Source organism: Vicugna pacos, chromosome 9 (genome assembly GCF_048564905.1).
Source record: "Vicugna pacos chromosome 9, VicPac4, whole genome shotgun sequence".
Classification (NCBI taxonomy): domain Eukaryota; kingdom Metazoa; phylum Chordata; class Mammalia; order Artiodactyla; family Camelidae; genus Vicugna; species Vicugna pacos.
In genome coordinates, this window is record NC_132995.1 from 14,120,257 (window position 1) to 14,407,818 (window position 287,562).

At 38.4% G+C, this 287,562-nt stretch overlaps 6 protein-coding genes, 1 long non-coding RNA gene and 1 other non-coding gene across 45 annotated transcripts; 4 read left to right on the forward strand and 4 right to left on the reverse strand.

Annotated features, from left to right (window-relative positions):
• Positions 1–12,189: 12,189 nt before the first annotated feature.
• LOC102540955 (uncharacterized) lies at positions 12,190–96,925 on the reverse strand. The gene is made up of 10 exons (XM_072966411.1): positions 96,801–96,925; positions 68,085–68,167; positions 63,645–63,771; positions 63,279–63,374; positions 55,344–56,925; positions 34,648–35,099; positions 33,555–33,607; positions 22,484–22,613; positions 22,084–22,179; positions 12,190–17,898 (listed from the first exon to the last, which is right to left on the reverse strand). Exons 1-10 carry the CDS (start codon positions 96,844–96,846, stop codon positions 16,454–16,456), a joined length of 4,110 nt encoding a protein of 1,369 aa, XP_072822512.1. The 5' UTR covers positions 96,847–96,925; the 3' UTR covers positions 12,190–16,453.
• LOC140698392 (uncharacterized) lies at positions 35,678–36,178 on the reverse strand. The gene is made up of 2 exons (XR_012076181.1): positions 36,097–36,178; positions 35,678–35,988 (listed from the first exon to the last, which is right to left on the reverse strand). It is a non-coding gene; the product is annotated as an uncharacterized lncRNA (long non-coding RNA).
• LOC140698387 (zinc finger protein 829-like) lies at positions 73,820–89,078 on the forward strand. Of its 2 annotated transcripts, none has more exons than XM_072968728.1 (6): positions 73,820–75,046; positions 75,414–75,485; positions 78,776–78,899; positions 79,205–79,300; positions 83,890–84,047; positions 88,064–89,078. In XM_072968728.1, the coding sequence occupies exons 2-5, from the start codon at positions 75,453–75,455 to the stop codon at positions 83,988–83,990; spliced, it is 354 nt and encodes a 117-aa protein (XP_072824829.1). In that variant the 5' UTR covers positions 73,820–75,046; positions 75,414–75,452; the 3' UTR covers positions 83,991–84,047; positions 88,064–89,078. The 2 variants fall into 2 exon arrangements, with proteins under 2 accessions (XP_072824829.1, XP_072824830.1); XM_072968729.1 differs by having other exon boundaries at positions 73,820–74,807.
• Positions 96,926–105,491: 8,566 nt separating the features above from the next.
• Positions 105,492–157,516, forward strand: LOC107035227 (coiled-coil domain-containing protein 144A-like). The gene is made up of 31 exons (XM_072966412.1): positions 105,492–105,901; positions 106,579–106,693; positions 106,856–107,029; positions 109,550–109,656; positions 110,962–111,099; positions 112,555–112,637; positions 114,720–114,866; positions 115,477–115,528; positions 115,901–115,970; positions 118,622–118,682; positions 118,771–118,958; positions 119,725–119,851; positions 120,256–120,317; positions 122,823–122,916; positions 124,732–124,760; positions 124,945–125,017; positions 126,780–127,034; positions 129,493–129,566; positions 130,731–131,453; positions 133,553–133,707; positions 135,536–135,569; positions 135,846–135,987; positions 138,410–138,623; positions 139,744–139,846; positions 140,493–140,990; positions 142,449–142,604; positions 148,975–149,340; positions 149,916–150,121; positions 151,715–151,892; positions 156,035–156,080; positions 157,228–157,516. Exons 1-30 carry the CDS (start codon positions 105,711–105,713, stop codon positions 156,047–156,049), a joined length of 4,830 nt encoding a protein of 1,609 aa, XP_072822513.1. The 5' UTR covers positions 105,492–105,710; the 3' UTR covers positions 156,050–156,080; positions 157,228–157,516.
• Positions 157,517–172,164: 14,648 nt separating this feature from the next.
• LOC107034822 (zinc finger protein 568-like) lies at positions 172,165–279,697 on the reverse strand. 22 transcript variants are annotated; one of them, XR_012076153.1, is made up of 13 exons: positions 279,571–279,697; positions 250,883–250,965; positions 246,448–246,574; positions 246,082–246,177; positions 239,568–239,612; positions 238,479–238,576; positions 231,372–231,478; positions 230,328–230,409; positions 207,255–207,342; positions 204,418–204,540; positions 177,788–177,841; positions 177,632–177,666; positions 172,165–172,630 (listed from the first exon to the last, which is right to left on the reverse strand). XR_012076153.1 is itself a non-coding variant. In XM_072968711.1 (8 exons), exons 1-7 carry the CDS (start codon positions 279,614–279,616, stop codon positions 231,380–231,382), a joined length of 594 nt encoding a protein of 197 aa, XP_072824812.1. In that variant the 5' UTR covers positions 279,617–279,697; the 3' UTR covers positions 229,771–230,409; positions 231,372–231,379. The 22 variants fall into 22 exon arrangements, 3 of the variants coding, with proteins under 3 accessions (XP_072824814.1, XP_072824815.1, XP_072824812.1); XR_012076155.1 differs by lacking the exon at positions 204,418–204,540; XR_012076154.1 differs by lacking the exon at positions 177,632–177,666 and having other exon boundaries at positions 172,165–172,619.
• TRNAA-AGC (transfer RNA alanine (anticodon AGC)) lies at positions 176,787–176,858 on the reverse strand. The gene has a single exon. It is a non-coding gene; the product is annotated as a tRNA-Ala (tRNA).
• Positions 179,009–235,664, forward strand: LOC107035219 (zinc finger protein 382). Of its 10 annotated transcripts, XM_072968690.1 has the most exons (11): positions 182,421–182,606; positions 185,750–185,825; positions 192,123–192,205; positions 200,349–200,451; positions 211,656–211,731; positions 213,120–214,219; positions 215,472–215,672; positions 215,862–215,924; positions 218,196–218,322; positions 218,718–218,813; positions 233,869–235,664. In XM_072968690.1, exons 7-11 carry the CDS (start codon positions 215,529–215,531, stop codon positions 234,954–234,956), a joined length of 1,518 nt encoding a protein of 505 aa, XP_072824791.1. In that variant the 5' UTR covers positions 182,421–182,606; positions 185,750–185,825; positions 192,123–192,205; positions 200,349–200,451; positions 211,656–211,731; positions 213,120–214,219; positions 215,472–215,528; the 3' UTR covers positions 234,957–235,664. The 10 variants fall into 10 exon arrangements, with proteins under 10 accessions (XP_072824795.1, XP_072824796.1, XP_072824792.1 ...); XM_072968691.1 differs by lacking the exons at positions 182,421–182,606; positions 215,862–215,924 and adding an exon at positions 179,096–179,180; XM_072968692.1 differs by lacking the exons at positions 182,421–182,606; positions 215,472–215,672 and adding an exon at positions 179,096–179,180.
• LOC140698386 (zinc finger protein 829-like) lies at positions 256,655–280,842 on the forward strand. Of its 7 annotated transcripts, XM_072968723.1 has the most exons (7): positions 256,655–257,607; positions 258,214–258,287; positions 261,578–261,701; positions 262,007–262,102; positions 266,670–266,827; positions 278,906–279,106; positions 279,469–280,842. In XM_072968723.1, exons 2-5 carry the CDS (start codon positions 258,255–258,257, stop codon positions 266,768–266,770), a joined length of 354 nt encoding a protein of 117 aa, XP_072824824.1. In that variant the 5' UTR covers positions 256,655–257,607; positions 258,214–258,254; the 3' UTR covers positions 266,771–266,827; positions 278,906–279,106; positions 279,469–280,842. The 7 variants fall into 7 exon arrangements, with proteins under 7 accessions (XP_072824824.1, XP_072824822.1, XP_072824821.1 ...); XM_072968721.1 differs by having other exon boundaries at positions 278,906–280,842; XM_072968720.1 differs by lacking the exons at positions 278,906–279,106; positions 279,469–280,842 and adding an exon at positions 273,223–273,543.
• Positions 280,843–287,562: the final 6,720 nt, after the last annotated feature.

The window sequence follows — 287,562 nt, forward strand, 5'->3', positions numbered from 1 at the left end:
AACCATTAAAAATTTTTTTGACCTATGACAACTGCAACATTTTATTAAGAAATTTTTTTTTACTATTATTGAAGTACCATCAGTTACAATGTGTCAATTTCTGGTGTACAGCACAATGTCCCAGTCATGCATATACGTACCTATATTTGTTTTCATTTTTTTCATTAAAGTAAACCATTAAAATTTAAAACTATTAGGGGTGAAATTGGAAGGTCAAATTATATGTACATGCAAAATGTTGAGATATGAAATAATTGAATTTCCTGACAGGATATTATGAGAATGCTATTTTTTCTTACAACAACCAGGTTAATCATCATAATTTTCACTTCCAGATCAGTGGAATCATTGTTATGATTCCTAGTGGAAGCATTCCTCACTTTGGAACTAAGATCTCCAGGCCAACAGAGAGTAAGTTCACAGGAAATAGAAGCAAAATTGTTCTTGGGACAATAGGGGTAATAGTGAGGGGTTCCACTCCTATTTCTGCCCCTGGACCAGTGAATCCTGTTGGAAAACAGCACCGTGTATTTGGACACTGATGGAGAGCATCATGCATCGCCTCCTATCTAGTGCTGTAATTGAGTCTTTTATATATATATATATATTTTTTTTCTTTTCATTGAAGTATAGTCAGTTTACAATGTTGTGTCAGTTTTGCAATTGAGTCTTCAAAAGGCCATCCTACCGTTCTGTCACACAGGTGCTTCAGGACGGTGGTAAGACCAGAGAATTTCGTGAGCCTGGACCCACTGCTGCACTTCCTTTCCTGGAACGTGAGCTCCTTGATCAGAGGCGATGCTGTGCGGGACACTATGGTGATTCATAGTGCATTTTCTAAGTCCGTGCATGGTAGTTTTAACAGAAGCATTGTGTGCACAGAAGGCAAATTCGTGTTCAAAGTGTCTGTTACAGTGAGAACAAAATGCTGCCCCTTCCATGACGGAAGCCATCCAGTGTGATCAACCTGCCACCAGACAACTGGCCGATCACCCCCAGGGAATGGTACCACATTGAGAACTGACGGTCTCTGCTGCTGGCAGGTTGGGCACCTGGCACCGGCAGAGGTTGTAGCCAGGTTGGTCTTGGTGAGTGAGAGTCTGTGTTGCTGAGCCTGTGCATAACCTCCATCCCTGCCACCGTGGCCACTTTGTGAGCCCATCGAGTACTGACAAGAGTGACTGGGGAAGGAGGCTGACTGGTGCCCACAGAACAGGTCATACTCTCCACTTATTAGACCACTTCTCTGCTGAGATCACCCTTTGGTGAACATTCACATGGGACACAACTATCTGCACATTTTCCACCCGTTCAGAGGGGGCCATCTGCAGACCTCTTATCCAGATCTCCTTGTCCTTAGTTTTCCAGTCATATTCCTTCCAAGACCCTGACCATCCAGCCAAACCTTTGGCCACAGCTCATGAACTGGTATATAATCACACATCTGGCTCTTTCTCCTTCTGAGCAAAATGAACAAAATGACGTTTTTGCTGATTGGATTTAGCAAAGAGCAAGAAGTTGCAACTACTCTAGACTTATTATTCGTGACATGTTTGTGTGTCAGATGGTGGGAAATAAATCTAAAAAATGCCTAAGGGCTTTCTACCTTAGTGAAGACTTTAGAAGTCCAGTGGTGTGGGGCTTGTCGAGATATCCTTCCTAGGGTGAAGGAAGAGTTGCATCTGACCCCTCCTAGAACCAGAAAAGAGGCACAGCACCTGGAGGGCCTCTTTGGACTTTGGAGGCGTTGGCTCATTAACTGTGAGTATAGTCAGGTCACTCAGGATGGCTGTTCTTGCTCTTTGTACACCCTCTGCTCGACCAGTCCCTCCCTCAGCTGCACCCTACTCACGTGAACGTGTTTGCCTCCTGCCCCAGCTAGAGATTGTTTTGGTCCTCAGGCTAGAATGGCTCTGCCTGCTAATTTATTAAAAGGAGACGTCTGCCCTCCTGGTGGTGGTTAATCTGAGAGGCTGTGAGGGATGTGCCCCAGCTGCTGGTTTCCCTGGTAACTGATGAGCCAACCTGATGTCAGTTCCCTCTATAAATGGTAGCCTCCTTCTTCCCTGAATAGCAAAGGCTGCCGCCATGCTTCGCCATCGCCTGCCGCGGACAGTGGGGTGTCGCTCCAGGGCCTCGCTTCAGACATGTAAGATCCCCCATCCGTTAAACCACTGTGTCTCTGTCCCCATTTCGGGGCTCTTTCTTTGGTCTCAAGGCTTGCAGGCTAGCGGGGTGCAGCCCAGAAATTGGCCAGCCAGCCAGGGGGCCGAGGAAACTCCCTTAAGCGTGGAGATGTCGGGAAGTAAGGGTGGGGGACAGGAAGTCGCAGGAGTGATCGGGAGGTGACCGTCCACTAGCATGGGGGGGCCTGTGGCATCTGACCACCACAAGGGGTCTTTGTCTTCCATTATATTGATGATATCCTGTTAGCCTCAGGGTCTCTTTCTATTTTAAAACTATATTCAATACCTTGTAATAGCCTATAATGGAAAAGAATATGAAAAGGAACATATGGACATGTATAACTGAATCACTGTGCCGTACACCAGAAGTTAACACACCTTGTAAATCGACTATACTTCAGTGAAAAAGTAGCTGCTCCTGGAAACATACCTGACTAAGGCTAAGGTTTGGAGAGTGTTTGGCTCTAGATAGCCTTTCTCCCCCCAAAACAGTGTGGGAGCATAAATGAATACATTTGCATTTATTACCTTAGAACATAAGCACATGGTGTAAACACTGAGGAACAGTTTGAGCTTTTTGAATAGAATTGTTTTAGTTGACATAATAAGCAGTTCAAAGTATTATTTCATTGTAAAGTTTTGAATGGTGAAATTTTTAAAAATAATTTTTAATTATGGTAAAGTATACATAACATAAAATTTACCATCTTAACTGTTTTTATGTGTATGGTTCAGCAGAGTTAAGTACATTCATTGTTACACAACCAATCTCCAGACTCTCTTCATCATGCAAAACTCTATCCATTAAAAAACAGCTCCCTATTTCCTACTCCCCTCTCCCCGCCCCTGGCAACTGCCGTTCTACTTTCTGCTTTTATGAATCTGACTACTTTAGATAGATCGTGTAAGTAGAATCACACAGTATTTGTCCTTCTGGCTGGCTTATTTCACTTAGCACAGTGTCCTCAAAGCTCTCAAGTATAAGCAAGAAAAAGGGAGCCGCCCCATGCTCGCAGCTCATCTGACTGCCCGTGGATGGCTGATGAGTACGGAGAAAACACAAGGACCTGGGTTACCTACAAAATACAAGCATACCCCTGGCCCCTTCCCCCTGGACAATTACAGACACAAGCTTTAGGGGTATTAACTCAGGGACAGGCTTGTGAATTGGACGTGATCAGTTACTCAAAGGGTTTGGTTGGGGCCTTGGCAAAGGCAAGATAATGAGTATATTTGGGCTTCTGGCTGTGGCTGTGGAGGGGGCAGAGCAACGCTGCAGTGTGATGACCAATAGCGGTGTGCAGTCTGCAGCACATTACAACAGGTGGGAGACATTCCCAAAGGCCCACCCAAGTCGGCCAGCAATGCCAAAATCCACAGATCTGGGACAGCTGTGCGTGACATACAGGGCCGCCACAGACGTCCATGGTGACCAGGGAATCCACTTTACTGATCATGAAGTTCAGGAAGGGGCTGATTAAAAATGACACACACTGACATTTCCACCTGCCTCACGACCCCGCTGCTGCCGGGCTAATGGAAAGGATGAATGGACTGTTTAAACAACAATTGAAACGGTAACCCAATCTCTCAACATACAGGCCAGGAGGCCAACTCAAGCCCTGTGGACTGTAACTGAACATCCCCAGAGCAGTGCCTGCGCCGTGTGCACCCAGAGAAAATTCACCAGCACAACCCCAGGGTCAGCTGCCGACCACTGGAGGACCGCTGCCAGCCACCGGTCAGGACAGTCGCTCACCTTTGCGCCTGACACAGGATCTACCGCCAGGGGAACACATTATAAAATGGCCCTGGGACTGGCAGGTCAATGCCGGCAGGTTTGGGTTTGCCGCCTCACGGGGAATAGGATTAGAAAGGGGTTTACAGATATCACCTGTCTTCTACCCGGCCCCACTTAAGACTGCTAAGCTAATTAGTCCGGGCCCCTTACTGGAGAGGCACCAGAATTAATCCTGGGCTCTGTTCTAGCTCATCTCTGGTATTCGGGGAGGCTGCGGGGCTGAGCGGGGACAGGCGGTGCGCTGCTGTGGGTCAGGCCAGAGCCGCAGGTGGGGTGGTGTGTCTCACAGTGCTGCTGCTGCTTGTATTCTGCTTAATGGGCTTGGTCCCCCCTGTATGAGGCCTGTCAAACGTCTTACATTTCGTCCCTAGTCAGGGGAGGGAATCTGTTTGTGGACTGGGCGACCATGGCGGCCTCACTGCGAAATGAGTTTGATTGCTGGGTCTGCAGTGAGGTGCCGCTTGTGGTCCTCCCCTGGACTTCCGTGAGAACTGACCCGATAAGAGCCTGGCTACGAAGCTTGTCCGCCTCTTGGACTCCTGATACTCTTTAGCTGCTGTTGTCACTGTTGCGTCTGTGGCATCTGGTTGCAGTGCGCCTCTCCACATGGGGCCCCGGGGACATCTTGGAAGAGGGGTGGACCAGAATTGTAAGGGTCGCGCAGGGTATGGAGAACAAACGCTCAAGATGCCCGTTCTTGCTTTTTTGTGCATCCCCTGCTCAACCAGTCCCTTCTTCACCTGCACCCTATTCACACGAACGTGTTTGCCTCCTGCCCCAGCTTGTGATTGTTCCAGTCCTCAGGCCAGAATGGCTCCACCCGCTAGTTTATTAAAGGGTGACATCTGCCCTCATGATGGTGATTAATCTGAGGGGCTGTGCAGGATGTGCCCCAGCTGCTGGTTTCCCTGGTAACTGATGAGCCAACCTGATGTCAGTTCCCCCTGTAAGTGGCAGCCTCCTTCCCAGAGTAGCAAAGACTGCTGTCACGTCCTGCCCGGCGTCTGTGTAGGCTCCCCCGTCCTATAAACCATGGGTGTCTCTGTCACTGCCTCCAGGCTCTTTCTTCGGTCTCGAGGCTGAGCCACAGCACTTGCAGGCTTGTGGGGTGCAGCCCAGCAGTGTGCTACTGTGGCCATCTACCCGGTGACCTGAAAGCTGGCAGTTTTCAAGTGGGGCCCAGAAAAAGAGAAGGCTCTGCAGCCGGTCCAGGCTGCCACCCGAGTGGCTCAGCCATGTGGACCCTGAGACCCAGTGGAACCAGAACAATGTTTGACAAACTTTCTGGGCATCATGGCCCAGGCATATCGACACACAAAATTAACCATCACAAAGGGACATTAAAAACTTTGAACAAGAAAGACATAGGCTTCACTCAATAGATTATTTTAGAAGTCAACAACTGGGAGGGCCTTTTCTTCAGAATTACAGTGATTTTAATGCTTCATATAAACCGAGGATTCTCTCAGCTGCATTTGTTAGAGCACCAATGTGTTTTTTACAATGTTGTGTTAGTTTCAGGTGTACAGCAAAGTGATTCAGTTATATATATTTTCAAATTATCTTCCACTATAGGTTATTACAAGGTGTCGAATAGTTCCTTGTGCTGTACAGTAAACCCTCGTTGCTTACCTGTTTTATATATAGTGGTGTGTATCTGTTACTCCCAAACAGATACTCCCTAACCCCGCTTCCCTTTCCTCTTTGATAACGGTAAGTTTGTTCTCTATGTCTGTGAATCTATTTCCATTTTGCAAATAAATTCATTTGTAGTTTTTAGATTCCACATACAACATATTTGTCTTTCTCTGACTTACCTCACTTAGTGTGATATTTTCTACACCCACCCACCCTGCTGTGAATGGCAATATTTTCTTTTTTTATGGCTGAGTAGTAATCCATTGTGTCTGCATATCACATCTTTATCTTTCCATCTGTCAGTGGACATTTAGGTTGCTTCTGTGTCTTGGCTATTGTAAACAGTGCTGCTATGAACACTAGAGTGCCTATAACTTTCTGAATTAGTTCTTGTCATCTCCGGATATGTGCCTAGGAGTGGGATTGCTGGACCCTATGGTAAATCTATTTTTAGTTTTTTAAGGAACCTCCATACTGTCCTCCATAGTGGCTCTACCAAATTATACTCCCACCAGCTGTGTAGGAGGGTTCCCTTTCTTCCACAGCCTCTCCAGCATTTATCATTTGTGGACTTTTTATTGATGGCCATTTTGACTGGTGTGAGGTAATACATCACTGTAGTTTTGATTTGCATTTCTCTTATCAGCAATGTTGAGCATTTATTCATGTGCTTGTTGGCCAACTGTATGTCTTTGGAGAGATACCTGTTTAGGCCTTCTGCCTGTTTTTTGATTGGCTTTTTTTTTTTTAAGGGTTTTTCCTTTTGGGTACTGAGTTTGTATATTTTGGAAATTAATCCCTTGTTGGTCTTATTGTTCAAAAATATTTTCTCTCATTCTGTAGGTTAGTCTTTTAATTTTGTTTACGGTTTCCTTTGCTGTGCAAAAGCTTTTAAGTTTGATCAGGTCCCATTCTGGGATTTTTCTTTAATTGCTTTTGCCAAGAGAGCCAATACATTTGAATGTGCAAACTGAAGAACACTGTCAACAAAACCACAAATTCCTTGACCACTCAGTTCAAACAACATAAATGCTGATAATTTATGATAATTTATAAATCTCACTACAATGTCTGCTATAATGGATTTGCTAAACTTAACAATCACGACACTATGCAACACATTTAGATTATTTTATCACACTGTGTATTCTGTCTTGGGATCAACTAACCTCTCAAATATTTGAAAGTTCTTATACACTAAGATTTACTCTTTGTGCTGTAAAGTTCTGTGGGTTTGACAAATGCTTAGTGTCTTGATTCACTGTTAAAGTATCACACAGAACAGTTTCATCACCCTAAAAAAAATCTCCTGTGCTTCACTCAGTCAACTCCCCTCAGACTCCCGTCCTTGAACTCCTGGCAACCACTTACCTATTAACCATTTCCATGGTTTTGCATTTTCCAGAATGGCATAAAATTAGAATTACACAGTAGGTAGATTTTTTCTCAGACTGGCTTCTTTGACTTAGAGGAATTGCATGTTGCTATGTCTTTTCATAACTTGATAGTTAATTTCTTTTTATTGCCAAATAACATTCCTTTTTAAAAAGATGTATCACAGTTTGCTTATCCATTCACATGTGGAGGGGCATCCTTTTTGCTTCCAGCCTTCTGGCAGATATGTATAAAGTGGCTGTAAATATTCAGCTGCAGGTTCTTGTGTAGACATCAGTTTTCAACTTTTATTGGGTAAATATTAATGCAATTGCTGAATCATATGGTACAATAATGCTTAGTTTTGTGAGAAACTCTAAGTGGCTCTATCGTTTTCCATTCTCACCAGGGGTATGAGTTCTGTTGCCCCCATGTTAGTATTGCCAGCAATTAGTATTGTCTGTCTGGGGACATCAGCCATTCTGAAGTGTACACAGTCCCATTGTTTTACTTTGCAATACTGTAACGACAGGGAAAATGTGGGGTGTTTTGTGTTTATTTGCCATCTGTGTGTTTTCTTTGGCGAGTTGTTTACTTACATCTTTTGCCCATTTTTAAAGTGGTTTTTGTTGGTTTTATTGAGTTTTAAGTTTCCCTTTGTATACAATACTCTATCAGATGTGTTTTGCAAATATTTCCCTTGATTTTTATTTCATTCTCTTTACAGTGTATCGGATAGAGCAGATATTTTAAATCTGAGAGTCCAACTTATGATTGTTTCTTTTCATGGATCGTGTTATTGACGTACTTTAAAATCCATTGTCAAAGCCAAGGTCGTGTACATTTTTTCTTATGTTTTCTTCAGTATACGTTGGTTTTAAAATCTGACATTGAGATCTATGATCATTTTGAGTTAATTGTTCTGTAACATAAGGCCTGTCTGGGATCTTTTTAAAATATATACATCTGATTGTTCCAAAACCATTTTCTTAAGACTATCTTTTCTTTATTAAATTATCTTTGCTTCTTTGTCAAAGATCTGTTGACTGTAGGGGTCCATTTCTGGGCTGTCTAGTCTGTTCAACTGATATGTGTCTGTTCTTAAATACCATGTGGTCTTGATTACTTGATTACTTTAGAATAAATCTTGAAAATATGTGAGCCACATAAACTTATTCTTCCTCTTTATTATGTTGGTTATTCTGGGGATTTTGCTTTTCCACATAAACTTTAGAATAATTTTGATATCTACAGAATAATCTTCTGGTGTTGTACCTGAGATTGTATTCAATCTACAGATCAAGTCTGGAACAACTGACCTCCTCACAATATTGAGTGTCCTAATACATGAATTTGGATTATATCTCCATTTATTTAGAGCTTTGGTTTCTTTCAGTCTTCTAGTTTTTGCCTCATGTATTTTGGTGTTCTCTGTCAAGTGCGTGCACATTTAGGATTATCTTCTTGGAAACTGCCTTTCTATCTTTGTTGGGCCCCTCTTTATCCCTGATAATGTTTGTTCAGAAGTCCGCTCTGATCCAGGTAAACGGATCTTGACTGTGTCCGAGTTCGCCTGTCTCTCTAGATTTCAGGAGAGTGGATAGATCTGCAGCCTGTCTTCTGACCTGTCCGAGAAAAGTTGTTGATTTTCATCTTGTCCTGCTTTTTCTTGTTTTGAGATGGAAGTGATGATTTCCAAGCATTTCACATGTCAGCACCAAAACCAGAAGTTCTTGATCTTTTTTTTTTGTTTTTACACAGATTAGAACATTTCCATCAATCACCTTCACTTAATCTTTCCTCTGTCATCTTCATCCTGACTTTGAGCCCATATGGTGAAACTTCCTGATTTTCATATTTCTCAGTTCTAAAATTTTCACTTGGATATTTTTTATGTAATCAGAGATCACTCCTCCCTGACTTCTGGTAGAAAGATAAGACAGTTTGCTTTTCTGTTCTGCCATGTGTTTGTGACCCTCTAGGGCCAAGAAGTAAAAAGGTAGAAAGCAACAGAATTTACCATATGTTCTTGGAAACAGTTCCTCTGGTCAGAGAGAAAGGTTTTCCTCCACTGAAATTTTTGGGACTGTCCTGCCTCTGCTGTCACCACTGTGCAGACATGGGATTGCTGGCAGGGCCTTTCTGGTATTTTGTGGTACAAAATTAATCTCACTTTTCTGAGGTTGTTTTTTTTTTTTTTTCCAAGACTTCTTTTACGGTTCCAAGGTTGTGGTATTGGTCGATATTCTCTCATATGCTTTCTATCTTCCAAAATCTTGAAAAAACAGAAAAAAATGTCATCTCTCTATTCTTTTGATTTCTATATTTTATCATTTTAACAGGACTTTAGGGAGAAACCGGAAATAAGTACTGTGATGTAATCACTAGCCTGTCTCTTGACTTCTCTGGTCGTTCTGCTCCTTGTTCAGTTACCTTCTGTGGCCCCTCCTCGCTTTGTCACACTTCCATTGTAATTGTCACAATGTTTTCTGCAATGTGCTAAGTTATCTTTAAAAGCAATCAAGACCATGGGTAATGGTTTACGGTTGGTTTCTACCCCTACTTGGGCGTTTCCCTCTCAAATGTTGGCAAACAGAACACATTTCCACTTTGGATTTCTCTCCTCCTAGGGGACAAGGTCTGAAACCAGAGACAATTCCACAACAAAACGTTACTGAAAATATACTATAAACTGTTGAAGTAATAACAACATTTATGTAACAGGATATGTGTTATCACCTTCGTCAACAGTTAACAGGTCAATTAGGATCTGTTCTAAATACATTCTTTGAACTGATGGTTCTTTGTACAACCTTTAGAAGCAACCTGGGAAGCTCATGAATAGTGCTTCGATGGGTGGGCATTTTTTCAAGCAAGCGCAGAACTTTTATACAGATTGAGAATATTCTGAGCCATGAAACAAATTTCAACCAACTTCCGAAGAGTTAGAATCATAAAGGATATTACTATCATAAAATCATCAAGGGCTATTAAACTTTTAATGGAGAATAATTATTAATCTAAAAGCATCCCCTGGGGGGGAGGGTATAGCTCAAGTGGTAGGGCACATGCTTAGCAGGCGCAGGGTCCTGGGTTCAATCCCCAGGACTCCCCCGAAATAAATAAACCTAATTACTTCCCCCCCAAAAAATAAAATGATACAATAATAAATAAAACATTAAAAAATATAAAATAAAAGCATCCCCTACAAAGACAAGTATGAGGATAGGATCAGAAAGGTCAGTTTGGCTCGAATAAAATTCCTTTTTTTTCTTCAAGGAAAAAAAAAGCATCTCCTTATAGATTATATATTAATTACAAAGAGAAAAATATTCTTTCCAGTAGAGAAACTCGGAGAGCCCCACCTTAATCAGGTGATGAAAGTTACCATCACCAGTAATAGGACAGTCACATCATGTCCTCCTCATATGCCTGAAGGGATATGAGTTTCTTTCAAAAATTCATAAATGTCAGAGATGCATATTCTGAATCTAATCATGAAGAAACATTTAACAAACTGAGTGATATAACTTAGCACATTAACAGATTAAATAAGAAATATTTAGAAAAAGTTTAAGAAAAGACTACTGAAGTAGACACAAATTAGAAAAAAGAATGCCAAAAGATAACTGAACAGACCTATGCTACATACTGAGAGCCTCCAAAGAACTTGACAAAAGCACCCCAGCAGAGAACCGCCAAGTGCAGAGAGCGGTATGCCAGGGTTACTGTGAGTTACCATGCAAACAGGAACTTGACCTCTTTTTCTAATACTTAAGCTCCGTCCACAAATCAATTAGAAACCAGGGACCGCAAGCTGGGAGCTAAGAGGACAGGAGGAGCGAAGCCACCTGTCCTCTTTCCTCATCAGCCTTCTTCCTCACCCTCCAACACGCCTGAGCTCAGGGGAGGGGAGAAGCCCCACCTGTAAACAACGCCTAAGCGTTTGCTTTCTCCACTGGCCTCAAAGTCAGGGCACAGTCTGCCTATTATTTCATTTGGGGTCAGAGAAAGTACGTGTTCCACCCAAATAGACTTAATGGGACAGTGTCTGGTAAGAATGAATCTGCCTTGTCATCTCCCCAAGTTGTGATTACTCATTACAAGTCACACACTCACCCGGACTCCACTGTAGCTGGGCATGCAATTCGCTAAGGTTCTCCCAGGCACCCCCAGAACACTGGAGGTGGAGGAAGTGAGCAGCGGGGTGGGGGCAGCACATGGAGGGACAGGCGCCACAGTGGCAGAGTGGTTCTCCTGAGGCGGCTGTGGAATTGCTGGCATCCATTCCCCAGAACAGTGGGCGACGTGCAGCTGGTGGCAGTGACAGCAGCAGGTTTCTGTGAGCGGTACTGGGTTCAAGTACTGGTCAAGGAGCAGTGCACCTGAGCCTCGATCAGAGCATCTGAGGTACATCTGGGCCTTTATCTTTACTACTTTTTCCTGGGTTGTGCAGGCCAAATTTTTTGGCCTCCTGAAACTTGCTTCAAGTTCTAAAATATCCTTTATTAAATCCCTTGCTGCTTAAAATAGAGAAAAATTGCAGATACAATCCATTCTATTTTACCAGTAGAGACATCAATAAATAACTGCATAAAAATACAGCAGAGCAGGTAAAAGAATGAGATTGGTATTTTTCAGTAGTTTAATATCCTACGTACTGTCAATGCAAATTACGGAAAGACGTGTCACTGCTTGTTACTTAGGTGGTGCCTAGTATTACGGGTTTCTGTGTGTACATCTAAGTATTTGTTTTTGTGTGTGTGGGGGGGGAGATTAGGTTTATTTATTTTGATGGAGACGCTGTGGATTGAACCCGGGACCTCGTGCATGCTAGGCACGCACTCTGCCACTGAGCTGTACCCTCCCCCTAAGTACTGGTTTTATTCGGCTTCTGCAGACCCAGGGAGAAGAGCAGGACCGAAGGGAAAACACTTCACCTGTTTCTGAGATGACTTACTTACGTTATAAAACATTAGTCAAAGACAGTAAGATGCCTAATTACTAGGCAGTAGTTACACAGGTGCTACTGCTTTTCTCTATTTTAGTCAAGGTTTAAAGCATAAAACACAACTTGGAAAAATGAGATGAAAGACAATTCAGGAATAAAACCAAAAACGATACCACATAGCAAAAAGATAAAATGGGAGTCAACAAACTACAGCCTGTGGCCCAAATGCGGCCTGTTGCTCGTTTTTGTGAATAAGTTTTATTGGAACACAGCCACACCCATTAGCTTACAGATCAGGATTTCTCAACCTCAGGACTGCTGACATCCTGGACCAGATAATTCTGCTAGAGGTGGGGCAGGGAGTGGGGTGTGGGGAGGGTGTTTAGCAGCATCCCAGACTCCAGCAGCACCTCCCTTTATAGTGACAACCAGAAATGTCTCTGGACAGTCTGCTGGGGCCGGGGACAGGGATGGCAAAATTACCCCTGGTTTATGTACTACGTGTTTTCACATTAGGAAGGCAGAGTATGACCACAAACCCTAAAATACTTATTATTTGGTCTTTCACGATAAAGTTTGACTCCTTTTGTCATATAAAGGAAATACATGCTAGACTAAGAAAACAAACCGCGACCTGACAAAACAATCTCCTAAAGTTTCTACAAATTGCTTCAAAAACTACTCCAATTATAAAACGAATGGATAAAAACAAGCAAATCATAGAAATACAATTTAAATGACTCTTGGGCATGGTAGATAAGAAGCTCACCTCACTGGCAGCTAAGAAAATGCAAATTGAAGGCACATTTTCCCCTACCCCTCAACTTAACAAAAGTTCAGTCCTGGTTGAAGCTGCTACAAATGGACATAAAATCCTGTAGAGGTTAATGGCGAGTTTCAGAAAATAGGACATTAATTATTACATTTTAAATATGCTATGTTGTAAGGCAGGGAATCCAACCGTTAGGAATCCATCCACTTTACAGAAACACCAACATGTACAGTAAAATTGTTTTGTACAATTTGTAAAAAATAACTCTCATTGGTAGAATGGACTGCATGTATAATGGTTTGTCTTTCTTAGGTCAGCGCTTAAAGCTAAATGGTTACGTCTGTAGGTTCCAGTGGGAAGGCAGGCCGTGCAGTGTTGGCAAGTGAGAAAAGGCGGCTGTGCTTCAGCCTGTCAGCACAACCCCATTCGAGCTACACCCTCCCCGCCAGGACCCGATCACCAACAAACATCCCCGGTGTGGGGATGAGCATATGGAAAAAGCATGGGAGGGTTTTGACACCGGCACTTCAGGGAGTAAGTATGGACTGCTTTTCTTTTCTTTTTTCCTTCCTGTTTAAACCTTTGCAGTACACCTCTTATTTCTGGTAAAACATGTTATATGACATTTATAATCCAAAAAACGTTAAAGATTGTAACAAAACCAAGTACACCTAGTTTTACCTGGCTTTTAAAGTTTTTCAAGTCTTCTAAAGGACACATGTTCCCGTAGAATACTATGTACAACTTTCAAGAACAGACTTAAGAATAAATATACCAGTGTAGATAAAATTTGGTAATCACTTCCCTCTTTTAAAAAATGCTCAAATTTTTGTTATAAACTGCCTTCCAATGGATTGACTGTTAGCTATGACCAATTTAATCACATAATACATGTTTACATTAAACTTACTTAAGTATGTATTCTAAAGCATGGGGCAAAGCTGGAACCCACTGGATGGTGACTATTCCAAATGCTATGAATGTCTAGACCACGAGGTGTGATAAAATGGACCAGAACAGTGACATCACAGCAGCTGAACACACATGCACTGTAACAGCTTACTACTTTCAGTAAGTTATTTTAGTGTCTAGTTTTCAATGTGCAATGCTACACTTACACATTTCTTATAATTTGACAGGTCAGATAATGAACCATTTTATTTTGGATTTAAAAAACCCTATTTTCTTCTAAAGGGCTGCTAGATTTGACTTGCTATTTTAATTGGAATATTCATTATGAGTACAATGGATTATTTTTATAGCTGATTTGACCTGGAAGCTGTCCTTTTCCAAATGTGGTATAAGGGTTCTGCTGGCCTCATGGCTGATACTCTGTATCTTAAAGACTTAGAAGATTTTATCTGTAAGATACTCTAGTATAAGAGGAATTATATAGTGTAGTTCTTTAATCACTTTCTTCTTGGTTCTTAACTATACTCAGAAAAATATTTTTCCTGGATTTCAGACATACTATAAAAAACTGAATATAAACATACATTATAAAATGCTGAATGTAAACAAGCATTTCCCACATCTTACCAAATCGAAGTTGTGCATATATATCCACATATATGTTTAAGAAAATGCTTTTTCCATAATTTCATATAAACTATAAAAAGCTGAATATAAACATTTTCTCATCCTACTTAAGTTGAATAAATGTGAAATATGAAAATGTGAAATATGAAAATATTATTTTCCAGGACTCAGATATATTCTATAAAGTGAATATAAACTTAGGTAAGCATTAAATTTCTTATTTAGCACAAGTCCAGGCACAGGGCAATTCTGAGTTGTTTCATCAGCTCAACAATGTCAAGGACACAGGTAATTCCCATCTATTGCTTGTGCCAACCTCAGCTTCTGCCTCCTCTGGCTTCAAAATGGCCACAACCCACGTTATCCCACAGATGTACAGGCGTGCATCCCGTGTGTAGGAAGACTTCCTTTTACATTGTTAGTAAAGAAAATTTAACTGAAGCTTACGTGCAGAGCTTTGCTTAGATCTTCTGTGGCCAGGTGTTTCACATATGCAAAGCCATTAGGAGGGCAAGCATCCTGCATGTAGACTTAGGTGGGTAGCAGGCAAGCCTGGCAAAGGGCGAATGGTGAACACGAACGGCCAGGCAACCAAGTGTTCACCATATTGACACCACCTTATTTCTTGATCTTCATTTCTGTAGTTACGTATCCTTTCTCACTTACAAAGCTTGAATTTTTTCTTTTCAGGTTGCAATCTTTTTCATTTCAAAAGTTTTCAAGGTGTTTTTTTTGGCGGGGGGCTCTCCACTTTGTTAGAGCACTTCAACATACTAGAGTTGAACGCGTGTTCAGTCACTCTCCCATTCCTCTGATCAACAAATCTTCTCTGGGAACCTACGAGGAACTGTTCCAAGTAGTGTACCAAGTACAGTGAAGTGAGGATGCATCCTGGCTTTTAATTGTCCGTTTCTACATATACTGAAGTTAAATTCTCCTAGAGTCACGCTCTGGTTGCTTGCTACAGATTTCAACTGAAGTTGTTTCTGTCATTCATTAGTAATGATAATTTGTTTTGATTTCCTTTTTAATATAAAACGATAGGCATCTTTTAAATTTCTCTGTGGAGAAATGGATTTTGGCTAAGGCTTTATTTCCTAATTCTCCAGAAAAGAGGTAAGAGATTGTCGCATGTCTGTTTTTTGGAAGGTTTAAAAAAAAAAAATCATCTAAATCTTCCCCCTGACCTCACAGCAACCCACCTCCATTCTGCTGGGGTTCTTTACATGATGAGCCCCCTGACAGGGAAAGGGGCAACATGTGAATGAAAGCTTCAGTTTTTAATTTTTCTCCAGAAAGCACTGACATCCCTCAAAGAGATGAGGTAAGGTGTTGATATAGTCACTGCACAATGCGGCCTTCCTCTCATCTCGAAATACACAATTATGAAAAAAAGTAACAATAAAGCAGCTCTTATTTAAACTTCAGTATGAGCCAGACACTATTCTAAGGGATACTATGTACACAATGCTACTAAGAAACATGGTGCTAATACTACTAGCTTATAAGTGAGAAAATTAAGCTTATAAAAGAAAATTAAGTAAGTGGCCCTATAAAAATGAGTTATAATGATGAAGGCAAGAAAACACTAAATATTGGTTAAATCTTCTCCAACTCTGATTCAGTTCAGGTTAATTTTAGAGAATAAGCTTGCAAATGCTTGACAAGAATTGAGTGGAATGGAACAATCTGCGTTTTTAACATTAATGTAGCCTTCCTTTAGTACGAATTATCAGATGAATAACTTGTTAACTGAAGCAAATTGGTGTTCCACATATGTATTTGTCTTATGAATCCTCTGATTTCCCCTGAGGGCTAATGACTTGATGTTAAGTTTGAACGATTCATGTCTCTAACACATTCACTATCTTCCTAATAATAAGTCCTCCCACTTCCCTTATATTCGTGGAATGTTTTCTACTTTTTCACCAGTTGAACTCTGATGTCTGATAAACTGTGAAATGCAAACCCTTCCTAATTCTGAACATTTAGGTGGTTTCTCATCAGTAACAAATGTCAAACTCTGGCCCCTAAATAAAGAAGGCCTCACATCCACATAAGAACTCTGATGCTTAGTAAACAGTTCTCTCGAAATGCTTCCCCACATTCCTTATAATCAGATGGGGTTTTGTGATTTACTAATATGAATTTTCAGGTGCCAAATTCTGGGCCTTCATTCTGGGTACATTTCTTCATTCACTCCTCTGTCCGGTATGAATTCTCTGATGTTGACTGAGGTGTGAGCCACGAATGAAGGCCTTCCCACAGTCCTTACATTCATAGGGTTTCTTACCCGAGTGAATTTTCTGGTGTCGATTCAGTTCCGAGCCCCGACCAAAGGCCTTCCCGCATTCCTTACACTCATAGGGCTTTTCGCCCGTATGACTTCTTGCGTGATGAGTAAGCTCTGACCTTCGAATAAAAGCCTTCCCACATTCCTTACATTTATGAGGTCTCTCACCCGTGTGAACTTTTTGATGTCGAATAAGTTCTGTGCTACAAGTAAAGGCCATTTTACATTCCCTGCATTTATAGGGTTTCTCCCCAGAGTGAGCTCTCTGGTGTCGAGTAAGTTCTGAGCCCCGGCGAAAGGCCTTCCCACATTCCTTACATTTATATGGCTTCTCCCCGGTATGGACACTCTGATGGCGAACAAGGTGTGAATCGGAGATGAAAGCTTTCCCACATTCCTTACATTTATGAGGTTTCTCACCGGTGTGAATTCTTTGATGGAGATTCAGTTGTGAGGCACAGCTGTAAACCTTGCCACATTCCTTACACTCGTAGCGTCTCTCACCAGTGTGAATTATCTGATGAAGACTAAGTTGTGTGTCGTAACGGAAAGCTTTCCCACATTCCTTGCATTTATGGGGTTTCTCACCAGTATGGATTCTCTGATGTCGAAAAAGGTGCGAGGGACGGGTAAAGGCTTTCCCGCATTCCTCACATTCATAGTATTTCTCATCAGTATGGATTCTCTGGTGTAAATTAAGTTGTGAGGTAGATGGAAAGGCCTTCCCACACTCCGTACATTTATAGGGTTTCTCACCTATGTGAATCCTTTGATGTTTTCTAAGTTGTGAGCTAGAATGAAAGCCTTTCCCACACTCCTTACATTTATGAGGTTTCTCAGCAGTATTAATGCTCTGAGATTTAGTCATTTCAGAGTCACGAAGAAAGGCACATTTCTTATTCTCATTACTTTTTTTGCTTCCATGAATTCTCTGATGCTTAACCAGGTCTGACCTACTGCTAAAGGCTTTCCCACATTCTCCACATTTAGAGCCTTTTCCCTTATGACGACGTCCTCCCTGTCGACTGCGGTGTGGCTGGCACCTGAAAGCCTCATTACTTTCCTTGGATTCACAGGATTTGCCTCCAGCATGAACTGTCCGAGGTGCTCTACGATCTGTGCGCTGGATGGAAGCGAACCTTTCTCTAGAGGCAATTACGGCTTGTCTAAAACGCTCCTCCGGCAGCCTCTCCACGCGGCACTTGACCTCTCTGTTACTCCTGACCCTGGGGCACTCAAGGTGAGAACGTGTAGATCTTTCTGTTACATCCGGTTGCAAAGATCGAATTTCATAGCTCTCCTCCTTTAGAGAGAAATTCTTAGCTTCTCTTCTGGACTCCCAACCTGTAGGATAAGAAGAAAGAAAACAGTGAGTATTTTCATGTTGCAGAAGAGGGAGAAGTTCTAAGGTAGGAATAACAAACTAGAAACAGCGAATAATTTAAACAGCTCTTAACACTGCACTGCAATTTGAAAAAAGGGGAATTGGGAAAATAATAGAGAAGATGAGGGGAGCTTGTGAAGGAAGTGATTCTTTCATCTCTGGTGAGACTCTCAGTCAGTTGGGGACCTTGTTAAAAAATATGATGTCCAGACACCACTCAGCCATGAAAAAAAAAATACAGTAATGCCGTTTGCAGCAACACGTATGGACCTAAAGATCATCATTCTATGAGAAGTGGCCGGAAATAGAAAAATACCATATGACATGATTCACATGTGGAATCTAAAAAATAAATAAATAAAATAGAACATCTGATGTCCAGGAACCACCAAAGACTAAGTAAATGGGAATCTAAAGGAGCAGGACGTTGTGTCTAACAGCAGTCCTCTCACGTGCAGCCTCAAATAGAGCCAGACTTTGCCTCCTTCTCTCTGCTAGTAACTCTAGTGGAGGCACTTTGTCCAAAGCCATCCCTCACCAAGATTAGCAAAACACTATCCTCACGCATCTCCCTGCTTCCACTGCTGCCCCTGTCACCCCACAGCCAACACAGTAGCCAGGGTGTTCTTGCTAAAATAAGTCAGATCCTGCCAGTCTTCTGATCAAAAACCTCCACTGGATTTCCTTCTCATACAAAGTAAAAGTCAAAACCCTGATGTGGTCTCCAGGGCCTTCCCTGAACTTGTCCTGCACTACCTCTTTCTGACCTCAATGCCTGTCTCCTCCCCTTAGCTGACTCTGCTTCAGCTCCTTGACCAGCTGGATGTTCACACGTGCCAAGTACACCCCTCCCTCAGAGTCTCTGCCTGCAAATGTCTTCCCTGAGAAGAAATGTCTTCCCGGCTCATTCAATGACTTCATTCTGACCTCAATTCAAATGCCAACTCGAGACCACTCTTTACAAAACAAGACCCACATCACTATTTTTTTTTTGCAGTGCACTTACCACATGCCATTTTATCTATTTCCCAACATTATTATGAAACCTTTCAAAGGAACAGAAAAATAACAAGAATTGGACAGTGAACCGCCATGTTCCCAGTACCTAGATTCCACAGTCAACAGTCGGCCCCTACTTGCCTTACCACACATCTGTCCCTCCTTCTCTCCACTATCTGGACCCTGCTTCCCTGCTCACCTTCACCTGAGGAGCTCTCACCTTCACGCACCATGAGCCCACTCTACTGGCCTCCATTTGACTCCCGCATCATGCCAATGACCGTCTCATCTTAGACCCTTTCAGGAAATGTTTCGTCTTCCATGAACGTTCTCTGTTCAGGATCTCTGCATGGCCAGCTCCTCTCATTCTAAATATCTTATTTTCTGTCATGTATCCTGTTCTTTGCCCTCAATCTTTTCCTCAATTATGGAATTACATATTTGTTCATCAGTTTATCTACCAGTATAACTTCTCCCCAAATGGCCTAGAACTAACCTAATGTTTATTTTACTCTCCATGATATAACCAATTCCAATCCCCAGCACACAGTTCAGTTCACGTTAAATAATCTAATCCCCAGATGAAGGGAATTCAGATGGAAATAAAGAGAAACGTGCTGACGATGATGAGCTTAGGAGAGCGACCTGAGATGCAGAGATATCACTCCACATCACTAAATAGCTCTTAATTATTTAACTGGTGACGGAGGTGTCTTCTGCCCCACTTAAACGTGCTCTCCCTACATCACTCCTCACGCCTGTGGCAGCGAAGCATAAACAAGCCAGCACCATTAGAGTACGTCCGCACATGTGCCTGCACCCGTCTCCAAGAGTACTGGCAGTTTTACACAATAAAAATCTTACGTAATCCTGAGAAAATGCCAGTGGAAATCAAGGATACTATGGCAACCACTTACAAGAGATTGTATGGTATTGTGACAACACATTCTAGAGCCAGAATGCTCGGGTGTGAATCCTAGCCCCACAATTTGCTGGCCTTCTGACACTGGACAGTTAACTACTCAGATACCAAGAAGGGCTGCTCTGAGACAAGGAGATGCTTGTTCTCCAGGCGCTCAGTGTAAGGTGTCAGAGCTTTAGGCAGGCACCCCGCTGCTTGGGCTATTCCCCTTGCTCTTGTTATGGTCCTGGGTGGTTGGACTGGCCCAGAGCAGGACGCAGAAAAGATAAATAGCTGGGAAGCCTGGAAAGATGAATAAACCTGGCACAACTGGTGAGCAGAGAAGTTCTTCTGTGACTAACACATGGTCTGTCTGTGGGATCTAATGAAAATGCCACTTACACTGGGGATGCTCTGATTTTGTCCTTGGGAGAAGAGTACAAGTGACTGGTAAAATAATGGCTTTTTATGTTGTATGGGAAGTTCCAGACATCAGATATCAGAAGATGCTATTACTTCAAATATTTTGGAAAAACAATCTGTCAGAAAAAAAAAAGCACAAAAAACATGGACTGGAATCGTAATTATGGACCTTAGAGGAATGTTCACAGCGAAAAAGTAACATCCAACAAGGAGGCTCACATTGCTCTGTCCCGTGCACTCACTCATGAATGCTAAAAAACCGTTCCTCTAAATCAATCTCAAATCTCTCCACTTTTTCTACTGCACAGTTAATTTAGCACAAAGCCAAATAAAATAGAAAAAAAAAGAGAAAATCAACGTAACTATAAGTTGATTCTTTGAAGGGATCAACAAAAGTGACAACTTTAAACTGGATGACTGATCAAAGGAGAAAGACAGAAGACTCACACTAATACCGGGAATGAAAGAGGGGATATTACTACCAACCCTACAGAAATAAAAAGCACTACAAGGCAATATATGGACAACTATACGCAGCAACTTAGACAACCTAGATGAAATGGACAAAGTCCCGGAAAGGCACAACTACCAAAACTGACTCAAAAGGAAAGCGAACATCTGAAAAGACCCGTAACAAAGAGATTGAATGATAATTTTAAAACTTTCCCACAAAGAAAAGCCCAGGACCAGTTGGCTCCACTGCTGAATGTATTAAACACTTAAAGGAAAGTTAATACAAATCCTTCACCAACACTTCCAGGAAACAGAAGAGGAGGGAATACTTCTCAGTGAATTCTGAGGCCACTACTACCCTGATACCAAAACCAGAAAAAGGCACAAGAAAACTATAGATTAATATTCACTGTTTAATACAGATATAGAAATCCTCAACAGATAAAACCAACCTAAATCCACCAATAAATAGGAAGGGTTAGAGACACCATGACCAACTGTGATTTACCTGGGCAAAGCAAGGTTGGTTTAACAGCCAAAAATGTATCAGCGCAATATACCATATTATCAGAACAAAGGACAAAGACCGCATACCTCAGTATATGCAGAAAAAGTAGTTAACAAGAGCATCCGAAAAACCCTTTCATGATAAAAACATTCAACAAACTAGGAAAAGGGAAGCATTATTCATAACAGCCTAAAAGTGGAAAACAAACCAAATGTCTATCAATTGATGAACAGATAAACAAAATGTGGGATATTCATAACTTGGCAATATAAATAAAGTGCTAGTATATGCTTCAACATATATGAACCTTGAAAACATTCTAACTGAAAGACGCCAGTCACAAAAGACTACATGTTGTGTGATTTCATTAATATGAAATGTCTGGAACAGCCAGTCTACAGACGGAAGGTAGATTAGTGGTTGTCTAGTGCTGACTGTGGGGAGTTACTGCTAATGGGCATGGGATTTAATGGCGGGATGAGGAAAATGTTTTAAAATTAGATTGTTGTCACGGTCACAAAACTCTGAAAATACTAAAAACCACTGAACTGTATACTCTAAATGAATGAGTTGTATGGCATGTCGATTATATGTCAATAGAGCTATTTTAAAAAGTCAGAACAAAACTGGACCCAAAGTGCAGGGAAAATGATTGTCTCAAGGGAAGGAGGAAGGCACTTTCTTCCCAAAATCAGAGGGGATATGAGGAAGGGTGGCAAGAAAGTGGGAAGCGGAGTAAAAATTGGGGGGCTCATGCTGAAACATCCTTGCTTTCACTCCAGATCTCAGGCTTTTTCAGGGAGCTTTCTTACCAGCATCTCAGGAGTGTCACAGGCCAGCTGGGTGACCACCATTACTCACCTGGGCACCATTCTTTTGACTCTTTGCTCTTAACCATCCAAGGGTCCTTCCCCTGCTCCAATAAGGAGATCACATCTGGCTTAGAATCTGAAAATCCTATTCAAGGAGGGGAAAAAAAGGACTAAGTTATGTGTGGCTATCTCAGAATTAAAAGCAGTCCATGATTATCAAGAAAGAAGAATAAGTAAAGTAAAGGTCAGAGGAAAGGGTGAGGGTCAGAAGAATGAAAAAGATAAAGTTGTCCAATGGAACAGCCAATTTCTAACTTCACAAGGGACAAAGCATTCTTTGGTCAGCAAGAATCATTAAGTCAGCCAGGCACTTGGAAAGCACTCATGAGAAATTTATAACAAAGATTCCAGAAGGCTGATTCTGGATTTTGGAGGGCAGATAAACTCACCCAGTGAGAGCAGGTTGTCATAACTCTCCAACATTACATCTCGGTACAAATCCTTCTGAGCAGAAAGCAAGCCTTCCCACTCCTTTTGAGAGAAGTAAATGGCCACATCTTTGAACTTCAAGTCCTGAAACTGCAAATAAAAATACACAGAAATTAATGGACAAAACTTTATAACAGGATAAAAGAAAATGCATAAAGCAATTCAATAAGGGAAAACAGGCTTGGCTGGACCTTTCAACACAGATGGGTCAGTGTGGAAACAAGGATGATCACAGCACACATTCCTGGTGCACACATCCTTCTCTTTTGTTTGAAATTGAGATATAGTTGATGTACTATATTGTATGTTTCAAGTATACAAAAATAGTGATTCACAATTTTTAAAGCTTATATTCCATTTATAGTTATTATAAAACATTGGTTATATTCCCTGTGTTGTACAAATCATTCTTAAACATGCCTGCAGCTACAGATATAACCTCTTGGCATCATTCTCTATCGTTATCACCCAGGTCTAGGAATAAACAAAGGTCAGATAATTGGTGTTTCCCAATTAAATGAAACTGTACACGCAAGTACACAGCACATGCTACGTTCAGCACACAATACTTCTGTCTCCTTCCGTTCTTTCATTTAAAAAAATGTTTAAAAGTTCAAATATATCTTTAAAAATGTCTATCTCTGGCAGGGAGGGCATAGCTCAGTGGTAGAGTGCATGCTTAGCATGCATGAGGTCATGGGTTTGCTCCCCAATACCTCCGTTAAATTAAAAAATAAATAAATAAATGAACCTAATTACCTCCCCCACAAAAAACAAATGAAAAATGTCTATCTCTGAAAATAGGATTTGAACATAACTTACATGATTTAATAATTTCTTAAAAACTCAGGTTCATAAATATACCAGAATATTTAATCCTAATCATTTTCCATGTCACAAGTAGACATCATTTTTATTGGCTGACCAACACCGTCCATCTTATGTAGTCAATGTTCATATTTTGCAGCACTAGGTTAGACAAGTTCTCTAAAATCCTTTTGAAGTTCTGAGAGTCATTATTTTTCAATAATTTATACATATGGTTAAACTGTTCCTGTTACAATAAATCATCCCTAACTATTCTTTCCTTGTTCCTTAGCTATCAGAGCTGATGAAGTAAGATCCAGATGATGAAGTAAGACCAAAGATGAGCATACACTATGCAAGTTCAAAATGGACCCGAGACTCCTTGGAATATCATGTAACTTTATACAGTGAATCTGTCATTTCCCCTGTCATATTCCTAGTCTAAAAAATCTGAGTTAAAGATATGGACAAATACTGAGAATGTAATGAATTATTGTCAATTACCTTCTTGTCTAATTGGAAAACTCAAATTTGCAACATGGAATCTCACTTAAACCCTCACCTCCACTTTATGCAATCCCAGGTCTCATGAGGGAGGTACCAAATTTCCAGCAAGGGTTGGTTTTCCCATCCCATCAGTACTTCTAGTAGAAGGATCTGCACGGAAGGAATGCTAAGTGGTTTTCTGAATGAATAACTAAGGATTTGCTGGAGATGAGAGGAACCCTTAGGGGACAGCAGCCCAAAGCAACATCACTCACTGGAATGGGAAGAACTGGGGAAGAGAAGTTCCTTGGAGGGGCTCAGAAATGTAGGCAGTTTCAAGAAAAATAAATACACTGTTCAAATCTTCCAAATTAACAAATTCATTCCATGAAGGAGAGAAGACACATCAATTCATACAATGGCTTTTAGAGTTGCAAAATCAGATCATTTATATCCTGCGTTCATCCTAGAGAAATGCAGAGCTCGAAAAGTCAAAGGAGGAAGAAGCAAGAGTAGCCCCAAGTCACCAGACTGAGCTCAGAGTCCCCAAAGGACTGTGTGTGCACGTGCGTGCGCGCGCGCTCTCGCTCTCACTCGCGCTCGCGCTCACTCGCGCTCGCTCTCACTCGCGCTCGCGCGCTCTCGCTCTCTCTCTCTCTCTCTCTCTCTCTCTCTCTCTCGATGTTTAGGGGAGAATAACAAACCTTTGCTTTCCTTGAACCAAAGGGAATCCAACTATACATAATGTATTCAGAAGAAATATCTTTTTCACCATCAGAAGCTCATCTGAGCCCAGAAGGGCCTGCTCTGACCTGCCCTGGGAGACACTGAGCTCCTCAGCCATGGAGGCAACCCAAAGACATGATGGAGCTCTCAGGCCCAGGAGCACAGGGTAGCTGGGCAGGCCCAGCGCTGGACGGTTTCTGCAACAGAGGTCTCCAGCCTCCTCTGGGCCTAAGACTCAGTACATCAGGTACCTCCTTGGCTTTGTTTCCATGTCCCAGAATTAGGAACTTTAGAACCGAAATGGAAACCTCTTTCCACAAAGATCCTGTCCAGAGTCACCAATACTGAGCCAGACCACCACCAAGATCGGCAGGTCCTGACTGCCTCAGCCAAACTCAACTGGATGCAGGTTGCAGCGGCTTTACGCGAAAGCATTGTTCTCAGAATCCTCATGCCCAGCACATCCTGGTTCCCATCCAAGGCTTTCCTGCCCGACATTATTCCTTCTCACCCCTACCCTCACATTCACTGCTTGACAAGCAGTGCTCACTGTGTCTCAAGTACAATGATTGTGCATTAAGCACTTTAATTTCCTGGCGCCTTATATGTATTAATCCCCAGGAGAGGCTCACAAATATTAATTCAAAGGAAGCTTTAGCTTAGAGAAGTGTTATCATTTACTCAAATATGCAGTTAGCAAGGGCACTGCTGGGCTTTAAATCTAGCTTTCCCCAGCTCTACAGCTGAATGCCTTCCACTTCTGGCTCCTGCGTATGCAGTCAGGGGTTTCCTGATCCTCTGAAACAAACCTGAGCTGGACTCTGCACTTACAGGAGTAGAAAATGCTCTGTCTGCTCTGTTTGTCACTGCAGAGCACAGCACTCTATGAGGGGAAATCAAAGGCAGAAGGGAAAGGGCGGAAAAAAGCGGCTCTGCAGACAAAATTCCTTTATCCAGAAACATTCATCAAAATCCCCCATGGCTCTGCCTCTGCATGGGCACTGGGGACACGATGACTCTGACTCAGCACCTGTCCTTAAAAGCTCAGAATCAGGGAGGGGAACAGAAAAGCAGAGACAGTCACAGGGCGTCAAGCTCTGTGGGGGGCTGGTTACCACGACCAAATCAGCAGCTGAAAAATAATGTACGGAATAGTAAAAAGATTTTAAGGGAATGTAATGATGAGCTGATAAGGAAGGAAAGAGGCTAAAACTGAGTCAGAATCAGAACCAACAGGGTGTGCTGAGCCACTGACGCTGATTTTTACCAGAGAACCTCTGCTGAGCCCAGATGTCCCGTAAGCTTTGATATGCATGACCTTAAAGGGTCAGGAGAGACAAGACCAAGCCACAGCTGGCCCAGGTGAAGTCCAACTGGTCTGCACTACAAAGATCTGGGCGCTCGGGACCAGGCCCTCAGGGTAAGGGAAAGTAGAAGCAGCAATCCTGTTCTCAGGCTGCAAGGAAAACTGCCTGACTTGAACTCTGGCTGTTGGTGGAAGGAAAACATTCTCCCCTGAGGAACTGTAACCACAAATCAGTCCTCACACTGGTCGGGGCTCACATGCATATTACTAAAGTGAATCTAAAAATCCTGGCATCTATGAAACTACTTTCAGGTGGTTCTGGTTTGTCAGCGCTCCGGGCAGAAGCAAACCCAGTAGTGTCCTAGAGGAACAACCTTCCACCAGACCCCAAGAATCCATGGGTAGGATTCCAAGGAAAATGACCAAAGAGTCAAAAATAATAAAACAGCACAACATTGTGAATGCACTAAATGCCACCGAACTATACACTTTAAAATGGTTAATTGTATGTTATGTGAATTTCACCTAAATAAAAGTTAAATAAAAATGAAACATGCAAAGAGGCATAATTCCATGATCAGAGAGTCAGGAAAATGAATTGTTTCAACTTTCCATTATATTTGAAAATTTCCATAATAAAATGTGGGAGTTGAAAAGATCACACCAACAAAAATTCATATATTACATAGATAATGACAGAATGTAAGAAAGGTATATTACAAATTTTTTTTAAAAAGGTAAGGCAGTAAGAAACAAAACTCTATAAAAATAACAGGTAGATTTGAAAGAAAAAGAATTAAAACTTAGAATAAAAAACTACTTAAAATTAAATCACACAAAAGCTGGAATAAATATCTCTGAAGAGAAAAATTTCCGGACTGAAGGATTTAAAAAGAAATTGTGCAGAATGCTGTCGAAGACAACGTGGGAAAGTAAAAGAGAGGTTAAGAAGATAAGGTAGGAGGATTTAACAGATATCTAACTAGACTTCTGGGAGAAAAAAGAGAACTGAGAAAAAGGTAGCAATTAAAGACATAACAGCTAAGAAATTTTCATAACTGGCAAAAGAAAGCATTATTCAGAAGTTAAATGAGTCTCAAACAGAATAAATAAAAAGAAATCCCAGACAGTTGTATCAAAACTACAGAGCACTAAAAGAGAATATATTGAAAGCAATTTGATTAAGACAGATTGTCTACAAAAGAACAACCGTCTGACTGACAAATCTCTTTTCAACAGCAATAATGTGCACCGCAGATAACAAAATACAAATTCTCTCTCACAAGTGAGGACAAAGACATTCTCAAAAAACCAAGGAACAGAAATGTATTAAAATATGTACTTCCACCTAAAGGCAAGTGATGCCAGATAGAGTCTGAGACATAAGAATGGTGAATGGTGCCATTCTTTAAGATGGCAAATACGTAGATAACCTAAGCTAACATTCGATATATAAAATAATAAAAATGTGGGGGGAGGATATAGCTCAAGTGGTAGAGCGCATGCTTGGCATACACAAGGTCCTAGTTCAATCCCTGGGACCTCCTCTAAAAATAAAATACGTAAGTAAACCTAGTTACCTGCCCCCTGCCCCAAATAAATAAAATTTAAAAAACAATAAAGATTTTATGGGTTTAGAAAAAGAAATCAACGAAAGAAAAATACTTGACAACAATTTGAGCCTTTTGATCAGCTGGAATCTCTAGTTCCTTATACTATGCAGCAAGAGCATAAAGATGTTCTTTAGTTTTAGACAATGGTAGGAAAATATGTTAAAATGTCTAAGGTAAACAATAAACAAACAAAAATAGTTTATAACTTTCAAATTCACAGAAAGGAAAAGGGGGTGAGGGAATAAAATACAGAAGAGGTAGAATAAATAACACAAACTAAGTCAACAATGATACTTTCAATTGTATCAGTAATTACAAGCACTGTATAGACTAAATGCTCTCATTAAAAGATAATGCTGATCAAAAACCAAAGCCCAGTTATATGCTGTTTATAAGAAACACATCCAAAACTTAAGCCTCCAGAAAGACTGGAAACAAAAGGCTAGCAGATAACTTGTGTACACACCTCACAAATAATAAATATACATCATACACATACATAGAAGAAAAAGGAAGAGGATTATGACAGATAAGCCCTCATCATTGTGGGAGATTTAACATACCTCTCAAAATAACCGACAGATACAATAGACAAAAAGTAAGTAAAAATAGAGAATATTTAAATAACAAAATTAATAAGCTTGATTTAATGGCCACATACAGAAAAATGCACCCAATTCAAATAACATTCAGCTCAATCATATCTGGAAGATTCAGAAAAACTGACTACATTGGACCTTAACACAAAACACAAACATTTTTCATGAATACACGCTAATAAAAAGATGTTCATTAACAGGATTGCCTACGGCTGAGGTGGTACCGGGATGGAATGGAAGAGATATAAATAAATCATCAAACAAGAGAACAACCTTGCTCAAACCATTAACAATATGCCATGAAGTGAAGATAATGATTAACAGTGTACTCGAAACCGCCCCATCCTACCAAGGGAGTAAGACGAATGAAGAGAAGGGTACACTATATATGACATATTTTATGAGGCTAGAACAGAAGTCAGCAAACTTCTTCTGTAAAGGGCCAAATAGAAAACATTTTAGACTCTGTGGGTGATACCATCTCTTTCAACTACTTGACTCTGTCACTGCAGCTTGGAAGCAGCCAAACATGTTACATGAACAAGTAAGTGTGGCTATGTTCCAATAAAGCCTTATTTATGGACACTGAAATGTAATTAATATAATTTTCATATGTCATAAAATATTATCTCTCTTTTGATGTTTTTCCCCAATCATTTAAAATGTAGAAAACATTCTTGGCTTGCAGGTCAGGGCCACGGTTTGCTGACTCCTGGGCTAGAGTAACCTTGACAGTTTTATAAGTTGCATAAAGATTTCATGCAAAATGGAAATTATAGACCAAACTTACACATGCTACAGATGTAAAACTTCTAAGTAAATTATTAGCTGAATTCAGCATTATGTAAAAAGAAGCGTAACACGTCATAGCCAAGTTAGGTTTTTCCTGGTAAAACCAGGTATAAATGATTTTAGAAATCAATTTAAGTTATTAAGCACATTAACAAATTAAAAGAGAAAACCTGTATGGTCACCTCAAGAGATGTAAAGGCATTTAAAAAAATTAAATATTCATTTGTGATCAAAAACTCAGCAAATTAGGAATAAAAAGCAATGTCTCTAACCTGATAAAGAACATCTTTAAAGAAAACAACAAAACACCAAGAGAAAAAGTCATACATAAAAGTAAAATATCAGGGGGAGGGTATAGCTCAAGTGGCAGCACAAGTCCTGGGTTCAATCCCCAGTACTTCTTCTAATAAATAAATAAGCCTAATTACCTCCCTCCCCTGCCAAAAAATAAAATGAAAATAAATAAATTTAAAAAATAAATAAAAGTGAAGTATCAAAAGAATCTCCTCTAAAGCTGGGACTAAGACAAAGGTGCCCACATTCACTAGTTAATACTGTTCTGGGAGGTGGAGCCAGTACCATAACACAAGAATTAATACTAAATAAAGGTTGAAAAAAGAAAGAAAACATCAATACTTATAGACAATACAATTATTTATAGACAAAAGGTGTTTTCATTCATCAATGATATGATTATCTAAGTTAGATGACCCCAAATCCAAAACAGTCTACAAGATATTAGAATAAATCAGAGTTCAGCAAATTGGATGAATACAAAATCATTATCTAAAAATCAATTTCATGTCTGGATACAAGAAACAATGACTAAATTTACACTTATGGTCAATTAATCTACAACAAAGACGGCAAGAATATACAATGGAAAAAAGATAGTCTCTTCAATAAGTGGTGCTGGGAAAACTGGACAGCTACATGTAAAAGAATGAAATTAGAACATTCTCTAACACCATATACAAAAATAAACTCTAAATAGATTAAAGACCTAAATGTAAGACCAGATACTATAAAACTCTAGAGGAAAACATAGGCAGAACACTCTTTGACATAAATTGCAGCAATATTTTTTCCAAACCAGCTCCTAGGGTAATGGAAATAAAAATAAACAAATGGGACCTAATTAAACTTAAAAGCTTTTGCACAGCTAAGGATACCATCAACAAAACGAAGAGACAACCTACAAAATGGGAGAAAATATTTGCAAACGATGCAACTGACAAGGGACTAATTTCCAAAATATACAAACACTTAATACACCTTAATATCAAAAAAACAAACAACCCCATCAAAAAATGGGCAGAAGACCTAAATAGACATTTTACCAAAGAAGACATCCAAATGGCCAACAGGCACTTGAAAAGATGCTTGATATCACTAATTAATAGAGAAATACAAATCAAAACTACAATGAGGTATCACCTCACTCTCACCAGTCAGAATGGCCATTTTTAAAAGGTCTATAAATAATAAACGCTGGAGAGGGTGCAGAGAAAAGGGAACCCTCCTACACTGTTGGTGGGAATGTAAACCACTATGGAGGACAGTAGGAGGTTCCTTAAAAAACTAACAATAGATTTACCATACGATCCAGCAGTCCCTCTCCTGGGCACATATTCAGACAAAACTATAATTCAAAAAGACACATGCACCCCACAGCAACACTATGTACAATAGCTAGGACATGAAAACAAACTAAATGTCCCTCAACAGATGAATGGATAAAGAAGATGTGGTATATATATACCAAATAATACTCAGCCCCATAAAAAAGAATGAAATGCCATTTGCAGCAATATGGATGGACTTATAGATTATCATACTAAGTGAAGTAAGACAGAGAAAGATAAATATCATATGATGTTGCTTTTATGTGGAATCTAAAAAAAAATATATTATATATATATATATATATAAATTTTATTTACAAATCAGAAATAGATTCAACAGATATAGAAAACAAACTGTGGTCCCTGGGGGGAAAAGGCAGGGGAGGGGTAGATTAGAAGTTTAGGATTAACAGATACACATTTCTATATATAAAATAAATAAACAAGGACCTGCTGTATAGCACAGGGAACTATATTCAATTTCTTGTAATGAGCAGTAATGGAAAAGAACCTGCAAAAATATATTTATGTGTGTGTATACATACATATATATACATACATCTGAATTGCTTTGCTGTACACCTAAAATTAACATTATAAATCAACTACACTTCAATAAAAAATAAATTAAAACAACAATAACAACACACAGATGGAGAAGCGATCCAAGTAGAGTGATTGGGGTAAGTTGGAGGTAGAGAGGGAGACGAATTGCATCCTGTGTGTCTAAGCAGCAGACAGTTCACTGGGGTAACTGGTGAGGGATTCTGGGAAAGGAAGAGACAGAAGCTGATGTTGGAGAAGTTCACAGGGGCCAGGGCTAAACACAGAATGGTCTCGGTTGACAGTCACCCGTGTCAGGACTAAACACATCATCCTTACTCACCACTTTACTCCAATACTAGGGTTGGTGCTCTGATAAATATAAAATGTGATTTTTAATAAACAAACAATGAATGTGAGAATTGGAGCTTTATCCTGAAAGTAACAGAGATTCATTGAATGAAGAAAATGTTTGGACTATTTTGTTTTTTGGAAGAATAAACTAGAGCCAGGAAGTCCAGTTAAGTCAACGCACTATCCACTCCCACAAAGGTCCAATCTGATACACAGACAGTGAAGTGAGGTCCCAGGGCATGAGCTCAAGGAACAGGAAAGGGACAGAAGCAATGGGATTTGGCACCTCACTGGATGTTGAGGACACCAGGAGGTAGGAGTTGGGGGACCTCCAGGTTGCCAGTGTAAGTGCACATTCAGGTGAATTTCCATTACCATCAAATTCCCCAAACCCTGTAGACTACGTTATACAGGAGAAGTTATGAGAAAGGCCATGGTCAGAGAGCTAATAAAATGGCAGAAATGGGGTAAGACTATAACCTTTTATGTAGTGCAAAGCCTCTCATTAACACAGAGGAAGGACAATGACCACCCTGAGGAGAGGAGGAACTAGAGGGAGACACGGACAGTCAAGGGCTGAAGAGCAAGGTGAGCCAGCGCTCCTTCCTGTCAACAGGTGCTGAGAACTGACCGGGAGGATGCAGTCCTCTTCTGAGAATCTTAGGAAGGTTCTGGCCAGAATGGAAACAGGAAGACAAACTCAGTAAGTTCTCACAGAATTTAGGGGAAAAGTCAGAGAGAAAGGAAGAAACAGATTAATCCAAAATAGAAAGAATATTTCTTCAGTCTTCAGAGTGAAAAGAATCCTTGAAAAGCAACTGGACCAAATTAATGAAGAGCCACACTCAGACACATCCAAGAGAAAACCCTGAATTTCACATACTACAAGTACTGTGGCACTCTTTAAAATCCATTACTCCAAAGTCACAGAAAAATAATCTAAGTAACATCCCAAATTAGAACTTTCACAGTCAACTTTTTCTGGTTATATCTTATACTGGATACCTTAAATATTAAGTTGTTTATAAAAAAGACAAAAGTACTTTAGGAAACTATGAAAGACTTTTTTCTAGTAGGGAAGACCTTTGGGCATGACATAAAGGGAAAAGAACAGTTTTTGAAAATTCAGAATCTAAAAATAGATGAAATATTTTTTCACAGTTATTTTTTTTCTATTATTTAACTTACAAATGACAAAGAGAAAATATGCTTAATGTATAAACTGTTATTTAAAATAAACCAAAAAAGATTAACATGACAAGCAAGCAAAGGAAATCACTAGGTGATTTAGAATTTCCAGTTGTATCATTTATTAACTATGTAATTTTGCAGCAAGTGACTTAATCTATTTCCTCGTCTGTCAACTTAGAATACTACCATATTTCATCAAATCTGAGATGCCACTGACTGTAAAGCCATTGTTACTTTATACACCGGGAACTAAAAAAAAACGCTATCAATGAAACTACAGCTTGCCAGGAATTGTAAAACCCATTCTGATTTCAGAGAAATTAAAATGTGGGGATTAAAAAAAAGCATCACAGAATTAATGAAATATAGTGGTATCTGACTCATAGGGTTGTTACGTGGATTCAATAAGATAACAAGTCAGGAACTTCAAACTACAAATGGCTCAAAGTAAACATTTAATACGTTAGTTGCTTCTATTAGCAGTATGATCCCTTTCTGAAGACTGAATTACATACCCACACATATGTGCAGACAAAATAACTTTATTTTGTTTTTCTTTTTTTTTTTTGAGGGGGAGGTAACTATATTTATTTATTTTGGGGGGAGGGACTGGGGATTGAACCCAGGACCTTGTGTGCATGCTAAGCATGCACTCAACCACTTGAGCTATACCCTCCCTCCCAAAATAACTTTAAAGTATTAATAGTGATTGCCTCTAGATGGTGGGACCATAGGTGATAAACTTTAATAACTTTCTCAAATTTTGAAATTTTTGCAAGAATTCTATAGTAATCATTAGAAAGAGAGCACTTTTGCCCAGGTTTAGGTTCCTGGCTGGTTAGGGAAACTGCTCCATAAATGTGGTTTTCTCCTCTCTTCCCCTTTCTCCAAATCACTACTGTGTATCTTTTGGATAAAATTCTGAAATAGGATAATGTCCTGAAAAACAAGAGGCCCTTTCCAAGAAGAAAATGGCAAACACAACTTACCTCAGCCATAGCTTTCGATGAGCAGCGGTTCCTCTCTTCTCCTCTTCTGGATTCTTAGAAAAGGAAAAAGGTGGAAAAGGGTTAAGAAACTGAGACAACAGTTCCCTCCTGGAGCCCAGAGGAGGCCAATTCAGAACAAATCTCTCTCCTACCCCAGGCACTGAGAGGGAGCCCAAAGCCAAAGAAGCCTGCAATCCCACTACCCTCTCCCAGCATCAGAAAGAAGAGCAGGCAACCTTAGGGGCCCAGATGGGAGTCCTGGCAAAGATTCCCAGACTGTGGCCTCTTTCCTCCGTGAGTGACTGACTTTGGATTCTTCCGGGCCCAGTATCTTGCACTGAGCCCAGATCTGCGGCTCCAAGACACATCCTAATTTAATCCACCTGTCAGAGTCCCACGTTCCTGTCCTCTAGGCTGGGGACACCTCTGTGGGCCTGGATCCCTGATGGCCACAGGGTGGGAGAATAGAGAAGTGGAAGTAGAAGGGGCTCCCTGCCCAAAGCTCTAGAAACTCCCCATTTCCCCACCCCCAGACATCACCATAAACAGCCCCAGGAGAACGCCATTAACTGCGCTGAAGAGCGAACGGCTGCAGCTGTGTTCGTTCTGGGCTCGAGAGAGCAATGGGAGCTTAAATCGAGTCCGGAGTAGACTCCCAGAACCCATCCACCCACGGACCCCACTCGGCACCCACCCAACATGTACAAAGAGGGAGCCATTCCCAGCTCTAGCCCCAAAGGTAGAGTTCGCGACCTGACCGCATTGGGCGCACACACAGGGCTACAGAGAGTCCCGATTAGATGGGGCCCACCACGGCCCCGCGAGGCACTGGTCGCCGAGCACCGGACGTCGGGCGCACAATCCAAGCCCAGAGTGTATCGCCCCAACTTTCCCCAGGCAGGAGGCCACACAGCTGCGATACCCTTGACCTCTGGATATCTCCAGCCCTCTCCCACACCCACCCGTGCTGGCGGACGGCCGACACTTCCCACCCCCGAGTGTGGCCTAGCGGCTGAGATACCACCCTCTCCCCGACGTCCTTTATTTTTCAAGCGCGGGCACGCAGCTGGACACGTGCCCGACAGCCACCCACCTTTAAAACTCCTGCCCGACCACAGCCCTGCCCCAGGACTCCTCACCGTCCACTTCTGCGGGGTCCTCTCACTCCAGTCTGATCGAATCCGCCCCAAACCAGTCGGCGAGGTCGTCCGGAATGCCCCGATCCCTTGCGGCCGGACTCCCGCCAACTCACCGCTGGCCAGCGAACTTCGGCCGGAAGCGGCAGGCACCGCGGAGGCCTCCGGGAAGTATAGTCCAGAGGAGGAAAAATCCAGGGAGGGCCTGGGCCGGCACGACAGAGTCGCGTCGTGTTCCAAGCCTTCAGTGAAGCCCAGTCCTGGCCGCCCAGCCGCGCCGGAGCATCCTCGGAGGGCCTGGGCGAACCGACAGGTCGAGGTCGTGGTAGGTGGCCGTGGAGGGCTAAGAAAGCCTTGTGGACCGTGGAGGCTCCTGGGAAATGTCGCCCACGGCCGGGGGGCGGGGGTGCTCAAGTTTCAGCTGAGCATTCATTCATTCCCAAGTCCCGCCCGCCGCCGGGAAGTGCAGTCGGAACGCCGGAAGGCTGCAGCCCCAGCTCCGGCTTTTCAAGACGATTCGGGCGGGACCAGAGAGATGCCTGTCGGGGCCGGGCCCACACAGAGGCATCTGGGAAATGCAGTCCTAGCCTAGCGGGCTGGGGACTTGGCGCAGGAGAGACTGAAGGCGCGCGGTCTAGAGCTGAGCATGACGGAGTCTGAGAAGGGCCCGGTGAGGTTCAAGGACAACCCTGAGTCCAGAATGGAATACCGATACTAAACTATATGCCATGTAATACTGTTTTAAAACATTTTATAAGTACATAAATACAATTAAAAAGACACTTGGGTAATAAGATCGCTGGAAAGTCACACCAACATTTGTTAACAGTAGTTAATATCTAGGACGTGTAATTGTGAGTTTTTTTTTTTTTTACTTTTTTACTTATTTTGGCCATTATCATGTTCTTCTTTTAAAACATTATTTATTAAATTTTGTTAAATATAAAATGAATACTGTGGACAAAAATAATCAATAAACAATCTATAATAAGGAGTGTAAGAGAGTTTTATTCCAGATGTTCTGAAGACTGGTGGCGGGATAGGGAGGTTGATACAACCTCTCAGTAGCTCTGAGAAGCATGGTTTTCAGCAGTTTTGCAACAAGGAACACATATCAAACATGACATGGGTGCATTCCTTCAAGGTTTCAAAAGAGACAGATTAGCACGTACATGGTGAGTCAGTATGGCCTTGGCCTCTGAGAAAGGAACTTACCTTCAAAGGAGTACTGGTGTAAGCATTTATCCCTATCTTCAAAGAGGATGTTCTTTACTTCTGGCTAGTGCCACTTTTTTTCCCTTTAATGGTTACAGCAGATGTACAATGTAAGATAAACAGGACGTAAGGCTGTTCTAGTAACATATAAAGTTCAAGCCAAATTATGCATAAGCCACAGTGACACATACCTTAAATAAGTAAAAATTTCTTCCATCAGTATAGATTCTGAAATTGATGAACTAGAAAACAAAGGAGTGGACCCAATTTTTGAAATTCAGTTTGGTTCTAAAAGATAAATGAAACACACTATTGATAAACAATAACAAAAAGAAACAAAAAATTAAAATAAAACTATTAGAAATGTGAAAGGTTAAACCATAGACATAATGTTTAATACAATTTTGAGGCTATATGCAACTTTATAACAATAGTAGAAGTAACTGGATTTTCTAGTAAAATTTAAATTACTAATTTCTACTAAGAAGTAGAAAACTTGAACAGAACAATAACCATGATAAAATTTTAATATATCTTTAAATATGTATCATTAAAAAGGACCAGGTGATTATAGCTGAATTTTAGCTAATTTTTGAACTACTAATGACCATCCAATTTATTCAGATCCTAGGAAAAGGAATGTTCTCTAGTTAACTTTGTTTAATTAGTATAAAACCTGATAATGATAGGCCAAAAGAAAAGTATTAATCAGTTTCATTTGTATTAAAAGATAAACTGAGACAAAAGTTTTCCAGAGTTTACTTGAACATACATCGATTTGAATCAGGCAGCATTCAGCTGAAAGTGGTTAGGAGCACTCAACCAACAGGAGGTTTTTTATAGTGAAGACTCCAAAGCAAAGCAGGGAAATTATTTATTTGATTGGCTATAGCTTCATCAGTTGCCTTATTTGGGAAAGCTGAGTTGGCTGTTTGTGATTGGTTGGAAAATAAACCCTAAGGTTTATTTTCTTGGATCTGAGTGCACTGACTCTGGGGTAGGTTTTGGTTTGCATATAGAGGCCACCAAGGCATTAGAGCCACCTCAGTCTTAACAGCCACCTTTTTAAATTACTTCAGCATTTGTGATTATAGATGCAGATATTCCAAATAAAAGGCTGATTTCAATAATGTAGTATACAATTTGTACAATAAATTATGTCAAATGATTGCCTAATATTGGAAGAGCAATAAAATGACAAAATGTGTTACATGAACAAATTAAAGGAAAAGAAAAATATATCAAATAATGCCAAAAAGATAATGTGGTACACTGAATAATGTCCCTTCTCTCCCAAGACATCTAAGTCCTAAGCCCCAGAACCTATGAATGACTCTGTTGTATTACATGGCAAAAGAGACTTTGCAGATATGCTTAAATTAGGGATCTTTGGAGATAATATTATCCTGGTTTATCTGAGTAGGCCCAAAGTAATCACAAGGGTCCTTATAAGAGGAAGGCAGGAGGGTCAGAGTCAGAGAGATGTGAAGACAGAAGGAGAGGTTAGAATGGTATGCTCCAAAGAGGGTGTAAGGGGCCATGAAACAAGGAATACGGCAGATTCTAGAAGCTGGAAAAGGCAGGGGAAAATATTCTCCCCTAGAGCCTTCAGAAGGAATGTCGCTCTGCCAACACCTTGACTTTAGCCCGTAAGATCCACTTCAGACTTCTGACCCCAGTCTCTGGATAAGTAAATCTTCCTTCAGAGCAGAAGGAGGATGGAATGACCTGTCATTCATCAGAAAGCCAAGTCCTCCATAAGTTACTCCTTCTGCCTTACTTCCTGAGGTACTTCACACACACACACACACACACACACACACACACACAACCCACCCTTGGCCCCAACCAGGATATTCTGCATTCCTTCTCCAAAAATTTCTTCTCTTACAGAAACAAATTCCCTAGTTGCCTAATTCTCCTGTTCCAGTGGGGTCTTTGCAGACATCCTTAAGCATCTCAGTGCCCTCCCAAATTTATTTCTCCCACATCGTTGAGCGGAAGCATCTAACAGGCACATTTTCTTCAATTTTTTATTTGGAAAGTTTTCAAATCTCCAGAAACACTGAAACAAGAGTACAAAGAACTCTTTTACATGCCTATCCCCTGGATTCATCAATTGTTAACAACTTGCCATGTTTGGTAAACTTTCTCTCCCATTTGAAAATAAATTCAAGTATCGTTATACTTGAGTACTAAATATGTCAACATGTATCTCCTAAAAACAAGGACATTTTCTTACCACACACCACTAAACACAGTGTATCACACATATATCACCACATACCACAAAACACTGTCTCGCACTCACATCAGTAAACACAGTAGCACATCCCAGGTACCTCTAACCACAACACCATGATCAGAGTCAAGGAAATTAATAATTCCACAATTCACACAGTTTCTCCCAAATGTCCCCCAAATGTCTTCTATAGGGTTTTCTGTAATCAGGACACAAAGTTCATGCATTACACTTGATGTTATGTCTCTAGTTTCTTTTAATCTAGAACAGTCCCTCCACCTTTTTCTTTTCTTTAAACATTGATTTTTTTAAAAAGGAATCTAGTTCAGTTGTTCCAAAGAATGTCTTACATTCTGGATTTGTCTGGTTACTTCCTCATGGTAAAATCCAGGTTAAACATATTTGGTAAGGACTCTACATAGACAATGAAGGACACTAGACAAAGGCAATGTAGTGTCCTCTTGTTGTGTTATATCAGGAGAAACATGACGTCAGCTCATTTCACTCTTGGTGATGCTAAATTCGATCACTCAGTTTAGGTGGTAATGGCCAAATATCTTAATTGTAAAGTTACGTTTTTTCTTTTCTACTTGGTGAGTAATCTGAGGGCTGGTAACTTAGGACCACATGAATCTCCTATTTCCCAACAATCATATGCACATTTAATATAAGGTATGTGTTACCCTTTCACATAGATTAATATATATGTGTTACTCTTTCATGTAATATGAATCATGAAATTATGTTTTGTATATGAACTTTATATATGCATATTAATGATGTATTATCGACACATATATACATATTCTTCTTCAGTGTTAGATAATCAAACCATGTTATATGCCTTGAGAACCATTTAAGATATTTTATAGTATAATTTAGAATACAACTAATTTTTTATTTTGTTCCTGACTTTGGAATTTAACTCCACAAAAACACAACATCACCATAAACAGATACTCATCTCCAGGTTGTTGAGTTTCTCCAGCATGCTCAATGATCTGCTAGGAACACTGATGGGCAGAAACATCTGCTTAGGAGAGAAAGCTGAGAATCTTTATTGTGGAGATTATGATCTGTCAAGGAAGCAGAGAGCAAACTATCCTGCCTTACGAGACTTTTAAGAGTTGGGTATCATGGAGAACTTAAGTGTGGATGGGTCTTGGTGAATAACAGTGGGCTTTCTGTACCAGCATGTTCAGTTTTTATCAGTTTGGGTTCAATCAGAAAGCAAAAACTGCACCAGAATTTAAACAGAAGTTTAATATAAAGAATTATTAATCAGTGATAGAATAACTACAAAGACATCAAAGAACTTAAAAGGGTCATTTAGGGCTGAGGAAGGACAAACTTGGGAGTCCCTCCCAGAAGTGGGTTTCAGACCTCATTTGAGAAGATGTGGTTGCAGCCCAACAGATGGCAGAGAAATTTGCTGGGTTGCCAAGTTCTCAAAGAGAGTTGGCGTAGCACTGCAGGAATGAGGCCTGAGATGCATGGTATCCATATCACGAGGGCTCCAGGAAACAGCCCTCCAAGGCACATGCAAGCCAAAGCTGATCAGCAGGCATGCAAAGAGAGCTGGGATGCCCCTGTGAGCATGAAGTCTGGAGAACACAGTGTCTCATTGCAAGGGCCTCAGCAAGGTGGTCACTGGGTCCAGGACAAGTCTGCAAGACTTCCAAGAGGCTGCATGCTCTGGAGCACAGCAGTGTTGAGCATCCCTGAATGTCCTCATACACATACACTGACACGAACAACCCATGGACCATGAAGCAAGAGCAAGAAAACGCAAAATACAGCAACCAGAACCAAGAATAGATGCCACCTTCCTTCTCCAGCGCCCTCTATTGACAAAGCTTCACATCATATTCACTGTAAAGAATGTTTACAACCCATCTCCTTGAGTAATGGAAATAAAAGCAAAAATAAACAAATAGGACGTAATTAAACTTAAAAGCTTTTGCATAGCTAAGGATACCATCAACAAAATGAAAAGACAATCTAAAGAACGGGAGAAAATATTTGCAAATGATGAGACTGACAAGGGAAGAATTTCCAAAATATACAAACAGTTCATACAGCTTAATATCAATAAAACAAACAACCCAGTCAAAAAATGGGCATAAGATCTAAATAGACATTTCACCAAAGAAGACATCCAGATGGCCAAGAGGCACATGAAAAGATGCTGAACATTGCTAATTATCAAAGAAATGCAAATCAAAACTACACCGGTCAGAAAGGCCACCATTAAAAAGTCTACACATAATAAATGCTGGAGAGGGTGTGGAGAAAAGGGAACCCTCCTACACTGTTGGTGGGAATGTAAATTGGTGCAGCCACTTTGGAGAACAGTATGGAGGTTCCTTAAAAAATTAAAAATAGATTTACCATATGATCCAGCAATCCTATTCCTGGAGAAAACTATAATTCTAAAAGACACATGCACCCCAGTGTTCATAGCAGCACTATTTACAATATCCCAGACATGGAAGCAACCTAAATGTCCATCAACAGATGAATGGATAAAGAAGATGTGAGATATATATATATATATATATATACGCAATGGAATATTACTCAGCCATAAAAACGAATAAAATAATGTCATCTACAGCAACATGGATGGATCTAGAGATTATCATATTAAGCAAAGTAAGTCAGACAGAGAAAGACAAATATCATGTATCTCTTACATGTGGAATCTAAAAAAATGACACAAATGAACTTATTTACAAACCTGAAATAGACTCAAAGACATAGAAAACAAACTTATGGTACCATGAGGGGAAAGTGGTGGGAAGGGATAAACTAGGAGTTCAAGATTTGCAGATACTAACTACTAACTATAAAGAAGAACTTTATAATGTATAGCACAGGGAACTATATTCAATATCTTATAGTAACCTATAATGAAAAAGAATATGAAAATGCATGTATGTATGTATATGTATGACTGAAACATTATACTGTATACCAGAAATTGACACAACATTGTAAACTGACTATACTTCAATAAAAAAATGCAAAATAAGAAAAGAAAACAAACTTATGGTTACCAAAGCAGAAAGGGGAGGGGGAGAGGAACAAATTAGGAGTTTGGGATTAACAGACACACACTACTAACTATACTCAGTATCTTGTAATAACCTATAATGGCAAAGAATCTGAAAAAGAATATATATATATATATATATATATCTCAAATATATATATATATATGTATATATATATATATATATTTGAATCACTTTGCTGTAGATCCGAAACTAACATAACATTGCAAATCAACTCTAATTCTATTTTTAAAAAAGTAATGTTTAACAAATCCAGTCCATATTCACAGAGCAGGTATCGAAGGGTGAGTTTGGAGCTGAGAGGCAATAATAATGGGCACAGTAGACCCCTTTGGCTACTCAGTTTCTAAGCACCTTTCAATACACATTTGAGCCCCCATACAACAACAAAACAGCTCTACACATCTATCTAGCAAGACACAGCTATCCAAACAAGAAAATGCACAACAGAGAAAATAAGGAAATGAGAAAATCCCAACAGCTAGCTGTATTTATTATTAATTAATTAATTAATTTCTGGTATATTAATTATTTCTCAAGCCAAAGTGGGATTCAGTTACAGCCCCACTGAATATTCTGTTGCCTAGAGAATAAATTGTAAAGTTAACCTCCAAAAGCTTCTTGTAAATAAAATAAAAATGAGAAGAGAGGGAAAAAGTGGTTAGTATATATAAATAAACACACACAACAAACAAAGAGAAAATATGCAGAGCTACTACAGCCCTCATGTCTAACTGGATATGGGTCATAGTTGATGTCTATGGCTTCCTTCTTCAGCAACCCATTCTGTATTTCCATTGTCTTCAGTGACAACCTCAGATGTCCTAGGTTCTTTACCTGGTAGAGTTACTCAAACCTTCATTCCTAAAGATTCTGTGTCTTCAATCATGCTGTATTTTTTTCTTTTTATCGCTGTCATTTTTCCATTAACTTTACTTCGAGGCATGAAAGTACTAAGAGGAGTGCCAGAGAATCCGCTGGGTTCCAGATACGGCCCTCTTTACCTGCACTGTATAGCAGTAAGCTGTTTCATCCTTGGTAATTAGGATCCATCATTCCAGCCATTAGGTTGACTTCCCCCTCTCCTCCCATTGGCACAGTGGTATAAGGAGCCCAATATGTTTAAGAGGCTAAGTCTCATCTTTCAAATCAATAGACCAAGTGTCAGTGGTGTGTCCCCAGGTGGAAGCATTGCCCCCTTGGGGGCTACTCTCTACACAACAGCAAAGCTCAAATTCTGGGGGTGGGTTATTAGGTGTCTTAGTGGGAGAAGCCACATTCACTTCACCTCTTCATTCCTGGAACATGTATTTTGGCTACAGTGGAGACCATAATGGTCACCAACTCAAAATATATACTGCATCGTGTAAATCAGAACTCTAGCCTTTCAAGAGTGACATCTCCAACTGGCACTGTAACTGAATCTTCAGTAAGCCATCCCACCTTCAGTTGTGCCAGCTGATTCCAGGTGACGGAGCATGTGGTAAGACCAGTTAATTCCATGGGCATGAATGCATTGCTGTACTTCCTTTGCTGTGAAATGAGTTTCTTGCTCAGACAAAATGCTATGCAGGGTGCCATAATGGTGGATAAAGACTCCTACGAGTCCGTGGTTAGTGATGCCGGTAGAAACATTATAGGCAGGGAAAGGAAATCTAAGATAATACGTGTCTATACTTGTGAGAACGAATCTCTGCCCCATCCAAGATGGAAAGGTCTAATGTAATCGACCTTCTATCAGGCTGGTCCTAACACGGAATGGTGTCATATCAGGGACTCAAGGTTGGTCTCTGTTTTTGGCAAAAATTAAGGTGAAAGACTCTGCTAGCTGATTGAGCCCTTTTTATTAAGAAAGCAAATGCCTTCTAACACCCCTGACCACCAAATATTTCTGCTTACATATCATTGGCCAAATTTATGACATATAGTTGCCCTTAGTGACAAGGTAGGCTGCAAAATAAAAGATTGAATTCTTCCAACATCTATAATGGAGATCAGAAAAGAAAAGGTGAGCTGAGGCTGTCTGTTTTGTCTATCAAATATTGGTGTATAACACAAACACCTACCACCAGAAACCCGGTTTCTTGCAGGAAAGATATGAAGTTGGGCCCCAGAGTGAAGATTTCAGGCAAAGATCTAATGATTCTGAGCTTAAAACTTGGGCAAAATCCATACTGTTAGAGACACAGATACCAGCAAATCAGATTCTTTGCAGGGAAGTAAGAGGACAAAGCCTCAGGAACAGGAATCACTCCTGGGAGGAGCCCCTGCTGAAACCTGTGAGAAAGGGCCAAGGTGAGACGTGCCTGCACATGGCAGAGGCTGGTGATGCTTTAATAGAGCATTTATTACCAGGGTCGAAGAAAGAACGTAGACTCCGGGGCCTGTGGACAGAGGTAAGAGTGGCAGGTGGATGGAGGCTGGGTAGCACAGAAGAGGGAAGTTCTTACTCAGCAACTTAAATAGCTCATTTGTTGTAGAAATTCTAAAAATGGTTATACACAGTGTTCATTCAAAGTGTGCGTACAGGACACAGTGTGGAGAATTGCTATTTCTTGCATATTTTCTTTGGTTATGATCACAGAACTACACAAAGTTATGAGTGTAATAGTAATTTTGAATCACCCCTGCACACTTTAATGAACAACACAACCTGTTTAATGCTATTTTCTTTCTCTCTATTATGTTCATTCTGATTATATTTATGAAAATCTAATTTTCTGTCACTTGAAAATAAAAATTTAAAAATTAGGGCTTGTGTTAGTATGTCTTTTTTACTTTTCATGAAACTTATGTTAATTATATTTTCCAAAAGTCTTGGTCTGTAATAGGTTGCAAATTTTAAATAAAGAAAGAAAAAAAACCTTGTCTTTCACCACAATTTGAGAAGCACTACTCTAAAAGACAAAGGATAGGATGGGATATTTAGTCTTTTTTGAAAAAATAGCTAAGTAATTTTCTGTATTCTAGTTACCATGACCAAAGAAATAAAATAAGATCACATTTATATCTTTAATGAAAATTTCAAGAGCAGCTGTAATCTCCCTCCTGTAACATTTATATATCCCCAAATAACTAAAGACCAGACCAGGTCCTAACTAAGAGAGTGCAAAAGATAAATTCTTTTATTCACAGGTACCCCTCTTCCACCTCTAACACTGGGGCCATCAGTCAGCCCATGGGGACACATCTTATTTGTCTTCTGCTATAAGCTCAGCCACCTCTTACGTCTACCTTCACTTAATCATTTTTATTTAAATATCAAGACCAGTTCAGGTGCCTCATATTTCAGATAACACTTATGGCTTATTCTGTGCCCTCAGTTTTAGTCCCTGTAAGGAACTCCCAGACATAGCAGAAATCACACTTGCATGCTAGATACCAGGAGATCTTAGAAAGTTACTATCTAACATGCAGCAAAAAAGTAAAATTACACAAAAGTTGAGGCTAATATAACAAATTTGTATGTGACTTGGGCCTCTGATTCATGCAGAGGTATCATCTCGATGGTAAGAAACGACTTTGGAGTGGGGCTTCGGTCGTGGGGCCGCTCTCTGCCAAGTTCATTTACCACAGGCTATACTGATATTATTACATGAAATGGCTGCTAATGTTGCTCTCAGTTGGCAAATTTAGTTCGAGGAGAAAGAGCAGCTGGTTATCCGGGAACACTAAGACAGTTATTAATTATGCCCCTGAAACAGCTGCTGAATCTTGCCTTGACTTTTGCACTGGCGCTCTGCCCAAAGCCCGGCGCAGCTGATGTTCATCTGTATTTGTTGGTCACAAAATTGTCAGCTGAAATTGCCACTGTGGCTAATATTTCCATGGCTTGCCAAGCTAAGAAAATGAAACCACTGAGGCTGGACTAACAGTATCAAAAATTAAGAACTTTCATACACATACCTTCTATAGGACCCAGCCAACCCACTCCTAGGTATTTACCCAAGAGAAAGGAAAACATAGATCTATATATAGACTTGTACACATATGTTCATGGTAGCTTTATCTGTAATAGTCCCACACTGGAAATAATCTGAATATTCATCAACAGGTGATTGGATAAACAAACTGTGGTATCTACCCTTATTCAGCAATTAAACAAACTTCTACACACAGCATAGATGTCTGAGCAACTGAAGCCAGATGCCAAAGACATATGAATCCACTTACATGGAGTGTTAAAACAAGCAGAACTAATCTATGGAGATGGAAGTCAAAAGAGTGATTACCTCAGAAGAGGACAGTAGTTATTGTCTGGGAAGGAGCCAAGGGAACTTTCGGAGGGAACGGAAAATATTCTACATCTTGATGTGGGTGAGATCACATATCATGTGCATTATATAGTTATATGCATATGATGCATACTTAAGATTTTTATATTTTATTATATGTAAACTATACCTCAATTTTTTGAAACGTGTAGGCTTTAAAACATGAGAACTACAATGTCAAAGTTAGTATTTATAATCAAATGTCTCTCAAATTCAATTTGGCAGGTTTAATACTCAACACAATTTTATATAGCTACATAAAAATAATTTTAATGTAGGCCATGTGTCTTTTTTTACTGCATTTATTTGACTTTAAGTGTCTGAAGCCTTCATAAATCCCTAAAGTTTATTTCAATCTTAAAATAACACTGATCCTTCCTTCATTTCCTCTCTCCCCTCTGTTTTGTCTCCCTCAGATTTTCCAGAAATAGACTCACTGATAAAGAAAACAAACTGTGGTTACCAAGAGGGGAAGGGGTTGGGGGAGGAACAGATTAGGAGCTTGGGACTAACAGATACACATTACTATATATAAAACAGATAAACAACAAGGACCTACTGTATAGCAAAGGGAACTATATTCAATTTCTTGTAATGAGCTGTAATAGAAAAGAATCTGAAAAAAATATATTTATGTGTAACTGAATTGCTTTGCTGTACATCTGAAACTAACATTTTAAATTGACTATACTTCAATAAAAATAAGAATTTAAAAAAATCAAGGCACTGGAAGAAGACAATGCATACATCTGACAAAGGATACATATCCAGAATATATATCCACAAATTAAAGACAGATAATCCAATAAATATATGGGCAACAGACTATAACAGGCACTTCACAAATGAAGATATCTAAAAGGTACTTCACATCATTAGTCATCAGAAAAATGTGGTAAGATGATACGACACTCCCAAATATCTTTTTGCCATTGGTTTTATCAAAATAGGATCCAAACAGGGTCTACACATTGTGTTTGATTGTTACGTCTCTCAAGTCTATTTATTCATTTATTTTAAAATTTAGTTTACTTTTATTGGAGCTAAATTTTCTGAATCCTATAGTTTAATTCTCTTTTAATCTAGAATGTTCCTCTCTTTGTTTTCATGCCATTGACTTATTTCATGCCATTTATTTCTGGGCTCTCTATTTTGTTCCATTGACCTACCTGTGTATTTCTGTGCCAGCACCATACTATTTTGACTACTGTAGCTTTATAGAATGCTAGGTTTCCCCTTAACACTTTAGATATTTCACTCCATTCTCTTCATGCTTATACATGGCTTCTGAAGAGAAGCCCAATGTAATTCTTATCCTTGTTCCTCCATAGTTAAGGTGTCTCATCCTGGCTTCTTTGAAGATTTTTCTCTTTGTTTCTGGTTTTCTCCAGTTTCAATATGATATATAGCTGCCCCTTGAACAACACAGGTTCAAACTGTGCAGGTGCCCTCACACACAGATTATTTTCAATAAATATACCACTTTTATTTTCATTTTATAGGTCTTTAAATTAAGTGTGGGGAAAGGTTTGTGTTTGATTAGAGATCACAATATGTGGAATCAAAAATGGGACCTAATTAAACTTTTAAGCTTTTGCACAGCAAAGGAAACCATAAGTAAAACAAAATGATTATGGAATGGGAGAAAATATTTGCAAATGATGCGACTGACAAAGGTTTAATTTCCAGAATATATAAACAGCTCATACAACTTAATAACAACAACAAAAAAACCCCAAAAAACCCAGTCCAAAAATGGGCAGAAGACCTAAATAAGCAATTCTCCAGTGAAGACATACAAATGGCCAAAAGGCACATGAAAAAATGCTCAATGTCACTAATTATCAGAGAAATGCAAATCAAAACTACAATGAGGTATTATTAGTTTACACCAGCCAAAATAACCATCATTAAAAAGTCACCAAATGATAAATGCTGGAGAGGGTATGGAGAAAAGGGAACCCTCCTATACTGCTAGTGGGAATGCAGTTTGGTGCAGCCATTATGGAAAACAGAATGGAGATTACTCAAAAAACTAAAAATAGACTTACCATATGATCCAGCAATCTTACTCCTAGGCATATATCCAGAGGGAACTCTAATTCGAAAAGATACATGCACCCCAATGTTTATAGCAGCACTATATACAATAGCCAACACATGGAAGCAACCTAAATGTCCATTGACAGATGACTGGACAAATAAGTTGTAGTATATTTATACAATGGAATACTACTCAGCCATAAAAAATAATAAAATAATGCCATTCGCAGCAACATGGATGGTACCTGCAGATCATCATCCTAAGTGAAGTAAGCCAGAAAGAGAAAGAAAAATACCTTATGATATCACTCATATGTGGAATCTAAAAAAAAAAAAAGAAAAAAAGAGGACATGAACTCATCTACAAAACAGAAACAAACTCACAGACAGTAAACAATCTTACGGTTATTGGGGGAAAGGGAGTGGGAAGGGATACATTTGGGAGTTCAAAATTTGTAAATGTTAACCACTATATATAAAAATAGATTTAAAAACAAATTTCATCTGTATAGCACAGGGAACTATACTCAGTATCTTGTAATAACCTTTAATGAAAAAGAACATGAAAATGAATATATGTGTGTATATGCATGACTGGGACATTGTGCTGTACACCAGAAATTGACACATTGTAATTGACTGTTCTTCAATTAAAAAAAAAAAAAGAACTAGGGTTAGAGTCCTGATTCTATCCAAACTGTTTCAGCTTCCTGCCCTTGGGTGAGTCATTTCTCAGTTCCTTTGTTTTTAAAGCAGATAGCAGTATGCGGATTTCTGACTGCTCTGGAGGGGTCAGTGCCCCTAACCCTTGCATTGTTCAAGGGTCAACTGTACATAGGTGTAGATTTCTTGGTATTTCACCTGCTAGGTGTTTCCTGAGCCTCCTGAATCTGTGATTTGGTGTTAATTTTGAAAAATTCACACCCATTACTATTAAAAATATTTCTTCTCCTTTACCTCTTTCTTCTCCTTCTGGCATTCCAATTACATTTATGTAACACCTGTTGTCATTTTCCCACAGTTTTTGGATATTCTTTTCTGGTTTTATTTTGTTTTGAAATCATTCTTTCATTTTTTCTCTTTACATTTCAGTTTGATAAACTTCTATTGATGTACCTCCAAGCTCACTGATTCTTTGACTATATTCAGTCTACTGATGAACCTATCAAAGGTGTTCTTTGCTTTCTAGCATTTTCTTTTGATCTTTTGTTAGTGTTTTCATCTCTTTGCTTACACTATGCAACTACTTTGTATATTGTCTACATATTCCATTAGAGTCCTTCGACATATTAATCAGTTATTTTGAATTTCCTATCTGATAATTCTGAAATCTGGTCATATCTGGTTCTAATGCTTGCTTCACCTCTTCAAATCACTTTTTCTTGCCTTTTTAGTATAGCTTGAAATTGTTTGTTTAAAGCTGGATATGATGTATTGGGTAACATAAACTGAAGTAAGTACAACTTAGTGTGAGATTTTATGTAAATATGGCCAGTAGCCGGACCATGTTTAATCTTTGCTACAGCTATAGCTTCCAGAGGCTTCAGTCTCCCCTAGTATCTTTGTTCACCCCACCACCCAGTTGTCTTTGGGTTTCCCTAAGATCTTCTTAAATTGCGTCTGTACCTTGCGGCTCTTTCCATTGCAATCCACTGTTACTATACAGAAGCCCTACTGATGTAGTGCTAAGGGGTGGGGGAAGAAATAAACAAATCTCATTTTTTAGTGGGTCTGAATACTTCTGAAGTATTTCTCATCCTTTTATTCCCCTTTTCCCTTTCAGTGAGACAGGAAGGTTGGGGGGGGGGTGTGCTGGCATTAGCTAATTGCCCTTCCCTTAAGGAAATAAGGCTTTGATAATGTCATTTGTTTAGGAGAGCAGGCCTTTGTTATAGAGAACACTTTTAAAAGGTTGCTTTGCCCCTTCCCCTGCCCCAAAAATGAGGGGGTGGGGTTCCTTAGAGGTAAAACCCATTAAATGTGGGGGTCCCCTAAGGTTGGGCCCCCAGAGAGTCTCATACTCAAGCTAATTCACACTCACCTTCAGCAGTTCATCAAAATTATCATTGTGCTGTACACCAGAAATTGACACATTATCACTGACTGTACTTCAATAAGAAAAAGAGATTTCAAAAAAGAAAAAAAATTATCATATAAATGTTCCTAATAGTTTATGACTCCAGTGGCTTTTGCTCCAGATAAGCTGATTTTGGCTGTTATCTATATTTTTCCACCTCTCCACAGTTCAGGATGGTGGTTTTCTCTGTGACCTCAATTCTTGATGGATTTAAGAGAAGGCATTGATTTTGTTTGTTTAGCTTTTCCCCCTTGTTGTAAGGATAGGAGTGACGACTTCCAAGTTCCTTAAATATCAGAGCTGCAACCAGAAGTTTTGGATTTTTTAATAGGTAGTAAAACTTTAATTTCTGAAAGTCATATATTTCTCATCCTCACCAGCAATGATTCAGTATTCACTAACTTGAATCATCACCAGTGCTGGATGTTATAAGTCTTAGTAATTTCCTGGCTGGCCCTGCAGCTATGTCTGCCCTTGTTACTAAGTGCTAGCCAGGAGGATGTGAAGGAAAGTGATATGTGCAACTTCATTTATCTGTCCTTAAATTTCCCCCCTCCTCTATTTGGCTCCCTGGGATGTGAATGTGATGGCTCCTTTGAATGTGGGGGTGATGGAATACAAGAGAATCTGTACCAGTTCTATACTACCTGACTGCAGACTATTAAATGTGAGGATAAAAAAAATCATTTTTTAATCTTATTTTAAGGTACTGTTATTTGGGATCTCTTACATTCTACTAAATGTGTATCTCAAAACATTATCTTTAACATTAAAGGGATCTGAAATACTTTGAATCAAACTCACTCCAATCCTGTGAATTATATGCCATTGTTTTCCAGTAATTTTATTGTTGTTTTTAATGCTGTAAAGTCAATTGTGCTATTTTGTTCCACTGTCAATATTTCTATTTACCCACATTTTAACATTTTCTTTGGCGGCTATTCTTTCTTTTCATCCATCCAAGGCCACTATATTATTAAGTAGAATGCCAGTACCTCTCCTCGTTCCCCCTCCCTTCACAGCTTTTTAGTCCATAACAATGAGTTTTGAAGAGACTAGGCCAGATGTCAAAACAGCAGTTCTTAAAAGAGTGGTCAGAGCATCCTTAGGGGTCCCTTAGGTCAAAATTATTCTCATAGTAATTCCAAGACTCTTTCCTTTTTCATTCTCATTCTCTCATGAGTGTGCAGTAGAGTTTCCCTGTCTATATAACATGTGAAATTGTTACAGAATGAATGCAGATATGACAACCCAGCTGTCTTCCATTAAACCATTAAAGATATTTGCAAAATTGTATAATGATGCCACTCTTCTCATTAAGTATTTTTGTTTTGGAAAATAATTATTTTTTATAAAAATGTTATTTATGTTAATATGTGATTTTATTCATTTTTAAATGAATTTAAAATTTTTATTTCAATTTGAGACTTGCTGCTGCAAAATATCCCACCGTCATAGGTCAGGTTCCCTGTGAAACAGCCTGAGATGAAAATTTTTGATAAGTTTTATTAGGAAGGGCTTTTGGGAATATCTGTAGAAAATGAAGGAAGCAGGATTGGGTGAAAGGTGAAGTTGAACTGTGATGCAGCTGCAATCTTTTGGGGAGCTCTAGGACTGGAACAGCTCTTTGAACTTGTTCTAAATTGCCCTTGGGGAGACAGTATAACCTTGCACAATGCAGCTCTCTTCATCTGAGACCAGTTTGCAGAGAAACCTAGCTGTGAGTCGTCAGCAGCTGAGATCCTCAGCAGCTGGCAGCACAATGAGGTAGGAGTCTTGACAACTCGGAAGCATAGCTTACATTGACTCTAGAGTTCCCTTAGCAATCAAGCTGAAATGACCCATGGCAGGATGACAGCTGAGATCACACCCTTGATTTCTTTCTTTCTGTCCTGCTTCCTTTATGCCTTCACCCTTCCTACTGGGAGCACTTCCTTAATAAATCACTTGCATAGAAATCCTCATCTTAAGGTCTGCTTCTGGGAAATATAAGCTAAAAGAATGTCCACAACAGATCTCAATTTCTTCTTCTAATCTTTATCACAAAATGTTTCCCCCGAGTCTGCTGCACTTTTAGCAAATAGTGACCATTCATGAAGCCGTTGCTCTCCACAAAAATGTAGAAGTTATCCATTGTCTCTCTTTCCTCATCTTTAGTATCAGCAAACTTCAAGTTAAGTCCAAATCTATTTTCCTTTTTCATTATGGTTTATTACAGGATATTGAATATAGTTCCCTATGCTATACAGTAGGACCTTGTTGTTCATTTTATATAGTTTGTATCTGCTAATCCCCAAATCCTAATTTATCCCTCCCTCAACCCCCTTTCCCTGTTAGTAACAATAAGTTTTCTATGTCTGTGAGTCTTATTTCATAAATGAGTTCATTTGTGTCATATTTTCAATTCTACATGTCAGTGATACCATATGGTATTTCTCTCTTTCCGATTTACTTCACTTAGTATGATAATCTCTAGGTCCATCCATGTTGCTGCAAATGGAATTATTTCATATTTTATGGCTGAGTAGTATTTCATTATATATCTATCTATCTATATCTGTATCTATATCTATCTCACATCTTCTTTATCCATTCATCTGTCAATGGACATTTAGGTTGTTTCTATGTCTTGGCTATTGTATATAGTGCTGCTATGAACAATAAGGTGCATGTATCTTTTTGAATTAAGAGTTTTCTCCAGATATATGCCAGGAGTGGGATTGCTGGATCATATGGTAAGTCTATTTTTAGTTTTTTAAGGAACCTCCAGACCGTTTTTCTATTGCGGCTGAAACCTAGAATGGAAATTCTCCAGGCAGTAGTTCGTGTGTGTCCAAGTAGAGAGGCATTTATCGTGATTTGATTAATGATTTTTTCAGTCATTATCTCAGCCACTTATACCTTATTTCTACTCCTTAAGGCAGGAAAAAAAATTAAGTTACGGAGACTAGATCATCTTCTTGTTAACACATAGTCAAGAAAAGAGCCTTCCTAGACTTGAGATTCAGGTATACTCTCAGGCACTTTATCTCATCCAATAAGCACAACCATTCTTAGTGTGAGAGGCTAAAAGGAGGCACCTAAGGTGGTCCTTATAAAAGGTAAGTGAAATTTAAAACTTTTCTGTTGACTCCAAAGCTATGTAAAGAAAGGGGCCTAGGATTTAAATGAGATATGAGCCAAGTAAAAAAACGTGAAGAAGACAATCAGAGTGAAAAGTGACAGTTTAGACAAAAAAAAAAATTTTGCAACTAAAAAAATATTTACACAGGTTTTGTTGTGTAGGTAACACATGCAAACTTTGAAAACTATTTTTTAAAAGTATACAAAAATTAAGTGTGCTACCAAAATTGGCCTTAGCACAAAACCATAAAAGAAGAGCTTATGAAATGACAACATTCATTTAGATATTTAAGTTTTGGAAAATTTCTGATTTCACAAAAATCAGTGCCTATTTACAATTATAAATCACTGATAATCTTAAAAATTGCTAATTAAAGCCAAAGCTGGTATTAGTCACGCTTGTACCTCACAACTTCAGTTTGAGGAAGTTTTAGTTTTGTGAAATCAGCTTCAGATGCAGCTGACACTCAAATATTCAAAGCTAAAGATTCCTTTTGATTGACATCCCCAATCATAATCTCCTTTTTTAAAAAGGCAATAACAGTCTTCTCTATATTAAGTAATATTACAGAGATGGGATAATAAAAAAAATTATCTGAAGTAAGAGTTGGTTCATATATTGTTCCACAGCATGAGATCCTTTTAGAGGAACTCTGTGAATACTGCTTCCAGCTGAAATTACATAGGTGTGTAAATCAAGGGTTGTAGAAGAAATAAAATGATCTGTAGGTTAAGGGTGAAGCAATTTTACATAATTGCTTATGGGCACCTCAGGAAAATAAAAGGTTTTCTTGTTTCAAAATATTGTAATAATTAACCATGATATTAATGCTTATCCTGCTTGTATAGAAATTTACAAGGGAAGAAAACTAATATTGCAGTCAATTTGTCAGGAAAATCTGGTTCTTTCCACAATGACTCTAAGCACATTACTAATTAGTTAGCTATGACTCCAACAAATCAGTTGTCAAATAACGCAAGACACACTGAGAAAGTAGGGACCATAATGCCTAAAACAGTAAATAAAATCATTTTTGATTTATCAGATTGCCCTCTGATTTTCAAGTGTTTAATAAATAATTATACACTTTCTTGAATCTGAGTCATAATGGCTTGAAAGTTGAGTCCTAATTTCAGAAATGTTAAAATGTGAACAAAAAGGCATCATAGGATTGATAAAATATGCTAATTTCATATTATATAGTAAATAGCACTATCACTTCTAATTACTAATTTTCTGGAGCTATTCTTAACAGAATAGTCCACCATCTGATAGGGCATATGGATCCATTATAATGTTTTCTTCCTTGGGCATAGTTGCCCCTAGCCTATACATTCTGAGAAATAACTACAAAAACACTACTAGTCAAGACAGCCGTATCACCATCATATTTCATTAACTTTTAAGATTTATTTTATATGCTATCAATCTTTTTTTAAGGCATGAAAACTACAAGTAAAGCTAAAAGTCTCCTTTGATCAACACCCTCAGTCTAATCTCCTGCCAGAGACAACACTATCAACAATTTGGTATGCATCCTTTTAATCCATTTTAAATAGTTTTACATACAAATATCAATAATAAAAACATAGTTCTATTCTTTGTGATTTCATTCCAATTTACATGAATGTTACCATACAGTATGTTTCATCTGGATCTTGATTTCTTTTTTTCACTCAACATTATTTCAGATAACTACCCATGTTACACAATACAGATCAAGTTCACTGCTTTTATCTGCCGTATACTATTCTGTTGTTTGAATATATCACATTTTATTCATCCATTACCCCTCTGTTATATAGGTTGTTTTCAATTCAGTTATATGTATTTCTTACACATATTTATGAGTTTCTTTAGGAGGTACATCCAGAAGTGAAACTGCAGGGTCCTTCTGTCTTAAAAAAAAAAAAAAGCTTCCCTGCTTCAAAGTCATAGACAATAGCCTGTTATTTCCTTCCAAAAAGTTTGGAGTTTGGCTTTTCACATTTCAGTGTTCAAATCCTTTGGAATTCTGTTTCTTTATATATTGCAAGATTGTATGTAATTTTATTTCCCTCAATATGGAGATTCAAATACTCCAACAATTTTCACTGACAAGGCCGTCATCCTCCTACTGATTCATGATGTCATGTCTAATACACACCAAGTTCACATATATTCATTAGTTACTTACATTCTGTAAAATGTTTTTACTTACCCATTAATGCACTAATATCTCACACTATTTTATAACCATAACTTCGTAAAATGTGTAGTATATGGTAGAAGGTGTGTCCTCTCTGTTCTTTTTCAAAATCATCTCAACAATCCATAGACTTTTATTTCACATGAATTTTAGATTTTTTAAAAGATCCTGGCAAATTCTTCTTAGATGTTTGGAACTCTGTTAGGTCTACAGATTAACTTGGGGAGTTCTGGCATTTTATGATACTGAGTTTTTCCATCTATATCCATCATATTTCTCTCCATTTACTCTTTTGCCCTTCAATAAAGCTTTACATTTTTTTTTCATAAAGATCTGGTTCATTTTTTGAGATTATGCCAAGATTTTTAAAGTTAAGGAAAGCATGGGTTGAATTTAAGAGGTCTTTATTCATTTAGTATACTCGGCGTTTCTCACCTGTGTGACCTCTCTTATGGATAGAAAGGGATGCTCTTTGAGAGAATGCTTTCCCACATTCATTACATTCAAAGGGTTTCTCTCCAGTGTGACTTCTCATATGTATAATAAGTAATGAGCACTGAGAGAAGGCTTTTCCACATTTATTACATTCATAGGGTTTCTCCCCTGTATGACTTCTAACATGAAGAGTAAGCGAAGAGATTCGAGAGAAGGCTTTACCACATTCATTACATTTAAATGGTTTTTCTCCAGTATGAATTTTTTCATGCTCAAGGAGGTTCTGCCTCTGACTGAAAGCTTTTCCACACTGATTACAATGATAGGGTTTCTCTCCAGTGTGAATTTTCTCATGTTCAGTGAGATTTGATTTCTGACTAAAGGCTTTCCCACATACTGTACATGCATAGGGTTTTTCACCAGTATGAATTCTCTGGTGTCGAATGAGGTTTGACATCTGAATAAAAGCTTTCCCACATTCATTACATTCATAAGGTTTCTCTCCAGTATGAATTTTCTGATGTGTGATGAGATTTTCTTTCCGGCTGAAGGCTTTTCCACATTCATTACATTCATAGGGTTTCTCAGCTGTATGATTTCTCATATGTACAGTAAGGGATGAACTTTGAGAGAAAGCTTTCCCACATTCGCTACATACATAGGGTTTCTCACCTGTATGACTTCTCATATGTATAATAAATACTGAGCACTGAGAGAAGGCTTTTCCACATTTATTACACTTATAGGGTTTCTCCCCTGTGTGACTTCTCATATGTAGGGTAACAGATGACATTCGAGAAAAAGCTCTACCACATTCATTACATGCGTAAGGTTTCTCCCCAGTATGAATTTTCTCATGCTCAATAAGATTTTGCTTCTGGCTGAAGGATTTTCCACATTCCTTACATTCATAGGGTTTTTCTCCAGTATGAATTCTCTCATGTTCAATGAGATTTGATTTCTGACTGAAGGCCTTCCAACAATCCTTACATGCATAAGGTTTCTCTCCGGTATGAATTCTCTGGTGTCTAATGAGGTTTGACATCTGAATGAAAGCTTTTCCACATTCATTACATTTATATGGTTTTTCTCCAGTATGAATTTTTTGATGTGTAATAAGATTTTCCTTCCTGCTGAAAGCTTTTCCACATTCCTTACATTCATAGGGTTTCTCTCCAGCATGAATTCTCTCATGTCTGATGAGGTCAAATTTATGACTAAAGTCTTGTCCACAATGATTACACTTAAAGGGGGTTACCAGATGGGATGAGCAATGGTAAAATGGTTTCTCATACTTATTACACTCATAGCTTTTCTCTCTTATACAGCCTTTCTCATAACTAAGTAAATCTACATTATGTTCAAAACCCTTATCAAGAGAGTCACATTCATAGAAGTTTTGTCTTGAAGTAACAATGTCTGAGCTCAGAGGAAATATCTTGGCAACTTTTTTACATTCAATGACATTTTCCTTTATTAGAGTTTTCTTGGAGATGCATGTGACTTTCCTCACAAGTGTTTCCTGTTGCTTCTTGATCTGTTCATCAACTTCCCAAACTTCTAAAATGGAGGACCAAAAATTACTTTTGAATTTTCCTACTACTGCACTATTGATAACATTTCAGAAATTCCCTAAAGTGGGGTTGATCTCTGTTGTTGGCTCTAGTCTCCAAATACGAAAGAAATCTAAAGTGCAAATGTCCCTAGTTCCTAAGACTTGAGAAGTTAACTCCTATAGATAATATTATGGAGAGAAAACTGCCAATAGGCCCACGCTGCTTTGATTGATTTAAAAGTGTACTTATACAATGCAGAAATCAGTAAAATGAATAGATTAAGATGAAAAAGCAAACACATAAATAACTGGATAGGGAGTCAAATGACTAGAGGATAAAAGTAACACTTGTGGTTTAACACAATGGATTGATTGTGCCATTTATCCTTTTGCTGTCATTTTAATGGAAATTTAAAATGACATTAAAATGACAGCAAAAGAATAAAGATTCAAACCCACAGGAGCAAAGGAACTAGGAGTGTAAAAAGAGTAAACAAGAGATTTCAACAAAATAATGGAAGACAAAAGGCATATAGAGAACTGGTTAACTGATAGCTGCGCTAAGAAATTCAAGTTTTGTGCTATCAAGATATAAATGTCAAGCAACAAAGTGATTTGGTAATAAGACACTGCAAAAGCTCAATAATTGGAGGATTCAGCTACTCAAAAGGCAGAGATAAGAGTAGGGCTGAAAAAAAGAGGATTAATCTAGAGTCTGAAAAGGGAGCAGATCCCTGAGGCAGATATTATGGATCTGCTTAGGTAACATCTATTCCAACCTCCTATGTTTTCCCATCCTGCAAAGGATGAGACAGTTAGAAGTACATTTCCTAGACACACTTGAATGCAGGGTTCTGAATGTGATTTAGATTCACCATACAGCATTTTAATTCAAAAATGAATTTAAAGGGAAAAAAAGTGGGCATTTTGCTTGTGATGTTACAACAGAAACGGAAGCTGTAGAGGCATTTTCCTGGTTCAATAAAAAGAAATTTCTTGATCACAGTGGGAAAAGGAACTCACTTAGCAGCTCACTTCTATGGTATGGTTTTGAGACTTATTCCTAAAGGTTTATCCTATAGTCTGTCCTTCAGTCCTCCCCCAAATTCTGTGGGATATTTAATACCTTCACATAAATTCCTTCCTTCTTAAATCACCAGTGAATAGATTCTTTTCTCTATGACTGAACCCTCACCAATACACCACAACCCCTGAGTCCACATAGGAAGTAGCCATGTGTCCACCATCCAAGCAGGAAAAGGAAGCCTCACTTTCTGAAGAAAATGAAACACAGAGGCTCTAGACATAGGAATAAGTAAACTAGATGCAGAGGAAAGGCTTCATACAAAAAAAGTAGGAATTATACAAACATTTATATATTGAATAGTGAGACCTCCAATTCCTTTCTGTTGGCTAGCCTCACAGGTACTGGCATGTACCTCCAGGTAGGAGATAGGAAGAGATCCACAGAATTGGCTTTTGGACTCCACAAAACACTCCTAGGTGCTAATCTAACCATTACAATACACTATGTCTCGTACTCAAAGAGCAACACAGATGTGTTAACTGTAAGAATTTTAGAATTTCCTTCTTATCCATTCATATATCAACATGAAGTAAACTAATGACATTCATGGATTCCTTATTTAAATAAAGATTTTAAGAGCTCAGTAAAATTAAAAATAGATTAAAAAACAAAGCAAGCAGAAAAATTAGCTAAGTAGTAATTCTAGAAATGATAACAAGTAATACAAAGATATGTAATTAACAGCCGTATCTTGGCTCAGTAGTAACAGTATGTCAATGATAACAAAATAAGCAGTGAAAAATAAATTGAGTATTTATCTTTCTTGGTCTGCAGATACATATATCAGGGCAATCACATAATTGATGAGAGTTCTTTACTGGAGAATTTCAGCTGATAAAAGCAGAAGGAACCTCTAATAAAATAATGGATCTAGGCAATAATCATCAATGGCTGCTAAAATCCTTAAGGGAAAGGTTAATAAGTATCTTTAAAACAGGTGAATTCTGATTCACAACACATGCATCTGTCTCAACACATGATCAATCCCAGTATTTCTCAAAGTGACACAAACCAACATAAGATGCAGTAAGATGTACACAGCAACCATCAAATCCTGTTGTGTTCTGCTTTTGTTCTTTCATCATGGCTCACATACTGTTACCAAAATGATAATATTCTTTTCTGTATCATTGGCTCTATGTTGGTTTTCCATACTGTTGGAGTTCCATCAGATGTGGGTTACTGAAAATTCAGATAACTGGATATTTTTAAACCTTTATATTCAGTTATCTTACAAGCATCTGCTGGTAACTATTGTAACCTTGCTGCCAAGTTAGATGTAACCAGGCAAAAGGCAAAACTACAGCTTCAGTGGTTAAAGAAGGGATAAAGTTAAATTGCCAACAACATTTAAAAACATAAAAGAGGTCCTGCAGAGAATACAGACTTGTGGTTACCGGGGGGGGGGGGGGTGCTGGGTAGAGGGTGGGAAGGGATAGACTGGGATTCCAAAATTGTAGAATAGATAAACAAGATTACACTGTATAGCACAGGGAAATATACACAAAATGTTATGATAAATCACAGAGAAAAAAATGTGACAATGAGTGTGTATATGTCCATGAATGACTGAAAAATTGTGCTGAACCCTGGAATTTGACACAACACTGTAAAATGATTATGAATCAATAAAAAATGTAAAAAACAAAACAAAACAAAACAAAACAAAAAAACATAAAAGAGGTCCTGAAAGCAGACAAAGATTGGAACTCTCTGACTCTATACTAGATAACCCACCAGGTATTTCACTAATCCTTTACAATCAGACATGCTTATAATTTTACTCCACAAATATGTCATGTTAATTTTACTCTCCAAATCTTTTGTTATTTTTTTTCATTTCCTAAGTAAGTCTTAAGATCTACAGATCTTAACAGGAAAACAGCTTTAAGCCCTCTTTAAAACAAACAAAGGAACAAACAAATACTTTCTCGATCTTGTTACTCCTTCTACAGCCCTTCTCTTAAAACTTTTAAGGTATTCTCTGTCTGATTCATTCATTTACTAAATAAATGCCTCACATGTAATTTAAGATTTCAACAATATTTCATGTGGTTCTGCTGTCTTTTTTTTAAAACTCTAACTGAATCCTTCTGCACTTACTTTGAAGTTCTGCAAGTATTTTAAAACAACAAAAACAATACGAAAAATCTCTCTAAATATAGCTCTACATTAATCAATTCATGAATCATTTACATAAAGAGTAAGATACAGACTTATTTTCTGTTGGTGAGTTAATAACTTAAGTCTCAGACATCAAAGTCTGAAAATATATACTATAACATAGTACTGTCTTATATGTTTTTAGACACCAAGTCACTCCAGTAGATGAAAGCAGCAAGTTAGCTCAGAGATGGGGAAGGATTTATTTACGCTGGAAATGCTGGGGACCATTCATTAGAAACTGAGATCAAAGTTAAACAACTTCTAGAACCAAGACAGGTAAGAGCACTCATAAAAGGCACACTTCAAGGCAAAGTTGTGAAGAGTTTCACAATACTGGAGACATTAAAGACAACATATTCCAATCTTGTCATTTCTGCAGTTATATACTGACCCAAAGATATGAACACACCTATATCATAAAGGAAAAAGGAGTCTCTATGTAATTAGAACCGTTATGTATAATGTTCAGTGAGGGCTGGAGAAAAGGAGCCATGTAAAACAGTTCATAAGGGAATAAGAAATGAACAATAAACAGGAACTAAGGAGAAATCAGAATCCTTTAGAGAGGAGCAAAGAAGAAAGTTCCAAGAAGGTGATCCACAGGATAAATATAGAAGAGGACTTCACTGTTTCAATATGGTGGAACTAAACATCTCTGTCTCTTCTCCTCTCTGCAAACATGAAGAAGAAACAGAAAAAGAAAGTACATCTTCAATAAAAGTAAGACAGCTAAACTCCAATTCCAGTGCATAAGCAAAGACCAGAGGACAGACTGAACCAAGTAGGGAAAAAGCCAGAGACAGTGGCTGTTCTCTCTTATCTCAGACAGAAAGAATGGTGAACAGCGTTCTCCACAGAAGGCACACCCTATGGGCAGAATGAATGAGTCATGTTTTGCAACAATGGGATCCAGATGTGTTTATAACAGGCGGGAACATCATGGTCTTCATCTGGCCCTGTCAAATGGTAGGAAAGAGCTAAACAGGGAGATGTGAAATAGACATTATTCTTGTACAAGTAGGCTGCTGGCACTGGGGTGCAGAAGAGATACTAAGTGCCAGAGGAAGCAAGCAACTGATAATCTCTGATTCAGGAGAAGTAAAGGGCAACCCAACTTTCAACACAAAACTCTGTGATAAAAGAGGTCAAATGAGCAACAGAAGCTTCCTACTAGCTCAGAGCATTTTTCTGGACAATCTTCAACACTCTCCTTCTGTGAATAGTGGGTCCAGCAGGAAATAATCTTTGATTCAAAGATGAGGAATGATAGTTATAAAAGGAACCAGCATCAGATCTATGCAATGACACTACAGAAACCAAAAAACATGAATATGTAAGTTTAAAGGAAACTCCGATATTGACTGATCAATATGTCTCATAAAGTTCTAAAGCTTAAAAAGAAAAGAAATCTATGGGCATCCAAGCAAATATATAAAGTCACCTATGAGGAGAAACAATCGAGTTTCAGATTTCTCCAAGCAACATTCAAAGCCAGGAGACAGTAAAGGACTGTCTAAAGTCCTTAGGTAACTGTCTACAAAAACGTCCAGGGAAGACAGTATGCTCAAGAATTACGTACACAGCCAAATCTCAGCTAAATAGAAAGGTTTTTTAAAAAGGCATTTTCTTACATGCAAAACCTCAGAGACACTAGTTCACACTAAATTACAAGCTCCATGAGGACAGGACTTTGTTCAGTACACTGCCATATATCTAAGCCCAGAATAGTACTTCATCCACATTGTTACGACTATAAATGTGGTTTCCTTTTCCTTATAACTTCTACTTAATTGTTGAAGTATACATGAACACCACTGATTTTTATTTGTTAATCTGATAACCTACCATCTCTCTGGATTCTCTTACTATTTGTTGCAGTTGATTCCCATGTGTTTTATGGGGATACAATCTTATCATCTGTAAATAAAGATGGTTTTTTACAGGGTCCTTTCCAATTCTTCTGGTACTGATTTTTTTTCTCTTGTCTATTATTTAGCTATAAACCTTACTAAGAAATTTACAAAAGTTACAAAGGAAATGTTGGAAAGCATTTCTGAAGGGCACAAAAATAGACAGATCTGAACAAAGAAACAGATTATGTTCTTGGATAGAAAACTTTGACATTATGAAGATGTCAACTCTCTGAAAGTTAATTTATACTTCTAACACATTCCCAACAAAAAATCCAGCAGGTTTTTCTCTGGAAATAGACAGGTGAACCTAAAATTCATATGGTAAAATAAACAACTGAGAAGAGCCAGGACAACTCTGAAAAAGAACTGTATGCAACTGAGAAAAGAAAGGGACTGAGTGTCAAGGATAAGAGAGAGACTCACTCTTCAATGTTATCTTTTGGACTATTTATATTTTTAACCAACTGTGCATATGTTATATTTTCAAAAAAATTGAAAGGAATGAAAGGTGGGAATAAGCAAAAGAAGGCAACAATTTGTAATCCAGAAACTTTTAAAGTTTGGTGTAGGCGCGGTAAGGCTGGGAGGTTTAGCTCAGTGGCAGAGCTTAGCATGCACTAGGTCCTGGGTTCAATCCCCAGTACTGCTATTAAAATAGATTAATTAATTAATTAAATTAACCTAACCCCCTCCCCCCGACACAAAACTAAACAAAGAAAACAAAGCTATATGGGATTATGAGGTTTGTGAAATGCAATGGAAAGTGTGAATACTGTTACAAAACTGAGGCTTTTCTAAATGGGAAGAAGGTAAGAAATGAAAAGGAATCTAACTCTGAAACAACTCTGTTTTTAAATACTACACATCCACGAAATATTGAATGCATGAGGGAAAAAAAACACTATGAACACAAAGGAAAGAGAGAGCTACGGATCAGAGACAGGGACAAAATCCTGTAAATGAATTAGGGAAGTTCTGGTATCCTGAAATCAGATAGGGCTACTGGCCTTCTTAAATTTGAAAAAGGAAGATTGCTCTAATGTATGAATAGCATCTGAAAGCATCACAATGATCTAAGGCACTTTAGAAGACTAGGGCCTTTAAGAAAATCTTGGAAAATGTGAAATGGTATCAACCCCCTGAACAACTGTCACGTGGCTTTCTATTCAGACCTGCCTTTTCACTTATTTACCTGGATAGTGTCTTCCAAATATTTCCTCTTCTACCACCCATGGCTCCTCTTCCTGCTCCAACTTGAAGATCACATCTGGTTTGGTGACTTGATAGCCTATAATGGGAGACAGCAAAGGACTTGAATGTTAACGCTAGAGACAGTCATCTAGATTTTGGGCTAAGTCCTGGGGACTTGAGAACCTGTGAAAGGTAAGAATGGAGGAACTTCCACAGTGAGACAAAGCAATTAGCCTTTACTCTGAAGACGAGCACATACAATCACATGGCGAACGGGAAGCCTAGTTAACGACATCAGGCAAGCTGAAGTCTTCACACATTGCAAAAATGGAAAAGAATCTATGTAAAGTTGCAAAGCTACCCTTACCCACTGTGACTAGGTTGCTATAGTTCTCCAGCATCACATCACGGTACAAGTCTCTCTGAGCAGGTTTCATTTGCTGCCATTCCTCCTGGGTGAGGTCCACAGCCACATCCTTAAATGTTACTGTTTCCTGTGAAAGCACAACCTTAATTAATCTGAAGCCATCAAAACTAGACACTATGGTCAAAGCTGTAAGAACTCATTTAGCTACTATCCAGGGATCAGATAGTGTATATCAGCTCTACATTTACCTAATTTTGTATTTATACTGTAGGAGAAAACACACCATAGTAGAAGTATCCTATAAGAGTATGTTAATTATTGAGTCAGCAAACTTTGTAATTCATCTGTTATGCAGGAAACTGGAAATGGTGGTCACTGATTTGCACTGGACTGTGACAGAGATGGAAGAGTTAGATGTGACTCACAGGTAACTGGCTTAGAACCAGTCCAAGCAATTGTGTGATCTAGTGAGAAAGAGAACACAGAAAATGTAGGGAAGGGAGAGAATTAAGGCAGGAGGAAGGAGGAGGGGTGTGAAAATTTGAATGTGCAAAGTTTGAAATTTCTATAGGACTTTCCAGATGGAAATGTTCCACCATGCAGTTAGCAGTACAAAGAGGGGAGATGACAATTTCTCAGTCCATCAACCTAAAATTGGGAGCTGAATGCATGGCTAAAGGATATGAGGGGTTGTAGAGAACATACACAGTGGGTAAAGGGCCAAGGGCATTATCAGTAGTAAAGCATCAAAGAAAGAGTCTCAGGTTTTTGTTTCTTGCTTATTGTATTACAATCACAGGATGAGAAAACTATGAGAGTGGTATAATAGAAACTAAAAAACAAATGATAAATTTCTGGAAAAGAATGTTACTTGATCACAAATATCTAACTCTTCCTCCTTATTTAAAAACTTCAATATCCAAATAAGGAAATAAAAATATTTATCTATAAAGCCTCTAAGAAAGAAATGTATATCCCACATTTGGGAGAATATTCAAGACATAGTATAAATAAGATAGAAAAATGAGAACTACCAATGAAAATTACCAAAGGCTGAATCACAATGAATGTTTCTGAGAAACTATCTCTATGATCTATGATCATTACTACCAACAACATCATCATCATTGTCTCTATTGAGTACAAGCAGTTAGAATTTCTTTAGATATATTAACTTTCAAAATTCACCTAATAAAGTTATGAAGTAGCTACTATTATTGTCCATTTGAAAGGTAAGGAACTCAGGGTTAAGAGTAACTCTCCCATGGTCATAAAGCTACTATGTGGTAGAGCTGAAATTCCAGCCCAAGCAGTGTAGCAGCAGAGTCCATATTTTTATCCAACACATTGTACTTCTCCAAGTCAGCAGGAAGTCTCAGGATCCCACAAATATCCCCCAATTCAAGACAGATAATTGGAAACACAAGAACTCCTGCACTCAAAACTCACTTTCTTGCTATCCCACTCCTGGGTGTGTTCCAGAGAAAACTCTAATTCAAAAAAATACATGCATCCCAATGCTCATAGTAGCATTATTTACAATAGCCAAGACATGGAAGCCATCTAAATGTCCATTGACAGATGAATGGATAAAGATGTAGTGTGTACACACACACACACACACACACACAGACACACACAATGGAATACTACTCAACCATAAAAAAGAGTGAAACAATTCCATTTGCAGCAACATGGATGACCTAGAGATTATCATACTAAGTGAGGTAAGTCAGACAGAGAAAGACAAATATCATATGACACCACTTATATGTGGAATCTTTAAAAAATGACAAATGAACTTGTTTACAAAACAGAGACTCACAGACACAGAAGACAAACTATGGTTACCAAAGGGGAAAGGGGTGGAAAGGGATAAATTGGGAGTCTGGAATTAGCAGATACAAACTACTATATGCAGAACAGATAAACAACAAGGTCCTACTGTATAGCACAGGGAACTATATTCAACAGCTGCTTATAACCAATAATGAAAAAGAATATGAAAAAATATATATGTGTAGAACTGAATCACTCTGCTGTTCACCAGAAACTAACACAATATTGTAAATCAGCTATACTTCAGTTAAAAAATACTCCAAAGCTATGAAAAGAAACTATCTCTATAACTTAATACTAGGAAAGATATCTTAGAAAAGATCAACATTGGCAAGTCATGAAAGAAAAGACTAGTAAATACTAATGTTGCATAGATCAGTTCAAAGAGTGCTCTTGGGATGAAAGACTGAAGTTCTCCATAGGATGTAACAGTCACTCAATAGTGCATGTTATCTTGAGGAGACAGAAGATTTAGCCAGTCGTCTCCATGATTAGTGATGTGGGAAGGTAAAAATAAATGTCTCCCAAGTTTAACTATAACTACCAAAATTAATATTGGTATTCATTTTAACTGAATTCTTATTGGATGCACGTATTTATCATATGCTAGATGTACTATCCAAATTTAAAGTTTCTATACAACAAAAGATACATGATAACATATAAGTGACAAGGGGGGGGTTATAGCTCAGTGGTAGAGTGCATGCTTAGCACACATGAGGTCCTGAGTTCAATGCCAAGTACTTCCTCTAAGAATAAATAAATACATAAACCTAATTACCTCCCCAACCAGAAAAAAATATATATAAGTGACAGATTAGAAAAAGACACCTGCATAAATTCTAATACTGAAGTAGGCATTCTTAAAATTCTTTAGTTTCAAGTAGAAAAAGGATTAACAACATAACATTATTGTAAAAGATTTTTCTAGCTACTATGTAGTCTATTCAAATATAAATAAAAGCTGCCATGAATATATTTACATCCATATTCTAGAATGAATTTAGGTCTGCATTCCCAGGAATGTGGGCAGTCCATTTCTATTCGACAGTCCAGAACAAAACACCTGGTTCTGGTATCTGAAAGGAACTGCATGAATTCTTTGAAAGTAAGAGTGTCCTATTTGTAGAGCACAACTTCTTATCTCTAGCTTTTTATTCTATAAAGAAAATGCACATGTGAACTAATTATTTGGAATCCTCTCATAAAAGATGGTCATTACCTACTAATTCAAAATACATCTAAAAATGTATCTGCAGATCTTAATGGTCTATTTCTTTGTGACATTATTATTTAAAAATATTTATTGGCCATCCGCATTTTTTCCAACTACTTCCCCATGTCCTTCACCTAATTTTCTATATTCTTAATTATTGTTTTAAAGAATTGCTAGTATATTTCTGTATATGTACTATAAAAAGTGTTTCTAGTTTTGCCTTATTACAGTATTTATGGGAGTTTTACTGAAGACAAGGCTTAATTTTGCGAACCCAAATCAGGCATCCTCTCTTTTATCTTATCAGTTTTATACGTTAAACTAAAAAGGTAGGTCAGTAAATACAGCCAACACATCCAAAGATCTTTTCAGGTAGGAAAGATTTATATAGCTAATAATTAACTACATCTATTACTTATGGAGCACTTACTATGCACATTTAACCCTTCCAACATTTTTATGGGATAAGTATTATTATTATTTCCATTTACAGATGATGTAGTTTAGACCAAAGACATTAAGAAACTTGCCCATAATTATGCACTTAGTAAATTGCTGAGCCAAGATTTGAACCCAAGTCTGTCTAGGTCCAGAAAACCACTCTGCAGGAGAAAAAACTGGATGAGCCACATAATCATATGGTCAAAAAAGTGTGTTTCAGGATGGAAAAGATAGGAGCTGAGGAAAAAGAGGCAGTAAAGTGGTAAATATTTAAAATACAGGAGTGTGAGGGATTCCAGTGCTGGAAACAAACAAAAAAATCAAGAGCAGAGGAAAATGCGTCATTCTGCAAGAAGATGAAGAATACTGCATCTTCTGAGACCATTAACAAACATTTTAAGAGTTGTAGATACCAGAACTGTAAGATTTTGCCATAGAATATTAGTATATATTTTAGCTCTACTTAAAAAATTTCAGCTGAAGAAAACATACATGTAGTATCATTTGAAAGTGGTGTTCAATTTACTCTTGAATATAATTCTAGTTTTTAATCTATGGCCAAGATGTACTTTTTAAAAATTGAGGTTAAAATTATAAGAATTATAGAGTTACTCTGGAATATGTACCAATGAAACACCTCTCTTTTTCTTGAATTGTAAGTTTTTCCCCATAAACAGTGCAAATTATGGGGTGAACTTTATGTCTTATTTGGTTTTGCTTCTCCATATCATAAATCAAATTTGAACTCAACTTTAATTAAGTCTGAATGGACCTATTTCTGCATAGCCATATCTCACATTTCCCCTGGTTCTGATTTTCTAGCCACATTTTCCCTCACCTTGATTTTCAATTCACTTGTTATCCAGCTTTCTAGTAGGTTAACGTAAGCCACTGCAACTGCATTGTAAAATAATGCAGGAAACAAGTAAATGCTTAAAACGTACAAGAGAACTGGTCATATCCTCTTCCAGAGAACTAGTCATATCCTCTTCTTCCTCAAAAAGGGCACAGTCCAGATAATGCCAAGCTGAGGAAAGAGAAATAAAAAACAATTTACTTCAGAGCTTCAGATAAAGGAATATAGAAATCTTCATCACCAGCGCTAAGATCCCCTATAATGATCCTCAGAGCTCTGAGAAATGTTCACCACCACCAGGCTATAGAGACACTGAAATATACATAGATGGCTTGTAATTTAATCATATAGGGTCTGATGGTAATTTCTGGAGGGCTAAGTATAGGATGCCCAATGAATCCATTGACACTATAGTATTTCTGTAGGCTCCTGCTATATTATTCCTAATAGGAGATTGATCTTAAGTATATAATAATAAATACCACAAAGATTTAATGATTAAATTATTTATGAAGCACTATAAACAATTTGGAAAAAAATTAATCACAGACCGGTTATAGGCATTATGGAACATTCATATGATGGAATGAAATGCAGTTATAATTCTAATGTCATTTTAAAATAACTTAATTTATTATTTACCCTAAAAAATTCAGGGCCTTCAGGTTAAAAATGGAAGACTGAATACTTGCATTTATTTCTGCTCTCTCCAAAACACAAGCAAATAAAAGTAACAAAAGAAAATGAAACTCACAAGGGCAAAGAATATAGAAGACTTTAGCAGATAAGAGATGTCAACAAAAATTTTGAAAGCTAGAGAGCCAGACAGATGCTTGGTGTCTAACTTAGAGAAAGCTAAAGCTTAAGTGAAGGTGAGTGAGGAAACCATGGCTGAACAGTCCAAAGGCTCAGGAAGGGAGCCCATGGCTATTTCTGCAGGCAGGAATTTGGGGTGGGACTGAAAAATTGGGAAGTGAATGTAAGGTTGGGTTGAAGCAATGTAGAGAAAATAACGGAATTAGGTGAAAGCTGTCATGTTGAAAGATGAGATGCTCCCCTGCGAACTTCTTCCTTTGCCTCCCAAAAGCAGGATTCTGGCTTATCCTCCTCAAACAAAATCTAGAACTTCCTGCTGGGGAAACTGACCAGCCCAAAAGAAAATGTATGCAGATCCTGACATCTGGTCAACATTCAACCTCTAATAAAACACCATATTAGAAAGAAGAGCAAAGAGGAGAGCGGGTTGGGGTGGGCTGGGATAACAAGGAAGGGGTTAGGTAGAAAACAGATAGTTCTTATCTCCACTGTCAAAAGTCAATTGGAAATACCTAAAACAGAAATCAAACATTAGTAGTATGAGGATGTTATTCAGAAAAGCAGAGATGAAAAAAAGTTCAAAGTGGTTTGCCTGTGGGTGGTGGGAACAGGGGATAGGAAGGGATGGAATAGAAAACTTTTGTTTATGGTTATATACTTAACAGCGCTCTTAAAAAAGATCTAAACGTATTTTAAAAAATAGAAATTACATTGAAATTTATTAAAAAGACAACAGTCAAGTTTATAAAATAAAAAACAGACGTCAACCATGCACAGTCAATAACTTGTGAACCTTCTTGGTAGGAGTAATGAATTTCCTAATTCTTTTTACTCTCTCTGTCCATGAATGTATGGCCTCTCTCCTAAACTGCCCATTTCTGAGCCACCTCACCTCGCCTTTCCAACATCTGCATCAAACGCTCCACGGTCAGACAGCTACTGCTGATCTCTGAAGGTTGAGCTGTCACTCAGGCCTTTCTCACTCTAGGCAGAGGAGTTAAGATAGGTGCAGGTCCAGCAATTCCAGGGTTCCCTCTATCTCAGGACTCCTCAACTTCTGGGGAAGGTCTCAGGTCAGGAGGTCTTTTTCCATAATAGTTACCTGCTCTTTAGGGTTCTTTCAACTCACATCATAGATCTGTCTTATCTTTGTGGAGCCAGGACCTGTAGGCTTATGACACAACAAATCAAATTCAACTGAGGTCTTCCCACTGGATCCCTGTGGGAACCACCCTCCAAGGTGGCCCTGAATGATCACTGTTTTCTCGTATTCATGTCTTTCATACACCCCTCCCACACTGAATAGAGTTGATCTGTACAACCAATAGGATATTGCAAAAATGACAGTGTATGACTTTCAGGCCTAAGTCATAAAAGACATTGTGGTTTCTGTCTTGCACATTTTTGAGCCATGTACTTAGAAGGAAGTCAGCCACCATGCCAAGAAGACACTCAACCAGCCCTAGCGAGACGCCAGCAGCCAACACTAACTTGGCAGCCCTCTTGGAAACAAATCCTCCAGTTCCAGTTAGCCTTCTGATGACTGCAGTTCTGCCAATAACTTAACTGCGACTTCATGAAATATCTCAACCAGAATATCCAGTTAAGTCACTCCTCGCTACAAAAACTGAGATAATAAATGCTTATTGTTGTTTAAGCCACTAAATTTTGAGGTACCTTATTACACAGTAATAGATAACTGATACAGTTCCAAATAATTAGCTTCCTTGTTTGTAATTCACATTGCCTGTTGTCACTGACCAGAGATGCTGGATGCAGAGACAGCAGGAGTCTGGAAAACTCAAAAGACTCAGCAACTCAGGTTGAACCAAGTGCTCAAATAGAGACACCAAGAGTTTAGAAACAAAGTAAATACAATAATGATGTTCACATACTTATCTGCTCCTCAAATATATTTTGTGAGCAAAGGAACAGGCCTGATGCAGTGACAGATAAAGAGCTGAATCAAAAAACCCAAGAATTGGAGTAAAAGAGAGTTGCATTAAAAGTCCAGCTCTTCCATTTCCTATCTATCCTGACAACTTGAGTAAACAAGAATTGCAATTTATAATTCCCATACTCTTCATTTGAAATGAGAATTATACTCATGTCACATTGATATCTGATGATAAATAAAATGGCTATTAAGAAATATTAATTTATAATTTATGGTAAAAAAGATACACAAGAGAGTAGACTAATCCTTGCCCTGAATGACAGAACAGAAACAATAAAATAGAAAACATTCAATTATAATAAATTTTGAGAAGTATTATGCATGGGATATACTCCTAATATCTTTTACATAGTTTCTATTTTTTATGGAAATTATCACTAACAAGTTATATAATTTATTTATCATACATATCATTTGCCCACCCCCTCATATAAAGTCCATGAAAATAGGGATTTATTTTTGTCTGTGTGCCACTGATAGAAGATGTTGCTAAAGTGGTACAGCCACTAGGGAAAACAGCATGGCAGTCAAAAAATTAAGAATTACTATATGATCCAGAAATTCCTCTTGTGGGTATATATCCAAAAGAACTGAAAGCAGGGACTCGAAAAGCTGTTTGTATACCCCTGCTTATAGCAGTATTATTTGCAATAATCAAAAGATGAAGCAACCCAACTGTCCATTGACAGATGAATGGATAAACAAAATGTGATATATACATACAATGAAATATTATTCAGCCTTGAAGAGGAAGGGCATTCTGACACAAGCTTTAATATGGATGAACCTTGAGGACATTATGGTAAGTTAAAAAAAACAGTCACAAAAGGACAAATACTGTATGATTTGCTTACATGAGGTACATAGAGTAATCAAATTCAGAGAGACAAAAGGTAGGATGGTGGTTGCCTGGAACTGGAGGACAGAAGGAATGAGGAGTTACTGTTTAGTGGATACAGAGTTTTTGTTTTGCAAGATAAAGAGTTCTACCGATGGACAGTGGTGATGGTGGCACAGCAATGTAAATGTAATACCACTAAACTGTACACCTAAAAATGCTTAAGATGATAATTTTTTGTGTATTTTTTAGCTTTATTGAGGTCTGATACACAAAAAACTTCACAGATTTAATGAGTATGTCCTGATGAGTTTGGACATATACATACATCTGTGATACCAATACCATAACCAAGGTACTAAACATATCCATCACCTCCAAAAACATCCTTGTGTTGTTTTGTTTTTTTCAGTAAGAACACCTAATATGAGATCTACTCTCTCAACGTATTTTAAAATGCACAATAACATTTTGTTAATATATGTACTATGTTGTCCAGGTCTCTAGAAATTATTCATTGACATAACAGAAATCTTGTACCTATTGGAAAACAATTCCTCATTTTCCTCTCCCTCCAGCCCGACAACCACCATTCTACTCACTGCTTCTTTGATTCTATTTTAGATAACTTATGTAAATGGAATCATGTAGTATTTGTCCTGTGACTGGCTTATTGCACTTAGCATAATGTCCATGTTGTCACAAATGGCAGGATTTCCTTCTTTCTTAAGGCTGAATAGTATTCCATTGTACGTATATGACACATTTTATCCATTCATCTGTTAATGGATAGATGTTTCCACATCTTGACTATAGTAACTAATGCTGCAATGAATGTGGGGGTACAAATATTATGATAGTACATTTTATGTGTTATGTTATCTGTATTTTAATACAATTGAAAAAATACACACACATACAGGACCCATGAACAACACAGGTTTGAACTACGTGGGTCCACTTACATGCAGATTTTTCCCAACAAATACGTATTACAATACTACACGATCTGAGGTTGGTTGAATACGCAGTTGCAAAACCTAAGATACAGAAGGCCAACTGTAAAGCTCTACTTGGAGTTTTGACTACAAGGGGAGGAGGGGGAGTGATGCCTCTAACTCCCATGTTGTTCAAAGGTCAGCTGTATATACTGAGCAAATGAATTACTACTAATTTCAGGTAATTAAAATTAGAAGAAGGCGATACATCAGTCAAGAATAACATAGAAATCGGTGGGTAGTTTGGAGTTCAAGTGTTCTAAAACCTTAAGTTTGGGTTTTGTTAAATATGCACGTTAAAAATTCCAGGATAAGAAACCAAAGCAGTGGAGAGAGAAAGGGGATAAAGGTAAACCTGCACAATAAAAAAAGAAGCTATAATAGAAAATTTTAAATCAACAATCACAATAAATGTAAATGAATTAAACTCACCTATTAAAATAATAGTCTAACAGGATAAAAGAGGGGGAATGCCCAGCAATATGCACTTTACAAGAGACAGACCTGAAGTATAAAGACAAACAGAAGGGGCTGTAAAATGAAATTCCTGGAAAATACAGTAACAAAACCTGAAAAACGTATTATCAGACAAAAGACAACCTGGACTAAAAAGCAGTCACCAGAATAAAGAGGTATGTTTCTTGATGCTGTAGATTGGAATCTTGGTCCCAATTCCTCATCTTACCTCTAACAGGATTATACATTCACATTCTTTACCGTTTAACTTTGCCTTGCTCTCTGATTGTGGGCGTAATTAATGTTAAGCTTAGGCAGGTTACCAGCTTTGGCTAACGTAGTAGTATATTTGGGAGCAGAGGTTTTAAGGGAATTTTATGATCTATCTTGTGCTCTGGTGATCCACCATGAGAAGAACATGTCTTGGTAACCCCTGTCCTTTTAGCCTGAGCTGCAGAAAGAACACATGTGAATCAAATCTAAATCCATTCTGCAGCCCAGCCACCCAGCCAAGCCCAGACTAGATACGCTGAACACAGAGAACTCACAAACCTGTGAACAAGAGAATAAATGCTTGTGTATGCCACTCAGTTTCAGGGTGGTCTGTTAGGCAAAATAAAAATAACTAATACATATAATAAAAGAAGCCACAGGAAGATTAGATCATAAATCTGGCGGGGAAAATCACCAAGGGAAACTGGAACGCAACAGAACAGGGCCAAGAACTGCTGGGGGTGGGGGAGGGGGGATCGCAGCAAAGGATATTATAATGAGAGTGGCCAATGGGGAGAAAGGACCACTCGAAACCAAACACAGAGATTTTTTTCAATTACCAATTATGCCAAAGGCTACTCACAAGTCAACTCAGGTAAGAAGCACTATCAGTCACAAATATCTCACACACTCACAGACACTGCACAGCTGCCTGACAGTCACAGACACCACACACGTTGTCATAAATCACAAACATAACCATAACACAGACATCCCATCACAATTACTCCATCACACTCACATCATCACAATCACACGTACACACACACAGGATCACAACCCCACAGATTATTATAATCACGAACTCTCCACGACAGTTTCTTGTTCTAACAACTCCAAACACTCTCCCGGAGCGTATTCCCACCCCGCGCACGCCGCACAGCCGCTACTCCAGACACTCTGGGCCTCCTCTAAGGCTCCGCCCCGTCAGCCGCGCGCGCTGGTGCAGCCCAGACTGCTTGAGCCCCTCCTTCAAGGCCCGCTCCGGGGACGCGGCAGCGTCACCTGCCGGAACCTCCCGAATGCGCATCTAGTGCGCAGTTTCTGAGAGGCCGGGCGAAGGCGACCCGCAGGAAGGCCCGGGCCAGGTGCCGGTAACGCCGAACTATCCCCCCACGCCCGCCTCCCTCCGGACGTTCCGCTACACAGCACCTCCCAGAAGGCCCCGCGGCCCGAATCAACTTCCGGCCAGAACCGAGCAGGCGTTTCCTGTACGAGGGAGGGGATGAGCCAGGTCCGCTCGGGAGGCTGAGCCCAAGCCGGCCAAGCTACCGCGAGACGCAAGTCTGGGACCTGACGAGACTCTGAGAATTGCAGGAGCCGTCGTTTCGCGTGGAGCCGGCCGGGCGCTGAGGGGAACCGGCCGTGGGGCCGGCTGTGGACCACATTTCCCAGAGGACCCAGCGGCCCGTCGCTCTTCTCGCAGGAACTTGAACTTTTCGTGTTGTCTGGCGGGACCGTTAGATCAGCGAGGTGAGAGACTGTGGGCTCCTGGGGAACTGGCTCAGCTCTGCAGGTTCAAACCTTGGGGGACCTGAGAGGCCTAAGTTGAAGAGACCAGAGGCCGACGCGAAGCTGGGTCCTTGAGCCTGTGCGGGCGGAGCGACATGGAAAGAGGAGGCTGTGCGGCCAGTGTGCGGACATAGGATGCCTATCGTTGTGGGATTGTGACCCCGCGGCACTGGGGTACCTGCGACTCTCAGAGTGTAACTGTATGTGTTCGTGGGGAGTTTGCATCTGTATCACGGCTCTGTGTGTGTGGGTGTGGAGGGCGTGTTCCCTTCTTTTAAGTATGTCTGCGCCTAATGTATGTGGCACAGTGTGTATGGGTATCAGGCGCCTGTCAGCTGTGCGATTGTGATTCCAGAACTCTGTCCCTAGGAAACCTCTGCTGTCCTCGACAGCAGTGACCTCCGCCTTTTCCTAAGACACTAGGATAGGACAGGATGCCCCGTGTTCCTCTAATCTCCATTCTCTGGGTGTGTTGCGGAGGGCGGGGGGCTGGGGCTGACCTCTGACCTGACCACTCTGAGCAAGAAGAAAAACCTGGTGTCTCAGAGTTACTTTCTCCTCTCCCAGTTCTACCCTTCTCCAGGTGAGGCGCAGAAGAGGGAAAGAATGCACGATGAACTTCTGCAAGCAGTGTCCAAGGTATGTTGGGGTTTCCTCTTTGCTTTCCTTCTTAAGAAAGTTAATGCTTAATAAAGATACGTCATTTGATTACAGGTTCCTATAATTTTCCTACTGGAGGGAAGGATAGTTGAGCCTGCTATTGAAGCACAGTAACTCCCATACACCTAATGTTTACTTGATTGGAAAACGGCTTCACTTCCTTTTGCCGAGTTTTCTTCTTTTTAAATGCAGTATTATGATTTTAAAATAAAAGCATGATTATTCTAGAGATTTAAAAAACACAGAATTACCGAGAAAAAAAATGGGACCACTTAAACCGTGTTAATATTTTGGAGTGTTTTCATTATTTTTTCAAAATCAAATTATACGTCATTTACCATTTTATATCCTTCAGTTTCTCTAAATAAAGGGTCATTCTCCTTTGTCGTCAAATGATCTTTGTAAATACCATTTTCAAAGATACGTATTATTTTTTGCATGAATGAGTTATGGTTTATCTTTTCTTCAGATCAGTGTCAGACATGAAATGTTTAAATATTTATTTTAAATGTGTATTTATACTAACACATATACATACATTCATACAGGTTTGAGTTTGGATTTCCATGATTAATAGTGAGATTGAACACCATTTCCTATTCTGTTGGTTATCAGGGTTTCTTCTTTCACGACATGCCTGTTCAAATCTTTTACACATTTTACTCTTGGATTATTGTATTGATTCATGGGAATTCTTTATGTAATCTGGATATGGATCCTTTATTGATTATATTTTTCTACTATTCGGATTGTTTTGTCACTTTCTTTAAGGTAGTTTTATGAATAAAAGTCCAAATTTTTTAACGAAGCCAAATTGATCTATTTTTTTCCCTTTATGGTTGTTGTTTTTGGTGTTTTATTTAGGAAATGCTTCCTTGTCCCAAAGTTATGCAAATAATCTACTATATTTATACTTACAGTGATAATTCCATTTATTTAACCTAGTCTTGATTATTCTAGCTCCTCCTTTGAGGTAATTTGGCTTTTCTTCCTCTGGCTATTTTTAAGACTTTCTCTCTGTTTTAGGTTTTCTGTAATTCTAGTATGCAATGTGTAAGTGGGCATTCCTTTTTATTTGTCTGCTTGCAATTTGTTAAAAGTTTTTGAATTTGTGGATAGGTGTTCAGGAAAATCTTCAGCCATCTTCATAGATTGGCCCTGCCTCATTTTCTCTCCTCTTCTTCTTAGGCTCTAATTACACATAGGTTATAATTTCTCACCATTTTTTTTATCTCTTAATCTCTTTTTGGTTTTTAGAGTTAATACTTACAGCTCAAATCAAAGCAATATTAAGCAAAAGAACCTTGCTTTGTCACAGAAGTGGGTGGAGGACATGGCGGGTGGCTAGAGTTTTTGGATTTTTCCTCTAACTAGTAGAAAAAATATCTTTATTCAGTTGTGTTTCAACACTTCTAATCTTGGGGAACTCACCAAATCATAAGGCTATTCATTTTATGATTCGATTATCTGAAAATTAGAGTGTACCAAGGTAGAGTACTCAGAGTAGGAACAGTGTTTTCTGAAGGTATAAATTTGGAGCTGAGGAACAAAATTTGGAATTCTCAACTTAAAAAATGTGTTTGATACAGAGGCTGAGAAAATCAGGATGAGAATCAGTCTCCAAGTCTATTCTGCTTAAGGCCTTTCTGTCTGAGTTTCTTCAGAAAAAGGCTGAGCCTTTTCAATCCATTTTCCTGTGCCAAAGCCCAGACAGTATCTGATTCCCCTCTCCCATCAACATCTAATTACACTCATCATCTCTATAATGAAGATTATTGCCCACTATTAATGGGAATAAGTCTAGGGAGGTAGTATACTGAAGTGGAAAATAAATTTAAAAGGAATAAAATGAATTTTATGTTCAGTAGCTAACCTTTTGTTTAATCAGGAATATTATGAAACATCCTCAGTAAATTTGGAAAAAAGACAAGGGTATATACCATTGCCATTGTTATGTAACATTGTGCTGTAGGTGTTAACCAAAGCACTTAGACAAGAGGAAAAATTAGGTTAAAAATTAGAAAAGAGGATGTAAGATTATCATTTTCTTCAGATGATATGACTGTGTACCTGAGAAACCAACTCACCTTATAACTACTACTTTGAAATAAGCAGGACTCCATAGAGTCAAGCAAAAGAATTTATTTTCCTATAATTTCCACTCTCAACTCTATGGCTAATTGTTTTGTTGCCCTGGATAAAAGCTTGTGCAGTCCCTATAATTGTTTTGATCACTTTGGTATTCTTTGGTTATTTTCAGTCACCAGATCAGTCTCGTTTTACTAATTATAACCTCTAGTTGAGTGCAATAATATGGAAGTTTCATTCAAAGCCTTTTCTCCGAGTTCAAGCTTGCTTCAAGCTAGAAGCTTGCAGTGTGAAAAGGGAAACATAGTAAACTTCATTGTTTACTCAACCTGAACTCTTTCTTTGCTCAGTGCTCAGTTTCTTTCCCCCAGTTCTCTGTCCTCCTGTTCTTAGGTGCTGCTTTCTAGGTCTGCTGCCAGATATGTCCTGGGACTAGACTTTTACAATTATACTGGTCTTTGTTCACCATTCTCATGTTAGTTTTCTAGTTTCTGAATATGATACCTTTCATTTTCTTAATTTATAGGCCAGTAGCTTCCTAAAAAAGGCTATGTAAGAGATAATTTTATCATTCATTCTCTGCAGATCTACAATTGTCTTGATTTTATCTTTACACTAGCTGGGTATTTAATCTTGCTTGGTATGTAATCTTCATACTAGCTTTGGCTGGGTATGGAATTCTCAGCTGGAATTCATTTTCCTTTGTAACATTAAAGGAATCACTTTGTTTTCTTACTTCAAATGGTGCTGTTGAGAAATCCATTGCCATTCTGATTCCTGAGAATTTTTATGTGATCCACAGAAGCTTTTAGAAAGTTCTGTTATTCTTTAATATTCTGAAATTTTACTCCAAAAGATATCTTAAGATTTTTTTTAAGTCCATCACCTTTTTTCCTCTCTTGGGGCTTAAAGGGAACATGGGGAGGGGAAGGAACCCTCATTTATGCAGACTTTACTGTGGCCAGGCACTGAGCTGCATCCTTGCTATTTTACCTCATTGGAAAAGTCCACTCTATTTGCACGTTCCTAGACACATCCCTCTGTATATAGGAGATATGTCTTGACTTATATAATTCCAGCCCCTTCAATTTTCTTAATAATCTCTGTGCTTATCTGTAGAGCCCTCTGCTACCATCTTTTCCTTCTCTCCTTCCATTGTGAAAACATGTTTGTTGTTTCAGGGGTCAATGATGTTCAAGGATGTGTCTGTGAACTTCTCTCAGGAGGAATGGGAATGCGTGGACTCTGGTCAGATGAATTTATACAAAGTGATGTTGGAGAATTTCAGCAACCTGGTTTCAGTGGGTAAGGATAACTCTCCCCCCAAATTCAGAGTCTGCCCTTGGGAATGTCTCCTTTCTCCATTGTTGAATTGCTCATTTCAAGTAACCAGCTAAATTTCTGCTCCCTGTTCCCCAAGGAATGGTTGAGTTGGCATGGAATGGAAGAGGTGGAAACAGGCAGCTCCAATGGGCCGTGGCTGAAGCTTTATCTTCATCTTTCTCTGATTCTTCCTATAGTGGCATCTCTTTCTCGATCATCAAGGGACAGGATCTGATTTCTGGGACACCAGCAGCATAACAATGTCCCGTATCTTTTCTTGTGATCAGGACTTTCCAATTCTAAGCCAGCTGTGATCTCCTTATTGGAACAAGGAAAAGAGCCCTGGATGGTTGACAGAGAGCTGACAAGAGGCCTTTGTTCAGGTAAGTGAGAGATGATATAGCACGAGCAGAGCCTTGAGGAGATATTACCTACAAGATGTTATCAGGAAACTCCCCTCAAAAACCCAAGGCCTCTTCCATAAAAAAGGTATCTTGCTTTTTTCTCTTATACTTTCCTCCCAGTCCAGTGTAACAAATACCTTCCTTCTTCATTTCCAAGACAATTATTCTACCGTGTTTTAGATTTCATTCCTTCATAGGATCTGCAGCATTTAGACTAGTATAACAGTAGATATTCCCACCCTGAGTAGATATTCCCACTCATTCCATACCCAGCCAAAGCTTGTGCGTGTGTGTGTTTTCTCTTCCTATACTGGTTTTTGTTTTGTCTACTTTCCAAGTATTTGTTACCTTCAATAACCAGTTTATCCTGGATTTAGTAGTTCATTCTTTCATGTATTAAACATTTGGTTATTTTTTACATTAAAAAATTAATATATAACATACATATGGAAAATACATGATTATGATCATAGAGTGACAAATTATGCAAGTGAATGTGTATCAATATAACCACCACTTCAGACAAGTAATAGAAAATTACTAGCACCCTTTCTGCCCTTTCCCAATCACCAGCCTCTTTGTTTTCCCCCAAAATAAACACCATCTTGATTTCCACCTCCATGAATTAATTTTGCCTGTTTCTGAGCTGCATATAAGTAGAACCATACAGTATTTATTATTTTGCCTTTTTTTGTTTTTTCTCAACTTTATGGGATGTATCATCCATGGTATTGGATATAGCTGATGTTAGTTCATTTTCATCACTGTGCTGTATTCCATTGTATGGATATATTTTATATTATATATTGCTTATTATTATAAATAAAGTGTCCTTTCTGCAATTGACAGTTGGGTCAGTTGGATTGTTTTCCAGTTTTTAGCTATTTTATATAATGCTGCTGTAAATATTCTTTTGTTTTGGGGTGAGAGGTAATTAGGTTTGTTTATTTATTTTAATAGAGGGACTGGGGATTGAACCCAGGACCTTGGGCATGCTAAGTGCACACTCTACCACTGAGCTATACCCTTCCCCTGTTCTTGTACAGACCTTTTGGTGCATATATGTACACATTTCTTCTGGGTGTATATCTAGGAGTGGAATTACTGGGTAATAGGATGTGTGTTTGTTCAATTTTAATAGATAATGCCGGTTTTCCAAAGTCATTGTACCAGTTCATACTTCTACTAGCAATATGAAGGAAAGTTGCATTGTTCTGCATTCTTGCCAATTCTTGATATTGCTGGACCTTTTAAGTTAAGCTGTTCTGGGGTGTGTGTGTTCTGTGACTTGTTTAAGTTTCTTGGGTTGTTCATTGGGTTATATGTCTGTTTCTTAGTGATATTCTGTATATGAGCCCTTTGTAAATATTATCTACCACTCTGTGGCTTATTTTTTTATTCTTCGTGTTTTCTGTTGATGTTATTAATTTTAAGTAGTCAAACTTATCTGTCTTTTCCTCTATAGTTGTTACTTTTTGTGTTCTGTGTAGAAATCGTTGCCTACCCCAAAGTCATGAAAATGTTCCCTGTGTTTTATTCTACTAGCTTCATTGTTTTACCCTTTACATTTAGATCTACAGTTCCCTGGAGCTGATATTTGTATGTAGTGTGAGGTAGGGGTCAAATTTCATTTGTTTCCATGTGACTTATCCAATTGACCCAGCAATGTTTATTTAAAAGACTTTTCCCCACTCCCTGTAAGGCTACCTTTGTCATAAATCATGTGTCCCTGTATCTGTAAGTTTGTCTCTGGACTTAATTTTGTTCCATTGGCTTGTCTACCTTTGTCTCAATACCACACTATAATAATACTGTAGCATATAACAAGGCTTATTATCTGGTAGTGCAAGTTCTCCTGCTTCTTCTCTTAGTATTTTGCATTTTCAGATAAATTTTAGAATCAGCTTATCAATATTCACACACATAAAAATAACTGCTGACATTTTGATTAAGGTTAAAATGAATTTATACATCAGTTTCCAGAGAATTAATATTTTAAGATAGAGTCTTCTAAAAAAGTTTGATTTTTCAGTTTGTGCAGGTACGCTGCTAAGTGTTACATAGTTCAGAAAATATGTAGACTTATTAAGAAACTCATTGTTTAAAGTGGAAGCTAGAACATTTTTGTAAATACACAAAGTAGATTTCAGCAAACAAGAAGATCAAAGAGGAAGCTCAGAAAAAAGATATAAAACAGTCAAAAAATTTAGAAGTGGAATTGACTGAAGTAGATATTAATTGCTAGATCCTTGGAAGAAGACGTCATCTGTGGAGATAGTGTTGGAAATAGACCATGCCTCCACTGAAAGAGAATTCTGTATTCAACAAAGCTCTGGGAACCTAGATAGGAGTTTGTCAGTCTCCTTCCTTGCCCTCAGTAGATCTCAGCTAGCCTTAAGTATTTTATTTTCCTGTGTCTCCTCTTACTGTTTTTCCTCCCTATCAGTTTGCTTATTCACTTCCTTCACTGTCTTCCTTTGACCCCATACTTTTCCCTCGTGGTCTCTGTTTATTCTTTTTCCACTTTTGTATAATTAATTAAATTTTCCTTTTTACCAAAGTAGTATAGTATAGAATTTAAAATCACATAATATTAAAGAGCTTATATTGAAAAACAGCAGCCCACTTTTTCCATCTATACATTCCCATCCCTACTGCCCCAGTCCCTTCCATCTAAGTCAACAGATTTTCAACTCTTAGCTTGAATAATTCTTAAACTTACCTTTATATTTTGGATAGTATGCTTATTTTGTCATTTTGTGATCTACCAAAGTATCAAAGTATTTCTAGATCTCTTATTCTGGTAGGACTGGGCTCCCACAACCACCACACGGTTCTTGATTATGTAACTATAGTTTATATACTGATTATATAAATATTGTTATAACTTTCCTTTGTTACCTGCTTAATGTGTAGCCCCATTTTTGATATGTATTACTTCAAATTTCATTTTAGTTTTTATTTCCATTTGGATATCTTTGTTAAATAGTAGTTATTTAGGACTGTTTTTACATAGTTTTCCCAAGATCAAATGCTAAATTGAAAATAAACCCATCAGAACTATTATCTGGTTTGTTTTATTTTAAATATGACAAAACTATATCCCATTACATCTCTGCAACTGTTGTTTCCAGACAGTCTTAACTACTCATATTATAATTTTTAACCACAGAAAATTGTGGGAGGTAGATAATTGAGAACTGTCATATGTAAACATTTTAACAAACTAGAAGGGTTCTTAGCTCATGTGATACCACTCCCCAAAGCTACCTACCTCCCTTTTAAGCCCTTATAAAAGGGACAGAAATTAATGTGTTTGTTTATAATACCCAGAGGTATAACCACTCTCTAACATAAAGAATAATGAGGTATACATATTAAATAGTAATGGCATATATGTTAAAACTATGCATGGAGACCAATGTTTTTATATTTTACCTTAGAAATCATTCAGATTTCCAAAGATTATCCATTAATTTTTCTTATTTAATAACCAAGGTCTTAACTAAGAATCTTCAGTATTATATTTAAGCTAACACACTCCAGAGCAATACAATTACTTTTGATATCAAAAAGTTTGAAAGGATTATAACAATTTAGTTTAGCACATAGTTTTATAGTTTTTATAATCTAAAATCGTATGTTTTCCACTGATAAAATCAGAATGAAAATATATGATTATTTTTAAACCAAAATTATTATGTCAGTCTCATTTATCTAAGGATTCACTTTGAACCCCAGATAACTGGAAGAGATTTCTATCATCCCTGCAGAAATCACCATAAAATTAGATTCCTAGTCAGTATAACTTACCAGCATTGTACAACCCAGAACCAAAACTAAACTTGGCCCTAAAAAAAAATCCAAAACATGTTGGAGAGAGGACAGAGAGAAACAGAGTGAAAGAAAGTAGAGTTTTACTGCTGCTTGGGATTTACTGAGGCAGCCAAGAAAAGAGTACATGCTGGGGCTGAAATAGCCCATGAAGTCCACTTCTCAAGTCACACAGTATAATTGACTCATATAGGTGAATCCATTTGGACATCTCACTGGGACCTTCAGAATTGTCTGAGTATAACATTTTCAAAACTTTTCAAAAGTATAACTTTTCATGAGTGAAACATGACTCTTGTAAATATGTGATAAGCACATTTGAAAGGTTTATTTAACTCATTCATGACATAGCCAGAGGCATGACCATGCCTAGTTCAGATTAGCTGGGAGAGACTGACTGAGTTCATGTTGTACCCTAAAGAATGAATGCAGGAATAACATCACTAAGTTGGATCCAAGAATGAATTACTGTCTTACAGGATAATAAGACCATAGCCTTCAGGCTACCTTTTCCACCAGATAAATCATTTGTAACTTAACTAATTTTTTAAAATTAAAGTTAACATCTAATTTTAACAGAACCTTGTCCCTAATGAGTAGTAAATAGTAAGTGGAACCAAGGTACATTACCCCAGAGAATGAAATAATCCCTGAATGGACCTGAAAGGTGATACACTGGTATGACACTGAAGAGGCGTGTAATGTTTATCCTTTTGCATTACTTTCAATTTTAGATACGTACCCCAAAGCGGAGCAGATATGTTCCTGTGTAAGTAGTACCAGAGGGCTATACAGAATGGCAACACCACTCAGTGCTTTCATCAACAGGACTTAAGAATTTGTGTCCCCACCGAGAGTTGCCATTTTCCAGCTTTCTACTTTCCCAGGTCTAGTAAGTGAAAAGTGATATTTCATTATTGCCTTCACTTGCATTTCTAACTGTTAGTAAGTATGAACATCTGGTAGGTTTATTAGCATTTTAGCCTTGTTAACCTTTATCAGTATTTTTATTGAGATCACTTACTTCTTCCTATTAACTAGCAAGTATCTTCTAGTCTACTTTGCATTGAATTTATCTGTTGTGGCCTTCATTTAACAGAAATCCTTGATTCTGATGTATTTTCAGTTCATGTGTTTTCTTTATGGTTTCTGTATTTGGAGTTTTATGTAAGTTGTCTTTCCTTGTCTAGTTTTCACAAAGATTTTCTATTTAAAAAGTTTCCTTTTTATATAATAGTTTTACCTTTCATATTATGTATTTAATCTATTTGGAATAACCCATTTAGGAGATGTTAAGTAGGGATCCAGAGTTTTTTTCCTCATAAATTGAATCATTTCCCCCTCTATCACCTGTAAAACAATTGAGCTTTCTTCATTGATTTCTGGTGCCATCTTTACTGGATAATAATTTCTCATATATGAATCTTTCTCAGAACTTTATTGTCTTATGGTATAATGCCAGTACCAGAGTGTCTTCATTTTTGTGGCTTGTATTTTTTAATATCTAACATCTTATTTTTCAAATCCAAGGTTTACTTAGCCTCTGGTATACTTTTGCTTTTCCGGGTAAAATTTTAGTCATTTAAAAAAATCCAACTAGACTTTTGTTTTGGATTACTTGAATTCATAGATTAATTTGGCGAGGATTGACATTTTTATAATGTTAAATTGTCCCTTCTAGATCATGGAATGTTTCTTGATTCATTCAGGTTACTTTCATGTCTTTTATTAGAGTTAAAAGTTATTCCATAGCAATTTTTTTCATAGTTCAGATTTTTCTAGATTATTTGAAATAGATTTTGTTGCTACCGTGAGTATCTAAATTTTTCTAGTTGGTAATAGTAGTGCAGAGTAATACTATTTTTCTTTTAAACATGTGAACAGGAGTTTTAACTTACTAAGTTATCAGGGAATTACAAATTAAAAGCACAATGGGGTACCATTATGACACACACAACATGCGCAAAAATTTAAGTTTGACATTAGTAAGAATAGATAAGAATGTGGAGCAGTATGCACCCTCATAGGCTGTAGGTGTGGTATAAATTCACACAGCCACTTTTTTGGTCTTTTTACCTTTTCTTTTTTCAAATTTTATTTTATTGTGCTAAGAACATTTAACATGAGATCTACCCTCTTACCAGATTTTAACTGCATAATACAATATTGTTACTGTAGGCACACTGTTGTATTGCAGCTCTCTAGGCCTTACTCACCTTGCATAACTGACTAAAAACTGCCCATTTCCCCCACACCTCAGCCTCTGGCAACCATCATTCTACTCTTTGCTATGAGTTTTACTCTTAGATACCTCCTATTAGTGGAATCATGCAGTATTTGTTCTGCTGGGTAACTGGCTTATTTCACTCAGCATAGCATCTTCAAGGTTCATCCATGTTGTGACATATTGCAGGACTGCCTTTTTTCTTAAGGCTGAATAATACTCCATTGTGTGTGTGTATCACATTTTATTTTTATATTCATCTGTCTGTGGAGTTGAGTTGTTTCACATCTTGGCTATTGTGAATAGTGCTGCAGTGGACATAGGAGTGCTAATATCGCTTCAATATTCTAATACCATTTTTTTTAACGAATAACTCAGAAGTGGGATTGATGGATCATATGACAGTTATTTTTAATTTTTTTGAGGAGCCTCCATACTGATTTTCTAGCAGATGTACCATTTCACATTCCCACCAATTAATATACAGAGTTCCAGTTTCTCAGTATCCTCAACATTTATTATTGTTTACTGACAAGTAATATCTCATCATGGTTTTGGTTTGCATTTCCCCAATGATTAGTGTAGTGATACTGAGCAACTTCTCCTATACCTTTTGGCCGTTCATATGTCTTCCTTGGAGAAATGTCTGTTCAAGTCCTTAATCCATTTTTTCATCAGGTTATTTGCTTATATAGTTTAGAAATTAACCCTTTATCAGATATATGGTTGGCAAATATTTTCTCCCATTCGTAGGTTGTCTTTCTACTCTGTCGATTGTTTCCCTTGCTGTGCAGAAACTATGATATAGTTTGATATAGTCCTGTTTGTCTATTTTTGCTTTTGTTGCCTTCCTTTGGTGTCATAATGCATGAAATTATCACTAAGACCAATGTCATGAAGCTTTTTCCTTATGCTTCTGCTAGTTTTACAGGTTCAGGTTTTATGTTTAAGTCTTTAATCCATTTTGAGTTGATTCTTGTTATGGTGTAAGTTAAGGGTCCAATTTCTTTCTTTTGCATGTAGATATCCAGTTATCCCAACACCATTTGTTAAAGAGACTCCTTTCTCCATGATATATTATTGGTGCTCTTGTTGCAGATCAGTTGACTGTATATGCATGAATTTATTGCTATGCTCTCTATTCTGTTCCATTGGTTTATATGAATGTCTTTATGGAAGTACTATACTGTTTTAAGTTCGGTAGCTTTGTAATATATTTTGAAATAAGGACGTTTGATGCATCTAGCTTTCTTGTACTTTTCTAAAGATTATTTTTGGCCCTTTGAATTGTTTTTCTCTATTTCTGTAAAAAATGCCATCGGGATTTTGATAGGGATTGCACTGAATCTATAGATTACATTTTAACAATATTAAGTCTTCCAGGCCATAAGCACCAGATGTTTTTCCATTTATTTGTGTTATCTTTAATTTGTTTCATCAACGTTTTATACTTTTCAGTGTACAAGTCTTTCACCTCCATAATTAAGTTTATTGCTAAGTATTTTACTCCTTGTGATGCTATTGTAAATGGGATTGTTTTTCTAATTTCTTTTTAGATAGTTTACTGTTGGTATAAAAACACTATAGTTTGTATCCTGCAACTGAAAACTGAATATGTTTAGTTCTCTAACAGTTTTTATGTGGTGTCTTTTGGGTTTTCTATGTATAAGATGTCATTTGCAAATAGAGACAGTTTGTTCTCTTCGTTTTCAATTTGAGAGTCTTTTTATATCTTTTTCTGGCCTAATCTTTGGCTAGGACTTCCAGTACCATGTTAAAAAGAAGTGGCCAAAGTGGGCATCTTTGCCTTTTTCTTGATCTTTGAGGAAGAGCTTTCAGTTTTTATTAGTATATTAGCTATGGGCTTTTCATATATGGCCCTTAACATGTTGAAGTAATTTCCCTCTAAGTTTGTTGAGACTTTTTATCATGAAAGAGTGTTAAATTTTACAAAATTCTTTTTCTCATCTATTAAGAGGATTATGTAATTTTTTATCGTTTATTCTGTTAATGTGGTGTATCATGTTGATTTTTGTATGTTGAACCCTCTTTGCATCCAGGAATAAATTGCAGTTGGTCATGACGTATGATCCTTTTAAAAAGTGTTGTTTAATTTGTTGAGAGTTTTTGCATTTATATTCATCAGGAGAATTGGCCTATAATTTTCTTCATTTCTTTTTTAATGATTTCTTTCTCTGGCTTTGGACTGAGGGTAATGCTGGCTTCATAAAATGAGTTTAGAAGTATTCCCTCCACTTCATTTTTTTGAAGAGTTTGAGAAGGGCTGGCATAATGTTTGGTAAAATTCACCAGTGAAACCATCTGTCCCTGGGCTTTTCTTTGTTGGGAGATTTTTTTTTTAAACGTTTTTTATTGATTTATAATCATTTTACAATGTTGTGTCAAATTCCAGTGTTCAGCACAATTTTTCAGTCATTCATGGACATATACACACTCATTTGGCACATTTTTTTTCTCTGTGAGTTATAACATTTTGTGTATATTTCCCTGTCCTATACAGTGTAATCTTGTTTATCTATTCTACAATTTTGAAATCCCAGTCTATCCCTTCCCACCCTCCACCCCCCTGGTAACCACAAGTCTGTATTCTCTGTCTGTGGGTCTATTTCTCTCCTGTATTTACGCTTTATTTTTGTTTGTTTGTTTTTGTTTTTGTTTTTCAGATTCCACATATGAGCGATCTCATATGATATTTTCCTTTCTCTTTCTGGCTTACTTCACTTAGAATGACATTCTCCAGGAGCATCCATGTTGCTGCAAATGGCATTATGTTGTTGGTTTTTATGGCTGAGTAGTATTCCATTGTATAAGTATACCACATCTTTATCCAGTCACCTGTTGATGGACATTTAGGCTGTTTCCATGTTTTGGCTATTGTAAAGAGTGCTGCTATGAACATTGGGGTGCAGGTGTCATCCTGAAGTAGGGTTCCTTCTGGATACAAGCCCAGGAGTGGGATTCCTGGGTCATATGGTAAGTCTATTCCTAGTCTTTTGAGGAATCTCCACACTGTTTTCCATAGTGGCTGCACCAAACTGCATTCCCACCAGCAGTGTAGGAGGGTTCCCCTTTCTCCACAGCCTCTCCAGCATTTGTCATTTGTGGGTTTTTGAATGACGGCCATTCTGACTGGTGTGAGGTGATACCTCATTGTAGTTTTGATTTGCATTTCTCTGATAATTAGTGATATTGAGCATTTTTTCATGTGCCTTTTGATCATTTGTATGTCTTCCTTGGAGAATTGCTTGTTTAGGTCTTCTGCCCATTTTTGGATTGGGTTGTTTATTTTTTTCTTTTTGAGTCGTATGAGCTGCTTCTATATTCTGGAGATCAAGCCTTTGTCGGTTTCACTTGCAAAAATTTTCTCCCATTCCATAGGTTTTATTCTTGTTTTATTTCTGGTTTCCTTTGCTGTGCAGAAGCTTGTAAGTTTCATTAGGTCCCATTTGTTTATTCTTGCTTTTATTTCTTCTAGGAGAAAATTTTTGAAATGTATGTGAGATAATGTTTTGCCTATGTTTTCCTCTAGAAGGTTTATTGTATCTTGTCTTATGTTTAAGTCTTTAATCCATTTTGAGTTGATTTTTGTATATGGTGTAAGGGAATGTTCTAGCTTCATTGTTGCGAGATTTTTGATTACTAATTTAATCTCCTTACTAGTTTCAGGTCTGCTCAGAGTTTCTATTTCTTCATGATTCAGTCTTGGTAGGTATGTTTCTAGGAATTTTCCCATTTCTTCCAGTTTATCTACTTTCGTTATGTATAATTGTTTATAGTACTCTCTTAGTTTTCATTTCTGTGACATCATTTATAATGTCTTTCATTTGTGATTTGAGTCACCTCTTTTTTTCTTAGTCTAGCTAAAAATGTGTCAATTTTATATTTTCAGTAAACCAACTATTAGTTCCATTGATCTTTTTTATTGTTTTTCTATTCTCTGTTTGTTCATCTCTACTCTAAGCTTTATTATTTTTTTTCCTCCACTAATTTTGGATTTAATTTGTTCCTTGAAATGTAAAGTTAGATTGTATATATGTGATTCTTCCTTTTCAATGTAGGAACTATAAACTTCCCTCTTTGTACTCCTTTTTCTGCATCCCGTAAATAAGTATGTTTTTGTTTGTCTCAAGATATTTTCTAATTTTCTAACTATTCTTTGACCCCATTGGTTGTTCAAAAATGTATTATTTAATTGCCACATATTTGTGAATTTTCCAGTTTTCCTTTTGCTGTTGATTTTTTAGTTTCATTCCATTGTAGTCAGAACAGACACTTGGTATGATTTCAGTCTTAAATTTCGTAAGGCTTATTTTGTGATCTATCCTAGAGAATTTCCATTTATGCTTGACAAGAATATATTTTGTTGCTGTTGAATGGAATATTCCGTATATATCATTTAGGTCCATTGATCTGTAGTACTGTTCAAGTCTCCCTTCTTTCTTGATTTACTGTCTGGTTGTTCTACCTTTTATTGAAAGTAGGCTATTGAAGTTTCCTACTACTATTGTATTTTTGTCTATGTCTCCCCTCAGTTTTGTCAGTGTTCGCTTAATATAGTTAAGTGCTCTCATTTTGGATACAGGTATATTTATGATTGCTGTAGCCTCCTAGGGAATTGACCCTTTAATCATAATATAATGTCCTTGTTTGTTTTTTATGACAGCTTGTAACTTAAAGTCTGTTTTATCTGATGTAAGTATAGCCACCCTTGCTCTCTTTAGGTTACTGTTTGCATGGAATATCTTTTTTCACTCCTTCACTTTCAACCATTATCTGTGTCCTTAAATCTTAAGTGGGGTCTCTTGAGGACAGCATATAGTTGGCTATTATTGTTTTCTCCGTTCAGCCAGTGTCTTTCAATTTGAGAGTTTAATCCATTTATATTTACAGTTATTATTGCTAGGGAAGGATTTACTATTGCCATTTTATTCATTATTTTTTGTTCTTCTTATAGTTCTTTTCCTCCCTTGCTGTCTGTCTTTTGTTTCTTTGATTATTTGTGTTGATATGCTTTGAATCCTTTCTATTTTTCTTTTGTGTAACCTCTATAAGGTGTTTTCTTTGTTATTATCATGGGACTTTCATAAAATATGAGTTCCATCAGGTCTGTGTTGGTGTCTCTCCCGAGACGGCCGAGAAGGAGGACTACGTGTGCGCGCGCTGTGCTGCGACGGACGCACCAGGCCGGAGATAAAACACAAACCACTTAGTGTAATGCAGGACTCCAGCCAGAGGATCTCCAGCCTCTCAGCATAGCTGCAGGACTGGCCTTCTAACCAGCCTGCACACGGTGCTATTTCTATTCCTTATGGGATCATTTTTCCAGAACTGTTTGAAAAAAAGAAAAAACGACTAAAAAAATTTTTGACACTTTTTGTAGTTTTTTCCTTAAGAGCTGTTTGTGGTTATTGAGGTTTGAAACGCTGTTTTTTGTAGGGGTTTCCACCCATTTGGAAGGATTGGAGCTTGCACCTTTTCATGTACAGCATTAAAATCTTACCTCTTTCTGGGATTTACCGGCTTAAGAGTCCAACTCAGTTTCAGTGCCCAGAAGGGCACCAGAAATTCCAGTAAATCCTCATTTGAGGAGTTTCTCTCTTGTTTACTCTGTTACCATATTGGGGAGCTTAAGTTTTTCACTTTTGGGGTTTTTGTTTGTTTGTTTTCTTTAGCCACCTTTCTTTTTCCTGGTAGACTAGGTTTATTTATCTAAGCAATAACTTCCATGTTGGTTTCAGTGGCTGGAATTAAAACAAAACAAAACAAAACAAAAAAAAGAAATTACAGGCCTGTGAAGTTGGGGGGGACTGCTATTTTCAGCAAAGATATACTTCAGGAATAAAGGCAAAATAAAGACATTTTCAGATAAAACCACACTATAAAAATGGTAGTTTTTCAGCTTGAAGGGCAATTATACAAGATGGAAATTCAAAACATGAAAAATAGTAATGTGGGTAAATATAAGAAAAATTTACTCTCTTTAAAGAACGTGATTGTCTATGGCAAAAATTATAACACTGTATTGTGCAACGTACAACACATGTAGACACAATACAAACACATAACCTGTATAAAGGACTAGAGGAGGGGAGAGTACAACTCCATATACAGTTTAAAGATTCTTAGAACTTCCAAGCGTTACATTATTAACCCTTAGTAGCCTTAGACTGCAAAAAGGTAAGAATGTATGTTGCCTAGAAGGACCATCAAAATGATGCAAAATGGAATTTTAAAAAAAGGCAAAAAAATAAATTAAAATAGAATTGTTCAAAAAAAATAATGGTTAACCCACAAGAAAGTGGGAAAAGAGGAATAGAGTAATAACAAAACAAAACAGAGATGGGACAAACGGAAAACAAATGATACAACAACATACCTTAACATCTAACCATATCATAAATCCAAGCATATCAATAAACTGGGTCAACATTCCAATTAAAAGAGAATTTCACCCTAGATAAAATAAACAACAGCCCAACATACACTCTCTAGAAGAGATACACATTAAGATATAAAATATATAAACAAAATTAACACCTTAAACAAACATTTATAGAACATTGCATACAGAATACACGTTGAAGTGCAAATGGTACATATGCCAAACAGACTATTTTGATGAACTATAAAAGTCCCAATAAATTTGGAAAAAAAAAAAAAAAAAAAAGGAAAGCTTACAGAGCATGCTTCTGACTGAGACAGGAGGGAAGAGGGCAGGGCACAGCCATTCAAGGAATGACAGCAATTAACACCAAAATGGCGTAAGTTCAATTCCCATTAGGCCTTGAGGCTCAAGATAGTGGAAGGTTTGGCTTCGAGTAGACCTTGAGCTTCATTATATCCTCACTAATATTTTAACATGAATAACATGAATAACATACCCACAGGCACCAAGACAGCTCCAAGGCTAATAGTAAAAGGTCAAAGAGTAGGCAGTGGCCAAATTCCCAGGAATCCCAGCCTCTTCCCCAGGGTAGTTAGGATGGTCCTCCCACCAGTTAACTTATGAAGCTAAGGAGCCCATAAAAAATGGCAACACGGCACCTCATGGCCCCGTCAGGCTCCCTCCTCTTCAGAGATGCCCCGCACTGTCTAGGGAGTGCGTACCTACTCTTACTTTAACCTAAGCACCCAACCCACACACCTTGTGGCCTTTCTCTTGGTGAACAGCCTACACTCTATGCAGTATGTATCTCTCTAAACAAATCTACCTTTACTCAACTGTGGCTCACTCTTTAATTCTTTCCTGCTTGAAGCCAAGAATCCACTCCTGGCCAGGCAGGTCCCAAGGGCTCAACCGAGGACCCTCCTCACACCCCACATATGTTTTTCCCTGCATCATGAAAACAAATATTTGGAAACTATAACAACACTTGTAAAGATTCCATAGGTCAAAGAAGAAATCAAATTTTGTAATGTTTCAAACTAAATGAAATATAACATATTAAAACCTGTGGAATAAAGCTAAAGCAGTAATTAACAGAACAGTTACAGCTTTAAGATGTTTACAGATGAAAGGAAAAAGAAGCAAAAATAATGCCACACACCCAACCCTTAAGAAGATGGGAAGAGGGGAGTAAAGTAAACCAAAAGTAAGTAGAAGGAAGTAAATAAACAACAGGAATTAGGAAGAGACAACAGAGGAAAAAAATCTCTTCTTTGAACAGATTAACAAAATAAAATCGGGAGAAACTACTTCCAAAATGTACCTGAAGTCATTGCAAGAGAAGACAAAGTCTAAAGTTAAAAATCAACGACACAAATGAACTTATTTACAAAACAGAAAGAGACTCAGAGAAAACAAACTTATGGTTACCAGGGCAGGATGTGGGTGGGAAGGGATAAATTGGGAGTTCCAGATTTGCGGATACTGTCTACAACATATAAAATACATACACAAATTTCTACTTAATAGCACGGGGAACTATATTCAGTATCTTGTAATAATCTATAAGAAAAAAAACAAGGACTATAGGTATGTATACATATAACTAGAACATTATGCTGAACACCAGAAACTGATAAAACATTGTAAGCTGACTATACTTAAATAAAATTTTTTTTAAATCATTTGAGTTTCAACAGACTCCAAAGTAACCCACTGGGAAAGAAAAATCTTCAGTAAATTATACTGGGACAAGCAGATATTCTTCTAAAAAATTAATAAATCACAACCCCTACCCACATAACCCCCAAAATAATTTTAGATGGCTCATGGGCCTAAGCATAAAAGCTAAAGCTTCACCAAAATAAAAAATCTTCATTCAAAAATGTTAAAAAAGAAACAAACAAAAAACTCCATTGGCAAAAATCCCCATTAAAAAAATGAATATGGAGGTAAAAAAAAAAGACACTGAATAGGGAAGCCATGGTAGAGGAAAAGGGGGATATTCACAAAATGTAGCTTATTAAAGACTCAATTCCAGAATATATAAATAAATATAAATAGTTTTTTGACCAAAAAACAAACAAAAAAACCCCAAAACAAAAAAATGGGGAAAGGATTTGAACATGCTGCAAAAGAAGATACACAAATGGCCAACTAGCACATCAAAAAGTGTTTAACACCCAAAAGTCATCAAAGAAATACAAAGTGAAAGCAAAGTGAGGTACCACTGCACACCCAACAGGCTGACTGACATTAGGATACTGGCAACACCACATGTCAGCAGAGATGTGGAATAATTAGAAATGTCAAATGTTGCTGGTCGAAGTACAAAAATGGTATACTCACTTTGGAAAATCTAACAGTTTCACTTACTACAACCTATTATGATGCAAATGAAGAAACAAGCCATAGTATATTCATGCAACAGAATTATTTCCAATAGATCTATGAGGAAAATTTCCAGTGAAGAGCTCATATAAAAATAGAAACAGAAGGGAAAAAAAAACTAAGACACTTAAAAGACATAGCATTATGAAGCAATGCCACAAGAATTTTAAAAAACAGCAAATAAGAAAAAGCATTTATAAACTAAAAATAAGATAGCTGAACCAAATATTCAAAAGATTTGGAAGACAAAGGAAATATCCCACAAACTTATTTTTTTAAAAAAAGTGAAAGTAAAATGGAAAAGAATATCTGATAATCAATTTACTACCATATGAGCAACAAAATTCTCAGGGAAGTAGAAATCCTAAAAAGTAAAAAAAAAAAAAAAAATCAACTTTGTGTTAAAAAGGTACAGAAGGCCTAGCACAGTGAATCAAAAAATTACATAACAGGGCACAACTCTTTCAAATTTAAAAACACCAAGGATAAATGAAACATTCTAAAACCTACTAGAAAGACTAAGAAAAAAATCGCAAAATACTGGTCTTAACAATACTAGAAGCTGGAGGACAACGACAACATCTTCAAAATTCTGAAAGAAACATTTTCCCAACTCAGAATTCTGTATCTAGCCCAATTATAAATCAAAAGTGAAGACAGACCAAAACATTTTCAGTATTTTAAACTACACAAAAATGATCAGTTTGGAAACCTTTGCAGGAAATGACTGAAGCATGTGCTTCATCAAAGAGCAAAGCAAGAAAAACATAAGCTCTCATAAAACAGAAAAGGAAGGGAAATTCCTACAGTGATAGCAAGGACATGTCCAGAAGAGCGGTGCCCCAGGCACAGAGAGGGACACAGGTCCAGTGTGGAGCAGGATGGGACACTGACCGGGCAGGGAGGTGTGTGGACAGACTTGGAGGAGAGCTTCTGTATAGCATGAAGTGACTTAACCAAACATACAAAGAAAATTAAGGCAATGAAATATTAGTGACTCTAGGGGAAAAAAAGGTGTAGGAAAAAGGGGAACACTGCAGCACAGCAGTAACTAAACTCTATAGAGACAATAATGAAAAGACAGAGTGTGGATTAAGCCAAAATACTATATAGGGGCGATAAGGGAAAAGGGCCAAAGTATTTTCTGTTCTGCTATAAGAAATAATTAGTACACCTGAAATAAATACCATATTATATGTTGATTTTTACCAATTTTTAAAAAAGACAAATTACACTGTTTAAAATTTCCATACATGCACATTATCCAGAAATATCAAAGAATATACTAGGGGAAAAAGGGTAAGGCATTAAAGAGATTTGACTAATATACATCATTTTCAGACTTTAACAATATATAACATTTTTAAAAGAATGTCTGTGTTACTTCAACACAAAATTTTTATGTTGAGAAACCAAACAAAAAATCGGAAGTTTCTTGTATTGGGGCTACAACAGGTAGTAAGACAAAGTTCATGCCTCAGTGAGTTTCTATTGAAAGAAAAAGACAAACAAATATGCTTATATGATGACAGGGATAACTGTTGCTCAGAAAAATGGTAAAGACAGAGACTGAGTGTCGGGGTGGTAAGAGTGGTCAGGGAAGGAAGGCAGGCAATGTATATGTGTATGTATCTATCTTTATTAACCTCGAAAAAAGGCTATTTTAGTTTTCTTATCAATCTACGGCACAAGTGAGCTAAAGCCATTTCATTCTCTTCATGACTTATTAAGTCCAGGAAAAAACCCCCCACCATATTAGCAGTAACAAATTGGCCATAAACACAGCCTTTTTTTAGGCCTGGGCATTAAACGCAAAATGTTTTTAAACTGGCTTCAATAACTGAGAAAACATTCTGTTAAAAGAAAGCCTAAAACTTTACCTATTGCTGGCCCTTTTTGTATGGGTAAATTTTCTCTCTTCAGAAGGCATCACATCTGATTCACTCTGACTCACAACAGGTTTTATGACTTCTTGGCCCTTTGGACTTGCAAGTTTTAGATGTCTCAGAACCAGTTCTTGACTAGTTATGGACAAGCAACATAGTACATGGAACCAAAAGCATTCAGTTTTGCAGCACTGAAGAGAGGAATAATCGGTTTGCAATGAAGATTTCCAGGAAACCCGTGAATCTCTACAGGACAACATATTCCCGAGTCCTGGTGAGCAGGCGAAACAAGAGAACGTGAAGGCGCACGGGCTTAAAGAGCAGGCCAGAAAACAAAGCAGCACTAGTTTTAAAAAGTTGATAGGTTTGGGGGCAGACATTTATCCTCGGGGAGGACACTTAGGAAGCTTAACGAGAGACGAAAAAGGCCCTCCAAGTGCCTCCGGGTAGCATTAGGTGCTTTCCACTTTCCTTCACTAAAATCCCCAAATTCTTGGTTTGGCGCTTGGGAGACCAAATGCCCCCTTTCTGACTCTCCATTTCTTGCCGTCATCACGTCTCTCCAGCATCTACTCCCAGCCTAAAATACTGAGTTTTACCCTACTCTCTTGACTAACTCACTTCTCTGCATCTCAGAATGCTAGTGTCCACGGAGAGCCCTGCCTCCCGAGCTGTCTCCTTCGGCGGCCAGACCCACTTCCTCCGGTGCAAGCCCTTGGGCAGCTCCATCCTTCTTACCTTGGTTACAGAAGAGGCTCCACGGCTTGGCGAAGATCAGCCCCATCGTGAGCACCTGGGCGGGCCGCGGGGTCCCTCAGCAGCAGGTGCCGCTGCGCGGGGCCCGCACCGCGGCGCTGGCCGCGGGGATCCGAGGAGAAGCCGACTGGGGCCGCGCGGGGAGGGCACTGGCTGGCGGGAAGCCGCGACCGGCCGCCCAGCTACCCGGCAGGAGGCGCCGCGCCGAGTCCCTGCCCGAGAGTCCTTCGTTCGAGCCCACTGAGCCCAACGCCGACCCGCAGTCCCCTCGGTCTGAACCCACCTACCCACCGGAGCCGCAGCCAGTCCCAAGCCCGCCTGCGCCCCGCCTCCGCCGCTTATCCCGGAAGGACGGCGCGGACGTCGGCGGGCTGATGTCGCCCCCCCGCCTCCGACGCGGCGCTTCCTCGGTTTCACTTTCGGCGGGCGGGCTCCCCGCCGCCGGATCGCGGAGGGGGGGGGCGGGGGGCGCTTGCGAGTCGCGGAGTTTCCCTGGGTGAGCCCTTCTTCTCTCTCATCGCTGTTCCGAAGTGCTTTCACTTTCTTGAGTCGCTGCTGGCTGGCAGGTGCGTCCCTGGCCCCTCAGCCTGGGGGCGGAGTGCAGTTTCTCTGGCTCAGCCGCCGCCGTTTGCCACCTTTCTGCTGCACAGAAAGCAGTGTTTCAGCTGTCACCCGGTTCAGGCTGGCAGGCAGGCTTGGGTTTGCCATGATACTTAATTCTGAATAGGGTTGACTGGGACAGGATCCATGGAATGCCAGCAGCCACAGAGTTCATGTTTGTGAATAACCTACAGTCCCCCAGTTTTGCTAACTTTTTGGTATTTTTCAGGATCCCAAATCCACAAAATAAAGCTTACTTTCTCAAGTGTTGAAAGGAAGTAATTTTCTTTCATTCAACGGGAATCCTAGGAACAGCTGTCTCCTGTTCAACAAAATAGGAAGAAAATCTACAAGTGCAGTACTTGGAGCAAGGAACTGTTGTAAACTAACTTCCCAAAGTACTTGGGGGGACTGGCTGCAGCTGGAATTGAATTCAGTTTGTTACTCAGTTAAGTAAGAGGTGTGTGTTATATGTGCATGGCAATTCGCTGCTTAATGGTTTCAGTTCCATTTTCCTTTCCGTGGTTAGCTTCTACTCTCGTTATTGCTCTTCATTTAGCTTATCATCGTCATCATTCCTTCTTACTTTTGGGGATTTTTCCACACTTCTTCTTTGGATTAGCAATACATTTCAAAAAATAAACTTTTTGTGCTTTATCAAATGTGTGTTTCTTTTATGTTGTAGTTTGTCATAACGGATTCAGAGTATTAATTCCCAAATGGCCAGAAACAAATGTCTCAAGTCTTTTCAGCAATAAATAGGAAATACCACTTTAATTCCTCTGAGCTTCAGGAGAAGAAGGAAATCAAGGAAGTAAATAACTGCCTTGCAATGTAAGAAAGGACTTTGCAAATATCTCGATTTGGGGAGGTCGTGTGGCAAGATAGCAATTAGAGAGAATGTTTTACCTGAACTACAGCTTCTGCAGTGCCTGCAGGGGTGGGGGGGGCTGATATATTAATTCTGCTTAATGTGTGACTGGGAACTGTTGCCCTAAATTACTTTCTAAAGGTTATAGATTTTAGTCAAATCCTCACGGAGAGGGTTAGATGGATAGGAAACCAGTCACAGAATCTGTAATAAAATTTTCTTAGCCAAGGTCCTTCTTTCTGAGAGTATCTACAACATGAGTGTTATCTAAGAACTCATAAAATTCAGTATCTGCTAAATGGCCTCACATTTCAAATGTCCAAACATTATTTTATTTTAATAATGAGCCAAGTGGTACCACCCCAATAATGGACTTGAAGTAGGTTTAAAAAAAAAAACTTTTATGAATCTTATTAAAGGTGTAAAACTCAGGGAAAATTGAAAGGATGTTGGATTAAATTTCTTGACACTGGAATAACAGTGGAGAATTGAAGTGACCTCTTGCCTTTCTGATAATACTACAGACAACTATAATATTTTTTTGAAGTATAGGACTCCATGCAAGGCCCTTCCTTTACTTAAGAAACTTTAATTGCTATTTCTGACTTCTTTCCAGACATCTCTATGTGGATGCCCAGTTCGCAGTGAAATGATAACTTTCTGAACCTGATCTTAGTGATGTTTACTCCTGTTAAATCAAGATTTATTGAAATCTTCCTTTATATCATGTTCTTTGCAAGGCAAAGTGAGTGAAAGATGAATTAGCCATACACTTATCTTCCAAGTGACTTTCAGTCCACTAGGATGGGTAGGAGGGACAGAAAGCATTTTTTTTTTTTTTAAATCACGTTGTGTGGTAAGGGCTAGACTGGAAACTTAGGCAAATCATTCTTTTTCTAAATGTTCATAGCATCTTATCTTTTCCTCTCTCATGGCATTATTACTTTTACCATTTAATACAGTCATTTGTCACTTCTATGACTTCAGACTTTTTTGAGGGGTAAGACATGGATATTATGTTGTGTGCTTTAAGACAAATTCTTTGAGCAGTTTTAGGATTACAGCAAAACTGGGGGAAGGGACACAGATATTTGGTGTGCTCCTTCCTCCCCCTCCCCCGCAGCTTCCCTTATTGGTAACATTCCCCCACCAGAAGGCTGCATTTGTTACCATTGCTGGACCTGCATCCAAACATCACAATCACACCAAGTCTGCAGTTTGCATTAGAAATCGTTCCTGCTGTTGTACTGTCTTTGTGTTTGGACAAATATATAATGACATGTATCTACCATTGGAATATCACAGGATACTTTTACTGCCCAGAAAGTCCTCTATGCTCTGCCTAGTCATTCCCCCCCCCCCGTGATATCTTTTTAAAAACTCTCTAACACGCTTAGCTGAGCGCCTTGCACGGGAAAGTAAGAGTAAAAGAACAACAGCAGTAGCACCATTAGCAACAAAGTCACTGAAATGTTGCTAACTGTGTGTTAGTCTCTGCTCTAGGGTTTGTGCCTGTTATTTCATTTAATCCAAACAACAGCTCTGCGAATCGGGCACTAACATTACCCCTTTCAACTGATGAAGAGACGCAGGCACAAGTTAAGTGGAATAACTTGCTCAGACTCACACAGCTCATAGCGCAGAGTCCAGAGCTGGACAGCAGGGAGTCAGCAAACACCCACTGAAGACAGAATAAATTAATATTAGGCAGCTGTTTAAAGAAAAACTTAAACACAGAAGTCTTGGAAATTCTACATCTGATACTAATGCATTTTCCTTTGCTGTTGGGGCTGCATCATTTTGGAGACTGTAACAAACTACCTCTGCATTAAAGGATTTTATTTATGTGTGGTGGGGAGCTCCTCAGTAGTGTCTCTGCCCTGAGACACGAAAGATCAACACATTTTACCCCTAGCAGTTCTTTGGTTTTGTTGTCCTGTTTTTCAGATCAGATTGTCGTCAAAGGATGGACGCTTCATTGCCTTGCTGGACTTCTTGTGTTTTACATGGAAACGTCCCCACTGCTCTGAATGTAAATCAGCGTTACCGGCAGAGCATAACAACTGACTTTACAAATTAATGGAATGCACCAAACTGGAAGTCATTTGGAAACCTGGACCCTGTTGGCCTTCTTAGTCTTTTACCTTCAGGCCCTAAGATAATCATAGCCTGTTGGAGTTAGAAGGGGCTTTGGATCATGTGATCCAACCATCTCCTTTTCCAGACAGCAGGCTCCGGTTCAAAGCAGCTCTGACCCACCTGAGGCCACACTATAAATTAGGGGAGGACAGAAATGAGGCCAATCCCGTTTAGAGATGAGATGGACATGCATGAAACAACCGGAGACTTGTTTCGAGGACAGCATGAGCTATTACCATGGAAAAAAAAAATTAGCCATTCTCTGTATTGAAGTACTCGATGGGGGCAGGGGAGGACAATACAGGGCACAGGGAACTATGTACCAGGCAGAGTGATGGGGTCCACACCAGTGACAGAGGCTAGATTTTGTGGGATTGCAGAGGAAAAAGCGGTGCATTCTGGCTGTTGTGTTCAGGGAAGCTGCCGTTTATTCATCTGATCTGTCATTTTTATCTAGCATATGCTCTGAGCATTACTCTGTATGCTGGAGAATCGGTGAACATGCTTTGTCCTCATGGCATTTATATCCTTATTGAGATTGTCTGGTCTTCATTTATTTCTGTATCATTAACAATGAAAATACAGAGACTGGGCAGGAAGTGCGGGTTGGCATCTGCTCGAAATGGAATGGTTTTTAACAGCTTTGAAGTCGATACACTTTTTTCAAAGCCCTTTTTTCCCTTCTTTCATTCTTCCTACCCCACCCCACCCCCCCAGCTCTTTCTTCCTGGACATACTGAGCTGTACTCAGCTCATAGACAATTCACAAAATATCAATGTTGGTATCATTTCCATTCTTTTTACTAAATCAGTGCATGGTGAAACCATTTTTTTCTGTGCTTTAATAGAATCAGAATGCTTTGCAATACTGTATAATGGCTCAGAAAGTTGGAATCAGAATGTGTAGGGGGATTTTTTTCAAGGAGGCTGTAGACTGTCATGTTCGTTACTTTTCTTATTTCTAATGGGGAGGAAGGAGGAAAGAAAAAGGAGACTTTTAGTTATTTGCTTTCTTAATGTGGTTTCTTTGACAGAATAACGCTTCTATATAAGCTCAAAACAAGCCCAGAGAAGAGGTGAAATTAGAGAACAGATATTTAGAATTTTAGGTCAATATCATATGTATCACGTGAGGCTGCACACATTTGAAAAATTTACTGAGCTTTTTAAAGGATTTTCCTAAGTCCATTAACTGTTTTATTATATTGCCCGTTTTCCAAAAATTAAGATTAAAGCAACATTTCCTGTCAGTGAGCAGACTGAACAGAGTAGACGCACTTGAGGCTATGCCTACCTCCTTAAAACATTTAATTTTAAGTTTAAATCCTAATTAGTAGCATCGGAGGTTTTTTTTCGTTTAACCTCCCTCCATGTTTGCTGGGCTGGCCATGGCCAGTTTGCCCACCGATCTGTTCCAAGCCTCTCTCTTGCTTGGCAGAGGTGTCAGCATTCTCAGGCTGATTTTCCCAGGTGATGTTGGCTTCCAGCTGTGCCTGGCAAATGGAGGCTGGGTGGGGAGTTAGAGGGCAGTGGGAAGGGAAAGCCAGGGTCCCGCCGCCTGCTCTCTCCCCTTGCCCACCGTGATCTATCCCTGCCGGCTGCTCTGTCCCGTCAGGGGTCGGCTTTGTGCCTGGCAGGCTCACTGTTGCTTTAGCTGCTGCTGGGTGGCTGGCATCCCTGGGCTCTGATAACGTCACTTCCCTCTGCTCACATGCGGGAGTGGGAGGGGCTGCTTCTGTGCTAACCTCTGGGTTACCTCCTCATCCCCGGTTTGACTGCTTCCACCTTCCAAATGCCACTGTAACCAATGTTACTAAGTCAATTCTGTTTTAAATATTTGGAGTGGTGTCTGTCTTCCTGAATGGTCTTGCCAGTAGTTTGATGATGACTTTCAGAATTTTCTTTATTCTAGTATAGAAGCAGAATCCCTTTCTTTGGGGCATACCAACTGGAATGGGGTGAAGAGTTTTCCTCCAAATTCATGTCTACCTGGAATCTCAGTATGTGACCGCACTTGGAAATAGGATTTTGCAGGTGTCAGTAATTACTGAGGTCATACTGAAATAGAGGGAGGTCCCCAGTCCAGTGACTGGTGTCCTTCCTTCTAAGAAGGCTGTGTTACTATGGAGGATGGGTCGAAGCTGAGTTTGGATTTAAGTTACACAGTCTGTCTCTGGCTCATCTTTGTTTCAAGGGTATGGCTCTCCCAGACATCTGGTTACAGCCCGGAGAGTCCTCGTTTTCTTCAGAATGAAATACTGTTGTGGCTCTAGTTCTGTGCTTCAGAGCCAAATCTCCAGGCTCACACCCTGTATGTTTTCAAAATTTGACGAATACTGAAAGAAAAACTTGACAGTGTGCTTGAAGCAAGTTTTTGTTTCCCTAAGCATTGAGAAACTGAGAATTTCTGTCTGCTTTTAGAGGCTTTGACCCGTCTCCTTTTACCTTTACAGCCCCAGAAAACAGGAACTATCCTGTTGACTAGATGAACTGTCGTTTTGGTCCTCTCAAGTTCCCTATTTGCTACACTGTTTCTTCTAAGGGTAGTCAAAGCTTTAACACTTTACATTTTCCCCTTAAAGGCTCTGTGCTAAGGCAGACTTGAAGCTTGGACAAATTAGATCTTGAGTCTACAACAGAAATTTGAAGGCTTTTCTTTACCTCAGTCCGCATCATTCCCCATTCAACAGAATGTGTACAGACCTTTTACACTGAGGAGGGAGAGGGCTCTGAGGACGGTGATAAAAGAAACACTGTGTTATTTTTTTCCCCTTGAATTTGTTTTCAAATCCCCTTTTCTGGTAGTTCACACATTTTCATTTTGTGGATGATGTTGGCAGGGATGACAGATTTTTAATACTGAAATGGTGTGAAAATATTTCTGATAAAACCTGGAAAACAAATCTTTCCAGCACAGCCACTTGCCAACTGTGTAGGTTACAAGTCCTTGAAGCTGTACCTTCTTGATACCTCCTTGTACTTTAATACATTGCATTGGAACCGTCTACTTAGGTTTCTCAGTCCAGAGAACAAATAAAATTTCCTCAAGGACAATAACCATTCCTTTTCATCTTCCATCCCCAGTACCTAAACACAGCTGTCATACCGTCAGCCCTCAGGAGATGCACAGTGATTTACCTTGATGGGAAAGAAGCACAAGCTGCTGTTTGAGATAAGTTAGCTAAAGGTTTTTTACAGTTTAGGTCCTGTGGCTCTTCGGTATGAAGAGCTAAATATAAAAAGAAGAGAGTTTAAAAATTTATTCATCTCCCCAATCCCACATCATCTCTCCAAAGCCACATCTCCCCAAGTCCATGTCATCTCCCCAAGTCACCATCATCTTCCCGAGCCGGCATCATCTTTCTGAGCCCACATCTCACCAAGCCCACATCATCTCCAAAAGCCCACGGCTCCCCAAGCTCACATCACATCCCCGAGCCCACATCATGCCCGCGAGGCCACGTCATCTCCCTGAGACCGCGTCATCTCCCCTGGCCCGAGACATCTCTTCAAACCCACAACTCCCCGAGCCCACTTTATCTCCTGGAGCCCACATCTTCCTAAGCCCACATTATGTGCCTGAGCCTGATTCATCTCCCTGAGCCCACATCTCCCCAAGCCTGCATCATTTCCCCAAGCCCGTATTATCTCCCCAATCAGCATAATCTCCCCATCCCAAATCTCTCCAAGCCCACATTATGTCCCCGAGGCCACATCATGTCCCCATGCACACATCATCTACCTGAGCCCACATCATCTCGCCGAGCCCGCAGCATGTCCCGAAGCCCACATCTCCCCAAGCCCACATCATCTCCCCAAGCCCACATCATCTTCCCAAACCGACATCATGTCCCAAGCCCGCATCATCTATCCAAGCCCACATCTCCCAAAGGCCACAACATCTCCCCAAGCCTGCATCATCTCACCGAGCCCATGTGTCACGGGTGTTTTTGTCTGTGTCTGTGAATGTCCTGTGAGATCACAGGACTCCTCAGGAAAGTGTGAATTTCCTCACACTAGTCTATTTGGAAAAAACACTCTTTTCAGAGGGTGCTGTACTGGATTACCTCCAAAGGTCTCATTATGTACTCGGATTATGAAATTTAAAATGACATGGGGTCGTTAATAATTGCTCATGATAATTGATTGATCCCCTCCTTCCTGCCGCTGTAGGAGTGGGCACAGAAATGCCCCTGAGAGAGTCAGCTTTACAACACTTGCCAGGTCCTGTCCACTCAAGACCAGTTCCCAGGAGTGTCGGCCACTTAGGGGGGGCAGGGGCACCCCTGCAGTTTGGACCCCGGCAGGGCCAGAAGCCATAATTAGCCAGCTGAGGGAGGAAGGATGGAGCTAGGCAGGAAGAGGAGGCCTGCCCTGCCTTCCCCGCCTCCTGCAGGCGGTCAGCCTGCAGCGTGGCCTCGCTGAGTCACTGACGTGGTGCTTTTGTAGTCACATGGTAAAAAAGTTCTCAAATGTTGTACCATGCTCCTAAATACATCTTGCCTTGATTAAAGAATTAATTGGTGGAAATAAAAGCAAAAAGTAAAATAAAAGTGAAGAAAGCGTGTAACATAAGGCTGAGCCACAGAGCAGGGTCAGCAGACATGCAGAAACACATTTTCATTTCATCTGGAGAGCGTGTATTGGTTTCTCAAGTTTGTACTTAATGATGCATATTGCCACAATCTCTGAAACCATGAAAACAGCTTTCTGCTCTTTGCATCTGCTAAAGTCCCTGGAGACTGGCTGGGGCCCAGAGGGATGCAGAAAGGAATACACTGAGAGATAAGGAGATGTAGAGGTTTTTGGTGGGGAGCTCCCTGGGGAACGAGGCCTTCAGCATCCTGTAGTTCCACCCTACTCTAACCACAGTCACATACAAACACGACTTTCTCAGGGGCAAGCCTCACTTCTGGAAATGTCCCGAAATGCTCAGCCTCCTAGCACTGACATTTGAAAGGAATCTAAAACGGCCCACAAGCCATTGCAGAGATTTGAAATGACTTAGGCTCCCACGTGCACATGGGGCACACTGGGCCTCCGGGCCTCCGTGCGCACGTGCAGGGACGCTGGCTCTGGAGGGGCAGTTGAGGGACAGTTGAGGGTCAGTTCTGTTGCTAGGCTACGAGGGTTCCGGACGAAACATTCCAAGCCTCTGAGCTTCGCAGCCAAGGTGTGGCAGCGAGATCTCTGTGGCTTTTCTGTGGCGCTAGCGCTGAGATTGGGACGTGGCAAGGGGTCAAGCGGGAAGGGGGTGGTGTTGGAAGGGGAAAGGCCGGATCATGAAGAAGGTGATTAAGTTCATGAGCTGGGTGGGCGTCAGGAATCCGGAGAGTCCTGAGCCTTTGAACATCATCGATAAGAGTGAGCTGCCAAAGCTCCACAGAGCTGCATATGTAGGCTATGATGAACCATTGCGGAAGTTGCTGTCACGTAAGAAAAATGCCGTAGACAGCAGAGACAAGAACGGCAGGTAACAGTGGCGGGACGGGAGGGGGGGCGGACCTGGGAGGAGCTGCCAACTATGGTTGTAAGACAGGAATTTTAAATTGCCTTCCCACATCAGAGATGTTGAAGTGTGAGAAAATGAACATGTTAGAATCATTGAAGTACAGGGCTGTCTCTCATCCTTGCAGCAGCAAAGTAGATATACTATCATTTTACTTAATTGAAATGTTGTCTTTGTGAAACAGTAACGGTAACAATTATATTACCTAACACTGATTGAGCTGTTATGTTGTGCAAGGAACTGCCAGACACTCTGCATAGCTTTTCATTTAAGCTTCACAGCTGCGTCCTGTGACATAACTACTACTTCATGCCCGTCTTGTTGATGAGGACACTGAGGCACAGACAGGCTAAGTGAGAGCTACTAAGGCACCGTGTTAAAGTAGAAGTCAGACCCAAGTTGAGCTCAATCTCAACGGCATGCCCTTTCTATTCAAACAGGTTGTTCTTCCATTAAAGTGGTGAGTAATAAGAGCTAATAAATATTGTTCTTTCCCCATAGAAAGAACTAAGATAAGAAGACTCAATGTTAGTTTTAAAGGGGTAGGGATAACATACTGTTGAATGTTTACAATTACATGAATAATTGTATCTTTGAACTAGTATGCTCTGATTTCCTAAGAAGTCCTCTCATGTTTGCAGGACTCCGCTACACTTAGCCTGCATCAGCGGCTGTCCAGGAGTGGTGGTTCTCCTTATCCAGTTCCATTGTGATCTGAATGCTCGTGACAAGGAAAGGACGACAGCTCTCATCAGGGTACGTAGCTGCCAACCGTGTCCACGTGAGATGGATTCGATTTAATTCCTTAGGATAAAAATTAACTTATCTCTTTTAAACATAACAAACTGATGGAACTTGGGGAATGTTAACTTGGAATGCCTGGCACTTACAGTCTGTCTCTTGGCATGATACCAACAGGCTGTACAATTCCTGAACAGGAGATGTGCCGGTATCCTGCTGGAACACGGTGCCAACCCAAACCTTGAGGACGGCAGTCAAAACACTGCTCTCCATTATGCCATCTTGGAAGAGAGTGTGTCGATTGCAACACAGCTGCTCCGCCATAATGCAAATATCGAGGCGGTAAACAAGGTATAGCTCAACTAACTTTATTTACAAGATATTTGAAATAGAGGGTCTTTTCTCGCTACAAGTGTTTTACTTATAGTAATATGTATACTGAATGCAATACATCAGGCCCTGTTATCATGGAAACAACTCCAAAGCCAAGGCCAGGGGCTAGAGGTAGTGCCCACAGAAAGGGCAGAGCTCTGTCTCCCGGCCACACTTCTACCCCAGAAGGAACAACTTCTCCTTAGGAAGTGCCTGGGAGTGGGTGGTAAGCTCAGCGCCTACAGAAGATGAAGGCTTGCAGGGAGTGAAGTGATGGCAAGGCCTGGCTGCCTGTAGGGGCAGAGGTGCTACTGGGGATGGGTGGGAGGAGGAAGGAACACAGTACCCAGAAGGGGGAGCTGGGTGACTGCACCTGGGCAGGGGAGGCAGCAAGCCACAGGCCCTGAGCACCCCAGGATCCCAGGTTCTAGAATGTGGGCAAGTGAGGTCAGGTCATGTTTGACAGCCAGCAGGGGCATTCACTTGTGCTGGTGGCCACATGGCCCTCCATGTATACCTTGGGGTCTTCCATGCTTCTATATTTCATATTCTTTTCCATTATAGTTTACTACAGGATCTTGAGTATAGTTCCCTGTAGTATATATAGTAGGACCTTGTTCTTCAACTATTTTATATATAGTAGTTTGTATCTGCTAGTCCAAAACTTCTAATTTATTCCTCCTCCACCCCCTTGCCCCTTTGGTAGCCATCAGTTTGTTTTCTATGTCTGTGAGTCAATTTCTGTTTTGTAAATAAGTTCATTTGTATCATATTTTAGAGTCCACATATCAAGTGATACCCTATGGGATTTGCCTTCCACTTTCTGACTGACCTCACTCAGTATGAGACTCTCTAGGTCCTTCCATGTTACTGCAAATGGCATTATTTCATTCTTTTTTATGGATGAGTCGTATTCAATTATATATAAGTACACCATGCAAGATGGCAGTTTTAAAGATCAAAACCCATGACATTAGTAACAAATTGGAATTGTTTTAATAATTTAGTTTTGGCCAGCTTATGAACTAATTATCCATTGATTAACAATCAGGCAGAATCGGATACAGGTAGATTGTAGTTTTAGTAGGCATTGGAAAAATTCTTGAAGGGGGTAATATAAGCCTTTTTTAATGTACTTATTTTACAATATCTTATTTTTTTAATTGAGATATTGTCGATGTACTATATTATATGTTACAGGTATACAGTTTAGTGATTCACAAATTTTTAAAGGTTATGCTCTACTTATAGTTATTATAAACTATTGGCTCTATTCCCCATGATGTACAATACATCCTTGTAGCTTATTTTATGCCTGATTGTTTATACCTCTTAATCCTTAATCCTAATTATACATTTGATTAACAACCAGGGAGAATTTGACACAGATAGATTGTAGTTTTAGTAGGCATTGGGAAAATTCTTACAGTGGGTATTATGAGTCTTAATCACAATTTTTATTACATGTTGGGCCCAGTGTTTTTGTGTGTAAGACATATGATACTAAAGAAAGGCAAGGTTTTACATACAAATACTTGATTTATACCGAACTGTTTGGAAACACAGCAAACATAAAAACACAAGTGGGCTATAGACTAAACATGGCCCAGGATATGTTCAGTTTGTCCCCACACATTGAGTCAACATTTATAATTTAGGAGACTCGTGCAGGAATCTGCATCTCAGGTCTTCTCCTGAAGAATCAAATCTGGTCCCCCTTGAGCCCAGGCTCCCAGCAGACTGCCCTGCCGGGGTGGCCCCTTCTCAGTGGGACATGTGTTCTCTGGTTTGCTGTCCTCACCTGGGACCTGCACTTACTCAGGTCACCTACATTGCTTCTGTAAGCATTTGAATTTACAATTCCTGTTGTATAATATATTTTGATAAATATTTCAAGATTTTAAAGACACTCTATATTAATTTATAGTCTATTTCATATTTTATAATAATCCCTTAAGAGTGGGATGGAATTTTTCAAATTAGAATTTATAAGTTGGTTTAAGGAAACCTGTTTCTTTACATTCAAATAATCATATTCCCATTGGAATGCCTGCAAGCTTTATGAGATTAGTCATAGCTGTAATTGGATAGGTTATGCATGTTGCAGACAGTATGGTATCTTTCTCCTCAGCGTGGCTCCTTAAAAATGTTTGAGTCAGTAGCTAAATGGTACTCTCTGGAGCCGTGTTTAGCGTGTCAGAAGTAGTCGTTGAGCAGTAAGGTAACTACAGAATGCCTGATAGACACTGCGATAGAAGCAAAGTTCTTGGAACCAGCAAATGCCTGAAGTGAGTTGCAGAGAATGACTTCACAGGGAAACTTTCGAAGAGGTCACGGAGGAGCCTGTTAAAGGGAAGGAGCACAGAGGGGCAAAGAGGAAGGGGCTGCTTGTGATTTACTTTATAGTTCATGCTTAAGTGCAGAGACTTAAGTTTTTAAATTCAGTTTTGAAATTTATATGTACTTTTGTACATTATCAACTGTTTTTCTGTTTTACAGAGTAATTTGACACCATTTTTACTCGCTGTCAAGGAGAACAAAAAGGAAATGGTCAAATTTTTGATAGAGAACGGGGCAAACGTACATGCAGTCGACAACGTGCAAAGGTACAGTAGTTTGTTCTCTCACTCTCTGATTTTCAAACCTTAATGTTGTTCTAGGGTAATAACAGCCAATCCGAAAGATTAACTTCATAAGAAGAGGATTAACTTAGAATCAACACATCATCAGTTAGGTGGAAGAACAATTATTGTGCCTGGGTGTCACAAAGAACAGTATGCAGCAGGATTCATCTTCCTTTGTAATAGTGACTGATGTCATTTGCAACCTGATTTTCTTGGCCTTGTGATCGTACAACAGTCCAGGGATTTCATTTTAGTTTTATTAGTATGGACTTTAATTTTAATTTACCTTATGAGACAGTGTTGAATTTCTTCATTCTTTTATACTTTTTTTAACCTCTTCTTGGTATATATTTTTGTCCTAAAACATGCATATTAAAGAAAGAGGATTTTGTTTCACCTTTTGGATGACTCTGCTTTAAATTACTTTCTTTGAAGGCCACTGATGTGATTAGGTTCTCACTAAGTGAGTATCACTCAGTGAATAACTATTACCAGATACTGTGGACTCATCAGTTTTTATCCTTTTTCATTTCTAGTACACTTTAATGTTTTTATTTTTAATTGATAATGGTAGAAGGAAGAAAAATAGCTGTAATTATTGAATAAACATTCCCTTTAAAGGAGACAAGTCATTGGTGGGTGATAAAGAGGAAAGAGCTGGGCTTTAGAGTCAGACGGGGTTGAATTCCCAGCTCTCCTGCTGGTCAGGGGTGTTACCTGGGGGACGTGACTTAGCAACAAATGTGTATCCTGACACTTAAAGGAGGGTCATAGTACATCCTTCAAGGGTGGCCGTGCCTAAGAAAGACCATACGTAGACTATTCAGGTCAGTGCCGGGCACACGCTTCTCAGCGTGGTTAACTGCAGCCGTGACTATTTTTACTGCCATTTTTATTCATATTACTGTTTTCAGCCTGCAAACAGCTTCTCCTCACCTGACCTCTAGCTGATTTTAAAGTATTAAATTTCAGACTAGGGAAGAAATGGGGAATCCTTTGTTTAAATCTTTCCCTACTTCAGACAAGTGACCTCAGCATCCTTTCCTGTCCATCAGAGGACTTTAAATTAGGACCTTCTGCTGTGTGCTACCCACGTAGGACAGGAGGCTTCTTTTTGTCCCTCCATTTTGGCCTTGGAGGTAATTTGCAAAGATGAGCACTTGAGCATGTAAATGGTCAGTTCTCCAGGGGTGGGCAGGATATTAACTTGGTAAAATAAATCAAATTAACTGTTTAAGTTAAGCTAACTAAGTTCCTAAGGGTGAAGTTACCTCTTTTGTATTTTAGATCAGCGCTCATACTTGCTGTATTTCATGACTCACCGGACATAGTCAAGTTACTTCTTCAGAAAAGTGTTAGTCCCTATTCTCAAGATTCACGTGGATGGTCTGCTGAGCAATATGCTTATTCTAATGGGTTTGAACAGTAAGTGTTTACATTAAAAGGCCAAGTATCTCTTAACTGAGGTAGGAAGTGACCTAACTGTAACTTGTTATGTGACAGGTGATAGTTCCTAGTTGGGAGCAGGCACTTTGGGGATGGCAGTGAGACCCTCCACATCATGAGCTGGAAACCAGCAAAAGGCCAGGCTAGTGAGATGGAGCAGTGGGCACAGGGTTCTTTATCTCAGGCTTTGTAAGACCTTTATCCTTAGGGATCCTATTGTTCTCCATTTCATTCCAGTGTAACCCGTGTGCATGGGGGTACAAACAATATCACATATCTGATTTTTCTAATTATTTGGGTCTTGAAATGTTTAGTTGAGCAGAAAATCCTGTATTTTCCTTTGGGGACTTTATTCTATAATCTTCATTTTGAATTTTCCAAGAGCCTCAGGGATTCCCTGAGATCGCAGTGACAGTCCTCTCCCACAAGGCATTAGGGCAGGGTGAGGGCGCTCTAATCATTCTCTTGTTTCCCTTGATTCTGTTGCTGCAGTGTTGGTACTAAAACTGGTTTTAACAGGATCTCCTTGGCAGCTGAGTCTGGGGTCTGGACGTTGCTCTCTAAAGACCCTTAATAAAATTTTAAAAGAAGAAAAGGAAAAAGAAACTGGTCCTGCAGTCGGGTCATGACTGACCTCTGCTCCCGGGATGCCTGTGCTGATCCAGTTTCCGTGGTCTCCGTGGTGATCGACACGTAAACTTCAGCGTGACGGCTTGTTTAGTTCTCATACATAAGCTTGTATGAGGTCAAATGTTTATGAATAAATTTAGCTACAAATTATATAGTAGCTGAGGTGCCCTGAATTATAAACCACGAAGAACAGCTAATCACCATAATTTGTAACATTGTCCTGAAAACTGCCACATTTAAATATTACACTTGTGAAAAATACACACATTGGGTTTTATTTGGGATTCTCAAATAGTTCCAGCATTAAAGTTCAAAAACAAATTATTCCATTCTTCCACACTTTCTCTGAGCATCTGGGGGATACATTATCTCATTCAATCTTCATAATACTGTTATGAGTATTAGTAACTAACTGCCTAAGAAGACAGTAAGATCCCATTTCTATAAAGGAAGTCTTTGAGCTGAAGAGAAGCAACTTTCGCAGGGACAATTAACAGTTGGTTATAGAGCTGGGGCTTCTGAGTTTGAGACACTTTCCGTATGTCTGGCTCACTCTAGATAACTTACTGAGCTGTACTGCCCTCAGTTCCTGACTACTTCACTTTACTTTTTTTTTCTTCTTTAATTATACATGCTAAATTTAAGTGTTTGTAGATTGTACAAATTTGAAGTATATGGGACAATTGAAGTTTTGATATCTCTGATATTATCTGAAATAATCTAAGAATTTTATATATTTGGTAATTATTTTTCATATTAACATTCAAATAGTAATATTTATTTATCACATTATTTTATATATAGCATTTACCAGCTGATTGTCGACTACAGAGAAGGAAAGATACCAAAAACTCCCTCTCAAAACAGTGATCTGGGACAGAGTTCTGGTAATAAGTTACTCTTGTTGGTCCTACCATAGATAAGGAAGAAAGATTGAGGAACTTTTGATAATGAAAGAGCAGTGAATAATGCCAGTGTGTAAATTTCATGTATGTTTTAATTTTTTAAGTAAGTTTTTCTTAATGGTCTAGTATTCAGAATTATTTAAGAAGTTAATTGTAGGTAATTTAAAATCTGAGACAATACTGTCTGAAAAGAAATTCATTTATTTAATCATAGCCCCTGAAATCCCATATTATATCTTTGTGTAAATAAGAAAAATGTTTTTTAACTTTGTTGTACATTTTCCCTAACATTGTAACAAAGTGGCCTTGTTATAGAACTGGATCTTTAGTTTTTATAGCGAATGGATTACATTGGGTAAATGAATGCTAGTTATTGCATAGTGATTAATCTCACTAAAAAAGTTACTGTCTTTAAAACGGAACTCGGCAGTGCCTTCCTGGTGCTATAAACAAATGGCCAACATTTAGAACTGCACAAGTGGGCCAGTGTGCAGCATACTAATAAGAGATTGTTTTTTGAAGATACCGAGTGTTAGCGCAGAAGTCAGGAAAGCAGAGCCTTGTTGAGAATCACTGATTACTTTCTGCATCCTTACGCCAACAAGGTCCCACTCGGTTACCAGTTTCATTCCTCATAAGTGCAGACAGAATGCGATATGTTGACTTCAAGAGAGTGAGATGTTTTCTTCTTTTTTGGGGGGATACTTGTCTTGAGACTATAGTTTTGTTAGGACAAGATTCTTTGTTGCCATTAGTTAAAGGGTTGTCATAATAAATACTCAAATAGCACAACTCAGGACTCAACAAATTGCAATAAAAGCAGAGAAGGGCTTCACATAAGGAAATAAAAAACAAAAAACAAAAAACGACTGTGTTGCCTAGATGTGACCCCTAGCGTGCTGTTCAGTCTGAACTGTATGAGGGCACCTTAAACTTGGTAGACCTCGATCAAGCAGAGAACTTCTGTTGTAGGAAATACAGAGATGGAATAGACAGAGTTTTGGTCTTCAAGGTGCCCATAACACAATAGAGTTTCCCTGGTTAGTGTCTGTATTTGTTTAAAAACAGAATTGTCAAATAAACATTCTTATCTGTGAATTCACCCACTTGACAGATGACTGTCAAGTGTGTTTTAGGTACTAAGCACCACTCTGACGTTACAGAATGCAAACAGGTCAAAAGCGCAGTTCCTGGCCTCCAGGAGCTCGTTACTGTCATCACCATTTTTATGATTGACTTTATTTTATTCTGTGCTTATTGTGTCCCAGAGCCCATTAGGACTTTGTAACTGTCTTTATGTATTTTTTTATTATTTAATATGTGCCAGATACTTTAAGTCCATGGTGAGGAAGGGAGTGTTTTAAAAATGGGTAGGATGTCAGGTAAGCATGCAGAGTGAGTAGAAGTTTGCCAGGGAAGGAGGCAGGACAGTGTTTGGTGGGCAGAACATCTTTCAAGATTACATTTGGCAGAAAGGACAGCAGTGCAAACGCTAAGATGTGCTGGTGAACTTTGCAGGATCTATGAGTTTCCTTTTGTTGGTGCAAAAAGGATGCTGTAGGAATGGTTTGGAATGAGGTGACTACCTAGCTCAGGCACGCTTCTGAAAGCCTTTCTAGTACTATGGGAAGGAGGAGGTCTGCTGTAGACCTTAGGAAATTTGTCAGAATGCTTTCAGCTGCAAATAATAATAGGAGACCTAAGTAACAGTGTCTACAGCAACAGGAACCAGGGTTGTTTAGAAGGTTCGCTGATGTCATCAGGATCCCAGATGCTGTCCCTCCTTCAGCAGTGAGGCTGCTGGTGTTTGATGTCGCCTTTCCTGGTCTGCTGATTGGCAGCAGCTCCAAGCTTCATGTTCTCACATGACAGTATCCGCAGGCGAGGAGGGCTGCTTCTTTCTGCATATTTTCTGTTAACTAGGAAGAAAACAGAGACGCTTCCGGTAGACTTCCCCTAGCATCTCACTGGCTGGGTTACATCACATGCTCATTCCTAAACACCACTGGGGAAGGAGATGTATTTACTCTGATGACCGCAGAATAATCATTTCTCTTTTTGCAGCTGAGAAGTTACCTTCTTCACATACTGGGGCAGAAAATACCCAAGAAAATTTGCAGTTGTCCAGCAAGGACAACGAAGAAGACATGGTTGTCGAGCTGGGAGCCAGCAATGGCAGCAGCACGGATTCACTGAACAGTTTTGAGACGAGTAAGGAGATGTGATTTGAATCTTAGGGTTTCCTGGTTATGACACAAAGCAGGGATGCACAAGCTTTTTCTATAAAGGGCCAGAGAGTCAATATTTTAGGCCATGTAGTGTCAGTCACATCTCCTCATGTGTGACATTGCAGTGTGAAAACAGCCCTAGACCATATGTGAGTGAATAGGGATGACTGTGCCCAGATAACACGAGGCTGACAAAGCCGAATGGCAGGGTGGGTTTGTTCCATGGGTATCATCCAGAAACACCGCGCTGTGTGAGCTTGACATTGTCAGTTTCTGATACTGATTCTACTAGTGATTATCATTTTTTTGTGAGTCTCATAAACTTCGGTTGGGATTTTGGTCCTTGTAAGCAGCAGTTTACTTTAAGATACAAAATTTTGATAAATAACTTTTTTTTCATAAATGTAAAGGAGGGGAAGTAGTTTTTATGCATTAATTACCCACCAGGAGTATACTCAATATTCTCCCGAGTGTGCAGTCTCCAGTTGTGGTCTCAAAGGAATGCTTTTTAAGAAAATATTGGTCTTATACTTTTAATATTCTGTATTTTTCTATTGCTGATACAAAATCTATTTTACTTTTCTCTTTAACAGAAATTTTAAAGGTTAAGTTTCCACCGAGGTTTGAAGATCTCTCTATAAGCAGGTAGGATTTTGTGGATTTTTAAAAATTATATCTTGACTAAGGGAACACAGAGAAAAGAAACAAGGTTTGTTGAGTGTCCTACTCTGGGTTAGACACTGTGTTGTGTGCTTCACATTTGTTACCTCATACAGTCACCGCAACAGCTTTGCCGAGTAGCTGTGCTGTTGTAGCTGACTTCTAGTCAGTTAGGCAACTGTAGTTCAAGGAGGTTGACTAGTTGACCCATGATTCCAAGGTTAAGAAGTAGTTGACCTGTGACTTGACCATCAGGCAGCCTGGCTCCCAAATCTGCTTTCTTATCCCTCACCATAGACTTTTGTTTGTTTAAAGAAATGAACTCACTCATTTTTGATGTGTATTTTTGCTCCAAAGTGTTTCATCCATACCTTGTATTGATGAATCATGGCATTCAGCAGATGATGACGCAGATCTTGCTCCCAAGGTAAAGTGCTCTCTTGTGAAATTAATTTTTCTGCTCTGAATTTAGTTTTGTGTAGTATTTACTCTTCAAATTTGGCAGTGGTCTGCCTATCATTGTTCTATGTTTGTGTTGGAAAGTTGGTCAGAGTAAACCATTTTATAAAAATACGGCAGGTTGATTTTTTTTCTTTTCTTACTTTGGTAAATACTGAAGATGAGGCTGAAGCAAAATGGACCAGAAAGTATATAGTGACAGGAAAACTGTGCTGTGAAAAGGTTTCCCACGATAGAGGAAGTGTGAAGCTTGGCCAAGGATAGGGGTTCTTTGACATTTAAACCACACGGATGGCACTTGTATAATACTCGTGCCTCAGGGGCATCTTCAGTGCCCCCAGCTGCTTACTGTGATAATCACGGGCTCTTCCTGGGGGCTTTCAGTTCCAAAACTACGTAGCCTGTGTCTTTTTTTTCCCCCTCCTTGGACACTTTTTATTTTGGTAGCATAGAGTTTTTAGGAAAGAGGTTTTGTTTTGTTTTGTTTTTTAACCTTATTTCTATCCTTGGTTCTGCATTAAGACTAAAATAATAGTTGAAATTATAGAAATTTAGAAATTAAAATTCTGTTTCTCAAAACCCATATTGTAAAGAGATTCCTCTGTGTTTTCTAAAGTATCCCATTAAGAGTTTATTCAAAACTCTTCATCTAATTGAAGAATACATGTTTTCCCTAAAATAACAAGTGGCTCTCAAAGTAGACTCTTAATAACAACCATATGATGAAACCTACTTCAGAATTCTTTTGTATTATAGTTTTAAAAAGCATGTCCAGTCCTCGTGTCCCATTCTAAAATTTCAGATTTCAGACATTTTGTAGTATAGTTATTTACATATTCATTTTATAGCCCCTGCATCAGTATACACCGCTAGAGACTAGGAAACGTAACTGTGCATTTCCTGGAGCACCTAGAATAAGGTCTTAAATGTAAGAAGCATTTTAGTATTTTTTGAATGTGGATGCATGAGGAGACATGGACTTCTGTATCATGTTGCAGATAATATAACATGTACACTGTATCATAATGAAATCTATTTGATGGTACAGGTAATATAATATGCATACTATGTCATAATGAAATCGATTTGAATTCCAAAAATATGACTTAAATTTCTATTCCCTTTGTTTAGGTTGTAAAAGTTCACTTGTTATGAGAGGAAATATGTCATAAATGCCAAGGAAATAGATAAGAAGTATATGATAAATAGGAAAAGGTTACAGCCTGTTTTTCAGTAACCACGAATTGTGAGCTTAGAATTTGAGATGAAAACTTTTAACCTTCTTTTTAGCCCCATCTCATGTTCCATTAAATATTTCTTTTCAAGCTATATATTCTCCTTAGAATCCTGATTACCAGTTCTCTCTCTGGAAAGTTGATGTGTTAGGAACTTTTTAAAATCTATTTCTCTCTCTCTCTAATTATAGTTTAATAGCATTCAGGTAGTGAGAGATGACCATGTTCAACTGAATGCCTAATAGTGACAAAGTTTAACTCTTTATTATAGTAGTATTTACAAACAAACAGTTGTAGAGTAATACAAGTCAATATTACTGGGGATATACTATGAACAAAGTCCTTTGCTTTATATATATGTTTTATGTATCATGTATTTTATTATTTTTAAAACTTTGCTGAAGAGCAATATATATACTTGCATATATAATTTATATATTTTTATATAATAAAAAGTTAAAACAGAGGCTTTCATTGATAGTATGTACCTAACAATACTGATACATCACTGATCTATTATATATATAAATGCTGAAATATATATATTTCTCCACATACCTTGTTATAATTACATTTTCCTTTTTTCTTGCCTTAAGTTTGTACTTGACTAGTCATGTCTCATGTTTTCTTTTCTTCCTCCTCCCCCACTTTTTTCTAATGATTTGCCCCAACCCTAATATTTCTTTGCAGAAAACACTTCTTCAGTGACTGTTCTTTCAGTCCGTCTCACTCCGCCTCTGTGAATGCACTTAGTTACAGCTTTCTGTTTACTGTGTGTGTGGCTCTCACTCATGAGTCATTGCCCTTCAGAATTGCTTTTGTTTTTAATTCCTCTTTCTTAGAAGTAGCTGAATTTAAACAATCATTTGTCTTTAGCTTTTTGGCAAATGGAATAGAAGTAGCTTATACTGTTTGCTGTTCTAACTCATCCAAATAAGATACTGCTAAAAAGGAAACTCTCATATTTCCCCCATGAGAGATCATTCACACATATATAAATCATGTAAGCACATTTCAAAATGGAACAATTACTTTTAATTTCTTAATGTTAGTTTATTCAATAGGGCTCTAAACTGTCAGGGATAAGTTTTTGTTCTAGATCATTTTGGTCAAGTAAGTCATCTAATGGATCCCACAGTGTTTGTATAGTAATCAATGAGGGGTAAGGAAAGTAACGTTTTGGGACTCCTGAGATCATCTCTCATAATCCTCACCCCATGAGAAGATGTAGGTTGGTAAAGGTCAGAACCAGGATTTGAATCCATATCTGAATGACTCCAAAGCCAGTGCTCTTTGTGTTAGATCATCTAGGAATGGGGAATGTTATAATTATTTTCTTCAATTTCATATTTGTTATTCTTAAAGCTGTTATTTTCTTCTCTAGAAAGCCTGGCATCCAAGGTTCGCAAAGCCAATTCAGGCCTGGCAAGAACCCACGATAAACAGTGAGTTATTTGAAGAGTGTCCTTCTTGTGTTTTCACTGACCAGAAATTATATATAATTTCATCTACCATACCTTCTTTTCACTACAGCAGAGGCAAAAGATGGTGTTTTGAAACCAGGAACTAGCACCTCCTTGGAGGACAATAATTCTGATAATAAAAATGAAGATGTGGTTCCAACCTTTCCCCAACCATCAACCGAAGTTCCAGGCTTTTCTCATCCTGCCTTCCCAGCACCGGAACCTCTCACATCTGCAGCAGTCCTTGGTGTTACAGAGGTAAGCTGTTTTCTTTTTTACTTTTTCTTCCTGTGCTTTTTCACATACCGTCCCCCTGATTCTCATGGGGATGAAAAGGATCCTACACAGAAATGGAAGTCCTCAAGATCACAATAGAAAACAGTGTGATAACAAGAGAGGCATATGTGCAGGACTGAGATTTGTAAAGTTTGGTGGCAAGAAACAGTTCTCGAGTGTGCCATTAAGAAAGGAAAGAATCAGAAAGCAACGGAAAAGAAAGCTGGATGAATATGAAGATGGGCAGGAGTACAAAGGGGAAGGATTCATTTAATAAGGATGAGATTAATGTAAAGATAAATGAGTGTCAAAATGAGAGAGATCATTATACAAGCACAGCAGAAATAGTGGGGTTAAGCGAGAGCGGGAGCTCTATAGTACAAGTTATGATGGGAATAATCTCAAATTCAAACTATGAGAAGGAAAATTCAGGTCATGGAAAATGCTCAGACTCTTCTGAGGGACATACAGCTGATTTTATGGACAATGGAAAGAAAATTTGATCCTCACCTTCTTTCTTTTTGGCTATACTTGTCTGTGTTGATTCATTTTCATGTGTCTCTACCTCTCCTAGAATATAGAGCAGATTCTGTCTTGTATATATATTGCCAGCTTCTCCCAGGATAATGCCTATGATCTCATGGATACAGTAATTATATGTTGTCTTCCTGACTGATTGAATGACCAAGTGTAGGAATGTGATGTTTTCTGAAGTTGGGTGTTTGTTACATTTTGTTTTGTTTTATAGGAAGAAGCAGCAAAGCCAAAAATTGGGGGAAAAGAGAATGGCGCTCAGACTATTAACAGTGTTCTCAAGGAGCAAGCAGATCACAAAAAATTGGTTTCTATTGATGGAGCACACAAAAGTGACAAAGGTGGGTAGTTAGTGTACATCTGTGGATTTTCTTCTCTGCTTAAAAGCTAGTATGGTTGGAGGAGGGAGGGTATAGCTCAGTGGTAGAGTGCCTGCTTAGCATGCACGAGGTCCTGGGTTCAATTCCTGGTACCTCCATTAAAAAAAAAATTAAGTAAAAATCTAAAGTGTGTAGATCCAAAGATGATAATCATTAGTTTTTAAATGTTTTTCTTTTGCCACCTTACTTCATAAATATCCCAACTATGACCAAGTTTTCCTCCAGAAAATGCTTCAACCCTCTGAAATTCTTTTCTGCCACTTTATTTTATTGACATAGTCATGAATGGAGATAGACTTATATATGTATTTAAACTTCCCAGTGGTACGTGTTCTCATTAATGTATCTGTGACTGCATTTTATAGGTGCAACCTCAGCATTAGGATTAGGAGAAAAGGCAGTTGTAGAACCATCCACGGATTCTGAGGTACTGTCTTCTATTATTATTATTTTCAAGTATAAGCATTGCGTGATGTTAAAACATAAAGGGAGGGATGTTTTGACTTCACTTTCTCACCTTTGCATTTGCCCAGCAAAATTTTTCCCTCATATTTTTAACCTAAACTTAGTAAAATCATTCCACGCTACATGTCATAGCACTGCAGAGTGCACTTCTGTTAATTTTCCAGACTCACCTAATGAAACGGGTGTATGTAGTGCAAAAACCAAGGCTTTGAAGTCACAGGGAACCGGTTTGGACTCTGAAGTTATATTTTCTAAAAACGAATGAATTTTTCTTAGTCAGCCTCTGACCAGATGTTTTTTTCTTTGTTATAAATGGAGGTGTAAAACTCTTAGTGAGATTCAGAGAGAAACAAGTTGCATTAAAAGAAAGTGTTTTTGTTTGTTTGTTTAACCACTTTGACCTCGAAAAGACAGTGTCTGCGACTTGAAAGCATTATTATGTTTGGATTGTCAGGTAGATCTGCAACGAACATTTCAGGAGAAGCAAAAGCATGGGGAATAGTAATAAATACGTGGGGTAATAAATACAGTTTGGTTTAGTGATGTTTTACTGAGGACAGCCCATTTTGGGCAGGGAAAGTAGCGTGCACTGAGTACCTCTATGGCGACTGGACTTGAAGGAAGCTACGTGCAGGGTAGTGATGACCTATTCCAAGGTGATAGCCGTGGAAAGAGGTCAGAAGAGCCTGAGCCCTTGGATCTCGGCAGCTCCTGCCTAGTGGCACAGCACTGTACTTGAAGTCAGCAGACGTGGTAGCATCCTGGTTCTGACCTTCTGTGGGATCTTGGAAAAACTTGTCTGACTTGTTTGAATGTCAGTGACCTCGTTCAAAAACATGGTACTGACACCTACCCCTCAGGTTATGTGTCATGAACAAAAATGTGGTAACAAATGAGAAAACACATTGTCAGCTGTAAAGGGTGCTATAGAAATGTAAGACAGAATGATGACAGTGGCCACTAGTGACCTACTAAGATGTTGAGGACACTTTTTTAAGATCTGAAGGATGATAAAATGGGAAAGTTAGAGCGGGCACGGGATTTCTCATTTGGGGTATGTTGAGTGTCGGTAGGCTGTTATCGGACATCTCCGATAGGTATATAGTGCTTTGGTACTTGATGCCCTCTGGGGATTTTAGATGTTTTGACCTTAAATCAATTCCTGTTCCTGAACACCTGCTATGCATCAGGCAGCTAGACATTGGATGTAGCATCTGACGGGTTAGGCTGCAGTGGCAGGAACAGAAAAAAACTAAACAGGAACCATTTTTCAGGGACAGTAAGTCCTTCATATGAGGAACGTGGAGAGAGTTAGGTTAGACAACAGTGGGGGACTTTGTAGTTAGGACGGGGGTGGAGTAAGGGTGGAATTTAGGTAGTCAGACAAGAGCTGAGTGTGACCAAAGCTGCCAGGGGATGGACAGGAAGGAGCCAGTCACACGAAGGTCCAGGGGAGGGATGTTCTGGACAGAGAGAACAGCGGGTCCCATCTGCTCATCACCGCACTCCAGCATCTTGGAGTGGCCAGGAAGCAACAAGTGGGTAACCATCCTTAGAATTACCTTTTATTATTGCTGTGTGTAGAAAAGAAAATGTGCATCATAAGGGCCTGGCACATGCAGATGGTCAATTAACAGTGTTCTTATTCCTCCCATATTAAAGTAAAGCTTACGGTACTTTTCTGAAGAGCTGCATAACTACATTTAAAATTTTTCTGCCGTTAATTTAAACATAAATGTTTTTCTTTCTACTTTGCTACCTTATTCAACTATTTTTCCTATCAATAAAGGTTTTATCAAAAAATAGTTAGATTCTGCTAAGCCTTTGCTTACTGAAGTGTAGCAGTTTCCACAGTGTTCTGTTAATACTGAACATGACAGACTCCAAGTCTTCTTTTCATGCCAAGTATGTTATTTTAATACTAAAGACAGTATCTGCCCTAAGAAACATTTTAAATTTATACCACATATACTTATTAAAGAATATATTTAAATAAGTATATTTTTAATTTTATTTTTTATTGAAGTGTAGTCAGTTTATAATGTTAATTTCAAGTGTACAGCAAAGCAATTCAGTTATACATATAAAAATGTGTATTTTTTAAAAAAGTTCTCTTCTTTTGTTGAGGAATGCAAAATGGAATTAGGTGTTTTGAAGTTAATTCTTTGTTGAAATCTGCACATGTCAGTATTTTGTCTGTGAAAATGTTTGCTCTGGCTTTCCATGCTCAGTCCACAGAGTCAAAAGCCAACTGAAGATAAAAGATAGACTTGATCTAGAGAGTGTATATGAAATTTTCTATTTAAATGTTTGGATTCCTAGGATATGCTTATCTTGTTTTTAAATCTTATTGCTTTTAGAGTAGGAAATTAAAAAATAATAATAATAAGGTAGGAAACACAAATATTTTCTTAGAAAGGGATTAGGGAATTTTTATGCAATTCATTATTAATATTAATTTTAACAGAGTACCTCCAAGATTCAACTACCAAACTATGTTGATCAGTTATCTGGAGCTGCAGGTCAAGGAGAAAAAAATACATTAAATGGACAAATAGAAAGTAAGCACTGTATTTTATAAAAAAAGTCACTTGACAGAATGTTGATTTAAAACATGAATTGGGATATATTCTCTAAGCCAAAGAAAATCACCTGTTGAACATATAGTGAGAAAAAAAAGGAGAAATGGAGGTAAATTTTATATCCTATCAGCTGTCAGCAACGATTAATCTAGAATGCTGTTTGGGGAGCTCAGTTGTTAGTTTTCCTTCAAGATGCTGTGTGATCTGAGGACAGCCAGGAAGTCAGGAGGAGGGAAGGAGGGAGTGAAGAATGAGAGAGGCAGGGAGGAGGGGAGTAAATGAAGGAAAAGGAGGGGGTCCCTGGCAGGAGGTGGTCATGTAGAATAGTTCTTTAGAAGAAGGAAGAGCAGAGTGTTTGAAATGAGATGGGTATGAAGTGAGCTTCTTCCAGCACCAAAGCTTGTCCGGGAAGCACAGCAGAATGTTCCACCCCCCGCCCCCCTGATCATTAGGAAGGCGGTGAGGACTGCGGTACCTGATCACGCAGAGCTGGGTGTACCTGCCGTGGATGAGCATAGGCATGTGTGGCCAGCTGTAAATGTGTGGACCTTCGTGTCATGCAGCGTGTTGCTGCCATACAGGATGGTGTCTCATAGGCCAACAGAAGAGTGGGAAAGAGGAAGAGAGCAGGGTGCGTTCCGGGGAGGTCAGGGGAGCTGGAGCCTGGTAAAGAGTCCGTTGGAAAGTCTGCAACTTCTGATGCAGCTTTTGGGGAAGTGTTACAGTGAGGCGCGTGAGGCTGGATTTCAGAAGGATCAATTAAGTCCAAGTGCTGTAGAAGCAGACTCGGTATAGACCAGAGTTTCTCAAATTTTACTCAGTCACCTGAGGACCCAGTGAAAACTGCACACTCTGAGCAGTGGGTCTGCGTTTCTAACAAGCTCAGGTGATGCCCTTGTTGCCGGTCTTCAGACCACGCTCAGAAGGTAGACTTGTGTTTAGAGGAAACAAAAGAAATTAATAAGGTTCATTTCATAAATGTTAAAGATGTTATTTTCAGTGAATACTACACAGGTTTTGAAATATAAAAGGCTTTAAAAATCTAATAATTCTGTGGCAATTAAATTTTATTTTTGATCATCAGATTTCAATATTGAAAACTCAGTATCCATTCTTTCTTACATGAGTGGATCAAGAATCTTCGATGGCTAGAGGATCCAAGAAATGTAGGCATACCAATAGCCCATGTGGGGATGGAAAAAAATGAATATTTTTATGAACGATTATTCTACAAGTGTGTATCCAAGCTGATCAATTCATCACACTCTCTGATGATAAGTGAATTGCACATTCAAATGAACTGCCACCACAACAGTGGACTTCCTAAATTATAGGGCAAATTGAAGAGCATGATAAATACTTGTAGTCTAATGGTGTCAGTCACATTAAAGCTGTGCTGTTGTATTTTACCATCAGCTTTCACATTTGTCTTCTTGGAGCCATGATTTGTTCTTCTGATTAAAGATCGCTTTTCTCCTCCTCAGGCAGCATATTCACATTGGTATATGTGCACGTTTCTATTTTATACAGTCATTTGAAACATAATCGTACTTTTGAAATCTTAACTGCATGTTTTGTTAAACCTACATTCCTGTTGTTCATTCAGTATCTATAATGGATTCATATTTCTGTCTTGTTGCTTTCCTAACTGCCCCTCAAAAACAAAACACCGAAACCTAATGTATTCATTTCCAAAGCAAGCATGAGGATTGCGCTCAGTACTAACTCTGCATGAATGGAGAGTTGGCTTTCGTATTTACATGTAATTGATTATGTGTCCCTTTTGGCTTTTAGAGTCTACTGATATGCACCCTCACTTGAAGGTAAAAACTTTTATACTTTTATCTTGAATTTTTTTTTAATGAGGGTACTGGGAATTTAGCCTAGGAACTCATGTACTCCTAAGCAGGCACTCTTCCACTGAGCTAGACCCTCCCCCACTTGAATTATTGCTACAGATTGTATCTAATGTACATTATTAATCGGTTTGTTTCAAAAACCATTCAGCCTGCAGTTGGAGTGAAAGATTCTGTTCCTAATAAATCAGGAGGAATGAAGAATTTACAAGCATTCAAATCAGGTAAATTTTGCAATACAAATTTAACTCTGAAATGAAGTACAGTCTTCTTATTCCTAATTCCTTTCTTTTTTTTCAAATTTAATTGAAAGATGACATAAAGAAGGCAGATGTTATTATTGGCATCCACGATTGATAAAATACATAAGCATAAGAAAAAGATTTTTTAAATGTCAGCTTTGACTTAAATGTTTCTATTGATGTTGGAAGACACTGAAGTGTTCAGTTTGGAATCCCTCTATTTCTTAGGGATTCCGAGAGATTGATTATTAGGTTCTAAGGTTTTTCCAGTTTTAAAATGCTTAAATGAATTCTGACCTTTCCGTAGGGTAAAGCTTCACTTGCTAACATGTCAGTCATATTTCACTTTCATTATTTTAGTGCTGTCACATTGATGATATTTATTTATTTCTGTATTTATTTATTAATGGAGGTCCTAGGGATTGAACCCAGGATCTTGTGCATGCTAAGCATGTGATCTACCAATGAGATATTTTCCTACCCCAAAGATCTTAAGCCAACTGGCTGTTTTGATTAGCAGTGTGTGTGGGGTGGGAGGGGGTGGTGTCTTTGATTATTAAAAATGATGGAAGTAATTAGTCCTACCTTATTATTAGGTAGACATGATCTTTTAAAACACTAACCCTGAAAGTTTTGGGGTTTAGGGTTCTTTTTATACTATTAAAAATTATTGAGAATTCCAAAGAACTTTTAAGTGGTTTGTATCTATTGATGTTTAGTATATTAGAAAATAACACTGAAAGATGTAAAATACAAGCACACACAAACATTCCAGTAGCCATTAGAGCTGTGATGTTATCACGTGTCATGTATCTGGAAACCTCCACTGCACACTTAACGGAGAATGAGAATGAAAATAGCATTCAGTATTATTGTGAAAATAGTTTTGACCTCGTGGACTCCCTAGATGGAGGGAACTTGGGGCTTCAGGGCTTCTCAGATGACACTTGAGAACTGCAGTTTTAAACAGGGTTCATGGATGTGAAATGATAAAGGGGCCCTTGCAATGAAATGGGCTTTAAAGTCCACTTCTACATTTCTTATCTTTTTTTTCTTTAACTTGTCTTAAGAAGTTTAAATCTGACAACTTAATTCTTTTAAAAAAAGGAAAACATTTTTGTTACATATTTCCTGTCTGGTGGCACCCTGCACTCTTTGGATCTAGTTTGTACCTAGACTTATCCTATTTTTATATGGAAAAAATTAGTCACTCAAGGCTATCCTTTCTTAAATAAATTTACGATGTTTATCCAAGCCTTAAAGAAAGAATTCTGAAGATATTGGTACATTGAGGAAAGACTGTCTCATTGTAATTAAAGTAGTACCATTCAGTAAGTTTTCTTAAACCTATGTCTCTAGGACACAATACTGCCATGCATATTTAAACGTCCAGTAAATGGCTGGTTAGACATACATTTTGTTAATGAAAAAATTCATATGTTGAAGACTCATATTTATTCATAAAGCTCTTATGGAATATAGACTGTTTAATAGAGAGTGTGCGTGAATCCAAATAAGTAATGCTAGAGAATTAAAAGTAGAAAAAAGAGAGACAGTGGCTCCCTATGTGAACAGCAGTGACATGCAAAGTACAACCAGCTGGGAAGGAGCAGTGTGTTTGGGGGAGAGGAGGATGTGGGGCTGCGGACGAACGTGGGGCTGCTGCTCTGGAAAGAGAATTCGTACGAGTTAGTCAAGTTTGTATTGTTATTCACATTCTAATAAGGGGAAACTTTGTTTTCAGATCCTTCAGACTGGGATTGTACTAGTTTGAGACCCAATAATGCGGCTGGTCAAAGAGCTGAGCATTTGAAAGTGGATAAATGTCCATTGGTATCACAATCAGTGACCACAAACCAGTCAGCACCCACAAAACTGAGGCAGACGGCCCTAGTAGATACAGACCAGATGAATATTGGAGCCGTGTCTCTGTCAGAAAATGCAGCGCTCCGTGGCCTGCGTGAATCACAGCTGCCAGAGAACAGAAGCAGGAAAGAAGGTAATAAAGCAGCACAGAGAGCTCGCCATAGTCCACCTGTGCGTGGCTTCGCCATACTCTGACTTTGCAGAAATCATTTCGTGGCAGGATCTCCTTTGTGTTTACTCCTTTTATGCAACCTACAACCAGACAATGCCTTTTGGCATGACATGTACATTCATCTTCTGACCAAAGCAGCATATTAAATCGCAAAGAGGGTTAGGAGAAAGTAAGTTCGTTCAGACTAGTATTCAGCACACTCCTGAGAGCGGGTAGGAGAAGGATGTCTAGAGCTTTGTGACTGGTTGGGAAACCTAGGTGGCCATCCAAAGATTCCCTTCTCAAAGTATGGTTTCTTAGCTTCATTTTTATCTAGCTCTGAATTTATAAATAGTAGTTACAGCTTTATTCAGTGTAACTGAAAAAGCACCTCTGCAAATAAATATCAAAATATTTCTAGTATATTCTATGACTTTCTGTGTTGTAGAAGTGGCTTTCCCAGCGGTAGTGGCAGTCATTGGGCATTTGCTACACAGAACCTCCTTCTTAACTGTCCACATAGTGCATCAGCTTGGTTTATTATTTTTGATGGGCTGACAGGTCAAAAAGGATATTGGTTTTTAAGGAGTGCTTTATCACTTAAGAATAATATATGAAATATCAACTCTAGTTCTTCTGGATTCCCAGTCTGTTGGTTAACCACATCTAGTATGTGTTCTACTTTATATATCAATTAATTTAGTACCTTAATCAGTGATATGATCAGAGCTGTAGAAATAAATTGTACAATATTTTTCTACTCCTATAGTTTTATCTTTTCTTCCCTTATCTGTAGAATTGACATATTTACAAAAGATTCTCGATTATATTCTTTAGTAGTGACCACAAGCTATAAACTCAAAGTTTTTTTAAATGAAACAAGTGATTTGTTTGGTCTTGTTTCTTCATGAGCTTGGGAGATCCAGAAAGCAGGACTTAAGACACCTACATGAGCTCCCTCATCACGGGAAGATGTGAAACAGAAAAACTACAACAGAAATAGAAGCAACTGAAAATAGTTCATGCAGATCATGTCTCTTCTCCGTTGATACCTTTTATGTAGTGATAAGTAGAGTCTAGTTCTCCAGGGACCCAGTAGTCATGCATTTATTTATTTAATAAAGATTCTGTGCTGGGCCCTGATACTCTTAAATCCTAAATATTTCTGGAAACATTCCCTCAGTTCAAGCCTGCATCTTTTTTTTTTTTTTTTGCATTATCAATGCCTTCAAATTTGTCTCCCTCCATTTGTTTTTATGCTCTTTAAATTCATCCCTTCTGCAGCACGTAGAGCGATCTACCTCAAATGCACACATGACCATGAAACACTCTTTAAAGCATATTAATGTCCAGGCATCTTACAGGGACAAGCAAGGCTTTCGTGGTCTGACTTCTGCCTGGCTCTCCATCTCTAGCGCCCTCTGTCTGTCTTTTGCTCTGGTGTTGTGAGCTGCTGGTGATGCCCTCCTCACCTGCCCTGTAATTCACACAAATATTGATCTTCTCATGTGTGTCTCTCCCTTCCTGCCCAGCCTTACGTGCTCCCTTCCTTTCCTGCCCCGCGCTCCTGGGAAGCTGGCTGACCTCACTGAAGTCTCAGCTCAGGCATTCTCTCTAGAAAAGCCATCCCTGACACCTATTATCCACATTCTTCTTTAAACTCCAGTGCCTACTGCTAAAGCAGGAACTCAATAAGTAATTATTGAGTAAAATAAATAAAGACTGTTTCTACAAAGGTACTTTTAAGAGTTTGTCGTCTACAGCATAGGAGCAAAGAGGATAGACATGTTAAGAAATAGTTTACAGCTCAGCTGATGAAGATACACTAGAAAAGTCTGTGAAGTACCAAGGTAGCTCCAAGAGATCCCTGTTTTTCTGTAGAAAGATAGCTGAAATCAAGGAGGACTTCACAAAGCAGGCTGAGTCTTAAAAGAGGAAAAGGAATTTGTCAGAACAATAGAGGGAAACATTTCAGATTAAGGAAAGATAAAAGCATAAAAAGTAACAGTAATTTTGGAAACCATAAATAGCATTGCTCTTGAAGCTTGGTTTGTTCTTAAAAAGGTAGTTAGGGGGTAGAGAATAGAGTCTATTTTGACTTTGTATATTTCTACTGTGTTTTTAAATTCTGTACTGTTTCTCTTTGTTTTGTTCATGTCTGGTGGATGAATTTGCGAATGAATCTTTGATGTGCCTTCTGTGGGTGCTGAATGAATGTTTGCATGCCTTTAATCTGCTAACATCTAGTATTTCCCAAATACTTTGTTGAAGTTTTAGATAATTAGAAGTATTTCTTAAGGAAGTAAATGTTCAGCTAAAGATTAAGCTTAATTTAAACTGCCAATTGATGGAATGTTTTTTTAAACTATTTTTATCAAGATGATGCTTTTATCTAGCTGCTCTAATTAGTTAATTTTAATTAAGCATATTCATTTTTCAGCAGACCTAGACTTAGAAATGACATTTAAGGAAGAGCAAGAAGGACTTGATGGAAGTGAAAACAACCAGTCACACGTATGTAAAAATGTAAATTTAAATTTCTGGTTTAATATTTTTTTCTGAGCTTCAATAACACAGCTCAAAAGAAATTGCCTTTCAAACTAGACTTTTAGAGTCAATAAATAATTATTTAATATTTAGTTTTTAATAGCATTTTATTTAGTTGCAAAGCTTAAAGTATTGTTAGGATCTATAATAATTTATAGTTAAACTTTATCCTTGAAATTGAGGCAAAAAAACCTTCCTGAATATTGTTTACTTCTTCCATTTTTATAACTTCCTGACATGATAAAGAAGGTGATATCAAATATTAAATCATGTGATTAAGTAGTTGAAATTGTAAACAATATAGCAGTGATGGCCACTGAGTTAGTTTCATGTAAGGAACAGTCATTCCCAGTGGTCCAAAATGTGCAGTTTCAAATTGCAAGTCATTGATGCCAAGATGAAAGATTTCTTCTGTCTTGCGATCTCTATGTACTTGATTTCAGAATCTACAATCAGGAAGAGAATAGGGGTCATAGAGTCAACCCAAATGCCTATTAAGAGAATCAAACCTTCCAGGATTGGACCTTTGCTGTTAGGGAACAGACAAAACCTTTCTAATTTATTTCGTTTCAGGGTAGGAAATCATTAAATATTATTAAAAATTCTTTTATTCACTCTCACTAGTGAATATTAGAGTATAATACACCTGGATGGATGCAGAGAATACACATTGAGATAGATCACTATCATACTGTGTAGTTTGCATTAAAATTTAGGAATTTGTTCCTCTTTCTGATTGAAGTTAATTGATTTTGGCACCTAATAATTTACAGTCTGCCTATTCTCCAGTTATTTGTCCTTTTAAAATAATCTTTACATGCACTGGAGGGGCTCACTATTTAAGGTATGTGAAGTGAACTATTTTTTAGTGAGGAAGCCTTTGTAATGTTAAAAACCTAATCTCTAATTCTTGGTAGATCTAACATGTATGAATTTTTTAGTTCAAACAAACACTGACAAAGTTAGGTTTCTGAGTTCCTATTTTTCTCCTATTTCAAGGCTAAAGCAAGTTATTTTCACTTGTTAGTTTGCGAGTAGCCAAACATAGATTAAGAAGTTGGTTAAATTTTAATTATTTTCTAATTTTTCTTTATCCGTACTTGACTACTTAAGGACAAATGTGTTTTACAGGCATGTACTGTGAAAGAAAAGAAATCTGAAGGTCAAATCAGGCAGATTAATCTTTCACCTGTGCATCTGCAAAAAATGCCTGGAGAACCAGGAATGAATAAGGAACAGGACAGAAAGGACGTGCCTGTATCTTCAAAACATTCTTGTGTGGAGAAGCATGAGGACATGTGGGTTAAAAAAGTCAAATTAGACTGGAAAATTAATACAAAATTTATCACAAAGAAGTTAAATCAGAAAGTCAGTAAAATCCGTGAAAAATGCAAAATTACTGTTCATCGTAAGGCAGAGTCACTACATGACAACTCTGAGCTACATGGTGACTTAAAGGAACTACCTTTCAATGTGACAAATAATATATGTGATTCTGAGGAAAAAGATGCCCCTGGAGCCTCAGTCTCTGTAGGATTCCAGGCGATCCTTCCCCACGAAGAGCCCAGTCTTGAAAATGTTTTCCCATCTTACTCCAAGTCTGATTCAGCAAAGCGTGGTTGCCAGTCACCTTCAAAACTTTATTTAAATGAAAATAAGTTAACTGAAAATGACAAACCAGACACTGAACATGGTTGTAATAAAAATGAGGAGGGTTTCTTTACTGACAGAGAAAATGAAGTAAGGAACCGAGCTGGACTTCTGGTGAAAGAAGACCAAGAATTTGGTTCAGAAAGAAAACAAAAAAGGAGCCAAAATACTCACTGGAAATCAGACATCAGACATACACCTCTGGTAAGTGGTCCAAAAAGCCTTTTTGGCCTGTGGCTTGCCCACTCCAGTGAGATGAAACACATGATTCAGATAAAAAGCCATGATATGTCTGCTGTTTCAAATGCTTATGAGAAAACCAAACCAATACAAGACCAGCTCCAGAAGCCATTGCTTGCAGATAACTGCGGTGCTAATAACTCTAAAATCATGGACCCCGAATTAGGAAATGTGAGTTCTTCTCCATCAAATGGTAACAGAACAAAGTGTATCTAAAAGAGTTACACCAAGGTATGCAAAGATTTAAGAATGAGGTAGGCATGTTACAAGGAGAATTCCTGGCTTTGGAAAAAGAAAATTCAGCTTCAAAAAGAGGTAGAGGTTCCTTTGCTGCTACTCTGGTTTTTCTCTTTATCAATCATCTCTTCCATTCTGATCCATATCTGATATGAATTTCCACTTATGAAAATAGCTTATGTATCAAATGGGGGTGATCTAAATATGTAATTGTGTAGAAACGGACTATCTCTGCCATCTAAATAACAGGAATTCCGGGAAGTATTTTCCTGGGTTTGGTTCCTTAATCAACATAAGTCTCTGTGTCAGTCTTTCGTATGAAGTGGGAAAGTAATTCAGCTGTGTGCCACGTGACCTTCTGAGCCAGAATAAACGCAAGTGAAATAGCTTAGGAAATATAATAAGCTCAAGGTTTGTTTGTTTGTTTTTAATCTATTGGCTTAAATATAAGTTGCACTTCCATAGAATGGGAGGGAAGCGCTGACTGAGAGAAGGGTCATAAGCACACACTCTCACTAAACTGATCCGTTCGCTGTGCTTTAGTGAGTGCGGGCTTATGTGTCTTACTGATCACTGGACACTTAGAATGCCATCATGGCCACTTTGAGATATACTTAAGAACAAACACATGTGCTCCCACATATTCTTGGATCAACACTCTTGGGTGTTTCTGTTGAGTCAGACACTTAATTGTATTATTTAATAAAATGTAGTAAGTTTTGACATGTATGATTTTATCATATAGGTAGTATGAACCATCAGCAAAAAAAAAAAAAAAAAAAAAATTCAGTATTTATCTCCAAAGGAGAAATCTTGAGTTTTGAGATGCACTGAATGGATTTCTTTACTTCTAGCAATGGATTTTTTAAATGTGTGTGTGCGTGTTCTTTTGCATGAGTGCAAAGAATGTGAAAGATAGACAGAAATCTGAAGGTGTTCTCCTTTAATAGAAAAAGGAGATGAGCCCTGCCACCAGCTTTGCCAAAGTCACACTTTTAACTTCTCTGATCAATTTGATGAATTTATTTGGTACTTTATTAGATTCAGTGTTATAGAATTGTGTCATCTCTTTTGACACCGTGAAATGCTGAAGGTTGCTGCTTTAGGGGCTTTGGACGAATCACTTGAGCTTTCTTGGTTGTGTTCCCATTATCAGTAGACAGTGGGGCTAAGGTAGATCACTCATTACTCCCATGCCCTCTAGCTATAAAATGGTCATGGTTATTGAATGTGAAATGGGGAAACATTATTCCTTTTCCAGAATTCCACACTAACTGGCAATTCAACAGTTTCACGCTGCTCCTTTCAGTAAACTTGGGTTTATATGTTTTATTTAACACCACTTTTTTGGTACCCCAAGATCCAAATGAAACAAGAATTATAAAAAGTAGTGGGGAAAGGATAGCTTTTGCACAGAAAGGAGATTGTTTCCTTTCTGTTACTGAAGCACCAAGGTGTGACATCTTCTAAATCTGGCTGTTTCATACAAAATCTAGGTGGTAAAGACAGAAGCAGACAAATTTTATGCCTTTGTCTTTTTATTTCTCTGTCTCTGCCATTCACATGCAGAAGAGTGGCTGTAACAGCACAACATTAAGAAAGCCCTTTTAAAATTTTGGAAATTCTGTTTCTTTTCCTCAAACAGAAAGAAGCAGAATTTACAAACATTTCAATGACTTGAAATGATAAAATTAAAAGAAGCACAAAAATATTTTAATCAGTTGAAATCAGGGAAAACTCTGAGTCAAATGATAAAAATGAATGAAAACAAAGTCTTTATCATGAAGAAAGTAATAATTACCTTTTGTATCAAACTTTCACTAAAGGTTAAAGTAGAAGAGAACAGGAACAAAAGTGGTGAACTGAAAGAATCAGAAACCGTGTGTGATGGCAACTGTTGTAAAGGACTAACTCAGCGGAGGAAGAGGGGAAAAACTGATGACCAGCAGTTTGCTGCTCTGCAGAAAGAAAATTCTGATAGGTAAGCCTACATCAGTATTCAACAGTAGATAATTATTATTTTCCTAGTATTGTTCAGAATATCTTCCCAGACTCATCTCTGTACTTGCTTCCATGTATTTTGCACAGTTCCTTCCAGGTTCCAAGGACACTCTTAGATGCCAAAAGTCTAATCTTTTTGCTCACATTCTAATCTCTTAGGTAGAATAATTGCCTCCTGTCTCTTTTGCTCATGACCTGTTTATTTCCCCTCTTCTGTAAAGCCTTCCTTATGCTCACTTAGTACTTTCCACTTGTCAGCTCTTGCGTATCACATTGTATCATAATTGTATATCTGTCTTTGAAGCAAGAATTTGTATTTCCTTGCCTATGGTTGGCACTTGATAACCTTTTTGTGAATTAATAAATGACTGCAGATGGGTAAGAGTTGGTATTTTACAAAAATTTAAAATTTATTAGTAGAATTATTTTTTAAAAATTGGGTTTTTTATGGATTGTTTTAAAATAGCTCTCCTGGCTTGCCAATGAAGGAAGTAAAGAAGAATGAAAGTGGAAAACAGACATTAAAAGCATCTGTGACTTCACATGTATTTGAGAAGTCTGCCTCACTGCCTGGTGGTCTCCTACACATGAATGACAACAGCAGTTTAAGTGAAGGAGATCTAGGTCATGGCAGGGAAAATCTACAAATCCTTTATTTCTAGGTGAAGACATATTGGCAGTGATTACCTTCTCTGGAAATAGAACAGCATCATATAGTGCAAAGGCCTAGACAAGGGATTTCTCAACTATCAGAGGAACACTGCCGAAAGGTTAAGATGAGGACAAGTGCCTTTGATCAGAAGTAGTTTCAATAATATGTCCCCATGGAAGCCAGGCTGCAGTGAATCGGTCCAAACAGCCCCTTAGAGAACATTCACTGGGAAGGCAGGAGAGGACTGGGTGATAACTGAAGGGGGATGTGGGGCTCGTGGGGGTTCCCTTTCTTTTATTTTTTAATGATAAGATGGTAGTTTGCAGAGCATGTCTCTATGCTGTTGTCTTGGCTATTGTAAATAGTGCTGCTATGAACATTGGGGTGCAGGTGTCATTTTGAAGTAGGGTTCCTTCTGGATATATGCCCCAGAAATTATTATTTATAACTACACTTAGACATAGAATAATAATAGAGATTCATTTACTATATTAGTTAAAAATACTTAAAAATAAATATTACTTTCTCAGCATATTGTGAAATGCAAGAATTGAAGCCAGATTGCCTGGATTGGAATTCTGGGCAGACACAGGGGCTTCGGCAAGTGATTTAGACTTTCTGGGCCTCATTTTCTTCCTGGGTAAAGTACCTACTGTATTACCTACTTCCCAGGATTGTTGAGAGGATTAAAACGTCTTTAAGACATGTAAAGTGCTGATAATAATGCATAGCTGTTGCATACTAAGTCCTCGAGAAAGCTAATTTCATGATTATTAGAAAAGGGTTTCTTTCCTATAAGGACTTAAGTAATACTTTCCAAATAGCTTTTAGTGCCTTAAATACCAGTTTTTATTGAAAATGACAACAACAAGAAAATCCTGCTATGTTTTTTCCTATCAAATAATGCACGTAAACTTATGTTTTTCCTTTTCTTTTGTTTGTCCGCTTGATGTAAATTTAATAGTTCGTTAATAATCTATTTGATATACTTTCTTTGTCCTTTAATTTACAGTTTCCATTTTTTGTTTAATCCCTTTAATTGAAAATTAATTATCAATGCAAATATTTTATATAAAAAATAGTAGGTTTACATATTTCTTGTATTTTCAATATTTAGTATTTGGCTGAAATGAATTGCTTCCTTTTTTTTTTTTAGGTCTTCAAAGAAAACATCTGCCAAAAAGGACAAGGTATAGTAAAATATTAATTATAAAAATATTATCCTGTAGTAAAAAAATTTATAATAGAGTGGAAAAACAGAAAATCCTCCTTTGTTGTAGAGAAATTTACTTAAAAATAATTTAGAAACACTATTGATAAAGTTAGCCTTTTGACAAAAATCAGTTCTTTCAAGAAGTGTCTGTGTTTTTGCTCTCATACAAAGATGGATATTTATCACCTCAATACACTGAGCATATTTTATAACTATGTTGGAGACACTGCAAAATAGCATTATTTATTTGTAGGTCAAAGAGCAGGTGAATTCTGTGGGTGACCTCGATGACTTAACTCTGTCACCGGAAACAGCTTCGGAGGACTGCGAGTCCCCTTACCCTAATTATAAGAATACCCTGAGGCTGATCGAACGACTTGGCCTGGAGAGAAAAGGTAGGACCCCCGCATGACTACAAAGCCTTTTTAAGTATCTCGCGGTGACGTGTGCACACCCAGTACTGCCCAGGGCGCGCGGGCACCTTACAGTCCGCTGCGTCTCAGAAACCTGCTTTTTTTTTTTTTTTTTACATTTTTTATTGATTCATAATCATTTTACAGTGTTGTGTCAAGTTCCAGTGTTCAGGACAATTTTTCAGTCATTCATGGACATATACACACTCATTGTCACATTTTTTTCTCTGTGATTTATCATAACATTTTGTGTATATTTCCCTGTGCTATACAGTGTAATCTTGTTTATCTATTCAACAATTTTGAAATCCCAGTCTATCCCTTCCCACCCTCTACCCCCCCCAGAAACCTGCTTTGTGTTAAGGCAGAAGCAGACGCGCTGTGCGCTGCCAGCCAGGGGCTGTGACCGCTCCCACTCCCTGTGCTTTGTGCTGAGTCCGCTGCTCCTGCGCCTTCACCCAAGGCCAGGTTACTGCTGCTTCCCTCCTAGAACACTGCAATCACCTCAGGACTTCTTTCTCCGCCGCTCCACCTCCTGGGACCTTGGGCTACACCGCAACCGTGGTTACTAGATAGTTTTTAAAATTCAGATCTCTGTTACCCCCTTGCTTAAAATCCAGCTCCTGCTTCTCCCAGCTCCATGGTTAAAGACCAGTGTCCTCTGGCTTCATCGTGTTTCATTTTATTACCCTTCTTTCCACATGAATTTTAGAATCAGCTTGTCAATGTGAAAAAATAAAGTCTGCTAGTGTCCTAGAAATTATATGTAGATTATGTTGAATCTGTAGATTAATTTGGGGAGAATTGACTTCTTAACCATATGGAATTTTTAACCCCGAACAAAGTTTATTTCTCCACTTATATAGGTCTTCCTTGATTTTCTCAGTAATATTTTAGAGTTTTTAGTGTCTGGGTCTTTCCATCCTTCATGAGTTTACCTGTATTTCTTATTTTTTAGTGCGGTTGTAAGTAGTATATTTCTATTTGTTTTTTTTGTTTGTTTGTTTGTTTTAAAATAATATAACAAATTTTAGTTTCTGATTATAGAAATACAGCTGATTAGTGTATACTGACTCTGTGCCCTTCAACCTGGCTGAGCCCATTGATTAGTTCTAGTAGCCTTTTTATGGATTCTCTCAGATTTTCTATGTAACCAAAGATGGTCAAGCTTTTTCTTCTTTAAACTACTGTCTTACTAAAGATAGTTCACATGTAAGACTTGCAGCCAATAAATAGTTCTCTGTCACAGATAATCAGCTCTGTCACTGTTATGACAAGAGTAGCCATAGACAATACAGAAGTTAATGGATGTGGCTGTATTTCAGCAAAACTTTATTTACCAAAGCAAGCAACCCAGCCCACAGGTTGGAGTTAGCTGACTCGCACCATGTAATCATATTCCCCGCTGATTAGCAGACAGGTTTACCTCTTCATTTCCCATCCAGATGTCTTTCGGTTCTTTATTTTGCCTGATTGCACTGGCTCCAGCCCAGTGCTGAATAGAGGAGTAAGAGGAGCCATTCCTGTCCAGTTCCCCACCTTCTGGGAAAAGCATTCTGCTTTTCACCATTGCGTATGGTGTCAGCTGTAGAGCTGGCACAGATCTTTGTCATAGTGAAGACGCTTCCCTTAGTTCCTAGTTTGCTGGAAGTTTTTATCAGGAATAGATGTTAAAGTTTGGGAAGTGCCTCTTTTTATCGACTGACATGAACATATGATCTTTCTTTTTTAGTTTGTTAATATGATGAATAACATTAATCCATTTTTACGTGTTAATACAGCCCTGCATTCTTGGGATGCACCTCACTTGGCCATGATGAATTATCCTGTATTGTCAGATTTAACTTGCTAATGTTTGTTTAGAAATTTTACCTCCATTTTCATGACATTAGTTTTCTTCCTTGTAATATCTTTGTCTGGTTTTGGATTCAGGTTAATGCTAGTTTTGTAGAATGAGGACATATTTCTTCCTCTTCATTGTTTGAGGAGAATTTGTGTACAATTGGTATTAAATTTTCCTAAAATATTGGGTAGAATTCACCAGTGTGACCATTGGGACTGGAGTTTTCTTTGTGGTCAGGTCTTTAAATAGGACTTTCATTTTGGTTTTTAAGATATAGGGCTTATTAGCTTATGTGTTCTTTCTTAATTGAGCTTTTGTAATTTCTCTCTTTCGGGGAATTTACCCACTTCATCTGAATTGCCAAATTTATTTACATAATGTTCACAATATTACTTTGTCATTCTTTTAATATCTGCAGAGCTTAGAAGAATGTCTTCCACCAAATAGATGCTCAGTACCAACTGTTCGATGTATGGATGAGTGAATGCAAAATGCACAGTCCTTCATACACAAAAATTACTCATTCATTTTACTTCTATTTGTGTTTTCTTCCTTATGCAGATTATGGTACCGTATTGAAAATTCAGAATGCAGTTCATTCATTCAGAAGCTTAATAGAATGTAAAGAATCTGACTGTGAACTGCTTAGAGGAAAAGTTAAAAAAATGGAAAATAAGGTTAACAAGCTACAAAAAGAGCTTTTGGAAGCAAGAGAAATGAATTCACAGTTAGAACGTCAAAATGTGGCGTGGGAACGAGAGCTCTGCAGTATGAGGTACTGAATTTCTTGGTTTTAAAGAAATATTTGAACTCTTTATATTTAATACTGTAGATATGCAGGAGAAGTCTTATAATTGCTCACTGACCTTTTGGGGTTTAACAGGGGAGAAAATTTCATTACTATTGTGGAATATGAGACTCTTGGAAATAACACAGCAATATATATATATAAAATCTCCTCATTCTATATTTCTTTAAAAAAAGATCTTTGATCCTTATCTCCCAATTGTCCTCCAGGAAGTTTATAGTACTTTACATTCCCACTTGCAGAGTTATGAAATGAACAATTGTCTCAAGGCAGAAACTTAAAAAAATTATGCAGTTTTATTATTGATAGATGAAAACAGGGACTAAACAGTAAAGTGGAAAATGATTACTGTTAGGTTTCTTCAGCATCTCTCTCATGCAGAGATAAGATCAGTTCAAAGGTCTATGCTGAAAGCACGGATTACTCTTTATTGTTTAATTACTTACTATGGATCCTGCCTTGTTTCAAAAGGGATTTAAAAATGATTTACTAAATAAATAATAGTCAAATAGGTAAGTTCAAAGTGTTACAAAAGAAGAAACACAAAGTGTAGGGCATCAGCTAGTAGACTCCCCAGCCTCGCCTTGGATTATGCTAATTCGGGGATCTGTGTTCTGGAAAAGACATCTGTGGATGTTACCTCCCACTGTAGATCATTTAGGAGTACCTGTAATATTTCATGAAGTTGAAATTTTATTTCTCATGAACTTATAAACTTGTTTCTAAACAGCAACTTCTCTTAATTAGTAACTAAACTCTCTGTTCTAATAAAGGAGTAATTTATGACTATGTGGGCAAAAAAAGGGTAGTTTTCAACTCGTACCTTACTGAATAATTGCAAAATTTCTTTCCTACACTATTCACCAGAGTTACTCTTGACTGAAACTCAGTAGCATTATGTCTTTTCATTGCTACTTTTCAAATATATACATATTTATGGAGAAATTGAAGTGAGGAATTTAAAATGAGAGACTTAGAAATAAAAAAAAAAAAGAGAACAGAGAAATTCCATTAGGATAATAAACTGGCATGTGAAGAACCAGATCAGAAAATGAACTTTTTATTTTCTAACAAAATGAATTTTCAGGGAGAAACAATACAATGAACAAGTTTTGCAGAAACAGCAACTTGAAAGCACTCTCCAACCACTAAAATTTGAACTGAAGAGCAGAAGGGATAAACCGAGTCAGGTAAATTAGTCTTAGGTGAAAATTTCTTATCTCTAACACTGTTTCATCAATATTGTTTATAATATTCCTTTGAATTAATCTATATTTTCATTTAAAACAAATTTAAAAAGTTATCTCATCCTAAATATGAACTATAACATTTAGAGCTTAAATTACTAATTTCTTGGTGTTCTTGGCATCTAGTAGATGCTCTGTGTCTTTTCTGAATGAATGAATGGAAGGTAAATTGTTATATAATCAGAGCTAAGGCTCTTACTAAGGGGGTAGCTGTAAAGATTAGATATCAGATATAATTTTTAAATGTAGTCAGATTTATTCATTTTTTATTTTAAGCCTTCTGGGTTTGTTGTATTTCAGAGAAAGAAAAGCCTTTCCAGTTCTGAGCTTATTAAACATTCTTTTGTGATTTCTTTTTTACTTTCATTGATTCACAGTCTTTAATTAAATTTTTGAACTTTGGGGGATTTCTGCTTGTATAAAGTTTGAGATTCGTATCCACCTTAAGTTTTTCCAGTTGGATATCCAGTTATTGCAAACTTTATGTTGTATAAACTTAGAGAATAGTCTTTCACTTCAAAGGAAATTGTAATATGTCAGCTTATTGAGTACAGTTCAAAGAGTAAGAGATGAGTGGTTTCATTCACAGGACACAATGAATTTTGGGGTGTCTGACCCACAAGATAATGGCGAGGTGCTTCCTCCGCAACTTCCTGAAGCTGAAAGTCAATACCGTGGCCCGGAAATTGAGCTACATCCCAGAAGAGAAGCTCTTAGACCAGTGACGGTATTAGAATGTGTGCATAGAGACCAAAGCCAAGCCCAGTGTTCAAACAAGAAAATTGAACCCTTGTATCAGCGCAAACAAGGGAAAGTCAATAAATACGCTGCAAAGCAGGCATTCTTGGAGGACAGATTGTGTGAACTACAAAGTGAAAACATGTTGCTTCGACAGCAACTGGAAGTTGCTCAAAATGAAGCCAAAAGTAAGACAATTAATATCCCAGAGCCGTTTCCAGATCGTCGGAGTAAAGCCACGCGTAAACAACTTCTGATGCTGGAGGAAGGAAACAAGGAATTAATCAATGAATGCAAATGTGTAAAAGACAGAATGTATCAGTATGAAACTGACAGAGCAGAAATGCAAGTAAGTACCCAGAAACAGAACTAATTTTCAGACTTCCTCAAAGAAAATTCAAAGTAGTGTCTGATGAAAGCTAAATGATGAAACTGGTTGAATGTTAAAAATGTGTGGGCTAGAAACATATACACTGTAAAGCAGCCTAAAAGCATATCTTGTATCCAGCAAACAAAAATTAGACCTGAGAGGTGCTTTACTTTGAGGAAATATGCCTTGTCGCCTGAAATTTTAAGAGATTAAGCTGTAAGTTGTTGACAGATACAGACAGGTATTAGCAATTTAGTCTTATACTACCCATATCATTTTAATTTTTCTGTCACCACATTTTAGTATCATGATGAAGCAGATAAATGAAATGCTCATACCTAAAATGTGTATTTTGAAGTTAAGATTCAGTTGTGTGAACAAAAAATGTAAAAGAAAGAGAGAGAGAGAGAGAGAGAAGATTCAGTTTTGTGGATACTTTGACAGTCAAATCCAGCTTTCCCAGATGAACCGATGTGTAAATGCTGTATCTTGTAGTACTTTTCCTTCAGTAGCTTTTCATACATTTTTAGTTGATATAATTTTATTTTTATTTATGTCAATTGGAATTAAATTTAGAAATATTTCCGTCTCAAATCATATATTGTTGTGACCTCTTCACTCCTTAAAGGCATCTACTTTTCATTCAGACATAATTTTTGACAAATGTGAATTTTTGCAAAACTGGGTTTGCCTTAGTCTTCCCCCGTTTATTTATAATTTACTTTGAACATTTTTTCAAATAATTTGCTCACAATTCTCATTCCAAGGCTCAGTTACTGTCATTTGGATCTAAGTTTGTCCAGTACAGAGGAACTGGAGCGCTCTGTGCTGTACGAGTTTGGCATTGGTGTCCCATTTGCAGACTGAGGAGAAGTGGCCAGAGTCCTGAGTGGCAGGAAGGGAGTGAGTGGGAGGGGTGGGAGGAGCTGTGGGAGCTGCAGTCCCAGAGGCGGGGGAGGCCAGGTTGTCTAGGGTCCCCAAAGGCCATTGGAATAACCTCATTTTTATTGTGAACTAGGAGTCTATTGGCAGGATTTAAGCACCAAATTGAATATGTGAAGTCTGAACTAAAGCCTCTAATGAGAAAGAGGGAGAATGTTCCACAGGGTGGAACTTACCACCACTCATCCCACCCGCACACCCCTTTCTGTTTGAGACTTCAGTGGGGGTAAAGCTCGGCCACTTCCTAAGAGGGGCAGGGAATGGCTGCTGCATCCAGCCATTGTCTAAGTTAACTTACTGTCAATAAGTCAGGGGAGTCATGCCTTCTGTGTCTTTAACATAAGACAGTAAAGAGGAATGTGTACCTATGGGGAAAAGAAGGTGAATTGAGGTCTGAGGGGACAGTTCTCAAAGTCCATATGTTGGAGTTATATATTATTAATTTAGCTTAATGATAAGGTGACTTAAACATCAGTAACACAGTTATCTTTTTAGGCCTGTGTGAGACGGCTTCAACAAGAACTGACTGACACCCGAAAGAAAGTGTCCATGTTGGAAGCTTCCCTGGAGGTGACAACAGCACATCATCAGACTGATATAGAAAATAAGACACAGGATTTAGAGAGGAAATTAAATCAAATTGCAGACCAAGTATGTATGAAATTAAGCACGTCAGCCGTGAATGTGCAGTGCAGAGTGTTGTAGGACACTAGCTGTTCAGGAACAGCTTTCTTTTGCACCTTCATTATAATTACAGCTTTATTATCTTTATGATGCCCTTGTTTCTTAAACTTTGACTCTCATTCTGCCATTTCTTTATATATTTTTTCTTACAATATTTACCCTTAGAGAAGTTGAAAATTATACATCTTTCCTCACAGAAGTTAACTTTTATCCTATTAAACAGTATTTTTTTAGTGATCTCTCACCACAGTGAGGCAAGCTAGATAAAATCAGAGGATAATGTTTCATGACATGGTCCAGAAAATTGGCATGTCTCCTCCTCACTTTTGTGAATGGATATAGAATCTGTGTGTATTGATTACATGGATTTCAGGATAACTTGTGCAGGAAAGTCATTATACAAACCAGTTGCAATTAGGCATTGCCTTAATTTCCTTTTCACTTTAGAAGTGTTGTAAAAGCATGGAGAAATTCAGATCGTGTAGGTACACCCAAAATAGAGAATTAAGAAAATGGTCTAGATCCTGCCTTTGGATTTTTTTTTAACTTTATGGAGATATAATTCACATATTATAGGGAGGACTGCATAACTCAAGTGGCAGAGCGCATGCTAAGCATACACAAGGTCCTGGGTTCAATCCCCTGTGCCTCCTCTCAGAATAAGTAAGTAAAACCTAATTACTTCCCCCAACCAAAAAAAAAAAATTCACATATCATAGAATTCACCCATTTAGGATGCATAGTTAGTATCTCCTTGATTATTCAGAGGTGTGCAATTGTCACCACAATCAATTATAGAACATTCCCATCACCCCAAAAAGAAAGCCTGCATCCCTTAGCCATCACCCCCAGCCCACCATCTCCCTCAGCCCCCAGCAACCACCAGTCTGATTTCTCTCTCTATAGATGTGCCTGTTCTGGGTGTTTCACATGAATCACATGCTGTGGGTCCTTCATGATTAGCTTTTTTCATTTGACGTAACGTCTTCAAGGTTCACCCATGTCATAGTACTTGTCAGTATTTCCATTTCTGTTTATTGTCAAACATTACTCGGTTGTGGGGCTAAACCATTTATCCACCCATCAGTTGATGGACCTTTAGGTTGCCTCTGCTTTTTAGCTATTGTTAATAATGCTGCTGTGAACACTTCTGTCCAAGTTTTGGTGTAAACATGTATTCATTTCTTTGGGGAATAGACTTAAGAATGGAAATGCTGTCATATGCGTCATACGGTAACTCTGTGTAACCTTTTGAGGAACTGCCATAGTGTTTTCCAGAGTGGCTGCACCATCTAACATTTTTATCCAAAGTATATCTTTCTCCCAATTTCTATGCATTCCTGTCAACGCTGGACATTAGCTCTCCTGGTAGGTGTGAGTTGGCATCCCCTTGTGGTTTTGATTTGCATTTTTCTGATGACTAAGAATGTTGCTGATCTTTTCATTTGCTTATCCATTTGTGTATCTCCTTTGAAGACCTGTGTGTTCAGGTTTTTGCCCATTTTAAAATTGGATTGTCTTTTCATGATTGAATTGTAAGAGTTCTTTTTGTATCCTGGGTGCAAATCTTTTATCAGATGTAGGATTTTCCAGTGCTGTCTCCTGGTCAGGAACTTGCCTTTTCACCTTTTGACAGTGTCTTTTGAAGCATAGAAGTTTTTAATATTGTTGAAGTTCAGTTAATTTATTTCTGTCTTTTACTGTTCTATCTAAGAAACAAGTGCCAGATCCAGGCATGAAGACACACACCTGTGTTTTCTTCTAACAATTTTGTAGTTTTAGTTCTTTCAAGTTAATTCTTACATATAGTATGAGGTAGAGGTCGAATTTTGTTCTTTTGCATGTGGATATCCAGTTGTCCCACACCATTTGTTAAAAAGACTATTATTGTCTCATTCAGTTACTTGACACTCATATCGAAAATCAAATGACCGTAAATGTGAGGGTTTCTTTTAGATTCTCATTGGTGATGCATTGATCTATGTCTGTCCTATGTCAGTATCAAGTCAGATGTTATGAGAACTCTTTCCGAGTCATCTTGCACATTAGCAGTTGTTTTACATAAAAATAGAAAGTCAGTGTAGAGGAATGTCTGTACCTCTACTTCTGTGGAGATTTGCTGCTTCCTGAAGGAGCGTGTGGCCAGCTTATGCCTTGCTGACTCTGTGACATGACAGAAAGGAGGCTTGGAAAGATAAAGTCCATTCCTTCCCCCCGACACCCCATTCAGACCTTTAGTTTCTCACCCAGTACCTCCCACTTCACTCCAGTTTCTATCAAATCATGGTCATGGGATCTACTGATTCAGTCTGCAATATACTTCATTACGTTGCACTCATTATAATTAACAGACTTATCCATAGATTTCACTATCCAGAAGCAAAAGGTTAAGCCTGGAAAAAATGAATTCAACCTTCATCTTTGGAAGCCTCTCTAACCCATTATCTTGAGGTTCACAATGAAATCCTCTTTTGGCTTCATTCTTGTGTGTAATGCTGCTGCCAATCCTACTCTGGATGTAGATCCTGTATTCTCAGCTCCCTGTGTGTACATCCTTTTACTTAAAAAGAGAGATGCCTAGCTGTACTCTATAGCTTAGTGCATAATTAATGAAATAAATATTTCATCCCATCCAAGGAAAAATTTTCAAGAGTACAACTGTTAAAAATCAGATAATATTCAATCAGTTTATCAGAAACAGATAACAGATTAGTAATTTGAATTTCAAAAGTTCAAAGCCAATCTGTGTGATATGGAGAAGCATTGTGCTACAGCATAAAGGTGAGACAGTCTTACCTTCCCTTACAAACAAGCTTTAAGTAAGGTAAAGGAAAACTTGTATTTAATTTAAATACCGCCAAAGGACACTGCATTTGTTTTACTACTGAGAAGATTAAAAATGGTTCCATGATATTTTAGTTTCTCTCTGAGGAAAGGAAAATGAAGAGTGAATGCTAGATTAGTAAGTTCTCAAAGCTGCCTGTCTCTTAGAGTTTCAGTTAATTGAAATGAGGTAAAGAGGCTGATTTCAGTAAACTGACTATTTCTAGTTGTTTTTCAATTATTAGTCTTCAAATCCTATGTCTCCTTGCCTACCAGGCTTCCTTATCCTCAAAGTTGAGGGGAAGTTGTAAAGAGGCATACATGCCTATTTATAAGATTTTGTAATTGAAGGGAACTCTAAAAAATCTTCCTTCTCTCTAGTTCTTAGGTCTTTCTTTATCTGCTTCTTCTCATCAGCACATTGTCTTTAAGTTAATCTCAACGTTTATTACATTACAGTTTATAGGAGACCAATTTCTACTGTATACAAGTTACATTTCTTATTATCTTTTGTCATCCTTTTTTCCGTTTATGTGTTTTTGCCTAACAAACTCCCCAAAGTTCAGTGGCTTAAACAAGCATTTATTTTGTTCACAATCTGCACTTAGGAAAAGTGTGGCCAAGACAGCTGGCCTCTCTTCCTCTCAGCTTCAGGTGGGGCAGCTCAAAGGCGGGGGGCTGGCAGCACTTGAAGGTTCATCCACTGATGTCTGACAGTTGATGTTGGCAGTTGGCTGCAGCTTTGCTGGGGCAGGCAGTTGGGCCCCCTCCCCTGGAACACCTAAGCTGGCTCAGCGGCCTGAGCTTGCCCACAACATAAGACTGGGTTCCAGGGTTAAGAGGGAGGCAGAAGCTGAAATGCCTTTTCAAACCTAGCCCTGCAGTTCACCCACCTTCACTGTATTGCCTTCATTAGGAGCAAGTCACTTAAGGTTGACCCATATTCCACCTTTTTTATGGAATTAATTTTGAAAATTTATGGAGACATTCAAAAACCAGCATAAACCATTCAAAAACTCACTAGCCACAATGTTTTCTTACTGCTTCCATATGAGAAACACCCGTAACCCTTCTCAGTTCCCCAGCAGGTCTCGGTCGCTGTGGTGTTAGGCTCAGGCTCCAGTCCAGGGTCTTACTTTACCATCTTCATCAGGTCCAGATGGGGATGAGGTTCCTGGGTGTGGTTTCTAGAGTACAGCCCCTTGGGTACACTCCTCTCAGTGCTAAGGCTTGAGGATAAGGGGACTGGGTGTTTACCACCACACAAACTCTCTCACTCACACTTGGAAGATGGGAGGCACACTGGTCTGTAGCAGTTCTGAAATGCAGCCTGATGCTTGCTGCTGGCTCTTTGATTAGGACTTAGTCCTAACCCTGGGAGGAATTCTCCTTCACTGCCCTCTCTGAGCTCTTGGTTCTGTCCCTTTCCTGAGCAATGACCTATGTTTACAGCTGAGTAGTTCTCTCAAGCCAGCTTCCTCCTTGTAGACCTTCTAAGAAAAACCCAAAGACCTCATCTCATTTTACACTGTCTTGGTCTCCTTCAGTCCAAGCTAGCAGGCAGTGATTTTGCTTGCACAGTTCTCTTTAAAACTTTGAGTTTCCTGTGAATTTTATTTGGGTTCATGCCATTGGAAAAGCTACCCTCATAGGTCTTTTTGAGATAAGCTCTTCATCTTGGGCTCCCTGTGAAGCTATTGGGGGACCATGCCTTTAAAATTCTTATGTTGTTAAGATCTTTAAAGGAATTTGAGGCAGCACCTTAAATCTTTCCAAGGTCTTAACAAAGTCTTGGCTTCATCTTTAGACTGTGTTTTCCTGGCAGCACCCTAGATTTGATCTTAGCCCAGAAGCCATTTCTCTGTTTACCTATTATGTGACCATTGGGCATGTGGCAGTTCTTTAAATGGGATACAGATATTTGAACTCACTGGGTCCTGCTTCCTTTGTATTTAATAATCTTTTTGTTTGTTTGTTTTAGCTTATCTCTCTCATCAATTTTACTTTCAACTCTTTGGTAGCAAGCGTCCCGTTTCCTCCGGTTTCAGTGTCATTTTCTTCCCTGGCCTAGAAGCCTTCCTCCTCAGCCCTTCAAAGGCCCCCAGGCTTCCACTAACAGTCTCATGGACACTTTGGGTTTTCATTCTTACTCTTCTCTACATCTGTTCAGGTTCCACCTACCTCCAGGTTCAAAGGCATCCCCACTTTTTTGGTTCTTTTTTAATGGCTGCACCCCATTTTTAATATCAATATCTGTGCCAGTTATTTATTGCTAATAAGTTATATAATAAACCACCTCAAAACCCAGTGACTCAAAACAGCATTTGTTTGGTTCACAAACCTGCGTTTAGACAAGGCTCAGTGGAGCCAGCTTATTTCTTCTCCAGTTGGAATCAAGCGGGCCCTAGAATAATCTAAAGGCTTGTTCATGCACATGTCTGGAAGCTGGAGCTGGCTTTGGTTAAGGACATTCGCTGGGGCCATAGGCTGGGACAACTGCGTGTACAAAGGCTCACTAGGTGGCCTGGGCTTCACAATGTTATGGCTGGGTTCTAAGGGTGAGCGTCCCTACAGAGTGAAAGTCAGAAGCTATTTAGCCTTAGGAATCACACAGCAGTGCCCCCACATTCTGTCCCCTAGAAACCAGATGCCGAGGTCAGTACATATTTCAGGAGAGGGAATTTCACAGGGGAATTGTCCAGGAATTTGTAGAGATGTTTTACAACCACCACCTCTGCCTGCATTGTCTTACCAAATATCCCTCCTATCTGAAGGAATGTGCTTCTTCCCAAGTCAGTGTCACTGAAACCCCAGCAAGATTTTTGTTTGTTTTGGCTGAGTATGTTCTCTTGTTTGGTGGAGAGTAACAGGGGGTCCCAAGAATTAAGGCTTTTTTGTTTGTTTGTTTAGAAAAATATATGGGTCATCTTACTAAACCACTACACAAGGAAATGGATTTCTCCTTAACCCTGCAAGTCATTCATTGCTCCTTGGAATGCAATTCAAACTAGCATAAAATATTTGTAGTCCAGAGAAAGGCTTATGGCATTAGAATCCATATTTGCAAGATGTATTAATTGCAGTCTTAATTCCAAAGTCTTGTTTTGGGAGGCATTTATTAATTCAGCCCTGAGTAACTCAATATGATCTCCCTAAAGCTTTAAAAATCATGGAGAGTTAAGATTTGGGGAGGAATTGGTAAGAGACTTTCTACTAAGAGGTGTCTTATAGTCATTTTATGTAGGAAAGACATGAAACAATTACAGAAAAATAAGAGTGTTAAATCAAGTACAAATGTATAACAAAGATGATGACAGTGAACAATATATTTTTGTGACTCTTGGTGGTTTGAACTTTTTTCTTGATTTTCTGAGTAATTTGAGTTTCTCCATTGCACAAAGTAGATACCATTTTATTGTAACTGAATTTATTTCAACGTTTCATGCTGGGTTAGAGTTAGGGTGTTGTCAGTCTGCTAACTTAATTACCAAACAATTTTCTCTTCTTCATGCAGAATGCTGATCTTACAGCAAAACTGCAATTGACAACTTCAGCACTTCTCCATCTGAGTGCAGAAACTCAGCTCCTTCTAAAAGAGTTATTATCTATGAAAGGGATGCAAAAGAAATGTGAAACATTACAGGAGGAGAAAAAGAAGTTGGAAGAAGAAGTAGTAAACCTCAAACATCACCTAGAAATGAACACAGTGGAACGCAGTCAAGTGGAGCAGTACAAACAGGAGATTGAAGAGCAAGCACGACGGGATATAGCCGAAAAATTGACAGAACTCAGTCAAGTCGTGCAGTGCAAACGGGAGACTGAAGAGCGAGCAAAACAGGATGTAGCAGCAGCATTGAAAGAACTCAGCCAGTTTTTACAGGTGAAGCAGTGAACTTTAATGTGCTCTAATTCACTTTGCTGTGAATTACAGTTTGGATGTATACATTTTATGTTTCCTCTACTTCCCATAGAGTAGTTTGTTTTGTAGATTTCTGGAAGGAAGGCCGCATTTGTTCCTCCCTTTAAATAATTCAATTTCCATCATTACTATCACTAAATTGATCTTTCAGAACAATTCTCACTAGAGAATCATTTTTAAGGCCAATTGGTGTAAGTCAAGACTCCTAGGAGGAAAAGAAAATATTGTGATTTAAATATTGTACCACACTCTTGGATTACTCTTAAGTTGTATTGTTCAATTTTTAAAATTTTAAGTTGATCCTGTTATTCTTTGAGCTATCACATTACATGAGTACTGATATAAGAGTGATTCAACTTTAATTTCATAATTCAGATTTAATTCACTTGACATTGATGATAAATTATTTTAAAGTTCAGCTTTTTTACATTTAAAATTGCTGTCTGAATGATTGACTCAAAACTGAAGAGAATGAATACACTGTAATTACTCAGGTTATAATTATTTTTTAAATTGTATCCTTTTAATTTGTTTAGACACAAGCAGCGTATGAAGATAACTTGTTAAGAGAATATAAAAATGCTTCAATAAGTCAAATGAAGCATAAAATTAAATATCTGGAATCTGAACTGAAAAGAAAAACTGTTCAGTTAGATTCTGAGAAAAAAGAACTGGAAAAATACAGACAACTGTACCTCGAAGAGCCAGAAAATAGAACGTCATGGGCAAGTCAATTACACTCGTAAGTCAAAACATAGAGTTATGGAGAATAAATTAGGTCATTAATTTGCTTCTAAGGCATAATTATTACTGAGCCAGTTTCATGATGTAAGTAGCAAGTGAAAGCTGACTAGATAGTATAATTTTGCATTGATGTTAAAATGATGTTAGTAAATGAACTCTCCTTTAAAATGTTAGTCCAGGGCAGTTTGCATCTCCTTGCCTTTTGTTGCTTTTACATGACTTTATGTTTTATATTTGCATATATTTAACCTGATCTAATCTTTAAGCTGGGGCTTTTGCAAACTTTGTAATTTAGACAGACACATTATCACAAAATTTCTAGCTGGAATTCCCATAAATAGAAATGTTATTGAGTTTAAAGTTAACTGTTTTGGAAGAGTACAACTTAAACCCAAGGGGTCCCATTCTGGTGTTTGGTGAATTTACTTTCTTGATTGTGATATTTGGTATCACCACTAGTGGGCACCCTGAGACGAAGTACTGTATCCTTCTAAGTTTGTCTCCGCTACATAAAGGTATGCTTGGGGAATAGGGGGAAACTAACATAGGGGTGAAGGTCAGTATAGCAGTTCACAAAGTGGCTAAAAAGAATACGGTGGCCAGCCCGAGGGGGTGTGTGGAAGACAGAAAGGGCAGGTCCCTCCTCCAGTGCCTGAGTAACAATGTTATAAGCTACAGGTCTCCGCGGTATCCAAAAGTAGAGTGTTCCTATGAAAGTCGTTGGCGTAAAGCAAAGAGGCAGCTACCTTAGGACACATCTTGCTGGTGGATGCACAAAATAAATATGCATTAAGCACAGGTGCTCACAGACACAGTCCAAAGCCGTGGCGGCGTGATGCCGGGCTACTGCGTGTGGTTCTGGGGAAGGAGCTCGGTGGGGCCCCTCTTGCTGCTCGGGCTGCGTGTTGCCCTTCTGATGGCTTGGGCTAAAACAAACACCCAACGCTATTCTGGCTTTTTGCTTTTTTTTTTTTTCATAAAAGTGAAAATCCGCTTGAGATTTGTTTTCGTTATGGAAAACAGGTGCTGATAAAAGCGAAGTAACAAAGTGAGCTTCGGCAAATTGGGGGACACTTGAAATTGCCCCTGGCACTGTCACAGTTTATTCCCATCACCGACTCTGCCATCTGGCGCCCCCCAGAGGTGGTGGCTCTAAACTCTTCCTCAGTGCCGCATGCTTAATTTCTCCCAGGTAATGAGTGAAATGTGTATAGAAAGGTGGTGAAAGCAAACACTTGATAATGGCTTTGCGGGATGGTTTATTTTTTATTTCTAAACTGGTATCTTGAGGGTATTTATGTCTAGATGCAGCCGATGCAGAAGGCAGAGGGGTCCTCTGTGGAGGCATCTCCATCTCTGACTCTCCCCACTTTGAAGTACTTGTTAGTTAAGCCCCCCCACCAGGCACATATGTCCTTCTTTAGGACAGTTTTAAACTGTAATTATTTACAGTAGGTCTGCGCTGACATATTTTCGTTGTCAAAACACAGTTTAATTGGGTAATCTGTTTACTATTATAGCAACTTTAAAAATACACATCACTTAGGAAAAAAATGAAATGAATGAAATCTGTGTTTTGCAATCCTCACAGGATTAACGAGAGGCTGGTAGTGATGAACACTAAACTTCAGATGGCGGAAGAGTACAAGTGTTCTGTCCTCAAAACTATTCCTGCAAGGCCTGCTGAAAAATTTAATGATAGCTCAGAGCACAAATGGACTCTTACTCAAAGTGCAAACTTCAGGAGTTTTTCAGAACCTTCAACTAGCGTGAGTGATTGCTTGTTCGGGGTTAGTTATATTATCTTTTTTCCCCTGGGTTTCAGATTTCTGATATAATTCCTGTTTTTAATTTGATGAAATTCTGAGTTACTTATTTGACTTACACACACTAAGTAAAAGCCATATTTAATTGTGCTAATAAAGAAAGGAGACAGAAATTTTATAATTTTTTTAAGTCCCTGGACTTCTCATTTTCAAGAGATTCCTGTCATTCACTTTATTCAATAAATGCAAGTAAACTGACAAATTTTAAATTTCTTAAAAAGCTCCATTTTAAATTCTATTTTAGAAATTAAGTATTACTGCCTAATAACTAGAGACATACTTTCCAATGTTTGTCTTAGTTTCTGATTGATTTCGGTTTGGCATTGGTTCATAGTAATTTTCAAGTTTTGCTGCACCCCAGTTTTTCTACCCCTAAGCATAAGTAAATGGCATCAAGATACTTAACCACATATGGATGTTTTTTATTTAAAGGAATACAAGATAAATTCTTTTTATCAATTCAAGAAACTTGTAACACTAAAAACATTAAGCTCTGTATTTAAGTTTAAAATTTTTATCACTTTCTTCTCGAAGAGTACATCCTTAATTGCTATTTTACTTATAGCATTTTTATTTTAGTTGTTATAAAATGTCTTACTGAGCGACTGTAGAACATTTCTGAATATGCAGTCAAGAAAAGCAAATATTTAAATTTTTAAAATGCAGTTCACTTATGTCTCTGTCTTGCCCTCACCTGTAGAAATAGCGATGTGGCAATGATAGGGAGCCTTTAAAATACAGCTAGTTTCCATTGTGTATCATTATTGTTCGAAGAGCCATTGAAAGCAGTGCACGTTGGTTTATGGTTTGATGGTGTTTTCATGATGTTCTCGATGCAGAGAAAGGTAGCATGGGCCCTTGTTAAGTGAGGTCTCAACCTGTTTTTTCTCACTTGGCTTCATGTCATAATAAGTCAAAGAAGATAGAAGCTCAGGTTTCATAGACACTGTTGTGGGTAAATTGAGTCTAAATGCTTCAGAGTCATGAAACCGGACTGCGTGGTTTTAAACAAAATGCATGGCTAACACTTCTGTCAGTGGCTAAGCATGAGGCAAACTTGAAATGTTCCCATTAGTTGTCACCAAAAAATTGACAGTGTGTCAATTTACAGGATGATGGTGAAAGAGTGTGAGTGCAAAAGCAGTGCAAGAGAAAGCTCCTGAGGACAGTTTTTTCCTTTAATGTTCTTGGAGGAAAGAGGTGTCTATTTTTTAGTACTTCTAGATAAGTTGGAAAGTAGTTTATTTTAAACTAAGTGTTGTAGTTCCAAGGTACACGTAGTTCTTCTGTGGGGCCATGGGGCCAAATCATGCTAGATATAGCAAGGGAGATGGAAAGGCACTGCTCTGTCCAGATGCACAGACACGTCTTCATCCCCACGACGGAGCACCTCACAGCAGTTATTATACAGTTACTGTTTACAGAATTCTTAGTCAGACGTACAGAAAGAAGGTGCCTTCTGGGATTGCTCGAGATGTAATGATTTCTGCTGGGAAAACATAAAGTAATGCTAGGAGAGGTGTGAACATAGTGTTTAAAATGACAGGAAGGGATGGGTGATTGGATGGGGCTTAACAAAACAACAGACTTCCACAGCTTTTCAGCTATGATTCTAGAAAGAAAAATGTTAAAATGGTATTAGGATTGAATTTAACATTCTCCTTTATGTGCAAGGTTTTAACAGTTTGGACTCTTCCTGCTGTGAAGTTCCAGCTCACTTAGCCTTTTCTTCTAACTTGACGGAAGCATTGCTCTAAGTCTGTGATTTCAGTCGTGCTGGTTGTTGAAGCAAGTTTCCTCCAGTTCATAACGCTTGGGTTTATTGCCTCTCTTCCTGCTGCATGTAGTACAGCCTTGTCACTTGGCATCGTTGTAGTGGTAGCAGGTGGACCCCATATCTGTTTTGCTAATTTTTACCCTCAGATTTCACATTCTAGTTTATTTATGGAATGTTTTGTCCTACATGTCAGAAGCAATTTTACAGTTTTACTCAATTGTGTTATTTATTATATTGTTATAGAATACAGAAAGTTACAATTGGCCTGAGCAGATACATCAGTGTCAGATTTTCTTGGCCATAGAATTTTTTTCTAAGAACTGAAAACTTAATTCCAGACAATATTATAATGGACAGAATTCCTCTGTTTTAAAGATTTTTTTTCTGTTCAAGAGTTTTTACGTATTGGTGTGCCAAACATGAATCATGGCCACAATAGTTAATACATGTCCTTCAAATCAATTTTAAATAGGAAGACTACATTTTACATTGATTGATTTTGGGCTTTTGGTGTATTACTGACACTTTCAAACATTTTCTAATGATTTATTTAAGTAATTTGTAAATTTCTCAACTATCCACTCAGTTTAGCAACCCTTTTTCTAACTGGGATTATACCAGTGCCCCAGAGCTAAAACGATTAATGTTCCTAAGCCTGTAACTTTTTACATGACACAGCACTGCGTCTCAGCAGAATCTGGTCACGTTTCTTTTAAAAGCAGCCTTCCAAGGCAGGGGACACCCACTCTGAATTTTTATTCTAATCAAACTGTCACAGTAGTTAAGCTCACTTCTCATAAGGCAGAGGCAGAGTTTAGTGACCTTGTTTCTGGTATCAGTTCTGTGCCCTGTGGACTCCCTCCTGCCCTCATTTCATTTTGTGTGAATGGACAAATGAGGAAGCGTGTTATCTTCTGTAAGACAATCACTTAACTTCCTCCAGTTCTTTTTCTTCCATTCACTCTTTTCTCTATACTTAATTTTTCAGCTTCTTGATCAACATTCATTCTCATTTCTTTTCTTGGCAGCAAAACATGTATTTAATACTTACAAACTGACAATATAGCTTTGCAGAGGCAAAGATAGTAATCTTATTTTCACTTCATGTAAAAGTGTGATCTACATTTTGCATAGTTGTATATGAAATTATTTCAATAAAGGCTTCTCCCTTCATCTGTTCGGTGTTACTCACTTCGCAGGACCTGCCTGGCACTGTTGTCACGTTGCTGATTGCATAAGGCCTCTCTAGAATGCTCTTGTCAGACAGTGTTATGGAAAACAGTCTCTGAAAATATTGGCAAACGGTAGCCCAAAATTTTGTCTTGGCACCTAACATTTACAGAGGCCTCGACTCTCGTGTTGCTGTTGTGACCACAGTGTTTATTATGTCTGGTGTACTATTTTAGACCCTGTTTAGTGAGCGGGTGACTTTTATAAAAAGATTTTTAAACGAACACTCTAGATGGGGACACTTGTAGTTTGAAGTGTCCCCACACATTTCATAATTAAATACATAACTAATTAAGTCAAGTTTCAAAAACTTGGCCCTAATTTCTAGAACGGAAACAAAGTTACAGTTAAAGAATTATGTATTGTTTTCCTTGTTTCTAATTCTAGGAAGTTGTGAATCAGAAACAAAGTTTGAAAACTGGTGCTAGCTTCTGCTTTTCTTTTCTTCAAGCAGCTTTTCTGACATAAATGTCTTAGCCATATACAGAGAGCAACATACATTTGTTTAATTTGTTTGCCAGTAGAATTTTCACTTCACATTATAACAGAACCCTTTTCTTCATCTTACATATCTACGACTCTCTGTTAAAAACATTTTTAGCATAGAACAGACCTTAAAATTTTAGTTTTATAAAAGTGCAGGAATGGAAAGCTCATTTTAAGGAAAAGTCCATTAAAGTTAAAAAAAACTGAACTTTTATAAAGGGCAGTTTTTCTGAGAACTGCAAAGAAATGCCTTCAGTGTAGAACATGACTTGAATTGTTTAAACTCTTTGTGCTAATAAGATTGGGCATCACCCTCTGAGATTATGTGTCTCCGCCAGGGCAGGGTTTACTGTACTTTCCATCAGGGGAATCTAAGACTTACATACATATGTTCTCTCTTATCTAAAATCAAAGTAAGTAGGAATTTATTTTATTTTATTCATGTGATCATTTTTCTATTTAAGCAATCCCCAAGTTAGGTCAAGTCTCTAAAAGTATTATTTAAAGGCCACATTTCATAAGCTAGCTGTCATTCCATGATAGTGTTTCTTGTTTAACTTAAACATTAAAAATAATATTTGACTTATTTCAGATGCACAAGAAGTAGGAAAATAATGCAGCTAGAGAAGTAAAAGAAGGTATGTTGCCAACATTTCTGAATTTAGACATTGATTTCTGAAATCCACTGTAAACAGTAAATGGCACCTCTTTCTGTTGTTTGAATAACAGATACTATGTAAATTTTTTTCTTACACGTATCTAATGAAAACTGTGAAAGCACAATTTCATTCATAGTGATAAATATACTTATTCCTCACTTCTTCATCATGATCCATAGCTTTCAAAAAGAAGTCTGTGTTCTCTATTTCTGGCTGTACCCTTCCCCTCCCGCTGTCCCTGTGGGCCTGTCACCTGCACATGGATACTGTTCTCAGAACACATGGAGGTCATCAGCTTCTCGAGTTTCTGATACTGACTGAGGCCAAAAACCCCAGCCGAAAGCAATCACAATTCATGTAGCTGTCACCTGGTGGATGACAGTTAAATTTCCTGTCATTGCCTTTGTCACTGGTTAACATTTTGCCCTCAGGAAAAACTCCAAATTCCTTAGCTTGGAAGAAAAACACCCACATCAGTTTGGCTCTTGCCAAAGTGTTCAGCCGTGCCTCTTTCCTCCCCTGCTCTGCCCCTCTGCTCCAGAGTCTGGTCAGACCGCTTCCAGCCCCGCGGGCGCCCTTCCTGCCTCTGCTCTGTGTGTTTGCTTGTTGCCTCCCCTCCCGCACGTTCTCCTCCTCCTTCAGGCATCTGCTTACATATCACGGCCACCAAAGAGTGGACAGTATTGACAGAAAACTGGACGTCCCTTCTCAGTGTTTCAACTGTGCCCTCTTTTATACCTGTCATGGCATTTATGTCTCTGTACCGAAATTGCCTGTTCATCAATTTTTCCAGTTTACAGTACATGATTTTGCAGGGTGGACTGTGTCATCTTCATCTTGAGATTCCACTGTTTATCACAGTGCTTTAGCACATGGTTGCTGAGTAAATGAATGAATAATGATAAAACCAGGAGCTCTGATCCTTAGCCACAAGAGCAGTTAATTCAATGTGCAACCCTGGGCAAAGTGTAGAGCAGTAATCTTGGGTTTTTGTTGTAATCATATGTAGGTATTTTTCATTCTTCTTAAAACTTAGAAAAGTCTCAGCTAAAAAAAAAAAAACTGACATTTAGTTACCTATGAAGTATTTTAAATAAGGAATCTAATTCTTTCATTTTCTTTCCAGCTACTCCTAAACTTCAGTCTGAGTCCTACAGAACTCCTCGTGGATCTTCAAAAGAGTCAAGATTAATTGAAGATATGCTTTTGAAAGCATGTAAAGAATATGAGAAGGTTTTGAAGAAAAAGTGTCTGTTATACGATGTTACAGATGAACAGTAAACGTTTACCTGCTGGGCTGTATGTGTAACATTTTAGGTATTTCATGTTAAGTATGATATAGAGAATGTTTATTAAAGGAAAATATTTTTGTATTATATGTGCAAACTCATGCACATATAATGTGGTATTTTAAACCAGATTTCTCTGCATCTCATTAACTTGTAAGCCGATTTTGGGAATAAAACCCAGCACTTTGGGGTATTACATACTCAAACTGAGCCCGGATGCCAGCTGTTTAAACAGCACCCAACCACCCAGCAAAATTGTCATTGATATTGAGCAGTGCTGATTGATAGCTTTTTTGAATTTTCCAGTGTTAATCACTGTATATAGACCTGAAGATTTAGACGGACAGCATTCGGATCTGGTGTGGCTGTTGTCAGCGTTCTGATGGATCACAAGAATCATTACAGTGCCATCAAGCTTTCTATATGCTACCTTAAACACTGATTCACAGCTATTTCCTCAAGGAGAAATGAGATCTGCCCCAGGCTTTCCATCTTCTCTATTTATTTACTTAATTTTTAGAAACAGTCAAAATTAGAGACAAGTTCTGAGCACCAGACTCAAACGGACATTGTCACAAAACTATCCCATCTCCCACTTCTCCTAAGGCACTATTTATCTTTCCTAAGTGTCACTTGTTCTACCATAAGTGCCTTTTCTCTCCCCTCTCACCAAGAAGTCATTTGATTTTCAAAAAAGGCCTTTCCCCTTTTCCTGTCACTTATTAAATTGTATATAAGCCTCCATTTCTAGCCACCCCTTCCAGTCACATTTCTTTGTGAACTCTTGCATGTATTCATATGTAATTTTTTTCTCACAGTAACTGGCTTTAGTCAATTTAATTTACAGGCTCCCAATCACTGAACCTAAGAGAGTAAAGGAAATATTCTCCTTCTCAACAATTTCCAAGAGCTAAAATTTTAATAACTCCTACTTACATCCTTTAGTCCCTTTTCTGTCCTTTCAGTGTACTTACTTGGCAAAACTCCCAATGACACAACTGCCTGATTATCATTCTTCCCCCTTAAGTTCCCCCAGGCATCTAAGTGCTGCTGAAGAAAACCACACACCGCCCAGCGATCCTACTACTTTTATTTAGTTAATTTGCATCTTCTTCCTTCTCAGTGATGATTTCAAATTTCTCTCTCTGTAAACATCTCCCTGTTTCTTCCCTCTCACTTGAACTAGACAGTCTTACTTCCGAAGGCAAACTTCCTGAAAGATTTGCCTGCTTCCCCAGCAGCAGTCTGTCCCCACCCACTCTGGTGTGTCTTCCCCTTCCTCCATCCCCTCGCAAAGAGTCACTGATGACTCCCACGACTAAAGCAAAGTGACACCTTTCCAGCCCTTGTCTAACTGAAGCTTCTCATGCCTCCAGGCATTCCATGTAACCGGCCTCTGAAACTGACTGCTGCCTGCAGCAACCTCTTTAGTCTTTAGCTGAAGATGATGTTGAAGGTGAGGGCTTCAGCCTTGTTGATGAGTTCACTCAGTTTTTCCTGGCTGTCTCCCAGGGGTATAAACAGGAAATCTACGTGTTATTCAATTTTTGTTTATTCTTCTCCTGTTAATCTGCCTCATGTCAGTAACTGTTAGACCAGCCAGATGAACCAAGAAGGGTAGAGGGCCACTGCCCGCCTCCACCCCAGCACGAGCCTGTGCTCATTTACAGCTGGCGGGGGCGCTGCCTCGCCTGCAGGGAGAAGATCGATGGCAAACTCTGCTATTCCTACAGCACTAGCCAGTGAGCTGAAGCTCAGCTGAATGTCTTCCAGGCTGAGGTGGGGTCACTGCTCCCGGCAGCAGAAGACTGCCTTTGTGAAAGCAAAATAAAAATGGAGTCTGCATTGCTTGAGAGGGCTCACTAAGGAGGTGTGACTTATGCACATCTCAGCCCACAGAGAATCCGACTCTGTGAGCATTGATTGCCCTAATGAAGTCATCTGGAGCACCTGCCAGAAACTTAAGATACTCACTAAGCCCCTACCCGAAAATAACCTGCGACTCCTTCAGGACAAAGGTTTCCTGACTGGCTCACATCAGTGTCAGCCACAATCCTCATCAGGCAACTTCTGACCACCTCTTGGCTTTTTGCCTTTCTAAGCCCCTGACTCCAGTCCTTGAAACACTCAGTGTTACCCAAACCTGTGTCTCCTAAGTTGCAATTTATTTCTTCCAGTTTTATTGAGATATAATTGACATGCAGCACTGCATTATAAGTTTCAGGCATACAGCATAACGACTTAATTTATACATATCATTAGATGATGACCGCAATGTACTTTACTATAACTATTAACATAACTATACCCCTGTCACTGGGATATAGTAAAATGATTAGTCGGGGTTCTCCAAGGGGGAAATGAAAATAATAGGAGATTATCCAACTCTCTGTCTGTCTGTCTAGCTTTCTATCATGTTTGAAACCCGTAGCATTGGCCTGCAACCTGGAAATTCGGTTAAGGGTTAATGTTGCAGTCTTGAGTCTGAATTCCAAGGGACGATAGTCTGGACACTCAGATTGGGTTTCCACGCTTCAGTCATGAAAAGAATTCCCTCCACTTTGGGGAGCCTCACTCTTTCCTCTGAAGGCCTTCAACTGGATGAGGCCCATCAACATTATGGAGGGTAATCAGCTTTATTCAAAGGAACTGAGTTAAATGCTAATCACACCTGACATACATGTTCACAGAAACATCTAAACTGGAGTTTGACCAAACAACTGGGCATCATAATGTAACCAAGAGATATTTATCAGGAGTTGGAGAGATTTGTTGTAAGGGGAGATAACGCTTTGTTCCAGCAGGAAGTAATTTGCTCAGCACAGTTCTAGGTCAGCTTTGGGCACCTGATAATCATGAAGTCTGATCTGATTTTCCCAGCTTGTGACTCTTTGTGTCCAGCAGGTGGGGCCAAATGACCAGTCAGCTCAGATGCACAGGCTCATCTTTGGGAACAGGTGCGATGTATTTATGTATGGCCAGCATCTTAAACAAAGCACTCATGTTGTCTGTCTGTGACTCTTTTTCTCCAGTTTACTGAGACATGTGGATCCAAATGAGAAGTTCACAGGAAAATGGTTGTCTCTCCTGGAATGTGGTGATATTGTGGAATAATGAAAATGTTAAGTCAAACACAGAGACAGCCCAGTAAAATGGCACCTAAACACAGGTATGGGGAACTCGTGTGTGTGTGTGTGTGTGTGTGTGTGTGTGTGTGTGTGTGTGAACTTGCGCTTCTGAGAAAGATTAAACAGGAGTGGAAAGGATGAAAATACTCCAAAAAAAGGTAAAGATAAAATATTGTAGGAAAACCAGTAAAGGGAATAATGTTGGAGAAGATGAAAGAGAGAGAGAAAAGCCAACTGGAGTGCCCATGGACCTGGCTACGTGGATGGAGTGTTAACACGGGAACCCCTGGAGAAAGGATCCATGAGCCCCAATAGCAGGAGACCTGAGTTCCAAATGAAGACCATGTAAGTGGAGGATTAGGAAAAAAGACACCAAACCATCTGCAACCAAATCAATGGAATCCTTTATTTTAAGGGACTCTTCACTTCATGCTCACATAGACTAGGAACGATCCACATTACACACAGCATGTGTTCCAGGAGGCAGGGTTGAAGCTGTAGGCGCTGAAAAAGGAACCTCCCTGCCATGAAAAATGAGAGAAGAAAATGCCAAGGCTGGGTTGGAATAGTATCTAATTACAGGAGGTGCTGGTAAGGAACCTGTCTGCAAGGTTTCACAGGGAATTTTGCATTTTCCCCTAGAAGTCAAACTGAAAAACAAAAACAAACCCTGCTTCTCCCTCCCAGGTCCACACTGAGTCACAAGACTATTGTTCATTTGAATTTTTAAAATGCATGGGGTTCCTATTTATGTATTCTTGGTTCAAAATAAAAGGTGAAATATGAAAACAGACGTAGGTTGCAGGCGGGCTGTGAAGGGTCTTGAGTGCCGTGCTGAGGAATGTCAACTTCATCCTGTCTGCAGAAAGAAACTGCTGGGGAAGGCTGCAAAATGACTTGGGGTTTAAAATCTTCCCCTGGACACCCCAGGGTTTAAAAAAGTCCCACCCTGGAGATCTCATGGTGTAGAAATCCCATCCTGGTGTAGAGAATGGATCGGTAGAGCAAACACATTGGAAACAGAGATGCTGTTTCCAGAAAGTGCAGAAGACGCGTGTGAGAGCTGTAGTGGAGGGCCTGCAGAGAGGTGGCTGCATCTGAGAGACGGAGCAGCTAGAATCAATAACACTTCGTGAATTACTGGATGTGATGATTGAGGAAGAAGAAGGAATCAATGATGACTCAGATTTCCAGAAAGACCAACTAGCTGAAGGGCAAGGCTATTAGCCTAGATCAGGGACAGGGGAAGAGGAATAAGATTGGGGACAAGATAGGTTTTTTTAATCTAAAATTTAAAGAATCTGTATTATGCGCCAGGGCTTTGCTGGTCCTGTACATGCATCTCACTTAATCTCAACAGCCTTCTGACGGAAGTCTTGTCATCAACCCCATTTGGCAAAGGAGGGGATGGAATCACAGAGAGGCTAAGTGCCTTGCTGTGGGCAGCCAGCTCTCTCGTGGCGGGGAGGCGTGCTGCAAGGGCTCTCGCTCTTTATCTTTGTCCACCTCTCTGAGATGAAATGTGAGCATGTTGAGGAGGTGGCGATCTGGGGCTATCTGATTGTTGGTATAAATCTGGCACATGAAAATCTATTTCCTTTTATGATTTGTTTTTATTTTCCTTCTATTTACGTGTCAGTATTTATCAAGGCTTGACATGGAGCCCCATGTTCTTTTCTTTGAATGTTGCATCCGCTGCCACGGCCGCACCTTCACACCCACGCACTGACTCCCCAGCACGGATCTCGGTCCTTGACAAACAGCTATTTGGCTCCAGCTGCCTGTTAAGCATTTCTAATTGCATGGCTGATGCCATGAAAATACTTAATCCCTAACGGATGATCTAGGGTCTAGTAACCAGCTGCGTCAACCTGGAGCAGTCATATATCTTTTCAGAGCTTCAGAGTTTTCTTGGCTGACAAGAGGTGGTTTGAAGTTGAGTATCTAGAGTACAAGACCTTACAGCCTAAGAGAAGCCTTAAATACCTAATTATTGATAAAACCTCCTTACACTGCCTAGGGTTCCTGTAGTTCTAATTTGTGCTGTTCAATACAGTTTAAACTTAAATTCTATACAGTTAAAAACTCTCTTCCTCGGACTCACTAGCCACGTTTAAATGCTCAGTTGTCATATTGTGACTAGTGGCTACCATAACAAACAATGCTGACACAGAACATTTTTGTCATTACAGAATGTTTTTCTGGATGGCTTAATAGATTAACCAACCATTGTGTTTAAAGCCAAAACTATCTTCCTCTCCATTAGCTCAAACTTCATACTTCTTTGTCTCATGTAGCATATGACACCACCGCTATGAGCTGAGTTGCATCCCCTACCACCAGCGGCCCAGGTTCGTATGATGAAGCTCTAGACCCCCACCTCAATGTGACTGTATTTGAAGATAGAGCCTTTAGAGAGAGAATTACAGTTAAATGCGATCATAGCCTGGGACCCTAATCCAATAGGCTGACGTCCTTATAAGAAGAGAAGGGATCCCTGCCTCACAGCAAGGGCACAGCAGAAAGGCCAGGTGAGGACTCACTGAGAAGGGAGCCACCTGTAAGCCAGGAACAGAGGTCTCACCAGAAACCATCCGTGATGGCACCTTGATCTTGAATTTTTGGATTTCAGAACTATGAGAAAAGAAATGTCTTGCTTAAGCCACCAGTCTGGCATTGTATTATGGAAGCCCAAGCAGGTTAATACAAATGTTCTGTAAGACTCCTGGCCAGGTAGGAAGCCCAGGTATGAAGGAAAGGGATGCCTCTGCTTCCGCCCACACCTTCCTATCTAACCCTAATGCCTTTGTCTTCTCTTTTAAATTGATTTTTTCTTTTGCATATGTCTTGAATATTCTCTTTCCATTTCCACTACTAACATTGCATCATCTCATATTTGAGATGCTGAGCTACCTGGCATCACTCTCCCCTACTACTACCTGCAATTTATAAGTTAATCTCACTAAAAGAATGTTTTCAATAATATGTTAGTTTTTGTCATCAATCTTCAGAGGTTCTTGATTAACCCGAGGACAGAGCCCAAGCTTCCTATCCCAAGATTCATAGTGTGGCCCCTATCTACTCCTTTTTTGAAAAATTAGATATAATTGACATAAAACATATTAGTTTTAGATGTGCAACATAATTCAATATTTGTATACACTATGAAACGGTCACCACGTAAGTCTGGTTGCCATCTCCCACCATACTTAGTTATGAAAAACACACATACTCTTAATGTCTCCCCCCAACGCAGTACGCACTCTGAACCAACTGATCCTACGACTCATTCCTACACTTCGACAATCACCGACCTTGCTCCTTGTTCAGATGTCCTGTCCCAGGATGCAGGTGAATCCTGCTCTATGTTCCGACTCTTCCAACTCCTCATTGTCCATCACCCATCACCCCCAGTGCAGCCCACAACTCCCTCTCTTTCTTGTAAACTTGACTCATCATTACCAGCAACAGAATCACAACAGAAATTTCAATAAAAATAACTTAAGGAATGATTACTGTGAGCCAGCGACTGTGCTTAGGAGTTTATTTTATGTACTTTTCACAAAAACACTCTGCAATCAACATCACTGTCACCGATTTTAAATGGAAGAACTGAGGATCCTATTGCCCAAGTTAAGGCAGGCCTTAGTCCATCCCTCTTTACTACACTCTCTCCTTAACGCTGACTTAGTGCTTGCTGCCAGAATAGTTATCTTGTTTTCCCTACTAGCCTGGAAGCTTCCCGAAGGCAAGTCCGCATCTAACAAACTTCAACCAGGCATCAAAGCCGATCTCCAACTGTCCCTCTTTTCTTTCCACTTAGCTTTCTAAATCCCATCCCTTGAAGGCTGGCATTCCTCACATATCAGCCTTAGGCCCTCTGCCCTTTCTTGCTCTATGCACTTTGCATTGTCACTTCATGCGCTCTTGGCTCCATCACCAACTGTATGTGTGGTTCAGACCCGCCTAGCCAACTCCTCTGGTAGAAAATACCTGTATGGAGAGAAAGGCTGGAATCCATCAGGGGCCCTGGGACTCTTTTGTGACCTCTGGCAGGGCCAACATTGGTAGGAGGACAGCGAGACCCTGAGGATGTGAAATTTAAGGAGATGCTCCGTCAGGATTGTGGACTTGCTGACCCTAAACTTTCATGACCCTGAGAACAAGTCCGGCCTTGACCTCTGGGGCTGGCCTAGGGAACATGCTTGGTACACCAACAGTGTCGGCTCTAGTCCAATAGGCCTTTGGAATGTACTGTAATATAATACGTTTTTTCTTGTCGTATAGTTAGTGCTATGCTGGGCTTTCCCTTTGTTACATGTTAAGTTTCTTGAGAACAGAAACCCATTTATCTCTCTAACCCCTCCCCGCCAGTGCTTTAGAACACAACAGACACTCAAAAAAATAAAAAAAATAGTGGTTGCAATGTTGAATTGAATTCCCACTTTTTTTGGCCTATCCCTGCAGTGGAAGCCTGTGAGAGCTCCCATTCCCTTTACCCCTCCGAGTTTCATCCTGGACCAGGAGAGAGATCTATAAAAGATTTAGGGACTACAGGGAGTCAACGGAGGAACAGACACAGGAGGTAGCACTTAAAGAACTAGAGCCAGAACAGTGGTTCTCAAAGTGTGGTCCCTGGATCCACAGCCTCAGCCTGACCTGGCAACATGTTAGAAATGCAAACTCCCAGGCCCCACCCAGAAATACTGAGTCAAAAACTCTGGGAAAGGGGCCTGAGACCATGTCTTTATAAGCTCTTGAGTGATTCTAAGCTGAAGAATGATCAGGTAGTGAATCAACCTTAGGGCCGGAAAGGATGTCTTGGAGTGAGCCAGAGGGAAGAAATTGTAACCTTAGAATATTAGTCTTCTTGAGTAGCAGCGCTGAGCGAGACTGACTGACCCTGGGGAATGTGCTTTTATTAAAGAAAAAAATTGAAATCCGAGATGCTTTTGACACTAAACAGAAGGGTTTCTTTTATAGACGGTTTCAACCTGTTCAATAGAAACTCAACGGAAAGGATCCTGAAGAGACTGAGGTGTCAGGGGACACTCAGGACAGGACAAGCCAGCTCAGAGGAGAAGCAGATGTCAGAGCAGACACGGAAGCTCAGCGGGGAACCAGAGCCTGGCACAGATACATGACTCTGTCCCCAGATGCAGGGAGTCTTCAGCTTGGTCCCTGTAAAGACACAGAGGAAATGGTAGAGTTTGAAAGACTGGGAGGAAAGGATGCGTTTACGACTGTGAGTTTCAGAGAGCATAGAAGGACTCAAGAGGCAGGCTGCACTTAGGACTAGGAAACCAGTAATATTCATGCCAGGCTCATCCAGGTGGCGGAACTGGCTGTTCCCAGATATTAGGCCTTGTGTTAGTCAGGCTTTTCTGGAAAACAAGAAGGGGTGTGTGTGCGTGGATGCGTGTGTGCGTGCGTGTGTGTAGGGGGAGAGAGGGAGGGAGAGAGAGAGAGACTGAGAGTTTGATCTGTTGATTTTAAGGAATTGGTTCCCACGATTGTAAGAGGCTTTGTGAGTCCAAAATGTGATGGAATAGGTTGGCAGGCTGGAGACTCCAGGAAGAGTTGCAGCTCAAGTCCACAGACAGTCTACTGGCGGAATTCCTTCTTGCCGAGGTAGGGAGATGTACGGTGGGGGTGGGGACTTTGTTCTATTGAGCCCTTTGACTGATTAGATGAGGCCCACCTATATGATGGAGGGCAATCTGCTTTGCTCTAAGTCCATCAATTACATATTCATCTTATTTAAAAAACACCCTCACAAGAAACATCAAGAACAATGTTTGACCAAATATCTGGACACCATAGCCGAGGCAAGTTGACATATAAAATTAACTATCTTGGGCCTACATTCAGGAAAGCTGCCTGCTAGCAGGCTGGTGGTCGTGGTGCCAGTGTCTGGTGCGCTGCTACTGTGCTGAACAACTCAGAGGAGCAGAGATCCCAGTAAAGGGATACACTAATTTCTTGGTGTTTGGGTCACTTCAATTTATAAGTTGGGTGTGTATAATACTCCAGTCAGAGAAAGGAATGAATTATATAAATTTCTATAAATACATCAAGTATTAATAATTCTTTAATTGTTTGAGACACCATATCTAAAATGTTAAATTTTTATCCCCCTTTACCATTCTCTTACTCAAGAATGTCCTAATTTTTAGATCCTTGACCTTAACATAATTTGATTGCTTTTCAGGCATTTCCTGATTACACTTCCTGTGTTTTGACTCAATTTTCTTTGCCTTGTTTATATCTTTATTGTCTATAAAAATTAACAGGCATTTGGACTATTCTAATTTTTTGTTATTATGAATAACATTGCTATGAGCATTTATATGTAAGTGTTTTGATATATACATCCACTCATTTCTGTTGGGGCTATTCCTAAAAGAGACATACATGCAAGTATGCAATTTTATTAGACTATGTAATACAAGTATCTTCAGGCTGATTCTGAGTATTCTAGGTGCTCTACATTTTCCACCAATCCCTGGTAGTGTTAATCTTGCCATTCCAGTGGGTTTGAGGTGAATATTTAATTGTGGTTTTAATTTGCATTCTCTGAGTGTTAATAAGTTTGAATTCCCTTTCATTTGTCTGCTGGCTATATTGATATCTTTTGGGGAGTGGGAAGTACCCATTCAAATCTCTTAACTTTTTTTTTTTTCTATTGGATTTTTTTCTATCTTCTTATTGATTTTTTGGTCTTTCTTTATGTATTTTGTATACAAATCCTTTGTGGCTTATAGGCATTGTGTTTATCTTCTCTGACTTTATGGTTTGACTTTTTACTCTAAATTGTATCCTTTGATAAACAGAACATCTTAATTTGAATGTGGTCCAATTTATCAGTCTTTTTCTGTATGGTTAGTGCTTTTGTGTCTTGTTTAAGAAATCTTTCTTCAACTCCAAAGTAGTTGGGGCTTTGTTATGTTAGATACTCATAGAAATTTTATCTTTTATGACTCACGTTAGATAAACTATCACTGGGAATTAATTGTATGTAAGGTATGAGGTAGTGTCAAGGTTAATTTTTTCCAGTGTGTTCCAGGTTGAGTTCCCTAGCAAACAGAATCTGGGACACTAAGATTTGTGTGCAGAAGTTTTACTGGGGTAAACTTCTGAGAGGGAGTAGAGGGAGTTGGATGGGGTGGAGGGAGACTTAACTTTTGAGGATGCAGTTGCTTTCATGACCTAAGCTGTTCCCAAAGGGACCTCTTGAACTAGAATGGTCCTTGAGAGGCCAATCCAGGAAGGGCCAGGACTTTCCATACTTGCGCTGACCAGTCATTGATGTAGGAGTGTCCTCAGGGAGAGAGAATCATCTTGAAGAAGCTGCTTTCTTTGGCTACGGGAAACTCCCAGGAGGAGGGGCAGCTGTGAGCACTGAGCAGCCATCTAACTCTCCCAGCCACCGGAACACTGAGTACCTCAGGCCTGAAAGGGCATCTGAGTAATGCAGTTGACTCGGTACCATTTATTGAGAAGAGTGTCCTATTCCCACTGTTCTGCACTGCCACCTTTGTCATAGGTCAAGTGACCATGTGCGTGGGTCTCATTTTTGAACTCTATTCTGTTCCATTGGTGTCTTCCAATCCTTGATGCAATACCACGGTGTCATAATTACTGCAGTTTTATCATAAGTTTTGACGTCTGGGGCATTTTGTTTTTCAAGATTGTTTTGGCTATTCTTGGCCCTTTGCATTGCTACTGTAGTCCTAGAACTAGTCCGTCAATGATCACACATACAAAATGTCTGCTTGGTTTTTAACTGGGTTTATACTGAATCTATAGCTTCAATTAGAGGAGAACTGACATTTTAGAAACATGGAGTCTTGTAATTCACAAAGTTGATCTATCCCTCGTCCTGCTTTTGTCTTTAATTCCACTAAATATCATTTTACAGTTTTCTGGGTAGAGTCCTTGAAAATCTTTTCCCTTCCTTTTTTCTGATGCTGCTGTAAATTAAAAAAAAATTCACATTCGAACTATTCACACTGGTATAAAATTACAAGTGATTTTTGTATATTGCCATTGTATCTGGCAACTTTGTTAAACTTATTTACTTGTTCAAATAATTAATCTGTAGATTATTCTGAATTTTATACATGCATAATTATGTTGTCATTGAAAAATGACAGTTTTCTATCTTCTTTTCCACTACTTAAGTCTTTTAATTTCTCTTCCTTATTTTAGGAACTCTGATTGAATGAAAATAAAATATCAGGTTTAAGAGCCATAGTAGGTAAATACAGCACAATTTAATTAATATTTTATTGAAGGACAGTTAAATTGGTTTTCTCTTTCTCAGAAATAATGCTGCAATGAGTATCTTTTCACACATGCTTTTGTGCAGTTGCCTCATTCATTCATTAGAATGTATTCCTGGATTTTTTGGAATAGTCCAATCAACAATTAAATCAAATGCACATAAAATATGTTTAAAATATTTTTATAATATGTATCTGTGGTTACCAGACAACCATGCATTTTCTTAGTAACCTCTGCTTTGAGTTACAATGGGATCACATTGTTATGAAAAAAGTGTAGGGTCTTGAAATGTACATTTAGAAAAGAATTTTTGTGTGATGTGAGTTTATATTCTCCTTTGTATTTGTGATTTAAGGTACTTTGACTTTCTAGGATTCATAGGATCTTACTGTATTTTTATAAATCTCTTTCATAGTGTAAAAACTGCCTGATCTCTTGACCTAAAGAAAAATGCATTTTCCAAACATTTTCTTTTGATACTGCAAAAAAGAAAGTAGAGAGAAAGGGGTGAGAGGGACAGAGTGAGAGAAAGAACAAAAGTGAGGAGAGTATGGATAAACAATTTGAGACCTTAATTCCTGCCTTGCCCACTGCCTCCAATTTCAAAGTAATAGACTAATTCATTGCCTCTTGGCCAGTATAACAGGTGGAAAGCAGAACCATCTGTAGAATGTTCCTGGCTTTGTTTCAAACAGTTTAAGCCCACTGAGAACAATAATTCCCCAGAAAAAAGTTCCCCTCATCTAGTGTTAGTGTTAGAAGAGGTTCATAATTTCAGAGACGTAGCGACCCAGGTCCTGTTTACAGAAGATGCCTGAGGGAGGCAGCAAGATCTCATTGGCAGAGAGATTACAGCAGGATTCTCAGATAAAATACAGGACATCCATTTAAGTATGAAATTCACATAGACAATCTTTTTTTGTATTATTATGTTCCAAATATTGCATGGAGCATACTTAAAAGATTGATTTGCTGTTTATCTGAAATTCAAATTTAATCAAGTGTCTTTTTTTTTTTGTTATTATTATTATTATTATTTTTGCTCAACTTGGCAACCCTAGATCCCAGGCACTTTAGAGCTCAGCTTTGCATTAGACAGAGATTCCTGAGGTCCATGTGTAGTGTGGCATGCATCAGAGAGCCACCAGGTCTGGGTTCCACAAACAGTGACAGCAGATATCTTGGTACTAAGTGGAGATGAACAGATGACTGAGGACTAAGACCCTCCAGTTGGTCACTGTGTGAAGCCTTCGAACCAGGGTCCAATCTGGTGTGGGACGGGTAGATTTTTCCAAAATGTTTGAGGCTGAATGTCTGATTTGCTTGTGAGATGAAATAGTCACGTAAAAATTATATTGTTTCCTAGAATATTTTAAAGCCATATTCCATTCACATCTGAGTTAGTAAACTGCGATTCTTACCTTGTGATGATACAAAACCAAACCAGAAAAGTCTGGAGTTTCAAAATCTAGGTGATTCGTGTCTTAACTTTTTTTTCCGCAATGGTCAGAGCTCTGGAAAAGGCTTTGTTTGTACCAGTCAGGAGTGGAACTAAGGATTCAGGGTGATGGCATGGTGACAACTACCTATTTCTGCATCTGAAGATGCCCTCATGTGGTTCCCCTGTTGTCCCCGAGGTGCCTCTGAGTTGCAGAGGACAGGGTATGAGGCAGAGATCTCCCCAGCTGGGACCTGCAGGGCGTGCACCCAGCTTATCCTGCCCATTCATGGGCAGCACTCCCGCAGCCACCTCAGAGCTGCACGACAGGAGTGGGAGATGCTAGTAAGTGTTGGTCACAAAGAAAGTGGCCATGACCAGAATCTGCAAACTCAAATGCAGACTCAACACAAACTCAAAAAACCCAATGCACATTTTAAAAAAATCCAAATGACTGCGGTTCCCCAGGAGCTGTGTGTGTAAGTGAAAACCACCCCCAAGGAGTCCGTATTGTTCATTATGACAGCACTTTGACTCCAATTTGCACGTAGCTCTTCTGACCCTGGTGAGTTCAGCTGGACCATGAGCTTTTGCAAGGACCCCATTTGTCCCCAAGACTTAGAAGCCTAGTCTGAAGGCAGCCAGGCTGTTTCCTTGGCCATTTTCCTTCCTGGCTCACTTCCTAAAATTTAATGCCTTACCGATCCTACAGTACCGCAATGCCTTACTTATCGACAGTAAGAAAATCAAGCAAAATTAAACCAAAACCCACAAAAGTCAAACCCAACCAGGGAAAGATCGTTCATGAGAGATAACTTAGAGATCTTGGAAAGACCTAGCATGGCCAGGCTCACCTGCCTGCTCACTGCTACTTTCCCCAGCTCCCCTCTGATTTCTTCTTGACCTTTGACTGGAGGATGTTTTAATTGATTTCTTCGTGTGAGGATGTTGGGGAGAAGAGGTGCTTCTCTAATTAAGAAGGAGATCCTGGGCCCGTATTTTTACTTCAGATGCTCAAATGACAAATTTAAATAAGGATAAAGAATCCAAAAGAGGAATTCAGGTAGGTACATTATGCAGAGACTAGATTTAAAAAAAATATATATCCTCTTCACTCTTCACGTATCTACTCATTAGCACTACAGCTCAGTTTTCTCCTGGTCCTTCTCCCAAATCTGCTCCCATCCAAGGAGGAAGTGAGTGCGAGGGCGGGGGAAACCCAGCGACCTCGATAGACGTTGTAATACGAAGCCAGTAAATTGGAGGTGAAAACCACTTCCAAAAATTTGCAGGAAGCTGTGTCCTGTTTTTTAGAAATTCACTAATTCAGAACTCATTTGGCAGCACAGGGACCTATTTCTGGGCTGTTTTTTTTTTTTTTTAACCTAAGAACTACTCTTCCAATGACCTCTAGGTCAAATTTTAGAGACGAGTTTACTGATGATTGAGGAACTGGTATATGAAGGCTAAAATCCTCTGCCTGTATTTAAGAGGTACCCTGGGATATGAACTTTGTCATTTCAATTCCTAGTATACTTGGAATGAGTTAAGTAGTAAAAAGCTTCACTTTAAGAAAATACTAGGAAAAAAGATTATTATTAGGTTGTACTGAAAATATGGCTATTTTTCCAGCTTGCTGTTGTACCTAGCTGTCCTCCCACCATCTCTCACTAACCAGCAGCTTGTTCCAGCAGTTTTTTGATGTTTGAACAAAGGCCCACCCTCCCCACCCCCCTCCCCAGGCAGGGCTTCTCTCTGCTGTTATCAGAGAGAGATCTGACCTGATACCTTTGACTTGTAAATGAACACTGAAGTCAGTCTCTCTGGGGCATCAAGCTGGTTTCTCCTTCCAGGTACTGTGGGACACCTTAAATCCTTCTTAAGGAAGGGGGACCGGAGCAGTACCCTGTGCCCTTCTGGCAGGAGAGACGCTCATGCACTTTCTCTTTTCTCTTTCCCATCTTTTGTCTGAGGGAATCCCAGGAATAGCTAATATTGTCAAATATGTCAGTGGCTTCCTCTTTATATCTGGTCTTCAGGTGCCATAATTATCATAATATATATCATTAAATATGTCAGATTAAATTTGTGGTAAATCTTATCTGATTTCAATGTTACTATTTATTTGTGTTTTAAAATCCAGGAGAGTTTCATCTGGAACCAGGCTGTCCTGTCATTGATCCGAACTGGTTTTCTGGAGAATTACGTTGTGCCTCTGTGATCTTGCTCTGTACCCCGTGCTGGTGGGTATACCTTTCTCATTTCCTCAGCCTTCTGTTCATGATTTGTGGATCAGATAGAGGATGATGTTGGCTCCATCTGGAAAGTGGCTCAGCCAGTCTCTGAGAAGACACACTGGGGGCCTGGAAATAGTGCTCTGGACACAGACTGATAGGGAAGAGAAGAAAGATCTGGACTCTTAGAAAGTGAAATCAAATTTCAGCCTGAAGTGGCTTGCATCAGAGATGAAAAATTGTTATTCCCACAGAGATCTAGTTGAAGGCAGGCACTGCCAATCTTTCTTGATCTCAAATACCTCCCCCAGAGGCCTGTCTGAGCACTGAAACTTTTCACAAGTAGATGGTTGGCTGTTGGGCTAAGTCAGCCAGAAAAGCTGACTGTTACTCAGGAAGAGTAGTAAGTTGGCAACTACTAAAACATTTGTACCATTGCTTTGCCAGATTTAACAGTCCAGAGAATTGCAAAGGTGGGGGGGGGGCAGATAGCCTGTGGGGATAATTTATTTGGGGACAAGGCTATAGAAGCAATGAAAACTGACAGTGATTTCTTTCCTTCCCTTCTGTTCCCTCACCTTTTCTTTCTTAAGCTCCTTTAATTGACCGCAGGACTTTGGCTTTACCGTCATCCTTTGTCCAATATGCTTTCATCATTAGTCAGTGCATGATCTGACTTATTTATTTAATTATTTTAAATAAGCAGTCATGAATCTACTGCCCACCTCCTTTTCAATGCCTTACTCCACCCATGGAGGTCAGCGATCTCCCTGAATCCTCTGTTCATAATTTCCTTGTGTCTATTTTCATCTGTTTGAGAATAATACAATTCATTCACCTGTTCTGTGGATGAGCAGCTAGGTTTTTCTAGGGTTTTGCTGTTTAAACAGTGATGCTATTAACATTTTTGTAAATATCACAGGGTACACATGTGCAGAGTTTCTTCTGTGTATATATCAAGCGTGGAAGTACTAGACCATAGAGTAGGTGAATGTTTGACATTACTAGATAATCCTCAATTATTTTCTAAAACGATCATAGTAATTTACATTTCTACCAGTAAAGCATAAAAGATTTTGTGGATCCACATCTCCTCCATCCTTCCCACATCCAGTGCCAATAACTTGGCATTACTGGACTTCAATTTTTGCCAATCATATAGATTTACTTTGTGTGTCTCACGTTTTGTGTGTCTCATGCATTTTCATGAGGCTGCACATTTTCTGTGTTTACTGCCCATATATGTTTCTTCCATTTTGAAATTTCTGTTCATGGCTTCTGCTCATTTTTCAATTGGGATATGAGTACTTTAAACTGGTACGTAGGAAGAGTCATTTTTCTAAAAAAAAATCTTTATTCTAAATTTAGGATTCTATTCCCAAATAGAGTTGGCACACATAATTTTATATTATTATCTTACTCTAGGAAAATCTTCTTTGCATCTGAAATTCAGAGGATATTAATGGGCAACCATGTTCCTAACCTTCAAAAAATTATAATCCTGAATTGAACAATTTTAAACTCACTCAACCATCGCGGCGGCGGCAGGGCAGCAGCGCGGCAGAGCAGCAGCGGCGGCGGCAGGGCAGCAGCGGCGGCGGCGGCGGCAAGTAGTGGCAAGCGGCGGCGGCAGGGCAGCGGCGGCGGCGGCAGCGGCGGCGGCGGCAATCAGCGGCAAGCGGCGGCGGCAGGGCAGCAGCGGTGGCAGGGCAGCAGCGGCGGCCGCAAGGCAGCAGCGGCGGCGGCAAGCAGCGGCGGCGGCGGCGGCAGGGCAGCAGCGGTGGCGGCAAGCAGCGGCGGCGGCGGCAAGCAGCGGCAAGCGGCGGCGGCAGGGCAGTAGCGGCGGTGGCGGCAATCAGCGGCAAGCGGCGGCGGCAAGGCAGCGGCGGCGGCAAGCAGCGGCGGCGGCAGGGCAGCAGCGGCGGCGGCAGGGCAGCAGCGGCGGCGGCAAACAGCGGCGGCGGCAGGGCAGCAGCGGCGGCGGCGGCAATCAGCGGCAAGCGGCAGGGCAGCACCGGCGGCAAGCAGCGGCAAGCGGCGGCGGCAGGGCAGCGGCGGCGGCGGCAAGCAGCGGCGGCGGCGGCAGGCAGCAAGGCAGCAGTGGCTGCGGCGGCAGGGCAGCAGCAGCGGCGGCGGCAATCAGCGGCAAGTGGCGGCGTCAGCGCAGCAGCAGCAGCGGCGGCGGCAATCAGCGGCAAGCGGCGGCGTCAGCGCAGCAGCAGCGGCAGCGGCAATCAGCGGCAAGCGGCGGCAGCAGGGCAGCAGCGGCGGCGGCAAGCAGCGGCAAGCAGCGGCAAGCGGCGGCGGCAGGGCAGCGGCGGCGGCGGCAAGCAGCGGCGGCGGCGGCAGGCAGCAAGGCAGCAGTGGCTGCGGCGGCAGGGCAGCAGCGGCATTGGCAATCAGCGGCAAGCGGCGGCGGCAGGGCAGCAGCAGCGGCGGCGGCAATCAGCGACAAGCGGCGGCGGCAATCAGGTCTAGAATAGGCAAATCTAGAGACAGAATGCAGATTAGTGTTTTCTGAGGGCTCAGACATGGGGTCGGGGAATAAAAGAGGAAGCCTATTGTAATAGCTCAAGGGTATGGGGTTTCATTTTGAGGTCATGAAAATGTTCTAATATTGGTTGTGGTGATACATGCACAAATCTCTGAATATATTAAAAAACACTAAATTGTGTACTTTGGGTGAATTGTATGGTATTTGAATTATAGCTCAATAAATGTTATAAAAAATATGGAGCAGCAGAAAAAAAAAAACTGGTCAATCGTTCTGTGGTTCCCTGCCTGCAGAAGCAGGTACCATATAAGCCAAAGCTGGGGGAAATAAAGGGAGCTATTAGACTAGATGTGATTTATAGTTCCCCTAAGCTGGAATAAATACAATGTTTTCTTGTGTCTTCCTACATTCAAACATCTCCTGAACTCACACATAAAATGTGCAATAAAGAGGGAGAATGGATAAACCTCAGGGAACAGAGTTCTTCAGTAACGGACTCAGAGCAGTAAGGGACTCCACCTGCATTGGTGGAGGAATTAGACACTGCAGCAAAAAGCTTTCTAGCCAGGCCACCATTCTGTTGATGCAGATTGGGACTTGAGGTTGTGCCACTCAGACACACCCTTAGGAGATGCTCCTCCTCCACCTGCACTTTCTAGAGCTAAGAAGGGATAACACCATCCATACTAGAACCTCCTGCCTGGTCGCCACAGACAGAAAGTAGAAAATAGAACTAACAAATCTTAGCAGTCTCTGCACCCCTAAAACTGTACCTGCCCGCATAGGTTTTCAGAATACATGTATACATTCCTGGAAGACGTGTGATCAGTCTTTAAGTGTGATATGGATTTATATTTTTTCCTTTAATTTTGTTAGTGTTTGCTTTATACACTTTGAAGCTACATACTTTGCTCAAAACAAAATAAGTAGTGATTTATCTTCCTTTGAAACGGCTCCTTACTATTATGAAATATGTTCCTGGCTTCAAATGTATTTTGGAGACACTAATTTTGATTGACTTTCACAAAGCATTAGTATACTACATCTTATTCTGTTCTTCTACCTTCAATCTTTCTGGGTCCTTTGATTTAAAATGTCTTTCTTAGCGGGAGGAGGTATATAGCTGAGTAGCAGGGTGCATGCATAGCATGAATGAGGTCCTGGGTTCAATCCCCAGTACCTCCCTATGTATGTATGTATAAATAAATAAATAAGTCAAATTACTCCCCCTGCCCAAAACAAACAAAAATTTAATGTCTCCTTTATAAATAACAAAATTTAAAAATCCGGTTTGAAAGTATTTGTCTTTAATTTGGTGTTGATGCCCTTTATCTTTAAAGTACATTACAGAATTTGAGCCTGTTACGCTGCTTTTTGTTTCATATTTGTTCTTTATCATAATAGTACACAACCTCCAATCACCTTTAAAAATCTGGGCGGGAGGATATAGCTCAGTGGTAGAGCATATGTTTAGCATGCATGAGGTCCTGGGTTCATTCTCCAGTACCTCCATAAATAAATAAATAAATAGATACCTAATTTTTTTCCTTAAGAAACAGATAAAAAAGTAGACAAAATTCTATTACAAAGATATTAGAGTATTTTATGATAATTGTAAATCTCTAAGGGTAGGCAATAGGTTAAACTATGGTGAGCTATATGTTATCAATATCTATGTAGTATTTAACAATTATGACTGATCCACAGTAAATGTTCAGGAAAATTTTTTTGATGAATTATTCATTGAGATAATCAGATTAAAAAAAATTTTTTGGAGGGGGGTATAATTAGATTTTTAAAAATTTATTTATCTACTTGAAGGTACTGGGGATTGAACCCAGGACCTTGTGCATGCTAAGCACACACTCTACCATTGAGCTATACCCTCCCCCTCAAGATTTTTAAAAGTGATTGGAGGTTGTGTACTATCATGATAAAGAACATAAAATCTATCATTCAAAATTCAGTTTGTAAATCTCATCTTTGGCTGTTACTAATTGTGTAGCCTTTTACCAAGTTACTTAACTGCCTGTATTTCCTCATCAGTAACATGGGAATAACACCATGATGACCTCAAAGTGTTGCTGTCTGGATCAAATGAAATAAAACACATAAAGTACTTTTAGTGCCATATAAAAAGCACCTAATGATGCCTAATAAACCTTGCCTGTTAATTTATAAAATTGTAAAGAATATTTCACATCCTTTGTTTGGTTATTCTTTTAAAAAAATTCCCTCTGTGCTTCTCTTTTTTGCTACAGTAAAATTTTAGGTTTTTAGGTCTGTTCTTTCTTGAAATGTTAACTCATTTCAGAATCCAGCCTTGAGATTTCAATTTTTTCCTGATTAATATCTTTCACAAATATTCTCAAAAATTAAGAGGACATACCTCCTTGCCTTCTACACAAAGCTGCAGACATCTAACCAGCTCAAAGACTCTAATAGGTAACAATTTGAGCATAGAAGGCTTAATCTTGTTCCTTTGTCTAACAGAGACTTGCATGCATACTTATTTTTGTTTCTATAAATCTCTCCTTTCAAGTGTAATCTGTACAATGAAGTCTTATCGGATACTTGGATTTCCCAGATCATTCCCATGTCCTCTGAAAGAAACCACAAATTCAAAAAAAACGTGAAACACTGGAAGAGAAGGGGACCCACCTCTATGGTCTTGTTATTAATTGGGAGGAGAAGGCCTAGGAACCAGGAAATGGATAAGTCACAATTAGGTAGGAAAATTTAGGAGAAAAAAAGCAAATATTCTATGCTCTGTAAAACAAAAATGTATGACAGAACAGAAAGCAAACATGAACTGACCTTGAATGGGCCATTAAGTAAGTAGCAATGCTCTCCACTTCAGGACTTGCAAAACTAAGGGACCAAGAAGAAGAAGTTAAGACGATGGACTGGCTAAATAAGAACATCAGACATGACCTATCACCCACCACAAATACAAGCAAATGGAAGTAAGAGGGAAACTAGAATACTGCTTTTACCAGTATCAGTGAAAAATGTAAGTATCATCTATGTCCAGAGCTGGAATCAAAGTTCAAAGCAGTTTCTATGAGGCATAGCTCACAGAATGCTATGGTTTGAAACAGGTAAATGGCCTCCATATTGCATCCAAGGAGTTTAACCCAGGAAGGAATCTTACACCTGTGTCCTTCCCTTCTTGTCCCAGAAGCCTGTCTTGAAGGAATGCCAGCCTACATTCTCATTCCATGATTTAGGGTATATTTTTCTATTGGGAACTTTCAGTATAGGAGTGAAATTCATGACAAAGTCTCTGATGACCATTTCTTTACAGCTAGATGCAGCTGGTATAAGGACAGAAGAGAATCCAGGGTAACATGTTCCAAGAAACCAGGGAAACTACAACTGAACCCTTGGTGGGCAACGCTCACTTCAATGTCCCCTCTGCGGTAAGCACTAGGTTGAGTACTGGGGACATGGTGATATAATTTATATATATATAAAATATATAATATGTAAGCATTATATATAAATATACACACACACGTAAAAACAATTTAACAGATTTCTACAAGTTTACTGAACGAAACTCCAAGCTTATTGAAAACAAAACAAGCTCTACTTCATGTCACAAGATCACTCGGTCACAGTGTCAGTCAGACACCCTCATCACTAAAGTCAGGAAGACCATGGTCACACAGCGGGCTCCGCCCCAATGACAGCCCCATGAGCCCAATCAGATAGCAGTCAGGGCATTCCAGGGCCCCGTCAATACCGACTCACTTGCTCGCTCTCTCACACACACACATGCACCCCGGCGCCAGCTAACACGCGACAGCGATGTCGTCACAATAGCAGCCGCGACCACGGCCGCCCGCGGCTCACGCATACACAGGCTTGAGGCTCCTGGCTCCACATGCCCCTGGAAGTCCGAGGCCGCCTCACCGCCAGCGCCTCCCGCAGCCCGCCCTGGGACACCTCAACTCACCAGGCATAACCCAATGACCAGCACGACACCGGAAGAGAAACCGAAGGTCGAAGTTCACCCGCGGCTCTGGGGGCTGTGGGAAACGTAGTCTGACTCCGAGAATGCCCAGCCCTGCGGGCGGAGCGTGGAGCCCACCCGCCCCGCCGCAGGGACCCCTGCACGCCCGCCGCCGCTCGCCGTTGGCGGACGGGTCGCACCGGTGGTTCTTCCAGACCCCGAAGAGCCGGGTGGTGGTCCTCTGCGAGCGAGGTGAGGTGGTGGAAGGGAAAGAGAGCCCAAGGCGAGGAGGTAATCGCCACCCTGGGCCGGGGAGGGCAGAAAAGGGAATCGGAAGCCCGCCCGAGGCGGGCCGAGGGAGAAAACGGAAGAGAGCTGGTTCGGGGACGGCCGAGTGAGACTCGCAAGCCCTGGGCCGAGGAGGGGAGCTGGGAGTCGGGTCACCCGGCAGAGGAAGGTCGGGGCGGGAATCGTGAACCCCTGCCGACGGAGACAGGGCTAAGGGCTGGAGCGGTGCGGAGGGAGTTCGAGCCCGAGAGGACCCAGGCGGGAACTCCACTCAGGCCTGTACGTGCGGGACCCCAGGTCCGTGGTCGGTAATCACGGGGCGAAGCGTTTTGTTGTTAGTTTTTTGTCAGTTTTGCCCCTCGAGAAAGCTCCACCACCCAGAGCGGCACGTAGTAGCGGACGCCCAGTGAGTGTATGCCCGCCCCGGTGAGTGTTTGATACCGTCACCGCCAGGAAGTTCCTGCTGTCCTTCTCCAGCCAGACTCACTACAGAGACAGCCATAGGCCTGATACATGTCATCGTCATTTAGTTTTGTCACTTTTAAATTCCACGTCTCCTTTAGCTCATTCTAGTTCTGTAAGATTTATTGAAATTGTGTAGTTCATTTTTAAAAATTTCTCCATAGCATTCCATTGTGCCTATGTGCCGCAATTTGTTCATTTTTCTCTTTATGAACATTTGCTGTATTTTCAGGTTTTATATATAATGAATAACGCTGGCATGTTTTCATTTCCCCTGGGGAAATACCTAGAGGAAAAAAAATGCTGATAATAGGTTAAGTTTATATTTAACTTTCTAAAAAGCTGACGAACTTTGTAGAATGACTAGTTGTAAGTTGTGTTTGAGACTGTATGTGACTATGAAGTAAGTGGTTTCAGAGTTTGATTTGGTGTTCTATGGAATTCTGAGATAGGCTCAGTGGACTTAGAGGAGTATCATGTAGTGCCCACGGAGTTGTGGTTTTGTGAAGTAGGTGAGATCACAGGAAATTGAATGTATCTGTACCAGTTCTTATTTATGATGATTTTGTTTGTTCATTGCATGGTGATTGTGAAAGTGGATCACTACATAAGTGATATTAATGAATGACTGAGAAACTGTGTGTCTAGTTAGGTATGTGTCATTTTGATTCCGCTTGCAGAATTATGATCGTTACAAATCAAGTAAAATAGCAGTATAAGATAAACCTAAAGGAGATGAAAACAGGATATCAAAGAGGTATCTGGCTCCAATCTTCACTGCAGAATTTTTCATAGTAGTCAAGACATGGAAACAACGTAAGTGTCCACTGACAGATGAATGGATAGGGAAAATGTGTACACACACACACACAAACACACTGGAGTATTAGCCTTAAAAAAGAAGGAAATCCTGACTTTTGTGACAACATGAATGGACACTGAGGGCATTATGCTAAGTGAAATTAGTCAGAGAAAGACAAATACTGTGTTTTCACTTGAATGTGGAATCTAAAAACACCTGAACTCACTGAAATAAAGAGTAGAATAACTGTAGTTGCTGAGGGTAGGAGAAAAGGAGAGATGTTTGTCAAAAGTTACAAACTTTCAGCTATGAAATGAGTAAGTTCTGGGGTTCTAATGTACAGCGTGGTGAGTATTAATAATACTCTGTATTGTATGCTTGAAAGTTGTTAAGAGATTAGATCTTAAATGTTATTACCGTGCACAAAAAAGGCTAATTATATGAAAGGATGGCAGTGTTAACTAACTTTATTGTGGTGATCGTTTCACAATATATACATGTATCAAATCATGACATTGTACACCTTAAACTTACATATGTTACTAAAAAAAGAATTGGAAAGTAGGAGGTAAAATTATAATTTCTAGATAACTGGGTTGCATACTTGGAACACCACCTGAACTAATTCTAATATGTTGAAATGCCTAGGGTTCAACAGGTAGCACACAAGAAGAACTCTTTTTACCTCTATGTACTACTTTTAACAGATTTGAATGAGGTTTTTTTCCTGTTCCTGGATGAAATTATGGGTGATTTAATTACTTTTTCATTCTAAGCTAAGGAGAAGTATCTAAAATACTTCCAATCACAGGGTCAGTCTCATAGTAATTAAAATAGTCATTTTCTAATAAAAGCATTTACTATAAAAAAAATCAATATTTAAACTTCAAAGGAAAAATTTCTTCCATCTGACTGGAACCTGCACTGTAGAAAAGTACATAATCAGTTTCTTCTATATTTCCCCGGCTTGTATTATTGAAAAGTTACTGTTTAGCATAATGAATATTTAATAGTAACTTCTTACTACTTAACTAGGCAGATTTAACCAAGTTGTTATGGAAACTCTACGGTAAATGGGTTTCATGTGGTTTCTTTTCCCTCCCTTCTCTCTCCTTTGTTCATTTTTCTAAAAAAGAATCCAAAAGAGGGAAAGTCCTTTCTTGCAAATCTTAAAGCCATGGCTCAGGTGAGATGGAAGTTTCTTCTCTCCTTTCTGAAATAGTCTCTTCCCTCTAGCATATATGAGCATTTTCCCATCTTGAAACTTCCTGGCGATAGACTTCCCTTTCATGGAACTGGTATACATTTCCTTTTATTCTCACCAGAGGAACCTGTGCCTTATCCAGGTTCTTCTGATTTTAACTAATGTTCACTTACTTTGTTTGTTTTTTTTTTTGGAGGGAGGGGATAATTAGGTTTACTTATTGATTTACTTTTAGAGGAGGTACTGGGGGTTGAACCCAGGACCTTGTGTATGCTAAGCAATGGGCTCTACCACTTGAACTATACCCTCACCCAAAATGTTCACTTATTAATTGCATATTTCAGTCAGCATCTCTTTTCTCATGCTCACAAACAGAAATATATTCTCTATAAGTAAGCATATAGTGCTTGAGTGAAACTTTCTTGTGTAAATACTGATTTGATGTCTAAGTAGTGAGTGCTAAGGAGAACCCATCCAAGGGAAAGACTTCATTTTGTCCACAGACCTTGGTTTTCTGGTGAGGAAAGATGGAGGTAAAATCAATAGAATATAATATGGCAAGAAGGGAGATTCCCATGTTACACTGTATCCTCTCTTCCCCTCCAGCTCAGCTTTATGAATCATGTTTCTCCATCTCTCCCTTGTATATCAGTAGTGCTTTGTCCCATTTATGTCTCCATTCTGTAACAGGCACCAAAGGCACAGAAGTAATTCATGGTTGAAAAAGCAGAGAGGAAAGCCTGCTTCTATACACAGTAGAGCACTGGAGAAGAGAGGACAAGAGGAGCAGGCCCATGGTGCCTAGGAAGAAAGCAGGCCTTGAACCTTGGTGAAATTAGAAGTGGTGCCCTAAGCCCTCCTTTGGTCATTAATTCAATACTACCCACTCTTTTCTCCACTCCTCCCTTACATTTTTTAAAAGGTGAGGAAATCATTCCAATTATTTCTCTCCCCTAGGTAAGGGGCAAGGACAAAGTGCTGGAGAAATTTTTTTAAAGAGAGCCATAAATAGATGTCTGTCCCTACTCTCCCTACAAACACACAGATAATGCCATCTAAACTGTAACAAAATGTCTTTAACATGGCTAAGTTCAAAAGAAAAGGAAAAAGGAAAATTCTGCATCCAGAAATGAGAGGAATCACAACAGTAAATGTAAAGGAAACTCTGAGCTGACACCTCAGAAACCCCATAAAGATTTGGATTGCATATAAAATGCTTCAGAGTACTAACTGGGGTCTGGGGTTCTAACTTCCCAGGGACAAGGGGCAGAGAGCTGGAACTAAGACCTACATAGTCCTATAAAGTATTTCTAGAAAAATGCTACACACTGGCCCAAAGAGATGTGGGGGCTTCCACTCTCAGATTTTTTTAGGGGGTTGGGGCAAAAAATACAAATACTGTGTTATTTCTCTTATATGAAGGATGTAGAGTCATCAGACTTATAGAAACAGCAGGATGGTGGTTAACTGGGGAGGAGGAAATGGAGAGTTATTTAATGGATACAGTTTTAGGTATGCAAGATGAAAAAGTTCTAGAGATTGGTTGTATAACCGTGTGAGTATACTTAACAGTATTGAACTATACACTTTAAAATGGTTAAGATGGTTAATTGTATGTTATGTGTGTTTTACCACAATTTTTTAAAATGAAGGAAGGCTTAAACTAGAAAAAGATAACCCAAAAAACTAAGCCCAAAATTTAAAAAAAAGAAAGAAAAATGGGCAGAAATCAGTAAAGCAGAGAGCAGACAATAGAGAAAATGAACAAACCAAAAGTTCTTTATTTGGAAAGAGTTTTAAAATTTATAAATCCCTATCAAGAATAGTTAATAAAAGAAAAAATGCAAATTACCAGTGTCAGGAATGAAAATGGAGATACCACTACAGATCCCGCAGATAGCAAAAATAAATAAATAAATAAGGGAATGTCATGAACAGCTTGATGCCAACAAATTATATAACATAGATGAAATGATCTTATTGCTTGAAAAGACTTAACTCAAGAAGAAATAGAAAAATGGAATCTCTCTGTATCTATTAAGGAAATTTAGTTTTTAATTTAAAAAAATTCCTCAATAGAGAACCTGGTTAAATTCTCCTGAAATGCTTACAATTCAGCAAGAATTAAATCTAACAACACTGTTTTAGAAATTCTTTCAACTCAGAGTGCATGACATTCATTTGAAATAACAACCCTTCCTCACTGAAATGAGCTTAGAAACAAAAACTACAAATCAACAGGAAAAAAAACCATCATGGGAGAGGCAGCAGGTAAAGAAGAAATATGGTGGTTGGGGGGGGATTGGCTAAAGATGGTCAAAGGTACAAACAAGTACTGGGGGTATATAACACAATGACTATAGTTAATAATGCTGTATGGTATATATGAAAGTTGCTAAGAATAAATCCTAGAAGTTCTCATCACAAGGAAAAAAACTTCTTTTGTAACTATGTGAAGTGATGGATATCAGCTAAACTTATGTGTTAATCATTTCACAATATACATATGTGTCAGGTGATTATTCTGTGCATTTTAAGCTTATATGATGTTATATGTCAATTATATCAATAAAACTGGCCAGGGGGGAGAAACTTGGCACCTGCAAAACTGCAGAAGTATGACAACATAAAAGAATATGAAATAAATGTTTAAACTGGAAAAGTCATAACAAAAGCACAATACATAAAAAGAATTTGCAGATATTAAAAAGGATAAAGAGAATTTCTAGAAATAAAACAAAGTAAAAAAAAAAACCCCAAGAACTTAAAGAATTAACACAACTGAAAAGTAAATTATTGGACTTAAAGATATATCTAAGGGGATCACCTAGAAAGCACAGAGATACAAAGTGAAATACAGAAGAGAAACTAAAAGATAAAGAAGAAAATGAAAAGGTTCAATACACATCTAATATCATAAATGTCAAAATAGAGAAAGGAGGGGAGGCATCAGGAAAGAAAATGATTTAAAATTTTTCATAATTAAAACTCATGATTTCAAGATGAGGAATCAAAATAAGTCGCAGGTAGGATAATGAAAGTAGATCTGACACCGAGACATATCAGAACTCTGCAAAATAACAAGTCTTCTGGAGGAAAGAAACAGATAACATGTTACCTAAAAGGAAGATGATTAGGCACACAAGATGTCAGAAGACAATGGAATAATACCTTCAAAATGGTTAAGGAAAAATAGCAATCAAGAATGGGATAAAATAAAGACATTTGAAGGCAAAGGTTGACTGGACTTTGACTCACTGGAAAATTTCTAAAAGATACACATTAGCAAGAAGTAAACTGAACCTAAAAAGATAGAATGAGATAAAATTGGTCAGGAAGTTTAATCAAGTGTGTACTCAGTAATAATCATTAATTTAATGGTGTTTCAAAACAAATTAGATTAAAAACACCAAGTAATAATAGAATAACTTAAAGCATTCAGTTTGTCATTTTTTTTTTTTTGAGATACTAATTAAAGTCAGAGATGCTAGTTAAAGATTTGAGGGTAATCTCTTAAATCAGTCGATTACTTTTATTCTTGTAGAGGGGAAAGGAGAGTAAAGAAAACTTGACTGATTTCATAGAAATCAGTAAGTGTACTGGAAGAAGCAAGTACAAGTTTTATTAAAAAGAAAGTGGGGAGATGGGCCACGGAGATAGAGAGGCCTAATGAGCAGAATGGCATGTCAGTCCGGCTCTGAGGCTGAAGTGTAGTGTCCTTGCCTTTCTAGTTTGTAGTGGGGAAAGATACAACAAACCCAAATGCTGACTAAAAGAGGAAAGAGAACTGCTGTTGAAGATTCAAATTTCCACTCCTTTTCTCCTACTCTTCCCAGTCCAGAGATGTATAGGAGCTAAAAGATGAGTGTGAAGTTTTTGTGTCATTTGTTGTAGAAATGGGCTGCCTCCTGACGAGCAGATATCCCTGGATCTAAGCTCATGTGGAGACAGTCACTTGCAGGACAATGTTAATGAGCTTTGGGGTCAAACACATTTAAGTTCAGTCCCCACCTGCACAATTTTTAGTTGTACATATACATTAATTTTACTGAGCCTTCTCTTCAGATACAACATGAAGATGGACATGCCTGCTCTACCTGTCACCTGTAAAGGGAGGGAATAAATCCTCTTCATTTGAACTGTGAGTATGAAATTAGAGAAAGTATATAAAAGGGCCTGCAGTGTAGTCACTCAGTCAATTTGTGTTTTTCCACCTGTTTTTCACAAAATAAAATAAAATAGTAGCTGGAAAATTGCTTTGAATAGCATAAGATACTGTGCACTCAAGAGAGATTAGTATGAATTCTTACCAATTAACTACTTTTAATCACATTGTCATACTCCCTCCTTTATTATTCAGCATGGCAACATGTGAGATTGGATTTTGGTGGGATGGAGATAATGGGAACCTGGATCCTTCTTGGATCCACCTCTGGATGTGATCATTAAAAGCTACCACACAGCTCAATTCTCAACTGGCTCAGTAACTGTGGATCTCTAAGCAACATCTCACATTTACCTTTATGTCTTCTGAGCCAATCAGTATGCACTGTTTCTTGATTTACATACCACATTGTTTAGGTGACTCACATGTTCATCATGAAGCAGAAGAGGTGACAATGAGAGACCAGGCAAAAACAGGACTGTCCAAAATGGAACATGAAGTCCCATCCTGATTGTAGAAAATTACATGCTATGCATTATATGTCTATAAAAATTATCTTTTATATTTTCCAAGTCCTTATATTTTGAGCCTTTCAGTCCTGTTTTGTCTTATAATTACAACAAGTAAACTGCTTAGTCTAAGAATGTAGACTCACCTAATTAACAGTAGTTAAAAAAAAGAGTCTTAGAAAAGTATGGAGGAAATGTGTGCATCTCTGAAGTGGTCTGTCATTAGTTAACTAACTAAAGAGGTGTAAAGCCAGGTCTGTTGGTTACTTGTTGCCATGGCTATAGAATTGTCACTGGCTGATTAAACAGGTTTAAAACAAAACAGAAAAACAAATTCAAACAAACAAGAAAAAGATAAATAGTTACTGGATATATAATGTACATCGTGTACCCTGTATTTTCAACTGAGTGAATCAATAAATTACCTTTATTAAAAATTTTTTTGAGCAGTAATTGACTAATAATAGTTGTATGTATTTAAAGCATACAATGTGATGATTTGATACACATTTACACTGTAGAATGGGTACCAAGATCAAGATAACGTATCCATTGCCTCATATAATTAACAGAGCTAACAGTAAAATTTACTATTTTAAGTATATAACTGTAGCATTAAGTATGTTTACATTTTTGTGCAACCATGACCACCATCTGTCCCCAGAACTTTCCCATATTCCCACATGAAAATCCATTATCAGTAACTCTTCATTCCTCTCTCCTCCAATCCCTAGCAACTATCATTCTGTTTTTTCTCTCTATTTCACTACTCTAAGCACCTCATATAAGCAGAATAATACAATATTTGCTCTTTTGTGACTAGCTTACTTCACTCAGTGTAATGTCTTCAAGGTTCCTCAATTATTGTAGTATGTGTGGGAATTTCCTTCCTTTTTATGGTAAACCATATTCCATTATTTACAATTATTCAAACGTGTATATACCAAATTTTGTTAACCCATTCATTTGTCCATGGACACTTGGGTTGCTTCCACCTTTCGGCTATTGTCAAGAATGCTCTACGAACACGAGTATACAAATACCTGTTTATTTCCTTGCTTTCAGTTCTTTTGGTTATAAAAACAAGTGGAACTGCTAGATCAAACAGTAATTCTATATCAGAAACTGTACAAGTTCTTCTCAGTGGTGGCACCATTTTACGTTCCTTCCAGCAGTGCTTCCAATTTCTCTACATCCTCTTACTGACACCTCTTATTTTGTTTTGCCTTGTAAAATACAAAATCCATCCTAATGGATATGAAGTGGTATCTCATTGTAATTTCTGCCTGAAATACAATTCAAGTTCTTTGCCCTTTGTTAAATTGGGTTGTTTTTTGTCGCTGAGTTTAAGGAATTCTTTAAATATTCTGGATATTAATCCCTTATCAGGTATGACTTGCAAATATTTTCTCCTATCCTGTGGTTTGCATTTTTGTTCTGTTGACAGTGTGAACTGTTGATAGTGTAAAACACTTTCATGCACAAACATTTTTAATTTTCATTAAGTCCAATTTACATATATTTTTCTCTTATTGCCTATGCTTTTAGTGTCGTATCCAAAAAACCATTGCCAAATCATGTATCATGAAGATTCTTCCTGTTTTCTTTTAAGAGTTAGTTTTACCTCAGATGTATAGGTCTTTATCCATTTTGAGTTAATTTTTATATATGGTGTAAGATAATGGTCCAAATTCATTATTTTGCATAAGAATATCAAATCTTCCCAACACCATTTGTTGAAAAGACCAAGTGAGAAGCTTGGCGCTTTGTAGTCTGCCATTTTGCTGTTACTCCATATCACATCATTTTAACCTCCTTTTATTCCTTCATCATCCACTTTTTAAGGATCTTTGTGATTTTACCAGGTCTGTCTGGATAATCTAGGATAATTCCCCTATATCAGCTGATGAGTGAACTTTGTTTCATCTGTAAACTTAATTCCCCTTTGCCATGTAATGTAATATATTCATATGTTCTGTGGATTAGGACATAATATTTGGAGGGAGCCATTTTTCTGCCTACAACAATAGTATTCTCTATCTTTTCAGTAGTTGCAGGATCTGCATTGATACCCCCATTTCATTCCTGATATTAAAGATTTGTGTCTTCTCTTTTTACCTTTGTTGTCTTGGTAGAACTTTATCCATTTCATTGAATTTTTTTTTAAAAAACAGCTTTTGGTTTAACTCATTGTTCAGTTAATTCCTGTTTCCATTATCTCTGATTTCCACTCATTACTTCCTACCTTCTTCTGGCTTTGGGTTTATTTTATTCATTTTTCTATTTTCTTGAGGTAGGGACTTAAATAATTGGTACAAGACCTTTCTATTTTTCTAATGTAAGCATTTAACATTATAAATTCCCTCTCAGCACTGCTTTAGCTGCACACCACAAATTCTGATGTGTAGTATTTTCACCTAGCTTTATATGTATTTTAAAACTTCCTCTCTGTCGTAGTCAGTTCAGGCTGCTAAAGCAAATACCATAGACTGGGTAGCTTAAAAAAACAGACGTTTGTTTCTCACTGTTGTGCATGCTTGCCAGTCCAAGATCAAGGTGCTGGCAGATTTAGTTCCTAGTGATAATCCTCCTGGCTTACAGGTGGCTTACAGGTCCTTACATCATGGAGAGAGAGAGCAAGCTCTGGTCTCTTCCTCTTTTCAGAAGGGCACTAATTCTATCACAGGAGCCCACATTCATGACATCATCTAAACATAATTATCTCTCATACCATCCACATATCTCCATATAACATTCCATTGGGGGTAAGGCTTCTACATAAATTTTGGGGAAACACATTCCACCCCTGGCCCCCCAAAATTCATGTACTTCTCATATGCAAAATGTATTCATCCCGTCCCAACAACCCCAAGAGTCAACTCGCTCTAGCACCAACTCTAAAGTATAAAGTCCAAAGTATCATATAAATATCACCTATATCAGAAACAGGTGAGACTTGAGGCATGATTCATCCTGAGGCAAAATTCTTCACCAGCTGTCAACCCATGAAACCACATAAGATACGTGCTTCCAAAATGCAACTTTGGGACAAGCATAGGATAGACATTCCCATTCCAAAAGGGAGAAATCAGGAGAAAAAAAAATGGGGAATAGGTCCCAAGCAAGTCCAAAACTTAGTAAGGCAAGCACATTACATCTGAAGGCTTGAGAATAATCAATCTTCTTTGGTTCAATGTCCCACCTCCTGGATCCACTTGGCTGGCAGTCCTGCCTCTGCCGCTCTGTCAGATGGAGGTCATATCAAGGGTCTGCCAGGTGGGAGTCACATTCCCAAGGCTCTGGGCAGCCGCATCCACAAGGTTGCATCTGGCCTGGTGAAACCAAGGGAGCTCCCCCTACTCCTTTCCCTTTGAAACTGAGGAGGCAGCCCTGATGATCTCTGAATCACCTTTGGGGTCCTTCTTCCTTGTCTTGAAGAATAGCACACTTGCTGCCAAACAGCTCTATGGTGGTTCTATGAAGTCTGACATCCTTCCTTCATTTCCTCCCATTCCTGTCCCCTTCAGTTCAAACTATATTGTTTCTGTTGCGGTGACTTCATACCCAGGCTAATCTCATCAAATGGTTTTTTTGTCACACCTGTAGTTTTCTCTTCAGATCAAGCTTTCTCAGTTTTTGCAATAGAGATAGGCTGAGAATTTTCAGAACCATCAAGTTCTGGTTCCTTTTTGCTTAAAAAATTTACACTCCCACCAACAGTACATGAAAGTTCCAATTTCTCCACATCCCTGCCAACACTTCTTTTTCCCTAGTTTTTTTTTTTTGAAAGTAGCTATCATAATAGGTCCATCTGTTTATTTACTCTTAAGCTACCTATATTATTTGAAGAGAGTTTCTTGTAGATTGCATACACTTTGGTCATTCAAAAAACCTTTTTTTGATAATCTTAATTTGTATGTTTAAATCATACTCATTTAATGTACTTACTGATGTTAAGATTTAAGTCTGCCATTTTATTATTTGTTTTGTTGCTCCTACTGTCTATTTTTGTTCTCCTCTCCTGCCATTGCTATGATTTTTATGAATACTTGTTAGTATCCCATTCTAATTTATTCATGTTTTATATATTTCTTTGTATAGGTTTATTTAGTGGTTGCTTTATGGATTATGATATACACACATCACAGTCTACTAGTATCAATATTTATCACTTTGTGTGAAAAGTAGAGATCTTAACGTGGCTGAGGTCTCTTTAACATCCCCCATTTTATGATATAGTTGTCTTAAATATAACCTGTATATACACTGAGAACCACATTAGACTATGAATCATTTTAGCTGTAAAATACCAAACAATTTTTAAAACTCAAGAGCTGCCTGTTACTTTATGACTTTTATCTGTTTATCGCTTTCAGTGCTTTCTTCATTTCAAATGTTCCAAATTTCTTTCTGTTATCATTTCCTTAATGTGTCAAGAACTTACTTTTAGAGCAGGCTTTCAGGATTAACTGAAGTTTGTTAACAATGGAATGGTAATGGTCTGACTCTACTTCCCTCACCTTTTTCATGGTACATACCTCTTAGTAAGGCAGTGTGATTATTAAATGCAGCTATCTCCCAAAAGCTCTTTTCTAGGCTGCTTATTAAATGACTTACCAGCATGAAAGGGAGAGGGAGGGTTATGTAAACCCACTTCGAAAAAAGGAAACTTCAGGATTTTGTCCTGACCTGGATATAATGTATCTTTCTGGTTAAGTTACAGACAAATTTTTTTCTGTGAAAATGCTTTTGTCCCTCTTTTGTCCCTTCCAAACAAAACAGATGAGAGTAAGAAATTATGTTGTTATGTTTACTAAATGGGACATGATGATTTTGTAACAAAAGAGAAAACAAAAACAAAAACCCAGCACCTGGGAAGACACTTGACAGGACTGACTGTGGGCCAGCAGGGGTTGGCCCCAGTTCTAGCACTTTCCGTGCAGTACACCTCCAGATACTACCCACACTCCTGAAGTGAATGAGCTGATGTTACAGATAAGCAAAACAAAAACTAGCCAGCTTTAGGCAGTGCCTCTGAAGCCAAGAACTAAACTGAATTGTGTGAATTGACCTGGCAACCCCAGGGTGGGAGGCCCATGATGAGAGGTCATATTGGGGGCCCTATTAACCTCTTGTTATGTAATAAGCCAAAGATGGCCCATGTGTATTAGCCTAAAATGGCCCCCAAATTGTTACTTCCTCACAGCAGGCTAGAATCCTCAGCCTAAAACCTACCAGTGCCAGCTCAAATCTAACCCATCATGTAGTTTTAAATATAGTCCAAATAAGCATGTATTTTGGACATTTAGAGCCTACCTGCTCTGTACACCCCATGGAGTTGTATCAACATCTGCTAACCATGAATAAGACAACCCTGTATCTATTTTAAAAACTCCAAACTGCTGTTGCCCTTCAGAGCTCTCTGATCCAGAGACTACCCACCCACCTTGGGCTGAGTGATGTCACCCAGACACATAAGCCCCCTTTCTGATTTCCCCTTCTTTCCTGGTAAATAGGTACCTTGCCCTATTCCCATTCTGGGTGGTAGCCTCACACTGCTGTCCTTCAAAAGTGTTTTGCTAGAAGGCATTTCCTTTCTCACGTAACTCTAAGTACCACCTAATCAATATTGTGGTATGTTACTGTCACACATGGTCCTGCCTCATGTCAACCCCTAAATCCTCAAACTTCATACACCCGTACTGCCTGACTAGTGCACGTCCCACTTCGGGCACTCTAACAACTGTAAACTCCTTGTTTCCAGGAGGACCACACGCGCCCTCCGGGACTGCACTTCTGGTGTAGGTGCTCTATTATGACGCTGTCTCAGCCCTGGAAGGCATTCAGGTAAGATTTAACGTACTGGACAGAATTGTACCTAAATCGATGCCTCAAGATAGATAAAGAAGGGTTAATAGAGAAACCTGAGTAAGCCACCTGGCTTTCTAAAACAGACCTTTATGGCTCAATGTGGTGTTTGTTTTACTAGCTAAATTGAAGACCCTTGGAAGGCATCACTAAGGCAAATAGTGCTAGTTGCTCTCAACATGCTGTGGGGGTTCTAGTGAGAATAATTTTGCGGTAAAGACGCCTTGGCCAAGGCCCATGGGAATACTGCTGATACTGCTATTCTTAGAAAGGCCTGCTTGCAAGGTTGGCCTTTGGCTGGCATCTGAAAACCAAGATTTCAAGAGTGTTCTTACTATTCCCTAATTTACAAGTGTTCATAGTACCTACACTGTTTATGCAAACAATATGGTTTATGCTGAATACTTGCTTTCCTTCCAGAAGTCTGAAATTTTAGTACTTGTTAAACAGAGGGCTTCTATGTGACCAGCTCCCAGTAAATAATCTTGGGCAGTGATTTTTCTCCCTGGGGAGAAACACTGCATAAATGTTGCTGTACTTTTCCTGCTGGGGGAGCTTGCATTCTGTGTGACCCCTAATGGGAGGAAGAGAGCATTAGGAAACCCGGGGACTCATTCCTTTAGACGTCACCTGTGTCTTTTCCCTTATGATCCTTAGTACATTGCTGTAAGAAATTTTAGACATGAGTACAACTATACCCTGAGGCCTGTAAGACCTTCCAGTGAGTCTCTGAATGTGCACGTAGTCTTAGAGACTCCCAACACATCACCTACATATTTCATGTGATCTAGGCTGTGACTGAAATCTGATGCATTTCTATATTCCAAGTATTTGTACGGTTTCTAACCAGTATGAAATTTTTTATGCTCTCCATAGAATCTAAAGGCCTTCTCACACTGCTTACACTCATAGGGTTTCTCTATGGATTCTCAGATGTCCAGTAAGTTGTCCGTATATTCTAAAAGATTGCTTACTGTCTTAAGTATTTCTCACCAGTACAAATTCTGTGATGCTGAGTGAATTTTCCACATGCTCTGAAGGCTTTTCCACATACGTTACATTTATAACAACTCATCAAAATGAATTTCTAGTGTACTGTAAGGTCTCTGTGGAAACCTAAGGCATTCCCTACGCTTTGGACATTACTAGCTTGTATAACAGTAGGAATTTTCAGATATGCAGTGTATTGTTCATGTACACCAAAGGCCCTTCCATATTTTTTTACATTGATAGGTTTTCTCATGAGAAAGAACTCTCATCATGAGCAAAGTCTGAACTACAAAGATGTACTCATATCCCTTTACCTGTAGAGCATCTCTTATAAATTAAATTCCCTGATACACAATAAAAGATTTATGCTTATAATTGGCTACATTTTCAGAAATTATTTTCATTTAGCTAAAATGTCCCCCTGGAGACCCTTCACTCAATCTTGCTTTTGTTTTGCCAGTTATTTCTAAAAATGTTGTCCTCAGGGTCAAGGATTTTACTTTTTTCAATTACCTTGCATTAGGAACCTTTTTTCTTTTTCTTTTTTTTATAAAAATGTCTTTGTCTTACATCTGGACTCCAAATGTGAAAGAACAGGAGAAAGGAAACAAATGATTTTATTTTCCCTGTGCCAGAAAAATTAAATTGTTATTAAAGACATAGAGGAAACAAATTGAAAATAATGAATGTTAGCAGCTAATAGTTCACAGAGTGTTTTAAAATTTGAAGAAGAGCAAGAAGACTCAGAGAATGAGGAGATTATATATATGATATGGAAGTTATGAAAGGGCAAAAAGTTAAGTCCATGCTTCTGAAACTTAGGTGTTGATCAAAATCAACTGGGAAAGTTGTTGCAAGTGCTGATGTATAGCAACCAACCCAGATGAACTCAATCAGTATCAAAGGACAGGTCCCAAGCACCTGTATTTCTGATGTCTCTACTAAATAATTCCTGATGTACATCGAGATTTGGTTGTCCCTGCTTACAAGCTGTTTTTAGTGGCTTCTCCATCCAATCAATTTCTCATGGATAACAAGGCCCTGCTTATTTCATTTCACTCTATCCTCTTCCCTAAAATCCTCTTCCTTTTAGTTCCCAGACCATGAAATATTTATCTCCTAGAGCTACCTATCTCTTTCACCTCTCATGGGTGGGTTCACTGTCTGATTTCCTCCTTTTTTTCCATCTGATCTAAAGGGTGCTGACTCAAAATGGTTGTATCAGCTGACCCTATCAAAGAAGTTTCTATTCTAGCGCCTAGTTCCTTGCCTTCATTATACATTGACTTCTCTTTATTATTTAAATTAATGCATTTATTTCTTTATTCCTAAAGACCCACAAGGGCAGATGCAATCATTTCTCTCATATGCCACTAAATAACAAGCCCCTAGGACAATGCAGTTGTTAGTTACAGAACAAGTTAATTAATGGATAAAGGAATAGAAGTTTTGATGAGAATGAAGGTAAATATTAGGAAGATAAGATATTGTTGAGACAGATGAATATTATTTAACCAAAAAATTAAGCGGCAGTTACTATATACCTCTTTCTGCTTCCCGTCCCTTACATGCGTCTACTGTAGTAATGAAATACACTTTCCTATATTATTTCCATGTCAGATGAGAATAAAAGCATATCCAAACTAACACAGCCAAAGCCAACCATTCTTATATTTCTTAGAAAAGCATCTCAAAGAATTTTCAGATATTGTTAACAGGTATGCAATACTATAAAGCTTATACAATTTTAAACAAAAAGGCTTGGAGCTCCAATGGAGAATAATCTAACTCAATAATATGGAGAAAGGCCTTGATGGGACAAGAGTGCCATGAGTTCTATGACAAGTAATATGTTGATTTTTTGGCTAGAGGATGGCAATAAAGATTAGCCAATAGTCTAAAGAAACTCAGAAATGAAAGATTAACCATGCATAAGGAGGGACCAAGAATAATGTTCCTAGGACTAAACAATGTTATGTGTAACAAAGTAGAAGTAAAATAAGCAACATTATTTTGCTGCGATAAACTAGAGACTAATGATGTAAATAAATAAGCAATCTACTAAATAAGTGTTGTTTCAGTTGTGGAAATACAATCCAAATGAAGAAACATCTAGAAAACCATGATGTTAAAGACACTATATAATTTTTCAGCAGTATCTAGGGCATAAAACTATAGAAGCCAGAGTGTAAGTCATGGACTTAAATGCTTATATTAATACAAATAAAATAATAAAGATTACTAAATGAAGCATCCACCTCAATAAGTTAAGCTTAAAAAAGTAAAATAAAGAAAAGCAGAAGGAAGGAACTAATAAATACAGAGGTAGAGGTAGAATGTAGTGAGTTATAAGACACATTAAAAATAAAATAAAATAAAAAGAAGAGGAGAAATCACCACCACAGAGTGTGTATATCTATTTAAATGATAAAGACTCCTATGCCAATCAATTTGAAAATGTACATGAATAAAAAAAATTCTAGATCTCTACCCCAGAAAACAAAAAGTTGAAAGAGATCAGTTTTGAGAAAGATAATATGCTCAAAGACTTAAAAATTCAAAAGCCAAAAATGCCAGAAGCACTCCTATTGTTCATATTGTGGTCACTAAATACCAGTGCCCATTTTATAAACTCCCTAGAAAAATGTCTGAATCTTGATTTATGGTAGGGAAGGTACAAGGACAGCCCTGAACATCTTATGTCAGGAAGAAGTAAGCTTTCAAATACTAATTGATCATGTTAATAGGCCACAGACACCAGCTGAAATAGCTATAACAGGCCAGCAGTATAACCTATAAGAATAAAAATGAAAAATAAAGTGTTCTTAATAAATGTTTTAAACAAAGACTAATGTCTAATGAAAAAAGATGGTCATGTCTCAAGTGTCTGGTTGGGGGAGAGGAAGTTACAAAGTAAGCCTGCCATGTCTTGTGTCAGAAAGCAAGAGTCATTTCAAAGATTAAATACTAAATCTAATGTCCCAGAAATCAGCTTGAAGAATTTAACTACCCAATATTCTAATAACAGGAGCATTTTGGGGAAAACTACAGTGGTGCTGGTCCTAGGTAAGATGGAGCAAGTACATCATAACTGTTTCTGAGGGTCAGAAGCCCAGCCACAGTTAGCTAGGTCTTCTGCTTCAGGATCTTCCACAAGTCTGCAATCAAGGTATGGCTCAGGGCTAGAGTCTCATTTGAAGGCTTACATGGGGAAGGAGCTACTCTAAGCACATATGCTTGTTGGCAGCATTCAGTTTTTTGCAGGCTACTGGACTGAGGGCATCCTGGGTTTTGTTGGTTCATGCCCAAAGGCCACTCTCAGTTTCTTGCTACATGGACCCTCCAATATGGCCACTTGCTTCATTAAAGCTAACAAGGGAGAGAATCTCCTAGAAAAACTGCTGTTATAGTCATATATAACATAATCACAGAAGTGACATCCTTTCACCCTTGCTGTATCCTACCTGTTACAGGAAGGACAGTCAGAGGTCCTGGCCACACTCAAGGGGAAGGGATACACAAGGACATGAGTACCAGAAGGCAGAGATAATGAGGACAGGGGCACATCTTCAGAGTATCTCCACCACATGTTAATTAACAGCAGAGATTGTCAAATGGAATTTTTTTAAAGACATGCTGTCTACAAGAAACTCATTTCAAATATAGTTAAGAGTAAAAAGATGAATAAAGAATGCCCTGAAAACACGAATCAAAAGAAGGCTAAGTGGCTTATATATTATCAGACAAGTAATGCTAAAAAGCAAAGAAAATTATCAGGAATCTAAAAGAACTTTACAAAATAAGAAATTCATCAAAAAGACCTAACAATCACAAGTGTGTATGCATATAACAAAGAAGCTTCAAGTATATGACACAAAAACTGATAAAACTGAAAAGAGTAACAGACAAGTCCACAATTACACTGGAAGACTTCAACCTTCCTCTCTCAGTAGTCAACTGAACTAGTAAATAGAAAATCATTAAAGATATAAAAGGACTAAACAATATCATCAATCAGCTGGCTATAACCGGCATTTATAGAACAATCTACCCTACAACAGCAGGAAACACATGCTTTTCAAGTACAAATGGAACAGTTACAAAGATAGACTATACTCTAGGACATAGAACAAACCTTAACATATTAAAAATTACTGAAATCATGCAAAGAATGTTCTTTAACCGTATATGATTAGACTCGATCCCAATAACACAAAGTAAATAAGAAACTCTCCAACCACTTGGTAAATAAAAAACACACTTCTAAATAATCATTGTTATCAAGGGGGATTAGAAATATACTGAAATTTAAAAACTTGAATATATCAATAGTTTCAGTCTGTTGCTTCCTTTATGAGACCTAAAGGCAAATCCAAAGCATCAAGTGATTATGTGAAAAGAAAAAAGATCTCAAATCAGTAGACTAAGCTTTTACCTCAAGAAACTAGAAAAAGCAAAATTAACTCAAAGCAGAAAAATAATAAAAATAAGAATAGAAATAAATGAAATAGGAAACTGAAAAAGACTGAACACCAGTAAAACAAAAAGTTGGTTCTTTGAGAAGATCAATTAAATTGGTAAACATTTGTTAAGACTAACAAAGGAAAAAAGGGAAGACAAAAATCACCCATATCAGGAATTAAAGTAAGCTTTACACACTCCACAGGCATAAAAAGATAATAAGAGAATACTATGAACAACTCTATGCCCATAAATTTGACAACTAAAATGAAATAGTTCAATTCTTCAGAATCACAAACTACCAAAACTCACCCAACATGAAATAATAACCAGACTAGCTTTATAACTATTTTAAAAATTGAATTCATTTGTAAATTCTTTTAAAAATCTTTCAAAAAAGAAATTTTCAGGTCCATATAGTTTCTCTAATAAATTCTGCCAAACATTCAAGAATTAAGATCTATTATGAATAGGCTTTCCAGAAAAAAGAAATGGAGGGAACACCTTCCAAATCATTATGAGAGCAGCATTACTCTGATATCAAAAAGACAAATATAATATTGTAACTTTTAATATAAAATTAATACTGTATTAGTTTTCTTCAATTTCAAAGAATTATATTACCATTACGGTATGCCTCTCTCTCATAATTGGAGAAACTGCATATCAGCCTTTTACCACAGTTAGGTTTTTTTTTTTTAAGTAACAATATTTTCAATACAATTGTGAATATGACTGTAATAATGTGTGTGACAAAAAATTGTATAATGATTCATTTATTAGTTTACAGGTTAGGTTACTATGAAGCAATCATATTGATTATACTATAATACTTTAAGGCAATAAAATTTGCTGCTTCTTCATTAACAAATGTATGAATCATTATACCTATAAGTAAATATGAATTTCTTTTTCACATTATCTTTTAATTTTTTATGTCTAATGTTGGTAAAAGGTACAATATCTACAGGGTATAGTATAATACAATATTAATGCAGGTATTGACAGACAATTCATCTTGTAAAGAGACAATGTAAAGTTACAGTAATGATAAATACAGTGTAATAATGTAAATGTATTTCCTTTTCCTTATGATTTTCTTAATAACATTTTCTTTTCTCTACCTTACTTTATTGTAAGACTACAGGATATAAGACACATAACATACAAAATATGTGTTAATAAACTGTCCATGTTATCAAAAAGGCTTCCAGTCAATAGTAAGCTATTTGTAATCAAGTTTGGGGGGATTCAAAAGTTATATGCAGATTTTTGACTGCACAGGGGGTCAGTTCCCCAATCCCTGCACTGTTCAAGGGTCAAGTGTAATCTAATAATTATCACTTATGATCCATCGAGATTTTATATATTCCTAGTCAAAAGCCTGATTTCACATCTGAACTCTTAACTTATTCTTGAGTCAAAGAGGAAACACAAACTAAAATTTAAAACTTACAAAAAGATAATTAGAACACTATACATCAGACCTTGTGTGAGAAGGTAGAGCTATTTTCAGAAGAAAACTGTCTTACAGTGCTTAAAAAAAATTCAGAAAAAGTTTGAGAAGTAATAATTTAGGAATTACAAGTACAGGGATTCTGAGGATAATTCCAGCAAATGATTGGTAGGACTCACAGAACTTACTGAAAGCTATTATAGTCAACTGTTATGATTTATTACAGTGAAAGGATACAGATTAAAATAAGTCAGGGGTCAAAGCCAAATGGGGCAGAGTCTGGTAAAGGTACAAGAACAGAGCTTCTCCCAGAGAAGTCATGGACAATGCTGACTTTTTCCAGCAACGGTGTGTGACTAAGCATGGAGTACTGCCAACCAGGGAAGCTCATCTGAGCCTTGGTATTCAGAGTTTTTGCTGGGGCTCAGTCACATAGACATGGTTGACTGCCTGCATGGCTGACCTTAGTTTCCAGCCCCTCCAGAGGTTAAGCTAATACTGCATGATTCAGAACTCCAACCTAAATCATACTGTTAGACTATCTGGTATTTACCTTCAGGTAAACAAAGACATTATATCAAAATACAAAATATATAAACAGCCTGAGGCTCAAGCGTCTACTATAAAAGTTTTGAGTTCTGGGATAAGGAGGTTGATTCACTAGATGTTGACGCCTGCCACAGGAGTGAAGGTTCTCATTATCAGTGCTTGCTGGCGCATAGCCTCTGAGATTTTTTTCACAAAAAAATTTCAAAATAAAGATATAGAAAGAGAAGAGTTCACATGTCTTCTGTGAGAGAGGTGGAAGTTGGGACCCATGGAGGAACTCAATCTTCTTGACCACAAGTGGGGAGAGAATCAGGGTCTAGGTCCATGTGTTGACATGTACAGAGAAACAGGCAGAGCTTGTGGTCAGCATGGATGGCAGACTGGATACATGTGGAGTAACTGAGTAATAAGTAAATATACTGAGGATACCTGGAACCAGGATGCTCACAGTCAGAAAAGAGGCACAGACATGTAAATGAGGAGGTCTAAAATAAATCTTGTTAAATTGGATTGGAATTAGAAGTGTCAGTGTCCACTAAATAATTTTTTAATTGTTTAAATTTTAACAAAGCAGAATTCTATATCCAGAGAAAATATATTCAAGAATGAATGCAAAATAAAGACACTTTCAGATAAAAGAAACCTAACAGAATTTGTCACCAACAGACCTGTATTACAAGAAATGCTAAAAGGAAGTTCTTCAGGCTGAAAGAAAATGCTACCAGTGGGAAAATGAGATCTTCAGGAACAAAGGAAGACAGCATAAGTGGTAACTCTCTGGGTTAATGTAATAACTCTTTTTATTATATTAATTTCTTTAAACCACATATAACTATTCAGAGTAAAAATTTTAATAGTATGTTTTGTTTATATAGAGATGGTATATATAGCTAAAATGGCTATACTAATTTCAGATAAACTAGACCAGTAATAAAGGGGGACATTTCATTATAGAATAGGTGATACATTAGGAAAATAATTATTATCATTTATGTGTACACACCTAAAAACACAGCAAACAACACTGCACTTGCACGACCCTAAGAATGAGTGCCTCCTTAAATTTTGCACCCCAGGTGCTTTACTCAACTCAGCATTACTTTGGTTCTGACCCTAATTTTAATATCTCTCTCTCAGTAATTGGAAGAAAACAAGACAAAAAAAACAGTGAATAAATGATATGAACTATCAACCAACTTGGACTAAATAATATTTGTATAAAAACTCACCCAACATCTACCAAATACGTATTTCCTTTCAGATGCACATGGCATATTCACCAATATGACTCTATATATTGGGCCATGCAAAAAGCATCAATGAATTTCAAAGGATCAAAACCATACACAATGTATTCTCTGATCAAATGGGGCTGAACTGTAAATAATAATGAAGTAGCTAGAAAACCCACAAACGTTTGGAAATTAAACAACACAGTTCTATATAATCCATAGGTTAAAGGAGAAATCAAAATGGAAATAAGAAAATATTTTGAACTGACTGATTAAAATGCAACATATAAAAATTTGTGGAATGGAGTTAAAGTAGGGAATTTCTGGCTTTAAATGTTAAAGTATAAGAGAGAAAGGTCTAAAATCAGTAACCAGAGGTTCCACTTTATAAGCTAGAAATGGAAAGGCAAAGTAAATCCTCAGTACCCGGAAGGAAATAAGAGAAGAAATAAAAGGTGGTTTCTTTGGAAAAAGCAACAGAATAGATTAAACCTTACCTAGAATTACTAAAAATAAAAAAACTGTCTTTGCAACAAATCACTAATATCAGGAATGAAAAAGAATTTATCACTAAAGAATATATAAATAGTAGAAGTCTAACAAGGGAATTACTATGAACCATTTCACTGCAACAAATCTGACAACTCAGATGAAATGGACTAAACTTGAAAAATACAACTTACTGTAAAACAGATATAAGATGAAATAGAATATCTGAATAGCCCAATTATCTATTAAAGAAAATGAATTTGTTATCAAAAACAAAGAAAACTCCAGGCCCAGCTGATTTTACTAGAGGATTCTACCAGGCATTTAAGATATAATATCAATCTTACACAATGATTCCTGGAAAATAGAGGAGAAAACAGTTCACGTCTTATTTATGAGGCCAGTACTACATTAATACCAAAACTCAACAAAGACATTACAAGAAGATAAAATAACATACTAAAACCTTGTGCAAAATTTCTTAAGAAAATGTTAGCAAATTGGATACGAAAAACACATTGCTCCTGTGTTTCTCCTTTAGTCTTACACTACTACCGTACTTTAGTTTACTTCTGGTCACCAAATGTGTGGGTTTTTCCCCCTCACCAAGCAATTCTCTAATACCAGTTGGGTGTCCTACAAATTAACTAAATTCTGATGCCATCTACCTATATATAGCATCAGAGCCTACAGGTTAAGGGCTCAGTCCCACAAGACTGTCTCCCCCGCTACCCAACCCCGTTTCAGATGCCAGTCAAAAGCCCCAGGCTGTCACCTGTACATCTGACCAACTGGCTGTAAATCGGAGCCCCCATGACCCTTTCCTTGGGTATGAGCATTTCCTAGGACAGCTCACAGAACTCAGAGAAACATTTACTTGTGTTCACCAGTTTGTAATATAACAAAAGACATCATAAAGGATATAGATGAACAGCCAGATGAGGGAGTACACAGAAGGATGTCTGGAAGGGTCCCAAGCTAAAGAGCTTTTGTCCCTGCAGTGTTGGGACGCACCACCTCCCGGTACGTAAACGTGTTCACTGACCTACAAGCTCTCAGAGCCCCGTACTTTTGGGATTTTTATGGAGGCTTTATCATGTAGGCACAATCAATCATTAACTTAACCTCCAGTCCCTCTCCCCTACCCAGTGAGCTGATCATTTCAATCACGGCTTGTTATTTCTGGTGACCAACTACCATCCAGGGGCCCACCAAGAATTGCCTTCTCAGAACAAAAGACACTCCTATTACCTAGGAAATTCCAGAGGATTGAGGAACTGTGTCAAGAAGCAAGATTAAAGACCAAATATTAGGATAAAAGATGCTCCTAGTACTTTTATGACTTAGGCAATGACAAGGATTTTAGGAGCTCTATACCAGGAACTTGGGGCAGAGGTCAACATTTTTTTTTTATTCCACACAAATTTAATCTGGAAATATATATGTAAGGAAATACAATATGACTCACAAATACAAGATTGATTTAGCATTCAAACATCAATTTAATTCATCATATTAGTTGATAAGAGGAGAAAAGACATATCACATCAATAGTTTCAGAAAAAGTATCTTACAAGATATAATATCCCTTCATGATAAAAACTCTCAGCAAAGTAGGACTAGAGAAATTGCCAGATTTGATAGAGCATCTATGAAAAACCTCCAGCTATGTGTAATGATGAAATATTAAGCACCATCCTCCTATGATCAAAAAAGGGCAACCATGTCTACTCTCACCACTTCTATTTAATACAATTGCAATAAGGCAATAAGAATGAATGAAAGATAAAACATTTGTAAGGAAGAAGAAAAACTTCTGCTATTTGTAGATGGCAATTACTTACAAAATCCTAGAGAATCTGTAAAGCAAGAACTAGCACTTACAACTAAATTTAGAAAAGTTGCTGGGTACAAAGTTCTTACATAATGATTAACTATTTTTATATAGTAACAGCAAATAATTAAAAAGTGAATTTTTAAAAGAGACCTAACAGATGTAATTAAAAATTCCCCACCTGATCAGCCTTCACTCAACTAAGCTCTCTGTCTTCTTGACAACCCTCCCAGCTTCTTCCCTTGCTCTAATAAAGTGGTCACGCTGCTTATAAGAAATAAATATGAAATAAGCATGAAAATATTTCTAAGAATTAAAACCAATTCTATAAAACACGTTGAGAATTAGTTAAATTTCTAATGACCTTTAAGCAAAAACAATTAGTGAAGAATTCAGAGAAGGATAGTGGGATTGAGAGAACCTTTGGGTCACCTTAGGGTGACCAAAGAATCAAAGAACAGAGAGATGAGAGAGGTAAAGAAAGGTCTTCCTTTATTTAAACCTACACTGACTCTCTGTCTTAAGAGGTGATATAGTTTAACAGCAAAGCACAATGAGAACTATGTTGGCTATGATTACGATTTTTTGTTCGTTATCTGCTAAGAGGAAAAATGGAGCTTTCTGAATCATTCACAGGTTTCTTCCTAGGATGGTAGATAAATGCTGATAAATGCAGAGTTCATGGGTTGTAATTTTTAATGACAAAGTAGGTCAAATAAAACAATTTTGTTATAAGAAATGAGTATGTTCACTTCATTTTAAAATATTTTTTATTCAGTCCATCACCATGTAAATTGTGGAGATTACTCTGATGATCAGTACAAATCAGGATTTTTTTTGGCTAGCTCGTCTCTCTAAAGGTGGGTCAGAAAATAACACAGAGCATTTTTACTGATTCTGAGTTCAAACACACTGTAACACCTGATTTCTTTGGCAATGGACATGTCTTCAGTGTCCTACAAGTCACATCTAGCTCCCTGGGTATCAAGGGGGGTAGAAATTATATGAAGGGGCTGAGAAGGGTATGAATATCATGAGAATGGTGAGGTGTGTCACCTGCAATACCACACAGCTTAACCCGTTCCTTTGAAAACAGTATCAAAAAATTCACTTACTTTCTTAAAAGATAGTCTTGATATTCCAGAGAGAATATTTAAATTATTTGAGGTAGACAGCTTACCCCGTGGGACCAACTTGCTGTTCTCCATCACCACATCCCAGTACAACTCCCTCAGAGCAGAACCCGATATTCCCATTCCTCTTGAGAGAAGTCTAGGGCTGCTTTCCTGAATGTTACCCATCCCTAAAAGCACAAACCCAAGCATTACTGGTAAAATTCAAGAAACGCTTTCAAATAGAGAATAAAGGTTGAAATCCAAGAAGAGGCTGTACAAAAGCAAATAGGCATCACCTGGAAGTCCAGGGTAAGAGAAGTCAAGGAAATCAGTGTCTCAGAAACAGACTCTATACATATTTTTAAGGAATCTAGTTGATTTAGATAAAAGTTCATGCCTATTATGTGACTCCTCAATTACTAACCATGTCTGTAAACATGGCTAGATATGAATAAAAGAATCACAATTTTCCAATTAAGTGAAATAGTGAATACAAGCATACTGCATGCCATGTACCTAGCTCATAAATGAGTAATAAATGTGAATTTTTACATCCTATTGTTCTACAGACTAAGAAAATACAATTCATGGAATTTCTTTTCTAATATAGTATTAAATCTGTACATAAATATAGAGATAACAGAGTTTGCATAAAGTTAAAAAATTTCTTCAAGCCTCAGGTTCATTATGTCACCTCCAGTTTTTTCTATTAGTCATTTTTGTAATGGTTTCATATGTCACAATAAATTATTCTCTAACTTGTTTGGGCTATGTTGTAAGACCATTTTTTAATTGAAGTAGAGTTGATTTACAATGTTGTGTTAGTTTCTGGTGTACAGCACAGTGATTCAGCCATATATATATATATATATATATATATATATTCTTTTCCATATTTTTTAATTTTAGGTTTACAAGGTATTGAATATAGTTCCCTGTGCTATACCATAGGAACTTGTCGTTTATCCATTTTATATATAGAGGTTTGCATCTGCTAATCTCAAAACTCCTATTTTATCCCCTCCTTTTCCCTTTGGTAACCATAAGTTTGTTTTCTATGTCTGTGAGTCTGTCTCTTTTGTAAATAAGTTCATTTGTCTCATTTTTTTATATTCCACATATAAGTGATATCATATGCTATCTGTCTTTCTCTGTCTGACTTACTTCATGTAGTATGATAATCTATAGGTCCATCCATGTTGCTGCAAATGGCAGTATTTCATTCTTTTTTATGGCCGAGTAGTATTCCATTGTACGCATATACCACATCTTTTTCTATTTTCTCTTAATATATTTTTATTGAAATATAATCAGTTTACAATGTGTCAATTTCTGGTGTACAGCACAATGCTTCAGTCATATAGGAACATACATATATTTGTTTTCATATTCTTTTTAACCATAAGTTACTACAAGATATTGAATATAGTTCCCTATGCTATACAGTATAACTTGTTGTTTATCTATTTTATATATATTTATATATTTGCAGTTACTATCTGCAAATCTTGAACTCCCAATTTATCCCTCCCCCCCCCCCCCCCCAGGTAACCATAAGTTGGTTTTCTATGTCTGTGAGTTTATTTCTGTTTTGTAAATATTTGTCTTTTTTTTTCGGATTCCACATATAAATGATATCATAGGGTATTTTTCTTTCTCTTTCTGGCTTACTTCACTTAGAATGACATTCTCCAGGTCCATCTGTGTTGCTGCAAATGGCATTATTTTATTATTTTTTATGGCTGAGTAGTAGTCCATTGTATATATATACCACCTCTTCTTTATCCAGTGATGTCAATGGACATTTAGGTTGCTTCCATGTCTTGACTATTGTAAATAGTGCTGCTATGAACATTGGGGTGCATGTACCTTTTCCAATTAGAGAATTTTCTGGATATATGCCGAGGAGAGGGATTGCTGGATCATATGGTAAGTCTATTTTTTTGTTTTTAAAGGAACATCCATACTGTTTTCCATAGTGGCTGCACCAAATTACATTCCCACCAACAGTGTAGGAGGGTTCCCTTTTCTCCACACTCTCTCTAGTATTTATTCTTTTGGGACTTTTTAATATCCATTCTGACTGGTGTGAGGTAAGACCTCATTGTAGTTTTGATATGCATTTCTCTGATAATTAGCAATACTGAGCATCTTCTCATGTACCTACTGGCCATGTGTATAAGACTATTTTTTTAAGACTATTTTTTAAAAATATGTCCTAAGCACGACACTTTCTTATGCCAAATTATTTAGTAAATTTTTAATAGCTACACTATAGTCCATCCTGTGTATACAGCTTCTTAGATAGATCTCTATTATGTGTGTGTGTGTCTTTTCAAATACATGACAGATCTTTCTCCTGATATTCATCTTTCCATGACTGATTCCCAAGGTAGATCCCTGATCTCTCTGTATGCAAATCCCAGTTTTACTCTTAACTAATCCTCAAAGCCTTACAAAACATGGGATCTCAACACATACCAACACTGAGGACAGTCAATTGCCTACTGTATATTCTATGTCTTAAATCTTCTATTTTCCTAGACAAATACTAAGAATTTCCAAGTTCTTCCATGAGTAATCAAATAGGACCAACTTCTTTTAATCATCCCTCTGCTATTCGTTGGATGGTCAAATATCTCTTCCTCAAGGAATTCAATTTTACTCCATAATTCTTCTTAAAAGAAGGCTGAACTTACAGGAGATGTTACATATCAAGGGAGAATAGAAGGATGTGTCAGGACCATCTGGGGCTGTTTGGCATCATACTTCGCTGATATGGGAGGGACTGGGGAGAGCTTCTTAGATATTTATTACGTAGGACATTTCAAAATAAGGAAGTGCTCACAGAATCTAATATACCTTAAGTACATTCAAGAACTAGAGAGAAATAGCAACTTACCAAAGCCATGGTTAAAAATGCTTCAGTACTTGTCAATACTCTTCAGGGTTTCCCTCTTAGAGAAGCACACAGACCACAGAGGTGAGAACTGGGAAAAGAAAAGTCAGCTATAAGATGAGATACACCTTTCAGCTCCCAAACTGATGCACATTAATATGAACTTTTTCCTTCTGTCTTCCTGTTTGTAAAAATACCTTGTCAACATACATAGACAATAACAGAGGTAAGAGGGATTCTGGACAAATCCAAACCCTCCACACACAAGAAATACAATAGAAAGGCACACACAAGAAGCAGTGTCCTCTTGTCTGAAAACAGGATCCAGACACTTTAGCAGGAGGGTTCTGGCCCATCTTCCACTCTGCTAATACTGGCCTGGACCTGAGAGTGGGAAGATATTTTCCCTCTATTCCACATTCCAGGCCTGCAAAGGGAAGACACCATCCACACCAAAACCTCCACTGTGGCCTCAGGGACTGTCACATATTGTTAATTCCAGTAAGGCCCACAATATTTCAGATTTTGCATGTTCTTCCAGAATTTTGCCACTCACCCACTTTGTCAAGAAGTGGAGTTTATTTCCCTTCCTTTAAAACAAAACAGGCCTTTGTGATTCCCTTGATGAACAAGAGTGCAGTGTAAATGACACTGCGTATCTTCCATGGCTAGGTTAAGAAAGGAAATGGAGCTTCCTACTAACAACTCACTCTCAAGATGCTCACCCTGAAACCCAACCATTTTGTTGTTAGGAATCCCAGCATCTACACAGAAAGGCCGCAGCTAGATATTCCTGCCACAGTCCAGCTGAGGTTTCTGCCGACTGTCGGCATCAGCCACCAAACCTTCTCATGATTCCAGCCCCCAACCTTCAGGCTACTCCAGCTGAAACCACACAGAGCAGATACTCTAGCTGTCGCCATAAAGTTCTGCCCAATGAACAAATTAATGATTAATATAAATGTTATCATTGTTCTAAAGCTAAGCCACTAACTTGGGGGTGGTTTGTTATGCAGAAACTAGGAATGCCTGATCATGCCACACACAAAGCAGAAAATAGTGCCACTGCAAGACAGCATTGGCTCACATGGAGGCCCGCCCCCAGCCAACACAAGGCCCAGAATCCTCCAGCTCAGCAATTCCCATTTCCTAATCACAGTCAACTCCCCTGATTCCTTGTAGCATCATTTACCACCTCTCTCACCAGAATCCAGGCTGGAGAAAAGTAAGTTCATGCCTCTATTTGCTAAGAATGCCATTTGATAGGTGCTTTATAAACCTTACTATTTAATTGAATCTCCCTGTTCAACAGATCAGAACACAAAAAGTAAAGAAGTCAGGCAGTTTGCAAATTTCAGTAAGTGGGGTCTGTATATTCTCCAGTTGTTGGATCCAGTATTCTATATTATGTCAATTAGGTCATCTGCTGACATCTATCTGTAATAATGATTTTTTTCCCCCTTGTTCTAACACTTACTGAAAGGTATACTGAAAGCTTCAGCCAATGACTGTGGCCTTGTCAGTTCATGTTTTTACTTTTGTTAATCTTTGGTTTGTTTATCCTGAAGCTACTATTAAGTATATATAAATTCATGGTTACTATATCTCCTTTCTAGGTTTCAACTTTTATCATTGTGGAATGTCCCCCTGTTATCTCTCATAAGTTTTTTTCTGATCTTCATATAGAGACACCAACTTTCCCTTAGTATTTGCATTATAGCTCTTTGGTATTTCAAGTTTTCTGTGTCAGTATAGTTCATGTGTGTCAGCTGCTAAAAGCATATGGTTGATTTTGTTCTTTTCATCATGCCTGAGCACAATTTTCTTTTTATTGGACTTCATCTACTTTCATTAAATTTAATTACAAATAATGTTGAATACATCAATGTTTGCTTTTATGTGTCCCCTCTGTTTCTTTGCTCTTTTGTGCCACCATTCTTACCTCCTGATGTATTAATTAAGTATCTCATTACTCTAGTTTTCCTCATTAATTTATAGTGTCATGCATTACTTTCTTAGTGGTTATCATAAAGACTGCAATATTACACTTAATTATTAAAACTCTCATGCAGTGGCTGTGAAAGCATTACACACTGCAAATCTGATCATCAGTGTCTACAAAACTGAACATAAATATATTACATAACCCAGCAGTCCTTCTCCTATGTATCTCCACAGCAAAAACGAATGCTTATGTCCACAAAACACATGTACAATAATGTTCATAGCAGCAGTATCTCTAAAAGAAAAATTAGAAATAACCTAAATTTCCAACAACAAACTAGCAGATAACTAATCTGTGCAACATCCTATAATGGAATATACAGCAAAAGAAAAAGTACCTGCTACATGCAACAGCACGAATTTCACAAAGATGTTGGGAAAAATAAGGTAGTCATTAAATGCAAAGCTATAAAAAAATTTGTAGTTAAGAACATGATCAATGATATCTCAATAAAACTGGGGAAAAGTATGAAAAATATTTCAAAACATAGTCAATAGTTTTAAAAAAATAATGCATAAACATAATGTCATTTTGCTTGTAACATGTGTGTATATACAAACAGAAAAAGAAAAATGGAAAGTTATGAAGCCTTATATTAGTATTGTTTCTCTTTTTATTTGAAATTACTTCTTAATTTAAGACTGGCCATGTATTAATATAAATAAGCACTTAAAAATTGTGTAAAAAGGAAGCTATTCTTCAAAAAGATGTTAAGATTAATACATGGCCACTGTTCATATGTATGTAGTATTCATATGTATATTTGTTTTACAGGTGATTACCTTAATTCATAGTAAATGTTGAGGAAAGACATTTATAATGAATTAATAAGTAAGACAGGCAGGTTAAAATTATCACGAGGTTATATACTGTCATAAATAAGAGCAAGCTCTGTAGTAAACTTTCCGTATGTCAATCTTAGCTCTGAAAGTTATTGTGTCTGTTCCCAAGTATTTCATCTGTGCTGCCTAGGTTTCCGTATAAATAAAATGAGAAAAACAATAGTAGCTAGTACCTCAAAGAGTTGTCAAGATTAAGTGAAAAACAAAAAAACCCAACAAAATGTTACCTATGTTTAACTGATAATGAAGAGACAATGTCATATCCTGTAATCTACTACCATTAAAGGATGCTCTCTGTTCTGCTTTTCTGAGAAGGACATTTGCGCTTCTTTCTGCTCGTCCTTATCATGCTTGTACACGACAGAGCGCAGTTTACAAATGTCATTAGTCTTCACTAGCAATGTTACCCACAGAGAATTTCAGAAAGAAAAGGGGGACTGCAACTACACAAACATCATTCTGCCTCATAAAGCTCAGACCATATGACCACTTGGGTAACAAATTGAAAATGTTAACAAAAGCTCAATCTCATTCCCTGTCTAACCCTGCCTTTTATGCTGCATTATTTATAACTGCATAATTATAACTACTAACATCATTATAAACTCATCCTTGTCAGCAGTTTATAAAATGAAGTCTCCTAAGATACCTGGTCTTGAGATACTAGTGCTGTCTTCTGAAAGTTATCAAAATATGTAAAAAAACAAATACTTAACTAAGTAGCTTTACTTGACAATTTGATCTCCTAACAAAATGCATAAGTTGATATCTGTGTAATAGCAAAAGGTCTATCAAATCGGTTGTTGGATACCACTGCCACTTCCTTCTTATTCCTACTGATAATGGTAATTTGTGTATCAGGATCCACAAAATGGAGGCCAGCTCAGCGGTCCAGCCCACATCACAAACCTAAACTGAAGTTACAAGAAACACCTCTGTAGGAAACTTAGTGCACGCCAATCACAATCCTCCAACTCAGCTTTGGCTAGCCTACCTTACCCTAGGAAATAGGGCCAGCTAGTCTCATAAGGAAATCTCTGACATCGGAGCGAGTCATGCCATTTCCTTGTTGCCTCTTCTCACATTCTATAAAATCCTCCTGCCCAAAACCCCTTGGGAAGAATACTCTACTGCTTCAGAGGCACTCTACTCCTCCAATCCATGGGTTGTTTCCCTTGAATTAAAGACATCAAACATGGTAACTAAATTGTTTTAGTTTTATCCTTTGGCGCTACATACAAGAAAAAAAATATAACAGATCATTGATTGGGTTGAATTCCTTTTTCAAACTAAGAGTCAGAGAGGTCTTTATTCATTTAAATGATTAATTCATGTGATTTTATTTCTGGAAAAAAACAAAATCATATACACATAGGCATAAGGAAAAATTTAGAAGAATGTACACCAATATGTTAATAGTGATTATTTCTAGATGCTAAAATTTTGAGTACTTTTAACTTCCTATTTCATAAGTTCATATTGGATTACTAATTTCTTTGTCAACAGGACTGCATTTATTCCATCATCAGGAATTAACATCTACTTCCTTTTTTTTAGAGTATTTTTGAAAAAAGTTGTAGGGAGAGCGATCTTCTACTTACTAGGAAAACTGAGCAGACTGGCAAAATGACAGGTACTAGCACTAAAACCAGTGTGACTGAAATAAATAAACCTACCAAGCCTTGTACCTTCTTTTACTGCATTTCATAAATGTAGTGAAACACTTTCCATGCTACAATTCGCCTGTGAATGAGCACAATTCAGGTACGTGACACTTTTAGACTAAACAGTGATTTCTTCATAGTAGAGGCTTAATAAATGTCGCTTTATCATTGCCATTCTTTACTGAATGATCAGTTAATGGATCATACTGGATATAATCCTTGAAAAATCGGTAAGAAATACCATTATAAAAAATAAATTGATTTATAATTTACCAATTGAGTGCTTTTATTCATAAACATGAATACTGCATAGCATTACATTTTATATTTTATATTAGAATCTCTATTATTGATATAATATTAATAACTTGACTCTAATGTGATTAACTTTATATTTACATAATACAGGAAATTATTTTGGGACAAACTCCTCCTAAAGTTCACTTCCAGGTCTAAGTTACTGGTTCCAGGCAAGTGGTTCATGTACACCTTTGATAGTCTCAAAATTTATAGACTTTTTCTACAAGAAAAATATGCATTAATAAAATAAAAATACAATAATTTGGTATATAATTTCAAAGCAAACCAAATCATTTAAGGTGAAGAATCCCTGTTCTAGACCATCTGAGCATCTGGTCTTACTTACAGGTGCCCATTACAATTAACTTCGTATTTTCGTTGCTTCTTATGTAGGAATGTGGAAGGCCTTAGCATATGCACATAATAGCAAGTTTTGAATTTAAGCAGTTTTTAATTTAAGCACTTATTATTTCCAGCCACTGTTCCCAGGCCTTTTATACCCAAACAGGCTAAATAAGAACACATTCTTCATCATTAACAATCCTCCATCATCCACGTTAAATTAATACACCCAATGTGGTGGCAAGGTATAGCTCAAGTGGTAGAGCACATGCTTAGCATGCATGAGGTCCTGGGTTCAATCCCCAGTACCTCCTCTAAGAGTAAATAAATAAAGAAGCCTAATTACCTCCCTCTACCAAAACACCAAACAAAGTAATAAAGAAATAAATAAGCCCAATGGAAGTATGAGAAAGACGGGAACACTGCTGACCGTTCCCTGTATTATAAAGTCAGGTTCACTGAAGCCTAGGACTGAAACCTGTTTCTAGGTTCACAATAATTTACTGTCAACAAAGCTATGAAAATGCTGTAGATCTGTAATACGCAGCTGCAGCTTGCCCCCACAGAGCTTCCAAGAGGAATCTCTGGAGGAAAGGACCCTCCCTACCTTGAGGGCAATGCCAGCTCTCAAATCGCCATGATAAACAGAGAAATGTGTTTTTTTTAAGTTGGAACCTTCATTCTAGGTCTCAAATATTCAACTTCTCTTTGACAGCCATTTTTGTGCAGTGTGGCTATAAAGTGAAATCACAGAAGCAGTGAAAGAAAACCCAGTACAACAAATTCCAAGAAACCACAGAATTTACAACTAGCTCCAAAACAGGCTACACTTAACGTACTGCATGCCTACTGTGTTTTAAACACTAGTCTAGACAACAGATACAGGGCGGCAATGATGAAGGCAACAGGGGCCATGCTTTAGAACTGGGGCCATCTGTGTTTGACAAGGCCCTCGGAGTCTTGACAGACACAGATTGAGTCACACAGGGCTCTTGTCTACTGATACCTCAGCGCCAGAATTGCAAAAATGAAGCTCTATCCTCCTGAAAGTAAAAAAAAGCCACAATAGGCTAATTCTGGTCAGTCTCCTCCAGTCGGTCACAATAATGCTGTTAACAGGATCACTGGGTCACAGTGTAACACCTTGTAGTCACCGCCGACCAAGGTCCTAAAAATGGCCCCGCCGCCACTCTGTCCTAGGAGCCAAATCTGGACCAGTCAGGGCTTCCTCACCACGCACACATTTTGGCCCCATCACACGAGCGCGCGCGCTTCCTCTCTTCCTGACACACACACTCTCATAGTCACATCTTCCACTGACGCAGTCACACAATCGCACACACACCCACAATCACCTTCCTCAGCAGGTGATTCACATCGGCCTGAGGCTCTTGCCCCCACCTGCCGCATCCGTGCCTGGGAAACTCCAGGCCTGCGGCAGTGAGCTCCTTCCGCACCCAGACCCGGATAGCTCAACTCACCACACGGAGAACGATGATCTCAAGGCTAGCGGAAAATGTACCAGAGGCCGAAGTTCATTAGTCTCCAGGGCCTGTGAGAAACGCAGTCAAAACCGGAAAAGCGCGGACGCTGACACGAGCAGACCAGACCGCCCGCAGCTGGGACCCGGCGGCAGGGCAGCGGCGGCGGCATCGCAGCAGCGGCGGCGGCAAGCGGGGGCGGTGCAGCGGCGGCGGCGGCGACGGCAGGGAAGCGGCGGCAGGGCAGCGGCAAGAGTGCTGGGAGCGCCAGGAGTGCTGGGAGCGCCAGCCACGCGGGAGTGCGCAGGCGCAGTCGACTGAGCCTCGGCTCGGGGTGAGGTTCGTAGGTCCTCGGGGCTTTGACCAGGAAGCGGGAAGTGGGATCTCTGGCCCTGGAGGGCAGACTAGAGAAGCGGGACCCGGTGGGAAGTCCGGGGAGGAAGCCGAGAGTCCGAGTGGGCCTGGTAATTCTGAGGAGGGAACCGGAACCGGGCCCGTAGTAACCAGACAGATCTGTGCGAGCGGGGCCTCGGGCGCGGTCCGTGGGCGTGACCCTGAGGGTGATAAACGACTGGGACCTGGAGCGAGTTTTGCTAGGGGGGATTTTGTCTCTTTTGACCCCGAGGAAGCTACACTGCTGGGAGCGGAGCCTCACACAGCAGGTGTTGTGTGTGTGTACGGTGTTGTGTGTGTGTACAGTGTGTGTGTGTACCAAATGGAGACGGCCTCCTGTGCCGAACCTGCTCCATTTTGGGTGCATCCTACTCTCTGGGATGCTGCGGCTGGTTGTGTGTGAAAGTGGACGGAGTCTTGTTGCTGCGTGGGGATTCCTCTGCCTGTGTCTCTCTTCAGATTCTATGTGAATGGTGTTTGACACCGCAGGTGACGATAGAGAAGCTAAATGGTTTGTGCTGTGGTTTTTGTGACTTTGCATGAAATTATGTAATGTGCTGTCTGAGATTGTGAATGGCATGTGGGTGCCGCGGGATGGTGCTTTTCCGAAGGAAGTGATTGAATGTAATTCTGCGTGTTTGTAACCTACCCTTACAATTTGTGATGGTTTTGTGATTGAGAAACTGTATGACCACTAGTTGGGTATGTAAGATTTGATTTTCTGAATAGTGGTCATTAAGCCTGCCTCCAAAATTGTAACTCAATAGCAGTTTAGCATATGAAATAAGAGGTATGAGTATTGGAAAGGAATAGATAAGATCTCATAATTCCCAGATGGTGGGATTCATCACAGGGAAACATTACATGAACTAAAACTAATATGCTGAAATGAGCAGTGTTCCATGGGTAGTATGCAGGAAAAAGCAAACAATTTTTACCCACAACTAGCACTTTCAACACTGATACATGAATGAGAAAAACTGTTTGCAACTTAAAAAAGGGTTAATTTAATTAAAATAAAAGCTAATGTCACCCAATTAGAAAATAAACATGAGAAAAATAGACATACTCTAAGATGTCATCACAGAAAAGAAATAAAAGGAGCTTATACTCATAAAAAGAAATGTGTAAATTAGAACTATACTATATAGCTGGTAGCCAGAAATTAAAGTTATTGTCAACTGCATTCATAGGATGTGGAGAGGTATTCTCATGCACTGCTGGTGACAGTATAAATTCACAGAAAATCCATGAAGAATGATTTGGAAATGGATGATAAATCTGTCTTCCATGGGAGATGGAAGGTACAGCTACAGAGGGGGAAAACACAGTGTTCCCTCTCTCCAAGTTACAACAGATATCTACCTGACCACGAAACCAGGTTTCTGGCATTGGTAAGGGAGCAGGATTTGTTTATTTTCTCACTAATCTCCATCCTGAATTTGTGTGGGGTCCACAGAGTAGGCAAGTGCTGAAACTGTGACAACTGACACAGATTTAACACAGACACCGAGTTATTCTGGGAGATCTAAGTCAAATATGGTTTCACAAGGCTCTGTACCCTCCCATCTCTCCCTGCTCAGGGCTCTTCCCTTGTCCAAAAGGAGAGCTCAAAAGAGAAGGCAAATCTTAAAGCCATGCCTCAGGTGAGATGATATTTCCTTTCTTACTGAAATAACTTGGTTTCAGGTTACACGAACTTTTGCTTCCCTATCCTTAAATTTTCCGGATATTGGAACTTGCTTCCATCAAGGTTTTCACTGGCAGGCCACAGTTTGTAGGAATTGCTGGCAGACATGGATAGAATACTGGTCTCCAGTAGAGCAAGCAAGTGGCCTAGGTACAAAATTTGAGTACTCTCAGGGCTGCCCATCCCTAAATTTTGTACCGTAGGTGCCTCACCTGCCTCCCCCTAGTTGCAGCCCTGTTCCCAGTTTCTCTTATTCCAACCATATAAACATAAGCGTTCCCCAAGTGCACCTTCTAGATGTAGCCAATGTTCACATATTGATTGGGTTAATCATTCACCATCCTTCCTCAGTCGTCTTAAAAAAATACTTCTGGAACAGAAATGTATTATCTTGATTTAAGTGGGAATATAATACTTGAATGAATCTATCTTGTCTAGACACTGATTGGAGATCTAAATTGTGAGTCAGGAAGCAGACATCGAAAAACCTTGATCATCTCCAGTGACCAAGGTTTTGCAGTGATCGGGTGGGAAGCAGTATGGGTAGATCACATTGTTATTTGGTGATTAGACTTCCTGTTTTGTGAGGTTTTTAGAACAGAGATTTGCTTGCAGACTTGTACAGAAAACAGATTTTACATTCCTCTCTGGTCCTTATGTTTTATGCATGTCTGCCAGCAATTCCTACAAACTGTGCCCTGCCAGTGGAAACCTCTCCAATGAGGCACTATAGATTTATTCTTACCTTTTTAGTTTCTTCTAATTTTTGTATGTGGGTGCAGGAGACGCAGATGCTTATGCTAATCCATTCTTGACATGTTCTACTCTTGAATCCGAGGTGGTACTCTGTCTGGTTTTCATATCTTTCTCATAAAACTCCTCTTCATCTACCAGTCTTGACCAATTTTCCACAGATGCTAACTGCTTCTCTTGCCTGTCTGTTTTTCTCTGTGCACAGTCACATTCACTACAGAGTTTATACTGATCTGATTCTCATGACTCTGAGATAACCTCTCTCCATCCTAGACCTCTGTCCAGGGCATCCGAACCATATATCTAATCTCCAACATCAATCACCACCTGTCTGTTCCATAGACACTTCAAGTACATGTCCAACGTTTACCTCATTACCTCCTTTCATCCAGTTATTCTTTCTTCTGTTTCCTATTTCCATTTTTCAGTCTAAGCACCTACCCACTTGCTAGGCAGATGAGCTCTGCCTTTCTTTCTTCCACTCTACAACCAATTTATGAAACTCATCATGTAGCAACCATTTGTCCCCTGTCTAGACCACTAATACAACTTAATCTAGGACACATCTCTAACAGGGGTTACTCAGTTGTCTTTCCCACCTAACACACCTCAGACTTTCTCTAGTGTTCAGGAGTATTACCTCTGAAGTACAAATTTTGTCCCATAACATGTGCTGATTTAACATTTCTTCTTGTTCTTTATACTCCATAAAGCAGCAGACCCAAAGTGGGGTGCATTACAATGGAATGTACTGAAAAGAAGGAAAATACTAATAGTTTACATTTGAAAATGGTGATCATTAACAAAGTGGATTGCCGTTAATGCCGATTGATGATTTACAAATAAATGCAATGTGTTGGAAATGTGCTCAGGACATTTTTAAGACCACTGCTCTGTGGGGAAAAAAAAATCCAGTATTGTTACATAAATATGCCCACTGCCTACCTCCATATACCTTTTTCTTCTTACAGCTCAAAGACTCCTTCCTAACACACTGTACCTTTTACTCTCCCTATGAATTTTAAAAGCCAGTGTCATGTAGTCCTATAAAACAAATTCATTGTGAGTGCAAATTTTTTATGTCCTCAATGAAGTCTTGGAATACAAAATGAAATTTTCTTTACTTTGTAGAATATTCCCTTGTACATAATTCTGTCATTGCTTCTGTAATATCTATTGAGTGTATGTATTTACATTATGTCTCTCTTTTCGCTTGTAACTTCTTGAAAGCAAGGTCAGGGTTTTAATCACTTTGGTGCACCAAGCAGCCAACCACATTCAAGGCAGATAGTATGAGCTCATCTATTTTTAGCATGAGATAATAAGTAAATATAGCCGAATATATTTTCAGAGAAAGTTTTCTGCAATACAAAACACAAAGTAAAAAACTATTGTGACCACTAAACATGGTCTCCAATGTCTAGTTCTCACTCATTCCAATTACTTTAGGATGAACTAGAGTGTGCCCTTACAGGGATCAGTGTCATTCAAGGATGTGACTGTGGACTTCACCCAGGAGGAGTGGCAGCAACTGGACTCTGCTCAGAAGGCCCTCTACAGGGATGTCATGTTGGAAAACTATTGTCACTTCGTCTCTGTGGGTAAGCAAAATTCCTTGAATCCTTCAATGTTATGCATCTCCTTTCAAGAAGTTCTGAAACATGTGGAAATTTGAATTTCAAAGATCAGAGGGGATGAATCCCTTTTTGTCAGTAGAAAGCGCAATGATGTTCTCACTTGCCTAACTTTGGTAAGACGTTCATGTGTACCTTGTCTGCCACCTTGAGGCTGTATCTTTCTCTTCGATACTTTTGATATGTATATTCATGTATGACTGAAGCATTGTGCTGTACACCAGAAATTGACAAAACATTGTAAATTGACTATACTTCAATAAAAATATATATATACCAAAATAAAAAATAAAAATAAATTTTAAAAATTCAATAGTTCTGAAACCTAACAGCTTACACCGAGTCTTATTTTTTATTTTCAGGCTTTCACATGACTAAGCCCGATATGATCCACAAGCTGGAACAAGGAAAAGAACTATGGACAACAGGGAGAATTTTTCCAAGTCGTAGTTACCCAGGTGAGTCTGTATAGATAAAAGTCCAGTGGACTTAGGTAGTTAACGCCTTTGAATGTTTTTAGAGATCTTTGTTTTTTTAATTGAGGTAAAATACACATAAAGTTTACCATCTAAACCGTTTTTAAGCATATAGTTCCATGGCATTAAGTACTTTTACATTGTTGTGCTACTGTCACCACCATTCAACTAATGAACCCTTCATCTGGCGGAACTAAAACTCTACGCCCATTAAACAGTAACGGCCTCTGACAACTAACATTCTGCTTTGTCTCTTTTTTTTTTTCTTTTTTTTTTGGAGGGAAGGTAATTAGGTTTAGTTATTTATTTTTTGGAGGAGTGAACCTAGGACCTTGTGCTTGCTAAGCATGCACCCTACCACTTGAGCTATACCTTACCTCCCCCATTCTGCTTTGTCTATGAATTTGACTACTGGTAAGTACCTCATGTAAGTGGAATCATATGGTGTTTGTCTTTTTTCTGACTGGTTTATTTCACTCAGTGTAATGCCCTCAAGGTTCACCCAGTTGTAGTATGTATCAGAATTTTCTTCCTTTTGAAGGCTGAATAATATTCCATTATATATAATATAAATATGCGCCACCTCTTGCTTGTCCATTCATCTGTCAGTGGACACTTTGGTTGCTTCCATCTTTTGGCTACTATGAATAATGCTACTGTGAACATGGGTATACAAATATCTATTTGAGTCATTGCTTTTAGTTCTTTTGGGTATACATGCAAAAGTAGAATTGCTGGATCACACATTAATTCTGTGTTTAATATTTTGAGGAACTGCTATACTGTTTTCCATAGTGGCTGCACCATTTTACATTTCTCACCAACAGTGCACAAGGGTTCCAATTTCTCCACATATTATTTTCTTTTTGTCTTTTTTTTTTCTGATAGTAGCCATCTTATTAAGGATTTATTTTTAAAGGCCTGAGATCTTTGAAGGGCCAATACATGACTGACTTCCATGCCTGTAAAATCTGAATTTTAGTTTTGAATAACAGTCCCCATGTAAATCCTCTCCTTGTGGGCCCTTGTGCCTGTAGAGCAATTGGCCGCTATTACTTTACCAAGAATCCACTCCGTGCTTTGTAAGCATAATGTACATAGAGATCTTAAGTGTAAAGTTCTTTGATTTCTGGCAGAAATATAAGCCTGTGTATCTCTCACACTAATCAAGATAAAGGACACTTCCATTAACCCATTAAGTTCCATCAGGCCTCTTCCAAGTCAGTCCTTCTCACTAAGGCAATCACTGCTGTGATTTCTACCAGCATAGATTAGTTTTGTCCATTCTAGACCTTTTTCACAACTTTCTTTTACTCAGCTTAATGTCTGAGAGGTATATGCATGGTTTTGCATACTTAAATAGTTTATTTTAATTGTAGAATAGTATTCAATTGTATGAATACACTAGTTTGTTTATGTATCTCCTGTGATAGACATTTGAAATGTTCCACTTTGGGGCTATTATGAATAAAGCTACAGTGAACATTCTTATAACAATCTTTTTATGGACATATATTTTTATTCCTCTTCAGTAAACACCTAGCAGTTGGTATTGCTCATTCATAAGGCAGGTTTGTTTCACTTTTTAAGAAGCTGCCAGTTTTTATAAGTTACCATAGCATTTTAAACTTTTACCAACAATGTATGAGAAATGTGATTGCCCCACATTCTCCTCTACATTTGGTGTTATCAGTAGTTTCATTTTGGTCATTCCAAAGTACCATTCTGAAGAATGGTCGTCTTATCTTTGCAGTTTTAATTTAGTTTTCTCTTATGACTAATTATATTGAGAACTTTTTCAGGTGCTTTTTATATCTTCTTCAGGGGTGTCTGTTCAAATGTTTTACCCTTTTTTAATGGATATTTTTTTTCCTTGAATAATGGGAATTCTTTACGTATTCCAAAGAGAATTCTTTTGTTTGATGTGGGTATTGCAAATATTTCCTCCAGTCTGTAGCTTGATGATTCATTTTAATGGTGTCTTTTAATAAGCACAAGTTTTTAACTTAAGTCCAGTTTATAATTTTTTTCTTTTATCATTGTTTCTTTGACCTCTCAAATATTTGCCTTCTCCTAGGTTGTGAAGATAGTTCCCTATATTTTCTTCTAAAAATGATATGAATATTTTGCTTTTTTTTTTTAAATTAGTTCTGTGACCCATCTCATGTTAAGTTTTGTTTATAATATGAGATAAGGGTTGATGGTCTATCTTCTTCCATGTAGGTATCAATTTGTCCCATCACTTGTGGAATTGAATTAAATTGCTGTGATGATCTTATCAAAAATTATCTCATTGCATTTGTGTCAGTTTATTTGTAGAGTATTCTTTCCTTTCATATATTTTAAGTCCTAGTGCTTGTACCACCTGGCCTTTGATTACTGTAGCTGTATAATAAAGTCTTGATGTCAGAGCAAGTCCTCTTAACTTTCTTCTTTTTAAAAAATTGTTTTGGCTATTCCAGATCAGTTTCTTTTTCAACTACATTTTAGAATAAACTTACTGTTTCTTTAAATAGAGTGCTGGGATTTTTATTGGTGAGAACTAACATCTTAGCAATATTGAGTCTCCCAGTCCATGGCTATACTGTATCTTAAAATTTTAGTTACCTCCTTTAATTCCTGTAAACAGTGTTTTATTATTTTAGTACAAAGGTCTTCTCCATTTATTATTAAGTTTATCTCTAAGCTTTTCATATTTTTGGTGCTGTTGTAGATAGTAGGAATTTTAAATTTTCTTTTTCCAGCTTGTTAATATATGTAGCCACAATTGACTTCTAGATATTGATTTTGCATACTGCTACTGATTGTATTAAGTCTTATTGCTGTTGCTGTTGTTCTATGTTTTGGTATATTCCTTTAGATTTTCTACATAGAAAACATGCCTTCTTTAAGTGAGACATTTCACTTTTACATTTACATACTTTATTGCTTTCATTTCTTTTTCTTACCCTGTGGTACTGACGAGGACCTACAGGACAATGTTGAATAGAAATAGTAAGCCTGAGCATTCTTAGCAGTTTGCTAAATTTAGAAGGAAGCCATTTAATAATCCATTCCTAAGCTTAATATTAACTGTAAGTTTTTCGTAAGTGCTCTTTATGAGATTCTGGAAGTTCTCTTCTTTTCCTAGTTTTCTGGCAGTTTTAATTATGAAATGGATATTTATTTTAACAAATATTTTTTCTACATCTGTTGAGATGATTGTATGGTATTTCTTCTTTAATCTGTTCTGTATGTATTACATTGGTTAATTTGAATTTTAAACCAACCTTGGGCTCCTAGGATGAACTCCAGATGGACAAGATGCATTATCCTTCTTAGAGATTGCTGAAATTGGCTTGCTTGTATTTTAGTAAGCTTTAATGCATGATTTTACCAAGGATGGTGGTCCATAGTTTTCTTGTAATGCCATTGAAAAGTTTCTGTATCCAGAATTGTGTCAGCCATATCAAACTAGGAGTGTTTCCTCCTTATCTGTTTTCTTATGGAATTAGTGAATTAGTGCAAGATTGGTATTATTGCTTCCTTAAATGTTTGATGAAAATCATTATTAAGCCATGTGGGTCTGCGTTTTTATAATTCAAGACTAGTGCTTCCAACCCCGAGGAAGTAACAGAGTCTAGAATTATACTTCTACAGGAAACAAGTAGAAAACTGGACAAGATTATTTCCAGATGTTGAACAACAGGTAGCACAGGCCTGGACTCCCCTGAGAAGAAAAACAAATGAGATGCACCCTACCTCATTCCAGGCTTTCATCTGAAGGCAGCTTCCAAACTGCAGTGCAGAAAGAGGAATCCAAAAACCACTTGGCAATTTTATTGACTTAAGGGGACCAACAGTGGCATTCAAGGAGACTGCGGTGGCTAGAATTTGCAGGACACACTTCCCCAAAAGAGGGAGCTATGCAGGGAAAGAGTTCCCCAAATCTGGAAAAGGTTCCCCTTGAGTCTTTGGCTAAATGCCACGTTTGTAGGTGTTGAAACCCTATGAGACCAGGCAAGGACACGTTCTAAGAAAAACACAATTACCATGGTGTTGTGAGACAAACAATTCCCATAGCCTACTGCACCAGGAATCATTTTATTTCCCTCCAGCCAGAGTGGAGAGAACTTGTTAATACATAGGACATCAGAGAGATTCCCTAGAAAGGTCACACCTAATAAATGGGGCTAGATTAGCCATCCATTAGAGACTGCAAGATTTGCCTTAAAAGAGCTTAAATAAAAGCATCAAAAGGATTTAACCAATCCAAAAGTAATTGCTGTGTGTATGTTGGGTCCTCCAAGGAGATGCTGAGATGGAGTTGGGAGTGTCATAGATTTATTAGAGGTGACACCTATGAAAGATAAAAGGAAAAAGTGAGATCAGAAATACACAGCCATCAGACCATGATACAGATATGACCCCTGTGGAAGGAGAGGGCGAGAAGCTAACAGGATTGGGCAGGGAGAGCCTTAGACCAATATGCAGACCTGACAAACTGTCAACCAGCCTAACTGGTCTGAAGCAAAAACTGTCCATCAGAAGAGTCCCCATGGACAGAAATGGCCACCCTCAGTGTTCAGTCATTGGGTGGGAACTGCCTGGGGAGGCCTGGTTTGCTTCAAAATCTGAAGAGCTTCCTGAAGATGGTAAAAATTAGAGGTTGCCAGGTAACTACAGTTCTTGCACATGAGTGGTAAGTTCTATTTTGAAGAGAGATCCTAGTGGTATAACTTGGTGGCTTCCACAGAATGCCAGAGAAAGGCTGCCAGTACTCTTTATGAAAATACAACCATATCTTAAACTCAACAACACTGATAGTGTCTGATGTCCAATCAAGAATTATTAAACATCATGAAGAAGCAGGAAATTATGACATGTAAACAGGAAAAAATATCATTCAATAGGGGGAAAAAACTCAGTCAATAATAACAAACCTAAAACTGAACACATTGAATATACTTCAATTAAAAAAAGCTTTAAAAGGTAGAGGTGATGGAATTTGCAGACAAGGATGTTGAAACAGCCATTCTAAATGGCTTCATTATCATCAAGGATGTAAAGCAAAAATTAAGATAATGAGGCAAGATAACAAATACTGAAAAAAGAACCAAATGAAACTTCTAAAGATGATTGTTCAGTATCTGAAATGACAAGAAAGACCGAACTGCGTGCTGTATATTTAAATGTAAAAACACAGGTAGATGAAATACAAACAGATGAAAAAATGTGTACCATGCTGTCTGGTGGTTGCGATGTGAGGGTGATCTCAACCCTCCCTACTCACCCAAATTTGGTTCAGATGTCAAGACTGAAATCTGACATAACGAGGCTTTCCTAGGGAGAGCAGGGAAGATTCCCAAGCTAGTCCTAAAATGGCTTGAGAGGGCAAGGATGGGTGTCAGGCTTTGGTGTTTACTGTGGTTAGGGGATGGGTCAGGTTGGGGTTCTGTATGTGAGCTGAGGCTTGCATGGTTTAAACTTCCTGCCAGCACCAACAGAGACAGCATCCTAAGCTTTCTTATAGCCTTGCCCAGCTATAGGGCAAGAGCGGGGAAAAAGGGAGTGGGTCTAGGAAGTTGTTAGCAGTAAGACGTCAGAAATGGAATCTGACACTATTACACATGCAAACACTAAGAAGAAAATGCGAGTGGCTATATATCAAAGTAGATTTCAGAGCATGGAATATTATAGTGATAAATAGGGACAAGTCATCAGAAGTCATAACAATTATGCCAGCTTCAAAATACTTCAGTGTTTTTCAAGAAGCTTTTTATCATTTTCACTGCCCTAAAGAATCTTTTTAGATATTTTTTTTTCTAACTGCCTCCCCTCTGTGAAATTTTAATACCATTATCTATTTATAGTCTGTTGCCCTTTGGAGGGCCACAAACCATTGTAATAGCTAAGGTTTTTTTTTTTTCCATTTTCCCTGGAACCAGTTTTGCTCCTTTAGGAGCAATATCACCCCCACTGAGAATGCATGAAGTACATGAAGGAAAGCTGATAGACCTGAAAGAAGCAATACAGCTTAAGATATAAATACTTCTCCCTCAGAAATGGAGAGAACAAAGGGAAAGAAAATCAGTAAGACTACGGAAGGCTTGAAAACACAATCAATTGTATCTAGTTAATCTTTATAGAATATTTTACATGAAACATTCACCATGATAGACCCTATTTACTGGGCCATAAAACAAGCATCAACAAATTAAGAAGAACTGAAATCATAGCGAATGGTCTCTGACCACAGTAGAATTAACTTAGAAATCAAAAACATATCTCTAAATTCCCCAAATATTTGGAAACTCATCACATTTCCAAATAATCCATGAATCAAGGCAAAAAGCCTAAGGTAAATTGAAGATATTTTGAACTGAATGTTACTTAAGACAACATGTCAAAATGTGTGGAATGCAACTAAAGCACCGTTAAATTTTATCCCTTTACATCAGGGTCTAAAACAATGATCTAAGCTGTCACCCTAAATAACTCGAAAAAGGAAAGTGAATCAAACTCAAAAGTTTGTAAAAGGAAAAAATTAAGACTAAAGCAGAAACCTGTGGAATACTAACAGGAAAAATAGAGAAAATGAGTGAAGCCAAATGCTGATGTATTAGCTATATATACTTATTTCAAAAGTGGAAGACACAAATTTCACCAGTATAAAAAATTAAAAAGAGGCTCCATCACTACAAATTCCACAGACATTAAGAGGACAATTAGAGAACATACAATTTTATGCCAACCAATACAGTAGGAGAGAACACGTCCCAACTCCTAAGACCAGCATTATCCACAATCAAAGGCACTATGAGAACAGAAAACTACACACTAACATCCTTCATGAAGCTAGATATAAAATCCTTCATAAAATATTACAAAACTAACTCTAGCAATATTTTGAAAGGATGATACCTCATGACTGAAAAGAGTTTATCCAAGGAAAGCAAAGTTGATTTGGTATTTAAAAGTCAAGCTATATAATTTACGTGAAAAGTTGTCTAAAACCAAGGATGTAAGCTACTACTTAAAGTAAGAGGGAAAGAAACACATAATGATCTCAGTAAATGGGAAAATAATTAAATTCAATGTCTATGATAAATCTGTTTATTAGCAAACCAGGGAATTCCCTCAACTTCAGAAAGAATATCTTTGAATAACTTACAGCTACCATCACCTTCAATGGTGAAAACCTGAAAGCTTTTTACTCTAAGATCAAAAACAAAGAAAGGATGCCCCCATCACCACTTCTGTTTATCACTGCACAGGACACAAGCCAGAACAATAAGGCAAGAAAAAGAAGTTAAAAGGCTACAGATTAGAAAGAGAACTATCTTCATTTGTAGGTGACATGACTATGTACATAGTAAACCCTAAAGAATCTAAAAAAAAACCCTTAATTTAACAAGTTCACAGGGTACTGGTATTAGCTCAAATTTGGGGAAATTTTGGTCTATACTTCTACAGTTATTTTTTTCTCTACTCTCAGTTATATTTTAAATCCTATCCCCTAGTTCACTAAGGATTTTCAATTCTTTTAGTTGGGGTAATTTCTGTTAACCTGACTTCCAGTGTATTGGTTTTTATTCCCTTATGTTCATTTGCTGTTAAACCTATCCAGTGAATTTTATATTTCATATACTGGGCTTTTTCAGTTTGCATTTCCTTATCTTTCCTGAATACTCTGTCCCCTCACCCATATTTCCACCTTTTCTTGTAGATTTGTAAACCTATTTATCATCGATATTTTAAATGTCTTATCTTCTAATTTCAACATAGGGGACATGTATCAGTCTGTTTCTGTTGACTAGTTTTTATCTTTCTTATTGGTTACATTTTCCTCTTTCTTCTCAGGAAAATTTAATATAATATGTTGTCAAGATGCTGGATCCTTTTTCTTCCTCTGAAGTTTGCTGAGTTTTAATCTAGTGTAGGTGGTTAAGTTACTGAGGGTCATATCGGTTCCTTTGTCAGGTTGCCTTTAAGTTGTTTAGATTATTTCTGCTTCATTCTCAGCTTTGCCTTAAGTTTTATGGAGTTGCTCTAAGCCTTGGGATGCAGCCTTTACTCCTAATACATGGCCATTCTAGGGTTTACAACAGGAAGACCAAACTTTTAACCAGGTTCTTCTAACGTGGCACAGGACTGGAATTGAAAACTGTTTTTCCAGAGCTAAGTAGTTGCTGAAATCATCGCTCAGTTCTTTCAATGTTCCAGCTTTCTTGTCCCTTTGTGCTCCCTGCAGTCTTACCCTGCAAAACTGTAGTAAGCCAAGGCTTCGAGCAGGGGTTTATGCTGACATCAGGGCTCTTCTATGCTTCCTTCATTCTTGGATTCTTCCTGAATTTACAGCAGTCTGGTGTCCCTGAACTCTGTCTCTGATTCTTCCATGCAGGATAACTCCTGCTTTCTCCTTGAGATCTGTCCCCCTGTGCTGCATGAACTGCCGGGGCACACAGGGGAAAACCTGGATTAATGTAGCTCTCACTGCAGTGTGGTTTCTTTCTTTCAAAGGTTTATTCATTACAGTTTCTGCCTGCTTTTGATCATCCATTAGTGCCTTGAAACCACTTTATAATTGGTCCATAGTTATCACTGTTATCAGCTAGAAGGTTATTTTGATACCAACTTCCTTGCCATTAAAGAATCTGAATGTTTAGATCAGCAGTTCTCAAACTTTTTAGTCTCAGGACTTATTTATACTCTTAAAATTTCTTAAGAGAAAGTTCTTAAAAGAACTTTCTGTGTGTCTACCCTATTCAAAATTAAAACAGAAATTTTAAAAATATCCATTTATTTCCTCTAAAAAGAACAATATAAAAATAATAAACTCATTACATGTTGACATAAAATCATATTTTATCAAAAAAATTGTTTTCGAAAAGAAAAAAATGAGAAAAGGGACATGGATACGTGATTGAAACTTATTAATGTCTTGCTTGATAGAAGACAGCTGATTTTTACATGATTCTACATTTAATCTGTTGTTGCAATATGTTGTTTTAATTGAAATATATTAAGAAACTCTTGCTTCACACATATATGTAGTTTGAAAGAGAAATATTTTAAAAGCCTTTTTAGATCTTTATGGCTATTCTTCATTAACACTACACCCAGACTGAACAATTGGTAGTTCCTAAACAGATAGTTGCAGTTCGACAATTGGTTGTTCCTAAGCAGTTGGTTGCAATATAAAATCTGAGATCATAACAATGAACTTCTGTCCACTGTTACATAAAATCCAATGGTCTATTTAAATATTTACCCATGTATTTTTTGGTATTATTATGTACTGGCCATACAATAACAACAGTTATTGCTGAAAGTAACAGTTCTCTGGTGTACACAGGTCTTCCAAATTTTGACACATTTCCATATACAATACTTTCTAAAAACCCCAAACCCACATTTGTTAGCATCACCAGTAAACTCATCATAAAAGTCATTAAGTATGGGGAAGTTGACAAGCTCACAGTAGCAAATACAAGCTTTCCAACATAATGACTTATAGTTGACAGCCTGAAATTTATCCTCGGTAACAAGTATTGGCAGATGTTTTCTTTGAATTGACAGGTTCATGTTGTTCGAGAAAATGTCTACCAGATAGCCACATCTGAGTAATAGCATATTTTTAAGTAAAACAGCTGTTCCACAAAAAGTAGATATTCCGTTCTCAACTCAAATAATTACACCAGCACTTTTCCTCACAAAATACATTATACAATTGGCCCTTGAACGACACACATTTGAATTGTGCAGGTCCGCTTGTATGCAAATTTTTTTACAATAGTAATTATTGTGGTACTACACAATCCATGGTTGGTTGAATCCATGGATGTGGAACCTTGGATATGGAGAAACTGAGGGCTAACTATAAGTTACATGCAGATTTTTAACTGTGCAGAGGCTTGGCACCCCTCACTCCCCGTGTTGTTTAAGGATCAACTGTACTGCGTTATGCAACAGAAGTGCTTTGTACATAATTCTTTAATAATGAGACAGAATATTGAAAATATGTGTACTTAAAGGTGGCAATCTAATAAAATGAATGATTTTTTTATACGCCATCAAAAAGTCTGAAGTGAAACTTGTTTCCTGTGAGTGTGTGGTAGTTCAAAATTCAGTGATTACTATTACAGATTGGTACCAGTGCTTTGATTTATGGGGTTTTGGGGGGGGCTGGGTAGTTTTTTTTCTTTTTTTGTGTGTGTGTATATATATATATATATATATATTTATTGAAGTCTAGTCAGTTTACAATGTTGTGTCAATTTCTGATGTGCAGCATAATGCTTCAGCCATACATTAACATACATACATTCGTTTTCAATATTCTTTTGAATATCCATTCTCTTATTCTTTTTCACCATAAATTACTACAAGAGATTGAATATAGTTCCCTGTGCTCTACAGCATAAACTTGTTGTTTATCTATTTTATGTTGATTTACGTTAATGTGCCAGCATTTTATCCACTGTATTAATCATATTTTTAATTTTCTATATTTTATGATGTTTTGACATCTTTGGGGAGTCTTACTGGCTGAGGAGGGATCGCTCCTCCCAGAGCTAGCTAATTCCTAGAAACAGTAAACAACTTGTTGGTGAGCCCACCTTTCATATACAAATCAACCAATCCCTAGACCATATCCTCAACCACCTCCTTTATCTAAATCACAGCCAGTAGTTCCCCTGCCCTAAATCACCTGGGGCCAGGTACCAGATAACTGGAGATCATCCCTGTCCCCCACAACCTGCCAACACTATTCAAACGAGCCAGTCCTAAGCTGTTTCCTCTGCCCTGCCTTACCTTTCCCATGGAAACAAGCCCAAATAAAGGCTCTGGCCTAGACTTTCTACTTGTTTCTTTCTGCCTCCTGACCGAACCTGGTGCTTCCCTACGTGGCCCTGCATGGCATGGAAGGGCCCTTCCGCTCAGGAAATGCAAGTAATAAAATTTTTTCTTTTAATACCATTAGCCTTTCTGTGTCACTTCCATAAATTAAAACTCCATGAGATACCCACCATCACTTTTTCCCCATTTGTGCAATACAAACACAGTTAAATATACAAATGAAGTGTTATTATTAACAAAAATAGTTTTGACTTTGTGGATGCCTCCACATAAGAGTCTCTTGGAAACTGCTGATACAGGCCTTTCTTCTTGTTTCTCATCTCTTTCTTTAACATTTCAGCCCTCTATCTTTATTCTTTTGTTATAGTCTTCTATTTACAGGCATCTTAAATCTAACCAAAATATAAAAAGGAACTCATTGCTAATATTTATCTTTGTCTTAGTTTTCATTATCTTTCCTTCCTTTACCCTTATACTTGTTTCCTGCACTCAGTCTCACATCCCATTCTCATTGTGAGACCTACTGTCAGATTTCAAAATCCATATGCCTTGGACCAAAGTGATAATTTCAGTAGCACTTCGTTTCAATAAATTTCTTCCTAACAAGTCTCCATGTTTCATATCATAGTGCTCAGACTCCTGATAGCTACGTACCTGGATTTGGGTGAAAAACTTATCCTGTGTCCCAGAGTGTCTTCTACATCTTGGTTGTTTTGCTTCCCTCTATCTACATTGCCTGGAAAAATAAATATTTGTTGAATAAGTGGATTTTATTTCATTAGGCTCTCATCAGTATCCTTGAAGGATCTTTCTTTATCCTCAGTTCTTGTCTTCATAAAAGCCCTCTAAGCTCTAATAATCTGATCCATTCTCAAGTTGTGATTTCCTTATTTTATGTGAATGATTTTCAAATAGACATGTTTAGTCCATTTCTCCCACTTGGAGATCTTGTGGTATATTTTAATCTGCCTACAGCAATACAGCAATCAGTTTTCTCACCCTTCTGGTTACTGATATTTCAGAAATAATAATAATTATCTTTATCTTTTTCTCTATATACTTTTGATCCTGTAGTCAGCTTCTTGTAGTATCAGGTTGATTCCACCATCTGTGCTGTATTTTTCAAATGGTCTCTCCAAATTTTTGTTTTATTTCACTCCATGAAATATCTTTCCATCCTCTCATATTCTCATTTGCCACTGACATCTTCCAAACTGAGAGCCATATTATTTCAGGTGTGGACTGTTGCAGTAACTCTTTAGATTTGCCATGGTTTTTCCCCAGTTCTTTCCATTTTCTTTCAGTCAATATGCAAAAAAGATACCACTTAGTATATGGAAGTTAAATCCCTTCTTTTTCAAGGCCTGAGAGAATAATATCCTGTCTGGTCATTCCACATGTATTTCTCTGTGTAACTGAGAACTCTTGCTAATGTCTATTTGTTCTAGTCTCCCAAATATACTCCATACAATTGATTTTATTTGTCGCAACTGGACCTTTCATTATATGACAGCTGCCATACACCCATAGGGATACTTGCAAAGTTAGCCAGCTGTAAAGTACGAGAGTGCAGTAGCACACCTGTGACCACCCTCACCTCTGATACCAACTGCAAGTTCAGGGGTCCCCAAGATTACTGTTAGGGTCAATAGTTTGCTATGAGGACTTACAAAACGTATTGAAAGCTATAATACTCACAGTTACGGTTATAAGACAAGAATACGGATTAAAATTAGCCAAGAGGAGAAGCACTTAGGGCAGAGTCCAGGAAAGAACCAAACACAGGGCTTCCAGTTGTCTTCGCTCTGTGGAGACATGGACAGCGTTACTTTCCTGATATGACAGTACATACAGAATATTGCCAGCCAGGGAAGCTTCACCCATGTCTAGTGTCCAGAGTGTATATTAGGGCTACATCACATGGGCCTGCTTCACTGTGGCTGCTCTTATTTTCCAGCCCCTTAAGAGGCTGAGCTGATACTCTGACCCAAAGCCCTCACCCTAACTCACATTGTTCGTATGACTCAAAGACACCCTCCCCTCCAATCACATTGTTACTTTCTGGCTCCCAGGCAAATAAATGCACTCCTGTCAACCATGACATTCCAAAGACTTAGCAGCTACCTCCCAGAAGTCAAAGGCAAATGTCAGGCTTCTCTTTGGGCAAGATTATATTCTTCAGCACAATACTACATATCCTTTAGTTAAAAGATCAAGTTTCACTTCCTCCATGAAATGTTCCTTAACTACTCCAGAGCATGGCAGTTCCTTTTTTTCTGCATTCACATTGTATTTAGTGTCTGTAACATGTGAACAGACCCATCCTCTGATATGATCTAATAATTTGATACCTGATTCAACATTGCTTTTTCTGAGGCCTCTTTCCCCATCTGATTAATGATTCCCCCAAAATAAGATCCTCTCTTTTACTTTCCCTACTGTAGCTAGTAGCAGAGGCTAGATATTCAGTAGTTACCTGACTGATGGCCTATGGTAGCATGCAAGGAAAACATCTTTCTCATCCATTCAGAAATCATTTAATGGTAAGTTCTTTTTAGATTTACATGCCAACATCATATCCCTTCACCTCAGATGACAGTGTGTTAATGTGTACTCAAAATTTCAAAAAATATAGCCAATAAAATGTTGACTTGCAAGAGTGTGAGTTTTAGTTGGGAAGGCATTATTATCATATTGAGCATTTTACATATAATCTTCATATTAAAATAGCAGGTGGTTGAAAGATTACTTGACATGGATGGTCCAGACTATAATTATACTCAAATTTCAGACAAATTAGACATGGAAGGGTAGAAAGAATACGTGAAGGATTTTGGATAAATTGGACAGTAGCATGTCCCTGAAGCTGGCTGAAGTTCTCAGGAAGGCAATATAATTCCAATTACTAATACAGAGTAGTCTTGCATGTCCTAGAACTATACATAAATGGAACTGGATGGTATGTACGCTTTTGCGTAAAGCTTTAAATCAGAAAAATGTTTGCGTTTTACCCGTTTTGCCACTGTGTATCGGTAGGTTTTTCCTTTTTATTCCTGAATAGTATCCATTGTATAAATATCATTGTATTCTACTGTGAATGCAGGATACAGTATTATCTGTTTACCTTTTGATGGGTGGTTTGATGGGATAAAAGTGCTGTTGTAAATAAGATGCAAATCATGGGTAAGGTGAATCTATCTTTAAAGTTGCTCCACCAGATATAGGTGAGTAAAGTTACAATAGTAAGATATAGCCAAACATTTATAAGAAAAATTATAGTTTTTAAGGTCGAGCAGTGCCACACACGTACACTGAAGAATCCAGCCTTTCACAGCCCCAGAAGGGAAAAGCAACTGCATTGGGAGGAGAAGTTGAACCCATCCTTCCCTAAAACTGAGCAAGTAGTTCAGCAAATTGAAAGGAGGAAAAGTTCTGATTGATGGCCAAGATAATTGAGTTATTGCCCGTCTCTGGAAGAATAATTGTAGTAGCAGCAAGCAGAATACAACAGTGATTATGTGTGTGTTGCACGTATGCTTTGTCCTCTGATTTATTTTACAATCCCTAATGATATTATGTTTTCCCAATTCTTCACTTTCAAGAGAAAAAACTTATAGTTAATGTGGAGAGTTAGGATCTAGACTACAGACTTGTGTGTCTGTCTACACACACTAGAAAAGGAATGCTTGAGAAAGTTCATTTGCCATTGTTGGGCTAAATACAAGTGAGGAAGAAACAAATGGAGGAATTTCATGACACTTATTTAGTAATTAGAGCATAAATATATACGCTTTCATCTCCACCTGAACAGTTTCCTTGCTTACTGCTTATTACCCTTGATAGGCTCACCTCATTATTTCTGACCCTGCCCATTCCGAGAGCAATCGCACTCTCCCCATCCTTCATCTTCTGCTGACTTGGCCTTCTGCTTACTACACCTGCTCAGTGTAACTTACATCTACAACATTTCAAAGACATGTGTTGTTTGCTTATGTTTATACCAATTTTTCCTCATTTTAACAGTGTAGCAGGGTTTGTTTCTGTTCTATGCGTTTTCCTTCCAGGAGGTAATTTATTTTGGCCTTTGTATAGACTCTAATAGTGAGACAGACAGTCCCATCATGGGTTGCTTGTATATGTATCTAACTCATAACATTATGTGAAGACTTAGAATTATTAATTTTATTTTTTCTAGAAGACGATGGGAAAGCTGAAGATGTTTTAGTGAAATTCAAAGAATACCAAGAAAGGCATTCTAGATCAGCTGTATTCCTCAACCACAAAGGACTAATGAAGGAGAGAAGTAATATTTTGGGGAAAACATTCACTGTCAGCAAGAATCGTATTATTTCAAAAACAACACTACGTGAATATAAACCTGATGGAAAGGTTTTTAAAAATATTTCAGGATTAGTCATCAGAAATATAAGCCCTGTAAGAGAGAAGTTTGGTGAGAGTAATGGATGGGAGAAAACACTCCTTAATACGAAGCATGAGAAAATTCATACTGCAGTTAACCTCTGTAGACAAACAGAAAGGAGCCTGAGTGATAAACAGGACCTTATTCAACATCAGAAGGTTCAGACTCCTGAGCAGTCATTTGAACATAATGAATGTGGAAAACCCTTCCTCATGAAAGGAATGTTATTTACACATACTAGAGCTCACAGAGGAGAAAGACCCTTTGAATACAATAAAGATGGAATAGCCTTCCTTGAAAAGTCAAATCTCAATGTCCACCAACAAAATCTTACAGAGAAGAAGCCCCATGCATACAACAAATATGGGAAATTCCTCTGTAGAAAGTCCGTTTTTATCATGCATCAGAGATCTCCAACAGAAGAGAAACCCTTTCAGTGTCCTTACTGTGGTAACAGCTTTAGAAGGAAGTCATACCTCATTGAACATCAGCGAATTCACACAGGTGAGAAACCTTATGTTTGCAATCAATGTGGAAAAGCCTTCCGTCAAAAGACGGCCCTCACTCTTCATGAGAAAACACATATAGAGGGAAAACCCTACATCTGCATGGATTGTGGGAAGTCCTTCCGCCAGAAGGCAATCCTCACTGTTCATCAGAGAATACACACAGGAGAGAAATCCAACGGATGTCCTCAGTGTGGGAAAGCCTTTAGTAGGAAATCAAACCTCATTCGCCATCAGAAAACCCACACAGGAAAGAAACCGTATGAATGTAAAGAATGTGGGAAGTTCTTCAGTTGTAAGTCAAACCTCATTGTCCATCAGAAGACTCACAAGATAGAAACTATGGGAATTCAGTAAAAGATGTGACTTTTTGGTAAAAATTTTAAAGTCATAGTAAACCCTATACATGATATTGCTTGTAAGTGTAATAATATTAAACAGCTTAAGGTACTATACCACATATTTACCTACTATCTGCTAGACTTTAAAACACACAAGAAGAATTACTAGACAAAGGAAATGACAAAAGTCATTAAAAATACAAGCTTCAATTTTTTATTATTATATTCACCGGACATAACCTTCTCTGTCAAATTTCTACAAACATTTTAAATTGCTTATTTTCAATTTCCATACACACTTTGTTGTGACCCACTAACAAACAGTAGGCTGTCTGGCAGTGGGCCATGGACCACACTGTGAGCAGAAGTGCTTTAAAAAAAAAGGTGTGAACTGTGTTTCTCACTGCAAATATGGAAGAAAATTAGTTGTGACCTCCTCAGAGTTAGCCACAGTTCTAACTTCTAACATTATAAATTAGTTTTTGCATATTATAAGCCTTTATATAAATTAAATTACACACTATGTATTCTTTCATACATGACTTGTTTCATTCATCACTGTCTCTAAAACTCATCACTAGTGCATGTCGCAGAAGTTTATTTATTTTCATTCTGTATAAAATTCCATTATATGATTATATTACAATTTATCCAATTTACTGTTAATGGACTTTTTCATTGTTTACAGCTTAGGGTCATAATAAACAATGCTCCTGTGAACATACTTATATTTTGGTGTACTTTCATTCATTTTTCTTGTGTATATACTTAGGAGTAGAATTGCTGGGTCCTGGGGTATATGTATGTTCAGCGAGCCTTGGTGGATACTACCAAACAATTCAGAACTTTCACAACATGAGATAATTCACTCTGCAGGAAAACAACTGTAAATATTATCAACATGGTGATGGTTGAAATGAGACAATTCATGCTAGAGGGGAACTATGAATATTGTAAAAACTGGGACTCCATATATAATGCATGTCCAAAGGCTTTTAGCCACAGCTCAAATCTTAATATAATGCCAGATACATGTAATAAATGTGAGATTTCCTTTAGCCATAGGAATGCCTTACTTGAAATCAAAGTCATGCTAGAGAAAGGGAGGCACCTAGCATCTTCCTTGCTCAACATTAGAGAATTCTAATTCTTTTATACTATATGAGTATAATAAAGGGGGCAGGGGATAACTTTACCTAAGGCCTCTACCTTCACTGGTCATACAAAAATGATGAATATGGAAAAGCTTACAGCCACAGCTAAAATCCTTACAACACCAGGGAATTCACAAAGGACAAATGAAGTGAGATAATAGTGACCACCAACCTTACATCCTTTTGATCTTTAGGATGGCACTAAATTCTGCCGTCTTCCTGGGATGTTACAGGTTTTTGTTTTTTTTTTTCATCTACTATTGTAGCTTGAGAGGACAAGGGGTAATCTCAGAGCTTTCTTGATCTTTTCCACTATGAAAGCTATTACACTACAGGCCACGGACCCAACATGTGGAGTAACTCCAACTCCAAAATATGTCAATACTTATATAAATTCAGGGATCCTAAAATGACCACCAGATAGTCTGTGGACCCAATAGTTCTATTGTAAGCCAGATTCTGGCCAGGAATCCATTTATTACCTGACCTCCATATATGCCTGTTCTAACGTGTGGACCACAGTAATGCTTTAGGTCTCTAGGTATCATTGTGAACTCAGACCCTTTCTATGCTAGTTTTCTAGATGTCTGAGTATTCTTTTTCCAGCATACAGTTGCTCAAGTAAATGGTCATAGATCCTGTGGAAGAAGGACTTAGATGTCCCCCAGTGATACCCTGACTCCTGGTATTCATGCCCTTGTGTAATTCCCTTCCCTTGAGTGTGGGTTGACTTAGCAACTTAATTTTTTTTTTTTGGTTTCACTGTTTCTTAATTAAAATTTTAAAAATTTGTTTACTTTTAAAATTTTTGTTTAATAGGTGGAAATAATTTTAGGTTAATTTCTTTTTAAACAGAAGTACTGGGGATTGAACCCAGGACCTTGTACATGCTAAGCATGCACTCTACCACTGACCTATACCCTCCCCCAGCAACTTCACTTCTAACCAATAGAATGCATAACGGAAGTCACTTACACTATTAAGTTATAAACTATTATAAATTCTTTCTTGCTAGAAGACTCTGTTGACTGGCTTTGATGAAACCAGATGCCATATTGAAGAAACCCACACAGCAATGAGCTGAGGGTGGACCCTGGCCAACAACCAGCATGAAACTGGGATCCTCAGTGTAATACCCTGAAAACAACTAAATCCTGCACATGATCATGTGAGCTTGGAAGTGATCCTTCTCCAGTTGTGCCTTTGGGTAAATCCTGGCCCATACCTTGACTGTAGCCTTATGAAAGACCTTGAAGTAGAGGACCCAGCAAAGCTGTGCTCAGATTCATGAACCTTGGAAACTGAGATAACAACTGCGTGTTGTCCCGCAAAATTTGTGGTAGTTTGTTACACAATAGCATATAATACAGCATAATAAAGAATCTGACTCCATTTTCGATGTTTGCTGGGTGTCCCCTCCTTTGTAGAGGTGGGAAGTTTAAATCACACAAGCCCCTGCCCGTGCCTGGGAACCCTTACACAGCCCCACTTTCTGAGCCCAATAAAAACTCCAGCCAGTTTCCCCTCCATGATCTCTCAACCCATTCTGAGACCTGCTTGGAAATCTACCTTGTTTTCCCCAGAAAAATCTCTCTATGTGAGTAATAAACCTTTCCATACCCTCTTGCTGCATGTGTGGTAGCATCAGTCTTGACATCCAAACCAAATTTTGGTTTGAGGGTCTATCCCACAGCTGTAGGGTGGCTGCAAAAATCTGAGCCAAGTGTCTACAGAATGCCCATCACAATCAGGGTTCTTTCCTCTCATGCTTTGGCTGCTAACTAGCCCTGCTGCCTTTGGCAAGTGTAAATTTTGAGTTGCTGCCAGCTGGAAGGCATGCTGTTTGACCTATAATCTACCTGCTAGAGAGTTTTTGCTTTGAACTTGGCTGCTTTGTGCTGTATTTGCCGAGTCCTACCAAACCTGTGTTAGAAACTGACCTAAGTCAGAAGTTTTTATAATTGGCATTTAGAAGAATGAGATTGAAGTCTCCCTTAAAGCAGCTCTGGGTCATGCACGTGTCTTGGCCCAAATCTATCAATCTCAGAGTGAATCATATGTCTCAATTCCAAGCATAAGTCATTACTGTGCTATGCTGAGGAGAACGGCTCGTACTCTGTGATCACTAGTTGTGTGTTTCAACTAGGTACTGGCCCCTATTCTAAAGTGCACTAAGAAGGAGACTGACATCCCGTGCAATAGTGAGGTCCACGGGGTGATTGCTTCCTTGAAGGAAGTGCAGTCACCACATGGCATGCTAAGTCTACCTTCGTAAAACCAGATGGTTTCCTAAGACCCTTTGCTAAGACACCTTTGCTGGTGCTGCTGCCTGTGCCTCAGTGAGCAAGAGATTCTGATCCTCAGGCTTACAGGAAAAAACTTACATGGAACTCTGTGGCACAGTTCCTTATGAACAGTGTCCCTGAATGCTTTACTCCTATCCCTTTTGAAGGGCTGTAAGACAACATCACTCTATTTACAACTGTAAAATAAAAAAGGCTCTGAGTTAGATACAGGGCCACAAATTTTCAACATTTAGAAAGGAGGGTGGGGAAATCAGTATCCAGGGTTGCTAAAATATATTACCAAAATGTCTATTTTTAACAAAAAAAAATTATTATAACTGAAAAACTGAGCTCTACATGGGAATTTCACACAACACTGTAAAATGATTATAAATCAATAAAAAAGTTTAAAATTTTTTTTTAAAATGAGACATATAAAGAAATAGGAAAGTAAGCCCCATACACAGAGGAAAAGCAAGTAACAGAAACAGACTTGAAAGAGCCCAGATATCACATTGAACAGACAAGGATATCAAACCAGTCATTAAAATTATGTTCAACAGCTAAAGAAAATCACGATTAATGAAGCTAAGAAAAATACCATGACAATGCTTCATCAAAGATCAACCATTAATAAAGAGATTGAAATTATAAAAAGATGTAGAATAAGTTCTGAGCCATAATTAAAGGTCTTCCCACATTCTTTACATTCACAGAGCTTTTCACCATGGTAGATTCTCAAATGTTTAGGTTGTGAGCAATGAGTAAAAGCCTTCCACTGTTCTGTACATTCATTGCACTTGTTGCTATTTTGAATTCTCTGCTTTATAGTAAGGTATAATGTACCAACAATTTCTACACATTCCTTACATTCAGAAAGTTTTTCTTTAGAATGAGTTCTTTTGTGATGACTAAAGAATAAATGGCCATTGAAGGTTTTTCTACATTCTTTACATTCAAAACTTTTCTCTCTAGTAGAAAATTCCTGAGCGAATAAAGCATGTTGGCTAAAAATGGGCATGTGCTCATGGCTGATAATAAATTGCCTGAAATAGCCCTCCTGCTGTCCCTGCTGTCTCTCAAATTGACTTTTGCATTCCCAAGTATCTCTGAAAATGGATTTCTCCGGGTTATGGCTTTTAAATGGTTCCATGACAACCCACTGGGATGATTCTGTCTCATAAATACCTCTTTTTGGAGATAACTTCTTGGGCTCACACCTGGAAACCAAGTCTGAAAGATAAGAAACACATTTTAATTGCTGGTTTTGTATTACCAGCGAAATAAAATATCTCTAGTAGAAAGAGGGAGAATTGAAAAAAATTCACATAACAAATGAAAGCCTTGGGGAGCTCTCAAATACTATCATGAAACTGAGTGAAAAGAGGACAAGGAGATGCCGAGAAATGAAAGCTCATGCGAGAAAGTGAGGGAGTTAATTAACAAGTCAGTGGTCCTGAAATTTTGATCTACTTCAAAATCACCTTGGGAGTCTGTTGCAATTATGGATGTTTACAAAACATTATAGATCAACTGAATCAGAATCTACAAGATCTATATGTTTAAAACGCTCCACCAGGCCAAAGGATTATGTGATGGGAGACTACTAGTTGTCCCAAAATGCCTTAGTCTCCTTTTGGATGTTGATTGAATCTATGGTTTTCAGTTGAGAACAGGCTGCCTTTGCAGCAGAATATGCCATGTAACTGGATTCTACCTAAAGAAATGCAGGAGTATTGTGTAGTACCCTCTGAGAACTTAAAGAGTCAGCTGGCCCATGCCCTGCATGTGTTATTCTGCCACTTCCTCAGCAAAGCCAGCTGCAATGTGGACGTGATGGTTTTGCAGAGCAGAGCTGCCACTCCAGCCTGGATTTCAATGCAAGAGAAAATTAAATTTCTATATATATAGTTTAAACTACAATTATTTTGGGGTCTCTGTCATATGCAGCCAAACCTATATCCAAACTAAAACAGTTTCCCATTGAACTGAAATTTTTAAAATCCACATGAGTCTTATACAAGGCCTCTGATTACCTATAAGACCTCTTTTTGAGTCCAATTCCTTTTTATTCACTGTGTTACACCATTAACTTCCTTTTAACAACTAGGACATTCCAAAGTCTTTCCTATATTAGAGCTTTCCAGAGGCTATTTCAGAAAAGAAAGTTTGAGAGTGACAACTAAATAAAGCATTCTATTCTAACACAATTTATTTTTCCATTTTCCTAGTGATGGACCTTGGGATGTTTCCAGTTTAGGGCTATTATGATTAGTACTGCTATGAGCATTCTTTGCACATTTCTTTTAGTGGAAATAGGACTACTTTTTGCTAGGTGTATATACCTAGGAGTAAAATTGCTGCATGAGAGGATATGCATTTGTTCAGTGTTAGTTGACACTATCCAAAAGCGTCCTAATTTACAATTTCATCAAACTCGAAAAGAGTTCCTGTTCCTCACATCCTCACCAACACTCATTATTGTTACTCTTCTTCAGGTGTCCTGGCAGATGTGTTGTGATACTGTATTGTGGTTTAACTTGCAGTTCCCTGATGACAAATGATGTTCAACACTTTTCCATATGTTTGTTGGCCAACTGGATGTCTTTCATAATTTTATTAATTTTTGTCCAATTTTATTAAATTTTTTGGTGGTAAAGTTCATATACCATAAAATCCACCATTTTATACATTTTGAAGTATTGCAAGTCAGTAACTTGTACTATATTCCCAATGTTGTACAAGACCACTAAATCCACAGCATTTTTATCATGTCAAAAAGAAATCCCATACCCACAGTCATTTTCTGTTCTCTTCCCCCGAGTCCCTGGCAACCACTAATCTGCTTTATGTCTCTATGAATTTATCTAGACATTTCATACAAATGGAATCATACAATACATGATGCTTTGTGTCTGTTCTCACTCAGTATAATGTGTCCATTCATATATCAACATGAAGTAAACTAATGACATTCATGGATTCCTTATTTAAATAAAGATTTTAAGAGCTCAGTAAAATTAAAAATAGATTAAAAAACAAAGCAAGCAGAAAAATTAGCTAAGTAGTAATTCTAGAAATGATAACAAGTAATACAAAGATATGTAATTAACAGCCGTATCTTGGCTCAGTAGTAACAGTATGTCAATGATAACAAAATAAGCAGTGAAAAATAAATTGAGTATTTATCTTTCTTGGTCTGTAGATACATATATCAGGGCAATCACATAATTGATGAGAGTTCTTTACTGGAGAATTTCAGCTGATAAAAGCAGAAGGAACCTCTAATAAAATAATGGATCTAGGCAATAATCATCAATGGCTGCTAAAATCCTTAAGGGAAAGGTTAATAAGTATCTTTAAAACAGGTGAATTCTGATTCACAACACATGCATCTGTCTCAACACATGATCAATCTCAGTATTTCTCAAAGTGACACAAACCAACATAAGATGCAGTAAGATGTACACAGCAACCATCAAATCCTGTTGTGTTCTGCTTTTGTTCTTTCATCATGGCTCACATACTGTTACCAAAATGATAATATTCTTTTCTGTATCATTGGCTCTATGTTGGTTTTCCATACTCTTGGAGTTCCATCAGCTGTGGGTTACTGAAAATTCAGATAACTGGATATTTTTAAACCTTTATATTCAGTTATCTTACAAGTGTCTGCTGGTAACTATTGTAACCTTGCTGCCAAGTTAGATGTAACCAGGCAAAAGGCAAAACTATAGCTTCAGTGGTTAAAGAAGGGATAAAGTTAAATTGCCAACAACATTTAAAAACATAAAAGAGGTCCTGCAGAGAATACAGACTTGTGGTTACCGGGGGGTGGTGGTGCTGGGTAGAGGGTGGGAAGGGATAGACTGGGATTCCAAAATTGTAGATTAGATAAACAAGATTACACTGTATAGCACAGGGAAATATACACAAAATGTTATGATAAATCACAGAGAAAAAAATGTGACAATGAGTGTGTATATGTCCATGAATGACTGAAAAATTGTGCTGAACCCTGGAATTTGACACAACACTGTAAAATGATTATGAATCAATAAAAAATGTAAAAAAAAAACCAAAACAAAACAAAACAAAAAAACATAAAAGAGGTCCTGAAAGCAGACAAAGATTGGAACTCTCTGACTCTATACTAGATAACCCACCAGGTATTTCACTAATCCTTTACAATCAGACATGCTTATAATTTTACTCCACAAATATGTCATGTTAATTTTACTCTCCAAATCTTTTGTTATTTTTTTTCATTTCCTAAGTAAGTCTTAAGATCTACAAATCTTAACAGGAAAACAGCTTTAAGCCCTCTTTAAAACAAACAAAGGAACAAACAAATACTTTCTCGATCTTGTTACTCCTTCTACAGCCCTTCTCTTAAAACTTTTAAGGTATTCTCTGTCTGATTCATTCATTTACTAAATAAATGCCTCACATGTAATTTAAGATTTCAACAATATTTCATGTGGTTCTGCTGTCTTTTTTTTAAACTCTAACTGAATCCTTCTGCACTTACTTTAAAGTTCTGTAAGTATTTTAAATCAACAAAAACAATACGAAAAATCTCTCTAAATATAGCTCTACATTAATCAATTCATGAATCATTTACATGAAGAATAAGACACAGACTTACTTTCTGTTGGTGAGTTAATAACTTAAGTCTCAGACATCAAAGTCTGAAAATATATACTATAACATAGTACTGTCTTATATGTTTTTAGACACCAAGTCACTCCAGTAGATGAAAGCAGCAAGTTAGCTCAGAGATGGGGAAGGATTTATTTAGGCTGGAAATGCTGGGGACCATTCATTAGAAACTGAGATCAAAGTTAAACAACTTCTAGAACCAAGACAGGTAAGAGCACTCATAAAAGGCACACTTCAAGGCAAAGTTGTGAAGAGTTTCACAATACTGGAGACATTAAAGACAACATATTCCAATCTTGTCATTTCTGCAGTTATATACTGACCCAAAGATATGAACACACCTATATCGTAAAGGAAAAAGGAGTCTCTATGTAATTAGAACCGTTATGTATAATGTTCAGTGAGGGCTGGAGAAAAGGAGCCATGTAAAACAGTTCATAAGGGAATAAGAAATGAACAATAAACAGGAACTAAGGAGAAATCAGAATCCTTTAGAGAGGAGCAAAGAAGAAAGTTCCAAGAAGGTGATCCACAGGATAAATATAGAAGAGGACTTCGCTGTTTCAATATGGTGGAACTAAACATCTCTGTCTTTTCTCCTCTCTGCAAACATGAAGAAGAAACAGAAAAAGAAAGTACATCTTCAATAAAAGTAAGACAGCTAAACTCCAATTCCAGTGCATAAGCAAAGACCAGAGGACAGATTGAACCAAGTAGGGAAAAAGCCAGAGACAGTGGCTGTTCTCTCTTATCTCAGACAGAAAGAATGGTGAACAGCGTTCTCCACAGAAGGCACACCCTATGGGCAGAATGAATGAGTCATGTTTGGCAACAATGGGATCCAGATGTGTTTATAACAGGCGGGAACATCATGGTCTTCATCTGGCCCTGTCAAATGGTAGGAAAGAGCTAAACAAGGAGATGTGAAATAGACATTACTCTTGTACAAGTAGGCTGCTGGCACTGGGGTGCAGAAGAGATACTAAGTGCCAGAGGAAGCAAGCAACTGATAATCTCTGATTCAGGAGAAGTAAAGGGCAACCCAACTTTCAACACAAAACTCTGTGATAAAAGAGGTCAAATGAGCAACAGAAGCTTCCTACTAGCTCAGAGCATTTTTCTGGACAATCTTCAACACTCTCCTTCTGTGAATAGTGGGTCCAGCAGGAAATAATCTTTGATTCAAAGATGAGGAATGATAGTTATAAAAGGAACCAGCATCAGATCTATGCAATGACACTACAGAAACCAAAACACATGAATATGTAAGTTTAAAAGAAACTCCGATATTGACTGATCAATAAGTCTCATAAAGTTCTAAAGTTTAAAAAAAAAAAAAGAAATCTATGGGCATCCAAGCAAATATATAAAGTCACCTATGAGGAGAAACAATCGAGCTTCAGATTTCTCCAAGCAACATTCAAAGCCAGGAGACAGTAAAGGACTGTCTAAAGTCCTTAGGTAACTGTCTACAAAAACGTCCAGGGAAGACAGTATGCTCAAGAATTACGTACACAGCCAAATCTCAGCTAAATAGAAAGGTTTTTTAAAAAGGCATTTTCTTACATGCAAAACCTCAGAGACACTAGTTCACACTAAATTACAAGCTCCATGAGGACAGGACTTTGTTCAGTACACTGCCATATATCTAAGCCCAGAATAGTACTTCATCCATATTGTTACGACTATAAATGTGGTTTCCTTTTCCTTATAACTTCTACTTAATTGTTGAAGTATACATGAACACCACTGATTTTTATTTGTTAATCTGATAACCTACCATCTCTCTGGATTCTCTTACTATTTGTTGCAGTTGGTTCCCATGTGTTTTATGGGGATACAATCTTATCATCTGTAAATAAAGATGGTTTTTTACAGGGTCCTTTCCAATTCTTCTGGTACTGATTTTTTTTCTCTTGTCTATTACTTAGGTATAAACCTTAATAAGAAATTTACAAAAGTTACAAAAGAAATGTTGGAAAGCATTTCTGAAGGGCACAAAAATAGACAGATCTGAACAAAGAAACAGATTATGTTCTTGGATAGAAAACTTTGACATTATGAAGATGTCAACTCTCTGAAAGTTAATTTATACTTCTAACACATTCCCAACAAAAAATCCAGCAGGTTTTTCTCTGGAAATAGACAGGTGAACCTAAAATTCATATGGTAAAATAAACAACTGAGAAGAGCCAGGACAACTCTGAAAAAGAACTGTATGCAACTGAGAAAAGAAAGGCACTGAGTGTCAAGGATAAGAGAGAGACTCACTCTTCAATGTTATCTTTTGGACTATTTATATTTTTAACCAACTGTGCATATGTTATATTTTCAAAAAAATTGAAAGGAATGAAAGGTGGGAATAAGCAAAAGAAGGCAACAATTTGTAATCCAGAAACTTTTAAAGTTTGGTGTAGGGGCGGTAAGGCTGGGAGGTTTAGCTCAGTGGCAGAGCTTAGCATGCACTAGGTCCTGGGTTCAATCCCCAGTACTGCTATTAAAATAGATTAATTAATTAATTAAATTAACCTAACCCCCTCCCCCCGACACAAAACTAAACAAAGAAAACAAAGCTATATGGGATTATGAGGTTTGTGAAATGCAATGGAAAGTGTGAATACTGTTACAAAACTGAGGCTTTTCTAAATGGGAAGAAGGTAAGAAATGAAAAGGAATCTAACTCTGAAACAACTCTGTTTTTAAATACTACACATCGACGAAATATTGAATGCATGAGGGAAAAAAAACACTATGAACACAAAGGAAAGAGAGAGCTACGGATCAGAGACAGGGACAAAATCCTGTAAATGAATTAGGGAAGTTTTGGTATCCTGAAATCAGATAGGGCTACTGGCCTTCTTAAATTTGAAAAAGGAAGATTGCTCTAATGTATGAATAGCATCTGAAAGCATCACAATGATCTAAGGCACTTTAGAAGACTAGGGCCTTTAAGAAAATCTTGGAAAATGTGAAATGGTATCAACCCCCTGAACAACTGTCACGTGGCTTTCTATTCAGACCTGCCTTTTCACTTACTTACCTGGATAGTGTCTTCCAAATATTTCCTCTTCTACCACCCATGGCTCCTCTTCCTGCTCCAACTTGAAGATCACATCTGGTTTGGTGACTTGATACCCTATAATGGGAGACAGCAAAGGACTTGAATGTTAACGCTAGAGACAGTCATCTAGATTTTGGGCTAAGTCCTGGGGACTTGAGAACCTGTGAAAGGTAAGAATGGAGGAACTTCCACAGTGAGACAAAGCAATTAGCCTTTACTCTGAAGACGAGCACATACAATCACATGGAGAACGGGAAGCCTAGTTAACGACATCAGGCAAGCTGAAGTCTTCACACATTGCAAAAATGGAAAAGAATCTATGTAAAGTTGCAAAGCTACCCTTACCCACTGTGACTAGGTTGCTATAGTTCTCCAGCATCACATCACGGTACAAGTCTCTCTGAGCAGGTTTCATTTGCTGCCATTCCTCCTGGGTGAGGTCCACAGCCACATCCTTAAATGTTACTGTTTCCTGTGAAAGCACAACCTTAATTAATCTGAAGCCATCAAAACTAGACACTATGGTCAAAGCTGTAAGAACTCATTTAGCTACTATCCAGGGATCAGATAGTGTATATCAGCTCTACATTTACCTAATTTTGTATTTATACTGTAGGAGAAAATACACCATAGTAGAAGTATCCTATAAGAGTATGTTAATTATTGAGTCAGCAAACTTTGTAATTCATCTGTTATGCAGGAAACTGGAAATGGTGGTCACTGATTTGCACTGGACTGTGACAGAGATGGAAGAGTTAGATGTGACTCACAGGTAACTGGCTTAGAACCAGTCCAAGCAATTGTGTGATCTAGTGAGAAAGAGAACACAGAAAATGTAGGGAAGGGAGAGAATTAAGGCAGGAGGAAGGAGGAGGGGTGTGAAAATTTGAATGTGCAAAGTTTGAAATTTCTATAGGACTTTCCAGATGGAAATGTTCCACCATGCAGTTAGCAGTACAAAGAGGGGAGATGACAATTTCTCAGTCCATCAACCTAAAATTGGGAGCTGAATGCATGGCTAAAGGATATGAGGGGTTGTAGAGAACATACACAGTGGGTAAAGGGCCAAGGGCATTATCAGTAGTAAAGCATCAAAGAAAGAGTCTCAGGTTTTTGTTTCTTGCTTATTGTATTACAATCACAGGATGAGAAAACTATGAGAGTGGTATAATAGAAACTAAAAAACAAATGATAAATTTCTAGAAAAGAATGTTACTTGATCACAAATATCTAACTCTTCCTCCTTATTTAAAAACTTCAATATCCAAATAAGGAAATAAAAATATTTATCTATAAAGCCTCTAAGAAAGAAATGTATATCCCACATTTGGGAGAATATTCAAGAAATAGTATAAATAAGATAGAAAAATGAGAACTACCAATGAAAATTACCAAAGGCTGAATCACAATGAATGTTTCTGAGAAACTATCTCTATGATCTATGATCATTACTACCAACAACATCATCATCATTGTCTCTATTGAGTACAAGCAGTTAGAATTTCTTTAGATATATTAACTTTCAAAATTCACCTAATAAAGTTATGAAGTAGCTACTATTATTGTCCATTTGAAAGGTAAGGAACTCAGGGTTAAGAGTAACTCTTCCATGGTCATAAAGCTACTATGTGGTAGAGCTGAAATTCCAGCCCAAGCAGTGTAGCAGCAGAGTCCATATTTTTATCCAACACATTGTACTTCTCCAAGTCAGCAGGAAGTCTCAGGATCCCACAAATATCCCCCAATTCAAGACAGATAATTGGAAACACAAGAACTCCTGCACTCAAAACTCACTTTCTTGCTATCCCACTCCTGGGTGTGTTCCAGAGAAAACTCTAATTCAAAAAAATACATGCATCCCAATGCTCATAGTAGCATTATTTACAATAGCCAAGACATGGAAGCCATCTAAATGTCCATTGACAGATGAATGGATAAAGATGTAGTGTGTACACACACACACACAGACACACACAATGGAATACTACTCAACCATAAAAAAGAGTGAAACAATTCCATTTGCAGCAACATGGATGACCTAGAGATTATCATACTAAGTGAGGTAAGTCAGACAGAGAATGACAAATATCATATGACACCCCTTATATGTGGAATCTTTAAAAAATGACAAATGAACTTGTTTACAAAACAGAGACTCACAGACACAGAAGACAAACTATGGTTACCAAAGGGGAAAGGGGTGGAAAGGGATAAATTGGGAGTCTGGAATTAGCAGATACAAACTACTATATGCAGAACAGATAAACAACAAGGTCCTGCTGTATAGCACAGGGAACTATATTCAACAGCTGCTTATAACCAATAATGAAAAAGAATATGAAAAAATATATATGTGTAGAACTGAATCACTCTGCTGTTCACCAGAAACTAACACAATATTGTAAATCAGCTATACTTCAGTTAAAAAATACTCCAAAGCTATGAAAAGAAACTATCTCTATAACTTAATACTAGGAAAGATATCTTAGAAAAGATCAACATTGGCAAGTCATGAAAGAAAAGACTAGTAAATATTAATGTTGCATAGATCAGTTCAAAGAGTGCTCTTGGGATGAAAGACTGAAGTTCTCCATAGGATGTAACAGTCACTCAATAGTGTATGTTATCTTGAGGAGACAGAAGATTTAGCCAGTCGTCTCCATGATTAGTGATGAGGGAAGGTAAAAATAAATGTCTCCCAAGTTTAACTATAACTACCAAAATTAATATTGGTATTCATTTTAACTGAATTCTTATTGGATGCACGTATTTATCATATGCTAGATGTACTATCCAAATTTAAAGTTTCCATACAACAAAAGATACATGATAACATATAAGTGACAAGGGGGGGGGTTATAGCTCAGTGGTAGAGTGCATGCTTAGCACACATGAGGTCCTGAGTTCAATGCCAAGTACTTCCTCTAAGAATAAATAAATACATAAACCTAATTACCTCCCCCAACCAGAAAAAAATATATATAAGTGACAGATTAGAAAAAGACACCTGCATAAATTCTAATACTGAAGTAGGCATTCTTAAAATTCTTTAGTTTCAAGTAGAAAAAGGATTAACAACATAACATTATTGTAAAAGATTTTTCTAGCTACTATGTAGTCTATTCAAATATAAATAAAAGCTGCCATGAATATATTTACATCCATATTCTAGAATGAATTTAGGTCTGCATTCCCAGGAATGTGGGCAGTCCATTTCTATTCGACAGTCCAGAACAAAACACCTGGTTCTGGTATCTGAAAGGAACTGCATGAATTCTTTGAAAGTAAGAGTGTCCTATTTGTAGAGCACAACTTCTTATCTCTAGCTTTTTATTCTATAAAGAAAATGCACATGTGAACTAATTATTTGGAATCCTCTCATAAAAGATGGTCATTACCTACTAATTCAGAATACATCTAAAAATGTATCTGCAGATCTTAATGGTCTATTTCTTTGTGACATTATTATTTAAAAATATTTATTGGCCATCCGCATTTTTTCCAACTACTTCCCCATGTCCTTCACCTAATTTTCTATATTCTTAATTATTGTTTTAAAGAATTGCTAGTATATTTCTGTATATGTACTATAAAAAGTGTTTCTAGTTTTGCCTTATTACAGTATTTATGGGAGTTTTACTGAAGACAAGGCTTAATTTTGCGAACCCAAATCAGGCATCCTCTCTTTTATCCTATCAGTTTTATACGTTAAACTAAAAAGGTAGGTCAGTAAATACAGCCAACACATCCAAAGATCTTTTCAGGTAGGAAAGATTTATATAGCTAATAATTAACTACATCTATTACTTATGGAGCACTTACTATGCACATTTAACCCTTCCAACATTTTTATGAGATAAGTATTATTATTATCTCCATTTACAGATGATGTAGTTTAGACCAAAGAGATTAAGAAACTTGCCCATAATTATGCACTTAGTAAATTGCTGAGCCAAGATTTGAACCCAAGTCTGTCTAGGTCCAGAAAACCACTCTGCAGGAGAAAAAACTGGATGAGCCACATAATCATATGGTCAAAAAAGTGTGTTTCAGGATGGAAAAGATAGGAGCTGAGGAAAAAGAGGCAGTAAAGTGGTAAATATTTAAAATACAGGAGTGTGAGGGATTCCAGTGCTGGAAACAAACAAACAAAAAAATCAAGAGCAGAGGAAAATGAGTCATTCTGCAAGAAGATGAAGAATACTGCATCTTCTGAGACCATTAACAAACATTTTAAGAGTTGTAGATACCAGAACTGTAAGATTTTGCCATAGAATATTAGTGTATATTTTAGCTCTACTTAAAAAATTTCAGCTGAAGAAAACATACATGTAGTATCATTTGAAAGTGGTGTTCAATTTACTCTTGAATATAATTCTAGTTTTTAATCTATGGCCAAGATGTACTTTTTAAAAATTGAGGTTAAAATTATAAGAATTATAGAGTTACTCTGGAATATGTACCAATGAAACACCTCTCTTTTTCTTGAATTGTAAGTTTTTCCCCATAAACAGTGCAAATTATGGGGTGAACTTTATGTCTTATTTGGTTTTGCTTCTCCATATCATAATTCAAATTTGAACTCAACTTTAATAAGTCTGAATGGACCTATTTCTGCATAGCCATATCTCACATTTCCCCTGGTTCTGATTTTCTAGCCACATTTTCCCTCACCTTGATTTTCAATTCAGTTGTTATCCAGCTTTCTAGTAGGTTAACGTAAGCCACTGCAACTGCATTGTAAAATAATGCAGGAAACAAGTAAATGCTTAAAACGTACAAGAGAACTGGTCATATCCTCTTCCAGAGAACTAGTCATATCCTCTTCTTCCTCAAAAAGGGCACAGTCCAGATAATGCCAAGCTGAGGAAAGAGAAATAAAAAACAATTTACTTCAGAGCTTCAGATAAAGGAATATAGAAATCTTCATCACCAGCGCTAAGATCCCCTATAATGATCCTCAGAGCTCTGAGAAATGTTCACCACCACCAGGCTATAGAGACACTGAAATATACATAGATGGCTTGTAATTTAATCATATAGGGTCTGATGGTAATTTCTGGAGGGCTAAGTATAGGATGCCCAATGAATCCATTGACACTATAGTATTTCTGTAGGCTCCTGCTATATTATTCCTAATAGGAGATTGATCTTAAGTATATAATAATAAATACCACAAAGATTTAATGATTAAATTATTTATGAAGCACTATAAACAATTTGGAAAAAAATTAATCACAGACCGGTTATAGGCATTATGGAACATTCATATGATGGAATGAAATGCAGTTATAATTCTAATGTCATTTTAAAATAACTTAATTTATTATTTACCCTAAAAAATTCAGGGCCTTCAGGTTAAAAATGGAAGACTGAATACTTGCATTTATTTCTGCTCTCTCCAAAACACAAGCAAATAAAAGTAACAAAAGAAAATGAATCTCACAAGGGCAAAGAATATAGAAGACTTTAGCAGGTAAGAGATGTCAACAAAAATTTTGAAAGCTAGAGAGCCAGACAGATGCTTGGTGTCTAACTTAGAGAAAGCTAAAGCTTAAGTGAAGGTGAGTGAGGAAACCATGGCTGAACAGTCCAGAGGCTCAGGAATGGAGCCTATGGCTATTTCTGCAGGCAGGAATTTGGGGTGGGACTGAAAAATTGGGAAGTGAATGTAAGGTTGGGTTGAAGCAATGTAGAGAAAATAAGGGAATTAGGTGAAAGCTGTCATGTTGAAAGATGAGATGCTCCCCTGCGAACTTCTTCCTTTGCCTCCCAAAAGCAGGATTCTGGCTTATCCTCCTCAAACAAAATCTAGAACTTCTTGCTGGGGAAACTGACCAGCCCAAAAGAAAATGTATGCAGATCCTGACATCTGGTCAACATTCAACCTCTAATAAAACACCATATTAGAAAGAAGAGCAAGGAGGAGAGCGGGTTGGGGTGGGCTGGGATAACAAGGTAGGGGTTAGGTAGAAAACAGATAGTTCTTATCTCCACTGTCAAAAGTCAATTGGAAATACCTAAAACAGAAATCAAACATTAGTAGTATGAGGATGTTATTCAGAAAAGCAGAGATGAAAAAAAGTTCAAAGTGGTTTGCCTGTGGGTGGTGGGAACAGGGGATGGGAAGGGATGGAATAGAAAACTTTTGTTTATGGTTATATACTTAACAGCGCTCTTAAAAAAGATCTAAACGTATTTTAAAAAATAGAAATTACATTGAAATTTATTAAAAAGACAACAGTCAAGTTTATAAAATAAAAAACAGACGTCAACCATGCACAGTCAATAACTTGTGAACCTTCTTGGTAGGAGTAATGAATTTCCTAATTCTTTTTACTCTCTCTGTCCATGAATGTATGGCCTCTCTCCTAAACTGCCCATTTCTGAGCCACCTCACCTCGCCTTTCCAACATCTGCATCAAATGCTCCACGGTCAGACAGCTACTGCTGATCTCTGGAGGTTGAGCTGTCACTCAGGCCTTTCTCACTCTAGGCAGAGGAGTTAAGATAGGTGCAGGTCCAGCAATTCCAGGGTTCCCTCTATCTCAGGACTCCTCAACTTCTGGGGAAGGTCTCAGGTCAGGAGGTCTTTTTCCGTAATAGTTACCTGCTCTTTAGGGTTCTTTCAACTCACATCATAGATCTGTCTTATCTTTGTGGAGCCAGGACCTGTAGGCTTATGATACAACAAATCAAATTCAACTGAGGTCTTCCCACTGGATCCCTGTGGGAACCACCCTCCAAGGTGGCCCTGAATGATCACTGTTTTCTCGTATTCATGTCTTTCATACACCCCTCCCACACTGAATAGAGTTGATCTGTACAACCAATAGGATATTGCAAAAATGACAGTGTATGACTTTCAGGCCTAAGTCATAAAAGACATTGTGGTTTCTGTCTTGCACATTTTTGAGCCATGTACTTAGAAGGAAGTCAGCCACCATGCCAAGAAGACACTCAACCAGCCCTAGCGAGACGCCAGCAGCCAACACTAACTTGGCAGCCCTCTTGGAAACAAATCCTCCAGTTCCAGTTAGCCTTCTGATGACTGCAGTTCTGCCAATAACTTAACTGCGACTTCATGAAATATCTCAACCAGAATATCCAGTTAAGTCACTCCTCGCTACAAAAACTGAGATAATAAATGCTTCTTGTTGTTTAAGCCACTAAATTTTGAGGTACCTTATTACACAGTAATAGATAACTGATACAGTTCCAAATAATTAGCTTCCTTGTTTGTAATTCACATTGCCTGTTGTCACTGACCAGAGATGCTGGATGCAGAGACAGCAGGAGTCTGGAAAACTCAAAAGACTCAGCAACTCAGGTTGAACCAAGTGCTCAAATAGAGACACCAAGAGTTTAGAAACAAAGTAAATACAATAATGATGTTCACATACTTATCTGCTCCTCAAATATATTTTGTGAGCAAAGGAACAGGCCTGATGCAGTGACAGATAAAGAGCTGAATCAAAAAACCCAAGAATTGGAGTAAAAGAGAGTTGCATTAAAAGTCCAGCTCTTCCATTTCCTATCTATCCTGACAGCTTGAGTAAACAAGAATTGCAATTTATAATTCCCATACTCTTCATTTGAAATGAGAATTATACTCATGTCACATTGATAGCTGATGATAAATAAAATGGCTATTAAGAAATATTCATTTATAATTTATGGTAAAAAAGATACACAAGAGAGTAGACTAATCCTTGCCCTGAATGACAGAACAGAAACAATAAAATAGAAAACATTCAATTATAATAAATTTTGAGAAGTATTATGCATGGGATATACTCCTAATATCTTTTACATAGTTTCTATTTTTTATGGAAATTATCACTAACAAGTTATATAATTTATTTATCATACATATCATTTGTCCACCCCCTCATATAAAGTCCATGAAAATAGGGATTTATTTTTGTCTGTGTGCCACTGATAGAAGATGTTGCTAAAGTGGTACAGCCACTAGGGAAAACAGCATGGCAGTCAAAAAATTAAGAATTACTATATGATCCAGAAATTCCTCTTGTGGGTATATACCCAAAAGAACTGAAAGCAGGGACTCGAAAAGCTGTTTGTATACCCCTGCTTATAGCAGTATTATTTGCAATAATCAAAAGATGAAGCAACCCAACTGTCCATTGACAGATGAATGGATAAACAAAATGTGATATAGACATACAATGAAATATTATTCAGCCTTGAAGAGGAAGGGCATTCTGACACAAGCTTTAATATGGATGAACCTTGAGGACATTATGGTAAGTTAAAAAAAACAGTCACAAAAGGACAAATACTGTATGATTTGCTTACATGAGGTACATAGAGTAATCAAATTCAGAGAGACAAAAGGTAGGATGGTGGTTGCCTGGAACTGGAGGACAGAAGGAATGAGGAGTTACTGTTTAGTGGATACAGAGTTTTTGTTTTGCAAGATAAAGAGTTCTACCGATGGACAGTGGTGATGGTGGCACAGCAATGTAAATGTAATACCACTAAACTGTACACCTAAAAATGCTTAAGATGATAATTTTTTGTGTATTTTTTAGCTTTATTGAGGTCTGATACACAAAAAACTTCACAGATTTAATGAGTATGTCCTGATGAGTTTGGACATATACATACATCTGTGATACCAATACCATAACCAAGGTACTAAACATATCCATCACCTCCAAAAACATCCTTGTGTTGTTTTTTTTTTTCAGTAAGAACACCTAATATGAGATCTACTCTCTCAACGTATTTTAAAATGCACAATAACATTTTGTTAATATATGTACTATGTTGTCCAGGTCTCTAGAAATTATTCATTGAACATAACAGAAATCTTGTACCTATTGGAAAACAATTCCTCATTTCCTCTCCCTCCAGCCCGACAACCACCATTCTACTCACTGCTTCTTTGATTCTATTTTAGATAACTTACGTAAATGGAATCATGTAGTATTTGTCCTGTGACTGGCTTATTGCACTTAGCATAATGTCCATGTTGTCACAAATGGCAGGATTTCCTTCTTTCTTAAGGCTGAATAGTATTCCATTGTACGTATATGACACATTTTATCCATTCATCTGTTAATGGATAGATGTTTCCACATCTTGACTATAGTAACTAATGCTGCAATGAATGTGGGGGTACAAATATTATGATAGTACATTTTATGTGTTATGTTATCTGTATTTTAATACAATTGAAAAAATACACACACATACAGGACCCATGAACAACACAGGTTTGAACTACGTGGGTCCACTTACATGCAGATTTTTCCCAACAAATACGTATTACAATACTACACGATCTGAGGTTGGTTGAATACGCAGTTGCAAAACCTAAGATACAGAGGGCCAACTGTAAAGCTCTACTTGGAGTTTTGACTACAAGGGGAGGAGGGGGAGTGATGCCTGTAACTCCCATGTTGTTCAAAGGTCAGCTGTATATACTGAGCAAATGAATTACTACTAATTTCAGGTAATTAAAATTAGAAGAAGGCGATACATCAGTCAAGAATAACATAGAAATCGGTGGGTAGTTTGGAGTTCAAGTGTTCTAAAACCTTAAGTTTGGGTTTTGTTAAATATGCACGTTAAAAATTCCAGGATAAGAAACCAAAGCAGTGGAGAGAGAAAGGGGATAAAGGTAAACCTGCACAATAAAAAAAGAAGCTATAATAGAAAATTTTAAATCAACAATCACAATAAATGTAAATGAATTAAACTCACCTATTAAAATAATAGTCTAACAGGATAAAAGAGGGGGAATGCCCAGCAATATGCACTTTACAAGAGACAGACCTGAAGTATAAAGACAAACAGAAGGGGTTGTAAAATGAAATTCCTGGAAAATACAGTAACAAAACCTGAAAAACGTATTATCAGACAAAAGACAACCTGGACTAAAAAGCAGTCACCAGAATAAAGAGGTATGTTTCTTGATGCTGTAGATTGGAATCTTGGTCCCAATTCCTCATCTTACCTATATAACAGGATTATACATTCACATTCTTTACCGTTTAACTTTGCCTTGCTCTCTGATTGTGGGAGTAATTAATGTTAAGCTTAGACAGGTTACCAGCTTTGGCTAACGTAGTAGTATATTTGGGAGCAGAGGTTTTAAGGGAATTTTATGATCTATCTTGTGCTCTGGTGATCCACCATGAGAAGAACATGTCTTGGTAACCCCTGTCCTTTTAGCCTGAGCTGCAGAAAGAACACATGTGAATCAAATCTAAATCCATTCTCCAGCCCAGCCACCCAGCCAAGCCCAGACTAGATACGCTGAACACAGAGAACTCACAAACCTGTGAACAAGAGAATAAATGCTTGTGTATGCCACTCAGTTTCAGGGTGGTCTGTTAGGCAAAATAAAAATAACTAATACATATAATAAAAGAAGCCACAGGAAGATTAGATCATAAATCTGGCGGGGAAAATCACCAAGGGAAACTGGAACGCAACAGAACAGGGCCAAGAACTGCTGGGGGTGGGGGAGGGGGGATCGCAGCAAAGGATATTATAATGAGAGTGGCCAATGGGGAGAAAGGACCACTCGAAACCAAACACACAGATGTTTTTCAATTACCAATTATGCCAAAGGCTACTCACAAGTCAACTCAGGTAAGAACCACTATCAGTCACAAATATCTCACCACACTCACAGACACTGCACAGCTGCCTGACAGTCACAGACACCACACACGTTGTCATAAATCACAAACATAACCATAACACAGACATCCCATCACAATTACTCCATCACACTCACATCATCACAATCACACGTACACACACACAGGATCACAACCCCACAGATTATTATAATCACGAACTCTCCACGACAGTTTCTTGTTCTAACAACTCCAAACACTCTCCCGGAGCGTATTCCCACCCCGCGCACGCCGCACAGCCGCTACTCCAGACACTCTGGGCCTCCTCTAAGGCTCCGCCCCGTCAGCCGCGCGCGCTGGTGCAGCCCAGACTGCTTGAGCCCCTCCTTCAAGGCCCGCTCCGGGGACGCGGCAGCGTCACCTGCCGGAACCTCCCGAATGCGCATCTAGTGCGCAGTTTCTGAGAGGCCGGGCGAAGGCGACCCGCAGGAAGGCCCGGCCCAGGTGCCGGTAACGCCGAACTATCCCCCCACGCCCGCCTCCCTCCGGACGTTCCGCTACACAGCACCTCCCAAAAGGCCCCGCGGCCCGAATCAACTTCCGGCCAGAACCGAGCAGGCGTTTCCTGTACGAGGGAGGGGATGAGCCAGGTCCGCTCGGGAGGCTGAGCCCAAGCCGGCCAAGCTACCGCGAGACGCAAGTCTGGGACCTGACGAGACTCTGAGAATTGCAGGAGCCGTCGTTTCGCGTGGAGCCGGCCGGGCGCTGAGGGGAACCGGCCGTGGGGCCGGCTGTGGACCACATTTCCCAGAGGACCCAGCGGCCCGTCGCTCTTCTCGCAGAAACTTGAACTTTTCGTGTTGTCTGGCGGGACCGTTAGATCAGCGAGGTGAGAGACCGTGGGCTCCTGGGGAACTGGCTCAGCTCTGCAGGTTCAAACCTTGGGGGACCTGAGAGGCCTAAGTTGAAGAGACCAGAGGCCGACGCGAAGCTGGGTCCTTGAGCCTGTGCGGGCTGAGCGACATGGAAAGAGGAGGTTGTGCGGCCAGTGTGCGGACATAGGATGCCTATCGTTGTGGGATTGTGACCCCGCGGCACTGGGGTACCTGCGACTCTCAGAGTGTAACTGTATGTGTTCGTGGGGAGTTTGCATCTGTATCACGGCTTTGTGTGTGTGGGTGTGGAGGGCGTGTTCCCTTCTTTTAAGTATGTCTGCGCCTAATGTATGTGGCACAGTGTGTATGGGTATCAGGCGCCTGTCAGCTGTGCGATTGTGATTCCAGAACTCTGTCCCTAGGAAACCTCTGCTGTCCTCGACAGCAGTGACCTCCGCCTTTTCCTAAGACACTAGGATAGGACAGGATGCCCCGTGTTCCTCTAATCTCCATTCTCTGGGTGTGTTGCGGAGGGCGGGGGGCTGGGGCTGACCTCTGACCTGACCACTTTGAGCAAGAAGAAAACCCTGGTGTCTCAGAGTTACTTTCTCCTCTCCCAGTTCTACCCTTCTGCAGGTGGGGCGCAGAAGAGAGGGAAAGAATGCACGATGAACTTCTGCAAGCAGTGTCCAAGGTATGTTGGGGTTTCCTCTTTGCTTTCCTTCTTGTAAAAGTTAATGCTTAATAAAGATACGTCATTTGATTATAGGTTCCTATAATTTTCCCACTGGAGGGAAGGATAGTTGAGCCTGCTATTGAAGCGCGATAACTCCCATACACCTAATGTTTACTTGATTGGAAAACGGCTTCACTTCCTTTTGCCGAGTTTTCTTCTTTTTAAATGCAGTATTATGATTTTAAAATAAAAGCATGATTATTCTAGAGATTTAAAAAACACAGAATTACCGAGAAAAAAAATGGGACCACTTAAACCGTGTTAATATTTTGGAGTGTTTTCATTATTTTTTCAAAATCAAATTATACGTCATTTACCATTTTATATCCTTCAGTTTCTCTAAATAAAGGGTCATTCTCCTTTGTCGTCAAATGATCTTTGTAAATACCATTTTCAAAGATACGTATTATTTTTTGCATGAATGAGTTATGGTTTATCTTTTCTTCAGATCAGTGTCAGACATGAAATGTTTAAATATTTATTTTAAATGTGTATTTATACTAACACATATACATACATTCATACAGGTTTGAGTTTGGATTTCCATGATTAATAGTGAGATTGAACACCATTTCCTATTCTGTTGGTTATCAGGGTTTCTTCTTTCACGACATGCCTGTTCAAATCTTTTACACATTTTACTCTTGGATTATTGTATTGATTCATGGGAATTCTTTATGTAATCTGGATATGGATCCTTTATTGATTATATTTTTCTACTATTCGGATTGTTTTGTCACTTTCTTTAAGGTAGTTTTATGAATAAAAGTCCAAATTTTTTAACGAAGCCAAATTGATCTATTTTTTTCCCTTTATGGTTGTTGTTTTTGGTGTTTTATTTAGGAAATGCTTCCTTGTCCCAAAGTTATGCAAATAATTACTATATTTATACTTACAGTGATAATTCCATTTATTTAACCTAGTCTTGATTATTCTAGCTCCTCCTTTGAGGTAATTTGGCTTTTCTTCCTCTGGCTATTTTTAAGACTTTCTCTCTGTTTTAGGTTTTCTGTAATTCTAGTATGCAGTGTGTAAGTGGGCATTCCTTTTTATTTGTCTGCTTGCAATTTGTTAAAAGTTTTTGAATTTGTGGATAGGTGTTCAGGAAAATCTTCAGCCATCTTCATAGATTGGCCCTGCCTCATTTTCTCTCCTCTTCTTCTTAGGCTCTAATTACACATAGGTTATAATTTCTCACCATTTTTTTTATCTCTTAATCTCTTTTTGGTTTTTAGAGTTAATACTTACAGCTCAAATCAAAGCAATATTAAGCAAAAGAACCTTGCTTTGTCACAGAACTGGGTGGAGGACATGGCGGGTAGCTAGAGTTTTTGGATTTTTCCTCTAACTAGTAGAAAAAATATCTTTATTCAGTTGTGTTTCAACACTTCTAATCTTGGGGAACTCACCAAATCATAAGGCTATTCATTTTATGATTCGATTATCTGAAAATTAGAGTGTACCAAGGTAGAGGACTCAGAGTAGGAACAGTGTTTTCTGAAGGTATAAATTTGGAGCTGAGGAACAAAATTTGGAATTCTCAACTTAAAAAATGTGTTTGATACAGAGGCTGAGAAAATCAGGATGAGAATCAGTCTCCAAGTCTATTCTGCTTAAGGCCTTTCTGTCTGAATTTCTTCAGAAAAAGGCTGAGCCTTTTCAATCCATTTTCCTGTGCCAAAGCCCAGACAGTATCTGATTCCCCTCTCCCATCAACATCTAATTACACTCATCATCTCTATAATGAAGATTATTGCCCACTATTAATGGGAATAAGTCTAGGGAGGTAGTATACTGAAGTGGAAAATAAATTTAAAAGGAATAAAATGAATTTTATGTTCAGTAGCTAACCTTTTGTTTAATCAGGAATATTATGAAACATCCTCAGTAAATTTGGAAAAAAGACAAGGGTATATACCATTGCCATTGTTATGTAACATTGTGCTGTAGGTGTTAACCAAAGCACTTAGACAAGAGGAAAAATTAGGTTAAAAATTAGAAAAGAGGATGTAAGATTATCATTTTCTTCAGATGATATGACTGTGTACCTGAGAAACCAACTCACCTTATAACTAGTACTTTGAAATAAGCAGGACTCCATAGAGTCAAGCAAAAGAATTTATTTTCCTATAATTTCCACTCTCAACTCTATGGCTAATTGTTTTGTTGCCCTGGATAAAAGCTTGTGCAGTCCCTATAATTGTTTTGATCACTTTGGTATTCTTTGGTTATTTTCAGTCACCAGATCAGTCTCGTTTTACTAATTATAACCTCTAGTTGAGTGCGATAATATGGAAGTTTCATTCAAAGCCTTTTCTCTGAGTTCAAGCTTGCTTCAAGCTAGAAGCTTGCAGTGTGAAAAGGGAAACATAGTAAACTTCATTGTTTACTCAACCTGAACTCTTTCTTTGCTCAGTGCTCAGTTTCTTTCCCCCAGTTCTCTGTCCTCCTGTTCTTAGGTGCTGCTTTCTAGGTCTGCTGCCAGATATGTCCTGGGACTAGACTTTTACAATTATACTGGCCTTTGTTCACCATTCTCATGTTAGTTTTCTAGTTTCTGAATATGATACCTTTCATTTTCTTAATTTATAGGCCAGTAGCTTCCTAAAAAAGGCTATGTAAGAGATAATTTTATCATTCATTCTCTGCAGATCTACCATTGTCTTGATTTTATCTTTACACTAGCTGGGTATTTAATCTTGCTTGGTATATAATCTTCATACTAGCTTTGGCTGGGTATGGAATTCTCAGCTGGAATTCATTTTCCTTTGTAACATTAAAGGAATCACTTTGTTTTCTTACTTCAAATGGTGCTGTTGAGAAATCCATTGCCATTCTGATTCCTGAGAATTTTTATGTGATCCACAGAAGCTTTTAGAAAGTTCTGTTATTCTTTAATATTCTGAAATTTTACTCCAAAATATATCTTAAGATATTTTTTTAAGTCCATCACCTTTTTTCCTCTCTTGGGGCTTAAAGGGAACATGGGGAGGGGAAGGAACCCTCATTTACGCAGACTTTACTGTGGCCAGGCACTGAGCTGCATCCTTGCTATTTTACCTCATTGGAAAAGTCCACTCTATTTGCACGTTCCTAGACACATCCCTCTGTATATAGGAGATATGTCTTGACTTATATAATTCCAGCCCCTTCAATTTTCTTAGTAATCTCTTTGCTTATCTGTAGAGCCCTCTGCTACCATCTTTTCCTTCTCTCCTTCCATTGTGAAAACATGTTTGTTGTTTCAGGGGTCAATGATGTTCAAGGGTGTGTCTGTGAACTTCTCTCAGGAGGAATGGGAATGCGTGGACTCTGGTCAGATGAATTTATACAAAGTGATGTTGGAGAATTTCAGCAACCTGGTTTCAGTGGGTAAGGATAACTATCCCCCCAAATTCAGAGTCTGCCCTTGGGAATGTCTCCTTTCTCCATTGTTGAATTGCTCATTTCAAGTAACCAGCTAAATTTCTGCTCCCTGTTCCCCAAGGAATGGTTGAGTTGGCATGGAATGGAAGAGGTGGAAACAGGCAGCTCCAATGGGCCGTGGCTGAAGCTTTATCTTCATCTTTCTCTGATTCTTCCTATAGTGGCATCTCTTTCTCGATCATCAAGGGACAGGATCTGATTTCTGGGACACCAGCAGCATAACAATGTCCCGTATCTTTTCTTGTGATCAGGACTTTCCAATTCTAAGCCAGCTGTGATCTCCTTATTGGAACAAGGAAAAGAGCCCTGGATGGTTGACAGAGAGCTGACAAGAGGCCTTTGTTCAGGTAATTGAGAGATGATATAGCACGAGCAGAGCCTTGAGGAGATATTATCTACAAGATGTTATCAGGAAGCTCCCCTCAAAAACCCAAGGCCTCTTCCATAAAAAAGGTATCTTGCTTTGTTTTCTCTTATACTTTCCTCCCAGTCCAGTGTAACAAATACCTTCCTTCTTCATTTCCAAGACAATTATTCTACCGTGTTTTAGATTTCATTCCTTCATAGGATCTGCAGCATTTAGACTAGTATAACAGTAGATATTCCCACCCTGAGTAGATATTCCCACTCATTCCATACCCAGCCAAAGCTTGTGCGTGTGTGTGTTTTCTCTTCCTATACTGGTTTTTGTTTTGTCTACTTTCCAAGTATTTGTTACCTTCAATAACCAGTTTATCCTGGATTTAGTAGTTCATTCTTTCATGTATTAAACATTTGGTTATTTTTACATTAAAAAATTAATATATAACATACATATGGAAAATACATGATTATGATCATAGAGTGACAAATTATGCAAGTGAATGTGTATCAATATAACCACCACTTCAGACAAGTAATAGAAAATTACTAGCACCCTTTCTGCCCTTTCCCAATCACCAGCCTCTTTGTTTTCCCCCAAAATAAACACCATCTTGATTTCCACCTCCATGAATTAATTTTGCCTGTTTCTGAGCTGCATATAAGTAGAACCATACAGTATTTATTATTTTGCCTTTTTTGTTTTTTCTCAACTTTATGGGATGTATCATCCATGGTATTGGATATAGCTGATGTTAGTTCATTTTCATCACTGTGCTGTATTCCATTGTATGGATATATTTTATATTATATATTGCTTATTATTATAAATAAAGTGTCCTTTCTGCAATTGACAGTTGGGTCAGTTGGGTTGTTTTCCAGTTTTTAGCTATTTTATATAATGCTGCTGTAAATATTCTTTTGTTTTGGGGTGAGAGGTAATTAGGTTTGTTTATTTATTTTAATAGAGGGACTGGGGATTGAACCCAGGACCTTGGGCATGCTAAGTGCACACTCTACCACTGAGCTATACCCTTCCCCTGTTCTTGTACAGACCTTTTGGTGCATATATGTACACATTTCTTCTGGGTGTATATCTAGGAGTGGAATTACTGGGTAATAGGAAGTGTGTTTGTTCAATTTTAATAGATAATGCCGGTTTTCCAAAGTCATTGTACCAGTTCATACTTCTACTAGCAATATGAAGGAAAGTTGCATTGTTCTGCATTCTTGCCAATTACTGATATTGCTGGACCTTTTAAGTTAAGCTGTTCTGGGGTGTGTGTGTTCTGTGACTTGTTTAAGTTTCTTGGGTTGTTCATTGGGTTGTATGTCTGTTTCTTAGTGATATTCTGTATATGAGCCCTTTGTAAATATTATCTACCACTCTGTGGCTTATTTTTTTATTCTTCGTGTTTTCTGTTGATGTTATTAATTTTAAGTAGTCAAACTTATCTGTCTTTTCCTCTATAGTTGTTACTTTTTGTGTTCTGTGTAGAAATCGTTGCCTACCCCAAAGTCATGAAAATGTTCCCTGTGTTTTATTCTACTAGCTTCATTGTTTTACCTTTTACATTTAGATCTACAGTTCCCTGGAGCTGATATTTGTATGTAGTGTGAGGTAGGGGTCAAATTTCATTTGTTTCCATGTGACTGTCCAATTGACCCAGCAATGTTTATTTAAAAGACTTTTCCCCACTCCCTGTAAGGCTACCTTTGTCATAAATCATGTGTCCCTGTATCTGTAAGTTTGTCTCTGGACTTAATTTTGTTCCATTGGCTTGTCTACCTTTGTCTCAATACCACACTATAATAATACTGTAGCATATAACAAGGCTTATTATCTGGTAGTGCAAGTTCTCCTGCTTCTTCTCTTAGTATTTTGCATTTTCATATAAATTTTAGAATCAGCTTATCAATATTCACACACATAAAAATAACTGCTGACATTTTGATTAAGGTTAAAATGAATTTATACATCAGTTTCCAGAGAATTAATATTTTAAGATAGAGTCTTCTAAAAAAGTTTGATTTTTCAGTTTGTGCAGGTACGCTGCTAAGTGTTACATAGTTCAGAAAATATGTAGACTTATTGAGAAACTCATTGTTTAATGTGGAAGCTAGAACATTTTTGTAAATACACAAAGTAGAATTCAGCAAACAAGAAGATCAAACAGGAAGCTCAGAAAAAAGATATAAAACAGTCAAAAAATTTAGAAGTGGAATTGACTGAAGTAGATATTAATTGCTAGATCCTTGGAAGAAGACGTCATCTGTGGAGATAGTGTTGGAAATAGACCGTGCCTCCACTGAAAGAGAATTCTGTATTCAACAAAGCTCTGGGAACCTAGATAGGAGTTTGTCAGTCTCCTTCCTTGCCCTCAGTAGATCTCAGCTAGCCTTAAGTATTTTATTTTCCTGTGTCTCCTCTTACTGTTTTTCCTCCCTATCAGTTTGCTTATTCACTTCCTTCACTGTCTTCCTTTGACCCCATACTTTTACACTCGTGGTCTCTGTTTATTCTTTTTCCACTTTTGTATAATTAATTAAATTTTCCTTTTTACCAAAGTAGTATAGTATAGAATTTAAAATCACATAATATTAAAGAGCTTATATTGAAAAACAGCAGCCCACTTTTTCCATCTATACATTCCCATCCCTACTGCCCCAGTCCCTTCCATCAAAGTCAACAGATTTTCAACTCTTAGCTTGAATAATTCTTAAACTTACCTTTATATTTTGGATAGTATGCTTATTTTGTCATTTTGTGATCTACCAAATTATTAAAGTATTTCTAGATCTCTTATTCTGGTAGGACTGGGCTCCCACAACCACCACACGGTTCTTGATTATATAACTATAGTTTATATACTGATTATATAAATATTGTTATAACTTTCCTTTGTTACCTGCTTAATGTGTAGCCCCATTTTTGATATGTATTACTTTAAATTTCATTTTAGTTTTTATTTCCATTTGGATATCTTTGTTAAATAGTAGTTATTTAGGACTGTTTTTACATAGTTTTCCCAAGATCAAATGCTAAATTGAAAATAAACCCATCAAAACTATTATCTGGTTTGTTTTATTTTAAATATGACAAAACTATATCCCATTACATCTCTGCAACTGTTGTTTCCAGATAGTCTTAACTACTCATATTATAATTTTTAACCACAGAAAATTGGGGAGGTAGATAATTGAGAACTGTCAAATGTAAACTTTTTAACAAACTAGAAGGGTTCTTGGCTCATGTGATACCACTCCCCAAAGCTACCTACCTCCCTTTTAAGCCCTTATAGAAGGGACAGAAATTAATGTGTTTGTTTATAATACCCAGAGGTATAACCACTCTCAACATAAAGAATAATGAGGTATACATATTAAATAGTAATGGCATATATGTTAAAACTATGCATGGAGACCAATGTTTTTATATTTTACCTTAGAAATCATTCAGATTTCCAAAGATTATCCATTAATTTTTCTTATTTAATAACCAAGGTCTTAACTAAGAATCTTCAGTATTATATTTAAGCTAACACACTCCAGAGCAATACAGTTACTTTTGATATCAAAAAGTTTGAAAGGATTATAACAATTTAGTTTAACACATAGTTTTATAGTTTTTATAATCTAAAGTCTTATGTTTTCCACTGATAAAATCAGAATGAAAATATATGATTATTTTTAAACCAAAATTATTATGTCAGTCTCATTTATCTAAGGATTCACTTTGAACCCCAGATAACTGGAAGAGATTTCTATCATCCCTGCAGAAATCACCATAAAATTAGATTCCTAGTCAGTATAACTTACCAGCATTGTACAACCCAGAACCAAAACTAAACTTGGCCCTAAAAAATAATCCAAAACATGTTGGAGAGAGGATAGAGAGAAACAGAGTGAAAGAAAGTAGAGTTTTACTGCTGCTTGGGATTTACTGAGGCAGCCAAGAAAAGAGTACATGCTGGGGCTGAGACTTCTCAAGTCACACAGTATAATTGACTCATATAGGTGAATCCATTTGGACATCTCACTGGGACCTTCAGAATTGTCTGAGTATAACATTTTCAAAACTTTTCAAAAGTATAACTTTTCATGAGTTAAACATGACTCTTGTAAATATGTGATAAGCACATTTGAAAGGTTTATTTAACTAATTCATGACATAGCCAGAGGCATGATCAAGCCTAGTTCAGATTAGCTGGGAGAGACTGAGTTCATGTTGTACCCTAAAGAATGAATGCAGGAATAATATCACTAAGTTGGATCCAAGAATGAATTACTGTCTTACAGGATAATAAGACCATAGCCTTCAGGCTACCTTTTCCACCAGGTAAATCATTTGTAACTTAACTAATTTTTTAAAATTAAAGTTAACATCTAATTTTAACAGAACCTTGTCCCTAATGAGTAGTAAATAGTAAGTGGAACCAAGGTACATTACCCCAGAGAATGAAATAATCCTTGAATGGACCTGATAGGTGATATACTGGTATGACACTGAAGAGGCGTGTAATGTTTATACTTTTGCATTACTTTCAATTTTAGATACGTACCCCAAAGCGGAGCAGATGTGTTCCTGTGTAAGTAGTACCAGAGGGCTATACAGAATGGCAACACCACTCAGTGCTTTCATCAACAGGACTTAAGAATTTGTGTCCCCACCGAGAGTTGCCATTTTCCAGCTTTCTACTTTCCCAGGTCTAGTAAGTGAAAAGTGATATTTCATTATTGCCTTCACTTGCATTTCTAACTGTTAGTAAGTATGAACATCTGGTAGGTTTATTAGCATTTTAGCCTTGTTAACCTTTATCAGTATTTTTATTGAGATCACTTACTTCTTCCTATGAACTAGCAAGTATCTTCTAGTCTACTTTGCATTAAATTTATCTGTTGTGGCCTTCATTTAACAGAAATCCTTGATTCTGATGTATTTTCAGTTCATGTGTTTTCTTTATGGTTTCTATATTTGGAGTTTTATGTAAGTTGTCTTTCCTTGTCTAGTTTTCACAAAGATTTTCTATTTAAAAAGTTTCCTTTTTATATAATAGTTTTACCTTTCGTATTATGTATTTAATCTATTTGGAATAACCCATTTAGGAGATGTTAAGTAGGGATCCAGAGTTTTTTTCCTCATAAATTGAATCATTTCCCCCTCTATCACCTGTAAAACAATTGAGCTTTCTTCATTGATTTCTGGTGCCATCTTTACTGGATAATAATTTCTCATATATGAATCTTTCTCAGAACTTTATTGTCTTATGGTATAATGCCAGTACCAGAGTGTCTTCATTTTTGTGGCTTGTATTTTTTAATATCTAACATCTTATTTTTCAAATCCAAGGTTTACTTAGCCTCTGGTATACTTTTGCTTTTCCGTGTAAAATTTTAGTCATTTAAAAAAATCCAACTAGACTTTTGTTTTGGATTACTTGAATTCATAGATTAATTTGGTGAGGATTGACATTTTTATAATGTTAAATTGTCCCTTCTAGATCATGGAATGTTTCTTGATTCATTCAGGTTACTTTCATGTCTTTTATTAGAGTTAAAAGTTATTCCATAGCAATTTTTTTCATAGTTCAGATTTTTCTAGATTATTTGAAATAGATTTTGTTGCTACCGTGAGTATCTAAATTTTTCTAGTTGGTAATAGTAGTGCAGAGTAATACTATTTTTCTTTTAAACATGTGAACAGGAGTTTTAACTTACTAAGTTATCAGGGAATTACAAATTAAAAGCACAATGGGGTACCATTATGACACACACAACATGCGCAAAAATTTAAGTTTGACATTAGTAAGAATAGATAAGAATGTGGAGCAGTATGCACCCTCATAGGCTGTAGGTGTGGTATAAATTCACACAGCCACTTTTTTGGTCTTTTTACCTTTTCTTTTTTCAAATTTTATTTTATTGTGCTAAGAACATTTAACATGAGATCTACCCTCTTACCAGATTTTAACTGCATAATACAATATTGTTACTGTAGGCACACTGTTGTATTGCAGCTCTGTAGGCCTTACTCACCTTGCATAACTGACTAAAAACTGCCCATTTCCCCCACACCTCAGCCTCTGGCAACCATCATTCTACTCTTTGTTATGAGTTTTACTCTTAGATACCTCCTATTAGTGGAATCATGCAGTATTTGTTCTGCTGGGTAACTGGCTTATTTCACTCAGCATAGCATCTTCAAGGTTCATCCATGTTGTGACATATTGCAGGACTGCCTTTTTTCTTAAGGCTGAATAATACTCCATTGTGTGTGTGTATCACATTTTATTTTTATATTCATCTGTCTGTGGAGTTGAGTTGTTTCACATCTTGGCTATTGTGAATAGTGCTGCAGTGAACATAGGAGTGCTAATATCGCTTCAATATTCTAATACCATTTTTTTTAACGAATAACTCAGAAGTGGGATTGATGGATCATATGACAGTTATTTTTAATTTTTTTGAGGAGCCTCCATACTGATTTTCTAGCAGATGTACCATTTCACATTCCCACCAATTAATAGACAGAGTTCCAGTTTCTCAGTATCCTCAACATTTATTATTGTTTAGTGACAAGTAATATCTCATCATGGTTTTGGTTTGCATTTCCCCAATGATTAGTGTAGTGATACTGAGCAACTTCTCCTATACCTTTTGGCCGTTCATATGTCTTCCTTGGAGAAATGTCTGTTCAAGTCCTTAATCCATTTTTTCATCAGGTTATTTGCTTATATAGTTTAGAAATTAACCCTTTATCAGATATATGGTTGGCAAATATTTTCTCCCATTCGTAGGTTGTCTTTCTACTCTGTCGATTGTTTCCCTTGCTGTGCAGAAACTATGATATAGTTTGATATAGTCCTGTTTGTCTATTTTTGCTTTTGTTGCCTTCCTTTGGTGTCATAATGCATGAAATTATCACTAAGACCAATGTCATGAAGCTTTTTCCTTATGCTTCTGATAGTTTTACAGGTTCAGGTTTTATGTTTAAGTCTTTAATCCATTTTGAGTTGATTCTTGTTATGGTGTAAGTTAAGGGTCCAATTTCTTTCTTTTGCATGTAGATATCCAGTTATCCCAACACCATTTGTTAAAGAGACTCCTTTCTCCATGATATATTATTGGTGCTCTTGTTGCAGATCAGTTGACTGTATATGCATGAATTTATTGCTATGCTCTCTATTCTGTTCCATTGGTTTATATGAATGTCTTTATGGAAGTACTATACTGTTTTAAGTTCTGTAGCTTTGTAATATATTTTGAAATAAGGACGTTTGATGCATCTAGCTTTCTTGTACTTTTCTAAAGATTATTTTTGGCCCTTTGAATTGTTTTTCTCTATTTCTGTAAAAAATGCCATCGGGATTTTGATAGGGATTGCACTGAATCTATAGATTACATTTTAACAATATTAAGTCTTCCAGGCCATAAGCACCAGATGTTTTTCCATTTATTTGTGTTATCTTTAATTTGTTTCATCAACGTTTTATACTTTTCAGTGTACAAGTCTTTCACCTCCATAATTAAGTTTATTGCTAAGTATTTTACTCCTTGTGATGCTATTGTAAATGGGATTGTTTTTCTAATTTCTTTTTAGATAGTTTACTGTTGGTATAAAAACACTATAGTTTGTATCCTGCAACTGAAAACTGAATATGTTTAGTTCTCTAACAGTTTTTATGTGGTGTCTTTTGGGTTTTCTATGTATAAGATGTCATTTGCAAATAGAGACAGTTTGTTCTCTTCGTTTTCAATTTGAGAGTCTTTTTATATCTTTTTCTGGCCTAATCTTTGGCTAGGACTTCCAGTGCCATGTTAAAAAGAAGTGGCGAAAGTGGGCATCTTTGCCTTTTTCTTGATCTTTGAGGAAGAGCTTTCAGTTTTTATTAGTATATTAGCTATGGGCTTTTCATATATGGCCCTTAACATGTTGAAGTAATTTCCCTCTAAGTTTGTTGAGACTTTTTATCATGAAAGAGTGTTAAATTTTACAAAATTCTTTTTCTCATCTATTAAGAGGATTATGTAATTTTTATCCTTTATTCTGTTAATGTGGTGTATCATGTTGATTTTTGTATGTTGAACCCTCTTTGCATCCAGGAATAAATTGCAGTTGGTCATGACGTATGATCCTTTTAAAAAGTGTTGTTTAATTTGTTGAGAGTTTTTGCATTTATATTCATCAGGAGAATTGGCCTATAATTTTCTTCATTTCTTTTTTAATGATTTCTTTCTCTGGCTTTGGACTGAGGGTAATGCTGGCTTCATAAAATGAGTTTAGAAGTATTCCTTCCACTTCATTTTTTTGAAGAGTTTGAGAAGGGCTGGCATAATGTTTGGTAAAATTCACCAGTGAAACCATCTGTCCCTGGGCTTTTCTTTGTTGGGAGATTTTTTTTTTAACAATTTTTAATTGATTTATAATCATTTTACAATGTTGTGTCAAATTCCAGTGTTCAGCACAATTTTTCAGTCATTCATGGACATATACACTCATTGGCACATTTTTTTTCTCTGTGAGTTATAACATTTTGTGTATATTTCCCTGTCCTATACAGTGTAATCTTGTTTATCTATTCTACAATTTTGAAATCCCAGTCTATCCCTTCCCACCCTCCACCCCCCTGTAACCACAAGTCTGTATTCTCTGTCTGTGGGTCTATTTCTGTCCTGTATTTACGCTTTATTTTTGTTTGTTTTTGTTTTTGTTTTTCAGATTCCACATATGAGCGATCTCATATGATATTTTCCTTTCTCTTTCTGGCTTACTTCACTTAGAATGACATTCTCCAGGAGCATCCATGTTGCTGCAAATGGCATTATGTTGTTGGTTTTTATGGCTGAGTAGTATTCCATTGTATAAGTATACCACATCTTTATCCAGTCACCTGTTGATGGACATTTAGGCTGTTTCCATGTTTTGGCTATTGTAAAGAGTGCTGCTATGAACATTGGGGTGCAGGTGTCATCCTGAAGTAGGGTTCCTTCTGGATACAAGCCCAGGAGTGGGATTCCTGGGTCATATGGTAAGTCTATTCCTAGTCTTTTGAGGAATCTCCACACTGTTTTCCATAGTGGCTGCACCAAACTGCATTCCCACCAGCAGTGTAGGAGGGTTCCCCTTTCTCCACAGCCTCTCCAGCATTTGTCATTTGTGGGTTTTTGAATGACGGCCATTCTGACTGGTGTGAGGTGATACCTCATTGTAGTTTTGATTTGCATTTCTCTGATAAGTAGTGATATTGAGCATTTTTTCATGTGCCTTTTGATCATTTGTATGTCTTCCTTGGAGAATTGCTTGTTTAGGTCTTCTGCCCATTTTTGGATTGGGTTGTTTATTTTTTTCTTATTGAGTTGTATGAGCTGCTTATATATTCTGGAGATCAAGCCTTTGTCAGTTTCACTTGCAAAAATTTTCTCCCATTCCATAGGTTTTCTTCTTGTTTTAGTTCTGGTTTCCTTTGCTGTGCAGAAGCTTGTAAGTTTCATTAGGTCCCATTTGTTTATTCTTGCTTTTATTTCTTCTAGGAGAAAATTTTTGAAATGTATGTCAGATAATGTTTTGCCTATGTTTTCCTCTAGGAGGTTTATTGTATCTTGTCTTATGTTTAAGTCTTTAATCCATTTGAGTTGATTTTTGTATATGGTGTAAGGGAGTGTTCTAGCTTCATTGCTGGGAGATTTTTGATTACTAATTTAATCTCCTTACTAGTTTCAGGTCTGCTCAGACTTTCTATTTCTTCATGATTCAGTCTTGGTAGGTATGTTTCTAGGAATTTTCCCATTTCTTCCAGTTTATCTACTTTCTTTATGTATAATTGTTTATAGTACTCTCTTAGTTTTCATTTCTGCGACATCATTTATAATGTCTTTCATTTCTGATTTGAGTCACCTCTTTTTTTCTTAGTCTAGCTAAAAATGTGTCAATTTTATATTTTCAGTAAACCAACTATTAGTTCCATTGATCTTTTTTATTGTTTTTCTATTCTCTGTTTGTTCATCTCTACTCTAAGCTTTATTATTTTTTTTCCTCCACTAATTTTGGATTTAATTTGTTCCTTGAAATGTAAAGTTAGATTGTATATATGTGATTCTTCCTTTTCAATGTAGGAACTATAAACTTCCCTCTTTGTACTCCTTTTTCTGCATCCCGTAAATAAGTATGTTTTTGTTTGTCTCAAGATATTTTCTAATTTTCTAACTATTCTTTGACCCCATTGGTTGTTCAAAAATGTATTATTTAATTTCCACATATTTGTGAATTTTCCAGTTTTCCTTTTGCTGTTGATTTTTTAGTTTCATTCCATTGTAGTCAGAACAGACACTTGGTATGATTTCAGTCTTAAATTTCGTAAGGCTTATTTTGTGATCTATCCTAGAGAATTTCCATTTATGCTTGACAAGAATATATTTTGTTGCTGTTGAATGGAATATTCCGTATATATCATTTAGGTCCATTGATCTGTAGTACTGTTCAAGTCTCCCTTCTTTCTTGATTTACTGTCTGGTTGTTCTACCTTTTATTGAAAGTAGGCTATTGAAGTTTCCTACTACTATTGTATTTTTGTCTATGTCTCCCCTCAGTTTTGTCAGTGTTCGCTTAATATAGTTAAGTGCTCTCATGTTGGATGCAGGTATATTTATGATTGCTGTAGCCTCCTAGGGAATTGACCCTTTAATCATAATATAATATCCTTGTTTGTTTTTTATGACAGCTTGTAACTTAAAGTCTGTTTTATCTAATGTAAGTATAGCCACCCTTGCTCTCTTTAGGTTACTGTTTGCATGGAATATCTTTTTTCACTCCTTCACTTTCAACCATTATCTGTGTCCTTAAATCTTAAGTGGGGTCTCTTGAGGACAGCATATAGTTGGCTATTATTGTTTTCTCCGTTCAGCCAGTCTCTTTCGATTTGAGAGTTTAATCCATTTATATTTACAGTTATTATTGATAGGGAAGGATTTACTATTGCCATTTTATTCATTATTTTTTGTTCTTCTTATAGTTCTTTTCCTCCCTTGCTGTCTTTCTTTTGTTTCTTTGATTATTTGTGTTGATTTGCTTTGAATCCTTTCTATTTTTCTTTTGTGTAACCTCTATAAGGTGTTTTCTTTGTTATTATCATGGGACTTTCATAAAATATGAGTTCCATCAGGTCTGTGTTGGTGTCTCTCCCGAGACGGCCGAGAAGGAGGACTACGTGTGCGCGCGCTGTGCTGCGACGGACGCACCAGGCCGGAGATAAAACACAAACCACTTAGTGTAATGCAGGACTCCAGCCAGAGGATCTCCAGCCTCTCAGCAGAGCTGCAGGACTGGCCTTCTAACCAGCCTGCACACGGTGCTATTTCTATTCCTTATGGGATCATTTTTCCAGAACTCTTTGAAAAAAAGAAAAAACGACTAAAAAAATTTTTGACACTTTTTGTAGTTTTTTCCTTAAGAGCTGTTTGTGGTTATTGAGGTTTGAAACGCTGTTTTTTGCAGGGGTTTCCACCCATTTGGAAGGATTGGAGCTTGCACCTTTTCATGTACAGCATTAAAATCTTACCTCTTTCTGGGATTTACCGGCTTAAGAGTCCAACTCAGTTTCAGTGCCCAGAAGGGCACCAGAAATTCCAGTAAATCCTCATTTGAGGAGTTTCTCTCTTGTTTACTCTGTTACCATATTGGGGAGCTTAAGTTTTTCACTTTTGGGGTTTTTGTTTGTTTCTTTTCTTTAGCCACCTTTCTTTTTCCTGGTAGACTAGGTTTATTTATCTAAGCAATAACTTCCATGTTGGTTTCAGTGGCTGGAATTAAAACAAAACAAAACAAAACAAAAAAAAGAAATTACAGGCCTGTGAAGTTGGGGGGGGACTGCTATTTTCAGCAAAGATATACTTCAGGAATAAAGGCAAAATAAAGACATTTTCAGATAAAACCACACTATAAAAATGGTAGTTTTTCAGCTTGAAGGGCAATTATACAAGATGGAAATTCAAAACATGAAAAATAGTAATGTGGGTAAATATAAGAAAAATTTACTCTCTTTAAAGAACGTGATTGTCTATGGCAAAAATTATAACACTGTATTGTGCAATGTACAACACATGTAGACACAATACAAACACATAACCTGTATAAAGGACTAGAGGAGGGGAGAGTACAACTCCATATACAGTTTAAAGATTCTTAGAACTTCCAAGCGTTACATTATTAACCCTTAGTAGCCTTAGACTGCAAAAAGGTAAGAATGTATGTTGCCTAGAAGGACCATCAAAATGATGCAAAATGGAATTTTAAAAAAAGGCAAAAAAATAAATTAAAATAGAATTGTTCAAAAAAAATAATGGTTAACCCACAAGTAAGTGGGAAAAGAGGAATAGAGTAATAACAAAACAAAACAGAGATGGGACAAACGGAAAACAAATGATACAACAACATACCTTAACATCTAACCATATCATAAATCCAAGCATATCAATAAACTGGGTCAACATTCCAATTAAAAGAGAATTTCACCCTAGATAAAATAAACAACAGCCCAACATACACTCTCTAGAAGAGATACACATTAAGATATAAAATATATAAACAAAATTAACACCTTAAACAAACATTTATAGAACATTGCATACAGAATACACGTTGAAGTGCAAATGGTACATATGCCAAACAGACTATTTTGATGAACTATAAAAGTCCCAATAAATTTGGAAAAAAAAAAAAAAAAAAAAGGAAAGCTTACAGAGCATGCTTCTGACTGAGACAGGAGGGAAGAGGGCAGGGCACAGCCATTCAAGGAATGACAGCAATTAACACCAAAATGGCGTAAGTTCAATTCCCATTAGGCCTTGAGGCTCAAGATAGTGGAAGGTTTGGCTTCGAGTAGACCTTGAGCTTCATTATATCCTCACTAATATTTTAACATGAATAACATACCCACAGGCACCAAGACAGCTCCAAGGCTAATAGTAAAAGGTCAAAGAGTAGGCAGTGGCCAAATTCCCAGGAATCCCAACCTCTTCCCCAGGGTAGTTAGGATGGTCCTCCCACCAGTTAACTTATGAAGCTAAGGAGCCCATAAAAAATGGCAACACGGCACCTCATGGCCCCGTCAGGCTCCCTCCTCTTCAGAGATGCCCCGCACTGTCTAGGGAGTGCGTACCTACTCTTACTTTAACCTAAGCACCCAACCCACACACCTTGTGGCCTTTCTCTTGGTGAACAGCCTACACTCTATGCAGTATGTATCTCTCTAAACAAATCTACCTTTACTCAACTGTGGCTCACTCTTTAATTCTTTCCTGCTTGAAGCCAAGAATCCACTCCTGGCCAGGCAGGTCCCAAGGGCTCAACCGAGGACCCTCCTCACACCCCACATATGTTTTTCCCTGCATCATGAAAACAAATATTTGGAAACTATAACAACACTTGTAAAGATTCCATAGGTCAAAGAAGAAATCAAATTTTGTAATGTTTCAAACTAAATGCAATATAACATATTAAAACCTGTGGAATAAAGCTAAAGCAGTAATTAACAGAACAGTTACAGCTTTAAGATGTTTACAGATGAAAGGAAAAAGAAGCAAAAATAATGCCACACACCCAACCCTTAAGAAGATGGGAAGAGGGGAGTAAAGTAAACCAAAAGTAAGTAGAAGGAAGTAAATAAACAAGAGGAACTAGGAAGAGACAACAGAGGAAAAAAATCTCTTCTTTGAACAGATTAACAAAACAAAATCGGGAGAAACTACTTCCAAAATGTACCTGAAGTCATTGCAAGAGAAGACAAAGTCTAAAAAAAAGTTAAAAATCAACGACACAAATGAACTTATTTACGAAACAGAAAGAGACTCAGAGAAAACAAACTTATGGTTACCAGGGCAGGATGTGGGTGGGAAGGGATAAATTGGGAGTTCCAGATTTGCGGATACTGTCTACAACATATAAAATACATACACAAATTTCTACTTAATAGCACGGGGAACTATATTCAGTATCTTGTAATAATCTATAAGAAAAAAACAAGGACTATATGTATGTATACATATAACTAGAACATTATGCTGTACACCAGAAATTGATAAAACATTGTAAGCTGACTATACTTAAATAAAATTTTTTTTAAATCACTTGAGTTTCAACAGACTCCAAAGTAACCCACTGGGAAAGAAAAATCTTCAGTAAATTATACTGGGACAAGCAGATATTCTTCTAAAAAATTAATAAATCACAACCCCTACCCACATAACCCCCAAAATAATTTTAGATGGCTCATGGGCCTAAGCATAAAAGCTAAAGCTTCACCAAAATAAAAAATCTTCATTCAAAAATGTTAAAAAAGAAACAAACAAAAAACTCCATTGGCAAAAATCCCCATTAAAAAAATGAATATGGAGGAAAAAAAAAAGACACTGAATAGGGAAGCCATGGTAGAGGAAAAGGGGGATATTCACAAAATGTAGCTTATAAAAGACTCAATTCCAGAATATATAAATAAATATAAATAGTTTTTTGACCAAAAAACAAACAAAAAAACCCCAAAACAAAAAAATGGGGAAAGGATTTGAACATGCTGCAAAAGAAGATACACAAATGGCCAACTAGCACATCAAAAAGTGTTTAACACCCAAAAGTCATCAAAGAAATGCAAAGTGAAAGCAAAGTGAGGTACCACTGCACACCCAACAGGCTAACTGACATTAGGATACTGGCAACACCACATGTCAGCAGAGATGTGGAATAATTAGAAATGTCAAATGTTGCTGGTCGAAGTACAAAAATGGTATACTCACTTTGGAAAATCTAACAGTTTCACTTACTACAACCTATTATGATGCAAATGAAGAAACAAGCCATAGTATATTCATGCAACAGAATTATTTCCAATAGATCTATGAGGAAAATTTCCAGTGAAGAGCTCATATAAAAATAGAAACAGAAGGGAAAAAAAAACTAAGACACTTAAAAGACATAGCATTATGAAGCAGTGCCACAAGAATTTTAAAAAACAGCAAATAAGAAAAAGCATTTATAAACTAAAAATAAGATAGCTGAACCAAATATTCAAAAGATTTGGAAGACAAAGGAAATATCCCACAAACTTATTTTTTTTTTAAAAAGTGAAAGTAAAATGGAAAAGAATATCTGATAATCAATTTACTACCATATGAGCAACAAAATTCTCAGGGAAGTAGAAATCCTAAAAAGTAAAAAAAAAAAAAAAAAATCAACTTTGTGTTAAAAAGGTACAGAAGGCCTAGCACAGTGAATCAAAAAATTACATAACAGGGCACAACTCTTTCAAATTTAAAAACACCAAGGATAAATGAAACATTCTAAAACCTACTAGAAAGACTAAGAAAAAAATCGCAAAATACTGGTCTTAACAATAATACTAGAACCTGGAGGACAACGACAACATCTTCAAAATTCTGAAAGAAACATTTTCCCAACTCAGAATTCTGTATCTAGCCCAATTATAAATCAAAAGTGAAGACAGACCAAAACATTTTCAGTATTTTAAACTACACAAAAATGATCAGTTTGGAAACCTTTGCAGGAAATGACTGAAGCATGTGCTTCATCAAAGAGCAAAGCAAGAAAAACATAAGCTCTCATAAAACAGAAAAGGAAGGGAAATTCCTACAGTGATAGCAAGGACATGTCCAGAAGAGCGGTGCCCCAGGCACAGAGAGGGACACAGGTCCAGTGTGGAGCAGGATGGGACACTGACCGGGCAGGGAGGTGTGTGGACAGACTTGGAGGAGAGCTTCTGTATAGCATGAAGTGACTTAACCAAACATACAAAGAAAATTAAGGCAATGAAATATTAGTGACTCTAGGGGAAAAAAAGGTGTAGGAAAAAGGGGAACACTGCAGCACAGCAGTAACTAAACTCTATAGAGACAATAATGAAAAGACAGAGTGTGGATTAAGCCAAAATACTATATAGGGGCGATAAGGGAAAAGGGCCAAAGTATTTTCTGTTCTGCTATAAGAAATAATTAGTACACCTGAAATAAATACCATATTATATGTTGATTTTTACCAATTTTTAAAAAAGACAAATTACACTGTTTAAAATTTCCATACATGCACATTATCCAGAAATATCAAAGAATATACTAGGGGAAAAAGGGTAAGGCATTAAAGAGATTTGACTAATATACATCATTTTCAGACTTTAACAATATATAACATTTTTAAAAGAATGTCTGTGTTACTTCAACACAAAATTTTTATGTTGAGAAACCAAACAAAAAATCGGAAGTTTCTTGTATTGGGGCTACAACAGGTAGTAAGACAAAGTTCATGCCTCAGTGAGTTTCTATTGAAAGAAAAAGACAAACAAATATGCTTATATGATGACAGGGATAACTGTTGCTCAGAAAAATGGTAAAGACAGAGACTGAGTGTCGGGGTGGTAAGAGTGGTCAGGGAAGGAAGGCAGGCAATGTATATGTGTATGTATCTATCTTTATTAACCTCGAAAAAAGGCTATTTTAGTTTTCTTATCAATCTACGGCACAAGTGAGCTAAAGCCATTTCATTCTCTTCATGACTTATTAAGTCCAGGAAAAAACCCCCCACCATATTAGCAGTAACAAATTGGCCATAAACACAGCCTTTTTTTAGGCCTGGGCATTAAACGCAAAATGTTTTTAAACTGGCTTCAATAACTGAGAAAACATTCTGTTAAAAGAAAGCCTAAAACTTTACCTATTGCTGGCCCTTTTTGTATGGGTAAATTTTCTCTCTTCAGAAGGCATCACATCTGATTCACTCTGACTCACAACAGGTTTTATGACTTCTTGGCCCTTTGGACTTGCAAGTTTTAGATGTCTCAGAACCAGTTCTTGACTAGTTATGGACAAGCAACATAGTACATGGAACCAAAAGCATTCAGTTTTGCAGCACTGGAGAGAGGAATAATCGGTTTGCAATGAAGATTTCCAGGAAACCCGTGAATCTCTACAGGACAACATATTCCCGAGTCCTGGTGAGCAGGCGAAACAAGAGAACGTGAAGGCGCACGGGCTTAAAGAGCAGGCCAGAAAACAAAGCAGCACTAGTTTTAAAAAGTTGATAGGTTTGGGGGCAGACATTTATCCTCGGGGAGGACACTTAGGAAGCTTAACGAGAGACGAAAAAGGCCCTCCAAGTGCCTCCGGGTAGCATTAGGTGCTTTCCACTTTCCTTCACTAAAATCCCCAAATTCTTGGTTTGGCGCTTGGGAGACCAAATGCCCCCTTTCTGACTCTCCATTTCTTGCCGTCATCACGTCTCTCCAGCATCTACTCCCAGCCTAAAATACTGAGTTTTACCCTACTCTCTTGACTAACTCACTTCTCTGCGTCTCAGAACGCTAGTGTCCACGGAGAGCCCTGCCTCCCGAGCTGTCTCCTTCGGCGGCCAGACCCACTTCCTCCGGTGCAATCCCTTGGGCAGCTCCATCCTTCTTACCTTGGTTACAGAAGAGGCTCCACGGCTTGGCGAAGATCAGCCCCATCGTGAGCACCTGGGCGGGCCAGGGGGTCCCTCAGCAGCAGGTGCCGCTGCGCGGGGCCCGCACCGCGGCGCTGGCCGCGGGGATCCGAGGAGAAGCCGACTGGGGCCGCGCGGGGAGGGCACTGGCTGGCGGGAAGCCGCGACCGGCCGCCCAGCTACCCGGCAGGAGGCGCCGCGCCGAGTCCCTGCCCGAGAGTCCTTGTTCGAGCCCACTGAGCCCAACGCCGACCCGCAGTCCCCTCGGTCTGAACCCACCTACCCACCGGAGCCGCAGCCAGTCCCAAGCCCGCCTGCGCCCGGCCTCCGCGGCTTATCCCGGAAGGACGGCGCGGACGTCGGCGGGCTGATGTCGCCCCCCCGCCTCCCACGCGGCGCTTCCTCGGTTTCACTTTCGGCGAGCGGGCTCCCCGCCGCCGGATCGCGGAGGGGGGGGGCGGGGGGCGCTTGCGAGTCGCGGAGTTTCCCTGGGTGAGCCCTTCTTCTCTCATCGCTGTTCCGAAGTGCTTTCACTTTCTTGAGTCGCTGCTGGCTGGCAGGTGCGTCCCTGGCCCCTCAGCCTGGGGGCGGAGTGCAGTTTCTCTGGCTCAGCCGCCGCCGTTTGCCACCTTTCTGCTGCACAGAAAGCAGTGTTTCAGCTGTCACCCGGTTCAGGCTGGCAGGCAGGCTTGGGTTTGCCGTGATATTTAATTCTGAATAGGGTTGACTGGGACAGGATCCATGGAATGCCAGCAGCCACAGAGTTCATGTTTGTGAATAACCTACAGTCCCCCAGTTTTGCTAACTTTTTGGTATTTTTCAGGATCCCAAATCCACAAAATAAAGCTTACTTTCTCAAGTGTTGAAAGGAAGTAATTTCCTTTCATTCAACGGGAATCCTAGGAACAGCTGTCTCCTGTTCAACAAAATAGGAAGAAAATCTACAAGTGCAGTACTTGGAGCAAGGAACTGTTGTAAACTAACTTCCCAAAGTACTTGGGGGGACTGGCTGCAGCTGGAATTGAATTCAGTTTGTTACTCAGTTAAGTAAGAGGTATGTGTTATATGTGCATGGCAATTCGCTGCTTAATGGTTTCAGTTCCATTTTCCTTTCCGTGGTTAGCTTCTACTCTCTTTATTGCTCTTCATTTAGCTTATCATCGTCATCATTCCTTCTTACTTTTGGGGATTTTTCCACACTTCTTCTTTGGATTAGCAATACATTTCAAAAAATAAACTTTTTGTGCTTTATCAAATGTGTGTTTCTTTTATGTTGTAGTTTGTCATAACGGATTCAGAGTATTAATTCCCAAATGGCCAGAAACAAATGTCTCAAGTCTTTTCAGCAATAAATAGGAAATACCACTTTAATTCCTCTGAGCTTCAGGAGAAGAAGGAAATCAAGGAAGTAAATAACTGCCTTGCAATGTAAGAAAGGACTTTGCAAATATCTCGATTTGGGGAGGTCGTGTGGCAAGATAGCAATTAGAGAGAATGTTTTACCTGAACTACAGCTTCTGCAGTGCCTGCAGGGGTGGGGGGGGGCTGATATATTAATTCTGCTTAATGTGTGACTGGGAACTGTTGCCCTAAATTACTTTCTAAAGGTTATAGATTTTAGTCAAATCCTCACGGAGAGGGTTAGATGGATAGGAAACCAGTCACAGAATCTGTAATAAAATTTTCTTAGCCAAGGTCCTTCTTTCTGAGAGTATCTACAACATGAGTGTTATCTAAGAACTCATAAAATTCAGTATCTGCTAAATGGCCTCACATTTCAAATGTCCAAACATTATTTTATTTTAATAATGAGCCAAGTGGTACCACCCCAATAATGGACTTGAAGTAGGTTTAAAAAAAAAACTTTTATGAATCTTATTAAAGGTGTAAAACTCAGGGAAAATTGAAAGGATGTTGGATTAAATTTCTTGACACTGGAATAACAGTGGAGAATTGAAGTGACCTCTTGCCTTTCGGATAATACTACAGACAACTATAATATTTTTTTGAAGTATAGGACTCCATGCAAGGCCCTTCCTTTACTTAAGAAACTTTAATTGCTATTTCTGACTTCTTTCCAGACATCTCTATGTGGATGCCCAGTTCGCAGTGAAATGATAACTTTCTGAACCTGATCTTAGTGATGTTTACTCCTGTTAAATCAAGATTTATTGAAATCTTCCTTTATATCATGTTCTTTGCAAGGCAAAGTGAGTGAAAGATGAATTAGCCATACACTTATCTTCCAAGTGACTTTCAGTCCACTAGGATGGGTAGGAGGGACAGAAAGCATTTTTTTTTTTTAAATCACGTTGTGTGGTAAGGGCTAGACTGGAAACTTAGGCAAATCATTCTTTTTCTAAATGTTCATAGCATCTTATCTTTTCCTCTCTCATGGCATTATTACTTTTACCATTTAATACAGTCATTTGTCACTTCTATGACTTCAGACTTTTTTGAGGGGTAAGACATGGATATTATGTTGTGTGCTTTAAGACAAATTCTTTGAGCAGTTTTAGGATTACAGCACAACTGGGGGAAGGGACACAGATATTTGGTGTGCTCCTTCCTCCCCCTCCCCCGCAGCTTCCCTTATTGGTAACATTCCCCCACCAGAAGGCTGCATTTGTTACCATTGCTGGACCTGCATCCAAACATCACAATCACACCAAGTCTGCAGTTTGCATTAGAAATCGTTCCTGCTGTTGTACTGTCTTTGTGTTTGGACAAATATATAATGACATGTATCTACCATTGGAATATCACAGGATACTTTTACTGCCCAGAAAGTCCTCTATGCTCTGCCTAGTCATTCCCCCCCCCCCGTGATATCTTTTTAAAAACTCTCTAACACGCTTAGCTGAGCGCCTTGCACGGGAAAGTAAGAGTAAAAGAACAACAGCAGTAGCACCATTAGCAACAAAGTCACTGAAATGTTGCTAACTGTGTGTTAGTCTCTGTTCTAGGGTTTGTGCCTGTTATTTCATTTAATCCAAACAACAGCTCTGCGAATTGGGCACTAACATTACCCCTTTCAACTGATGAAGAGACGCAGGCACAAGTTAAGTGGAATAACTTGCTCAGACTCACACAGCTCATAGCGCAGAGTCCAGAGCTGGACAGCAGGGAGTCAGCAAACACCCACTGAAGACAGAATAAATTAATATTAGGCAGCTGTTTAAAGAAAAACTTAAACACAGAAGTCTTGGAAATTCTACATCTGATACTAATGCATTTTCCTTTGCTGTTGGGGCTGCATCATTTTGGAGACTGTAACAAACTACCTCTGCATTAAAGGATTTTATTTATGTGTGGTGGGGAGCTCCTCAGTAGTGTCTCTGCCCTGAGACACGAAAGATCAACACATTTTACCCCTAGCAGTTCTTTGGTTTTGTTGTCCTGTTTTTCAGATCAGATTGTCGTCAAAGGATGGACGCTTCATTGCCTTGCTGGACTTCTTGTGTTTTACATGGAAATGTCCCCACTGCTCTGAATGTAAATCAGCGTTACCGGCAGAGCATAACAACTGACTTTACAAATTAATGGAATGCACCAAACTGGAAGTCATTTGGAAACCTGGACCCTGTTGGCCTTCTTAGTCTTTTACCTTCAGGCCCTAAAATAATCATAGCCTGTTGGAGTTAGAAGGGGCTTTGGATCATGTGATCCAACCATCTCCTTTTCCAGACAGCAGGCTCCGGTTCAAAGCAGCTCTGACCCACCTGAGGCCACACTATAAATTAGGGGAGGACAGAAATGAGGACAATCCCGTTTAGAGATGAGATGGACATGCATGAAACAACCGGAGACTTGTTTCGAGGACAGCATGAGCTATTACCATGGAAAAAAAAATTAGCCATTCTCTGTATTGAAGTACTCGATGGGGGCAGGGGAGGACAATACAGGGCACAGGGAACTATGTACCAGGCAGAGTGATGGGGTCCACACCAGTGACAGAGGCTAGATTTTGTGGGATTGCAGAGGAAAAAGCGGTGCATTCTGGCTGTTGTGTTCAGGGAAGCTGCCGTTTATTCATCTGATCTGTCATTTTTATCTAGCATATGCTCTGAGCATTACTCTGTATGCTGGAGAATCGGTGAACATGCTTTGTCCTCATGGCATTTATATCCTTATTGAGATGGACTGGTCTTCATTTATTTCTGTATCATTAACAATGAAAATACAGAGACTGGGCAGGAAGTGCGGGTTGGCATCTGCTCGAAATGGAATGGTTTTTAACAGCTTTGAAGTCGATACACTTTTTTCAAAGCCCTTTTTTCCCTTCTTTCATTCTTCCTACCCCACCCCACCCCCCCAGCTCTTTCTTCCTGGACATACTGAGCTGTACTCGGCTCATAGACAATTCACAAAATATCAATGTTGGTATCATTTCCATTCTTTTTACTAAATCAGTGCATGGTGAAACCATTTTTTTCTGTGCTTTAATAGAATCAGAATGCTTTGCAATACTGTATAATGGCTCAGAAAGTTGGAATCAGAATGTGTAGGGGGATTTTTTTCAAGGAGGCTGTAGACTGTCATGTTCGTTACTTTTCTTATTTCTAATGGGGAGGAAGGAGGAAAGAAAAAGGAGACTTTTAGTTATTTGCTTTCTTAATGTGGTTTCTTTGACAGAATAACGCTTCTATATAAGCTCAAAACAAGCCCAGAGAAGAGGTGAAATTAGAGAACAGATATTTAGAATTTTAGGTCAATATCATATGTATCACGTGAGGCTGCACACATTTGAAAAATTTACTGAGCTTTTTAAAGGATTTTCCTAAGTCCATTAACTGTTTTATTATATTGCCCGTTTTCCAAAAATTAAGATTAAAGCAACATTTCCTGTCAGTGAGCAGACTGAACAGAGTAGACGCACTTGAGGCTATGCCTACCTCCTTAAAACATTTAATTTTAAGTTTAAATCCTAATTAGTAGCATCGGAGGTTTTTTTTCTTTTAACCTCCCTCCATGTTTGCTGGGCTGGCCATGGCCAGTTTGCCCACCGATCTGTTCCAAGCCTCTCTCTTGCTTGGCAGAGGTGTCAGCATTCTCAGGCTGATTTTCCCAGGTGATGTTGGCTTCCAGCTGTGCCTGGCAAATGGAGGCTGGGTGGGGAGTTAGAGGGCAGTGGGAAGGGAAAGCCAGGGTCCCGCCGCCTGCTCTCTCCCCTTGCCCACCGTGATCTATCCCTGCCGGCTGCTCTGTCCCGTCAGGGGTCGGCTTTGTGCCTGGCAGGCTCACTGTTGCTTTAGCTGCTGCTGGGTGGCTGGCATCCCTGGGCTCTGATAACGTCACTTCCCTCTGCTCACATGCGGGAGTGGGAGGGGCTGCTTCTGTGCTAACCTCTGGGTTACCTCCTCATCCCCGGTTTGACTGCTTCCACCTTCCAAATGCCACTGTAACCAATGTTACTAAGTCAATTCTGTTTTAAATATTTGGAGTGGTGTCTGTCTTCCTGAATGGTCTTGCCAGTAGTTTGATGATGACTTTCAGAATTTTCTTTATTCTAGTATAGAAGCAGAATCCCTTTCTTTGGGGCATACCAACTGGAATGGGGTGAAGAGTTTTACTCCAAATTCATGTCTACCTGGAATCTCAGTATGTGACCGCACTTGGAAATAGGATTTTGCAGGTGTCAGTAATTACTGAGGTCATACTGAAATAGAGGGAGGTCCCCAGTCCAGTGACTGGTGTCCTTCTAAGAAGACTGTGTTACTATGGAGGATGGGTCGAAGCTGAGTTTGGATTTAAGTTACACAGTCTGTCTCTGGCTCATCTTTGTTTCAAGGGTATGGCTCTCCCAGACATCTGGTTACAGCCCGGAGAGTCCTCGTTTTCTTCAGAATGAAATACTGTTGTGGCTCTAGTTCTGTGCTTCAGAGCCAAATCTCCAGGCTCACACCCTGTATGTTTTCAAAATTTGACGAATACTGAAAGAAAAACTTGACAGTGTGCTTGAAGCAAGTTTTTGTTTCCCTAAGCATTGAGAAACTGAGAATTTCTGTCTGCTTTTAGAGGCTTTGACCCGTCTCCTTTTACCTTTACAGCCCCAGAAAACAGGAACTATCCTGTTGACTAGATGAACTGTCGTTTTGGTTCTCTCAAGTTCCCTATTTGCTACACTGTTTCTTCTAAGGGTAGTCAAAGCTTTAACACTTTACATTTTCCCCTTAAAGGCTCTGTGCTAAGGCAGACTTGAAGCTTGGACAAATTAGATCTTGAGTCTACAACAGAAATTTGAAGGCTTTTCTTTACCTCAGTCCGCATCATTCCCCATTCAACAGAATGTGTACAGACCTTTTACACTGAGGAGGGAGAGGGCTCTGAGGACGGTGATAAAAGAAACACTGTGTTATTTTTTTCCCCTTGAATTTGTTTTCAAATCCCCTTTTCTGGTAGTTCACACATTTTCATTTTGTGGATGATGTTGGCAGGGATGACAGATTTTTAATACTGAAATGGTGTGAAAATATTTCTGATAAAACCTGGAAAACAAATCTTTCCAGCACAGCCACTTGCCAACTGTGTAGGTTACAAGTCCTTGAAGCTGTACCTTCTTGATACCTCCTTGTACTTTAATACATTGCATTGGAACCGTCTACTTAGGTTTCTCAGTCCAGAGAAGAAATAAAATTTCCTCAAGGACAATAACCATTCCTTTTCATCTTCCATCCCCAGTACCTAAACACAGCTGTCATACCGTCAGCCCTCAGGAGATGCACAGTGATTTACCTTGATGGGAAAGAAGCACAAGCTACTGTTTGAGATAAGTTAGCTAAAGGTTTTTTACAGTTTAGGTCCTGTGGCTCTTCGGTATGAAGAGCTAAATATAAAAAGAAGAGAGTTTAAAAATTTATTCATCTCCCCAATCCCACATCATCTCTCCAAAGCCACATCTCCCCAAGTCACCATCATCTTCCCGAGCCGGCATCATCTTTCTGAGCCCACATCTCACCAAGCCCACATCATCTCCAAAAGCCCACGGCTCCCCGAGCCCACATCATGCCCGCGAGGCCACGTCATCTCCCTGAGACCGCGTCATCTCCCCTGGCCTGAGACATCTCTTCAAACCCACAACTCCCCGAGCCCACTTTATCTCCTGGAGCCCACATCTTCCTAAGCCCACATTATGTGCCTGAGCCTGATTCATCTCCCTGAGCCCACATCTCCCCAAGCCTGCATCATTTCCCCAAGCCCGTATTATCTCCCCAATCAGCATAATCTCCCCATCTCAAATCTCTCCAAGTCCACATTATGTCCCCGAGGCCACATCATGTCCCCATGCACACATCATCTACCTGAGCCCACATCATCTCGCCGAGCCCGCAGCATGTCCCGAAGCCCACATCTCCCCAAGCCCACATCATCTCCCCAAGCCCACATCATCTTCCCAAACCGACATCATGTCCCAAGCCCGCATCATCTATCCAAGCCCACATCTCCCAAAGGCCACAACATCTCCCCAAGCCTGCATCATCTCACCGAGCCCATGTGTCACGGGTGTATTTGTCTGTGTCTGTGAATGTCCTGTGAGATCACAGGACTCCTCAGGAAAGTGTGAATTTCCTCACACTAGTGTATTTGGAAAAAACACTCTTTTCAGAGGGTGCTGTACTGGATTACCTCCAAAGGTCTCATTATGTACTCGGATTATGAAATTTAAAATGACATGGAGTCGTTAATAATTGCTCATGATAATTGATTGATCCCCTCCTTCCTGCCGCTGTAGGAGTGGGCACAGAAATGCCCCTGAGAGAGTCAGCTTTACAACACTTGCCAGGTCCTGTCCACTCAAGACCAGCCCCAGGAGTGTCGGCCACTTAGGGGGGGCAGGGGCACTCCTGCAGTTTGGACCCCGGCAGGGCCAGAAGCCATAATTAGCCAGCTGAGGGAGGAAGGATGGAGCCAGGCAGGAAGAGGAGGCCTGCCCTGCCTTCCCCGCCTCCTGCAGGTGGTCAGCCAGCAGCG

Coding starts and splice junctions, on each gene's coding strand:
- LOC140698387 (XM_072968728.1), top strand. CDS start 75,453: ATGCACGATGAACTTCTGCAAGCAGTGTCCAAG. Junction 75,486..78,775: donor TTCTGCAAGCAGTGTCCAAG/GTATGTTGGGGT, acceptor TTGTTGTTTCAG/GGGTCAATGATGTTCAAGGA. Junction 78,900..79,204: donor CAGCAACCTGGTTTCAGTGG/GTAAGGATAACT, acceptor TCTTGTGATCAG/GACTTTCCAATTCTAAGCCA.
- LOC102540955 (XM_072966411.1), bottom strand. CDS start 96,846: ATGGGGCTGATCTTCGCCAAGCCGTGGAGCCTCTTCTGTAACCAAG. Junction 35,100..55,343: donor GAGAAACGCCGAGTATACTA/AATGAATAAAGA, acceptor CTGAAACTTGAG/CACCCCCGCCCCCCGGCCGT. Junction 22,614..33,554: donor CATCGAAAGCTATGGCTGAG/GTAAGTTGTGTT, acceptor TTTTATTTGCAG/TTTCAGGACTTGAAGTTCAA.
- LOC107035227 (XM_072966412.1), top strand. CDS start 105,711: ATGAAGAAGGTGATTAAGTTCATGAGCTGGGTGGGCGTCAGGAATCCG. Junction 115,529..115,900: donor GAAGATCTCTCTATAAGCAG/GTAGGATTTTGT, acceptor TTTGCTCCAAAG/TGTTTCATCCATACCTTGTA. Junction 122,917..124,731: donor ATTAAATGGACAAATAGAAA/GTAAGCACTGTA, acceptor TTTGGCTTTTAG/AGTCTACTGATATGCACCCT.
- LOC107035219 (XM_072968690.1), top strand. CDS start 215,529: ATGAAGAATGATTTGGAAATGGATGATAAATCTGTCTTCCATGGGAGA. Junction 215,673..215,861: donor AAACCAGGTTTCTGGCATTG/GTAAGGGAGCAG, acceptor CTCCCTGCTCAG/GGCTCTTCCCTTGTCCAAAA. Junction 215,925..218,195: donor ATCTTAAAGCCATGCCTCAG/GTGAGATGATAT, acceptor GTGCCCTTACAG/GGATCAGTGTCATTCAAGGA.
- LOC140698386 (XM_072968721.1), top strand. CDS start 258,255: ATGCACGATGAACTTCTGCAAGCAGTGTCCAAG. Junction 258,288..261,577: donor TTCTGCAAGCAGTGTCCAAG/GTATGTTGGGGT, acceptor TTGTTGTTTCAG/GGGTCAATGATGTTCAAGGG. Junction 261,702..262,006: donor CAGCAACCTGGTTTCAGTGG/GTAAGGATAACT, acceptor TCTTGTGATCAG/GACTTTCCAATTCTAAGCCA.
- LOC107034822 (XM_072968711.1), bottom strand. CDS start 279,616: ATGGGGCTGATCTTCGCCAAGCCGTGGAGCCTCTTCTGTAACCAAG. Junction 250,966..279,570: donor GAGCCTCTTCTGTAACCAAG/GTAAGAAGGATG, acceptor CTCTTTCCTCAG/CTTGGCATTATCTGGACTGT. Junction 231,479..238,478: donor ACTGTGCCACAGAGTTCCAT/GTAAGTTTTTTC, acceptor ATGTCTCCACAG/AGCGAAGACAACTGGAAGCC.